Raw genomic sequence first — 263,962 nt, 5'->3', positions numbered from 1 at the left:
CACGGCCCCCTCCTCAGCTGTTCTTTAGCGTCTACTCCTACATGGTAGGAGCATCTCCTGTGACTCTTCATTAGTGATTGATGAGTTATTTTTCCTAGAGCCACTGGCCTGCATGGTGTGGCATCCTCCCACATGGAAGTGGATGCCAGCTGCTCCAGGGTGCCAGTGGCTCCCCCTGCTCAGGGGCTGGTGTGGCTAGGGATGAGTTGTGCCCATGGGAGGGAAATGCCACCAAGAAAACCTTGTGTCTCCTTCCCTCCCTTCATCCTCTTGAGCAGGTCTTTTTGCTCCTGTCCTGGATGAAAACTAATCCCTCATCCTGATGGCCCCTGGGTTGGGTGCTGACCATTCCTTCCTGCTTTTGAGCCACTGAAGCACTTGCTTTTTGCCCAGAGAAGCTCCCAGAGGAAGCAGATGGGCACTGGTGCCATAGCACCGGGGTGTTCCATGCGCTACTTTTGGTTTTGCAGGGCTATGAGGTAGAATGGAGCATCGCTGCTGGGCAGTCATACTGTAATGCAGTAAAATTGTATTTGTATTTCTGCCTACACATTTGCAAGCATCTTGTTTTAGGAGTAATTAATTTACACTAATTAGTGTAAGTTATGAGCTGGGGTGCTTGAGGCAGAAGCTGAAGTGGAAGCCAACTCTGCAAGCACCGGAAGAAGTAAATTAAAATAATCTTGATGTGACCTAGTTTAATTTATACCTTCCTCACACCCTTGCAGCTTTCTTCCAAACCTGCAGAGTGTCAGCCACACAAGTTTAGGCTCCTGATTAAGAAAATTCATGGTATCTGTTATGTGAAGAAAGAAAGAAATCTTCAGAGGAAGATTTCAATTAATTGTGTTCACTTGGAATACACAATATCATTCTGGACTTCTGGCAACACTCAGACTGCAGTTCCAGATGATGTTCATTGCATCTAGTCCCAAGGACTCTAGCTCCAAGCTCAGAAAAATGTCATGGACACTGGGTCATTGGTGGATTTACAGCAATTTTGACCCTATAAATTTCCTGGTTTTGCTCCAATACCTGTGTTGTCCAACACTAAAGTCAGAAGAAAGGAGAAGCTGTAGAGTTTTCAGAGTACTTGAGGTCCCCTGGGTGAATTTTGCCATTCCTGAAAATGGCCTGAGGGAGCAGTTCAGTCACACTTTCTGTGTTAAAAGCTCCAAAGGCGAATCATGAAAGGTTTCCCAAGCCCACCACTGAGGTATTAAGTGCAACAGGTAATTTCAGTCATGGCTGCTCTGTAGCCACTGCATTGCCATCATTTGTTTAGCATGTGCATTCTCCTTCTCTTCTTCTGAGGTCGTGAGACAACCTGGCTTGTGCCCATGTGCTACAGTCTGCTCCCCTGCACCCCCACAAACCATGGCAGCTTGTCTGTCTCTGCCCAGCAGGTTCTGGCCCAGAGCAGCAGCTAGAAAGGGGCTGGTGTGGCTAACAGGAACTGGATCCATGCTGGAAGGTTAAACTCTGCAGGTGGATGCAGGACAGTGCTTGAAACTGTTTTATCCCCTGTACACACAGGGACATACGACCCATGTGTCTGACATTGGCTCAGCACCAAATCTTGCCTTTCAACATGTGAAAGTGGCTTCCTGAGAAACAATTTGGGTTAAACAAGGTACTGGACCTGATTTGAGACCTCCTGGGAGCGGTTTTGGCCAGTCATAGTGGAAATTGGAGCAGATGATGAATGTCTATCATTGAATTTATCAGTTCATAATGAAGAACCTCAGAAGTAGAAATGGTTCATGATGATGATTCCAAGACAGTCACAGCTGAGAAAACACTTGGTAGATGCAAGGGATACACTTGGCAGATGCGAGGGATATTATTATTAAAAATAATATTTTGCTTCAGCCATTGTAACTAGCTATAAGAACATGTGCTCATGTCACCTATGCAAAGGTGTAACCAGCACAAAGACATCCCTTCTGAGTGTGAGGGGGAGGAAGAGGGGAGCAAATTGATGTTACTGGGAAGAGAAGGGGGAAGAGGAAGAAGGAGTTGGTTTGAGCACAGTAGGTGGTTGGATGTGAACTCCTGAGTACCCTGCCCAAGGAAAAAAGGGACAGGGACCCCCACGGGCCAGGGAAGGGCACAAAAGTTTGTGCATTTTAAGGGGAGGTGTGCCTTCTCCTCATTGAGATGCACCTGACTCAGCTGACTTGTTCATATTAATAAATAGTCTTGCTTTGATGGCTTTTGTATTTTTCCAACTTTACCAGTTGAGCAAGCGTTTCTCACAGTAGATGCCCAGCTGCAACTCCCTTCTGGGGAGCATCAAATCTTGAGTGCACACTCATGTCTCTCAGGGAGCAGTACCAGGAGGAAGCCACTTTCTACCATACGTATCTCCTGGCTTTGCTTGGGAGGTAGATTACTGTTCTGGAGATGGGTTTGTCCTCTCTGCTTTGCAAAGCAAAGGATACTTTTCAAGAAAGAGGAAAACCAAACCAGCATGAAACCTCTTTTTGGTTTTCTAAGCTGGGCCCAGTCAAGACCAGGCCTCACTCTCCAGTTACCAGCTTTACATCTTGATTCACTAGCTCTGTCATGTCTGCCTTATCTAGTCTGTCAAACCAACCTCTTGGGATGACAGATTTGCCTCTGCTTGGTGAAAAGTGCCCAGGGAAACTTTTTTAGCTTACATGGTCTTCAGTACCAAGAAGCATGAATTATCTGATCTTTTCATGTGCCGAGTGTGTCTCACACTGTGGTGTTAGGAACAGTTCTTACTGATCTTGATCTTTCTCCCTACATTTTAGCACAGTTTCTTCAGTGGCTCCCATGTTCTGGTTTGCTCCTCTGGGACTGGGAAGGGAATTAGCACATCCTCTGCAAGTGATGATTTAGCTATCCCTATTTCATATTGTCATATCCATCTTAGGAAAAAAGCTCCAAGTCCTCCCACCTTCTTGGAAGGTGGAGATGTTAGTGTACTACATGCTCTAGCAGGAGAAAATAAATGTGTGTAAGAGACATCAGCTGGGACCACGCAACCTCTTGTTCCCCCAGTGTAAGCTGGGGGAGAAGGTGGGTGCTGGGGAGGTTACTGGAAGGCATTGATTTCTTCCACATGGAACTTCCATTCATATCAAAAAAATCAAACCCAGCTCTTTTAGAAGACCACATACATTACTACAGAGTCATATTATGAAACTGCAAATTTAGAGACGTATTTGAACACTCAGTGCTACAGTCCCAGTGTACCTTCTTTTCCTCTGAAGCATCCTTTTTGCAAACAATGTCTTTCCTATATCTGCGTGTCCCTTTTCCTTCCCACACCTAGCACTAGGAAGACACCATGGCCAGGCACTGACACTCTGATGTTGTTGGGATGTTTGCAGGAGTGAATTTACTTTAGTAAATTGAAAAGAGTCTCAGGTAAGTGAAAGTTGTCTCTAACAGTGAGGAATTGACTATCTCAGCTGGTTGTTTCCTCACCGCCTTTAGGCTGGGACAAGGCAGTTTAGTTTTGCTTTTAGGGTCATCCTTGTTACCATTCACATAGAACAAGCTATGTGAAAAATGTATTAGGTAAAATAAATTGTATCATAGAGCTATAGTTTTTTTCAGGGTTTTAAGGTAGCAAAACCATTGTAACTTACAGCATAATCTCCATTTAATTTTTAATAAATAACATCCATTTTTAAAAATTCAATGCCTGTTCTTGATTAAGTTTTGAAGAACAGTGTGTACTGGATAACAAGATGGAATTGCATTAACATCCATAATTTAATTTCTCATCAGACTTCAAAAAAATTTTCTCCTCACGTGAAGCAAATTTCAAAGTTGTTATGGTTCATCTTCCAAGAGTGCTGTCTTTTTGATGTTAGTGTAAAAATGTATTGCACAGACCATGGGACAAGCAAAGTATGAAGTAATTTTCTTCAGCATCTTTCTTAAAAAATCATAGAATTTTGACTTGTTTGTGAACAAGCATATTTCTAAAGGAAAATCCTTTGGTTGTTCTGAGCAAAAATGTTTATTTATATTATCCATTTTATCTAAGTCGTTTTGAAATATATTATGAACAGGCTTTAAAAAGGTGTTTTAAAGTAAAACTGTGTTAGTTGAAATGTAACTTCACCTGTAAATTATGGCAAAAATACTGGAATTCTTCAGAAATGTAATTCAACAGTTCAGTGTTGGTCAGAGTTTTAGTTGCCATCAGGAAATTTAGAGAGGTTCAGGAAGGAACGCCTCAGATACAATTTCAAAGGATTAAATCTAGGTTTTCCTGGCTTTGCCAAGTTTCCAATGGGTCTGTAACAACCCTACAGGATAAGAATGTGTCATTGCTGATGCTGTCATGCCCGAAACTAATAATTCTGTGGTTGTATTATATTAAAGCTCTTATCTGTCAGTTGCTATCTTAAAAAACAAAAGTTTTTTGTTCTCAGCAATGTTCTGAGGTGAAAATAGATGATAGGAAAGATAAACAGTCTCAGACTGTAATAAAATCCTGTAAAACAGGAGAAAAAAAATCAGACCTTGTATTTTGAAGGAAATAATATGGGCAGAAAGAAATACTTAAAATAAAATATTTTTGAACACATTTGTAGGATTATCAGTGCAATTTGCTAATATATTATTCAACAGCATAGTCTAAAGGCAATATCCAAACCCATAAAATCTGTAATTGGAATTTGTGGGTTGATTGAGACTGTTTTGGCCAATAAGTGTAAACTGCTCCTGTTGTATAGAGACGATAAGATTATTTGAGAACTCCTAATAAGAAGACTCATTAAGATAATTCTAACTGGCTCTAGATAGCCAAGAAAACTCATCAAGATAATTCTAGCTGTCTCTAAATAACCAGGGGTGTACCAGTTACTTTGCTAATAAATGTCATGACCGTGAAGACTTCTATAAACATCAATGGAGCTGAGTCACAGAACATTTAATTTTCATTACAAGCAGGTTTGTACTCCTAAAACAAAGTATACAGTGAGTCAAATTTCATCTTTGGCAATCTGTGCACATGCAGCATGGGTCAGTTACTGATGCTGCACTGTGGTGGTGTGGAGAGGCTGTTTAGCTGAGAGCCATGGTATAGTGGTACCACGTGGAGTAGGGTAACAGCCCCTTCAGCAGCCACTGGGAAGCTCTTCAAATGTATCAGCACAAGGTAAATAATCAAAAAACTGGTCCTCGTGGCATAAAGAATGTGTATTTTGAAGCCTTTAGGATTTGCTTCATATGAAGTCCAGCAAAACCTGCTTGCTAGCTGATCTCATTTTTCTTGAAAGCCTTATTTGATTTTCTAGACATGTTATGTTTAACTACTTGGAATAAATAAATACAGAAATTCTCACTTTTCTTGATCCCATGGTGGACATTTTTCACTCTGCTGCTGTATAAATATTTTGGTTTTGTGAAGCTCACCTATTCCATCTTAGATTCCAGGCTACATCTACAGTACTAAATTAGATGTGCCCATGTTCTTTTGCTGTTCCAAGATCAAGCTGAATGGGGCAGCCTGGTCTTGCACTGTTATCATCTCACACTTGGAGTGGGGCTGCATCCATAGCACCTGCTGGGACAGCACTAACTCCCCCTTTTGGGGCTTGTTCTGGAGAGTATTCTATGGTGTGGACCAAGACCCTGCCAGGGACTCCTACAATACCTGAACATCTCACATAGTGTTCACAAGTACCTCATGAAAGTACCTTGATGTTCTTTCTGTTTCCAAATATGCAGCAGCCTGTCAGTCTGAAAGAGTGGTCTGGAGCAAGGCAAAGATCAAAGAATAGCCAAACCCATCTGAGGAGAAATGAGGCCCAACGCTTGCAGTGTTGCATCAATGATGTGTTCAGTTGCTCCTTAATGAAGTAAGTTTTTTATGGTATTTAAGGCATTCCTCCCACTCTTCATGTTTTATGTATTTGTGTATTTGCATATGTGTCTGTGCCTTTTTTGTTTTCTGCCTATCAGATGCTTTCTGATGTCTTCCATGTGACCAGATTAACAAAAAAGTATTTACAGCACTTTTCTTTAATCTTGTTAAGTCTTCATCACTGCACATCTTCCCCAGATGTTTTTATTGGCTTACCACATTACTTAAACTTAAGAAAAAAAAGAAATTGTTAATAAAATATGAGAAATAATAGCTCAGCTAGACAGTGCAGGGCAGTCTGCTCTGGGTGGTCCAAACAAGGTCCTGGTCCAGGTGGCTTCCAGAGATCCCTTCCCACCTCAAGCATTCTGTGAGTCTGTGAGGGCATGTGTGTGGGAATTAAACTTCATTATTGCTCCCCAGATTTGCCATGACTGATTAAAGTCATGGATCGAGCATGTCCTGGAGAGAGGATCTTGGAAAGTGTTGAAAGTAGCCCAGTTCTGATCAGGCTTATCCCATGCTGACCCCAAGTGCTGTTGTGGGTCAAATCCTTTCTTCCTGGTAGGGATGCATGGCTTCACTGCCGACTGATTGCCAAAAATCCAACAGGGTTTGGCTTCACTTGACAGCCTTGTGGGTGATAATGCTATATATGTATTGACTGTGTGAATTATGACTATTTCTCCATGTTTTGTTTTGCTCTGGCCTGCAATCTGTTTCCAGTGTGTAACAATATTCTTCTACATATGGACTTCATATAAATACCTTGCTGCAAGTCTTTTTTGCAGTACAAATTCAGCAGAGTTCCACTGGTATGCTGGCCAGTCTGTCATCAGCAGAGGCTTGATTTTAATGCAGTTCAGATATGGCACAGGGAAATATGGCAGCTTGAGGCCAACAGTCAGGAGTAGGATTGTCATTATTGTAACTGGGCAAAAGGGACAGAAATAACAATTGTGAGGAGTGGAAGAATAGAACTGGTAGGGTCCTCAAGAGACCACCCCAGTAATTCCTGTTGGCTAAGGCAGCATGAATCACACTTCTGTTGATCCTTATAAAATAGCCAAGCCTGTACTTGACAGGATAATCCAGGCTCCAGTGCTGGATCCCACCATCATCCCAGGCAGTGAAATCCATTGCCTCAGCTTAGCCAGTCTCATACAAGCCTTCCTTCACAACATTTTAAAATTAATTTACCTTCTTCTCACCAGGAATGAAAAAAAAAAAAAAACCAAAAAAACCCAAAAAACAACCCAACCCAAAACATACCTGTGTGTTTTGTGCTTGAAGAACATTCTGAATAAACTGTCCAGCCTTGTCTTTCTTGCCTTTCCCCATGGGTTATGGTGAACGTCCCAGCTGCCCCAGCAGTCCCTCTGAGTCCCCTGGCCATGCCTGTCAGTGTTTGCAAACCATGAGTCCTAGGGATAAATGTCACAGATGGCACAGTCACTCCTCTCATCAGCACCTACAGTGCTCTGCACCACATGCTCTGGCCATGGTGGTTGGGACCCATTTTCTGTTGGCCATAATCAAAAGCAGCCTCAGTACAGGAGAAAAGGACAGGTAATTTTCCACACAGAACAATGAAAAAGACAAAAAAATCAACTGGGATAGAGGAGAAAAAGCACCTCAAATTTAGACTGCCCAGAATGAGTTTCTCCATAATTACAAGTGGCCTAATATTGCTTCTAGGGAAGAACCTGTCACCTTTTGCTGGTTTTCTTGAAAATATGCAATTTTCTGGGCAAGGCAGTCATCTTTAAGCACCCTCTGTTGAGATTCTTTGGGAATTGAGGGCATTTAGGCTGTTTCAGAGAGAAATTACCATCCTGTTATTGGCTACTCACCACTAACTCACTTCTCTGAAAGTTGACTCAAGCCATTGTTACCTCACAAACAGAACACAAATGGTTTTTTAAAAAACCTAATATCAGGTATTTTTCTGGAAGGATTTCTGAAGAAAATTCTCCAAAGGTCTTCCTCTGTTCCCATCTCTGCACCTTGTGCAAGGACACTAAGGCACTGCTGTCCCCTGTCCCTTTTACCAAAACACCCTGATGACACTGGGTTCCCACTGACATCCTTGCTGAATTCAGCTGGAGCTGCAAGGCATCTTTGCTTTACTTCCCTGTTCTTCCTCTTTGCTTCACGCAGTTTTGTCTTGCACAGGTGGCAGAGTGCCACCAGTGACATTGGCACCGGAGCCCTGGGGGCTGCAGGATGCTGCTCCGGGGAGGAAGGCCGTGCTGCAGGTGCTTTGCCAGCAGCTTTTGGAGAGGACACTCGGGGAAAGCACCACGTGCACGTGTGGGGTGCTGCTCTGTGGGGTGTGCCACTCACAGCCGCTTCGTTTTGTCATCCTAGGGACACTATTGGAAATGACATTCATTGTAATGTGCTCATCCTACTGGATTTAATTAGAAACATTCAACTTTAATTAAGTGTTTGTTTTGCAGTCCCAGTAGTTCCATTTTGATAAGGCTCTGTCATGCAAATGCTAAATGAAGCTGAGGAAGTAGATTACTGCATGTCATAGTTCCTGAGTAATGATTAAAGACAATGCAGTGTGAGATACAGTTGCTGAGAGTGGGAGGCAACTCTGTGCTTTTCTTCAAGTGTTTACTTCATGCTTTCCAGGAATTTCCTGTACTATTAGTTCTCTGTGTCCTCAGACTCATTCTTTGCTTTCCAGCATTCTCCTCCCATGACATTTCCAGGGACTGACCGGGGTGCAGTGGGGACAGGGAAGGTTGTGCTGTGCTACTGACTCCTCCATCCTTCCACCCAGGACAGGGGGAGCAGGAACAAAACAGAGTTCCATGCCAAAACTACAGGCCTCTTCTCTCTCCTTTTCTCAGTAAACCTGCTAAATCTAATTTTTTCCTTTTTATACCAGAGTTTGGGTGCTAATGCTGCAGCTGTCCTACTTGCCCACGTGTGGCCCACTCTTTAATATATAAAAAATCTGCATATTCTGTAGCTGCTGCCTCTGTCAGTGGTTTTCTCTACTTGCCTACAAACCTTTATTGCTTGAAGCATAACTTGAAGCTTAGCAGAGAAGTATGTTCCAGTCATTATTAACACATAGGGAACAGACCTAAGCAAGAGTTTTCCCACAAAATCATACTAATGCATGAACTCTTGCTTTATAGCTGAAGATGTTTTTCACATCAAACATCCTAAATACTAGTTTGGGGCTTTTTTTTTTTTTTTTTTTGAGACTGTAACAATGAGCAGAGAAAAGAATTTCATGCCTCAGACCCAGAATCATAAATCAGCTCAGACTGAGGGATTTTTACCTGTGAAGAGCCACACTACTCCATAATGACAATCTCTCTTTCCCTTGATTAGGTTAGCATCAAAATTAACAACCCTTTATTGCTGGACCACTGTCCTCTCCCTCAGGAAGTTCAGTCCTAAAGGACATGAAAGATTATCAAAGGAAGACAAACCCCACTCAAACAGATTTTGCAGTTAGACTGTGATTTGTGAACAGCTTTGTGCAGAGATTCTGAACCTCTGGAGATATTGCTTTTCTGGGGAGACAGAGCAGGTTGAGCACCCAGGGAAGACACCCTCCCCAGTGCAGTGTCTCTGGGTAGGTACAAACAGGTTGTGATGTGCCTTCTCTGCTCTCTCTTGTGTGTGCTAACAGCCTCTTGCTCAGTCTTCCTACTTCCTACTCTCACCCTGTCTTTGAATCTCTTAATTTCATCTTGGAAGATTTTCTGCTTTCCTTCTGTCCTTTTCCTTTTCCAGCTTGATTTTCCCAAGGTGATTTACTTTCAGTAAACAGCTGCTGAGCTCAAGAACTTATTGTTCCTGGCAAAGACATCCCATATAAACTACAGACAGGTGTTCCCCAGCCAAGCAATTTCCACAATAGGACCTTAATGACATTGGTCAAATGTTAACATACTCAAACGAGAACTATAGTTTAATATGTGAAATGTTAATAGTATTTACATTTTGTACCATAGCATAAAGGAATCTGCATTTTAGGAAATGCAAATTCCCTTCCTTGAGTTTATTGTATCTTCTGTCCTCCAATAATCCATCATGAGAAGCCGGCATGACAAAGAGCCACAGAAGTTCCCATGGTGGTTTGCAGCCTGATAAATACACCACCTACAGCAACAGAAGCCTTTAGAAGTCAGCTTTGTCTCCAGATTTAAAGTGTCCCTTTGTCTTTGCAGTGCTGCTGGCCAGTCTCCCAGCCCCTCTGGAAAGCAGCCCGATATGGGTTACATGCAGGAGCCAAGCAGGAGCTCCTCCTATTGCAAAATATGGTGGAAAGAGAGAATCTGCATGCAGGAGGTGTTGGGATGAACACATGGGCTGTGGACCATCCCCACCTCACTCATGCCAGGAAAGGAGCAGATCTTCTTGCCTTGGCTGTGGCTTCCCTCCTCACAAGCAGTCATTGAGAAACAAACCACATTTTGTCTCTGAGGTAGAAAGAAGTGAGAGAGAATGCTTTGAAAAGTGGGAAGTGAGGACTGCCACACAGCTGCTCTGTCGGCTCAAAAATGTTTCATTGCAATGATAACAACAGCCTTATGAGTGAAGCCTTTCCCTGATGGAGCCTGAAGCAACTGTGCAGCTGGTCTGGGGAAATGGAGGACGGACGTAGGCCTGGGCATGGGCTTGGGCAGGAGAACCTCCTTCCTTCTCACAGAAAATGGGATGCTGCAAACCTCCCTGGTGGTTGTGTTGAAGCTTTGTGAGGGTGCACCATGGTGCATTCTAGGAGTCACAAACAGCAGGTGAGACACAGGAGGGGACCTTTGCCACCAGGCAGATCAGACCCCCTGCTACTTAGTGAGAGCAGCAGAACAGGTTGGGGACCTGCATGGAGGCTGTGGCACAAGTGAAGAATGTGTCACTCAAAGTGCAGAAAACAGTCGTCCATTCCCACCTCTTTCCATTAATTTGGGGGATGAGTGCTCGGGCATCAACCTTAGGAGAGGCACAGGCTGTGTGGCACTGTGGTTCCAGAATGTGAAGCCCTGAACTTAATAATGAGGGCAAGTAAGACCTTTCTAAATAATATTTGTTTTCTGGAGCTAAGAAGTGATCTGAAAAAACATGAAGCCTTATGTAACTCCATCTGGGTAGGTGATTTTTTTCTCTTAACTCCAGCCTAAAGCAAATTGCTTGCCATTTACTTTCTTTTTGGCTTGACAAAGTAGCTGTTATTAAAAGCAGACCTTAACCATGAAGAAATGCCCTTTGCACTATTGTCTACCCCTTCCCATGCTGCAGAAGCTGGATGGGATTTCAGCAGCATGTTTTGGGATTCTGGGGCACTGGTAATGTTAGCCCGTCTCTCCCTTCTCACACTGCCTTCTTCTGCTTGTCTGTGGGATACACTTTCCATGGCACTTCTTCCCACACACTTCAGATTCGCTCTCCCAGCATTGTAGCAGTGATTTATGTGCTTCTGTGCTAGCAGCCCACCACTGTGTATCAGGAGGATTACATAAAGAGGTGACAGGGAGAGCTCTTAATCACTACATGAAAAAAAAATTAACTGTTACCTGTCTTGCAATGATGAGCAGTGCTTTTAAAACCCTTGTGACATTTCCATGCTTCGAGCTCAGAATTTTATTTTAAATCTTCTGTCATTGCATATGACCCTTGATATTTGGTACAGGAATTAAAAATATTTGTATATCAGCTTTCAGGGAAAGAACATGCAGGGTGTTAATGGCCTTTTGAGTTCAGGTTTTGGCTCCCATTCTGAGTTCCTATTCTCTCTGGATGTCCTGTATCAAAAACACAGTCTCATTTTCCTTTGATATGCACACAGATACACACAAACACTGAAAAGCAGATTGCAGAAGTGAACTGACATGCTGCCTGTTTATGAATACCCATTTCTCAAAAGCATTCTGGAATAACTTCCTCTGTTAACTTTTATTCCAAAATAGTGTTTATACAGTGGATAATGACCAAACAGCTAAAATACAGCAGGGTGTTCTTCCCCCTCAGCAAGACTTAAATATGCTCCCTTTCTATTCCTGATGTGATTTATTATATGCCTAAATGTACAGCCTTCCCCCAAGGCAGACACCTCATCTTCTTTTGTGTCTTGAACACACAGCAGATGTTTAGGAAGCAGCAAACTTGTAGTGTAACAGCAAGAGCTAGAATATAAAGATATGTGACTGTAATAAATGTTGTGGTAACAATATTAAATTTTTGTGGTTTGCAGTTTCAACTTTGACTTTCAGAAAGTGACATTTATATGGGCTCTGGGAATGTGATAATAATCTTGGTACTCCAAAGTAATTTTCCAGTTTGAATGGTAATATAAAGCAAATTAATTTCAGTTCTTAGATTAAGCATCTCCCCTTCCTTAGATGGTAATGAGTCAAAGCTACTACAATAAAATATAATGTCTGCTGTCCTGTTTGTGAGGTTTTTCCTTTAGCTCATATGTATTCAGTAAAACTAAAAATCCAGAACTGTTGATTAAAGGTCTTCCCATAAAAAAATAGCTAGTAATGTTGACCATTCTGTGCACTCACAAGGTAATTATAACTGTAGTGTTTAAGAAATAAAGCAAACTAAATCAAAACAACAAAAACTTTATTGTACCACATCTCTGTTTGCACAGACTCCACTTTTTCCCTTTTAAAATATTTACAAGGACATTTTCCATTCAGTATTTTCAGTGGAGTGCTGCCCAAGAAGTGGTGCAGAGTTCAGTGGGTGTCAACTGCAGATGCTACTGAATTTGATGGAGGTGGAAGATGGGGTAAATGCAAAGAAGACTGATAGGTGCATTACTGGCTGGAAATAGGAAGTCAATTTAAAACATTGATGTTCTTTAGCCTCTCATCAAACAGTTCAAATCTGAGGCAGAAGAAGAGGTGACAAAAGTACCCTAACAAAGTTTCCAGATGACTAGATTAATCATCTGATCTTGGTTTCCACTGAAGCTTTTTTTGTTTCAGTATTAATTGCTATCAGAAAGAACACCATAAAAATTGTTGCTCCATTCCGGAATGAAATAGAGAAATTTATGATGTTCCATCCTGGAGAGAAATTCAGAGAGGATGTCTGTAGTCCAGAGACTCTGCAGGGAAAGGATTGGTCCCAGAGGTGTGTGGACCCCAAGCTCCTAACAAGAGGAGCACAGATACATTTTAGTATCTTCTAAAGTTTCATACATATGCACAGAACCCTGGAATCTGGTGCTCACTTTTGGGCCCCTCACTACAAGAAAGACATTGAGGTGCTGAAGTGAGTCCAGAGAAGTCAATGGAGCTGGTGAAGGGTCTGGAGCACAAGTCTCATGAGAAGTGACAGAGGAAGCTGGTGGTGCTTAGCCTGGAGAAAAAGAAGCTTGTGGTGACTTTTTCACTGTTTACAACTACCTGAAAGGAGGCTGTAGCCAGGTGGGGATCAGTCTCTTCTCCTAGGTAACAGGCAAAGGACAGGAGGAAATGGCCTCAAGTTGCACCAGGGAAGGTTTAGGGGAAAATTTCTTCATGGAAAGTGTTGTCAAGCACCAGAACAGGCTGTTCAGAGAAGTACTTGAGTCACCATCCCTTGAGGTTCCCAAAAAACATGGATATGGCATTGGGGACATGATCTATTAGTAGATTTATCAGTGTTGGCATAACAGTTGTACTTGATGATCTTAAAGGTCTTTTCCCATCTAAATAATTCTATGATACTGTGAAAAGATGCTACTTTGGATTGGGGGTTTGACATTGTCTTTCTGGTGTGCTTCCCAGTATAAAACACTTGCTTATCAGCAGAAAGATGAATACTGAGGGTATTTTACAGTCATAAAGAAGAAGCTTAGCTACATTCATAAACACAAGTATCCTAGCCAAGGCAAATAGGGAAAGCCTAGTGTTTTGTTTACAAAGAGATAGCTGCCCTTCAAATATTTACAAAGAATGAAGGCAAATTCAAGAGCAGTTGGCAGAAGGACTGGAAGCAGTATTGAGGATACTCATGCAAGCTTATTATTCTTGGGGTGAAAAAAGACTTAGACTTTGCAAGAATAGTTAAGCCTGATATTATGAATGTAACTATGAAAAAAATAATTTAAATACAACAAATGCCAAACAAGTTCTGGATCTGCAGTCACATTACTTTGCCCTTTCAGCTTCTTTGATCAAGGAAGATTATGCCTCAGGGAATAAGTCCTTGTGTTAGCAAATGTGAGTTACAAAGAGGTTAGGAATGTTCACACCTATCTGTGGACAAGGGCAATGTGTGCTACACATTTTACTTAAAAAGGCACAGCAGGTAAGAAGAGAGGAATGTCTATTTACCACAGCCTGACTGAACAGGTTGAGTTTCCATGCCTGGGGATGGAAAGATGTGCCTCAGCTGGGAGAAGTGTGAGTAATTTAGGACAGGGCAGAGAGGAGTGGAGAGAGTGAGCAAACAGGGAACTCACAGTGCATGGATGGACCAAGGGACCTGGGGAAGAGAGGACCATGTCTTGGCCTCTGAGATGATGGAAAGGAGGAGGCCTTCTTAGGGGACCAAGTGGACTAAACTGCAGATGGGCAGAAAACAGAACACTTTCTTCACAAAGCCAGAATGGACTGGGGGAAATTTGTATTCTGGTCTTAATTATTCAGCATTTTACTTTCAGCAATTCAGGTCATTTGTTTGTTGCTGTTTTTTTTACAGACAGCAACTGTTTGCCTGGCTCTAGTTCATGGTTTTGCCTTGTGATGAGTCATTCCTGCAGATGTCAGAGGCATTTCAGTGTGCCTGTTTGAAAGCACAGGTGAGCCAGGTCTGCCCTGAGGCTCTGGCCAGCACAAGAGCTCATTGAGGCATTTTGGCCATGCTCTGCTACGCTGTGTGCAACTTGGCAAAGCAGGTGCTGTGTCTGCCAGTCTTACTGTGGGTGTCTTGCAGCTGTGTTCTCTTTCAAAGACTTTGCACCATGAATAAAGGCAGTGATAGTTATCTACTTTCTGCCTCATATGTAGGTTTTTCAGGGTTGTTTCTGTTCTGCTTTGAATTAAATTGTAAAGTGCTTGGCCATCTCATGTGGCTCAGGCTGAGCTTTTTTTCCCCGCTGGGGAAATGTCTGCATCTGATGGCTTTCATGAGCATGAAGAGCTGATGGCCACTTTGGTTCTTCCTTGTGACAGAGGATGCCAGTGCATGCCATTTGTCAGAGACTAGTTTCATTTATGTTGTTTCAGGACTGTTGGACTTTTTCCCCAACAGATTTAAAGGAAGAGCTTCATCTTCCTCCTCTTGATTTCCTTGAGTTTAAATTGTTGGAATGAATTAAAGACAGAAGGCATATTCCTAAACATTTAGGCTCTGAGATTAGGTACTTTGTCTCAGTACGCTCTTCACAGCCTTGCTGGTGCCAGGTCCTCATGACTGTAATGGTTAAAAAACTCAATTTCCATCCTAAAACTATTTGAGGCCCATTTATAACCATTTGTTCTTGTTCCAAAGCTGTCTTCTAGTTTGAATAGCTCTTTTCACTCCCTGGTATTCCCCTCCCTCGAGGGATATTTATAAAAAAACTTTCCTATCACCTTTCAGCTTTTGCTTAATTAGAGGCTGAGCAAGGACATCTTAATCTCCCCTGACAATTCTGGTAGCTTTTTTTTCCCTGCAATTCTTCCCATTTGAACTCTTCTTGGATATGGCAGATTGGACTGATCAGTAGCAGTTTACTGTCTGAGCTGCTGTAGATTGAGGAGTGCTGGATTTAAGATCTGTCTGCTAGAGCTGTCTATTTGCTTCAAACCCTGTTGTGCAAGCACCAACAGGAGTTCTGTGGGAATGCACAGCCCCACTCACTGCTCTGAGGCAGATACATCCATCTCAGGTATTGGAGAGGAGAAAGAAGAAAAAAGAATATAATACAGCTGACACAAGCAGATCTTCACAGAAACATCTTGGAGCCATTGGATCTTGCAAAAAATTATCTAATTATCTAAAATTCACACCCTGATGAGCAACCCTTGGTTAATGAGCATGTTCATGTGTGTTGTGAGTTCATAAATGTAAGCTATTCCTCTCCTGTACTCTGCACAATTTCTCTTGGAAATGGTTCTCAAAGCTCCAATGCCATGAGATAGAGTAAGGCTGACTTGTCCCTATTGCACAACTTTTTGTCCCACTGTCCTTCCCCACCATACATGACAGCTTATTTGGTCTCAGGGAGAGCTGAGATTATCCCAGCTTGAGCACCAGTTCTTACATTGTTCTGGTCCTTGGTTACTGTGTTCATGATGTTTTCTCTTTGCACCACACCACACACTTGTCCATTCACTACTTTCTCCTACTTTCCTCCTTGCTCCTTGTCTTTCTGTTTTGTATCTTTGCACTCTTTCCTCTGTGTCTCTGACAATTTGTGTTATCAACCTCCTCTTCCAGGTATATATTCTGTTTTCTTTTCCTTCTTGCTTTCCTCTAGTAAATTAACATTAGTTTTGCCTTTATGCCTTTCATTGCACATAATTTCTTGGTGTTCTCCTTTTTCCTTCATATTTTTTTTTAGCTGTTGTTTTTTACACATTGAGGGGTCTGCTGCTGGCTGCTCCTGCCATGCTCATTTTCCAGTTCCCATGGGCATCTTCTTGGATGCTTTTTACAGAACTGATTTTGCAGAAACCTTCTGTTCCAACACAGCAAAAGCTCTGGCTGTCTCTGTGCACTGTCCTAGTTTATGGATAATCAGGCATCTCCCTACCCCTGCATGGGGCTGCTCAGGGCACCACATTAGAACTGGGGGGACTGGAGAGACCTGTGAGCCCTACCAGTGCATGGCAGCACCAATTCTTCCAGCATCATTCCTGCTGTCTGCAGGAGGTGATGGTGCTGCTGGCTCTGTTCACCCTCTGCAAAGCTGTTTCACAGGCTGACACGGTGAATGATTTATTGCCAAGAGACAGACTGAGGGGAGAGAAGAGACTGTGGGTGGTGGATGGAGGATACAGGGGAAGGATGGCAAAGAACAGCTTGTGAGGGTCCTGCCTGCAGGACCAGGTTGCTCTGGAGCCTTATTTCAGGCAAACAGAAAAATAAAAGGGTAAATCTGGTCATATTTATAGAAAAACACAGCAAGGCAGAGTTTACTGGACAGCATGTTGGATACACATTGGAGTGGGAAGTCTGGTAATAAGATGTTCCTATTGGAGATGTGCAAAAATTTTAAGCAGCATGATTAGGAGCTCATGCAGTTTGCACGTATTCCCCCAAGGAACAGACCTGCAAACTGGTGTGCCTGCTGTGCAGAGTAGCTTTTCCCTTTTGTTTATGGTTTTCTTGACTTTTTTCTTACCTGTCTTCACCTCTACCCTTGGCAGCTCTTGGTCACACCTTATCCTGATTGCTAAAGATTAAATGCTGTTTCACATAAGCCTGTGTGGTCCTTTCCCTTCTGGTTGCTGTTTCAGATGGAGTGGACATAAAGCCTTGAGCACAGAATGAAGGCGCAAATAGAAAATGTTCAGTGGCTTCAGGGCAAGCCTAGAAGCAGGATCTACTGGAAGATTTCAGTCTGCACATGAATGTGGTCTGTTCCTGAAATGGGGATTCTTGTTTCTGCCCTACAGTGAAGATGATGGGTAATGGTAAAGATGGGAAAGTGGGTATTTTTGGTGTGTAGTAGCAACTCTGATTAAAACCTGTGTATAAAATGGGATTAAACTTGAAATGCTCACCTGAATCTAAACTAGAAGATGTTGCCATCATTAGTATTTCAACCCAGTCCCTAAGAGTGTGTGGCATATCCAAGCTGAGGTATGCATCTGGGTTTTTTAACATTTTAGCAGAGGCAAGTGGTTTTCAGATATTTTTTTCCTGATTATAGCTATCTGCTATCTGCTATCAAGGTTTTGGGTCTGTTTGTTCTGAAAAAGAAATTGTGGACTTGAATATAAGATTTCACCTGTTCCCACTGTTTTTAATTAAATCCTTGACTGAACTCTTGCTATTATCAACAGAAACTGTCTTTGGGATTCCTCCAGCTGTTTTTTATGAAAAATGTTTTGTGTTTCCAGGCCAAAGTACAACATGATCCTAAGTTGTGCTTAGAAGTCCAAACTGCCATAATTTTAATAAGATTTCAAGGCATTCATCACTTCACCAAAATTAGTAAATGACATAAGAAATATGCAGTTTTACTTCAAAATTTCATAAAAGTGTAGTGATTCCTTCCAGTAATTTCCTAATGAAAACAGACCAGAGTTTATATATTTGTGCTCAAATCCCAACATTTCAATATTCCTGATGCTGTAACTACTATCTTGCCCAATTTAAATGTAGGGAGACTTTCAGATTTTATTGTGGCAGCTTGGAGCTTCCAAGTACAGCCTCCCAAGAAAGCTGAAGCACTTCACGGTCTCTATAAAGCTTATGTCTTAGTTGCCCTCCTCTCTCCACAGATGCAGTTGCAGAGAACACACATTTCTAAATGTCCAGATGCATGAGATTAATTTCTGACATATGCAAATGGACACCAAGTTTTCATGTTGCTGATCTCTGAATCTCACCAGTTATTCTGAAGCTGGCTTAGGCACATGGTAATTAGAGGGCATTTTACAGCACAAAGAATTGTCTGCAAGTCCTATCAAAATACCAGTTAGGCAAAAATGTTCTTAAAGAGAAATATCTATTAATTTTGATGCTTTGATATAAACTTGCTCATATCTGCAAGGGTCACCATGTGATTGTGATATTTTATATTCCAGAACCTGGCAAACTGAAACATAAAGCATTTGAAGGTTATTTTGATTTAAAAATTCTGGTAACATTTTAAGAGAAGAAAAGAAAATAATATCCTTTAAATCTTTATAAAGCAGGGTTATGATGAACTTTTAATGTATGCTCTCTTTTGCTCAAAAGCCTTTGCTAGTAGAGTATAAAATTTACCATTTCTGTATCCTCCTCGGATGAAGGATAATCTGACAGTCTGAGTGTACCAAAAGGCTTTGGATAGGGGAAATACCACTCTCCCAGAAGCTACTAACCATGAGGTGGGCATGAAAATGTGTAGGACTGCACATCACTAGGGATTATATAGTTTATCAATACTGCCACCAGTAGGACTGGACTGGATCTAGCTCTTGATGAACAAAAATAGATTAGAAAAGTAAGCAAAACTCTAGATTCAAAAGCAAACTCTAGATTCGAAAGAGTTTTTTAAAAGATCCACAACATCATGCCAACCCATAAATTCATGGGACACCTTCATCTAGAATACTTGTTTTAGTTCCGGTAGTCCTCAAGGAAAAAAAAAAAATAAAAGCCAAACCCTTCCAGGAATTTGCAATGGAGGTGGTGAAAATTATTTAAAAAGCTGGAGAAATTTCTGTGGAACCAGACTGGACTTTTCAAATGTGAGTTGCACAAAGGAGGACCTAGTGAAGATGCATAGAAGAACAGGTCACAGGGAGAGGCAAACTACATCCAACCTTCATGAAATGGAGTATGACAAGTCATGATATGTTAAAAAAGTGGTAAGAAATACAGCACCCAATGTAACTGTGTGTTTGTAGCATTGTGCTGTTGATGACAAGTATCTGTACTTGGTTTATATATCTTGAGACAGAGTGTTCACAGTGAATGGGCAATAGAGCAGAAGGGAATGGGAAGTCCCAGAGCATCCCTTTGCTTTCATTTTCCTCCTAAATGAAACTTTGAATATTTTATTGAATAGCTGCTATGAAGTCATAGCAAACACTGTGTTTGCCTGTTTTCACAAGTGGTTACAAACATGTGCATGCAATTCACTGTGAGCTCTGGCATGTCTTGTCCCCATACCAGCTGCTGCAGCACTGGAAGTGCCCCTTCCAGCAGGGAATCCCTACCTGCCCATTGCAGAGCTCAATGCTGACTTCTTGCAAGAGAAAGGTTATTGGATTAAATGGATGAGTAGCAGGGTCTGTGTGATGATATGATAAAAAGAGAAGTGGGGTACTGCAAAATGAAAGCCTTTAATCAAAATAAATACATTTCAAGCAAGTTTGCCCCTGTTGCTGATGGCAGCTAAGCCTGGCGAGCTCTGTGCGTGTGTGCTCGGGCACGCCAGTGTGTAACATCCACTCTGCATCAAGCAAATCACCCTGGCAGCCCCCTGCCAGCTGTGCTCCCTGTGCCTCTGAGGCTCGGTAAGAACCCTGCTCTGTGCTATGCCATCAAGGGTAGACTCCCATGAGTTACTACTAAAAATATCAATGGATGCCTACAGGTAGTGGTTGTATCGTGTCACACATGAGTTTGTTTTTCAGCTGCTTCTTCCTGGAGTGGATACTGGCTGGATTCTAAAATTATATATGTTGTATATTATCTAAGTTTCTGTGTATGGGCCTCTGAACTGTTACTTTCTGTTTTCTAAAGTGTAATTCTTTCTTTCATATAATGAGGAAGGTTCTCTACAAAAATGATAAATAAATTTTTTTAAGCCAATTCAAATAATAATTTTTATTTCCTAATTTCTACATTTCCATGTTCAGCCTCCACATCTGTTAATGTATGAATGATGTAAAAGCAGTGTAGTATTAACAGTTGTGGGCAGGAATCCAAAAGCAGAGCTAGCAGCAAAGGGCAGCTACTCATTTACTGACCCAGAGCTCTGACAAATGCGTAGTTTTTCTGAGTCTGAGAGATATATTTCTTTAAAAATGCTGCTGTATTTCTTGATAATCAACCTCACCCAGCACTGAGGTCTATAAGGTGTTTGCTCCCATCATGCTTCTGCTTCCCCATGCCTGTTTGTAAAGAACATATCTGGAGAAGAGAGAAATTAAGCCATCAGTGCCTCCCTCTCCTCTTTCCTATCTTTTCCTGACCTCTCACTCCCTTTTGCTTTTCTCTGTGACAAGAGCAATGGACTGAGAAGCATCCCCTGGGTTTGGTATCTGCCTTGGTGCCTCCCAGTGTCACAGAGCAGCATGGAGCCAGGGGTGAGGTGTGCTCTGGCTCCTTGTCTTACCTCTCACACTCCTGGATGCTCACAGGCAGCTTGTTTCCCTGCCTATGGTCCCCAGAGCCAGGCAGGGAACTGTCCTTATCCGGCAATGACAAAGCAGTGCCTGCAAGGTAGTATCTTTCTGAAAAAGTTAATTAACATCTTCATATATAGAGTATTTTAAGCTATTGTACCTGTCAAGTGACTCTCAAAGAAGCTTAACCTTCAGTACTGCTGAGGATTGGGGATTTCAATTTAAAGAGCCCCAAATACCATTTTCTGCCTATTTTCTGTCACAGAGCTCCACTATCCCAGAGGTACATAGTCATTGTTTTGACACTACTGAACACAAAGGAAAAAAGGAAAATTATTATTTCTGGATTTATTTTTTTAAAGGACTTTAGTGTGGAAGAGAAAATGCAAGGGAAAATTTCCTTTTGCTGTTTGGTTATATGTTTCCATGGCAGAGAGTAAAGATGTTATCACGCATTTGCAAAGCATATGTGTGTGATCAGGGGGCAGAGAGGCTGAGAGGAAAATATTATTAATAGATGTAACATGGGAAAAGTTCAAATTATAGTTCCTCACTTAAGCATAAGGAAATAAATTAGAGGAGACTGAAGAATATCTTACCCAAAATGAGAATTTGATCAGATCAAACCTGTCTGAATCCACAGTAGTTCAAGCAAAAGAAAATTACATGCCAGGAAGCCAAATGGCAGAGAACATATCTACCTGAGTTTGCACTATTTTTAAGCAGCAGAAGCCTCTACAGGTTCATTCTCTGTGGTCACTTCACACAGCACGTTGTCCAGCTGGGAAGAAATGTGAAGAATGTTTTTGGGAAGAGCAGAGCATCTGCCAGGACTCTTGGAGCAGGGATGGAGGAATCTCGGTACGGAGGGGCAGTGTTCCTCCCCCTGTGACACCGAGACAAACCAGGCTGCAGATGAGCTCTGCTTATATCCCAGCAGGAAGCCTGCCTGGCAGCCATCCCTATCTCTTCTGAACAGCAGAATCAATTTGATGCATGGCCTGAACAATCAGGTTTAGATTATAAACATTAGGGATGCTCTTTCTGTGTGACACTTGATCAGGATTGAAAGATGATGGGAAGGAGTGAATGGCAGTGTATTCCACCGCTAACTGCACTTCTCCTTTGGGTGACATTCGTGTTAACCCACATAAGTGTCACTCCATCATTCAGCTCTGCTTCCTAAGGCACCTACCAAACCCATTTCTTTCATTATTAAATCAACAAAGAATTGTGAAAACTGTAGTCTGGAGGCTTTTTGTTCCTTAATGACAGGCATTAGCTCATAGGAATCAGAGTGCTACAGACAGGAAGAGTTTGTGTATATCAAATCTGCAGCTTTTTTGGAGCCTAAGACCTGTACATTGTCTCATAAGCTTTTAACCACAGAAATTTAGTGTGTAGTGAGAAATAAAGTCTTTCTCTGCTAGGCCAGGAGTTTACTCTCTCTTAAGTGGTACTTGATTACATACCTGTAACCTGTATCATGCAGAGGCAATTTAAGATGTTCTTATGGGCCTCAAGCCTCTTCATGGGGTGGGATTTTGTTTTTCTCTGATATATTTGAGAACCCTATCTTGGGTGGTGGAACTGGCCAAGTCTCTGTTGACAACTACTGTGGGACAGAGATGGGGGTATGGTGGAAAATTTGCCCTTTCTCTGACTCGGATATCACATCTGTGTATCCTTTCTGGAATTTCAGCTCCAATCATCTGCTAACACACTGTGCTTCTCTCTCTGAAACGTCTGTTTTTGCCTTCAAAATGATACCTCGCTCCCTCTGTTTCACCCACTGTCTGGTAATGAAATAGTTAATTATGATGACTCTTGGAAGCACTCGGTGCCCTCCTGGGTTGAGCAGCCCCATGTCCCAGAGCTGGGGTGTTAGTTAGTTGGTTGTTCCTCTGGGCTTTTACACCTCTCAAGAATCTGTTCAAGAACCCATATCTTTTTCACCATTATCACTATATGGAGCACAGAATTTTCTATCTGAGTACAACTCAGTACAATCCTGCGTGTAAACCAGGTGTTGACAAAACTGCTTTCTTCCTATGGTTCTTCTCCCTACACTTGGAATCAGATTTTTTCAGACAATGTTTGGGAAAAGTACTTAAGGTTGATTAAAGGCCAAAATTCCCACATGGAGTTTTCTGCGTCAGATTAATGTTACTGTGCTAGAACAGGGCAATATATCCAGAACATAATTTAAGGTAAATGACATACCACCAGCTGGGACACCAGCCAACACATTGGATTTGTCTAATTAAGTACTTATTTTGTGGTTTATTACATCCTTAAAAGGAGATGCTGAACTTTCATGAATCCAGCTGACTGTAGCACAGATTACAGATACTCAGCATTTCACTGATATTTGATGATGAAGACTGAGCTTCATCTCTGGCTACATACAGCTACATACTGCAGTTTTGTCTTCACACTGTTAGGTGCTGCTCTCTTTTTGAGTGCCAAAGCATACAGCAAGACTGAAGTGCAGCAAACCACAAGCACTTGGCTAATCTGTGGTGTGGAAGAGGTTGGTAACACAGAAGAGGCTTTGCTGAGAGGTCCAGTCTGTTCCCAGTACTACCCTGCCTTAGCTGTGCCTTTTGCAGTAGCAATCTTTCTTTGTGTCTGCTGACAGGAGGGGCAGATGATGAGGCTCATTTGTGCAGCCCTCCAGCAGTAGGAGCAGGAGCTGTCTCTCCTGTTCCATGATCTTTTGCCAGCAGCCCGGGCTTGCTCCATTGCTGGTAACCATTTGCATCATTCTTCTGCATGTTTTAGTGGGAACTGCCATTGGCAGTGCTTATGGCTGGATGCAACGTAGCACGGCTAAAACACACACGCAGGATTTTGAGCCTGACTGTGACAAAAGACAGAAGAGTGTTTCCTTGCAATCGTTGGTCAAGTTATGTAAAATTATCAGATCAATAATTTGAAATGTTTATTTTTTTCCCAAACAGTGGCTCTATTTTAGCGTGCCCAAGGGAGAGAAGTACCTGAAGAAAAATGGAAACTGCCAATAACACTGAAAAGAATTCAAGCTAGGTAATTATAATGGTGCATTGAGTTGTTGTTGCATCACAGGAAACTCTCAGGGGCATGGGAAAGACTTGTACCTGGCCAAAAGCCCAGGGAGAAAACTGGTATGTGAGGATGTGTCCTAAACCCATGCTCACTTGTAAGACAAAATTCTTGTCTAAAGACTGAAAGCTGTGCAAGGCTGAAGAAAACAAGGTGGAAATCCTGGAACTGAATACATGTTTTGAGTAAATATTTTGTCAATCTTCAAACTGAAGTGGATAATTTAATTCTTTACTTCCCCATAACGTTAACCCACTGCTGAGAGGGATTTTCAGAGAAGGTGGCAACCTAGGATTTTGTATGCAAGGAGAGGTGAAGCACAGGTAGAACCAGTCCAGTTTCTTGCTGCCTGCCATTCTTGTACAACATTAAGGGTATTTCAGAGTGAGAGGCTTTCCTCCAACAGCCAGCACAGGTCACTGTGGAAGCTGATCATCACTTCTGAAGAGATGTTTTCCAGTGACAAGCATGAACTGGGCTCTCTCTGACATTTATCAAAACAGTGAGAACTGCTCCTGACCTCTGAAACTCTTTCTTACCAGTTTGTGGCTGAAAGAAGATACACTGTAGTAGATAAAATAAGCAGATTATTCATAGCAATATTGAGACCTTCTCCTGATTCTGAAATATTTTGAAAATCTAAATGTGTTTTTTCAGTAATTACAGTTGTATTTCATTTAAGTAACTGGCATAACTGATCCATTAAAATATGCATGTACGTAGTCACTTTGTGAGGCTAATAATTATGCTAGTAATAATTACATATTATTAGAGGCTAATAATATGTAACTAGGGTTTGTTGATATAAGTAAAATCTAGTTTTTGAGACTTAGTCTTAAAAAGAACAGTGTGAAATGTATTTTACAATATTAAAAGTGGATGCAGTGCTTTCCAGAGTAGACCGAAGGTTTTTCAGGGAATTTATGAGATCACATGTTGCAGTGCATTAATAATGTGATGTGCAGATGAAGGTTACAGTGTATATAATCTCCCAAATCATATATAGACCTCGGTAAATTAGTTGAAGGAAACTTGTACTTCATTTGCAGTTCTTATGGTACTCAGAGACCCCTTTTTGACATTTTATTAGTGACACTTCTAGCATGTTATGCAGAACTGCACATCTAAAGCTGGATCTTCACTGTTTCTCATGTTCCTCCAATGGTGCAATGCAGTGGGTTGAAGGTACAGGAGGAGCAAGGCATCTCTAGTATCCCCAGCATTCAACAGCAAACAGTAGTGTGGTCTTGTGGGACTGGGTAACTCCCCATCAAGACTGCAGTTCAGTTAATGCAAATTCAGGGAGTCAGTTGTTTTGCTGATTGTTTTTATTTAAAGCCTTTGCTGTAAGCAACATCTCTCCTGCATGGGGCAGACCCTTCCGAAGACCACGACTGGCTGCTGTGTTGTGATCCAGTGAAGAGTGTGGCAGTGCTTTGCAGATGAGTTGGGTTCCTCATACACATGCTTTGTGCTTTCTTTGAGCAGCATTTGTATTGGAAGTGTGCACAGCAATCCTGTCATGACACATTTTTCCCTTTGCAAAGGGACACCTTGGGGTCCTCCTATGACACAGCAAAACTACTTTTAAAGCATCTTTCTGAACATTACCAAAGCTTGCATGGCCTTCTCAGCATGAGATTCCTACCAGTCAGGAGCTGCTGGGGGCACTGCCTCTTCAGCTGGAAGCAATTTAAGCAAGCAAACAGAGTTCTGTGCCCGGGATGAGTAGAAGCTTTACTTCTATTTTTAAATGACAGCCATTCCTCTCCTCCTGACAGGGCAAGTTCAGAAGTGAGGCTCCTCCTGTGAATGAATCCTCAGGGGTCTCCAGCAGGGCCTGGGAAGTTCTCAGGCTGCTGATGGGCTCCTACAGGGCTTTGGGCACTCCAGGCCAAGCTCAGCAGGAGTACTGGGAAGAGCATCACTTGCTGAGGTCACAGGAGCAGTGCCTGCTTACAGCCTGGCTCCACCTGGCCCACCAGCCAGAAGCCCCAGAGAACAACTGTGCTTGACCAGAGCTGTCTGAAAAGTGACTGCTTCTGCTGTAGTTTTAAAAATAGGGGTTTTGTCATCCTAAGTCTTAATTCTGTACTGTATGGAGGAAAAGCAACTGCATTAGTGCCAAAAGACGAAAAGAGCTAAAAGGAGGAGTCCTCTGCAGAGTGCTATTTCTCCTGTTCCATCCCTGCCTCCCCCAGCCTGGAGCATGGAAGCATGCTAAAAGCATTTGTGTCTCCTGGGAGAAGCCCAGGGATGCACCAGCCATCCTGAAATCCCCCCCATTTCTCTGTGTGGGTGTTGAAAGCCCTGCCTGGCTCTGGGAGGTCTCTGTGCTGCTGCCTGCAGTGGGCTGAATGGCAGGAAGGAGAAGGTCAGCTCCCCATCCAGCTGTGACAGGCTCCAGAGGTTTTCCATACTGCCAAGACAGGAACGTGAGTGACAGCTGCATTTTTCTTTCATTCAGAGCCTGGCAGTCCCACATTTTAATTTCATGGAATCATGGAATATTTCATGCTATCATTTTTATGAGTGTCAAAGTTCCATTGTGCATCCAACTGAGAATGCCTAGGTAAGGGATATGTATTTCACACCTTACACCACTTCAGATATTTTCAATGGGAAAAAAAGTGAGGCAAGGAACCCTAAACATCTCACTCCCTTTACACAAAAATTACTCTAAATTTAACAGTTAAATAACAACATAACAATTTAGTGGTTTAAACCTCAATTTATCGATACTTTTTATCAGAAATCAGAGCTCCCCAAAAGTTTCCTTACCTGTGAAGTATTTTGAAAGCTTAGGTATTAACAATATTTTGAATATATTATTATTATATTTTTTGTGTTTGTTATGCATGCTTCCTCACTCTCAGCAGACTTCTCTGATGTGCAAGCACTGCTTTCAAAAATATTCAAATGAGGAAAGCACTCAAGTTTTGCAACACAGTTTAAAGTCACCACCATAAACACCAATCCCAACATGCAAATTCATAGCTTTCAGCCTTCTCCATAGTATGTAGCTCTGTGCTGAAGAATAAAAATCTTATTTAAAAAGAATAAAGAATAATAAAAATCTTATTTCTGGTCTGTTTACTCTTTAAAAATGCCTAGCTGGATATTTTATATATTTATATTTTAATAGAAAATGAGCACCTCTCAAGTGACTGACGTCATACCAAGTCCACTTTTCCCTATTTACAGAATAGATACTGAGAGACTAAAATAGACACTATGGTAAGTTAGAGAAACCAAAGCCATGTGCATGCATTTGTATTCTTTTTTTCCAGTTCTGAAGGCAGAGAGCAAGCAGTTCCAGATCCTTAGCTATCCTGCAATAATTTGAGCAGAAGAGGCCAGGCCAAAATACTACAAGTTTGTGAGAAAAATCCCTGTATACAGAAGCAAAATTAGTTTTCTTCAGTGAAGGGAAACCAAAGCTCTGACCAATGTCACTGCAAACAGAATCACTCTGTCTGATATCCCTGACCCTGCTTGTGCTGCTGGAGATTCCTCCTGTTCATCAACACGAGGCTGAGCATTGCCTTTGCAATAGAGATACAACAGTAAAGAGAAGAGGCAATGCAGAGGGTGGCAGACACTGTGATTATCCAAGTGGTGTGAAAAATTCCACCAGGATATTGTGTTGGTGACACACACAGAGACCAAAGGGAGGTACTTGCCACCCTTAGCTGCAAAGCTGTGCTGCAGATTTCCCACATTTCAGTGTGGCTGTTGACTTGGTGGATCACTCTGCTCATTATGCCTGGTGGTACATGGAGGTGCCTCGTGGGCTGGATGCAGCAGACTATTTGCCAAGTGCATGCTGCATGCAAAACTTACTGGAATATATATCTTGTTTGTCTGGAACACAGAATGTGAAAAAGTCTGCAAAACTCCTCACAGGTTGTTTGGTTATTAATAACTTACTCTAATCCCAGAAATTCTACAATTCATCCTCCTGGGCAATTTTCATTATTCATATGTCATTAGCTGTGGGAAGAGGAGGTGGGAAGCACTTGAGACATCAGGATGAACCAGGAGGGAAGGTGTAAGGAGACCTTACACAGAGCATTGGCCATGGCCATGTGGTGAAGATGGTTTATTGCTGCCTGGGACCCTTCTCCAGCCCATCTCACTCATGGCAGCTGGAAGAGTGGAAATCCTTCCCATGCAAATTAGGGTTTTTCATTTCCAACTCCCTTGCTGACAAAACAGATAGAAAACTATTCAGATCCTGACCCTGATACGATGTCCCAGCCAGGATAAGGGACATCTGCTGTAGCTTCTCTGGACACAGAGGGGCTCGAGACATTCACTTTTGAATATATTTTAACTGTCCCTTTTCCTTTGAGATGTTTACCTTGCTATCTTTTCTGACTTATCAGTTTTGAATAGGAAGTTGTGAAGGAATCATTAGAAGGAGGGTTACCAGAAATGCCCAACATATTTTTTGTAAAGGATCTCTTCAGACCAGACCATTCTGAATAGCAAATAGAGTAGAGTTCCTACTGAATAGCCCCACATCCATGCTGGTATTTCAGCCCAGGTTTGTATAAATATACAACCAGTGGAGGCGTTTTTAATGAATTATATTTTTTTCCAAATGAGAAATCTGTCTCAAGAACTGATTTCTACCGTGACTATCTGAAAGTCTATTAAACAGTGCAATAAAAGTCTTTAAGTTGCACTATGTATTGAGGCAGACCTGCAAATAAATTGGATTTTGTGTGGACTAGAGCATCTCTTTTTAGTGGGTTTGTGCTGTGCCTGTGTCCTTGCCTGTCTCAAGTGGCAGGCTCTGGGGGCTACTCTGAGAGTTTCATTAAAAATGCTTTATGAAAGCCCTCTGATCTCAGCAGCAGGCAGGAGAAACCATGGCTGTATAACCTTGCCATTTGTACAGAGCAGGGGGTAAGCACCTCTCCCTAATGTCCTCTTCCTTTAACGCTGTAAATAGCTCTCCTTGATGCATGGCAATGAAAATGGCTTACTGACATGTTTCTCTTAGCCCTGTGGCTATGAAGTCTGTTCTCTAAAGAAAAATAGATGTGCCGACCATTTGGCTTAAACCCCCTTAAGCAAGTGAATAAAATTAATCAGCTGTCTTTTAACTCTGATTCATTTATCCTTTAATTCAATTTACAAAAATGTGCGGGCAGAGTCTGAGCCTGTGGGCATATTAACATTAATAAAACACAATTAAGCAAATGTTATTATGTTGCCAGCAACAAAAGGAATGCCCCTGAGTATAGAGCTTCCCCTTGCTGGAAAAAATACACAGATACAAGAAATGGGTCTGCAGCCCATTGCTTAAGCTGTATTAAAACCCTGAAATACCCACTTTGGTTAGTACAAAGGCCGAGAGTTAGCACACCAAGGCATAGCTTCCTGAAGAGGAGAAATAGGAATGACAGGTAGGAAAGTTTTGCCTTTTGTAGTCAAATTTAAAGATTTGGACTTGATTGATAAATGTGAGATACAGAGCTTTTGGCTGAGACCTTTGAGAATGACCACATTTTCTCATTGCTTCTAGAGTGGGCCACAATCAAAACTCTACTCCCAGCAAGAAGAACAGAAGAATAAAACTAATGACCTAAGAAATCAGTCACATTAATAAGTAAAAAGGAAGACAGACTTTTTTTTTGGCAAAAACTGACTACCTGAAGTGACCAAAATATAGAAATACGCTAATATGTGTATACATTCATTTATTTGGTATGTTTTGAAAGAACACTAACACACACAAACACACACACATATATATTTATGAAAGTTAATTTTTCATGCTAATGCAGACTTTACAGCTGCACAGTAAGTATGCACATGCTCTGTAGGATCTAGAAGTGTCCTGATTTACCAAACTCAACAGTAAAGTCCATTAATGACTACCTCAATAGCAAGACTTTACATAGTGACACCCCCCTAAAAAGCACTGACTTAATTGTTGTCAGGTGACTATTAAAAATATCAACAAAATGCAAATATCTGGTCAACAACATTAAAGTGGTTTCTTTGGCATTGTGTTCTGAATTAAAAAATGTATGTTTCTAAAGACTGGAATTGACAGCCTGTGTTGAGCAGCAAGCTTTTTCCCAGTGTTTTAACCCTAGGTACTGAGATTCTCTATTATTTATTCCTTTCTTGGACCCTTTCCCTTGTTACTTCCAGCTCTGCCAAGTTAGAATAAAGGTTTATGCTAATCCACTGAAAGACTCTGAGTCCTTTTATTGTTTCATAAAGAAAAAAGTGATTAATTGCTCCTGAGGAGGGACTAGGGACTTTGTTTTGCCAGGATGCAATCTCTAAAGGCATTCAATTTTAATTCTTTAATGACTTAGTCTTTTGGGGAAACCAAAATCTGTTTATGGGTGCTCCTGCCTGCAGCGATCACTGCCCAGGGCAGCTGAGGGCTGCCATGGGGTCCTGGTGCTTTGCTGGGCTGAGGTAGGAAGGACACGTCCCATTGGCACCCCAGGGCTCCATCTGCACAGAGGCAGGGCCTGTTATCCAGAGGATGAACTGGCTGGAGTGGATGCAAAGGGAGCCACAACACTCTTGCTCTGGGCACATTCCACTGCCTGACCAGGTGGGACTGCAGGGCTGGAGACAAAAGCCCACCCAGGGTCTTGTTGCCTCCAGCCCCACATTTGCCCTTTGCTGGGGTGAAATGGAATCTCACATAAGGGGTGGGGGGGTCTACCCTGGGTGGGCAACTCCAGCCTTTGCTAGCTCCTGTTTGTCTGCTGGTGCAGCTTTCTGTATGAAAGGCCAGAGGTGAGGATTGATCAGTGACAAGAACAGGATCAGCAACAAAAGGGATGTGAACCTACAGGAGGAAAGAGAAAGAGAAAGAGAGAAAGAGAAAGAGAAAGAGAAAGAGAAAGAGAAAGAGAAAGAGAAAGAGAAAGAGAGAGAGAGAGAAAGAGAAAGAGAAAGAGAAAGAGAAAGAGAAAGAGAAAGAGAAAGAGAAAGAGAAAGAGAAAGAGAAAGAGAAAGAGAAAGAGAAAGAGAAAGAGAAAGAGAAAGAGAAAGAGAAAGAGAAAGAGAAAGCAGGAAGAGGAAAGGTCCTCTGTGTCCTGCAATGCCTGGAGAAGTGATGGCCAGAGACCTAGAGATGTCTCTGCCAACTTGGATTGGGAGGGTGCTTTTACTCAACATGCATGGCAAGAAGGAATATAAAGAGCTGGAGGAAGGATCCAAAAGAAATAGGAAGCAGGCCAGTAAAGATGTATGAGCTATATAAGGAAAGCCTGAGCAATGCTGGAGTTGTTTATCTGATAGAAGATTGATACATGATAGCCATTTCCAAGTACATCAGAAATTCCTAAAAGAATGTGTATTGTTCTTTATGTCTGCTCCAGTACAGCCAGCAGGATTGGAGCAAGGGAGGTTTCCTGTGAGAAGAAACTTTTTACCATGAGGATGGTGAGGCACTGAACAAATTGTCCAGAGAAGCTGTGGATGCCCCATTTGTGGAAGTGTTCAAGGTCAGGCTGGGTGGAGCTTTGAGCAACCTGGTCCAGTGGAAAGTGTCCCTTCCCTTGGCCAGGGGAGGTTGGAACTAGATGATCTTCAAGGTCCTTCCCAACATATTCTATTCTATTCTATTCTATTCTATTCTATTCTATTCTATTCTATTCTATTCTATTCTATTCTATTCATGTTAGAGATTTCCCAACATTTTCTAAGTTTTGGGAGTCAGATAACTGAGCAGAGTGCCGAGGGGAGTTGCCTACTGCCTAGGTTTGCAGGTTTGGGGAAACAAGTAAAGTGTTATTGATAGGAATGGTTTATATATAATTTATCCTGTCCTGGTGCTTGTGGATGGACTAAACAACTCCTTGAGACCATTCCAGCCCTATTTGCTGAGACTTCTGTCTTGTATAAGCTTCAGTGTAGGTCTGACCTAGCTGGAATGTTTTTGCTGTTAAGCAAAACAAAAGGCTTACAGATGTGAAAATCAAATTAAGTACTGTAAATCAAATCTCTAAGTAATTTTGCATGGCCTTTTCATACTGTATTTATATTACATGAATGTTATTTTAGTTCATTGAAAATAAATAACAAGTTGAGAACTGCTGTTCTTAATTGAAACCATCTCTACTTGTCTGTGAGAGGGATTACCATTTTTAACAGACTCTTTGTGACCCACTGAGGTTATTGGAGGATTTCTTTGCATTGTTGCTAGGCAGCTTCCTTCATGCCAGCAGACAAATACTGCTGGGTATGTCATGGCTAATTAAAATTCTCTATATTTCTGAGTATACAGCAGCCCAAGTTTTCAGAGCTTGCTTCTCAGAATAAGGTCAACTTAATTGGTACGAAGACTGATGAGACAAAATAATAGCAATTGTGCCTGTTGTAAAATAATTTGCTGTTTACAGTCCCCTGAATTCTCAGGGTGAGTGAAATAGAAAATATCTAAATATTTATTTGGGACTAAAGAGAATTGACCTGAACTATTTTAACATTAGCTTTGTACAAGTAATTTTAAAAAATGAGCTATCACATTCAAATATTAGAATAATGAATATAAGAATATTTAGCATGGAACAATAAAAAAAATTTAAAGGGATGTAAATTATTTCATTTCTACAGTGCCATTTGCCACTAAAAAGCTGTTCCTAGTTATTACCAGTTCCACAATGGCCATATATTTTGAATATTGGCCAGCAGACTAGGTAAAAGTGCCTCTGCAGAATGAGCTGATGGGGTTTACAGCAAGATAGATTAGTGCTAGGTGCTAAGCAAGTGCAAAGGCAGCAGCTGTGCCGGGGTGGCCCCCGGGCAGGGATGCTGCTGGGCATCCTGCAGCTGGCACTGAACATCACTGAACATCACTGGAAACTGTCTTGTGCAGGGACACAAGGCTGCACTGTTCAGGAGATTGAAAGCCTTGGGTAGCTTTCCTACAGGTGACTCACACAGGGTGTCAGTGCATACAGTTAGCAAATATTAGAGAAGAGTCTTTGTATGAGTTAAATATGTACAGGATCAGTTACAATTGCTTTGACCTCTATTCAGCCTCAGGAGAGCATCAGAAACTTAACATTTCGGCAAAGAGGAATATAGGTCAAAGAATAAATCTTCATTTAATCTCTCAGGAAGTTACCATTTAATAAAATTATTGAATGGCAGGCTGAAGTATGAGGATTATGGGAGCCAAGGACACCTGATACAGATACAGAGATTTATTGGAGGGAATAGATTTAAATAGGTGCTTGGATTTTCTTTTTTCCTTGGAGGGATTGTTTTTAATCTGGATCTACTTCAAGAAAATGAATAGATTGAAAGAAGCTTAAAACAGCTTCTGTATCTCGGCAAGAATTAGATTTGTAGGGATCTTTGTGGAAATGTTTGAACTCTTTCCAGATGCCTTTTACATAAGGTAGGTGAATAGTCTTACAACAAAACTTTGAACAGACAGCAGAAGCTGCCACCTTCTTTTCTGCTTTAAAACCTTTTCTAACCAGTTGTTTTTTCTGTGCTCTATCCCTTCCTCCCTAAGTATATTGTATTTCTTTTACCTGTTCATGTAAAACACACTTTGAAGGAGACATGGTGGTTTATCCCAATTATATAGCAGTTGGTTTTTGTGTCTAGCACCACTTTCAGGGGTGGAGTCTGGACTGCTGACCTTTCTCTCCTTAACAAAGGTATTTATTTTAACTGTTGTGTCTGCCACTGGTCTCTGAGAGAAGAAAGTTCAATCTCTATTAAAATAAGAAAGCTGTGTTCAAGCAGAGTTTGTTGGTTTCTCTGGAATCCCTGATGATTTGAACAATAGAATTAATGTGAACTGGGTCTGTAGAGAAGTGTACACGGGTCCCAAACCTGGACTGGCCGTGACATGAGGACAGCTTCAGCAGTGGTTGACACAAGGAAATTGAATGGGGTCAAGCTCATGATGAAGACATGATGCCTAGCTGAGAAATAAGGAATAGCCATAATCAGTGGAGCAAAGATTGAATGTATCTTCTAGCAAGAAAAATGGGAACATCCTTGCTTGATCAGTGGTCTTTTGGGGGAGCCATGTGTGTCAAGGCCCTGCCAATGAGTTGCTTTGTCTCACCCCAGCACTGCTGCAAAGTGAGAAGGATGCGTGGCAGTGCTGCTGCAGCCCAGGGCGGAGCAATTTACCCTGGCAGCCACTGAATAATTTAGAAGACATTGCATTCAGTAGGAGTGCAATTACAGGGCTTGAGGCGTGCTCTGACACCTTTGGGATTTATACAAAATGTCTGTGGTGGGTATGGCCTCTGCAGGCCCCCCACCCTCCCTTAGCAAACCGTGGTAACAGTGCAGGAGCTGGCACCACCAGCAATGGGGACAGAAGACAGGCTTGTTCAGAAAGCTTGGTCTCTTCTAGGGGGAAGTTTGGGCTGTTTTCTGCACCACACTAACTCAACACACATCCATGGGTAGGGGAATGAAGGGCAGATGGAGTGGAAAAGCACAATGGAAAAGATCTCTGCTGGTTCAGGAATCTGTATGTCTGATGGATTGTCAGAAGTGCTGAGGATATACAGTTCCTCTTGCCATGAAGGCACTGGACTTATATTCACTATTTTTAACATGTGAGGAAAAAGCATTGATGCTTTTAATATGCTGTTATGTATGATGGGATATTCCACTTTCTGCATTCCTACAAACATATTTGCCTCCACCAATGTAGATATTCAGCTTAGTGTTTGTGTTATCTATTACTTTGAATTTTGCTTTAAATGACACCTATTGTTGCTTTCCTGTATTCCTCTTCTCAAATTCTTCCTCTTTCTCTCCTGTTGTTCCTATAGGAAAAAAAAAAGCAAGCAACCTCATTTTATGCTGGGATAATTGACTCTGTATTTCTGTAAAACTCCTTTCTCAGCAGTGAGACTGAGACCTGGGAGCTGGAGGATGGTTTCTTTCCACACTGTCACTATGGCACTAGGGATTTTTTCATACAGACGGATTTTTAAAAATAAATTTATAAATCCTGTTAGTATTAAATTACTCCAGAAATGCTCTCTCAAGTTAATTTTAGGGCAGTCTCTGAAGATCTAAATCTCCTGGCAGGGATTTTCACATCCACTTAGCTGGGCAGTCTAATATTTTGGCACTGTAATGACTCTCCTCCACATCCTCAACACTGCATGCTGTGCAATTTCTCTGCAGAAGATGCTTCAGAAGGAGAGTGATGTGGTACTGGCTTTCTCCAGCCTCTGAAGCCAGTCCCCAGAAATACCACTGACCTCAGAAGTGGAGCAGGCAGTGCTGGAACTGCCCTGGCAGTGCTCTCAACATGCAGAGAAGGAGGAGGAAGCTTAAGGACCCCGTCACTGTCAGCCCAAACACAACTTTGCCTAATTAGGTGGGTGAAATGGCTCCAGTACAGCAACCCTGTTACTGAAGGGGTGTTTGATGTCCCTGAAATCTCAGTAACAGGCAAAAAGCAATCTGATTATGTTAGGACATTATTTAATTACAAGAGGCATGCTGTCCAAAATCAAAGACTGGCAATTCTCAGTACATTTATTTAACATTAGGGTCTGTTTTAACTTTCACTGTGGAGTGAAGGATGGGTTTAATTAACTCCCTGATTTCTTGTGTTAAAAGAAATTAGATTTTCTTAAACACTATGGGGGAAAAAAGGCCTATAATTTCATATATCTCTAGAGTAGTAAATTATTAATGTGAATTTCATTTTAGTTAAAACAGACTTTGCCCAAATTGAACAACAGCTCTCATGTTATGCACAAACAAGTGCATAACATGAGAGCTGTTGTTCAATTTTTTGCTGGGATGCATCAGGTGATGTTCTGTGCCCAAGCTGAGCCTCACTTCCCAGGCAGTGCCACGTATGGCAGCACCCACCTGTGCTGGCAGCCCCAGCCTGGGCTGCAGCCCCAGCCTGGCCAGGGGGTTCCACACCAATGGATCTCTGTGTGTGCAGCCCAAAGGCTCCTTCAGCGGGGGGACAGCTCAATGACAGCCCCAGGAACACCCTTGGGTTGATCCTTGGTGGCTTGTGGGGCAGCAGCCTGGCAAACACACAGCCCCAGCCTCGGCAAGTGAGCTTTCACAAATTGTTCCATAATATTTCTTTGCAATGTTATGTTCAAAATCAAACATCTGAACACAGTTTTCTATAATTACACCAGTTTATAGAGCTGTCAGCACCATGTCAAGACAGCTAAGGAATTAGTTTGGCTTTTATTTCTTAAAAATAAAAGTCTTTTAAGCAGTAAATGCCTTTCAAATACTTATAAAGAAATAGAACAATGCCAGGATAGAATGGGCTGCCAGTTGTTTTAATGACCTGATTTATCTTTAATTAAATACTGATAAGAATGAATATGCTCTGTCCAGATTTTGTATGAGTTAAATGCATCTTTCTGTTTTAATTGCATCTTTGCAGGTATACAGTTGGAATATATTAATTACAGTCTTGTGGCCTTATATCTGTTTAAGCAGAAGTCTGTGCATTTTCTACATTGAAACATGACTGAAATAACTGTTGTTTCCATCATAAAATGCTAACACATTTCCTTTTATATTTTGTTATTTATTATAATATTGCATTTTTTACTTTATTTAGTTTTATTATATCTATTTATACATTTATTATTACACCTGTATGTGCACTTGGTGATAGCACCAGTGGGAGTGTGAATACTAGAGATAATAAATAATTCTCCACTGAATTGCTAGTTTTATTTATTTAAAAAACCTGAGTTTTCCACATCAATGAACACTTTGATGATTACCTTTTTTCCTTAATTTTTCTTTTTATTTAAATTTTGCGGAAATGATCATATTATTTGGAATACTTTGCTCTGTACTGAAAAAATTTAACTTGTTGAATTATGTCAAACAGAAAAACTCAACTCTCCAATGAAGTGAGGATCATATTTGGAGTCTGATATGCCCCCTCATCTCTATTATCTGTGCTCTTTGGTTGATGATACCTCTCTCACTAATTATGCTGCTAATTTTCCCTCTAATTTTTCTTTTTAAGAGGCTAACACAGTGGTATTTACAGAACAATAACATGCTGTGTTTGTGAAACACATTCCAGGAAACAAATCTTTGGGTAAAAATGCAGCAGCTGGAGTTCCTCAGCTAAGGGTAGTCTACTGGTCGTACCAAGTGGTGGGATTTGTGCCCACAAGAGCTAGAAAGCCTCCAGATCCTTCATGATAATGATGTGAGGGCAAGGAAAAAAAGAAACCAGAGAAAAAGAGAAAGGTATGCTTATACCTAAGTTAACTAACAAGTTCCTCAGTTAGACAGAAGCATTTGGATGAGGATTAGTGAGGTGGCAGCATGTGTTGGAAAAGTGATGGGGTCCATTTATGTTCTCCTTTCTTGCCCCATTGCCAGCCTCTTTCTGGCTGTTATATGCTTCTGCCTATCTCTGGGAAGGAAGGCACAGTGCCAGATCTGGAGGTGCTGACACTTCTCTCTATCACCCCTTACCCAAAATCAGGGGGACCACAGCCCCAGCCTCACTCACCCACTGTCCTCGTAGGACCTCCAGAGCTCCTGTCCCCCTGCCCAGCAGCTGCTGGGAGTGACATGGCTTCTCCTGCAGGGCCAAGAGAGCAGGGGGTCCTGAGTCTTCTCCTTCCCCGCTGCCTCCTCACAAGAGGCTGTGCCCACCTGGCAGGGAGGGAGGAGCTGCTGCAGGGGGGCAGGCATTGGGCTGCCCTCGCTCCTACTGCAGGAGCAGAGGCAGAGCACAGCTCTGTGCAGTTTGGTACCACATCTCCACAGACTCCAACGTTTCGCCATGGTTCCTCTCATAAGCTCTGCCATGAATTCCCACACAAGGGATGTGGAGGAGGATGGGTAGAGGTTAGGTTGCACAGCTGAGTTTTCTGAAATGCGAGTGCATAATATTACAGCAGAGTTCATACTGATGCTAGCAGTGAATCACAGAATCATTAATGTTAGAACACACCTTTAGGATCACCCAGTCCAACTGTCCACCCAGCACTGTCACTGTAACCCCAAAACTCCATCACCCAGAGCCAGATCCAGACACTTCTTGAGCACCTCCAGGGGTGGTGACTCCATCATCTCCCTGGGCAATCTATTCCAATGCCTGACCACCACAACAGTGATTTTTTTTTTCTAGTATCTAATATGAATCTCCCTTGTCTCAATTTAGGGCTATTTTCTCCCGTCCTCTCACTGCAGGCACAGTAGAAGAGCCTGACCCCCACCTCACTACAACCTCCTTTCAGGGAGTTGTGGAGAGTGATTAAGTCCCCCTGAGCCTCCTCTTCTGAAGATTAAACAAACTCAGCACCCACAGCTGTTGCTCATATATTTCTAATTATTTATATTGCTGATTTTTGTCACTACATCTTACATCACAATCCATGGAGGTGTCTTGTGGTAAGCACATTTGTCTCTGTGCACCTCTATGAAAAATCCTGAGAGAGAGAGAAATGTGCTTACCACAATGCCCGACTTAAAGACAGACTTTAATATGCTACCAGATTTTTTTTTTTTCCATGAAAAGGAAAAATCTGTAGCGAGATTCTTTGGCAAGGAAGCAGCCAAGTAGTATAGCAATAAAGTGGAGAGCAGGGGGAAACTGAATGGAACAGAGGAGCTAAGAAAGGGCATAAAAATACTTGTAGTGCTGTAGAAGCCATGGCATCTGTATGTTGCTGCAAATTGCAGTGATGCTGCTTCAATGCCCTAAGAAAGTGTGGCTACGAACCACAGATTTTGAGTTTGGTAACATTGTAGTCAAGGGCTCAAATATAATTCCTGCAAGCAAAGCTCCTTAAGACAAAGTAATTAAAGTGAGAAAATGAGAGAGCTTTAAGTAATATGTCAGTACAAGCAGATATTTTAAGAAAGTGCTTCATCAAGGGACTACTCTTTATAATGTAAACAACGCATTTTTCCATCACAAATGCACATTTTCAAATGTACCAAAAGCAGTCTGTTAAAGCACCAGTGCATGTTCCCATTCCTTTGCCTCGGTCAGGAGAGTGATTTAAGAAGGCACCTGTGAGTAAGAGGAAGGCTGCATGGCATGTTTGAGGGGAAGACCCCACGCAGATCATTCCCACCATGAGCTGGTGGGATCACTGTGTGCCTCAGGCCGGAGCCTTGGGCAGCTCCTGGGAGCAGTGCCTGCCACCCTGGGCCCCAGCCCTGCATCCCTGCATGAGCTTTTTGCAGCTTGACTAGGGCTGGCGTTTCAAAATTTCCCCTGAAATTTCAGCTGCTGGATGCTAGACAGCATGATCTATTTTTTCAGAAATGCAGATCCTCTGTGCCTGTGATTCGTGATGTCAAGAATAGCCATCAAATCTGGAGTTTCCACTTAACTGAAATCCAGCTGAAGAGCTGTGGATGGGTTTCCCAGCCTTGGAGGTTAATATTGGTCTTTTAAGACTGATTCCTGGAATTGCAGCAATTTAAATAAGAGTATATTACATATAAAAAAACACACACCAAAACCACAACGCTATCAGAAATAATTGTGCTTTTTTCTGCGCTTCAACTGCCTCCCTGGTACCACAACTGCTTTGGGTTTCTGTTGCAGCTTTATTTGTCAATGTTTGTTTGCTGCCTCCCAATACTTATGAGAAAAATGCCTTGTCAACAATGAAAGCAGTAACAGTGGAGTTACTTGCTGTTCAAATATCCCAAAACACTCTGCCAAACAATAAGTAGGAAATAATTTAATTACCAACTCAAACCAATTGCTCCAGCCTACAGGAAGATTTTTTGTTTCTTGTTATGTAGAGTTTCTTTCTCATGGGTCTTGTCACTGGTTACCATTAAACAGAACTTGGTAGTGAGGTCCCAGATTGTCTTTAGCCAGGATGTTATGTCCCATTTGATCTGAGTAATTAGATGCTTCTGGGCTAAACTTCCTGATGCAGTTTCAATGGAATACTGCTTTCCTTATGTCTAACCCTGATTTATCATAACATGTCAGGAATGATACTCATTGGCAGGATGAACATGGTAGGAGGAAGACAGATTTCTTATCTAATAAGGCCTAATGTAGCATATGAATTTTAAAAAGCTAGTAGATTACAGCATGTTAGTTTAGAAAAACACTTGTCATCCTTATAGTGATCCTCCCATAAGAAGAGAGCAATAGGAAATATGTTAAGATGACAGGTACTTTTTCAACAAGTAAATAAACTGATTGAAGTAGGTCACTTATGCAAGGAAAGAATTAGACTTTGGAAACACTTCTTTTTCTAATTGTGATTTGTGTAATGATATGTAATGAGTGCATCTTTTAAAAAATGCATGGGGTTTAAGACTTGCTCCAATCTTATATATTTTTCTAATAGAAGACTCTCTGGTGATCTCTCCCTGTGTGCAATTTTTTCTTGAAGGATGTTTGTTTCTACATCTTCCCAGGTGTTTGTTTTTTTTTTTTTCTTTCTTTATTTTGCTTATTATTAATATGCTAGTGATTGGATTAAACAAACCTGAAGGGAACAATCTGCTGCTGTTAGATGCAGAAGCATGGCTAGAGGTATTGCTAGTAACTATTTTTCATACAGTTACCATGGAGACTTGTCTATGTGTTTTAATTTGGTGTGACTGATGTATGAATTTTAAGATTTTCTAGAGGTTTGCCATGGCACAGGCAAGGCCAAGGGCTTGGCTGGGCTCAAAGCAGATGGGATGCTGAGCCTGTGGACCCAGGCCAGTGAGGGACCCAGCCAGGCAAGAGGCATGGCTCGGGAAGGGACCAGGTCTGTCCCAGGCGAGGGAGTGGAATTCCCAAAGGGGTCATTCAGCCCCTTGTCGTGCACCTCATTCCCCAGAGCTGACCCCTGTTACAGATGCACCACATCAGAGCTGTCCATGATCACAGGCTCATTTTGGGCAGTGGACATTGCTGCAGAGCCCTGTCTCTGGTTTTGCTTAGGGAAGAGCTGAAACCAGGACATGGTGTCAGCAGACACTCCTGCACCTGTAGGCTTTTGAGCTCTCATGCTCTGCTTGAGTGAAAGCTGACCATCCCTCCCTCTCCCCTCAGGGAAAGAGATATCTTTTACCATATACAAGTTGAAAAAACAAAAGTAAGATAAAATCTGAGATTTGGGGACAGTCATCTGTGGGTAGTCTGTTGGAAGGAAGGGATCAGGGATAGGTATGGAGGTAGATGGATTTTGTGGGAGGGAAATATCTGGCTTGAAAGGGAGAAGGAAAGGAAGAAAAGCCATGGACAGGAATGTGTAATTAAACTGGCTGCCAATGAAAAAGGCAGTGAGTCCTTGGAGGGTTTGCCTGAAGCTCCTGGGCAACTGAGCTGGTGAAGGATGGTGCTTCCAGGGCAGGTCCAGGTGGGTCTTGTCCCTTCACAGGAAGGGGTGAAAGGCTTCAAACAGAAGCAAAAGTGGTTTGTGGCTGGATGCAAGACCTGTGTGACAGTCTGATGCCACAGGCTTCTGGAGGACATGCACTGCAGATTTGGTGGCCTGCTGGGCTGCCTGTGCGGGGCTGTGCTGACCAGAGGCACGGCTGCCACACGCGGGGCTGCCACTGCAGATGGGCTGGGAGCACCAGCCCTTGCAAAAGGGTGAGAAATAAATGGTCGTGTTCAGACACACAGAGGGCTTTCCCGAAATGAAACAAAGAGGTGCAAGTTGTTTCAGAACCTGAACATTTTGGTAAATGATGGATTTATTGTTTTGTCTGCCTTCCACTTCACCACAACGAAACTCAAAAGCCTACCGGCCCGGATGGAAAATGTAATTCCATTCCAATTTATAGATAAATTCTTCACCCTCATTTTTTAATAGAAGGGAAATCTGAAAGATCACTTTGGACTTGTTTGAACTACATCACTCAGTCAAAAATGAAAATCTATTTTCCCTGATGTAATTTAGAAGTAAAATTTTAAGTGAAAATTGCCATTTTGAATGAAGTCAGCTCAACTTTTTAATTAACAAAATGAGACATTATAACTAAAAAATGCTGAAATTACATGTTCTGATGCTCAGTCTCTTGGGGTAACTGATTCTTGGTTTTTTTTTTTTCTCCTAGCCTCAATTCCCTTTGCAACTGTACATATTGAAACTTTTGTACTTGCTCTAACTGTACTGTAACATATCAGCCTTTTGAGTGCCCAAATAGTAAAGTGTTACTGATATACCACACAACAAAGGTGTCTTTGTTTCTAATTTTTTACTCATCACAGAGGACAAAACAACTAGAATTCCTAAAATTGGGCAAATTTTGTTCTTGCTTATAACCAGGTGTGTAGGTACTCTGTATATACATTGCTTAACTTATATTTAAATCTGAGTTTTTAAAATTGTGCTTTGGGCTCTGTCTTTAACAGATAACGAGGGAAAAAGTCAGGTGAAGGATTAATGTGAAACTCCATCAAGCAGAAGCAAAGAACTATAACAATTATTTTCCAAGTAAAAGAAAGAATTTATCAGTAGACTAGTGCCATAATAGTTTGGTACTATATAAAAAAATACATAATAAATAAATAAACCCTTTAAAACAGGAAGACAAATGATGAATGAGTCTGTGACTTACTAGGAGATATTTTTCATTAACAAAATCAGTAGTCCATCCTCATTAGACTTAATCATTTATTAACAGGAAAGAATGGATTTGTACCTGAGTCCCAGTGAGTTTCATGGTCTGAGGTTAATTACTTAATCTTTCTGGGTGCCATATATTCCCTTTGGGCTCTAGAGAGATTTCACTAATAATGTCTATGATAGTGATAATATTTACCTGCTTTGAAGCAATACTTTAGAACTGGATTAAGCATTTTATAAACTATTGAGGAAAGATGGATTACGATTAGTTCTGGCAAACTCACTATTGACTTTACGAGATCTTTGGGCTTCATTTTTGAGGAAGTTTTTTTCTAGGAAACATTGAGCTGGGCACTTTTAATCCTTAGTCTTACTTTGTGAGTGTCTTCTAAACACTGTTACACACACTATGAAGTTTTTATCTGCTTCCCACCTTTAAATTCAATTTAGAAAATGCCTCAAGACAAAAGATAGGATAATGGTGAAGAGAAATTATGTGAATTCATCATGGTAAATTTATCACATCTACAGAAAGCAAAAAACATACTAGTAAATATGCTTCAAAGGGAAAAGCAATAGTGGCAGAGGTAAAGGAACATTTAGATACCTTCCAGATGTAAACCATCATGCTACTGAGACCTTCTCAAACATGTTCATACAAAGGTCAGCCAAAAATGGTGAGGAAGAAGGATGAGAGAGATCAACAGAAGACAAGAAATATTTAAAGACTTTTAGAAAGAAGCTTGCCGCATAAGGACCCCAGGAAATAAGGAATAGCACCAATCCCAAGAAGCTGGATACCTTACTTGAGATCTGCTTCAGAGCAGGCAGGGAGGTACTGGTTCAGCTGGCCTCTTCATGAGCAGATATGTAAATGTGGGCTTAAAGGAGGTGCATGCCTTTTTTGGAGGAGGAAGAAGACTGGGGCAGAACAAAGACTCAGTAAATTAGCTAAAACTCCTCAAAACCAGTCCTGGAAAAGGAAGCCCTGAAAATATGTCTGGCAGCATCCATCCCATGGAAACAACAGTGCTATAAATACAGCCTCACGAGCAATGTTGGATCCTCCATTCTTCCACGGAACTTCATTTTCCAAGATGCAAAAGCATTACCTTGAAAAGTTATGTTGATATGGTAGCCCTATTTTACGTTGCAAGTTGAATACTGGGAGAGGCAATGGGGAGAGTACTGAGAAATATTGTGAGCAGCAACGGAGCCCAGGCTAGAATTGTCAAAGCAGGCTGTCCCACAGGCAAGTATCTGGGTGTGGGGAAGACAATCAGCCCTTGGCCATGCTGGGAAGCAGGTATTGCCCTCCTCTTCCACCTACAGCAGCACAACCGGGCTCTGCAAAGGTGTGGGGCAGCAGAGCCAGCTGTGCCCAGGGCAGCAGAGCCAGCTGTGCCCAGGGCAGCAGAGCCAGCTGTGCCCAGGGCAGCTCCCCATCAGGTGGAGAGTGACCAAAAGGAGATGAGGTGCCACATTTGTCACAGCCAGCCATGGCTACAGCCCTCTAAATGAGCCACAGACAGCACAGGAGCTGCCTGCATGTCTGTTTGAGCTGCCAAGGCTTGGCCGCCCATCCCGCAGCCAGTGATGCCAGATTGCAGGGATTTGTCAGAGTCTCTGGAATTTGATTCACTTGTTTAAATTCATCCTTAGGATAAATCCACCAGTCTCAGCTTGGTTATGTAAGAGCTGAGCTTGGCTGGGCATCTGAGGAAATCTCACTTGCAGAAGTAATTCAGAGTGGCTTTTATGTGAGCAGTTTGCAGTTTCTTGTTGATTGAAAATTGGCTGAGAAATTGTAAACAATGTGTAGTGATTAACAGCAGTGAAATAAGCCACAAAGACTGGCCAAAGGGACTGGAATTTTGTCTTCCTCTGCATCTTTAATCGTAATTAAAACCAAACATTTCAAGGATTGTAAAGTCAAATTTCCACTCAATAACCAGGAACTATCCCATTACCCTACTAAAAGAACACTAAAAAGATGAAAAGGTGGGTCAAAAATTAAACAGGATCCATGTCTGAAGCACTAAAGTGCCTCCTGGGAAAAGCAGTTTGAAATGCTTATTTGGGGAGAAATAGAAAACCTAGGAATGAATCATTCACCAAACACCTTATAGGGCAACAGGAGTCTGCAAACTGATGCTGACAGAAACCCAACATGATTTTGGACCTATATATGTATATGTATTTGCACAAACACACACATACACGGTGCTCATGTGGAAACTTCCTGTGCAGGGCTATGATAGGCCTTTTGTGCAAGCACATGGCATGGACCTCACCTCAGGTATGGGATCTTCCTTGGAAACTTCCGCCTAGCAATATCTAAATGTTCCTCTACCTCTGCCACATCTGATTTTCCCTTTGCAGCATATTTAGTATTTTGTATTAATTCCAAATTAGCTCACTCACAGTACCTTTGGTTTAAGAAATACTAAATAAAATTAAGACAAGTTCTAGGAGAGCTTTGCCTGAATTGAGATAAGCAATTTGATAAGACAGTATATTTTCCTGATCTGTTTCCCTGGCAGACAGCTGTGTTTCCAGGCTCCATGCTTTGGGACCAGAACAATGCACTCACCATGTAAACTTGCCTCCCATGTTCCCTGCAATGAGGTTTGACAGTCTTCAAGCAGGTTTCTGAGGCATTAGGGCATGCAGCCTGCCCTGAAACAAGCAACCTCAATGCTTCTGTGGTCTGAAGCTGCAGTCTGGAGTCTTGCCTCTAGGTCAGCATGGCCTCTGCCTCTTCAGATCATAGAATCATAGAATGGTTTTGGCTTGTAAGAGGCCTCTAAACATCATTTAGTCTAATCCTGTTGCCACGGGCACAGACATCTTCAACCAATTCAGACTGCTAAGAGCCTGGTCCAACCTGACCTTGAATGTTTCCTGGGATGAGGCATCTACCAGCTCCCTGAGCAACCTGTTCCAGTGCCTCACCACCCTGATCATAAAAAAGGTCTTCTTTAAATATAGTCTGAATCTATTATATTTTACTTCAAAATCAATAGCCCTTGTCCTATCATAAGAGGCCTTGCTAAAAATGTGTTCCCATATTTCATAAAAGCCCTCTTTTAGACACTGGAAGATGCTCTAAAGTATTCCTGGATCCTTCTCTTCTCCTGGTTGAATAACCCCAACTGCCTCAGCTTGTCTTCATAAGAGTAGAGGGATGGAGTTGAGGCTTCCTGTGGTGCCCACTAGCACTAGTGATTCTAGGAGTCAGGAGCAGCTGTAAAAGGGCTGGTTTCTGTACAAAAGACCAGAAGCTTCTCTTTGATCAGTGATTTTACCTACATGTTCAGGGCTGTGGGTTCGTCCCAGAGAGGAAGAAGAGGGTGCTTAGTGCATGTTTTCTTTCCTGTCACCAGCCAAAGAAAAAACTCTACAGCACATTGTTTGCTGTGCTGGTCTGTAATTCCCTGCCTTTTCCATCCTACAGCATAGATGGTGGAGATGGGCCAGGCCTGAGCGTGGGCTCTGCACAAACTCATTGCACAATGTGGGCAGCACAAAGGCACGACTGTAGAAGACTGGGTGCTGAATTAGAAACTGCATCTGTGTTCAAGTCCATGGACATTTGATTTTAAAGCCCTGCATGGTCACAGTGTATCACTGCTTTTCCTAATTTTCTGCTGTCACATGTCCAGAGCACTGTGAAAGGTGCAATAAGTGACAATGCAGCCCTGCTTGGTATTTGCCTGGTGTGTTGTATGAAAGCTGAAGACAGTGCTACTGAATGTCTTTAAACTGTATGATATTCCCCAGTCAAGGAGAAGGCAGCTAGGACTGGAGCAGGAGAACCTGTGTACTGCACAGATGAGGGCTGCAGCAGAGTTGTGCTGGTCCGTGGGTGAGCTGCTGTTTCCTGGCATGTTTTCTGCCATCCAGACTGTGTGTCCCCAGCCACAGGTAAACCATTGCATAATCCTGAATAAGCTTATTTGAAGAACAACTTATGAAAGGTGAAAATTAAAATGGAAAATAGAGGGTAAAGGTGCCAGAAATCCAAACACTCATTCCTTACATTGGCTGCTGTGAGTGGGTGGAAGCTTGTCCTCCAAGGCACACTGCTTCGTGATTTCAGTGCCTGCATTTTCTCTAGACATCTGGTACTGGGCTTCTGACTTGATATGGTACTGCAGCACAAGCTTCATGAACTGTCTGCCTCTTTTTCTTCTCCCTCCCTAGTGTGAAACCCTTCTCTAGCTTTCCTTGTCATTGCAATGGATGGAAACCCACAGCCATGTGTAAATGCTGTCCATGCAGCAGTGTAAAGCATGATGTGAATTGTTGGTACTTTCCTAGCCCTGCGAGGAGGTTTCAGTTGCTGACTGCTATTGGCAAAGGAGGAAAATGAAGGAATCATAGAACTGGTTTGGAGGGGATTTTAAAGGTCATCCAACTCCAACCCTCCTACCGTTGGCAGGGACATCTTCCACTAGAGCAGGTTGCTCTGGGTCCCACCCAGCTTGATCTTGACAGATATTGCAGGGATGCACAGGAGGCTGAACAATTATACTGTCAAAGGAGATGGGGAGCTTGGAGGGGTTTGTGGAGGTAATGAAGAGGAGGATGGGGAACAGGAGAGATGGAGGGAGGGATGAACGCAGCTAAATAATAGAGCCAGCAAGAGCAGGAGAATTGGTGCAGGCTTTGGATGATGAGGCATGACTCAGAGATGGGATGGGCAGCTTAATTCTATGGAGACAAAAATAGAAGAGTTCTCGACCACCAGAATGACGCTTGGTGGTCATGTCTGAGCCTTGGGAGGTCCCTTGTTGGCTGCTGCCAGAAGAGAAAATGGAGATGAACAATATCCTGGCAAGATCCTTGGCATGTCTTTTCCCTTCTTCTGTGTTGAGACACCCTCCTCATTGTCCCTGGTGAGGCTGAGGAAGCCGATTTTTCTCGGATACCCCTGGACAGCTCTTGCAGAGGTGCTGGAAGGTGCTTGGCAATGCCCTGCTCTGCCCCAGCCCTGGTGTGCCACTGCTGTGCTGGTACTGCTGCCATGCTCCTGGAAAAACATGCCAGCTGGGAGTGCAAATGGCTAAACTGAACCTTGCTAAATCAAAAGGAGAATGGCTTTTCAAATATTACAATTATATAAATGTTGTCAAATGAGCTTTAATGCTTTGCTTCTGTGACTTCCAAAATGAATTAAACAAATTGCTTTTAAACCCACCCATGGAACAAGGCTTGATTATTTACAACTCTCTTCTGTTTCAATACATCTTATGATTGTCAACAGCATAAATAAGGCTTTTGTTTGATAAAGAGATAACCAACTCGTGAGAAGCATTTGCTAAATACTGAGACCCAAGAAGAGTAATTTTCCCAAGGTCTGTGGTGCTCATGCACTAGAATGAATGGTTTCCAGGCCTGATGAACACATGAGGTTTCCCACTGGTGAAAGGATGCAGAGTTGTGCTGCTGGTGGAATGTATATGTCTGCAGCCAATCTCCCTGCGGTGTCCTGGCAATGTGCGGGGCATGACACCATGGAAAAGTGCTGTGCAGGGTATCAGCTGGAAATGGGATGCTAAAAAACTCCTTTACTCAAAACAACTCTAGTGAGCAGGCTCTCTTCATTGGTTGTAAAGCCAGATTACAATTTTTGTGTGTAGTATGCACTAGACAAAATGAGAATATCATCTATCTGACCCCAGCTGACCAGAGGGATATCCCACACCATATGGCACCATGCCCACCATACAAAGCTGGGGAAGAAGGATGAAGGGGTAGATGTTCAGAGTGATGGTATTTGTCTTCTCAAGTCCCCCATTACCCATGATGAAGCCTTGCTTTCCTGGGGATGACTGTACAGCAGCCTGTCCGTGGAAACCTTTTTGGAATTAATGCTTTGTTTTGATTTGGTTGTGCATGTATTAAGATGTCTTTATCTCTATCCATGAGCATTCTTACTTTTATTCTTCCAATCCTGTTCCCTATCCCATGGGGAAATGAGCAAGCAGTTGTATGGGGCTGGGTGACCATCTAGGGTTAAACCACAAGACATGTGAGTCTTGCTCAGTTTTGTTCTTAAAAGCTTCTGTTTATTGTTTTCTTGGATGGTGACTTGATGATGTAATATGCAAAACCAAGAATGCTTGTGTTTACTTTTTCTTTAAGAAATTGTTCAAGCCAGCAACCAGCATCTGCCACTTTCTGTGTCTGCCTGAGCAGTGGTTACCTGCAACATGGCCTTGCTGACTCCTTCACATGGGTGGCCATATCTTCATAATGGAGATATGTTTCAAGTTATCCCTTCAAGAAAACAAGCTATTTTTTCTGAATTTATTTTCCTTTATGCTAAGGATTTACTGTCCTTTAGTGATGCTGGAGAGCAAGGAAACCAACAGAAATTATCTTTCTTCATTTGTGTCCAGAACACCTTACCATTTTGCAACCTCTGTGCCAGCTGTGATGTTCTTGCAGGCTGAGAGACCCCATGGAGAGATGAGCCCCTGCTGGGGACATGGCTGAGGGCTGGCTGCACCAGGGCCTGGCTGAGCTCCCTCACAGCTCATGCCTCAGACTGAGCTCTGCTGTTGTGTTCAAATGCAGCACCCTACTGCCCTCTCCCCTTGAAGCAGAAATCGAGTGCAGATGCTGGCTGTGGAGTCTTCATCAGCTTGACCTTCCTTTCTTCAAGAGGGGCACTGTACTCCTCCCAGCCCAGGAGCAGTGACCTGGCAGAGCTGAGGTGGACGCTGGTGCCAGAGCTGAAAGAGCCCATTAGTTCACCCTACAGCCTAGGTGCCAAAGCTTGGGTTGAGCTTTAAACAGCTCAGAAAAATCGGTGTGGTGGTATAACATCTGCCACTGTCCCTTTTTTCAAGATATCACCTTATCCTGATCTCCAGCTCCATCTTAGCTGGAGAAATGGCTGTTTTGGAGCCCAGAGTCTGGTGTGGGTAGCTGTGCAGAGTGCTGCACACATGGGTTTGTTGGTGTGGCAGAGCCAGGCACCCACTCCCCAGCTGTGTGCTGCAGGAGTACCCAGCTCCTGGAGAGGAGCAGGAGCAGGAGCAGCTTTGGTGCCTGAAGAGTGCTATAACACAGTTTGCTTTGCTTAAAAAACACCCAGCCCTTGGTCTAGTTAAGTAGGGAACAGTTTTTTGAAAATACTTACTTTGTTTGTTTGAAGCTTTTAATTGACTGCTGTTTATGAGATTTTACGTGAGTGAAGGAAGAAAAAGCTTTAAAAATGCCCCATTGCATGGAAATAAGTCTAGACTGTTTACAAGTGGTCCTTGTTTTGCATTCAGAGCCCGGATCTTTGACTTCCTTTTGGACTATTCTCTGCTGGAAATGAGAATTTGCTGCCAAAATCATCCACCTTTTCCTGAAAGGTTTGGTATTAATAGTTTTGACAGAACATCTTGTTCCTGTGTAATACTGGAGTCAGTCTAGCAGTTGGTCCTGATCAGAGGTACAAAATGTGGTTGCTTGACTTTTATTTTATGCAGTGCATGTGATTTGGAGTATTTCAGAAATGCAGTTTTAGTGCCTCAGGTCCGGTCCCCAGAGAGGTCTTTTCTCATCCTCCCCTGTTATGAATGGATGTAGGGGTTTAGATAAATCCTTGCCTTTTGCTCAGGCCTCTGGCAGCGGGCAGTAGCTTTGTTGAGGTGGCCAGCATCCCAAAACCCACTCTCATTCACAAGTTCTTTAATAATGGCTGACTGGGTCTATTATAGAATGAATTATTTATTTCATAGACAGAAAACTCACAGACATAAGACCTAGAACAAACTAATACTTCACAGGAATAAAAACAAAAAAGAGGAAACTACTAGTAGATATATGCAGCACGAGGTTAAAGGTACCCATTGATGTTACAGATGGCAAAGAAATAACAGAACTTAGGATTCAATGTATCTTACCATCCAATGGTTGATGGGGCACACATCAAAAGCCTTTCCCTCAATCCCCAGAGAAGTTACCACAGAACCTGCATCCAGGCTCTGGGGAGAGGTCTCCCACACTTTTAGGGTGTGTGTGTAGAAGTCTTCTCCTAACTTGTATGTCTTTTATAGTTTGTAAATCAGGGTCTCTTAGTCAAGAGTAGTTCCTCTATCTCTTCCCACGTCAGCTCTCCAGACCAGGATGTTGATTCTTAGCTGAGGCCTGAGCGCTTTTGGTGCCAGCAGTAAGTCCTTGCTGAGCCTTTCAGCCCTGGGTTATCTGTTCTATATGCCCCAGCCACCTGTGGCACAGAGGAAGGGGGTGTATCCCCTCAAACCCTGCCTGCGTGGCACCCCCATGGGCTCCCTGCTGCCCAGCCAGGGACAGGGGCTGATCCAGAGCCCCAGCGCAGCCGCAGTGAAGAGCCTCTGCTGATGCCTTTGCTGGAGCACCATAAAGCTTAGATGCTCTTGGCCTGGTACATGGGATAAGAGCAATTTCAGACTTGGCTAAAAGCTCCTTTGGAAAGGCTCATGACATCTTCTAATTTATTCTTGGTTTCCACTGTTTGATTTTGGTTGCTATTTTTAATGAGCAGCCACTGCAGCCATGTGAGAGGGAATGAATTATCTTTGATAAAGATTATTTGTTTCTTGTGGTAGGCAAAAGAAAAAAAAGGCAATTTATATTCTTTCAAGACTTTTCCCAAGCAGAGCTCAATAATTAATGCTGCAGACTGTAACACACTAAGTGAAATGGCATTTTGTGAATGTTTTCCTGAATGTTTTCAGGCAATTTTATTTTGCTCTGTACCTGTGATTGCTGGATGGCTGTATACAATTTTTGCACATATAATGTGATTTTTCCAGCAATTAAACAATATAATAATTTATTCTGTTAGACAAAGATTTCTCTGCTTGCACATAAAACCATGCTTGTATGTGTCAAAAATGCATCATTTTTCCACACAAAGGATGAACTGTAATTATAGAAAGAACAGTTAATAATGGCTTTAGGAGAATATAGTTTTTACCAATCTCTGTGACTGGCAAAATTCCATAATGTCCTTCTCAACACTGTTGCTTAAATTTACCTAAATTAATGGAAGGGACCAATCCACCAGTTCAGTCAGGCTTCAAGCTGCTAACAGTACGTGTTAAGGATAATGGGCTCAGATTTCTAGGTTTTTGTTGAATGTAATTATTTTTGTAATTCTATCTTTTTTAAAGGTATAATCACTACATAAGTGCTACTACCAGTTTGGGACCGGGCTTCTGTTGTCAAAGTAAAAATAAGTTCCTAACTCAAACAGAAAAGTTTTTGTGTCTATTGATTGAACAAAATCAGAAAGAAGATACCTGGCATTATTAAATCTAAGAACTAAAAATTTACTTTAGCAACACAAAGATGTAATCCTTTTTTCCCTACCATGAATTTTTATTTAGAGAGAATCTTTTCTAAAGAAAAAACCCTGATAACTAGTTGAAAGAAAAAAGTTGGAAGAAAAAAAGAGACATTAAATGCCATTTGAGAAGGGGTATAAAGTGGATCAGGAGTGAGGGTAGGGGAAAACCATGCTCAGTTCTGCTGGTAGCTCTCAGGTTGTTGTGTTGATTTTGACTTTGTTTCTGAAGAAGAGGACAGCTGGAGATGAAAGCACACACAGCAGAGAGAGGGGCTGAGCACAGAGCACAAAGCTGCACTCTGGCTCTGCTGTTAGCAGCTCACCTATTGAAACAGAGGTTTCCAGCACAAATGCCCATGGCCCCAAATTTCCTTGCTTGAGTGCTCACCCTCGGTGCCATCTATCCAAAGATTTGCCAGCTGATTTGCAGAAATGCAGAATGACTGCAGGAATGACAAATTTGCCAGGTCAAAATAGGCCAGTAAAGGCATATTTCTCTGAGACCTATTTAATATCATATTTCTCTGATTTACACTGTAAATCAGAAGGTGAAAAGCAACAGGAAATCTCTTCCCAGGAGTTCACAATGGGGACAAGAGAAGCTCTTACATTTTGTGTTTTAAAAGCAATTGACAGTGTGCAGTCACCCCTAAGGGTCTGTTGGGGGTGGGCTAATGAAAAGAGTTGCAACCCCAAATTTTCACCTTTTCATAATCACACCTGAGAAGTGGCATGTCTTCTTCTATTGTGTGCAGCATCAAGCAGAAGAAGTGTTTGTAGTTTTTCATAAACCAGACCAATGTTTGTAGCCCTCCATACATTTGTCTTATCTGCAAACAGCTTCTGAGCAGCACAGGGCCAGTGTAGCCAAATGGTTCACGTAACCCTGTGAGCATCCTGCTCCCGGGGATAAGGACACGTATCACTGCTGATTTCACTGGAAGCCAGGCTGAGACCAGAGAGAAAACAGCAGGATAAAGCAGATCTATTAGCTAAAACTGCTGCCTCTTCCCGGCAGGGGATCAGAGCCTCGAAGGATTCAGTGGCCCGCAGGATGCATCCATCTCCTGTCGGTCCCAGCGCTCTCCCGGGGCTGCGGGCTCGGGGCCGGGCCGGGCCGGTGTCCGCCTGAGCTACAGCCGGCAGGGAAATGCATGCTGCTTCCCGCCCAGCAGCAGCCAGCAGCGAGGAACTGAGGGAAGGTTCCTGGTGCGGTGAGAGAAGGCGGGCGCAGCCCCGCAGCAAACCGTGGTGCTGTAAGTGGCTGGAACAGGTATGAATCATTTTCCACCCCAGTGCCGCCTGGGGACTTGTCTGTCATCTGCTTTAGATTTTAGAAGTATTCTTGAACTGTGAAAGCACCTATAAAACCTGAGAATCTAATTTTATGTTGTTTTCAGTAATTTTCAGAAGCACCAATCTTTGGTAGAACCCTATCAAGTTTCCTCACAGCATCTCCTCTTTAGTAAGATTTTTTTCCACAAAGTCAAGTTCAAGTAATTATTTTCTCAAAGCAGAACTTCCTGTCTGTCATGACTTATTTCTTTTTATTCAGCTTATAGACAAAGAGATGAAAGAAGCTAACAGAACCATCAGCATATGACAAAGAGAAGAAGACAAAGAGGTTATTTATTAGTTAACTGATGTATGAACAGGAAGGAGGAAATCATTTTAGTCTAAGAAGTGAATGTTTTGACATACCTGTAGCCAAAACTGTTTGCTGCCTGCTTCCCCAGTGCACAGGTAGCTCTGCCACATGGCTACTAGGGAATGCTGCTAACAGAGTTTAAGATACTATTTTTCTCTGTTATCTGGAAGATCTGTTTAGGCAGGATTTTATTATAATTATGAAAAATATATGCCATTTCTGCTGGAGAGAAGTATCCTTTGACATCTGCATGGTTCCACTCAGGTGTGTGTGGGATGCAATCTGGCCAGAGTTCCCAGCCTGCAGAGCAATATGAGAGTCCAGGCACTGCTTGGTAACAGTGATAAAGCTCACTCTTAGTTCTGAGCTGTCTGCAGAGAAAATGGTTTTCCACCTCAGGAACAAGAAAACCAAGCAAATGAACAATATTTTTGGATTAATGTCCTCAGATAGGTGCATATATCCACACACACATTTCCCTATATAGGGAGTCAAGTCGAATGCTCAGTCACACTGAAACCAGAAAGTGACAGGGACACTGATGCTGTCCATAAATAGATCAGAGATTACAGTGAACAACAATTATTTGGGAAAGGACAAGGTTGGCCCAAGACCATCTGTGTATGAGCTGTTGCAAATAAAGTAGATGTTAGAGGCATGCTGATGAGTATCAGATCAAGCTGTCCAAACCATTAACAATGAAACAAGGATTTTTACAAGATAGAAGCTGCAATGCAAGGTAGCAGACGTGCTAAGCTGGGCCCTTTCAGTCATACAGTTTACCTTTCTAAATTGCAAGTAATTCATGTATTTACACACTAATGATGCCTATATATTTGCATGTTCTATCATACAGTGTGTGATAGCATCTCTTACCTTTCCTCTGTAGGTAAATGTGTGTGTGGATATACATGTCTCTCTGTGTAGAGGGTGAGAAGTAAAGGCTACTCCCACTGCATATGTTTACATGTTTATCATTAATGTCACAAAATTTTAACTCTCTATCTCCTTAATCGAGTGCCCTTCTTCTGCAGCAATAAATACTCATTTTTTGTAACACTCTGTGGCTGACAAGAAGGAAGGGTAAGCACATTCTGTATTACTTTTAAACAATGCCCACTGGCAAACACTGCTGAGTACTCTGGTTTTCCATCTGTCAGCTTTTCTAAGCTATAGATGCTGTGATTAGTCATTAGTCCAATGGGTCACTCTCATTTCCTCATCCAGTCTCTTTTTTAGTTATTTTTTTATTTTATTTGCACATTTCCTCCTATTGCAAGGGTGGATGCTCTTTCTGAAGTGTGAGTGCATCCCAAATCCATAGCTGCAGAAATACTGGTAAGGAAAGAAGACTTCTCTGACTCCAAGCTGAGTTTTCTCTCACAGATGTTTCATGAACAATCTTTCTGTTTCCGTAGCAGGTGCTGGAAACTCAAAAATTGGCAGAGAATCCTATTCTAGCTCATGTCTTTGGCTTACTGGTGAAAAATGCCATGTGTTGGATGTTTGTCATATGTTCCTTAAGATACAGTTTAAAAAGATATTTTTTGATGAGGTGGTGACCTTCTCTGATTACTGTCCTGATTATGGGATCCTTGCCCATGGGTGTGCTGCTGGGAGCCTTGTGGGGAATCACAAGTCCTCTTGTGATTCATCAACAATGTGCAGGAATAATTCTAAGTCAGCAAAATTTTGAACAGTATCTTTCATCTGTGTGAATTGATCTGTTAACTAACAAGGTATGTACAAAAACCACTGACAGGATTTGAAACTTAAGAATGAGAGTATCAGTGTCTGGAAAAAATGAAGTTAAGTGGTATGTTTCCTATTTGGAGGAGAACAGGAAAGAGAGAATGCAAAAGAAACAACCTTGCAAAGAATCCTTCACTTTTTGTAATTGTCACTAACTGTTTTTCCTTGATTAAACTGTTGCAGATCTAAAATTTGGTATGTATCATGCTCATCTGCTAAAACGAGGTTCGAATCAAGTTTGCTTCCCTGGAAATAGGCATTGCATGCTTACATCTTAGTTCTTCCAAAATAGATGAAAAAATGATGACTTCTGAATGGTTGTGTCATTCATGTAATGTTTGGATGTGTTTGTTTTTATTACAACACTGTTGATGTTTCTGTTATTTTTATTCCCCAAGTGTTGTGTTACTCCTATGCTGCTATTTCCTATTTTGTCAGTTCTTTCCTGGAGGAGGTTTCTCTGGAGTCTATTTATCTTTCAATTAGAAATGTTTTCTTTGCAGCCCTACTGATTAATTTATTTTGCTTAAGCATGAAACAAGTTGGATATGCAGCATGGCAAATGTAGGAGTAAAACAGCAAGGATGCTTCAGAATATTTTTTTGAATTTTTATTTCAAATACTTCCCTGGATTCTTCTTTAAAGCCTTTTGTTAAGTGCTCCCAAGGGCAGGATGCTGGTTTTGTATATTTGTGGATCTTGCACCTTATAATACAGAATGCAGTGGTACCTCCTGTGGGAGAGCTGTGCAGGGCCACTGCAATTTCATCAGTAGTCATTCCTGTGCCATTTCACTAATAAGGATATTAATTGCAGTGTGGCAATGATTCAGTTTTTAAAACACATTTTGATATCTGGATGTATGGATATGAAAGCCCTGTAAGCTCCTACACATCTCATGCTGATGGGGTCATGGTAGGGAGGTGTTTTGAGAGGCTCAGGGAGTGCATAGCCCAGTCTTTAGCTATTAGCACCTTGTTTCCATGCTCAGCCACAGGCAGTGGGAGCAGGGTTTCTGCACAACTGCACACAGGAGCTGCTTGGCTTTGATCCTGGGTGTTTGCACTGCCTGGACCATGTAAGTGGCCTTCCACTTGTTGACCCAACCAAGCCCTTTAGCCAGGCCTAGTGCAAGGGACAGGTCTCAAGCCTTGCAAAGCTTCTCTGATTTGGGATATTTGTCATCTTGAAAAAAGTCTGTGTTGGTGGGACCTCTCAGCACCCCCTTTTTAGGTTGTCCTGACACAAAAAGTGTCCATACAGCCTTACTTTGCACAGCCACTCTTTGCCTTCCTTCCAGATCTTCTCTGGGCCATGATTTTGATATCCTACCATTGAAAACTAGTAATAAAAAAAAATTATAAAGCTATTACAAGGTCTGTGGATACAAAACAAATTCTTGCCTGAAATATGTTCTTTGCAGGGACATCAAAACCATTGCAGTTCTACCTGTCCACATGGTTCAAGTGTAATGACTAACATTTGTCATCACCTTTATTTCCATCTAGATTTATTATAAATAGCAGTCCTCCTTTCTAGAGCAATTTGTACTACTCCTCATCTCTGTTTCAAAGGCATTTTGAGTAAACAACCTTATTTTAACAAAGCAGATGGAAACCTTTTTATAGCTGTGAGGCACTGGCAGTACATACACCCCTGAGCCAGCTCTGATCTGCAGTACTGCTCTCTGCTGTACTAAGGAAATGTCTGAAGTCATTAAAGTATTGGCTATAACCCATCCCACTTCAGAGAAGTTGGATTTTCAAGGTTATAATATTGCTGAATTGGTTTTACAGCTACTCCAGAGGTACCACTGAGCGGCTTACATTGATTTCTCTGGCTTCTGTTATCTGAGAGCTGAAAGCAAATAAAGCAATCAGACTTCCTTGGGAAAGGCCCTGGAAAAGGCTGGGGCTCAGGGATCACGTACATGCCCACACTGTGATATGCCTCTGTGCTGGCCTGGCCATTGCATCTCCCCATCTGTGGGACAGTGCTCACCTCATGCTGGACCCTCAGCAGTGGCAACTGGACAGTTGCTGCTTTTGAGAAATTGTCCTCTTGCAGTGCAGGATGTTCAACACAGGTGCCACAGGAGGTGACAGTGCCCCTTTTCTGCTGTTTCCACCATTCCCATGGGCAGCTGCAGGTTTCTGACCTCCTTCCTTCTTGCAGGATAGCATCCTGGCCTTCAACAAAAGGTGTCTCTTATTGGGTGGACACATTATTAGACATGTCTGACTGGGTTATTTTAGTTAATCTCTGCCTTACTGCACAGGTCCTTCCCAGGCAGATGACATAATTTCTAGAAAAAATGAAAATACCCAGAAGAGAATACTTCTCATACCTCTGTATTAAGTCAAATATGATCATGGAGCTATCCCCAGAGCTCTGGTTCTGGAATTCTCCTTCCTGCCCAGCCTGGAGTCCCTTTGGTGCATCCCAGGAAATGCTTGGCTGCCATTCTGAAGTCACAGGAAGGGTTCGTAGCATTAGACATCAGCATCTAGTCATCTAGTAAGTGGCTGTTTTGGAAGGTAATTTGGAAAGTGAAGGGAGTTGTAGGGTAGGTGCTCCACGGGCAGTATGGAAAAGAGGGGCTGGGTTGAGAACGAGTCACCACAGCTATGGGGATTGGGCACCTCAGTCCTGCTCTGGCCATGCTTCCTTCCTCCTGAACCTGTTAATTAGACAAATTGTTATTATGTGCTGTCTAATCAAATCCTTCTTTTAGCAAATTCATTAAATGACAAGACACAACTGACATTCAGATTCCCTCTCATTGACCTCCTTCAGTAATTTTTCCACTTCAAACCCTACAAGAGAACCAGCGTGTATCCCTGAGATCTCTCCATGCCAGGCTTAGTTGGTGTAAAGACTCTTCTGTTTCTGAAGCCAGGATTTTGAAAGCAAGTTAATCATCTGGCCTGCATTTGTTTGAAGTGAAAAGACAAAGGGGAAGATTAATAAAATACTGCTATTTTGTCATGTGAAGTGACTTGAGGTAATTTCAATGTTTAGTTTCTTGCCCATCATGGAAGCATTCATGAATTCCCAGCTTTGTCAGGAAAATACAATTTTTTTCATTGCTGATTACCCTCCTGGTGTGAACTGCATAATTTCTTACTCAGAAGAAGATTACTGTAGCCATTTATTTTCTGGTTAAACTGGTGTAAATAAAACAATTGCACTGAGATGATTGAATTTTCTCTTTAACGTATGAAACACAGATGCAGAATACACAGTCCATTTAAAAAATGTTCTTACTTCCAATCAAATTTATATGAGGAAATTATCAACAAAAATATATGTTTTTTGCTCTCTGTTTGGGGAGAAAAGCAGAACAAGGCCATATGCTGAATACGCTTCTACAATTTATGAAGAATTCATGCAAGATAATGAGCTCCTGCTCTGTGCTGGGGGATGTGGGGCTGACCCTTTATTCCCACTGAGGGGCTTTTAGTGTTCACACTAATTATTCCCACTGATAAGGAACCTCAGGGAAGTCACTGCAAGGGCTGTATTGCTTTTGTGTGGGGAGCAGTAAGGAAATGAGAGGGGTGCAGGTAGGAGCCCCCCGTGCTGGTCGCTCCAGGGCTGGGTACATGAGCAGATCCGTCCTCTGCAGCCTTGTGGTGAGTGAGCAGAATCCTAACTCACTCTGAGCACCCAATTACACGTCTGCTTTACTCCTTTGATGAAGGCTTATATGGCTTGGCTCTTCTTCTTTTGATGTCAAATTAATTCTCATTGGCCTTTTTCTGTAGCTCAGGGCAACAGACATCAGTCCCTCACAGGATGATAAACAGCAAGCAGCCACAGTTGCTCCTGTGCAGAACCTAAATCAATGGCTGTTCTGCAGTTGTGGTTAGCTAAAGATGTTGTCCTCTGGTTTCTTAAGAAGTAGTTTTCCTGTGGAGGGCAGAAATACAGAATTCCTTAATACATTTTTGGACATCTCATCAGTAAATCAAGATGCAAAATTGCCTGTTCATGACAAGTTTCTGGGTAGGTGAGAAGCTGGTGACATTTTCTATGCCTGTTAATTATGTGAAATGTCTTCTTATCTTAAATTTTGCCGAAGTGTTTATTGGTCTCTGGAGATTGCAACTTATGGTGAGCTTTCCAGAAAGCAGTGCTGATGCCTCCCTGGAGTTGAAGGGTCATAAGCAATAAATTCACTCATGAATTATCTGCGCTGCTTGTCATCTGGGGTTCATTAGCATGAAAATATTTAAGCAATAAAGTAGAGACACAACTCTTGCCTTTCCACTTCAGTGGATATTCTGGGTTTTCCACCTGCTCAGTGGATGACATGGAAATAAATGCTATTTACCTTTTGTCTTGCTCCAAGCATTCTTTCTCTCCCTGCTCTCCAGCAATCATGTAATTTGATTGCTTACTTTGAGGCCTAGAAAAGCCATTTCAAAGAGAAGGAAAACATTCAGACAAGGTTTTGCCATTGCTATGTGCATCATTATTTTGTGTTTTTCTAATCGCTGTAATGAACTCCCATGCAGCTCAAGAAATTGTACATAAAATGTGTGAGAGAATACATATATAAGTATTCTGTCTTCTGTCAGGGCCTATTGACCTGCCCATGCCTAAAGAGACCAGCACTGGAAGAAAATATTAGACTATGGATCTTTCGATTACAATTGCTTATATAATTTTTCAGACACTTTCTCTAGCTGTATTGGAAAAGGTAAGCTGGAGTGTCAAACTACACTTTTACAGAGAATTGTTCTTTACCTTTGGATGCTGTATTAAATTGAATTATTTCCATTAAATCTCAGGAATGCCAATGCATTTCAAAGTGCGAATATTGAAAATGCAGGAAGGGAACTGATGGCCATCAAGAAATACACAGCTTCCTGCAGGTCATGAGCTTTTCCTGATCCAGGGCAAACACCTGACTTTTATACTTGGCTAGCTCTGGGGCTGGTTGCAGGCACCTTGCTTCAGTTACAGCAGCAGCAGAAGCCTTTCACACATTGCCCAAAGGGCTGTGGGAAAGGCTGCTCAGATGCACTAACTGGTTTTTTTTTTGCTCTGGCCATTAAAGTTGGCTTTTATTTGTGCTCTGCTCCATCAAACAACTAAAATGATGGATTTAAGCATTTGATTATGCTTAAAGAATATGCACATGGTTTGTTTTTTTCCCAAATGAAGTAGGAACAGAGGCTGAAACAGAGGTCAGTTCTATTGCACCTGCTCCCAGGTCCTACTTCTGTCCCACACAGCTCTTCATCCTAAAGATGCTTTAGTTTTCTGTCTGAGATATGCTCCCAAGTCTTCTCCTTCACTTGCTTGACCTCCTGATGCTGCTCTCTGCAAAAATCCTGCCTTTACCTAAGAGATTTCTCACCTGCCTGTGTGTGATCTGTGTTTTGGAGGCAGTTCTTTGGTTTGGGTTTTTGGATCCTACAAGGCAAATTTGACTGCATCTTTCATTTGGGTGGAATGAAGCCTTGCTGTCATGCTGAAAGCTTTCGGCTACAACAGACCTCAAGCACAGGTCTTGTTAAGAGTCATGTTTACCCAAAATCAGCAAGGTTGCTCATTTGCTTAGGAGGTGAATTTGAACTACTTACCTACCTACACTGGTAATAATTTATTTTTCAGGCATTTTGTCCCTTTCTTTCTTATGCTAGTCTTTCCCCCTTTCAGGTAACACATTTGCCATCATTCTTCCTTATGTCCTTTCTCCAAATCCAGCCTCTCTCTGCACACCTCACTCTCTGTAAACAACCAGGGCTCTGGAATGGGCTCTGGGAGCTCCGGCTCAACCTGGGCATCTTCCTCCTGGACACCCATGGTCAAACCACCCTCCCCACTTGCTGCCCCTCACTCCACTCCTCCCACCCTTCACACATTTTCCTCCACCCCATCTCTGCAGGGAAGTTCCCTTACTTTACATCTTGCTCATTTTTGTTTCAATCCCCTCTGTAAACAGACTTCCCCATTGCAGGGTGTGGTGTAGCAGGCTGAATACATTTTCACCTCCCATGAAGCCATACTAAAAGCTTTACCCCTTTTCTCTCCAAATCACTCACCAACCCAGTCCTGGCTGTATATCCTCCACAAACACACCACCAGCACTCCTCCTCTGCTCCCGGGGAGTCGGGCTGCTGAAACCAGGAATAATAATACAAGAAAAGTAGGTCATCCGCTCTCCGAGAGCATGGAATACAAAACTCAGCCACTGAGAGCTGGGTGAGCACAAAGAAGTTAAATCAACTATCAAATCCAACTGATCGAGAGCAGAAGTTTTCCTGCATTTCAATGCAGAGCTTTTCTCCTCAGCAGTGTGGCAGTGCTGGTGCGGGCAGGCTGAGCTGCCCGTGGCTCTGCCTGCTGCTGCTGCCAGCTCCAGCGGCTCTGCCTGTGCTCTGCTGACTGGGCACAGCAGCAAGCACTGTATCATGGATATGGATCTGAAGGCACATCATTTTACTGCAGTTTACTACTTCTCAACATTCCCAAGTGTTTTTTGTTTTTTTTTTTTTGAAGTATCGTTTGCTGTACTTTGCCTCTTAATTTTGCTGGGGAGCATTCTGCAGTATAACATTTTAAATGTGGCCAGAACCACTGAATTTTCCTATGTAGAAACGATAGGAAGGGGGAGGGAACATACTATACACACATACTGCAGTCTTTCTATTCCAGCACCATCTCTCCTAGGTTTATGCGCTTCTGAGAAATTACAAAAACCATGAAATAGTCAAAAATTGAATCATCTGTTCAGCAAGAAAGAGTCTTTCTAGCTTTCATTACTTGGCCGGGACTTATGCCCTAAAGCTTGAAGCTTTATTGAAGTGCCTGTGCAAGGAGCTGGAGAAAACTGTGCTGCCTTTAACAAGGCTACAATTTTACAACCATGCAGAGTGAGTACAGTGTCATTGTGTCTGGTCAAAGAGTCCCAATATTGCTGAACGACATTATAGTGAGAGGATCAGTGAGCACCTCTCCACTGCAAGCTTGCTGTGAACCTTCTGCACAGTGTTTAAAGGACTTTGGAGATGGATTTCCACTGCTGTGTTATCAGGGCCTGCCTTTCCCAGTGTGTTGCTCCCTGCCTGCTCTTCTTTCTGTATGCTGTTCTTGTCCAGCGGAGCAGCCACATTTCCCCACAACTCATCTTTGTGCCCCACTCAGGCTCTGCAACCTTTTTCCTTTAGAGTGTTTTTTTCAGTGTTTTCCAGTGGGTTTTTTTTCTAGCTTGTACCAGACCCATCTCATTTTTTGAAATGCGTACTTTCTCCCTTTCATTGAGCTAAGCTCTGAGGAATAAAGGAACCTCTGATGTGATGGCACAGTTTTGTAACAGCTGAGGAGACATGAACAGTGTAAACGGTCAGACATGAAAGGGGCAGAAAAGCAGCTGGCTTTATTTTCATGCTTTCATCAATATTGCACATACTGACATTGACTTTATTTTCCTTGGGAATTGTGTAGGGAAATGTTTGCAGCATGAATGAAGTTACACTTCTCTGCAAAGCAGGACCTACAGGAAGTAAAATTAATGCTTATTGCATCAAACCTTTTGCTGGAAGCTTAATGATTCACAATTCATAATTTTATTTTTTTAATCCTAAATATGTATAAGCACAAGGCATACTCTAAGTAGATACTATTATGGTACAGGAATAATGCAATTCCCTGTGTCTTTGGGGATGGTCAATATGTTGTTCATTGCTGGTTGCCATAGAGATGCAGTAATATTTTCTTAGCTGAGTGATGTGCACTGAATTATAATGCTTTCATAGGAGTGGCACAAGTTAATAAAATTCCTTATAGCTCAAAAAAGTCATCCTTCAAATAACATTTGAAATCAAGGTGTTTGTCTAATGCCCAGTTTCCCTCAGTCTGACTGAAGTGTGGTGAGAGGATAAGAAAATTAAATCTATGCAGCTATATTTAAATGTTCTGCCACACATTTTGACTTCTTTTATGAAGGCTGCTGTTGCACAAAGGTGTGCTGGATTCAAAATGGGCAGCAAAGGGAAAGGAGGAGGGAGAGCAATGGAGAATACAAACCTATAGCTTTCCAGAAAAAGAATGCTTGCAGTTCCTGAGATTCCATATGGCCAACCACTTTGTAAAAGCCTGTGAACAACATTCAGTTGTGGACATGAGTCTCAGCACTCCTCATTATAAAATCACAGAATTACAGAATGGTTTGGGTTGAAAGGGACCTTAAAGATAACCTAGCTGCAACCCCCCTGCCATGGGCAGGGACATCTTCCACTAGCCCATTTGCTCAGGGCCCCATCCAACCCAGGCTTGAACACTTCCAGGGATGGGGCATCCACAGCTTCTCTGGGCAACTTGTGCCAGTGTCTTATTCCTTGCACAGTAAAGAATTACTCCCTAACATCTGAGGTAAACCTGCCCTCTCCCAGTTTAAAATAATTGCTCCTTGTTCTGCATCTATCTGACCATATAAAAAGTCCCTCTCCTTCCTTTTTATAAACCCCTTTAGTTACTGGAAAGCCACAGAAAGGTCTCCCCAGAGTCTTCTCTTTTCCAGTCTGAACAACCCCAGCTTTCTGAGCCGGTCTTCATAGGAGAGGTGCTCCAGCCCTCTGAGCATCCCTGTGGCTCTCCTCTGGACCTGCTCCAACAGATCCATATCTTTCTTGTGCTGAGGACCCCAGCTCTGGATGTAGCACTCCAGAACAGTCTCTTGACAGCAGACAATATGTGGAAAATCACCTCCCTCAACCTGCTAGCCATCCCTCTTTTCACAGAATCCCAAAATAAGCTGAGTTAGAAGAGACCCTCAGGGATCATCAAGTTCAGCTCCTGGCCCTGCACAGCACCATCCCCAGGAGTCACATCATGTGCCCAAATGCTTCTTGAATTCTGTCAGGCTGATTCTGTGACCACTTCCCTGGGCAGCTGTTCCAGTGCCCAACCACCCCCTGGGTAAAGAACCTTTCTCTGATATCCAAACTAAACCTCCCCTGACACAACTTCAGGCCATTCCCTTGGGTCCTGTTACTGGACACAAAAGAGCAGGGATCAGTGCCTGCCCCTCCTCTTCTCCTCACAAGGAGATTGGGATGAGGGTCAGCTGGGAGTTATCATTCTTGCAGTCATGGTCCTCCAGCCCAGGGCACTGATATCCCTTGGCCCACCATCAATGTTGAAGACAGAGGCAGAGAATGCATTAAACACCTCTGCCTTGTCTCTGTCCCTGTTTGTGGGGTGACCATCCTGATCCTGTAATGGGCTGACACAGCCCAGGGTGCAATACACCTTCTCTGCTGCAGGCACACATTGCTGGCTCATGCCCAGCTTCTCATCCACAACAATTCTCAAGTCCTTCTCCACAGGGCAGCCCTCAATGGCTTCTGTTCACAGTCTGCGCTCACTGATAAATATGCTGAAGAATACTTGCCCCAAGACAGAGCTCTGAGGGACACCACTTGTCACTGGCCTCTACCTAGACATTGAGTCATTGACCAAAACACTCTGGCTCCATCCATCCATCCATCCATCCATCCATCCATCCATCCATCCATCCATCCATCTCCTTATCCACTGACTAGTCAATCAGTCAAATTCCTGTCTATCTGGTTAAAATAAAGATGTCATTTGGGACCATATCAAAGGCCTCACAGAGTGTAGATAGATGACATCTGCCATCTTCCCTGGTTGACTGTTGCCATCACTCCATCATAGGAGGCCACCAGATTGGCCATGATTTGCCCTCAGTAAAGCTGTGCTGGCTGCTTCAGTTCACCTAACCTTAACCCTTGTCTTTTATATGCCCCAGCATATCCTCTGTGATGCTCCACGATCTTGCCAGGCACAAAGGTGAGGCTCGTCAGTCTCCAGTTCCCCATATCTTCCTTTCTCCACTTTTTAAAAATGGGAGCAATGTTCCCCTTTTTTTTTCCAGTCACCAGTGACTTCATTTGATCACCATGACATGAAGAGGATGGAGAGAGGCTTGGCAACTACACTACAGCCAGTTCCCTCACTTCCCTCAGTTCCCTCTATGGGATCTGCCACCAGATCCCATAGACATGGATTCACTCAATTTCATCAAGTGGTCCCAAACCTGTTCTTTGCTTACAGTAGGAGGGTTCATGAGATGATCTTGGGTGCCAGCTTTGAAACTGCTTCCTGAAGTTATGAGTGAAAATAAACAAAATCTGCTTCTACTGGAGTGGAGGGTCCAGGGGCAGGCACAGAGGTCTGGCTAGGACCTGTGGTGGCACATACAGTGTGGCAGGGATGAGGCCCATGTACAGAACTCCAGCACGGCTGCAGATGTCAAGCACTGTATCCTTACCTCAATGAACAAGGAATGAAGCAAAGGCTTTGAGCTTGTCAGAGCCAAAGCTGTGGTTTAGATACATTTCTGGTGATAAATCTGAGTGAGGGGAAGGTGCAGAAAGCTCAGGCTGCTGAAAGCAAATCCTTGCGGACTGGATTTTTTTTTGTTTTATGGGGAAGATGTTTTGTTTGCTGAAATGAAACACACTGGCTGAACACTAAGAGGGTACAAATAGCCATTGTTGAACTTATGACTTCCACACCCATTCATCCCTCATGGAAATGTTGCTCACACAAGTCCTCTAGACTGTTTTGCACCACAGCCACCATGGTTACCTGTGTCTGTAGCTGCTTGGGGCAGTAGGCTTTGAGCTAAACTGTATTAAGTACTGACTTTTAATTTGCCAAGAGTAATTACAAGAGGTAGGAAATTAATTTTTTAGATTATATTGAAGTGACTGCCAGAGCAGGAAATGCCAAAAAATTTATTGGCAAGAAAAGTCCATACATCACCTAAGAAATCTTTGCCCAGAAAACCACCAGTCTGAGGTTGGCCCACTTCCTGTGTTCTGCAGGGGTGAAGGATGCTGCAGGGAAGGGCGTGCTGGGGTTTCCTGCTGGGATAATGGCTGGTGGGACCCCTCATCATAGCCCATTATGGTGCCACTCAAGCACTTGTGTGTATGATTGGCAAGTTAGATACACCCCAGTCACCCTGTGGGCAGATTTGGGATTTCCTGTATGTGGCTAATGAAAGCCTCTGCCATGGAGCACAGTGATCTGCATGTTGTGGGAGGACTGGGAGTGACCCACTCAGACCATGTCACAGCCAGCTATTGCTGCAAGCCAGGCCACAGGCTTTAGGTGCTTTGTCTTGTTCTTACATACCTCTGCAAAGCCACCTGTGTTTTGTGCCAGATGACAAGCAGAGGTGACAACCTCTGTGTTTGGTGGCATTTGTGTGAGACCAGAGGTAATCCATTAAAGGGTTTCCTCCTGTCAGGATTCAACAGTGCAGGGTGCTGAGTGCACCCAGTGCAGCTCAATTCCCCTGAAACTGAGGTGAAGGTGCTCACAATATTTCAGGATAGTTTTTCAACCTGAATAATTGATTTAATAATTATTTTAAACTGTTTGATTTAATAGTGAATGACTACATCAGCACTGGATCATGCTGGCTGCTGTACAATGGCCAGGCCATTCCCTGCAGGTTAAAGACAACCTGGCCAGAAGGAAGAAAAAGTGTATTATATTCAAGATCACACAAATGTGATCTTTGGGAATCTTATATCCCTCACCTGTGTGCTAAACTATGGCTCTCTTCCCCAGATTAAAGTTTCTTTTTAACAGGTAAACTGGCACACTCTGTACGCTTACCTGAAGTTCAGAATATATATATGACATAAAGAAATTCTCTAGTCCTATATGCAATGAGAAGTCAGTGGAAAAGTTGGGGTTAGTTTTAATACATATGTGTTCTTGGTCACAAGAGCATTATTTCACTGTATTAGAACTGCTGACATTTATTTAAGTGTTTACGTACCAACTTAAAACTATCCTGATAGTTACTGCCAGGATCTTAAATGGTTAAAAGATGGGTTTTAGTCTAGAGCCCAGACTGTAAGTGTAGATATGATGGTAGGCTTTCTGTTTTTTTAAAAAAGCCTTAATTTGTATCAGCTCATTTGACTTCCTTTACAAATAATACCAGCCCACTACTTTTTACATAGGGGATAAAATATTGGCAGTGTCTGGCCATCAGTCTTACTACATATCGGATTGCCAAGTTTGTTTACATTTTCTCTTGTGAAACCATTTGCTAGGTGCATGCTTGACCTTTTTTTCTGGTAGTAACCTAACTCAAAAGCATGGGGCTTCACAGATATGAAATCTCAAGGTGATAGTTAGTGTGTCTTTACTACAGGAAGTTAAATTTAAAGGGTTACTAAAACCAAAGTATTTTAGGAATGCAATCTCAGGCTTATAAGCTCCACATGATCTAGCAACGTGTTTTCTCCTTTGCATAACTCAGAGCTGTACTTTCCCTCCCTGGAGCCTGTGAAACATCCAGCATACAAAAGCAAGCAAAGGGCATGCTGTTTCTGACTAGTTTTAATACAGAAAGAGGTCCCTTGGGAAGGACACCCCATGAATATTCATTCTTGGGTGCATCATCCCCATGGACCAGTTTGATTTAATTTTTCAAATAAGCTGCACTTTGGGACTCTTCTTTCACTGTTTTGAGTGCCCTCATTGCCTCTGTGGGCATGGGAAGAGCTCAGTACCCCATGGTGGGTTCTGAAAGTGCAGAGCAGGTTTCTTCACTGGGCTGTTTCATGGAAGATGGATGTTGTAAAGTGCATGCTACAACCTGGGGTCTGTGCCAGGTGCTGGAGCCCATGGCCTGCCCCTGCCTGCTGTGCAGTGGAGCTAGGGAGCCCAGCAAGGTCCGTGCCACTGGGAGTTTGCTGCAGGCTGCAGGGATCACTAACAGAAGCTTAGCTCTTAACTTTTTTAAGCTGACTTAGCAGCAACAGCTTCACTCTCCAGTGTACGCCAATAAAATCAGTCAAGGCTTGTATCTGACCTGAATCTGTGTGACTGCTGCAGAACTCGCACCCACTTGCATCCAACAAGGGCTTACACTGCTACATCCAGCAGAGAGGTTCCAGATCAGCTGAGAAGCCCAAGAAGTTGGCATTCTGGGTGCTTGTGGATAGGATACAAAAGGCTTAAATCTTGGCATGGCTGAGACTTGGTACATCAGCTGCAGAGAGACGCCTGACCTCCTGCTCTCCCAGGCTGTGTCTCCCTCCCAAACCCTTCCCTGTGACATCCTCAGGTTGCACACCTGAAGATGTCCATGCTGGCCCATGAGTGACCATGCTGGGGAGGTGGGCACCTCTCCCTGCTGCTAGGTAGGAGCCAGCTGAGCTGTGTTTAAGCCTGCTGGAAAAATCCAGATGAAGTAAAACATATCTGCCTTTTGCAATGAGTTCAATGGGTAGAACAATGGCACAGGGAAACAGAAAGTCTGGAGTTTACATTAAGAAGTCTTAATGAGACAAAAAACATTGCCAGTAGGTAAGACAGATAAGATTGCTGTAATTGCATATCTTCTTGTAGATCCAGTCCTAGGGCAAAACTGACAACTTCATATCAGTAATCTCTGTGGCTGTTTGGAAACACAACACTGGGTTGACCTGTGGGTTTGCATCCCAAACCAGACAGCAACACAGCTGGAACTATGGTGGAGTGTATATTGCCTAACATTTTCCGCTAAGAACATCACAGTTTCTCTTTCTTCTGACTTTGCCAATTTTCAACTGTTGGGACCAAAATTCTTCATACAAGGTGAGAAAAATCTGTCTGAGATTTTCTCAGGTTAAGCAAATCTAAAAATTTTAGCCAAATCTAAAATTTTTACCTCATCCTTTTGTTAAGAGATGTGGTAAAAGGAGAACTTGGGTAAGCTGCCCATCCAAGAAATTCTGGAAGGGTTTCCTCTGTGTGGCTCCTAGAACCTGACTCTGGGAGCCAGGTCTCCATCTCTGCCATTCCACCACATACCAGGGAGCAGCTTTCTGCCTGTGATAATACAAGGACTCAGATAAGACCAAGTCTGTGCCCACACTCCCATTCCAGCAGCTGAGATTCCCCAATTGTGATGGACACCTGCCTGATTTTGGGACTGCACGGTGATTGAGTATGTGATGCCCTGGGCAGCCCAGTGCCCTGAAACAAAGGAGGGGAAGCTGTTTGTCTCTTCCCTTCCCAGACACCATGCAGTGCCAGAAGGAAGGCACCAGTCTTGGAGGAGGTGCAGGAGATAGCAAGCAGAGAGTCAGACCAGTGCATCAATTTTGTTTCCAGGACTTCCAGAAAAATTGCTGCTCCTGTCCTGCCCACCTGGGGCAGCATGGGCTGTACTCTACAAAGGAGAAAACAGAAAGTACAGACAGGGCAACCTGAGCTGGTGCTCATTGGTTCTGCCCCACCAGCAGCATCCAGCCCACGTCCTGCTTAAGACTTCAGTCACTGCCTTCCCACTGCACTGTATGCTGGGTGAGGTGGATAACTGCTTTCAGGTGCAGAAAGGTGTCAGCTTTGAGCCTTAAGGTACCAGAGAGCACAGCAGGTAGTACCCAGCCTCCTTTGCTCCTCCTTCTGTGCACCCACGTTTTGAACAGGCAGTCTGTCCCTTGCCTGTGCACCCCATCTGCAGTAATCCTGGTCAGTGTGGGCAATTTCCCAGAACTATTTCCTGATATAAATTAAAAATACCATTATCAAGCCAACTGGGCACTTTGCCAGCATGGAAGAGTTTGGCAATAAGTTTTTTCTTGTTCTTTCTGTTTTCCTTTTCTGTTTCCCTATGACTATGTCTTGGCTGAAATCCTTCATGGTGGGGTTTGGAGAACTTCAGTACCGTACCCAGGCAGAAAAAAATGCAGATATGGCCATGGCAGTTATAGGTTGTCGTCAAGGGGTCAACCCAAATGCCACCATCAGAAAGTGGCAATGATGCAGATTGTTTCAGAGGGTACTGAGAAGATGTGGCACTGATTGGAAACCTACATCTTGTTTCTCTGTATTCATATACATACCCCTGAATGTGCTACTGAGTCCTTCTACTGCATGTAAGAGTGCTGAATATTGCATCCAGCCCAGCTGAGGAAAAAAACAAAAGGCAAGATCATTAGAATGCCCAAGGGCTTGTTCACCAGGCTGTGTGTGCTCTTGCCTTCCTCTGTTTCTTTTTGATCTCTCTTCAGCTTCTTAGGCTGTGCTGTCAGTCCAGCCTTGCTCATTCACGCATTCACAGTTTATCCAATTATTGCATTACTAGCAGTGAGGAACTGCAATGGACTCTTTCCTACCCACTGCTAAAAGCAAATGGCAGGGGAAAGTGTGTGTGTGTGTGTGTGTGTGTGTGTGTGTATGAGAATACAGATTGCTTGGAACATTCTCTAAAGCTGCATGTTAAATTACAGAATATGCTAGGTAGGTAAAAGAGACCAAGAAGGATTTCTTTCTAGAAACTCTATTTAGGGAAAATAAGTTGTATTAATTAAAACACATTCATTAGCATTTTTTTGGGTTTTTTTTTTTAGCTGAGTTCCTTACAATTTCTAACTTGTTTCTACTTCTGCAGAATGACCCTTTGGTGCAGAAAACTCCTGATCAACAAATTTTTTTCGAAGACATCCTGGAGAATTACTGGTGCAAGCCTGCCATTGCTCTTAATGCTGACCACACTTCAGAGCTGGGCCGTCATCCCTCAAGTACCACTCTAACACTCACCTGCCTCAACACTCACTCCCACTTGCTCTTTAACATCATTGTGGATCCCCAGTTTTGGGTCCAAAACCTGCTAGGGGATGGTAAAAAATAAAGAAGCTCATTGATTGCTTGACTGTGCTTTGATAGAGCTGCTGAAATCACTTTGCTATGTTTTGGCCATTTCTGCTGGTGGGCTGGTGGGGTGTCATGCATCACTGACCCTGGAATCTGAGTAGCAACCTTCACTTTGAATCAGTTTCTAAATTGTTTCAGTTCTGGGCCTCAGGGACCCTTTCTTACCCACACTGTGCTATTAACAGTGTCTGCTGGGACTGGAGGAGGTTTCAATCACCACCACATTCACATAATGACAAAAAGAGCTGAGGAGGCACAAAATAACAAGCCCAGGGGCTTCAGCTCCTTCCCTGGCATTCTCTCCTGTCCTTCTGCTGCTGCTGCATCACTGCTCTGGTGGCCAAACTCTGCAGCTGAGGCGCCTTTGAGGTACCCAGTGCCCTCCCCATAGGCAAACCTGCATGTCCTCTGGGGTCTGCCACTGCAGAAACTAAAGCTTCTTTAAAAATGTCCACAGAAAACTGCTCCCTCTATGCCCACCATAGCACTGCCTTACTGAGATTGGCAAAATCTAGCTCCTCTAGTGCATTTTCCTCAGAGCTGGGACCTTTTCTGTTAGCAGCTGATGACTACAAGAGGTATCACACACACCTGGGGCTCCATTGTCTTCCCAACTCAAGTCACATGCTCTTTGCACTGCTTTCTTTTGACCTCAGAGACATTTTAGCAGTCTCACAGCTTGGGAAGTTTGACCCTGAGCTGGCCACAGCTGTATGACCAGAGAACTGGGATAGGTACTCGGTGGTTTCTGCCACCAGTAGGATTGTAAGCGTTCCTGGAAACATGTTAAAAACAAATGTTGGCTAGTGAGATTCCCAGATCCTTAATATGTGTAAGAGACAAATCCTGGCAGGATTTTCCACTGACCCTTTGTAAGATCTCTTACTGAGCACACCTCTGCACTTGTGTTTGCAGAGGAAACACCTTTGGGGCAAAGTGGGGAGACGGAGCATTTGCTTGTTTGCAGTATAGAGTTACTGTAACCTGTGATGTGATGTGAGCAGGCAAAGGGGAAGATGATCTTTTGATTTTATCTTCCAGCTGCCTGCTGTATTTTTCATTTCCATCTTACAGTGTGCTCACTTCTACCTTACGGTCTGCTCACTTCTGTCTGCAAAGAAATTGAAAGCATATAATTGAAGAGCTGGTTGCTAGCAAGGTGAAGTCTTTATGCCTGTCATCTCAGAAGAAAAAACTCATCCTAAAAAACTAAATCTGAAATGCTCTGGGACAAATTATATTCTCAAAAATACTCCCATCTATTGTTATAGGATCCATTTTTTTAATAGCATAGTTAAAAATAATTTAGATGTTTGTCTGACTTGTTGGTGACAGTGAGAATTTGCAGCTGTGGGAATTAAATCCCAGAGGCCAAAAATGATACTTGCAAAAAACTTCATCTGAGGCAAGAATGTATATAAGGAGGCCAGAATGAGGCTGAGATGAAAACCAGATTTCATGTCTGATGACATTTTTAAGCATCTGTCTTTTCCAGGAGAGAAAAGACCAATAAGTGTAATAGCAACTGGTAGCTCTCTGCTGGCCATTTTAAAGTATTGCTGAGCTCTGAAACTCTTAAATGAGATTTATTACACCTACCAGAGTAATGTACAATGGATCCTCTGCTGAGGATTTCCATGTCTGTGGAATATTTCTTCAGTTACACAGTTATCAAATTGTTAGATCAGTCAAAAGCAAACACAAACTAACTTAGCTATTGTTGAGAGAATTATTTGAAAACATTTATCTGTTAGGGACTATTTTGTTTTGGGTGATTTATCATGCACAGCATGCTTCCTGGTTCAGCAGGAAGATCAGTATCAAGAACTCATTTTGGAAAACAGATCAGGTGAAAACAGTAGCCTTCATTTTTAAGCAGAAATTATAAATATGGTACAGGTCAATATGACAATTACTGGACAATCCTCTGAAAATAAGGAATTTTCCTAAGGTTTTATCTTGTCAGAGCTTGGGATACGTTGAGAAAATAATAATAATGTTGTTGCTTCAAGACTAATTTTCAGAAAAATATTGAAATCCTCAAGGGCTCTGTTAAACTCTCATCATTTCCAACACTGAAATTGCATCTTGCAGAGGTGAAATTGCCCTCAATCTGATGAGCATTTGGCTTCCTTTGATCTAAAAATAGCCTGTCTGAGCCCCAGGCACCCATCACCATGCTGCTTCCTCTCCTGAGGTAGACGGATGCTGAAGGGAAAGAGACACATCAGTGCTGGGGAGAGGGGACCCCTCTTCCCACCTGCAGGCAGACAACAGCTCCCTGCATCCAGCCCTTCTGCCCTCCACAGGAAAACCAGCTCCAGCTTTAGGTCACATCAGCAGCTGGTGTCACAAGGAGTTTTTTGTGGTCAGAACAGAAATTTGGAGTCTCCTGAAATGGTTTTTGATGTGAGCAGACAGGGCTGAGGGTGAGCTTCCTTACTGCCAGGGTCCCTGAGCGTCCCCCTGGGAATGCCTGTGCCCCAGCCAGGCTGTGCACCCGCAGCACCAGGTCCCACAGGCATGACTGTCCTCTTCTGGGCCATGGGGAATAGGAACAAGCAGAGGTACGACAGGACGTGGGAAATACTTCTCTTGGATGCCTGGAGCCAAAGCAAGGTCTCCTACTGCATCTCAGCTCCATGCCATTGGGAACCCTGCATGTTCCAAGCAATGTACATAGTGACCTGTGGGTGAAATGGCTTCAGGGCGAGGCTGGATTTAACCCTGCGCTGAAATTTTGCTCCATTGACTATTCTTTGCCAGCCAGAAAATACCAGAGAACTTTCTTAATGATTCCTTTGGTTATTATATGTTTTGTTTCAGTTTCAAACCAGGTCACAAATCTGTGACTTCACAGCAGCTGGATCACAAATCCTGTATTTTTTTTTCTTGTAGGTAAAATACCTGTATTGATTTCCGATATATGCTTCGTTCTTACAAGGAGATTTCCATGACCATTGATTTGTCCACTGGATGGTGTTTTTTTAAACACATCTGAATTTGTTCTCATATCCCTATTAAAATTGTTGATGAAGATGGAATTTACATTAAAGCAATTTGCAGAGAACACCAGCCTGGCCATGAGTCAGCATGTGGGTGCCAGGACATTTATTTCTGATGCTGTCCTGCTGTGCGAGATTGGTGCTTGGGACTGTATTTTCTGACATCTGTGAATGTTGTTTTCCTTGACACCTTCAGTAAGTGGACCAGAACATTGCTTAAACTAAGGGAGATGAAATCTGTACAAACTAATTTTTCTCCAGCATTTCTGCAAAACAATCCTTCTTCTTTATATCAGCTTTATTCAAAGCTCTGGTAAGAGAGAACTTCACTATTGTTTCTTAGATTGCAGCTGCTAATGCCAAAACAAAATCCTTTAAATAGTATATATAAAAATATGTGTTGCATTTGCTAATTTGGTACGTGGGTGTTATGGCAGTAGCCCATTTTTGGGTGTGTGCCCTTAGCTGAATGGCACAGTTCAGCACTCATGCTCTTTCCTCTATTTTGTCCCTGGGAAGCCCTTAAAAGTTTTTTCTTCAAACTTTTGGTAAATTAAGATGCCATTAATATTTTTTTTTTCTCTAGTCAACTGTGTCCTTTTTACTTCTGCCAGTAATTCCAACAAGGCACACTTATAAGCAGATACATTTACTTCATGTATTTCTGCTCTGCATTTCATCCCTGATAGATGCTTGACAGTTGCCTGTGTATGGAGTTTGGTCTCCTCTCTGCTCAGTTAAATATGAGGCTTGTACCTTGTCTAAGGCACATCTAAACAGCTGCTTTCAGAACCAGGAGATTTACCTGCTGAGAGGCTTAGGTCAGTGCTCATAATTGTGATGTGCTAAGTGCTCATTTTCAATAATTCTTTTCCAATAACAACAATTGATTATTTAGGATAAAACAAGATGCTGTTTTTCCAAGATGCTTGAAACAGATAAGCAGATATACATATATATATATATGTGTGTGTGTGTGTGTGTGTGTGTGTGTGTGTGTGTGTGTGTATGTATGTATATTTGAGGTCTCCATGTTTATTAAACACATTAATTTCAGTTGATGTTATTGATTCACCTTTGCTGTTAAGCTTTGTCTTTTAAAAAGACCAATCACATCTTCAAGCATTTACTAATCACAAATTAAGTTTAAGTGGAACCAGAGCTCTACAGCAGATGTTCCACGCCATCATTATATAATGCCATATACTACCGTATTTTGGCTTAGGACTCTAATAGTGCAGAAAAGGCTGGGACCAGTGGCATTCCTGTGCCTGACAGCCCTGGCAGAGCCAAATTGGTGTCTTGTCACTGAGTAAACTGCTCTGCAGCAGCTGTGAGGCAGGAGGTTTACAGGATCTATTTGCACTTTGAATTAGCAAGCCACAACCTGCTCTGTCTTGTTTGAACAGCCGTAGCCAAGAGCAGGATCCTGCATGATCCACCAGCAGGCAAATTATACTGAGCAGTGAGTCTATGGACTGGCTTCTCATGAATATTATTTAATTCATTGTGTTTGCATGAAAATAAAAGCCTTGACAGGAGAGATGTGAGACCCCTCATCACTTCTGTTTGACTTGTTGCAGTAGCAAAGAGCTGCAGCAGTTATCTTCAGGCTGAGATGATTGACTGGAAGTGATTTTTCACCAGGTGACATTTGCAATAATTACATGGTGCTTTATTTGCTTGGGAGGAAATAATCAGCACGACCTTCAAAAGGATCTACGGAAAGCAGCTCTTGCAAAAACAATTATTTGAACCTCCTACTACGACAGCTCCTGGTACAGCTAGGAAAATGGGGGGGAGTGTACTGCATGTATGGGAGCTGCTGATGGCTGCCAAAAAAGACAAGCAGAGCCAGGAGGGAGAAGTGCTAAACTCAAGGGAAATCAGATTTCCTTCTGAAATCCTGTGTCTTTTCAACATCTGCTTCTCCCTGCCAGGCTGCAGGTGGTGGAACAAATCAAAGTGAGTGGCTGGGGAATCAGGTTTATTGCACAGGCTAGAGCAAGGCTGGAAATCTGACCCCTTGCTCCATCCTATGGAAGAAATTTTTTTGGTACTACTTATTCCAGATTTTACAGCATCACGTGGGACAATACCTTACATGCTTTTTACCCTGAGGACAGGATTTTCTCCATGCTCCCTCATCCTGTGGCCCTGAAAAACAACCCATTCTACCATGGTGAAACTGGACAGCTGGTGCGTGATCCTGTGGGGTCAGCATCCCCGATCATGTCCTGGGACACAGCCTGGTCACTTGGGTGCCCCTCTCCGCTCCAGCCTGCCGTAAGTGTTGGAGCCAGTGTGTGTTTCCACTCTTCTTCCAAGCCAGTGGCAGCCCGGGTCTCACTTTTCTGAACTCATCCCTCTTTTAAATAAAGTGATGCCATATAAAAATAGCAACCTATGGCTAACTGTTTATTGAAACTCTCAAAAGAAACAGTTAGCAACAAAGTTACCCATTATAAATAACTTTTCTGATTTTCTGACATCCCCACACCCACCTTCTTGCTGTCAAACTGAGACCAGCCTGGAATATTTAAAGGAGGATTTTTTTTTTTTAAATGAATGTGTACTAAATTACTTTAAATTTAAAAAAAAACCCAAACAAACAAACAAACAAACAAGCCAGAAAGGCCAAACAACAACAGAAATCTGAAGAGACTTTAAATAAGCAAGTATATTAATAATTATTCTCGAACCAAGAGAAAGCTGAAAAAATTACTCATTTTGGGTAATCCTGAAAAGGAAGCCAGAAATCCTCTCTCCTGTTCTAGCCACTAAAATATTCTGTCTCATCAGAGAAATCTAATGAATGGTTTGTTTTAAAGGAGGTTGTTAGACATTTGTGTCTCACGTGTTAGGGATGTGTACCTGGCACCAGGGCTTGTCACCCCCTCACTGCCCAAGAGCAGTCCCTACCTCAGTTTCCCAGAAGAGGTGCCAGAAATCAGCCCGTGCTGGTGCAGTGGATGGACAAGAGACATCATTTTGGCTTGTCGAAAGAAGGTGCTGCCCTGGGCCTCCCCAGGTGTTGCACATCCTGTGGAAATCCCTGGAGCTGGTGAAGGGCTGTGCAGGGCCCCAGGAGCTGGGTCACCGAGCCATGCCAGGTGTAGCACCAAGTCACCAAAGCTAAGGGCAGCTGAGGGGTGGCAGGTCAGAGATTTGGACGAGGCACTGGGATTTCCACAGCACCTGTCCCTGCAGGCACCCTTCCCATCGCGAGGGCTGGCACGGAGACACAGCCCCTTAGGTGAGGGGCTTTAGCCACATTTCTGCCTTCTTGCAGCACGGGGACAAAGCCTTGCACAGTGCTCTGATTGCTCAGCTCTTTGAAGAGCGCTGGCTGTGTTTATGTACAGCTGCCTTGTGCAAAAACTGGCTGTATTCCAGCAGGAGTCCCCAGCTCAGCCCAGGGTGTGCCTTCTCTGCTCCCTGGGAATTGCCCCCTTCTTTGGGACTGCAGACTTTCTCCCACTTCAGGCTCTGCTCCATTGCACAGATCCCGAGGGCTGGGTGAGTGGCTTTTACCTGCCCTGCAGGTAATGCAGAGCCCATGTTGGTGTTCCCTGATGCCTAACACCTCTGTCAGTAGGAGTATTGCCCATCATTTTCCAAGGAGCACGCCCTTGTAAGGCAATGGATGAGGTCCGTGAGTGTGCCAGTGCTTGGAGTTAAATGCCCTGCACCTTCTGAGCTGGAGCCCAACCATCTGCTGCACAACTGTGGATTGGTCAGAATACTGCTGGTGACTCAGAAGAGGAAGCAGAGGCATGGACAGTCTATTTTTAGCTGTCAGTAAATGTACTAAAGTGGCTTACTGCTGAGTTGAAGAAGGGGCACAATCTCTGCTTGCCCTATTTAGGGAATAAATGTGAAATACTTGCATCCATTTCTAAAGTCTAAATTATATGTGCTGCTGGGGAGAGGTGTGCTTGGGAGGACAAATCTCTGGCCATCCTTCTGTGTGCCTTAGGACAGGCTTTGCTTCACAATGCAGCAGCAATTGAAAAGGCAACCAGCACTTTTGCAGAAAGAAAAGGAGGAACGTGGGCACTCATCTGGAAGTGAGCTGCAGCTACCTGACAGTGCTCAAGTGTGTTCAGCCTTCCTGAAAAGGATGTAAATAAGAGATGGGCAGCAATGAGCCCAGGGGGAGTGTTAAGCTTTTCTTTTACAAAGGGGAGCAGTAAAAAAGAAAATTGTAAACCAAATTTTATATATATCTGTCTTGAATCAAAGATAATAAACATATATAAAATAATCATAGACTCATAGAATATACTAAGCTGGAAGGGACCCACAGTGGACTATCACAGTGCAACTCCTAGCTCTGCACAGCACCCCTCTGGGAATCACGCCATGCATATATATGTAAAAAAGTTTGTGTTCACTTTGTATCAGGATATGAGAAAATATTTTGGGAAACTAAGGGTTTGTATATTCACAGCCAACAAACACGTTTGTCTCACCCAGCGAAGAATTGTCTGCACATACAGCAAACTTCCAAAGTATTGTAAGGTTGCAAGGAAGATGAGCTATTAGTGGATATAAAAGGACACATAGAAACCTTAGTAAATTTTAACAGATCCCATTTTTGCCTGAAATGTCCTCTGCTACCATAGGCAGTAACTCTGACTTTGATTGAAATGGAGAAGAAAGAAGTCACTTTTTTTTTGTATGTGGCCTTGTCACAGTTCCTTCTCTGGTCTTTGTTTTCAAGGCTTCCATGCATCCTTTCCGATGGGGTAAGAGTTGACATTCAAGGGACGGATGTTGGCAGGGATAAATTTGCCTAGAAAAATGTGCTGGCCAAGGCTGTTGCTGGGATAAGACGCCACGAAGGAGTGACTGGACCAGTGTGGGAAATGAGCCAAATGCTAAGGACAGCAGAAAATAGGTCTCAGCAGGGCACCTGCATGTTGGTGTCTGGGGCTGGACCAAGATCTTCCTTCTGGAGGGGTTTGCCTGATGGGAGCTGAGACATAAACTGGGGGAGACTCTTGCAATCTGATCTGCAGATTGTTGTTGCCATTGCATCAGTTCTCTAAAAAGAGACTAAGAGAGCCTATTCCATCTCCATCTGTCAGTGGCAGTGGGAAAGGCTGCTCTGCCACAGGCACTGCTGCTCTTTAAAAGCTTCCAAATGCTCCTCCACTGAGATTTTGCAGAGGTTTATTTCCTTGTGGTGGCTGCGGTCACAGAGCAGCGTGATGGGCTCACAGCAGTGGGAGGCAAAGCATCTGTCCTGAAACAACTTCAGCATGGTAAAATGATTTGATACATGGGAAAAAAATAGCTGGGGGTGATAGAAAGAAGGAATGAGCCCTAAAAGATAAAGGGAAGAGGATAAACAGCCTCTTGGGTTTTATTCATTATATTCTAAGCATTAGCAGTTTCTAATGGAGGTCTGGGGGAATCATGCAGTGCAGATCAATATTCTAGGGGAAGGATAATATAAAAATGTATTTTCTCTTTGGTGACATTATGTGCTGGAGCTGTAGGGATAGTCTGCTGGCTTTCCAAGACTATTCACACACAGTCGCTTGCAAATCTTGCAGAGACTGTAGCTTTTCCCAGCAGGTACTTGTGACCCATCCCCGACAGTGTCCCTGCAGAATCTGAAGTGGGTCTGTAAAGAGCTCTTCCTGCACCTGACTCAACCATGTCCAACCCCATGCTGTGCTCCTGGGACTTGCACTGCTGATATTCATCTTGGCATTTGCCTGTTCCTCATCCTCACCTGCCTTCCTCCCATCACCTCTGTGGCTGGAGGAATAGGGCTTGCTTGTCTGCTATGGCAGAGAAAGACACAGGAGCACCTTGAGTTTTCCACATTTTATTATTGGAGTAAATGTTGGTGAGAAACCAAAGACTGAATGCTTAAAAGCATGGGAGGCATTAGAGCCACGTGGGTTTGGTGGTTGAATCACCCAAAAATAATCTCTTCAACTTGCTGAGCCAGGATAAAAGTCACATCTCTAGGAATGCCACATAATAAAAAAATCAATTTAAAAGTCAATATTCTTAAGTTTTTCCTGCAGAGAGCCTGTCTGGATTTGCATTTCCTCACAGCTGGTCCTTATGCACATGCTGTTCCTCATGCAGAGCTGCAGCTTCTGCTTGCTCTGTGCTCCCAAAGCTCCAGCCCAAGGCTGGCAAGGCAAGGCACTGGTGCTAAGGAATCTTGTGCTGCTATGAAACATGACATTTATAAAGCACTAGTTCCCTGTATTCAAAATCAGCCTTTGCAATCCTTTTCTCTCTGGGTCTGTAGAAGACACCGTGCTGGGTGTGAGCAGGCTCACGGTACCCAGCTGTGTAGCTGTCCCTCAGACATTGCTCCCTTCCCTCCTGTGCATTTGGATCTGAAACTGTGCAGGGTTGCTCTGCAGCAGACTCCAATTTCTTTTTGTATGTGGCTGCCCAAAACAGGAGGACCTGAATGTTTGCATTCCTTAGAGGATGACTTCAGTCCTCAGCTCTGACCACCTATACTCTTTATTCCTTGCTGGATCTTGAATTAGAAAGGATTTTCTTGTCATTTTGCACTGGAAGAAGTTGAGCATTGGTAAGAGCACCGATTCTGATCAGTGGTGATGAAGGAAATGGTCCCTCTTCTCCTATTGCTGCAACTCTCCTGGCTTCCCTCCAGTTTCAATCTGTGCAAAATCAGAGGGAGGGCTGCGAAACACTCCAGCATACAGTGATGAAAATGTCTTCCTCTCTGGGGCTTTGGCAATTTTGAATGGAAACCTTGGGTTATTCCAGTGCTGGATATTGCACAGGCCAGCTTTATCGCTGCTGATATTTCAGTTCCTGTCTTAGACCCAGCAAGATATCAAACTTCACATTGCCCCTGGGATCTGTCCTTAGGGGTATTTATGACAGTCTCATAACTTGGCTCTTCTTTTGCATTTGACATGCAGTTGTCTTGCACTGGGATCTTTTCACTGATGTTTTCCTTTGGCTTTAGTTTTGTTCAGTTTTGTTTATCAAATCCTTCATGAAGCTTCCTGCTACTGCAGGCAATAATTATTCTTATGTGTACAGACACTGCACTAGAAAAGTTTCCATTGCCTCTGAACATACCTGTTTAGTATTAAAATATGGAGTTTGGATATTTTTGGCAATTGCCTCATAATGGTCTTTGCTGCAGAGTTTTCTGACCATTTGTTTTGTAGTCAATGTGGCTTTCTCTGAGGCCTGGATGTTCTGTTGCTTGTGGGTTCATATTTTACCATTGCCACTTGTTCATCTTTAGACATTCATTTCCTTCTATAGCTCTGAAGAGCAACACTTTATTTAATTATTTTTCTTCTGTTACGTGGGAAAACACTTCTTTGTTGATTCGACCACTTGCACTTTGAAACCTTTTGCCTTGTTTTCATTGTTTTGTTATGTCTTGGCTGAGCCTGTGCAGCTCATCAGCTTTAATTGGGGAGAAAGCACAGGGTGTGTTTGCTTTTCCCTGAAAACCATTTTCTTCATAACAAATTTTAAAGGCCTATAAAATTAATTAATAGCCTGTCTGAGTGCAGCTGGTGCTGAGGGGAAGCACAGCCTGCCCTGTCACAGAGAGTAGGGAGTCCACCATCCTCTTCCCCCTTTCTAAAGGCATTGTGTGCATTTTGGGGCTAGAAATAATACTCTACGAGTAACTCAGCAAGCAGCTGACCCTCTTCACATCAGTGGGATTTCTGCCTGGAAAGAGAGGTAGACTATCTCCAGGAGTGGGTACAAGTTGTCATTCCTCCAGTAGCCCCTTCACAGCTCCCATTGCAGGGTTGTGGGACCAGCAGGATTGTCTGGAGGGGAGCAGGAGCTCCCCTGCAGAGGCTGGTGGTGAGACAATATGATTTCAGTTCTCCTGGGGGTTAAAGGAAGAGAATTTGCCTTTATTTTAGTTTGGCTATAGCTGAGCCTCTGGTGCTGCCAGTTCAGCCTGTGGTGTGCCCACACAGCCACCAATGGTTTATGAAAGCTTCACACGAGGGGATGGCAGCTTCATTCCGTGCCTTCCTCTTTCCTACACCACGGTGTGCTCAGGCTGGCTCTGGACTGGGCTGTGCACAGGGGTAGCCCTGCATGGGCAGCCCTGCTGCCTGCTGCACTGTGAGGCAGGAATGAGAGGTGGTGGGGCAGGAGGGAGAAATGCCTAATGGGGAGGAAGCTGGCATCTGCCTTGTTGCAGACATGGTGCCATTTTTTTGCCTTCTCTTATGAAGATACAATAATTTACTTCTGAAGGAGAGCTTAAAATAAGAGTTTTGGATTCTTGGTGTAATAGACCAAGGATGAGCACCTTAAGCAACTGTGTTATTGCCTGTTCTGGGCTGAGTTCTCTTTTGTAGCCTTGATCTGTCTCAAAGGACCACAACTCCTCCTTTCTTGCAGACGTGGTTTCTTTCCATAAATGTTTACATTCAGATATTACTGTTGCAGTGAGTGGAAAGGTCAGTGACTTTAATGCTTTCCTCTGGAATGCAGATGGAGGAGTGCTCCAGCCCCTGCATACCTCCTTCCACCTTCTCTGTGTGAGAGATGCACAGTTTTCCCAGGGAGGTCTACAGTGGCCTCTTAGTGCCTTCTTAGTGATTTTTTCTGACTAAAAAATCTTTGTTATTTTCTTGAGTGCTTTGCATTCTCAGAGGCCTTCAGGACTTTGACTATGAAGTTGTTTCTAAGTATTAATTTGCTCTGTTGAACATTAAAAACAGCAAAGAAAAGGTTGCAGTTGACTCTCTCATTGTGTGACTTGCAGAAATAAAACCAAGCACGGGCTCATCTGAATCTAAGGAGACGTGTGCCTGGCTGGACAGCCCTGAAGGATGATGCAATGGGTCTGCAGAGCAGTGCAAGTAAGTGTAGGGCTAAGGACCAAGGCAGGTGTAAGTACAATAGGAGGGGCAGAAAGCAACCCCTGCTTGGCTGTCTGCAGCTGCTGGGCCACCAGTGCGATGGCCCAGGTGCCACAGAACTGAATATGGATATGTACTTCAGGAGATCAGCTGCAAATTCCTGAGCTGTCCTCACATGCTTCTCATGGGAGGACAGATCCACCTGAGTGTGTGATGGCTGGTGCCTTGTCTGCACCTCATCCTGCGAGGTGCTCATCACACCCTTCAGCTCTTGCACTGCTGAAAGCCCACAAGTATTCGTGTCGGCACACAGGTGGCCTGAGTAACAATTCACACACCCCTGTGTAAGCAGAGAGCAGCACCTGGCCATGCCTATGAGGCTTGAGCAGAAGCCAAGCTGTGTAGGTGGAGGGTTTCCCCAGAGGTCCTGGCAAACGCGGGGCCAGGAGATGGATTGATTACAGCTGTGTGTGAGGGGGGTTAAAAATAGCTCTCCAGCTTTCCAGAGGAATGTATTTGTTATGGAGTCGCTGAAAGGCTGTAGTAAGAGATCCAGGAGCAGCCTCTGGGAGCAAGCCAAGAGACAGAGCTTCTTCTGGGCACAGTGCTCCCTGGAAAGGCAGGCTTGGGCTGCTGAGCAAGGAACCTGCTCCTGTTTGTTTGCCCTCTGTGCTCAGGGAAACAAGACTCTGTATGTCTCATAAGATAAATAAACATTGCTGCACCAAGGATATGCATGACGTATCATCTGTTGTATTGTAGTGGAAACAACCTGGCAAGACCCCACTTATTGGCTAATCCTTGGGCCAGATGGAGGAAAAAATATGTTTAAATGTTAATTAACTACTTCATTACGTGTTTGATTTTCTGGTTTTAAACAAATAACTAAGAAGGCTTGGTAAGTGAATGTATTTACTGGTGCATCCTTATTCACGGCTCAAACCCACGAGATCTCAGCCTTACCAGTGAAATTGTTAGCTTGGGTGTAACAGCAGAGCTAATCACTAACACGTGGGGAGCACAGAGCCAAAAATCTGCAAATGTACAAGGGTCACAGCAGGGAACTGAAATAAGGGATACAAGTTCTGCCAGTCTGCAAGGAAAAGAGGTTTCCACCTTTCAGATACACAGAGGTTCTAATTAACTGTTCATGCTGATGATACATTAAGATGAAAGGGGCTTCTGTGAGTGTGGAAATAATGCACAGGTTCTGGTGAGTGTTTTTCCAAATAAGATCCTTAAACCATGTCTCCAGCATATACACTAGGATGGGTGTGAAAGAAGCAGTGACATTCAGGTCGGTTAGGACAGAAAATGTGCATGGCTTCAATGGAAAGGGTAGAGATCCCTTAAGAAAGAGCAAAATAAAAGCAAAAGTTATGATGAGAGAAAAAAAGGAGATGTAACTGTTGTGCAGGATGGGGGAGATCGTGGAGGCGAGGCCAGGGAGATCCCAGTACAACATCACGGAGCTGCAGGGCTGTGTAATCAGAGTGCCACAATAACCTCCATGAAGTGTGGACTTAACAGCACAGAGGAGCAGAGGCACTGGCCGTGTGTGCAGTGAAAGGTAGGTTAGTCCTACGAGGAATTAGAACTTGCTGAGATGGAGGGGAGCTGATTCAGATCTGTGGTTTACCCTGCATAAATCCCTGGAATTACACCAGCCTCACCAGCATGCGTGAAAGAACAGTTTGGGCCTAGGAGGCATCTGTTGGTGGACAAGTTGGCTTTTTATTTCAGGGATAAGTTTTTTGAGATGGTCTTGAGGAAATAACTTTAATTGCAAGAAGTAGGCATTTGCCTGGATGTCTCTGAGAGACCAGAGCTCTCGCAGAGCTCTTGAATGTGTTTGCAGGTGATAACCTCATCTTGTGGCCACAGCATGCTGTGGGTTTGCCTGCAGGGTTACACATGTTCAGGAAATGACAGCTAGATTGATGTGTAGAGATGTATCTCACTGTGTTGACTAGATGTAGGCAAGCATCAGGATGTCTTGAAGGCTTGTGCCTGCCTTTTGGGACCCTCTTCTAGTGGACACATTCCTTCTTTTGGTGCATCTTACACCCCAGAATCTGGCACAGAAAGCCAAGGTAGAAAAACATCCATGCTGTAAACTGCACATCCTTCCAGTGGCACCAGCCTAGAGCTGTTATTTAGTCTCACATCTAAGGCAACAGATTTGCCTACTGCAAGAAGAGACGTGGAGGAAAGGGTTTCTCATTGTTACAAGATGGTGTTCATCAGCTCCAGACCTGCTGTAAGGAGCAGTCGATTTGTAAGACACAAGGAACAAAATGAGGTCATATTTTTCCAAAGAAGAGATGTTTTTCGAGTCTTGTATGATCAAGTAAGTGCAGAAACATAATTTTTCTTCTCAGGTTGAGCCTTGACTTCTATTTCCTGGAATAAGTGCATGCATGGAGGTCTAAATGCTACAAACTAGATGACATAACCTTTAGCCTATAAATCAGCATTTTTGTGAGCACGCATCAGATTTGTTCTGAGAAGAACCTTTGAGCTGTCTCAAAGGTTCAACACAAATATTTCAGAATCATTATTTTATTTTCTTATATAAAAAAAAAGAAAAATAAGAAAAACATTTGCTGCAATAAAATCAGTTGAATTTTGGGGTGCCAGTGGGACATGATTCTCCCTTTCATGGCTTTTTCGAGCATCCTCTCGTAGTGTGAACACAACTTTGGGTCTGATTGCTACCAGAAGCCCTGCCAAGCACCCAGCATCACTGGGTGAGCACTGGGAGCATCCCCCCACCATCCATCCCTCCTTTTCTTGTCCTTGAGCGTCCAAAGGAAGGGACATGTGAGAAACATACCTGGGTGCACAGAGAAGCAAAACAGTGCAAGATGTAATTTTAAGATACGGGTTGAGCAGCCCCAGGATGATTAGTTCACACTGCATTTCCATAAGCAAGGGCACTTCCACCCTGAGACACAGCCTGTTGGTTAGACATCTGGCATGCTGGGCAGCAGAGCTATATCTATCCTGGAAATAGTGGTGGCAACAGGTTCAAAACACTGGGAACAGCATGTAGCAAGTTTACTTTAGGTGTATCAGCAACTAGATATGCCATGTTTTGGAAACATCTCAGCAAGGCAAGCTTAGAGAAGGAATTTGGAGGCATGGTAGCTGCAGGTTATGTTTTTCTGGAATGGCCTTCATCTTATTCCTTTTTCTATGAAGAAAAAAGTAGAAATTAAGATAAAAATAGATGTTTTATATTGGCCAAGCAGCTCTGAAAGGGCTGGAAGGGAAAACCCAAACAGCAGAAGTGTTGCTTAAAAAACCAATTTTATGATATTTCACAAAATCTGAATTTTTCCATTACTGTCTTCAGTTACATGAAAACCTTTCATATATCCAGGTCTGATGATCTTTGATAAAATTGTGCAAGGGAGGCAGCTCATTAACTCTTGTTCTGCACTGAGCATGTTTTGATGCACAGACTGCTGACAGCACAAAAAAACCTTTTTGGCTGTGTACGTAGGGATAATAGCAGTATTGCTAATGGTACCTGCTGCAGTCAAAACACAGGGGATCCCCCATCTCCTCAGCATTTCATCTCAGGAGTAATGACCAGGGAATGTGAACAGTGATTGTGGAGTTCAACCTAATACAAAGCTCCTGTAATTGAAAGCCCACTACAGCATCTCAAGTCAGACTCTTGAAATAAACACTAGCTTTTAAAAATTCCTGCCATTACTATCTAGTTATTGATTAAAATAATGGTTTGGTTTTTATAAAGGTTTTCAAGCTCTCTTGTGTACCGAAGACTTCTCAAACATTTAACAAATCCAGGCATGAACAGTTTATTTTAACATTTAGCTTGCAACACTGGAGACTACAAACAAGTAAGTGTTGTGTTGGTATAGGGAGGCAGAGAGCAAAACTAACTCACCTGCTTCAATCAACTAAACTGGTTGGAATTAAACAGCATGAGCGGTAAGAAAGTTACATTTAATGGATCATTTTTTAACTAGAGGATATTTGGCATAAGAACTGGTATCTTTTAAAAGAGAAATTGTTGGCAGCACACCAAGAGCATGAATGATGGCTATGCAGCTTTGTGGCTGTGCTTTGATTTCTTCCTCTCTGCTCCAAAATCATGAAGGATCATGGAGAGATGTAAAATGGCTCCACTAGAGTTAAATGCTGGCATTCACTGCAAGAACAAAAATAGAAAGCAAACAAAAAGTGCATTGCTATGAAGCTTTGGGTGCTTCACTCTCCTAGCTAGTGTCCTTGTCTCTCCCTAAACAAGGAGAAGATGGTTTCAGGTCCATTTCAGGTGGGATCAGTTTGCCTCAGTAGATATAAACATGATGGGTTTGTAGTGGTGTGATAGGGGATGTCTGTGCAGTTTTGGGGTGGCTGGTGCTGAGCCAGAGCTAATCCACCCCTCCAGAGCTGCTGGGCCAGCAGAGACCATGGTCTACCCTTTGCTCTCCTCTCACTGCCCCCAAGCCAAGCCCCAGGAGTATCCACACCATCCCCTGTGTGCTGAGAGGCTCGTGGGGAGGCACACCCGCAGGGAGGGACCCTGGCAAGGGAACACCCTGTAGCAGGGAATTGGTGGTGGCACGGGGACCTCCCTAGTCCCCAAAAATCATCATCATGCTGTGGCCTAGCTCTCCAAGCACAGCACAGGGATGAGCTGCTTTGCTCCCGCTCACAGCCCGCGCTGTGCCCTGGCGCTTGCTCCAGGCTGGCACAGCCCTGCTGCAGCCATGGCAGCTTGTGGAGACAAACAGCCAGGGTCTGCATCCCTGCTGCCACATTCCCAACTTGACTGGCCCAAAAACTTTGTCTCTATGAATGGCAGTCAAAACTAGACCTAAGGAAAGTTCAACTTTAATGTCAAGCGCCACTGTTTCATTATGTGGATTTTTCAGAGCTGCAGCCAGATCTGTCCAGTGCTGCTTAATTGCTTAATATGATAAATTATGTCTTTTGCCAACTGCTTGCCTAATTATGTATTTTATTCCTTGTAAACATCATTTCTGAGACGATGGAAGGGAGGCTGTGCAGAGTTTCCACAGCCAATCTGATGGGCTGGAGTACAGCAGCTATTTCTGCAGCTATATTTATCTTCCTCTCATCAATGTGACTGACATGGACCTCCAAGAAGTTATCTTTTATACTCCACTCTTCAAAATGAGGGCTCTCTTTGTCACTTCTCCAGGGAAGCTGTTTCTGAATCAATTATGAAAGGTTGTTTATCTCATCTCCCAAGAACTTGCATATTTTCACAAAATATCATTTGGCATCTTGCCATGTTTTCAGTCCAGAATGTCAGAGGCCAGGCCAGCTTCGGGCAAGAACTGGGAGGCTCCTCTCTGTCTGAACTCCTCCTGCATCATACCAAGACACATAATTTTTTGGGGATTTTTTTTGTGGATTTTAGTCAGGACCAAGCAATTCTGACAAACTAGAAGAATGTTATTTCTGAAGCCACTAAAAGTTGAATTTCATGTCTGACCAAGTTTAAAGTTTTACACTGGAAATGGAGGGACAGGTTGCAGGTGGATTGCATGTGATGGTGCCGAGCACTCAGCAGCCCAGAAGGGCAGCAGCTCACAACATGATGTTTGTCGATTTGTACCCAGGGAGGTGTATAATGCTGTACTTTAAAGTGATGATCATTAGAAATAACTATTTGGGACATGACAGCTGAGGAGTAAAGGACCCAAGTCATCTGTATCAGCACTGTAAAATATAAATGTCTCTGTTTCATTTATCAATGCTTAAAACAAAAGGTGTTTAACTTCACAGGATTTAATATTGGTTTAGATTTTTTCCTTCTGACAGTGCACAAGATGAACCATGCCTGGTTGAATTTTGAGAGCAAAGTTCCCCTCTTGCAGATACACTGTACTTTGTTAAAAGAGAGCAGCTCAGAGAAATGAAGACCAGAGTTCCATTTGCAGAAATATGTGTACAAAATGTGAGCAAAATTGCAGAAAAACTATCAGAGTCACATGTGACAGCTGAACAACCCTGCACACAATTAGGATAAAAGGGCAGCTCCCCCTGGGCAGCAACTGCATGATGGACAGCTGCAGCTCGCTGCACTGCAGCTGCACAAGAACTTTGGTATCTTTTTTATGCACATTCATTTCTTGTGAGTGGAGGCCATGCTTCTTGTGTTGAAAAGAACATTAAAATACATTTCCACAGAAATTCCAAAAGCTATTAGATTTATTCTTGCATTTTGTGAGTGATATCTATGTGCTTCCCAGCGTTTTTCTTCTTTCCTCCTTTTGTCCCTTTTTCTGTAGGAGCTGAATATTTTGTCATAGAAGGAAACACATGGATTTTCATTTTTTTATTTTAGTAAAACAATACTTCAAAGAAAACAGTGTCAGAGGTTTGCTCATTGTGACTCAGATTTATGGAAAAGGCACTTAGAGTCTCTGGGATCTCATTTTAGCATGGACGTATTTGTAGGTCTACTCTCAGTCTTATGTTTTCTCAATATAAGCTTGCAAAAAATTACCCTCAAATTTAAGGAATTCTGCCACTACAAACTGTATAATTTGACCAACAAACATAAGATTATGTCTTTTCATTATCTGGTTACAGCAGAAATTTTTAAAAATATGTTATTGGCTTTTTTTTTTTGTTGGTAGTGGGGCATGTATTAAGTTCTTGCTGAATAACTTAGTAAATTCCATCAAAATCAGCTGAGAATTCTTCAGCTGAGGAAACTGCATTTTTTGAGCATTTCTTAGCAATGAAACTGCCAATGCAAGATTCAAAAGCTTTATCTTTTTTATCTCAGTCACACTTAAAAAGCAACCCATGTTTGTAGGAGAAGATCAGGAGTTTCAAAATTCTCAGTTTAGTAGGTTGACAGTTCAGCACTTCACATGGGACCAACACCAAAAGCAAAATGTATCATCTTCAGAGAGAAGGCTTTGGTCAGCCCTGATTGACTTCAAAGTGCTCTCCACTGCCCACTGTGATATTTAGCTCTTAAATCTGTCTGACTCTTGAAGTTCCCAATAACCCACCATAAACATATAAGCCACTTGGAAAGTGTAAACACAAGCAGGTCCCTACCAAAATGTAAATCTCGTGCTTCTAACAGGACTAGCTGGAGTAAAAAGGTCTGGGGGAGTGAGGAGTTGTGACACACAGACACAGCAGGGAACCTCTGCAGACCACACAGGCTGGGAAACACTGTTGGCAAAGCTTGCAAATTCAGATGAAGTAAATGGCTAGTTGTCCAGAAAGGCAGGCTGTGCATGGGTTAGTTTTGCTCATTCTGTGTCCCACAGCAGAAATGTAGAATTTGGGTATGAGATGCTATAGGTAGGAGGGTCTCAATCCAGCCTTTCCTTAGAGTTTTCCCTCCTGTTTGCCCATGCCACAGAATAGTCCTGTTTTTAATACATTCAGGAATTAGATCACAGTCTTAGGTTCTTTGCCATGTAGCTCTTCAAGCCAAAGTGCCAGACCCATGGAGAGGTCTGAAATAATGTCCCTGCAGCAGTAGAAATTACTCCTTCTACCTTTGCAGCGCATGAGCTGTGGGATGTTAAGCACAAGACACAGTCTCACACCAGCTTCTCCAGGTTCTGCACAGAGTCTTGGCAAAGCTAAACCTGATAGGGACCAGCTCAGGGCCTCCAGGGACAGGTTTGTTGGGATTTTGGCTCTGCTGTTGTCAGGTAAGTACAACACATACTTAGGTACTCATTGCAGATCATATGTACCATCTCTTTTCTTGAGTATTTACCTTTTAAGCCATACTGTTTTAATACCTATTTTTTCTCCTAAAGGTAGCAAATTCTGCTCACCTCCTGCTTCTTTGGGCATTACTGGCATTTGTCAGGGATCTGACACACCCAAGTGCATTGCTCTTCAAGGCACAGAGATTCAGCTCTCCACTGGGAGCTATTATTTAGGGCTCAATTAATCTTTTGTCCATGTTTTGCCTTCAGCAGCTCAGCAAAACTCCTCTCAGTGCACACTGTGCCATGTGCTGGATTGTTGCAAGGCTGTGCTGGCCTTTGTTTAACACACCAGCTTGTCTCACTCTCTCCTGGATTATCTTCTGACCCAGCAGTTCTTACCCAGCCATAGCTGTCCCCAGGATTCCTCAGAGCCATCAGTGCGTGTGGTGTTTATGGAGGCTCAGAGGGGAACCCTCTGTTGTGAGTTCATAGGGGTTGACAGGGCCCTTTTTGTCCTCCTTATGCTTTGCATGTGAATTTTGTATTGTTTCCAGACAAAGTGAGACTCAGTTGTGTGTGGTGTCTGGAGCCCAATACATTTTTTCCCTTCTTTCTCTTGGAATTGCAACATGAAAAATGGTTGATGCTCCTTTTAGAAGAAGCTGAGCTGATTTATCTGACCCCAGCGACGTTACGTGGGCAGTGAATGGGGCCCCTCGTGCTCGCAGAGCAGTGGAAGATGTGGAGCAGGGCTGCAGGCTCAAGCCAAAGGCCAGCTGTAACCAACCTTGATTTTTTTCACCCAACCAACTCTCCAGCTACATCAGCTGTTTTGGTTTTTTTTTAATAGAAACCTGCAGGTTTTTGTGAAGGTTCAGCAGTACGTTTGAGTGAAGGCTCTTAACCCCTTAAGAAAAAACTGAAACACATTTTGAAGCAAATACACTTCAGCAAAGTGCCCACAAATACTGCAGTGAGGGAAGAGACTTTAGAAAATCTTAATTTGGATTGTTAAACTTTGGTTTGGTGTGGCTTTTACATTGAGACTTATCAAGTAACGAAGGCAATGTGGGTGGTGTTAAAAAAAATGTCTTTCAGTAACATTTCAAGACTTCTGAATTTTTCTTTGTAAAAGTAGATCATTCATTTTCTTCCAGGCTGGGGTGAAAGCTGGGTTACCCTGAGCCATGGATGGCAGCTGGGAAAGAGGCCACTTGTCATCTGGCATCAGAAGTACACCTCAGTGCATTCCTTCTCAGGTGAGTGGAACTGGGGTTTGTGCTCACCTCTTGCATAAAAACAAATCAATTAAATACCTAGTCTTTGTGACTGTGGCAACTTCTTGAGATGTTTGTAAGCTCATGCTTCTTTTCTGACCAATTTTGTGCATGTTTTATGCAACAGAAAATTGCAGAAATATTTTGATCTATTGAGTGGAGTGCTTTTCCTCATGCAACATCCAGTGGTGTCTAAGCCAATTAACCCTTTTTTAAAATGCTGTCACCCTTCTTACAGAAATAAATACACAAGACAGAATGAGGGAGGTAGGGGACAAAAAAAAATTTAGGTGGATATTAGTGTAGAAATTCTTAAGGGTGCCTTTGAGGTAGAAACATGGAATTTCTGACTACCATTCCCTTTGTTCCCTTGCTTGGGGCTTGTTTCCCCCTACTTATGTGAAGTTTAGAGCTTAAGCTATAGACTGAAAGCAGCAGAATGGGCCAGAGAAGACAGAAATCTAGAAGAGAGTTAGTCTGGCTTGTAATGCCTGTGGGAAATCAGTATGGTGGGAATGTTAGTTCTCCTCTCCTCGCATTTTCTGATTACAGATGTCCCCATCCTTCACATCCTTTGTTCTCAGTTTGCTTTATAGGCAAAAGAGCAGGTCCTGCTCCCCCAGATGGTTCTGGCACTCCCACCAAGCCAGCTTCTCCAGGAGACACCTGAGCAGGAGTGATTGGAAAATGGGATTCCCATCTGGGGTACCCAGGAGACAACATAAAATGTCGTGTGCTAAGGGTTAAAGGGGATTTCCAATTTCCCTGAGGGCATGTGCATTCCCTACCTCTCAACATAGAGGAATAATTGAAAATATAGAAGATATGTAACACAGCCACCATGTGTGTGAGGGGGAATGGTAGGCTCCCAGTCTTGGGGGTAGAGGTTCCCCAGCCTCTCTGTGCTTGTGCTTGGTATCAACAGAAACCAGCAGGACATCAGATCAAATGGTGCATCTTGTGTCCAAACTGTTTGTGATCAAAAAACAGGTCAAGAGGCCACACAGAGGCTCCTGTAGGAGGAACACAGAGAGTAGGGACACAGAGAGTAAGGGACCAACACCAAAAGCAGGTTCTCAGGTGTATCCTCACTTCAGGGGGGTGTGCTGGTAAAGGGTGGCTCTGTGTGCCAAGGCTAAAGTTTGCTTCTCCTTTTGCATCTGATGTGAATGGCTTCCTCCATTCTAAGAAAAGCCAACTCCTTTGAGAGATCCCATAAGCACAAGGAGTATTTACTTTTTCCAGGTGCCAGCCTTGCAGCTGGATATAAGGTGGGAAAGAACAAGGACTTTGCCTTGTCATCATGGGTTTAAAACCTACACAGTTGACTCTTATGGATCTGGTAAGAGATCCATAGGATCCCTACTGCCTCTGACTTACCAGACTGGTCTTCCAGCAGTGAGTTTCACCCTCCCCAGCAGCCCCCTGTGGAATGGACATCAGCCTGGTGGGCTGGGATGTGGTCTGGGGGATGGAGGTGATCCCTTCTGCTTGGATTCCCATAGATGGTAGCACTAGGGAATGTGGCCAAGGGTGCAGCCTAAAACAAGCACAAGTTAACCCAGATACTGCCTGTTCATCTCCCCATCCCATCCCAGCACCAGCCCTGGCTCTGGATCAAACCTGGCTCTGCCCAGAGGAACCATTCCCAAGCAGGGACTGCTCTCCCTGTGACAAATAGACACCGTGAGCCTTGTGCAATGCTTTGTGTGTCTGCTGTCACAGCTCTTTGGTTTCATGCTTAAATTAAGATAGCTGATGAATACTTAGACACCTTGATTTTTCTATTTTCCTGCTCTGTTTTCTCCTTTGTTCAAAGCTCTGTTAATTCTCTGTATCACCTGGTCCCCTGAGCAACTTCTCATTTCATCTTGGGAAGGAAATTAATTTAGCAGTTTTTTAAATTCTTATCCTATGCCCAATGATGTGAATAATGTATGTGCTACCAAAGCCATTTGCAATTAGTCCATTGTGCTGCTAAATAAAATCTTAGGACCCAGGGTTTTGATAACAGTGGGTAGGAAGGCTTTTGGCAGGTAGGAGGACTTTTGTTACTGATTTTCTTTCTGTGCTTCATTTTTTTTTGGTCATATACTTTTTATCTCTGCTATTGTCTGACTGGCTGATAGTTTCCATTTCTAAAGAAGAAAATCGTCTGAATCCATTATAAACAAAAGCCTCAGATAAGTGAATTTCAGTGGGTAATTATGTCACATTAGCAGTAACAAAAATGAAATCCAAATATCCTCACTGTCATTTAGATGAAGTAGTGGCTGGGTGGGTGAATATCTGAGCCTCAAAGTTTTCCTCTGTTTTGCTAAGTCTTGAATTCTGATTGATTATTTTAAATGTTCTGATTTGTTTATCATAAGTTCATAACAGCGTGCCAGTCATCTTAAAGACATTTACCAGTCAATCTTTGTGTTTGTTCTTTTTCTCTCTCGTTCTGGATTCTGGCATCAAGACACATTTGTTTGGGCAGTCTAAAGCCTCCTCTGCCACCAGCCATTATCAAGGAAATGCTCTGAGAAATGTTTCCTGATAAATCAAAAAACATTTATACTTCCAAAATGGCCTTTTCAGTTTCCAAGAGAGAGCAATGCATGCTCCATTAGCCCAGATATGCTTATTAACTACACTAAGACTAACAGCTTCAGCTAATAAGATGCAAAGTTTGAGCCTCAGGATCGTGTTTAATAGTGAAGAAAATATGAATATTTATCAGGGGGGAGATTTAGCTCTTTTAAAAAGAAAAAAATCTCCCCCCCCCCCAAAAAAAAAAAAAAAAAAAAAACAACAAATAAAAAAACTGGAAAAAGCAAAAAAAGCAAATGCTAAAAAAAAAAAAAAAAAGGGCAGCTAACCATGTAACTGAGGTAAAAGGGTGACCTAAATGGCCAGTTTTTTACCCTGAATTTTTTGCTTTATGTTTTTTTTAGTTCCTAAACAACAACACAACAGGGATGATGCTAAATGCAGGGCTGTACAGAGTTTCCAAAGTGCTCTGTGGTGTCACAGGTCAGGCTACTGCCCCTCTGCTTTACCTGCACCAGGGAGGTGGGCTTTGTCTGATGAAGAGCAGCCAGCCCCTTCTGAGGCCAGAAAAGAGGTGTGTATTGTAAAAACACTTGTCTTGCTACACAAGCAACCTGCGTTTCACACTGCCCTTTGAAGTAGCATGTGTTAAATCGTTTGTGAAAGGCTGAGCAGGGACAGGGAAGAGTTTTAGAAAGTTGAGAACCAGCTGGGCACATTTCCACTTTCTCACATTTGGCATCTGGTAGGAGTTTTCTCCATGTCCTGATCAGATATGCTGGCTGGTTAATAAACTCAGGTGCAGGGCAGCAGCTTGCCTGATGAAAATGAGTAATTAGGTTTCACTTTCCCTGACTGGAATTTTGATTGCCACAGACATGATTAATAGGATTTTCTGACCATTGCTTAAAGAAAGCTTTAACTCCTAGAAAATAATTTAGTATATGGGAACTGCAACCAGGCTTTAAACCATCAGCAAGGATGAGGGATAGTGAGAGACTGAGGGAGCAATATCATGAGAGGAGGTCTGACATTTTATAATTGTCTTGGAGAATAAGCTGGTGGAAAAGGACACAAACAGCCCAGTGACAAACTGGACACACAACACTATCAGGTGGAGCTGCAAGGCATGGGTATTGTTCAGGGGACTGGGAAATAACATCAGATCTGTGATTTCTTGGAAAAGTAATATCACCCCTCTTTTTGGAGAGTTTGGGGAGGAGTTAACATGAGCCAGATGTTCATTTATCAAATAACTTTATTTCAGCAATCGAATACAGTTGAATAAACCATAGCTGAGTGTTGGTATACCAAGCATGAAGAAATTGCACTGTGTCCTCAGAAAGCATTTTTTAAAAATAAGCACTTCATCTTCTTCATGTTTGAAATATCTAACACACAGTTTTGAACTGGCACTGTGGGAAGAAGCAGGATTCAAGAGCAGAAGTTCTGGGAGCCATGGTTTCCATTCGCAGCTGTGCAGTTTTCCCATGCATGACATGCTGCATGTGAGGAAGTCTGTCTTAACCCACACAACTCCAGTGGCACTGGAGCTATTCAAGCCTGGGTTTTGATGTAGGGCCTTGCAACAACCTGATTTTGGTAACCAGGAATGGGCTAACTTTGGCAGGAGCTTCCCCTGCACTGGGGTGGCCATGGAAACGCAGGAACCCTGAATCATTGGAGATCTCCTGGAGGGAGCAAGCAGCACGGGGGCAAGTGAGGAGCTCTGCCTGGCTGAGTGCTAGCTCAGACCTCCTGCCTGTGTCAGGGCATGTGCCACACTCCCATCACCCTCCCTGCATTAAGTCTGCCCCAGTGCATCTGCAGTTATGCTTACAATACCCTTCTCTCAAATGCTATCTTCTCCCTGTCTCTTGGCCAGGCAGATGAGGAGCTCTGGATCAGTATAATAAGTGCCCTCCTTTCTTGTGCTTGGCAGGGAAATTTCTCTTTAACAACACAAGGAAAAATCCAGCAGTTGCATTTCAGGAGCCTTTATTCCTTTATCTCCTTCTCTTTCACTATATATTTTGATGATTCTTTGTCAGAAGACATGGTTTAGATAGGCTTGCTTGTAGTTCATTATTTTGGGGGTTCTGCATTCCTACACTCAGACCATTTGTTCCTTTACTCTCTTCTAAAGGGGAATCTTTCCACCAGCTTCAGTGAGATCTCAGATTGTGTCCACTCCTTCCCACCCACCACATTCCACTCTTGCATCCAAGCCTGCTTCCCCCATGGTGGTTCTTGCTCCTCAACCTGCCCCTCCTCTCCACACCTCTCTGATTCCCAGGCCTCCTCTTTACCCTGCTCATCTCCTTTATGGTTCCCACCTCCATCCATTTTCCTGCATCCCTCTGCCCAGTTGTTCCAGGATCCCCTCTCATCCCCTGCTGCAGATGGCTCACTCCTCCTGCTGCTCCTGCTGGCACTCCCTCCATCTGGCACTCATTCACCAGCCCTGGCACTGGCTCCTCCTCAGCTGCAGCCAGACAGGTCCATCCTTCAGGAGCTTTCCGGTCATGGAAAAGTCATGGCAAAGAGACTCCTAGTTCCCATTTTCAGGACTTGATTCCAAGGGCCTTGGCTGTTCCTGAAGTGCCTGGTTTTCTCTGTACTTGTGGAAATGCTTCCAGAGAGGTCACCAATATCTTCATCTGGGTGGGACAGGAAGCAGACATGAGCAGGCATCCACCCAGCTAGGACAGGCACCCAGAAAAACTTTAGCTGTTGAGACCTTGCAGATTTCCTAAGAATGTGCAAGTGTGGTTTTCCAGGTAGCCTGGATTTGGAGCTCTGCATAGGTCGGACAAAACCCAGAATTTATGGGGCTGGTGCTGGCATCTCCAAATGGGTTACATCTCCAGCTAGAAGGGCAGGAGGGGTGTCTTGGTTTGAAAAGACAGGAGTCTGTGAAGGAAGACAAGAGCCTCCTGTGAAATGGAAAAGGTAAACCCCCTACTTCTGAATTACCACAATTTCAAAATTAAAAGGCTCTCAGGCAAAGATATGGAAATGGGAATAACAGTTCTTTACTAGGAAAACACCTAAATTTAAAAAAATGCAATTAATACAAACAAAACTAGTGATAGAGTCAGAAACCTAACACCATGGGGAGTCAGGATGTTGGTAATAGTCCAGTTAAATGGTGGCTGTTCCCCCTGGAGTGGCAGATGAAATGCTGCTGAAGCATTGATAGGTGGAAGGGTGTAGTTTGCTCTGAAGGTCTGGTGATAGAGTAGATGGACTTGGTCTGCCTCTGGGGATCCAGTGGAGAAGGAGCTGCTCCTCTGGGAATCCAGAAAAGAGGTTGTTCGGATGTCCCAAAAAGTGCTGATTTTATGCAGGTAGGGGATGCTTGGCTCCTCCCTCTGGATGGAGCATCTCACCATGGGATGATGTAACTTTACCAGTCATGCAGGGAGTCATTCAATGGCCCATTAACAGAAGATATCTCCCCGAGGGAGACATTGTTCTTGGAAGAGATAAGAAAACTGCCCAACTTAGCAGGAGGTACCTGCCCCACCCCCAACAGATGGCAAATAGAATACATGCTTATCTTACAAGCCATGACAAGGGGTGATAGTCTTATGCAAGAAAATATTTGAAAGTTTAATGCTGGAAAACAGTTTTTTCATTTTCTTGTTTATATCGAAACAGCGAGAATAGATTTTTTTCAAAAAACAAACAAACAAACAAACAAACAAAAACAAAAACAAAAAAAAAAACCAAAAACAAAACAAAAAAAAACCCAAAAAAACCCCCACCAAATTCAGCCTGTAATAGCTGGAATCACAATCTGTAGCCCAAATGGACAAGTGCTGTCATTCTTCTAAACATCTCACTGTGGCACCTCATAATGAGGCTTCTGGGCAGTGTTAAAAATTTCAAATGTACTCCAGCAATCTTTCAGAGGGATTTGGTGTCAGCTCTCCAGCCTAATTGTGGGCCTTCAGGAGAAGCCTCATGAATATATCTAAATAGCTGGAAATATGCTGTGACAGTCAGTAAATTCTTCAAAATGTACATAATTGTGCAGTCATGGTGAAGACTGATAAAATGTATGATTACTTGGAAAAGAGAAACCAGTTGTGAATATTAAAGCTGAGTCAGGCATATGAGATGGTACAAGAGGCTTTCCTACTCAATAATAACATTCTTTTCCCAACTTCAGCTATACAATATCAGTTATGGAGGCTCCATGATGCCTCCAAGACATTTGTCTGAATTTCCTTTGCCAGATAAAACATTGCTGATAAAATATTGAACTATGTGTGGGAGCACTTTAAAAGTGTCTCTGTAAGACCAGAAACAAAATACTTCAGTAAACAAAAGTATTTTCTTTTCCATTGGATAGGATGGAGGTAACTGGCAGGAGATATGTATGTGGCAGGGACACTGCATGTGACTGGGGGAGCTGGAACTGTTTCAAAAAGGTTTAAAAACTAAAAAATTAAAACTTGGTTACATTTCTGCAGCCTGTGTGTGCTCCTCCTGCTGCAGCAGAGAACTGCTCATCACTGTGCCCTTCCCAGTTGGTGGCCTTGTCTGCTTGATTAGGAGAGTTCTGGAAATGCAGATCTCCTTTGAAATGTAGTATGTATTCAGGAAGCAATCAAGGCATCGCCATTCCAAAGACACGGTGCAACGCTTCCCCAGTACTTAGTTATTATGAAGAAATTGGCCACTATTTGGTATTAATATATGTCTTAAAGACTTTTTTGTGTATCCTGTAAATTTACTAAAATGCCAAAGTGAGGGAAAAATAGATAAAAATTACAGTTTGTAATGATTTTTTTAATAATTCTTTGCATGTTGTGCTATAAATTGATATTTTTCTGGAACAACTACGCAAACCTCACAATAAATAGAAGTTGCAATATATTAGTATGGAAAACACTCTGCAGTTTGTCTAGGTTTGAAGGATGACTCATGTAATACATGTTTTAAGGGCAGTTTTACGGGTTTCTGCTGACAAGGTTAATTATTTTGTATCACATACTACTGTGCTTTTCTGGACAGCTTTGGTGGGAATACAGCAGACTGATCTTGGCCTTTTACATATGGGACTGAAATGTTTAAGATGTTGCTCTGAATGACTTGTGCTTGCTACACCAGCCATTCAAGGTTTTTCAGCTTAGTGACCCGGGGGAAGAGCACGCCACAGCTCTCCAGAGTCTGCCCAGCAGTCTGTGCCTGGTGTGGACACAACCAGAGGGCTGTGCACTCTGTGTGTCAGCACGCAGATAAGCCATTGAAGCCACAACAAAAGAGGTTTGTGCTCCAAATGTACTCATGCTCTTTGGTTTTAGTGCAATTTATCTGGTTTCTTTGAAACTGAAATAGTCCCGGAGCTACATGGAAGGGAGACAGGCTTGTTCATCTTCTAGGAAACCACGTGAATGCTTGTTATAGGAGAACAGCTGATACAGAGTGAAGCAATCATACTTTTTTTGGCAGGCTTGAAAGTAGGTGGTTCCTGCTATGAATACCAGATGTGTCACCAAGTGTTTCTGTGTAAAACCAGCCATCAGTCCTGAGGCCATATCACCACTCTCTCTTGGCAAACAGATTTACATCTGTTTGGTCTGTCTGGCTTTGTCCTGCATCATCTGAATTTGGAAGACAGAAGGTGTAGAAATCTCACCTGTAAAGAGATTTCTGCCTTGCTCTGGACCAATGTAGTCTTCTAGCCATCTTCCCAAAACCTTTCCCTAAGCAACTCTCCAAATGGGCTTGCTGAAGTTCATTTATTGACTCTCCTGTGCTCCCTTGCCTGCCCTTGGTGAGAAGAACCATCCACACCAATCTGTGTGAAGCTTCCATACAAATGGAGGAAGGCAGTGTGGTGTCTTGCAGGTACTACTAAAGAACATGTAGGGTTAAAACCAACCTAGCCCAGTAAATCCCAGTTAAGTCAGTTATTGGTAAATCGGAGTATGTTATTAGGTTATTTTCATTAGCCAGTGAGAATACGGGATAGTGGTTGGAAAGTGCCAAAAAATTGCCTCCTTTCATTTGTGGTGCATGGAGACACTTGTCTTCTTGCAGCCCCAAGAAATAATGCACACAGTCTGTATTACATTTTGTGAATCAAAAATGTGGCCAGAGCCTAGAACAGAGAGAAATGCATCTCAATGGGAAGTGAAGAGAGTGCAGAAGACTTATTTTTCTGCAGGCTCTCAGCTCTTTTCACTGCCTCTGATTCTACTGCAGGTTTTTCTCTACATCATGATCTTCTGAGTTGGCTGTACCATTAGATTCCCATTCCCCTTTGTTCTTATGGAGGTGAAATAGAGCCTTAATTTCCTTGGAAAAGGAATTTACTTTCTGCTGATGATTACATAACACTAACATTGTCTTCTTGAGCTTTTCTCTCCCTAGACTCACATCTCCATCTGTGATATTTAGAGGAGTGTCCCTGGAAATTACAGAAATGGTTGTGTCCTTGCTCCTGACATGTGATTGATACAGACTGGCTTCCTTGGCATGGTGAATTTGGGTACTCAGGGTATGGTGAGTCTGGCTGGTATCTGCCAGGGGTATTCTGGTTTTGAAGGTGGCCTTTTCCCTGTGCAGTTCATGGAGATACAGTGACTCCAGAAACCAGTGCTGAGTGATATCTCTTATGAATTTGACCCCAGGAAGTTTTTTCCATGGCTTATATATATAAAGCTTCATTACTCTTTCAAATCTACTTTCTCTAATAGTAGTATTATCTCTACTCTTGCCATCAACACACATTCAGGATGCCTAAACCAGAGATTTTGGTCTTCCCATTAAACTGCATCTTCCTCAGATATTGGGCATACATCTTCATCCTTGCAATTTCAGTCTGGGCAGCATCCTCAGGTTTAATGTCTCTAAAGGTCCTCATATCCAGGCAATAGCCACATCTTGCAGATTATTTCAATGCAGTTTTTCCTTATTTCTGTCTGACTATTCTCCATCCTAATAGTCTTATCCAGATTTTCATATGTCTCAATTGCTGCAAGGTTCTTGCCCTACCAATATATCCATCCAGTTCCTACTAAGAGGATTGTTTTCCTAGCTTGCTGTTTTGAACATGACAGCTCTCTCTATCCACCCTACCATCAGCTTCCCTCCTCTCCTACAGTGCTATTCCACTCCTTTCCCTGGCATCATCTCTCATATACTGTCAAAACATCCGTGCCTGCCCCAGCAGGATTGCCTCCCACCCTTTCTCCCACCATCCCTCGCTGGTTCCGTTTTGCTACAAGCACTTATGTGTTGTTTGTGCTGGAAGAAGCTCCTCTCAGTCATCCAAAATGCTTCTTTCTCACCCCTGAAAACTTTCTGAGCAATCTCTTTTGTTCTGACACCTGTAACCAGCTTAGGACAGGCAAGTGGTTGGGATGGACTGAAAAGAGCATTCCCTATTGTATTGACCAACACTTTTGGGGTGCTTACCTGAATTTATCTTTTTTTCTATGTTTAAGGGCAGATGTTAGAGCACATGTGATGCCTAATGGCTAAGATCCACATGAACTGGCCTTTTGTGCCAACAGATCACTTAAAACAGTGCTTAATTCTCCTAGGCACTGTGTTAAAAACAATGAGGCCAGCAAATAGCTCTCCAAACACACCCCTTCTCTGACAGATTTTGAGAACTGCCCATTGCTTCCCTCCAGCCCTCAGCCACAGGCTGGCCCTTTCCCTGCTTTGTGAAGCAGCATCCTTTGGCTCAGAAAGGTTTCAGCTGCCAGGCAGCTGCCCTCTCCTCTGCTAGCACCAGCCACAATGTGTCCTCCTGTGTCACTCAGTGGGGCAGTGGCACTGCAGCCCCCAAACAGGACAGCCCCCTCCCACCTGCCTTGGTCATCTATGGCTTCCCCCAGCCTTGCATAAAGGGGGGATATAACAGTGCTAGGAATTGTTAAAGGTACACATAGAATCATTGAGGTCACAAAAGACCTCTAAGGTCATCAAGTTCAGCCATTAACCTCACACCATCAAGTCACCACTAAACCATATCCCTACAAGCCACATCCACGTGCCTTTTGAACTCTTGCAGGGATGATGATCTCACAGTTTAAAATCGGTTAGAAGACCTTTGTGTTTTATGAACCAAAGACTAAAATCCTTTGGCTGTGTAAATAAAAAAAGTCATGACTAGATGGAAAAAATAATCTCCTTTCCTTTTAAAAATTCATCCTTCTAAAACTTAATAGTATGAATTAAAAATGGCCAAGTGTTGAATTCTTAAATAAAGTGCCTCTAAGAATGTTACTTTAAACTTTCATTGCAAAAACTTCTTAAAATACTTCTGTCATTTATGTCTGCATAGCTTGCAGTATATTGTGATATCTGGGTCATCTTCTGGCCATCACAAGCCCACTCAGAGCACCAGCCAATGTCACTCTGCACTTGTGCTCTGCAGGTCCATGTGAACCCCTGCACAGAGCTATGCAGAGCAGCCTACTCCATTTTTCACAGTAACACTTCTAAGCCACCTCCTTCCCCATGATTTAAGCAGTGTCTATTTTCAGCTCTGCCAGGGAAGGTGACACCCTTGGGACAAAGTAGCATGCCTGACTCCTCTGAGTCATCATGGTCATGGGTCCCATGGCCGAGTGGTGTCTGAAGCCACAGCTCTGCCAACATGAGACTTCAGTACTGTCCTGAGCACCCCAACTCAGACATTAGGTCCTCCTGGTGTCCTGCAGTGCTCTTTAATGCTGTGCATGAGAGAGATGAAATCAATTAGCAAGGGGCATACTAATCACATAAATGGCTTCATTATCTTGATTAGACCCACCCACAAGCATAACTGGAGTGCCTGGCAGTGCAGTGAGGCAGGTCCAGATCAGATGGCAGGGGAGAGGGTGTAAGGGCTGGCCTTTGCACTAGGTGTGTCTCAAGCCCTCTGCTCTGTGAATGAGTTTGTATCAGATGTTTGCAGAGTCAGAGGTATTTGTGTTGGGGGCATCTCTGGGAGGACAGACTGAGTTGATCTGGCCTGTCAGTTTGAAAAGGGATGACGGGTATGATGGCATGAGGTGCATGGGGTGATATCATATGATGTATGATGCCTCATGATCTTCTGGTGAGCAACTCCTGCTTTGGTAATGTTTAAGCAACAAAGAACATCAAATATCTGATCATTTAGATACTAAATGATCAGATATTTGATACTGGATTTGGATTTGGTATAGGATCTTATGTCTTAAATTTTCCCTCCTGTTTTCATCCTGCAGGCTGGACTGATGATTTAAGTGGGGATTTCGCCTTTCACATTCTAAAAATATAACCTGGAAATACAAGTGAAGTCTTTTTTTAGGGTATATTTCTGAAGACAGTGAAGCTTGATAAAACAAGAGAGAGTGTATGGCTTGTGTTGGAATGTCAGTATGTTTTTGATATGCATACAGAGAGATTTTGTTGCTACTTTGTCCACTTACAGCAGAAGAGTCTCCATTACTGTGGTGGCCTACATACATTTTACTACTTCAAGAAATCAGACACAATGTGTTTTGATGGGTTTTTCTTGTAATAGAGACTTGTTTCTGGAATGCCTCTTCCAGGCTAAAGGTAGTAGAAACTGATCCTGAATTTTTGGGCCTCCCTTAGCAGTAACAGATGCATGAACTTTGAATATGTTGCTATATAAATTACAGCCTCATATTGATACTTCTTGGCAATTGAGACACAAAGGAGAGAGAACACAGCTTAATACCAATGTAAAAATTGCTTTATATAGCTTAATTTTCTCTTTTCAAGCACATTTTAATATTAATTAGTTATTTTCAAATATAGACTGTGGTGAAATGCAGCCAGAGAAGAAAGAAATGAGCACACACATTTGATTTTCCTGCCCCTGTTCCATGTTGATGCTGCTGGGAGTGAGGCACCTGTCCTGCTGCTCCTCTGGTCTCTATCCCACATGCTCCTCTCCTTACCAAAAATGAGAGCAGATCCTGGACCTGCATTTTACACCTGCCCTGTGCTGGGCCCATTGCTTCCATCATACACACCTTTGAAGGAGGTTGCAATGCAGTGTGAATGCTGGGGGGCTGGGAGAAGGAATGTGTGGCACAGGGGTGATATTTTGGCACAAAAGCCAGTCAATCATGCATGCAGTGATAATTCTTCTGCCACCCAGACACTGGTGGGTCCCATGCTGCTTCCCACAGGGCCTGGCAGGGGAATGGTGTCACCCTGAATGGCTTCACAGGCAGCAACAACCTTGGACTGTGACTTCAATGACATCAACCTGTGCTCCTCCTTGGGACAGACCAGCCCTTTGTGTGCTCTCCTTCTTTCTCTTGCCTTCCCACCCCAGTAGCTTGTCTCATCCCCTGGCCCTTTCGTGTGCTCCCTCACACCTTCAGCCCCAGAGGGAGGGAGCACATTATGTCCCTCCAGGGCAGGAGCTGCCTCTCAGCGAGGTGGAGTCAAGGCTTACAGGACTCCAGGGGGAAGTGTAATGCAGTAATGAGGGAGGGAAACCCCCGTGTGGGTTTCTGCAGCACAGGCACAGTTCAGTTGGAGCATCAAGAAACATTTCCTGTACCTTGCTTATCCATAAGCTGGCGCTGGACATTTTCTTGGGAAATGAGCTTTCAGCCTTTCCATCCAGCTGGCGTTTTAACACCAGGAATGGATTGAAGTTCTGCCTGGGGAGGTGTCAAACTTCTGCCTGTGTCCCTGCTTCAGGTGAGGAGAGCTACTGCACTGGATGAGCAGCACAAGCCTGATGGGCAGAATGCTGGACTTCAGTACTTGCTCTGGTACAGGTACCACAAGGACTTGAAACTGATTTTCCTTCAGCCTCATAACAGTTTGGGCATGCAATACCAAAGGCTGCTCCTCTTGCTAATTTTTGTTTCTTCATGATGGGAGTGCTGTGCAGGCTCGTGAACCAGCTCACCAGAACAGTAGCACCCTGTAGGCTGTGGTCCCTGCTCTGACTCAGGGGTGGCAGGCAGCACTGCTGTGTGGCATCCTGAGCTGTGGCTGCTGGTTCTGTCAGACGTGTGTGGGAAGCCCAGGAGAACCAAAATTTGCTGGGAGAATCAGAAGGGGAGGACTCATTATTAGCCATGTCAACTGATGACAGCCGCACCTCAGACGTCCACCCACACCACTTCCTACTCCTCTGAAGCAGCTGCTCGGCTTGGCTCCACGGGGAAATGCTCAGCCAGAAGCTCATAATCCATATCTGACTCCTCGGTGTAAAATTAAACCACCCTGCTGTAAGAGCAAGGAGGAAAGCACAGCTGGTGCTCAGCCTGGGGGGTGATGGGGAAAAAGGGCTCCTCATGACCAGACTGAAGGGTTCAAGGTCATCTGGTGGAGCAGTGGCTTTTCTGGACATCCATCAGAGCAAAGTCAATGCTGAGCTCCTTGTCTCTTCCCTGCCCTGATTTCAACTCACTTCTTTTTGTTTTTCTGCCTCTTCTACATTTAAACTTATGTTCTGCCTTGCACTTACCTCTAGGAATTCCTCAGCATTTGTAATGATATCCAGGATAGCTCTTTTTGTTTGCAAACTGATTTAGCCACTTCTCAAGTTCTTAGCATAGAGGCTGTGCATTTGTTGGCAAGGCCACATGGGTTCTGCTGGAGAACTGGAGACAGATGAGAAGTTGGGGGTATTTCAGGAGCTCTCCATACAGAAAGCCTGGGGGGACCATCATGGCTATAAAGTCTAGTGAGAATTCCCCAGTGGCCTACTAACATAGATTTTTTTTTAAAACAAAACAATTCATAATTAAGCTTTCCTTGAGCTCCCTTTGTAACTGTGCTGGTGCTCCTAATGCTCTAGGCAGGGAATTAATATTTCTTAAAAACTCAGTCTGCATGGCATCTCACTGATCTCCTGGAAATCTCTGGGGCATAGGATATGGCAATCCAGGGGCATGAGATAATACAGGTATTTACAACCATGACAGGCAGATGAGAGGAGCCTGATCCTAACCTGATCCCAGACAGCACCCCAGAATGTGGACTCATGAGCTCCACCTGTTCTGCTAAACTCCAGGAAGACATGGGGGCAGCAGAAGTCCCTTCCTCTAGTCTCCTGTCCCTTGTACTAAACCTACTCAGCAGCCTGTTTAAATACTAATCACTAGCACTGAGCCCCTTATTTGCCATGGTGTGGGCCATGCTCTGGAGGATCACAGATGTCACTCATGAACAGGGTGGTTTTGGAGTTCTACTGCTGCAAAAGTCAATGGTTTGCAAGTGTGGTTTGTAACTGTTCTCCTTCCAGTGACTCTGCTGCTCTCCTGGCTCCTGGAGCAAATGGTGTTTTCATCCCTGAGAAGGGCTTAGCAACCCTACCTGGGCTTAATGAGTAAACTTTTATAATCTATTAGGTATTTTGAGGGTTTTACAGTATTTTATTTATGTAAAGTAAATCTGTGCAAGAAGGAAGAACTTTACCACCCAAGTTCAGGGTGCCCTGGGCGGTTTTGTTTGCAGGGAGGAGGTGTCATGGGTTCAGCTCTTTGGAGCAGGAAGAAGGATACCTGCTGAGCATCAGCCTCAGGTTTAGCTCCTGCTGAGGAGTAGGCAGGGAAAAGCACTTTGACAGCCCTCTCCTTAAACCTCCCTCCAAGGTGAAACTGTGGAGACAAAGGCTTACTTAGCTCCTGGTGAGTTACAGCAAGGACTTAAAAGACTTTAAAATGATCCCTGCCACTGTCTGGCTGCCTCATCTGAACAGGAAATAGATTTTCCTAATTGCTATTAACAGTTTGTCACTTTGCATGGGAAGTCTAACTGTGGGTTCAAATCTGGGTGTACAGTCTGGATCTTGACCTGACTGCTTAGAGCTCTGTAATTTTAATAATTTATTAAAGTTTCATTATTGGGTTATTTTATTCTATGCTTTACTATGCTATTCTATGTGGTTGTGATTTTGCAACCTGAGCAGTACTGCTGGACCTGGAAGGAGGGCAAGATAGGCATCCTGTCTAACACAGTGCAGGTGCCTGACAGCTCTCCTGGAGAGAGCAGCAGAGACATTTTCCTCATAATGCAAGGGTCTGTACCAGGCCAGAGGACAATGGCTTTATTTTAACAGTATGAACAGCTCCCAGCTGCAGGAGCTGTTCAGTGCAAAATGTGTGGTGGTAGGTGGCTGCCAGCACACTGGTGGCTGGGGCTAAGGAGAGGTCACCCCTGCACATGCTGAGGATTCCCATCAGCTGGCAGAGTACCTGGTCTGCCTCACCCCAATCTTAGCTTGACCTGGTTCAACTAAATCCTCATCCAGGGATTGTCTTTGCTGCTGACTTTAAATAGCAACATCTTCATTGACTTAAGCCTTCTCTTGAGCTTTGTGGCTGCTCTCTCTCTGAGCCTTTTCTGTTACCCCTATCTCCAACTGACAAACCAACCCTTATTATGCCTGGTGCTAAAGGCTCCATACTTAGGGGAATAGCTTAAAGCCCTGGTATGTGGTCCATGGGCAGCAGAAATTTGCCCTAGGAAAATATCTCCAATAGTCCTCACAGAGAAGCAGCTAGCTTTCTTCCTTCCTTCCTTCCTTCCTTCCTTCCTTCCTTCCTTCCTTCCTGCCTGCCTGCCTGCCTGCCTGCTTTCCTTCATTCTCACCATTCCTTGTGGGAACTTCCACTGCCTGAGACACAAAGTTGTGATCAGGGCTTTCCAGGAACCTCCTGGACTGCATCTGCTTTGCTGTGTTGCTTTTCCAACAACAGGGTAGTTGAAGTCCATCCCAAGAAACATTTCCTGTGACTTTGAGGCTCTTTCAAGGTGTCTGCAGAAGGCTTCACCCAGTTCCTCCTCCTGATGAACTGTAGCAAACACCCACAATGTCATCCTTACTAGTCCACCCTTTATCCTAACCCATAAGCTCTCAGTTTGCTCATCATCCTCCCCCAGGACAGAGCTCAAAATCCCATCATTATAGGTGTGATTTCCCTGGGGACAGGGCATACTGCCACCAGTTTTTGTAAAGCCATAGCTATTTTCAGTGTTAAGGACTGCAGCAGGTGACATCCTCATCTCACCCACTGGGGTTTTTGGGAAGGGGGGAAATGACCCTCAATCCTGCATGTACAAATCCATTAATCAGCACTTGCAGGCAGAAATGTGGAGCTATGGATCACCCTGACCATCTCCACATGAACTCTAAGGAGGGCCACAAAGCCTCCCAACCACCAAAAGAAGCTTAGATGGCCTCCAGTGAATGAGAAGGATGAACCCTACACCTCCCTCAACTCTGAAAGGGAAGCCAGATTTCAGCATAATGACAATTCATATCCCCTTAGAAATCTGAGCTATAGTGTTTGTATCTGTGCTAAACTGCCAAATAACCTCTCAGATACTGACTGGGGAGTACAGACCCACCTGCTGAGATGGATAAGTGATGCAGAAATTGAATAATTTAAATCCGTCTTTGCCAGAGTGAGGCAAACCAACAAAAAGCCCATTCATCTCTTTGATAAAACCTTTTCTACTTTTCTGTAATCAATATGGCTCAGATCTCTTTTATGTAATACAAGGCTCTAATTCAGCTGAGTAAAAAGTGTAATGTAATTTTGAGAAGCTATAAAAGCTCTAACTGTGATGTATTTAAAAACATCTATTCTAAGTAGGAAGCAGAAAAATTACTTATATGACCATTAGGGATGGCGTTTACTATTCCAGAGCAAACACCAATAATTATATCTCCCATACACTGGCAAATTCAGTGCCTTCCAATAGTGTGGACACATGTTGCTTAACCCTTTACTGTATTGAAATAGCCATTTAAATAGAACTTTCCAGTCAAGGCACGATATCTGATTCTTTCCATTCTTCTCCAAATGCATTCACACCCAGCACTGGTCAGTAAGATAACTTGATCTGATACAAAAACTACAAAAATTTTTGTATTTATGAAAAGCTCAGTTTCAAGAATGGAGAGCATTTCACTCCTAAAACATAGCAAAACGGTCAGGAGAAAATGGAGGAGAAAATGGAACTGGCTCTGGGCAATCTTCCTTTCTCATGGCAAGTTACTTTAAAATAAGGAGAGACAGGTGTTACAGACTCCCTGCCATCACCACTGGCTCCATGGCAGGCTCTTGTCCTCTGAAACCCCAGCCAACAATTCTGTCTCTTTCCAAGGACTCTTCAGAAAGGTTGGAGGACAGGGAATACTGCAGATGTGGGCAACTCTCTGGAGCTGGCTGCAGCTGGATCTGCTTCTCCCACCCATGTCTTTCCACATGCTGCATGCAAGACAGCAGCAGCACCCTGTGAATTTGCAAATTCCAGAGAAAACCAACCCAACTTAGCGTATTCCCAGGCATTGCTACAACCATTGAGTTTTGCAAACAACAAGAGATTCAGTTCCCCAGCTGAATCCAAGCTGCAGTTTGTCTTGTCTTTCTTGCACTCAGCCATGGCCACAGAAGTGGGATAAACTGCAGAGCTGCTCTCAGGGCAGGAGGTGCCACCACCAGCAGTGCAGGGATAGGCCACAGAAGACACTGGAGTGTTTCCCTGCACATCTTAGAGCAGACTTCATAATTTAATTCACATTTCTTTATATTTATTCACACATCCAAGGAAGTCTGCTGACAGACAGGGTGTCAGGCAGTCACTGTGTCACCAAACAGCTCTCGGTGCTGCGGGCTGTACCCACCTGCAGCTCCTGGCCATCAGCAGGTGAGGGACACCTCACTGTACAGCTCCTTGTGACAGCTTTGTTAAGTGGATATAATTAATGGCTGGAGAATGACATTTAAACATGTGTTTGATACTTTCTCCTAGAATTAGAACAGAATTACACTACTTTGCATGCTGATTAATTCTTTTAGCCTGCAACTGACTTCAGATTTGAATAAGCAGTGTAGTTCATGCTTTCTGCTATCAAAACTCTAAAAGCAGGATGTTTTTCAGCTATTATTTTGGTTTTCACATTTAATTTCCATGGTGCATTTGTCATCATTCAAGAACACACAATGCACTGCCAGCTCTATCATTAATGCCAGCTCAATAGAGCAGTGTCAGAACAATGATGGCATCTTGCTTGCATAAATTTCAGCTTTTCTGATAAAACTAAAAAATTCTGAGCCTTATGGGTAATTTTTTATGACCCTGCATGTTGTTTTCTGCCCTACAGACCATCTTGTTTAGCCCATGAAATTCTATTTATGGATTCCCCCACCATGGGGGTGCTCAGGTCTGAGCCCGCTGCTGGCACATTTGGTGCTGACAGTTTTAAGACTATTTATGGAAAACAGAAGCTTGCAGCAGCCATAATAAAAACATCACAACACTACAGTGAAAGGACTTCAAGGTGGAGCTCATGCTCTCTGCAGGCTCCCATGGTATGCTCTGGAGTATCTGCATCTGGCAGTCACTCCCTGTCAGCTAAGCAGGGTAGAGACAAAAGCACAGACAAATTAACTAGGGAAAAGGAAGTCCTGCTTTCTGCCCACTGACCCAAGCTTCTTGTCTAGAAAGGGCCTCTTTCACTTGTCCCAACTCCTGGTTCATGAAATGCTTCTCCTTTCTGCCCCATGACACACACACTATTCTTCTTTATGTTACCTACCAGTAAATCCCCAAAAGAGGAAATATTTTCTTCATTTGGAAAGTGTAATTAAATGGACTTGATGTAAAGCCACATTTCTATATAACTCTTTGTGCTTTTATCCAGGCATGCCACTAAGCCTTTACCTGTCAGGGAGGAACGAGGGAAGCATTTGCATTTTCTGCTGGAGGACAGATGCTTCTCAGTAAACAGCAATGGGCACTCAGGTGTGGAACTCTGCCTGTTCAGACTGTTATTTGTGAATATTACAGGATGACCTTGTTTTGGGATGTCATAGTTGGTATTTCAGTTCCAGTTAAAACACCACTGCTCTGGAGGTTCATACAGTCCCTCTGTGCTGGCTGTCAGGGACACCTCATCAGTGTGGGACTCATAAGGGAGATGAGACATCCCTCCTGGTTCTCCCATGTGTCACAGACAGAGACAGATGCTCCAGCTGTAGGCTCCCACAACTGGTGAGAGTGACAAACCTCCCTGTTTGCCCAGACAAGTATATCAAAGGTAGAATCATAGGGTGGTTTGGGTTGAAAGGGACCATCGAATTCCATCCCCTTTCCATGGGCAGGAATATCTTCCACTAGACTTAGCTAGTCAAAGCTCTATACTTTCAGGAATGGGGTATCCACAGGTTCTCTGGACAACCTGTTCCAGTGCCTCACCACTCTCAGAGTGAAGAAGTTCTCATCAATAACTCATCTAAACCTACAGTTTTTCAGTTTAAACCCATTAGCCCTATGGAAGTACTCAGGATGAAGGAAATCTTAGCAATAATTTCTTTGTTTACAAGGAAAGGCAGAGTTAGGTCATCATTAAAATAAATCTTCCTTGCTGTAGTGCTTGTCCTAGAGATCAGCAACACAGGGCTTCAAGGCATCAGTGCATATACAAATTGGAAAGCACAGTTCTCACACTCCATTCCCCACTGCCAAGCCTGGAAGACACTGCACAACCAGAAAATCTTTGGCTTTGAAAACTTGCAAACAGCAAGGAAGGGTCCTAGCTGCTTTACAAACCAAACCCTGTAATCTGGAAATAAGTGAGATACTGTGGCCAGCAGCAGTCTCAGAGCAGGAAACCAGGGAGCTGGAGAGAAGAGGCACACGTGATCCTGCAGGTTCAATGTGGGCTGTGGGAGAGGTGGAGAGGGATGAACATGACAAAAAGTTGAGGTCTTCTGGGGATGATGAATCAGTTAAAAAAGGTGTGCTTTGGGGCATTGAACAGAAATGGAAAAGTGAAGAACAGTGTCAAAACAGGAGCCATGTGAAATTGTCTCCTCAAAAAGTGCTCTGAACAGTGCATGCCCTGACAAAACAGAGCAGATCTCTTCTGCTTGGAAGTGTCAAGAGACTGGCTGTGGCACCGCAGTTTTTCTGGTTAAATGTTCACTGTGGATGCTCAAGTTCACACCAGTGCTGCCATGGTGTTAAAAGTCAAATACATCTTGCTGGGCTGCAAATCACCTGGCAGAGACAAACCCCAGTCAGTGCCTGCTGCCCCTGCAGATGCTGGGATGTAGTGAGCAAGAAAGAAGCTCAAGCAGTTTTATCCAGAAGCTCACACTGACATTTTTATCCCATTACAGTCACACACACTCAAAGAGCCCAAACACATGAGGCCAAAGGCCACCACAAGAATTCAAACAGTTTCAGTCTCTTCTGCAACTGCTCAGTCTTGTTATATCTCAGTGTTATTCCTCACAGAGTATTCAGGGCATATATTCAGACACAAAAGTTGTTTCTTGCCTCTCCTCCCTTGATTAAGCCTGTGTCTGAATTTCCATGGGTGAATATCAACCTTTCTTAAGGAGCAATGGAAAGCTGCTGGGCTGTGCTCAGCCTATTTGCTGAGCTCTGAATTTAAAGTATTGTTTATCGGATTTCTCAATATTTACACTCGGTTCCCATCTCAGTAAACAGATGACATATTATATTATACTACTGCTGAAAAACCCCAAAGAAATGAAAAGCAGAAACTCTTTGCAACAGAAACCCACAAATGCAAATGTAGAAATTAGCTTCCTTCCAATGCCTTTTTCTTTGTCCATTATTTATAGATAACGTATATAGATAATGTATGTAGAGCATGAGCGCTGTTAGAAGATAGGCATTGCTTGATGGGTTCAGATTCTCAGTATTTTTAACTCACACAGTGACAACTTCCAGATGCTTCAGCAGTAAGATTTCTGTAAGGAATGATAGTAGGAAGGCTGGCCCCTAAATCAAATTCTTCTTTACTGAAAAACTTGGTACGTGACAGAGGATGAGGAATATACTCTACATCTTTGAAGCTCAGTTGAGTGGAGAATGAGAAAATATCCCTGTTTATACATCAATGCCTGGCCCTGTCTGAATCCTGCATGTTTCTGGCACAGTCCACAATTCCCTGGGCACTGAGTTGCCCAGATGAGTTCTTTTGATTAATGTATTGGAGATTTTTCTCTTTTTTCTAGAGTACGGTACTGGCCATACCTTTCCCTTTGCTTTTCATAGTTTTTGCAATATTTCTGTTCCTCTCTGTTGGCAGGCAGTGACCAACAGCACTTGGTGATGACATTGCACATGAGCTGTTCATTGGCTGTCCACCTTCTGCACAGGAAAGCCCTTTGACAGCAGCCGCAGACAAAACCTCTCCCTTAAGGGTATTTTGTCTGTGCTTTGAAAGCACAGAGGACAGTTAATGAAATAAGGGAGTATTTTCAAATCTGCTGCATCCTGGTATTAACTGCAATCCCTGCAATGCTGTTGAGTCTGAGTGGCAGCTCAAGCCTTGCCCCAGGTTGGAAAGGTTGCCTGTGCCCCAGGAGGGTCTGTGACCCACACAGGTAATGCTGGTGAGCACAGCTTTAGAAAATCAAGGCACTGAGAAAGCAAACAAGTCCCTGGCTGGGATAGGACTATGGTATATGGCTTTTGCCTCAGAAGGAGAAAATCCCTCTAATGTTATTGAGGGAATGCTGTTGTTCTTTCTGTATTGCACTTTTCTGTTTTTAATTAAATTGAATAATTTTACCTAATGAATCAAGAAGTGCACCTGCAGTAAGCAGTGTAGACTGGGCAAAATGTTGATTTTAATTATGCTAAGTTTATTCAACTGTATTAATGCCAATAACTCCATCTGGCTGGAGCAGCAAGCATGGTTTAGCCTTTATTTCCAGGTATACAAAGCTTTGGTTTGTGTAGACTGAAAAGAGATGAGTCATTGAAGGGAATTTGACTGCAATGCTTTATTTAGCAAATTGATCTTAAGCTCCAAAAACATAGTAATAGTAAATAACATTATATGAACTTCATCTACATCAGAGTTATGGGGGACATTCCATGCATATAAATTACCTTAATATGGCACCAGTTTTGGCAGTGTTTTTAATTCAGTGATCTATACCACTAAAAGTTAAACAAATGAGGGGATTTTAAAGAGTATGTTTTATTGAATATTAATGTGATACTTTGTTATAATACAGACTAGCTGCTAAGGTGTGACAATTTTCTTTTGTGTTTCTTAGTTCATATTCAGTTTTTGTTAAGAATGGAAGTTTTCTTCTTTTCTAGTGCAGAGAGAAAGGCAAACCACCCAAAGACAAGCATATTTTCAGAGGTTGCAAAGCTGTCAGTACAAACTCATTCATTCTGCATTTGGACTTTGAAGAATGTGCACAGTGATGAGGACCCAATCTGAAAGAGCTGTGTGCTACTTTTTAAGGGAAAAAGCAAATGTTCAACCTCATTAACATGAGTTACTGTTGTTAAATAGCCAGGAGATATGGAAAGAAGCAGCAAGTTGGCAGGCCCTTGTGGTTCATGTGCCAAATGAGTATGGAATTGAAGAGGTTGCCATGAAAAGGAAACTTCTTGCATAGTGATTTACAGTGCAAGCGCCTAAGCATAAACCAGAAATACTTTAGGGCTTAGGAAATACTGAGATTGAATATATTTTTTTTCTGATGATTCAATAAACTCTTCCTTTTTAATAGCATCTCCTGTAAAGCTGCTTTTTAAAGAGGTCAGTCCACTAGATACAATGCAGATATGGGATATGAAGAGCTCAGCTTCCTAAAAGCTACTGCAGCTGTAGTCCCTAGTCCTGATGTCTGTGGCTAATCTCACAAGTATTCACACAGACTATGCCTGAGATGTAAGATTTACAATATAAGCTATAATAGAAAACAGTCTCTTTTTCAGGGTGAGATTTGCCAAAAAAAATACAAATAGTTACAGTGCTTCATTCACAGCTGATTTTGTGGAAAACAGAAAACCCAGACACCCCCGCTCTTCAGGTTCAGCTGATTTCACCACAAAGTTTCTACTCTGTCATTAGAGAACCCCAACGTACAAGAAGCAAGAGCTGAATTGCTTATCATAGTAGGGACATAGCTGAGAGCAAACAAATCCCCTCTGGTGACCAGGCTCCCCTGTGCAAGGAAGGCATTACTCAGCCATGTGCAGGACGGGACTGCTTTGTTCCAGAGAACTCAGCAGACCTGGGAAATATAAAATGCAAGGTGACTGCTAAGAAATGGTAAACAAAGGGATGTGTACATTGTGCTGCCAGTGCTGTGCTGGGCTCAGCTTCACTGCTGAAATTATATCCCTAACAGATGTCACTATGGAGGGAAATAGTGAAAAAATAATTAGTGTTAATGGCAGCTCAGTAAATTAAACTTGTGGACTCAATTACTTGGTACTCCTATCTTTGTAGGTGCTGTGAGAATCCCTAGGATGGGGTCTTGTACAAGTTTGTATAGATAAATGGGTCTTGATCATGCAATCACCAGCTGATATTTGAGTTGAAATGCAGAAATGAAGATACAAGTCCCACCATTGTAGCAAATGTGGCTGTTGGTCAGTATGGTCAGTTGACCCTGGCTGGACCAGATGTCAACCAAAGCTACTCAGTTACTCCCTTCCTTAACTGGACAAGGGAGAGAAAATATAACAAAAGATTCATGGGTTGAGATAAGTACAGGGAGATATCACTCAGCAATTATTGTCAGACAAAACAAAATCTATTTGAAAAAATTAATTTATTGTCAATCAAAATCAGAATAGGGTAATGGGAAAAAAAAATCCTGAATTTTAAAACAGCAGCACAGGTGTACGTGGCATGGGGTCTGTGGTCAGTTCATCATAGGGTGTCTCTGTTATTCCTTCCCTTGCTCCAACGTGGAGTCCCTCTCATGGGAGACAGTTCCCAGTTCTCCCAGTTCTTTACAAACTGCTCCAGTGTGGGTCCTTCCATGGGGTGCATCCTCCAGGCACAGATTGCTCCAGCGTGGGTCTCCCATGGGGTAACAAGTCCTGCCAGCAAACCTGCTTCAAAGTGGGCTCCAATCTCCATGGGTCCACAGATCTCAACAGATGCCTGCTCCACCACGGGCTTCTCATGGGGTCACAACCTCCTACAAGCATCCACCTGCTCCAGCATGGGGTCCTCCACGGATGCAGATGGATCTCTGTTCTATTGTGGACCTCCACAGGCTGCAGGGACACACCTGCCTCACACAGGCTGCATGAAGGGCTGCAGGGGAATCTCTGCACCAGTGCCTGGAGCACCTCCTGTCCTCCCTTCTCCACTGGCCTTGGTGCCTGCAGAGTTTTCTTGCTCACATATTCTCACTCCTTTTTTCTGGCTAATGTTGCACCACCACTTTTCCCCCTTCTTAGACACATTATCCCAAAACACTACCACTGTCACTGATGGGCTCAGCCTTGGCCAGTGGTGGGTCCATCTTGAAGCCATCTGGCACTGGCTCTGTCAGAAACAGGTGAAGCCTCTAGCAGGTTCTCACAGAAGCCACCCCCACAGCATCTCCACTACCAAAACATTGCCATGCAAACCCAATACATTCAGGGACCAGGGAGACAGCTTCTTACCCCATGAAGGAGCAGGGAGGCCTGGAGGATGAGGGACAGAGGACAATTCAGAGACTGAACTTACATCTCTGAATTAGGATTGGCATACAGTGCCATAGGAGGCAAGGCAGAAGGCTGCACATCAGTCTCTCACTGGAGAGGGCAAAGCATCCATCTCCAGTGCAGCATGAAGTACATGCTGGAAAAAATTTCAAGAGGAAAGAGGGTCTGGTTTGGATCATTGCTGTGACAAAGCCTACAGAAAAGGACTGATATTGTGCTGGAGGACAAAATACAATAAACCCCTGTTTGTCTGCCTCTGCAGAGCATGGAGAGGGAGTGGGAGCTGGACTGCTGCCCAGGCCCAGCATGCCCCAGCGTAGCCTTTATTCAGACCCAGATAATCCTGGAGAGGACAAGAACTTTCCCATCCATGGTGCCCATGCCAATGCACCCCAAAGAACATGACAGCCCTGGCAGGGCAATCAGGACAGTGGGGCAGACATCCAGGGAAGAGAGATTCTTGTTTTCTCAATTTTTTGTTGGCTGTGAGGGACTATTCACTTCTATCCAAGTTGTCCTTTCCACTGTGAGACCTGTGTTCCCTGCTGGAGGAGCACTCCTCCCGTGCCCTGCTGCCAGTGCATGCCAGGCACTGCAGCTTTGCAGTGGCAGCCTGACCCCAGCAGCAGCTGCACTGCCTGGCCAGGGGCCCCTCCTGCTAGCACGGGGTTGGTGCCTGTGGGGCTGTGAAGGGACATTGTGCCCCTTCATTTAAAAGTTTTCCAAAGCAGCTTTATTTATAAGAGGAGATGCAGAAAGATGGAAGATGAGAATTTCTGGTAGTATTGGACTGGTGGTTGCCTGCTGAGACAATCTGCTATACTTTGGTGCTCACTTTTGTTTGATATATGCCCTTCTGTGTTTATTTTACAGGTGTTTATTTTGGATAGGGTTCTGTTTACATTTCTGTTTTTACCAGGAGTGCACATATGTTGATACTTGCTTTGCTGGGACTTGGCATTCCTCCTCCTCCCTTCAACTCAGCCCTCACTTTGGACAAGCCACTGGTCATGGCCAGTAAGTTAAAGGCTCCTTCTGCTTTCAGCCCACTTTCCATGCACCAGCCCTTGGGCTCCTCTCTGAGTCAGCTTTGACAAAGCACGTTCATGCTTCAGACTCCTTCGGAGCATGGCCAACCCCCATCCCCTCCACCTCTCAGTGCACCAGAGGAGGACAGATGTGACATTCTTCACTTGTAAGGCATCTGAATTACACCACTGCAAAAGGCCGTTCTGCCTTTCCTCGCAGAGTGACCTGGGCTCAGCGGGAACTTCACATCCCCCTGGGCAAAGTCTGCATGAACCCTGCTGCAGTTTTTTCACTGATTTGTGCTGAGGTGGTGGAAAAGCTGACGAATCAGATCTTTCCTGTCCAGCCCGTGAAGTTAGGTAGGTGGAGCTTAACTATTTCTTCAAAGGGAAGGAAGCCACTGAATACCTTGTACATGAGCTTTCCCTCTCTGTGCCAGCTAAAAAGGCAGAATGAGGATGTGCTACACACTAACCGAGCTCTCACATTGTCTCTCTTACCAAAAACCACAGCTAAAGTTTCTAGGAGACAGGGAATAACATTCACTCAGCCTTCACTTGTGGATGAGCTCACTCCTTTTCTCCAATTTCTTTTTGCAGCAAGCTCCTGTCAGTGTTTTGCTGGCAGCTGCTTTGCCTCTCTTTTGTTAGAAGTTTTGGATTCTCAGCCTCTTGCCAGATGTGTGGGCTTTGCTCTGTGGTTCCCCTCTGACACCATTCCTGCCATTTTATAGCAGCCCTTACCAGGTTCACCAGAGCTCAAATGATGGGAAATCCAGCCTGGTCACTTGAGGGCATTGCAGACCTCTTCAGAGCAAGCCCTTGAAGTGATGCTGATGAGGGCCTTTGTGAAGTTTGCAGCACAACAGATGAATACACTGTGACTCTTTTGGAAGAAAATCCATGACACTTTTATGACTCTTACAGGTGGTTGCTGAGATGTGACAATTAAAAACTTGTGGCCTCTTGCCTAGTTTTGTGTTTTTATATAATCCACAGGCAAGAACTGTGCATGTGTTACATGCACTCAAAAAGTCATTCAATTGAACGTGCATCGGTCCTACAGGTAGTGTTATGTGCCTTTAACACCACCTGAGCTAGCAAGTATTAATCCCATTTGAGGCTTTTCCTCTGTAACACAGCTGATTAACAAAAGAATGAAAATCTGATGGGAGAACTCTCTTCTGCCATGCTCTGATGGCCAGACAGGACAGTGTCATAGACCCCAGATCTGTACTGAGCCCACAGCTTCTCACACCGATGGTGGCAGATGACATCGCTTATCTCCTAAGAGGTAACTCCTATGAGTGACCTGTTATCCTTCAGGTGCCACAGGAATAGCTCTGGTCAGAAAAATTGTGTTTCCAAACAGAGTAAGACTGAGGAAGAAATACAAACACTCTGGTCTGTCCTTGAGGATGATAGCACTGCTCTAGCTCTTCCAGAGACACCTTTCCTCAGTTCTTTTCACATCTTTTGGATGCCTGCAACCAGGAGACTCATGGAAAGGCAAGAGGTGAGGAGCCATTGTGGAGTTCCTGCAAGAGACAAGATGAACCTGGGTGAAGGAAGAAGAATGATTTCTGGATATGGAAGTACCTATAGTGTGAGGCCAAGGTTTGGGTTTGTGTGCTTTAGGGACATGCAGGAGTGACAAATTGAGGACTAGTGGATTCTCCCTGAGGACAGGGAGAGCCTTGGAGTGTAGAGCAGGCAGCCTCACTCCCTGCCTCAGCATCATTATCTTCCTTATGCTCTCTCTAAGGCAGAATATCTTCTATTAAAACCAAGGTCCAAACCCATGAAAATAATTAGACACTTGAAGTAATCCCTTGCTGGGAAGTGGGCACCTGAATCCACAGTTTAGGTTCTCCAGACTACTCTTGGGCTGCCCCAGTCTGAAAGATGCTGGAGGTACACCAGCATCAGAGATTTGCATTTGCACTGCCAATTGTGCCAGGTGAACATGCAATGCCAGAAGCCTCACAGACCCCTGGGGCTCCACTGAACATCTGGTGCTCAGAGAACATGGCTCATCTCCAAGAAAGGTTTCAGTCTTGGTCTTGTCCTGACAGACACTCTGTCGAGGTGGGCAGAGGCTGACTGCAGAAAAGTGGAGCTCCTGGAACTTCTGTCTGCCCAGTTTGGTCCATCTCTGTCTGAGAGCACACCACTACTGAGACCTCCTGGCTCAAGAGCTGTCACACAAACTCTTCTCTTCTGGGCCTGCTCCACTTTGCCTGGCTCTCTCAGAGCTCTGCTGGTACAGGAGCAGCTCAAAGGCCTGCAAAAACTGGTGCATGGGGCTCGCATATGAGCCTTCATCACCAATCCCAGGAAATGAATAAAATATATATTGACTAAACTATATAGATAATTTATGTATTTTATGCCCAGTTGATCTTTAAATACTCCAGGGTCATAGAAATTTTTAGAATTGGCTATTTGTAGAGATCTGACTGTTTGTTGACCAGCACATTAAAATTCTTTGTTTAATTTTGCCACTGAGCTCATGAACAAAACAGGAGGAATGTTGTATTCATCTCCCTCCTGTCCTTGTCTGCTCAGAAGAAGTACAGGATGCCAGCTTCTAGAAAATACAAGAGTAACAAGTTTAGGATTTGAAAACTATGTGAGAGTTCATAGGGGAGAGCTATAGCTCCAGTTCCTGATGTCCTCATGCAGCTTCACACAGTGTTACAGTGGTCTCATTTTCCTGGGGAGGGCTCATAGGTCTCTGCTACCTGGTGAGAAACTGCTGGTAACCTGATGCTGCAGCAGTGCCCACAGTGTAAGTCAGAGCCCTAGAAATGGTCTCCAGAGTCTTTCAAACTGTAGTCAGTGCAGAAGCAAAGCAGGGATTGCTCTCAAATACAGAAGATGTGGTGCCTGTTCAATCATAAAGACCCACCCAGTGAAAACACAACCATGTTTTATGACGTTTTATGAAAACACATAGATTAGGAAAATTGCCATTTCCTTAGGAAGCATGAAGTCCAGTGCAAAGACATGTAGTCTGCTGCTCCTTCATGTGGTGCTATGGCATCCTGCTAGAGCAGGTGTCCCTCTGCCAAGCCTGAAACTCCTGCAGCCTCCGCAGCCCCAGGAGAAGCCTTCAGCTTCTGCAGGTCCTGCCATTCAGCATCAATGCCATTAGGGAGGACATCCCAGTCTCCTGGGAGTCCCTGCATCCTGGGAATCCTGCCAGGCCTCAGCTATTCACAGATGACATCTCCTTTGTCACAGCCATCCACCCCCTGCATCCACCAGACCCTGAGTTGGCTCCCCAGCAGCAGAGAGATGGCTGTGCTCACTGCAGGGGATGGGGGTCATTCTGAAGGCCTTGGTGACCTCAGCTGGTTTCTGTATTTCTTGTGGCATACATAGGGCACCAATTAAGTCAACATGTTTTTAACTTCATTGGAAAGGGACAAACCACTCCCTGCAGGCACCTTTCTCTCCTCTGAGACAGGGGCTGCGACAACTTGCTTAGCTGTGATTAAGCATATTGTATATAGTTACAAGGTTATATACTCATATAATTAAAACTAATTTCAGACTGTTGTTGGGGAGATCTGACACTTGCAGATCTTGGAAAAAATATCTAAATTATGGTGGTTCTAGACTGAAGGGATTTCAAATTCAGGATTTTTAATAGGATTTCTCATTACACATTCTCTGACTTTTTGCAGCCTCTCTTATATTCACAACAATTGATTTCTTTTTATTGGAATGTATTTGCAGAAATGAGGCAGAAACATATTTCCTGTCTTCTGCATGCCTCACCTGCATTCAGATAAACTTTTCTGGCTCATAAATGGGACAGTTTTGGTTTTCTACTACAGACTCAGCATGTTTGCAAAACACTCAGCAACAATAGACATATTTTAAAGTTAATTACTGAATAGAGAGTGAATAGGGGCTCTCTTCATATTGCTGCAAATATGCCCCACGCCTCTATTTCAAATATTGTACTTGTTAGTCACTTAGGCCCTTGTCCAACAACTTTTAATATCACTGGAAAGACTGACGCTGGCTGCAGGGACTGCTGGATTAAGCATCACAGTGAAATAGTTTTGACACTTGCAAGATTTTAAAGCTGCTTTTACTCATATTATGGTGAGGTGTGAGGCTGGTTGTGTTCCCAGCTCCATGGATAAGGGGGGAGGGGTAGCTTGGGGGGAGCCCTGGCACCATGCTCCTCATTGCCATCCAGCTTCCCAGCCTCTCACTTATGGTAATTAAGAGGTTTGGTCCTCACTGCTCAATTAAGGGCTGTTCCCAGCCTGCTAAATGATATAAAATAAGCAGACATGAGACTGGGCATCTTTCAGGGCAGCTGGCAGTGGCTGGAAAACCCTTGCAAAGACTGCTGCCACTCCTGTCCCAAGCACTGCTGTGAGTCAGTGGTTAAGTGCTCAGACAGCAGATTAAGGGGGGCTGCTGGGGACAGCTCTCCTGAGTGGCATCGGCAGCACCAGCAGAAGTGTGAACAGGCACAAGTAGCAGGATGTGTCTCTTGAAGGGCTACAAATAGATGAAACCAGGTTCTCAAAGCATGGTGTCAGTGCCTGCATGCACCAGGAGTGCTTTTGTGTGCCAAACAGACTGAGTGAGAAGAAAAGTGCTTCCACATCTTGAGCCAGTTTTTGAAAACCACCTCCAACCAGGCACTCTCTCTGACACCATGTTCCCTGCTGGAGCAGGACTTTCCTTAGCAAACTTGGATCACCCTCCTTCTCTGCTTTTTCCTCCTCCTGCTTCTCCTGGCTGCTCATCTTGGGCATCTCACTTCTCAGTTCTCTGCCACAGCCCAGCTCCCCATCCATGTCCTCACAGTCAGCTGATACTGGTAGTACATGCCTGCTCCTGACATGTAGTAATCTGATATAAATTTATAAAATATTCCTAGAATTTAACCAAAATCTTGACATTTCATATTTAAAGAGGAAACACTGTACTGCAAAGCAGCTAAAAGTTGTGCAGGACCCTTTCACACAGAGGTTGATCCAGAATATGGGGTCCCATATGGGTCTGCACCCCAGGGTGCAGTAGGCCATTCTTCACATTTGAGTGCTGGCCGCTGGGTGAAGGAACAGACTGGTCAGAGATCTGGGCAGGGGACTCACTCATTTCCCACCCCTGATGCAAGGATGCTGAGGGCTGGCCCAGGCTGGGCACTCGTGTCCCACACTCCCCTCGGCTGCACAGGCTCCAGGTGTGTGAGTTATTTGTCATCCTTCCTGCCCTCCTGCTCTTGTGACAGCTGCTGATACCTTTTCTTCCTGGGATATATTGCTCAGGGCTTGCTTCTTGTTGGAAAGGATACAGGTCCACTTCTGATTAGTGCTCAAAATAATAGCAAGGCAGGCTTTTAAAAGGTATGTTGGAATGATTAGAAATAGAAAAAATAGAAAGAAATAAATAGAAATAGAAATAGAAATAGAAATAGAAATAGAAATAGAAATAGAAATAGAAATAGAAATAGAAATAGAAATAGAAATAGAAATAGAAATAGAAATAGAAATAGAAATAGAAATAGAAATAGAAATCCAGTGCTTTGCAGTGTAGGTAAACTTTCCATATGGTCAAGGCCACTGGGAGGGGGATGCCAGAACTGCCTGTCCCGGGATGTCTGTGATGTTGCAGTGCTGGTCACACACCTGCTGAAAACAACTCCCAGTCTCCTGAGCTTGTTTAGTGTATCAGCACAGTGGAGTTGGCCTGAAACATTTGTAACAGTCTGGCTCTGGATACATTTCCAAGCTTCTCGGTCCAAAACCTGTCTGTAACTATGATGAACTAAGCAGTATCTGTCTGAAAAAACCAAATAGTTTCCAAATGTTTCAGGCTTGTTCATGTAAAGAAGTGTCTCATAAATATCGCTGAGACTTTACTACTGACCTCTGATATAATTCACTTACTGAAATCAGGGTCTGACTTGTAGGGTCTGTGTCCTGAACCATCTCTTCCAGATGTCTTCATCTCTTGTCTCACTGTGCCCCCCAAGCAGCTTTTGAAACCACTGCCCAAATCCAGTCAGACTAGCAGAAGTCTCCTTCTGGGGAAATCTGCCCTGAATATGCAAGTTCCTCTGTATTTGTGAAAACTAATAACTTAGTAAAATAAATCAAAATCAACAATCTTCCACTCAGCGATATCTGGGGACATTTCAGGCCTTCCTTATGAAGTTTAATCAGTTCAGACATCCTGTGAAACCAGCTGTGCAGCACATGAGGAAACCTACCATGACTACCATTATCCATGTCCACGTCCAAAGCCACCTGTGTGGAGCAGCAGGAGGCTAAAGCACAGCACTGCTGGCCTATGGACACGCTGGGTGCCCCACAGAGGTAGCTCAGAAACAAAACAGAAGAACTGGAAGGATTCTGGAGCTGTCTGCAGATGCAAAGGATGCTTAGGACTCTTGCTGTGAAGAATCATAGGGGACATAGAGCAGGTCTGGGGTCACTGTGATAGGGAGCATAGGGGCCATAAACACAACTCCAGAGGAAACTAGGTATTCTCTTTGCCCCCTTCCACAGAAAAATAGATATATTTCAACCAGTAGTAGGAATCAGTTCCTGCTTATCCTAGGAGCTTCCATTGTTGCATTTCCTAGCATTATTTTAAATTTTTATGTTTTTCTACTGGCTTATTTTACTTACTGTTTCAAAAATGAAATGGAATGCTCATGATAAGACAAGGCAATAACTTTTCCCCTTCATTTTGGCCTTCTCCCTTTCTTTTGGTCAGCTACCTTAATCTAGTCCTGTCCTGTCAGTGTCATGGTGGCACTTTCTCTGTTGTGTAAATGCCATTTACTGTGCACCCACAGTTTAACTGCTTTATTTTCATTGTTGCTAATCCACCAAAGACCTTAAAATCCTCTAAAAATTACCCTTTGGCAATGTGAAAATCTCCCTCATCCAATTCATTTTCCAACAGAGAATTTCCAAGAGATAAATCCATGCTTATTTTATATTGTTTTTGTTTTTGCATTGCCTAGTTATGAAACGTTGTGTGACAACAGTTCAAAACGGTGACTAACTACCACCATAGTGGAACTTGATATTTTTTTTTGCCTTTTAGGAATGACTCGAGTCTTTTTATCCAGAACAGACCTTTTGGTAAAACAATTCAAAAGAGATGTAGACAAATATGCAGATAGTTAAAAGAAATAAAATGCTTGAACTCTTTTTTTTTGTGTGTGTGTGTCTCCTTTTTATTGTGGACTGTAGTTTCAAGGAGTCACTGCTCTTTGCCAAACACATACCTTGAAAAGGAACATTTTGAGTTAAGTCTAACCAGCCCAGCAGTAGGGTAAAGGGGAAGTATGTCATTGCTTCCCTGTGTCCTCAGGAAAGTGTCCGTGGGATAAGCAGGATGTGCTTGGAAACAGTGATGGCCAGTGCTCCATACCCTCCATACCTTTTTGCAAAATGTTTTTTAGCTCATCCAGTCTGACCAGAGCTGAAGGAAACAGAGCTGAGAACTAGCTTTGTTTCCTCCAGCCAGGTAGCTTCCCATTCCTCAAGCATCTCTGCCTCTTCCTAGTTTGAGTTTGTCCATACTCTGCCACTGTGATCATCTTGCATGTAGACAACATCTTAATTGCCATATTTCACCAGCAAAATATTGCTTTTTATGCCATTATAAATTGGAGCACTCACAGGCTCCACTCTTGAGGAGATCTGCCAACACCCACCTGCCAGCCTGCTCCAGATTCAGGAAGTTCTTGTCCCCTGGCCAGTTCCTCCTCTCCTTGCAGTTCTTGTAGCTTGCATAATCTGCTTTCTCTAATACTTACCCATATTGTACCATGTTGGGTGGTTTAACAGAGTCTAGGTAAATAACATTTCCTTTGGCCAGTAAAATCCTTTTATCCAAAGCAGATACTGGCTAAGCTGAATGCACCTGTTCCATAAAGATATGGGCTTGTATTCTCCTCCTCTTTGTTCCTCCCTTAAAATCTGACTTCATGCTATTTATGCTACATAGATGAGATAAAGGGACCCTTATTTGTAAGCAATCCTTTGATCAGAGACAGCGTGAACTAGAAATATTTGTTAGAAACACTTGCTGCCAGACTTACTGTTTAATTTGCCAGCTCTTTCATTATTATTTGATTCTTAGATACAGATAATCTGGTCTTTTGATTCAAACAGATTAGAAGTCTTCAAATGTTATTCCATTGGTAATATTCATCCCCATATTCTAAGTCTGATTAGCGACTCTATCTTTGCCCCTCTGTTCATTGTCCTGTTGTACTGCAGATTGAGATGAAGGATTAAATTTCTTTTGGGACTACACCCAAATCATCTTTAACTTGAATGTCACCCTTTCTCTATATACTAACTTCTCTCTGTTTTTGTTCTTGTCTTGCTGGGCTGGCTTGCAGCACTTAAGTACTTGGGTGAGTTTCATTTGCAAAGTCAACATTGGGGCAGTTCTTATTCATTACATTTCAAAAATTTCAAAAATCTCTTTTTTACCAGTTTTGGGTAACATTTCATCAAATTCAGCATTAATAAAATTTCACTCTCCTGTTTGAATGTTCCTGAAGCAGATAAAACACACAGCTGTAACACCTTGCACAGCCCTGGAGAGCACAGGGCTCTGCTCTCCAGCCCCATGATGAGTCTCCAGGGACCTGGCAGGGAAGGAGAAGGACTGTGAAGGAGCAAACAGGTACTGCTTAATCCCTGGGAGGGTCTGTGACCACCTGGGAGAGGGGGCTGAGCAGGACTGGATGATGGCAGTGCTCAGACTCAGTGAGTCAGGAGTAGAGATTCTTGCACCTACCTGTATTTGTCTTGTCTTTGCATCTTCTTTAAAAGTTAATGCATTTTTAGCCTAGAAGCCATCCTCAAACTGGGGTGGCATTCACCTTCTGAAGAAAAAAACAGGGTACACCAGCTGGAAAATGCTGCTTTTGACAACAGTGATGAGGGGATGAAGGCAAGGCCTGGATCTGCAGTGTCCAGCCGTGTCTTGTCATCTGACTTACTGGAGTTATCTCCTCTCATGTCAGTGACAGCTTCACTTTTGCTCCGGTTTGTTTTGTTTTGATGAGTTTAGTTGCTGGGATTTTACACAACTGGGCAGCTGTCCCACTCAGAGATAATGTGGGAAAGCAGCCACAGTTTTCACTCTCTATGAGAGTCCAGGGACATCTGTTGTGCCTCAATAGGGTCGTCCTCACCAGGAACAGGAAGGTGCTTCATGCAATGAGGCCTTTAACTCAAAGGACAACATAGTTCTTTGTTCCTGGTAAAGAGAGATAGGAGCCAAAAATGCAGCAATATTGGTAACTGGATCTTACAGAATTTGGCTGTTCCTAGGTTAGCTTTTTTTTATTCTTTGGGTATTTCTACATGTTTCTGGCAGGCAGTTGTCAGCTCCGTCTTACTTGTGCTCTGCAGCAACCAAATACTGTCTAAGTGTGGCTGATTTCTTTACTTGGTTTTGTTGGATTTTTTTTTTTCCATGTAAACCACACTCATGTGGTTTCCAGTCAGCTGAAACCAGGGCAGAGTGAGCTCATACCTGCCTGCGAAAAACCATGTGTGCACGCATATCCATGGAGTCAATTAAGTCAATGGAAAGACTGATGGAGGTGATTTGTGAGAATCTGCCTTTAGATTCCAGTCCACATAAAGCACTGTTGGTCCCAGAGCACGTCTGCCTGTTTGTCTGTGGGGTCCACCCAAGGAGCTGTCTTACACACAAGATTGCTTTTACATGGGGACAGAATGCCATAGCATCAGGTCTGGTTTCAGGAGAGACACAAAACACCAACTGGAGACTGGAAAGCTCTCAAACATTTGGCTTAGTGTCCAGAGTCCTAATAGAGTCCATGGTTGTCATCACCTGTGGGGAAGGAGTGGAAGATGATAAGAGAGGGTATTCTGCTATTGCCTGCCCAGAGACTGACAGCTTTTGGTTTGTTGCTGCCACAGATGGCTGGCCATGCAGTAATCACTCCTGCTGCTCTGTGCCTTCCTCTTTTTGCAGTGCCAGGCTGCAGAACCTGTGATATGAAAATCTGGGCAATTGCCTTTGGGCAGTTGCTGTGAGCTTGCACTGCAGGTATGTGCCTAACTGGTGTCCACATATCCATCCTGCTCACAGCAGGGCCAGAGACACAGACAGGCACCTGCAGCAGGTGCTGAAAAAGTCAAAAGTGAGAAATGGGATGTGGAGGGATGGAGTTGGCCACTGCTGTTGGAGTTGCTGATAAGGCACAGCTAGGTCCTTCCTCTCAGCTGGGACAAAGTGGGTGCTGAAGCAGTAGGGATGGTCTGAGTCCCAACATTATAGCTTCTCTGGCTCCTACTCCTGTGTTTAGGAAATGTATAACAAATTTATCACCACTTACCTTTTGGATATCAAGAAGAGAGAGGGGAAAAGTGCATGTGATAAAGGAAAGGGCAAAGACACTTGGTGTAAGCCAGAAAACAGATGCCAAAAATGCTTTCATTCCTATCTCTTCAGCAGCTACTGACGCTAGGAAACCATATTATCTGCGGAGGAAGAAGTTACGGAAGCGCCTGCCAGAGACGCTGTGTAACAATGTGTACAAGGACAGCGAGTTGCATTCCAAAGAGCAAAACTCCTGATCATGCTGAACTGACCTTTTATTCCATTCTGACCCCTGCCTGCCCACTGATAAAAATCCAGGCAAAGCTGGCAACTTAGTTTTTACCCATCTAGCACTGAGGAGTAGGGATTAGCTGCCGGGGTGGTGCTGGGTAACTGGGAGGGACACAGAAATGTCCAGGTCAGGACTGGCAGAGAACTGAAGCAGAATGAGTTGCTGCTGTGTCCCAGTTCAACCCAGGGGAGATGTTCCTCGAGGCTAGATAGTGTCTGGGTGGCAGTCTGGGGCTGGGTGAGGAGGAGGCTGGCAGTGACCAGCGCAGCCCAAAGGCCCTACATCCCCCAGGTCCTTCTGGGGAAGATGTGTGGGCAGAAGCCTTCTTTGCAAGGGTGTACACAGGCACCAGCTGGGCTCCTGGGAGTGGGCTGCAAAACACCACTATCCTCTGGAGAGGAACACAGGTTTCCAACGCCAAGGGCTGATATGACCTTGAGGGCTTCAGAGCCATGGGAAGCGCTGTGTCTCCATGAAGGAAGGATAACATCCTGCTCTCATTCCTAAGGGTAGGCAGTGAAACATTATGTCAAAGGTGTGCTGAAATTCACTGTTTTATAAATTGGGCTATTCACAAATGGATACATTTAACAGAAGTGTGATAGAGTATTTCCACGTGGAACTGCAGGCTGGTGCCTGGTGATTTGCTATTACAAATTAAATAGTAGCAGCTACTCAGATAAGATTAACTACACAGAAATGGACAGCAGCAACTCGGTGAAAGGGGAAGAAAGAGAGGGAGTGAAAGCATGGGAGAAGAAAAGTGGAAAAAAAATTTGAAATTTGACAGATGTGATTAACACTGCAAAGATTTTTTAAAAAAACTGAAGAAGTTCCTTTCAATATATGTGGGAGTAAAATACATATGACTGAATTCCTGTTACTGATTTCTCTTCCATTCTCTTTGTTGGTGAAAGAGTGTTTGGGAGGAAAAGGGTATTTCTATCTTGTTTCTTTGTTTTTCTGCACTGCTATCTCTGTGTGCACGGTTGGTTTCCACCATGCTGTCAGGCACTTGGGCTCTCATCCAGCAAATACTTAAGCACATGTGTAACATCCCAGCCGGCGTAAGGTTATCCATGTTCTTAGATGACTTGGGGTCAGGATCTTAATTTCTGTGCAGCTCAGATGTGACTTCCACACAGTAAGGAGGAGGTGCAAAAGAGCCAGACAGTTAGAAAATGTTTTTCTGAGACCACAGAGATCCTAGCAAGAAGGCCCAGGGGCTAATTTTCTACCTGAAGTATTTTGGTCTGAATGAAAAATTGGTAAATCACTTACTCTCCAGAAAGTGCTGCTTTTGGATATTGCAAAAAATCAGCAAATTCAGTGCAGATGATCTAGGCTAGGTTAGACCATACACATACCAGAGTTTGAGAGGAGAGGGGTGGTTTGTGCTTCCCAGTCCAACAGGCCTCCAGGATGAGGGAGGGTGACCACCGGCAGGACAAGCAATGGTGGCCCCTCCTGCCCACACAGATCTTTGCTGAAGTGCCAGTGTAGATGAAGACCTTTGTTTCCAAATATCCTTGGCTTGTTTTAAAATGCCCTAAATGCTTTATTTGATCCAAAGTGTATTTTTTTTTTTCCTGCATGTTGCCACATAGTCAATTCTTGATTAATCCAAATTACTTTTCCTTGTTTTCTTTCAGTTTGGCCCCTAGATAAGGACACACAACTGAAGTGCATCAATTAATGGAAAGCATCCACATTCAGCAGCAAAATCAATCTTCTGGCTGGTCCCTTAGGAGGCACTGACTGACTGCTAGATGATGGAATTTTTTTTCCAGCTAAGGATATTTCATTACTTATCTAGTCTCTTAGGTTTTTGAGCTGGTCTCCTGGTGTTTCTGTGCCAGTGAGATGGGATTCCGACAAGGGTCATTTCAATCTGTCACACTTGCTACTGCTCAGAGGCTAAATGATGTTGTGGTAGCCAACCTCAACTCCTCTCACTCTCCTGGCTGTGGTTTAGAGAAGAGCAGAGGCTTGAGGTCATTCACAGCAGGAGGAAAGGGGTGAGGCCACCCTCTTGGGGGAGAGGTTTGTCACTGCAGGCTCCAGTGGTGCTGTGACATCTGATCTCTGGGCCCCAGCTCCTTTTAGCTGCTGGAGTAGATGTTGTCCAGGAAGATGTGCAAGGTGGTTGAAAGTGAGTTTTGTCTTACTCATGATCAAGTAAGTTACTCATGGTTCAAGATTCTTTTCTCATCTAAAGTGAAGGTGAGGGAGTTTCCCAGAGTGGAGGTGAGGGCATTGCAAGGGAAATGCAGGAGAATAAGCCAAGAAAGGAGAGAATGCAGAGACATTGGCATAGGGGAGGAGATGCAGGAGGGATGCACAAGCTCCAAAAATGATCAGTTCGTGTGAGGAAGCATTTGCAAGCAAAACTTTTAAAAGAAGATGTTGCATATCTTAGCAGTAAAAACAATCAGTGTAATACTGCATTAGGATAGATGATGGCATCATTTAGGCTCAAATGTCAGAAAAGTTGTTGCAGACCAATTGATCCTTTCTACAGAATATGTCACAAAAAGGCAAATCACACTGCAAGAGCTTTTCCATCCCTCAGCAGCAGCCATCAGAAGCCTTTGCTGGGACCTTGCTGCTGATGCTTACACCCTTGCAGAGTCTTCTTTCAGTCTGGGAGCTCTTCCCACCCTTGGGAAGGTGCTGGTGACCTCCCCAAAGCCATTTGTGCACTACAGAAAACAAAAGTTACTGCTTTGGAAAGCAGAATCTTTCAGCCTCCCTGGGAACAGGAATTAGTGGCAGTAAAGAGTCATGACAGATATATGGAGAGTGTAGGATCTTCTTACAGTGCTGCATTCCTGGGAAACCATCTTCCACCTGATTTGATTCAAACAATAACTCTTTCACTGAGTCACCATCAGTGAACAGGGTGGGCTGAACCACTTTCTCTTGGTTTTTTTTTCAAAACCTCCTGTGCTAGTAGTGCCATGACAGCTGTATCAAAATTAAAATGTCTTTTCCTGTGGGTTTTTTTCCATGTTGTTTTTCTACAAGAGCAAAAGTCAACATGACAAGTTTGCTGAGCCCTGTTTCTCTCTCTTTTTTATCTATGTAACCAATGCCAATGGAAACATTAGCCACTCTTTCAAACAGCAAGCTGCAGAGGCCAGCAAAACACATGTGGTTTGTTCTTGATACTTATTACATTAAAATTATGCCTCCTTGCCTTTTTCCTTCCTTTTATTTTTAAGAACAGTAAAACGTAGTGGATGTTTGAGGGAAGATTCCCAGATGAAACACTTTCTAAGTGTTGTTTTGATAACAGGAAAGCCAAGAGTAGATTCTCAGCTGCTTGCATGGATGTGGCTCCTTCCTGAGAGTGGGGATTGACGCCAGGGTAGATCTAGTCCTTTGGGTTCAAAGAGCAACCCATATAGAGTTTCTGCTCCCTGCCTGTCTTCCATTTAATGGGCAAACAAGTGTTATCTATTGTTAGCTCTGCAGAGACAAAAGTGCAGGGGGGAAAGCTGGATGGTGCCCTGCCCTGTAGTACTGCATTTGTGTGTAAGTTACTACACAAGTCCTGATACATGTGTGTTCTGGGTTTAGGTTTTTTAGCTATAAATGTGTGTATTATGATACATATATCACACTTTGCTGCAGTCAGTGAAGTTCTGGTAGACTGTGCATTATCTAAAGAAGAAGGAGCCAGCTCCTGTTCCCTCGTACTGCCCTCCATGGGCCCCAGACTCAAGGGGTGTGAGGGATAGAGATGCTCCCAAATGCACGACAGAAATCTCTCCCCAGGAGGCATCATGTTCTTGCAGCAGGAGTGCCTGTGTGTCATGGTTCCAGATGCATTTGTTTCTTAGTAGGCTTCAGATTTTAATTTATAGAATGTTAAGGGTAGGAAGGAACCCCAAACATCATCCATTGCTGACTCATATTCAACCTTCCATCAACCAGGACCCCAGGTCCCTTTCTGTGGTGCTGCTTTCCAGCCTCTCATTCCCCAGTCTGTCTCTACATCCTCTCTACACCCCATCCCATGTGCAAAATCCTACACTTCCCCTTGTTGCACTTCAAGTTGGTGATTGTTCAATCCCCTTATTTCTCTTCTAATTTGGTCATTTTGATGCAGCCCTGGATTCAGTTGGCTTTCTGGGCTGCCAGATAAAACTAAACTTACTAAACTAAAATAAAATAAGCAAAAAAATTATTTAAAAAACCCTAAGCTAACTAGGTTTTCTAGACTGCCAGCTCATGTTGAGTTTTTAATAAGGCATCACTCACAAATCCTTTTCTGCATAAAATATCTATTTTGTATTTTTCCTGTCAGTGTCCATGTCTCATTGCTTTGAGCTTACTTGGTTGATTGAGACTATAGAGGAAGCTGTTTTTATGTTGGGGGTTTTATCACAGAAAAGTTAAGTTAATTCAGGGAGTATAGGGTTTTTTGCCACTTCTTGCAGAATATTTCAGCTCTCTGAGGGACAGATGCTGTTGCTTTCATTTTTGCATCTGTCTGCATGGTGCAAGTCTCCCTTGACCCTAGTCCTGGAAAGCTTGAACAGTTACATCAAGAAGTAGGGATTCAGTCAGCAATTCAGAAAATATCCCTGTGGAGGAGCCATATCACTGGGGGAGGTGCAGGAAAACTTCAGCCAAGCCTTAGGAACTGGGAACATCCAAACCTACACTGCCATTATAATATGTTCTTCAGAGCATTGGTCTCTTTTTTTCACTTACTATCTTTCAGCTGGATGAAAATTATAACCCTTTCAACATATAATTAGTACCCCCCCATAAACACTGTGCATGGTTTAAAAACTCCTCCAAGCTCTTGTACTGCAGCAGAAATATCCTGTAAAGGTGGGTGAAAGGGCTATTTTTATGCTGGAAGATGAAGGTGCTCTGCATACACACTTGTCTGCAGGTGTGGAGGACCAGATTTACACAGGAGCAGCGCAGGTGCAGGTCCTTGAGGGTCTGTGAGAGTTGGGGTTCTACAGCCTGGAGAAGAGGAGGATCTGGGGGGGACTGTAGAGCAGCCTTCCAGTACACAAAGTTTTACAAAAAAGTTTACAAAAAAGATGGAGAGGGACTTTTTACAAGGACAAGGAGTAGTGGCTTTAAACTGAACTAGTGCAGACTGAGATTAGATATTAGGAAGAAATTATTCTCTGTGAGGGTGGTGAGACACTGAAACAGGTTGTTCTGTGAAGAAGTGATGGATGTCCCAATTCTGGAAGTGTTCAAGGCCAGGCTGGATGAGGCTTTGGGCAACCTGATCTAGTGAAAGGTGTCCCTGCCCATGGCAGAGGGATTGAAAGTAGGTGATCTTTAAGGTCCCTTTGAACCAGAACCATTCTATGATTCTATGATCCTGCCTGGCTGTCTCTGCCAGCTCTTTAGGGAATCAGCACAATGGTTTTTGGGGTTTTTTTAAATGTTTTGTGACCATTAAAATGCATGTGTTGTATTGTCCCCTTTTGTGAAAAGCCTTTTGTAAGATTTAAGAACCATTAAAATCTTTCAGGTGCATGCATTTTTGTCAGAGCAATACAAAGAAATGCACAACACAGTGTTGAGAGATATCTTTTTAAACTGCAAACCCAAATTTTATGTAGTATTGTACAAACATTGCCATTAAGTGAAAGAATACATCTGTAAATTATGATACAATTTCATTGGTGGGTGTTGACATGAAGTGTCAGCCTTCTATATTGGATTAATATGTGGGATTATGTGCAACACATGTAGCAATCAGTGGGTTTTTAAAATTCATCACATTATTCTTGTTTTGTTAAACAGTCACAGGTTTCCTAGCTAATTGTGAATATCTTCTTTTCATGGCATGAGTTTTAGACAGTGGAGGCTGCCTTATTCTATTGTAATAACTTTGAGCCCTCTTCACTGCTTTGCACTGAGGCCCAGGGGGCAGCTCAGGATCTCAGAGGGCTTTGCCCCTAATAGCATCTGCCCAAGAAAGCTCCAATGCAGTGCCAGTGCTGGAGAGGTTGTTGGTAAACCGTGCTGGAGATGCCCTACTCATTAAATGTGTGCAAGCCAGCACTGGCTGTTGTTGATCCCAGGCTCACAGAATGATTAGAAGGGACCACTGAAGGTCATCTAGTTCATCTTCCCTGCTCAAGCAGGGTTCCCCAGAACACGTTACTCAGGATTGTGTCCAAAGAGCTTTTGATTAACTGCAGAGAAGGACACTCCACAATCTTTCTGGGCAGCTTGTTGCAGTTCTCTGTCACCCTTAGAATAAAGAAGCTTTTCCTCATGTTCAGGTGGAACTTTCTATGCACCAGTTTCTGCCATTGCCTCTTGTCCTATTACCTGGCACCACTGGGAAGAGCCTGGCTGCATCCTTTTGATACCCTCCCTTCAGATACTGATACACATTGATGAAGTTCCCTCTCAGTACAGGCCCAGCTCCCTCAGCCATTCCTCAAAACGGAGGTGTTCCAATCCCCTAATAATCTTTGTATCCCTTCATTGGACCCACTCCAGGAGTTTCATGTCTCTCTTGCACTGAACTGGACCGAGAACTCCAGATGTGGCCCCACTAGAGCTGAGTACAGGGGCAGGATCACTTGACCTGCTGGCCACATTGTTCCTGTCACCCCAGGATACCTTTGGCCTTCCTGGCCACAAGGGCACCCTGCTGGCTCATGGACATTTTGTTGTCCACCAGGACCTTCTCTGCAGAGCTGCTTCCCAGCACGGCAGCCCCCAGCCTGTACTGGTGGTCCCCGGGTTCCTCAACAGGTGCAGGATCTGCATTTGCCTTTGCTGGGTTTCAGATGGTTCTCTTCCCATCCCTCCAGCCTGCCCAGGTCCTTCTGAAAGACTGCCCGGCCCTCTGGGGCATCGGCTGCTCCTCCCAGCTTTGTGCCACCAGTGAACTTGCTGAGGAGGCATTTGCCCCTTCATCCAAGTTACTGCTGGATAAGTTAGATGATACTGGACACAGTATTGATCCTTGGGGAACACCATGAGCTAGAGGCCTCCAAGTAGACTCTATGTTGCTGACCACAACCTTCTGAGATCTGGTGTTCAGAGAGTTTTCTTTCCACCTCACTGTCCACTCATCTTCTGATGAGCTCAGAAACATTTTCTTGTTGCTGACACTTTGTCTTTCCTCCCTGCTTCTCACAGGTGAAAGTCTTTTCCTTCTTCAGCATCTTCTGTGTCCTACTCCTGGTGCATTCATGTGTTGTAGGGCTCTGGTAAAGTGGAGAGAGGAAAAAAAAAAAAAGGAAATTTGGAGGATGGAGTGGATTGTAGCTAGAGTTACAAGGAAACTTGAGACACTGGTGTTGTGTCTCTTCCTGCAGGAGAAGGCTGCACAGGCGAGTCAGAATCAGATGGAAGCATGTGCTGCTTTGTCCCCCTTCCCACGATGTTTTGCTGGGAGCAGATGGGGAGGCTGGCATGCAGGCTGGCAGAGGGAGCACATCCCGAGGCTGAGGGGCCCGAGGCCGAGCTGGCCAGGCAGCTCTGGGGGCCAGCCCCCAGCCCCGCACGGCTGCTGCCCCTCATCACCGCAGCAGGACCGCTGCTGCCTCGCCCAGTCCGGGCAGAGTGCGGGTGACCAAGCATGTGTCACTGCGGCCGTGAATAAAACTTCAGCTATGCGTCATTTAGAAAGACCCTAATTTTAGCTAGCCACCGTGTCGCTGGGGTGCCCCAGCACCCTCGGAGGGCAGCTTTTGTGCCCCTTTGCTCGAGCAGACCAGGTGTATAATGTCTCTTTCCTGCCGGAGGCTGGGGACGCGGAGGCGGAGCGGGACAGGGTTAGGAGCGCGGCCAGCCCCGCCGGCCCGCGGAGCTCGGGCTGCCCGGGCCGCGGCGTGCGCGCAGGGTGACAGATGACCTGTGGAAACCATTCCGGAGCCGGGCCGGCGTTGCCGGGACAACCAGCGCTCCCGGGCCATGTGACGGCCGCCTTGACGTCAGCCGGGGGCTGAGCCTGCGGTCCGGCCGCGCCGTCAAAGCGTGAGAGCCGCTGGATGCTGGAGTCATCCCCGCCGCCGCCGCCGCCGCTGCCGAATCCCAGGGGCTGCCGGAGCATGGACTATTAAAAACTTGCATTTCTGCGGTGTGAGGTAACCATTTGTTTTATGTTCTCATCACGTTTGGATTGTTTTCCTTAAAAAAAAAAAAATAGAATAGAAAGCAGCTCGTATCAGTGAATGATTTTTTTTTTTTTCACTTGTTTGTTTTGGCTGGAAGTTTGTCTTGATGAACAAGCCCAGCGCTATCAGATAAATGCAAAGCAGCTTCCAGTTACTAATGCTGTGTGTAGACGGCAAAACGGAGTTAAATATAGATGAATGATCCGTGAAAGGAGAATAAAATGATATCGCTCTCATTTGACACTTTAGAATATAAATGAACGTGAGTAATCCTAGGCTAATGCATTCGGGAGCTAAAAGAAATTATGTTTAGGCATTGTGGTCTTTATACCTCTGCTGGAATTTGTTGGTTTTTAATTCTGCCCGGTTCAGGCGGGTTTGAGCCCAGCGTGTCCAGTGAGGGAAAGCCAGCAGTCAATGCAGCCAGGAACAGCTTAAAATCCAACTCTCAAAGTTGGAGCATTTAAATCATCTTTGTTCACGCGGAGTCCCTGCACCCTGCGCGCTCCCCGGGCTTTCTGCCCCTCTCCTGCGGCACGCGGCACTCCTGACTGTACACTGTTTACAGAGGAAAGAACCAAAACCTTCCTGAAAAATTATCTGAAATATGCCAAGACAGCAGCACTGCTGTAACACAGGCTTTTACCCTTTTTCTCACAAGCACACATACACAGGGCTTTTTTCTCTCTCTTTTTTTTTTTTTCTGTTGTGCATTGAGATCCGTTAGAATAGCTAAAAAAAGAACTGCAGCATGAGCAGCATGATTTTTCAATCAGTGATTTCACCCTGATTGAAAAATGAAATGCTGTTTGAGTTTTTTTATAAAAACACGAGGGAGTTTGTTTCTGTATCGTGCTTACTCCGAGGTGGCTGTTGTGGGGAAGGATATCCCAGAGCTCCTGAAGTTCAGTGCCACAGGCTGAGTTTGTTTGTGTGGGAACATATAGATTTGTTTTAAGAACAGATTACAGCTGAAGCATCACGTGCATTGTTTCCTGGAAAAGTATGTTAGATCTTTCTTATCTTCTTTAATTATATACTCCCGTTCCCTTCCTCCCAAAGTTCAAAGGGTTTATCAATAATGGTAATGATTCTCTAAAGCAGCTGCTGTCTAAAACGATGTGGAGCTACAAAACAATTTAAACCATGGAGCAGTAAAATATTTTTTTTTTAATTCTATAAAAATTATTCTAATATTATCAAATGCAGCAAAAGTAATTGTTTCAGAAAAAGAGCCAAGACGGACATTAAAACTGAAGGCACTTCTCTAAGGAAGTTATGGCTTAGTGCTCTGGATTTCACTGTATTTGGCATTCTTAACAGAGAACAAGGATAAATGCTGAAATATCTAAGCCGCCTGAAACGTTTGAAAAATCTAAACCATTTCACTTGGTGTTATCTCATCAGTCCTTTCCAATTCAACTGATGCCCTAAGACATTATTGTTGCGGGGCTGAAATATTTCAAATTATCTTTATTAAATTCTTCACCTGATGCCACTGCACCAGTGCATGGGGAGTCTTGCCTGGCTCCTCACAGGTGAGTTTTACCCAGGTTTGCAGGAGCCTCGCAGTGCTAGAGGTGCTGGCACCCACGCACAGCCTTGCCACGGGGAGTGACGGGCGCTCACTGTCCCTGCCCCGTGACCTGCCTGGGCTGAGCTGGGCACAGCTGCTGTGGGGAGCCGTGTTCCAGCCCCTGGCATTCATCCCCCTCCATCTGCATGTGAGTTCCCCAGACTGTAGAGCTGGGCTAGAAGGGGAGGACAGGGAGGTGGTTTTTACAGCCCACCACCCTCTGAGGTCTGCTTGTTCTCCAGCTTATACTGCTGGGGTAAGTCTGCAGAGGGACTAGGGCATGGACTATGGGGACAGATTTGAGCTGAGTGGCACCTGCCATTCAAGAGAACTCATTCACCATCACATCTGCAGGATTTAATTCCATGTGTAGCTGCCATCACCTCCCAGATTGGACTAGGGTGATAATGCTCAGTGTGGGCTGAGGCTTATGCTCATTCATTTAGGCTTGAATACAGTGTCCTGTAGCATATGATGCCTTGAAACCACCTGTAAGTGGAAAAATAATTGATGCAACTTTAGCTCAAGAGCTATTCATTAGAAATGTCTTTAAAATACCTTCCTCATCGCCAGGTGGAATAGAGATATCTTTCTTTAGTGATACTGAGGTAATCCTGAAAAGGCTCTAACTTTACCTTAGAGCAAAGGATGGTAAAATGTGTCACATTTTAGCAGAAGGGTCCTATACATGCTGTTGCAAGAGATCTGAGAGGCAATGTTATAGGGGAAGCCGGTAAGTGCCACTGAGATTGCACAGGGATGCATCCTGCCTTGGCAGAGTGACAGCTCTATCCCCTCTTGGTGAGTCTTTGGGGGCTTTGCAGGCAGTGCCAGAGTCTGCAACTGGAGGTGACACAGATCCCTGCTCAGGAGGGAAGGGAATGGTGTGTGAGAGTCATCCTGGGGCTATGTGCCTCTGCTTGATGCAGTGATGTTGTGATGCTCTTGTTGTCACTGGTCAGCTCTGTAGCAAACCCTTTGGACAAGCACTGAGGTTTACCCTGGCAGTGTGTGAAGCTGCCAGGCAATGTAATGCTAAGCATCCCACCATCTCTGAGCTGCCATGTTTCCACACACCATGAGAAAAGAGCAAACAGCCTGCAGGTTCCTTCCCATCACCGGGAGGGGAAGGTGGCTGCAGCCCATCCTTCAAATTCTGCCCAACACTGACACTGCCAGCTAACTTGGGCTTGAAATCCTCTGGCATAGGGATTAAAAAAGTGAGATGCACATGGGCTTGGCGACACTTCACCTTCTTTTAGGGAGTCTAGACTGGCCCTCCTACTTCCCATCAGCCTTCATGTCATTTGCAGATGTCACCCCCTTGGCACACACATGATGAAGGGATGATCCCTTCCTGCAGTCTCCTTGTCCACGGCGAAGGGCGAGCAGACCTGCAATTCCCGAACTGGAGCGCTTCACCTTAGGAAAGATCTTGGCTGAAGTCACGTCTGAGATCTCCTCAAGTCACTTCTCACACAACTGCATACAGCAGAGAAATCAAAAACAGATGTGAGCTGTTGATGCCTCTGGCCTCATAATAATAACACTCAGTGTGCTCTACCTTGATCTGTTTGAGTTGATGGGCAATGACAATCTAAATTTAGGCCAGAATCATAATAAAACCTAAAATCCACTTGCAGTGCGGAACACTACTCCTTGAATTTTTTCAAACAGAATGCAATTTCTGCTGTCTTTCTAAAGGTCCTAGCTACTGCTGAGGCAATATCATGGGGGGAATAAAATCCTCTGTAGAGGGTGGCAGTTGTCAGTGGGAACTGATGCTTCAGGATGGAGTTTCAGGATCTTAAATTACTTATTGCAGAAGTTGGTTCTCACTCTGCTAAAAATCATTACATTGTGATAATTTAATATCTGCATCAACATTAGGAACAACTGGTTTAAATGATAACTGATCTAGAGTAGATCATTGGCATTTTAACTTACAGTTGTTTTTCCAATTAAACACAGATGCCATGTGTAGGGTACTCTGAATGCAAAATAAAAGTTGACCTGGCTGTTGCTTCCAAGCTAAAGCAACAAAAATCCTAACTCTGGAATGTTTTTGGTAGTCATATTTTAGAAATAATCTTCTGTGGTGAGCCAAAATCTGTACAGCCAGATAACAGCTTAAAAAATAGACTATGCTTTGGCTGTACTTTTCCTGCTGTTAAATCTATCTTCTTAAATATCAGGGAGTATGAGTTGAGGGTTGAGAAACAGTAATTTTGTAATTATTTTATATGGATTGAATTATTCTGTCATCAAATTTGCATTTCAGACAGCATTACAGTATGAAAATATAATTAGAAACTGTAATTCAGGAATTGCTGAATGTGATATTTCCCAGAGGGAGCACTGTGAAGAAGCTGCCCTTACTACAACTTTAGCAAATGTTGAAATTCTATAGGTGGGAAATGTGAAGGCTGAGTTGTAAAGTTCCGCTCCCTTCTGTGGTCTTCACATACTGTCAACTTGCTTCTTCATTTTTTTTATAAGATTCATTTCCACAAAATCATCTAATCATTACAAGCTGAAGGGCTCAGATCCTGTTCTGTTGAATTTCAGGCTGGCTGTGCTGATAGCTGCTGAATTGCTTTCAGCCACAAAATGACACTGAAATAATGTAAGGATCTGATTTACATGCAGAAAAAACAAGAAGCTTGTCATTTGGTATGAAATGCTGGTTTCAATTTGCCCAGCACCTGAAATTCCCAGCCACACCTCCTTTCACAGAAGGTAGCTGAGGATGGGTCTTGGTTTAGCTCTGTATATCTTCTTTTGTAGTTCACTATTTTTTGCAGTATGTGTTCACAGTGTTGTGCAAAGTTTTAGCTGTATAAAACCCACTAATGTCAATCATTATATTTTTTATTCTTGTGACAATCTATGGTTTAGCATAGACATACTAGCTGGAAACAAACGTGGCTTCTGTGTTTTAGCTGGGCTTGTATTGATAAATCCCATGTGCTTTTGTCTGAAACATGCACTTTTTAGAAGAGCATCTCCATGGCCAATTTTTCCCACCAACCTGTTGGGCATTGGTCAGGTCCTTATATGAAAGCAAGCCTGTGATGCACAAAGCAAGGATGGCACTGGGAGGAGACAGAAGCTGAGTGTGGGTCATGCTTGATGCTTTGATGTCCCCACACACCTGTCACAGTGCTGCTGAGTGACAGTCACAGTGCTACTGCAGAGGAAATGTCAGGATGGGAAAAGGAGAAGTGTGGATCTGTGACCCCAAGGATGGCATGGACACATGGGCTGGCTGGTGACATGGTTCCTAGTGACCCAGAGATACTGTCACCCCCAGAGTGCTCTGAGGATCGAGACATTTTGCCTGGGTGCTGGGGAAGATGTCTGTCCCATCACTCACATTTTGGGTGATGCACATCCTTCCCCCCATGTCTGGTATTTGCAGTATGAGCATAGGACAGGAGCTTCAGGGTGTCACTGCAGATGCCCATTTCTGTAAGGGAGGGTGCAGTATGCCAGGTTGGCTCTTTAGGGACGAGTGGCCTTGCTTGAGGTGCAAGTGCTGGTTTACAGGTGGGACACGAGGAGTTCCTGAACATCACAACTGCATTTTTGCACATTTACTTAGGAACTGCAAAAGAGCAGGAGGCAGCATTTCAACTGACTGTGTCTGCACATGGGAGCTGAAAAGCTTTGAGACAGGTTTATATCTGCCACATGTGTCACAAAGCCTCTTAGTTGTCTGCTGAATTTCATTGTGAAGAGAATGGGCTTTGGGAGCAGGCCAGAGCCAGGCTGTCCAGCCACAGGGGCACGGTGGACCAGGAGGGATGGGATGAGGGGGGAAGGAGAGCCCTTGGCAGAGCTGGCAGGATGTGTCCAGGGCAGGCTGATGTTCTTGCACTGCTGCATCTGCCCATGCAGGGAGCTCTGGCCATGCTGCTTCATGTCCCTGGGCATCTGAAGAACAGGCCAGACAACCTTTTTCTCTGTGAAATGGAGCTGTCTGAAGGAGTTGGGAGAATGAAATACTCTGCCAGTGATGTTGTTTAGCTGCCACGTGATGTAGCTGTGGCTAACAGGGCTGCTCTCTCTTCTGGGCACTGGGTTCAAAGTAGGGCTGCAGGAACACTGCACAGTCAACCCTTGTGCAATGTCTGCTACTTCACCCAAGAGAAGAGAAATTAAAACTGAAGAAGGTCAAAGTGGGCTTCTTTCCTTAGCAAATTCCCTCACTCCTGGAGCAGCAAGATTTCCTGATTATGCCTCATACAATCTTTCTGCATCTCCTCCAGGACTGCAAAACTACAATGGTTCCAGCACATATGAAGTGTCTAACTTCAGCTGAATAATACTCAAAGAGACTACATGAAGTAATTGAGCCCTGAGAACCTTTAAAGAAAATATTCTGCTCATGTTGTGCTCACAAATCCAAGATGCCAGGGGGATACAAGCACAAAGAAGTTGATTATTTCCACAACTGCTATGTGCTTCCTATCACAATAGTATTCTTTTGTGCAGAATGGCAGCAAGATTGCAGAGTCCTCTTTAGCTTTACCAACTTCACAAGCCCAGGTCCAATTAGAGCAATTATATCTCAGCAGAAGCACTGTCTGTTGTCTGCTGGACCTGTCTGTCAAGCATCCTATTCATTGCTGTTTATCATGTATGAGGCTTTTCATGGAAAGTTGTTCTGACCCTACTGAAACAGTCCCACCAGACGGGTAGCCTGCATTTTTATTTCACAGGCTGATGTGGATGAGAAGAGTACAAATTTACAACTGGCCAAGGATACATCTTTCAGTCTAACCACGATCTCCTCTCACTTGAGTATTATTGCTGGTTTGACACAGCACACAGCTTTCATGTTCAATTATTTCACTTCACCCTTCATTTTCAATTACTTTACTGCTAAAAATTGAGAACATTATCAGAATTCACAGTTCTTCCTTGCCATGTTCAAGGGTTTCCTTAATCAAAATCTCCAATGTGAATTGCAAGGCATGTAATGGTTGATGACACATGATATTAAACCACTTACAGCTCTGATGTCTGTGTAGACTCCCTGGTCTCTGAGTTACTGAAGTAGTGGGAACTACTAGCTGGGTAGTGGGAACTTCTGTAGAATGACCATTTGTATTTTGCTTTGACTCTCCTGACAGGGCCTGGTGAAGGAGCTGAGTAACTCCTTCCAAGGAAGTCCCCCTTGGCACCACTAAGGTAAAAGCTCAAAAGGAGAACTCATTGAAAGGCAGAAGTGCTGGGACTTGGGAAGGTCAGAGGCAATGCAAAGAGGAACTCTTTCTGAACAAAAAGTAGATATTTATTTTCTCACAGTGCTCTTGGAAAGGAAAATCCAGGGAGCAGTGTTTAGAGTCATCTTTATGAAACAAAGAGAATTATTTTTTGACAATTCAGAAATGAGATTGCCTGTGAGAGAGCATCCCCTGACCCTGCTGCTAGCTCCATGGTATCCATGGGAGTCCTGGCCAACATGCACAGCAGCATTTGGGCAGAACAGGACTGCTTTAGGAACTGAAAACATGAGCTCAGACTTTGGTTGATCTTCCTCCAGTATCATCAGGGCAGTGGTTCCCCCACATTTGTTTCCTATTTTGCCTCTTCTGCAGGTTTTAGCCCAGAAGGTCTGCTTTTGTCAGGAGGAACTGCCAGGCCATCTGCACTAGTGGTCCAGGTGTCACCTGTGCCTTCCCTTGGCAGAGGATGCTGCAGGCAGGAGACCTGTGCCACCCTGACCAGGGCTGCAAGGAGACCTGGCCAGTTTGGCCACACCGGTGGCAAGAAAAAGTGGGAGCTGATGAAGCAGCAGTATAACATGCTCCACATCAGCTCCATGGGGGTCTTGGTGAATTTTTTAAAGATGAGTTTATACTGCTTAACTGGATCGGCAGCCTTGGCAGATTCAGTTTATTTTCTTGCAGTGATGACGTTTTTGCTGAGAACCTGGGAGTAGGTTCTCTGCTGCTGTGCAGAGTCAGACTCCTCCACTTATCATAAACATATAATGTTTGTGATATTCAACTAGAAAAATACAGTTCCTTCAGAGATGGCAAAAGGTGACAGAAACACTAGCAGGGTGACTGCATGCCTGACTTTTACTCTTTTTGTTAGACCTGGGACCTTTGCATAAACCCTCACCTCAATTCAAGGAATCTGATTAGAAATAGAAGAATATTTCACTATTAGTTCACCATGTGCCAGTTATTAGTAGGCTGTGGTGTTGCTCCAAGAGCCTGTGGTAAGACACAGCCTTCCTGCATGCCACTCCCACCATATTTGCAGATGGCACTCCAAATAGGGTGCTGGGGAGGCAGCTGGGAGAGAAGGAGTTAAAACAGGCCACAAATACCAGTTTGAGACATTCAAACTGGTATATAGTAGCTTTTCTTTTGTTTGCTGAATTCCCCATGCTTTTACAGTGCTATTCCCATTATTCATTTATTCCCCAAAATAGCATTTTTAAGCAGAAGAATGACTTGAGTGGGGAGAAGAGGGGATCTGCAGGCCGAATGGGACAGCTGTATGCTCCTGTGTCTGCAGTGAGGGGTATTTCAGTATTTCAGGCAATTTTCCTTCCTCACTGGAAGCCCAGTAATTCCTCTGTGACAGTCCTTGCCTCCCAGGGGCAAGCGTTGCACAGTGTGCTCATGCTGTTTTTATGGCCCAACTTGAAAAGAAGCATCTCTTGCTGGTGGACACTCCTTTGAAGAGGAAGGATGCCTTTGCATCCAAGGATGCATCCAAAGGATGCCTTTGGAAATATAAGCCCAAAGGAGCCTGGCCCTAGGACTAGTGATGCAGGCAGATCCCACTGAGCTGGGAGGCAGTTCCAGCCATCAAAGCTCCTTGTGTGGCCCATCCTTGAATGCTGGCTCAGGAAAGCACTGCTCTGGAGGGGCTCCCTGACAGCACCCACCAGGGCTGGCCAGGGATCCTGCTCCCTTATCCCTCACAGTCAGGCATGCAGCCAAACACAAGCAATGTCAGCTCCAGAAACAGGTGCCAGCAGCCTTCCCCTAGGGCTACAGGGAGGGATGGTAGAAAAGAAGCCCTGAGAGGAATTAAAAATTAGATGCTTGTGTCAGTGGCTTCCTGTCACCACATCTCAGCAGCTCACCTTCACAGTGGCTGGCTGCCTGCCCAAGCACTGGGGAGAGACAGGAGCATCCCATTCTCACTGCCTTTGCTGGAGATCAGCCAGCTCTCCTGTGGTCCTGGTAGGTGGATGAGGAGGAGCTGCTTCACTGCTGCACGCACACAGAACTGACCAGAACAAACAGCATGTGCCTCTTTGTGGAAATCCCCTGAGTCCTAGTGAAAGGCATCACACCCAGATGTGGCCAGACCCAGATGAGTCACATGGCTCTTCAGCAGGTGCAGCTGTCCAAGTGTGGGTGCTGAGAAGCTGAACTTGCCATACCACAGCTCTCTCTGTGGTCTGGACTGTGCAATAAACCCAGTAACAGTGTGCTTAGTGTGGGTGGAGGCTGAGCCCACAAAGACTGGCATTTGGGCTGCAAGGGTCAAGCCAACCAAGGCTGGTATTTGGAGGTAGAAGGGCTGAGCTCCATGGGGACATTTGGCCCTCCTTAGCATCCAGTCCAGCTCCTTGGTGTGCACATGCCCTGAAACCCCTTCAGAGCCCCAGCAGATTCATCACTGAGCCCAAGGTCCCTTGCAGAGCATGTCCAAAATTATTTGAACTTTGGGTCTAGTTCATAATCCCCTCTTAATATCCCACACTAGGTAAGCATTTGCTTCCCCCAAGCCTTGATATTTCTGGTTTTGACACTAACATTCAAGTAAGTGACAAGCTCTCCAGTTTCCTGAGATAATGGCTGTGTCTGTACCATGGCCACTGGCTGTGTCCACAATAAATGAAATAGTGGGCAACCCCAGCACCAGAGCTCAGTAGTCAAAATCACTCTCTGCAGAGCAGTCCCTATCCCAGTCTAGTTCCCAATCAGTTCCCAACCTGTTCACTGGGTTCCAGGGGGCAAATGGCACACAGTCACTTTTCAGGAGGGTGCAGAGTTCAAGAGCACAGACAAGGGAACTTCTGTGCCAGTTGGCCCCGTGCTGGGGAATGCTCCCAGATGCATTTGCTTCATAGTCACAGGTGATGTGGTAAATGTCATCATGCATAACTGGGTGAGAATCCTTGGGGGTGAAAAAAGAGCCTTAAAAATAAAAAAGTGGTTTTTTCTGAAGCCCAGGTCTAGGTAGAGTTCTTGAGCTGCCACGGCCAGGAAATCAGCCCATTGGAGCATGACAAAAAGGCTGGCAACTCCAGTCTGTCAAAAAAAAGCATTGAGGTTCTAATAGGACCGAAGTGAAGGAAATGAGGAGCAGGGCTGGAAGAAAGGATATAAAAAAGCCTTTGGTCCATAGAGCACCAGGCTCTTTACTCCCCTGTTTGTGCAGAGGAACATAATCTTGTACACTACTGACCCTACTCTTTACAGAGTGTGGGTTTGATGCTGATTTCATATTGTTTATTGGTATATACTCTTTCCCCTGTGAGGCTCAGTTTTAATCCTTTTCTAGTTTACAATCCACTTATTTTTAAGATGTGAAAAATGCATAGGTCAGTATCCACTACTGTTCTACCATTTCTCCAGAAGACGTAAATTGTTATTATCTGTATTAGCTTTCTCATTGAGAAACCAACGTTACACTTTTTTAATGCTGTCTCATGCCTAAAATCTGTTTTCCAAATCCTCCTTTGCCTGAAGTAAGCGCTGTGCACTGCACAGTGCATCCTCCAGCTCCCTGGGGACTGCCCAGCCCCACATACAGCACTGCCTTTGCCACATAGCACTGTCAGGAATTTCACATTTCACTCTGCAAAGAGAGAAGTAATGTCCATGTGCTGTCCTCGTAAAACCTCAGGGTTGAAAGAGGTCAGAATGAAGGACACTTCTGAATGCAGTTTTCTCCCAGTACTTCTGATTGTGTTGAATTCAACCTTTCTGTTATGGACCTCGGAGCATAATGGCAGCAGGGTTTGAGAGAACCAGGGGAACATTTGCCTATCTCTTTGCCTGCAGCTCTTCAGGTAGTTTTGATTATTTTAATTACATCCTCTGTTAGACAGGGAGCATCTTCCACTTTCCCTGAATTTCCCAGTCGTGTCAGGTCACAGATCACTTAGTGCTACATGGAAGCCATCATATGGAACTCTGATATTATTTGCGGATTTACAGCAAATTCCTGAAAAGTATGAGGCTACTGGCTGAAAACTTTTGAACAGTGGTGTTTAGTAAAGCAGGACTTGGGCACGACTGTGTGAAAATGTAAAGTTTTCCCTTTTTACTTGCAAACAGGAGTTGCTGTGCTTGTATTGCTCCAAGTAATACAGGGGATTTGGGAAGACTAGCATTAAGACAGTTTTTCAGAGTCATTGAATATGTTTTAATCCTTATTAGCCTTGAGCAATTGGCTCCCAGTGAACTCATGGAAGGAGAGGTATAATTAAAGATCTGTCTTGCATGGCCTGCTGTGCATTTATAGCTCTGCAACTGCTCTCGGTAGTGAAACAGAAATATATCTTTCAAGAAAAGCTCAACAACAAGAAATATTTATTTCAGAAATATGAACACAAATGTTTCTTGCAAGAATCATCAGATAAAAGCAAAATTGTTCTTAAATTTCTCGTTCCACTAAGCACCTGGCTCTAATCTACAGTTCCTTGCCTTTGTTCATTTTTTAACCCATGTGGGATCCTATTTTAAGGCATTGTTATTTCATCCGATAATAAAGGTCTATTCAACCATATGTGTGTTTCATCAGTGTTGACATTTCTTGCTCCCTGTCATATTTTGCATTTTTCTTCAATCTTTCCACTGAAGAACCAGTGTTGTCCAAATTGCTGCTGCTCAGCTGGACACAACTCCCTGTTCCTTGCTATTTGAAGTTGATTACCTAATTCTGCTGGTGGGTAATTTTGATAAAGATTTCACAGAGTGCTAAATTTGTCTGCACAGATGATAGAATGACAGGTTTTTCTCCCAGCCATTGCCGAGGTTTATGATTGCTGCTTCTCAGGTGTCTGGCACAAATGGAAGTGGCACCGTTGTGGGACGTGCTTGTTATGCAGGCATTAGCTTTGAAAAACCCTGGATTATTGCATGGTTTGTCATGTCTGTTTAAGCACACTCTTTCTGCTCCTCCTCCAGTCAATTAGAAACTCTATTAAATTGAATAAACATATTAAAAAAGTAAGAGATTTACTCAAGGAATCTTTATTGCATTTCATTATAAACCACTGAATCTAATTTAACAAAGAAGATTGCTTTAATTATAAGCGGACAAAAGACAGATCTACTCTATGTTCCCACTAGGCAACTATCAGCAACATGCACCTTCTTCATCTAATGCAGTCTTGACAAGTAATTAGGTTTGGTAGTTCTCCTGGGAACAGCAGTTAACTGTATTACAGAACCCCCCAGAGACAATGACATCAGGTGGATTTGTTAGGTTCTGTGGTATCTGTTCTCAGCTGTTTTTTCTTGCCCTGAGGAAACTCATGACACAGCCTAATGTAGGCAGAGGGTTCAGATGATGAGCTGTTGATCTCCCCATCTTATCTCCAGCCAGTTTCACTGCACTTGGTGCTGCCCTCTGGAAGCTCAGCAGATGGGAGAGAGCTCTGGTGGCCCTCTGTGCTTTCAGACACATGCATGGCTAGTTTTTGTTGGCAGAGTGAAGTGCCTTGGTGCCATTCACTGTTTTGTACCTTATTACTATTTCAAGTCCCAAGCAATTTTCAGAGGAGAAAAAGGAAGAGTCAGTCCAAGGTGGTGTGCTAGAAGAACTCCCTGCTGCCTGTGTCCTTCCCTGTTAGATGGACATCTGAAAACTGAGTGAAGGTCTAATAAGCAGAGGAATTCCTCCATATCTGTCATGGTGTGGTTTGGAAGGGAGCATGAGGTGACATGGTGCCTTCCCACTGTCACAATTGAGGCAGTGCTGGGCGTGCCTTGAGGCAGAAGGATGGCTGTCAGGAGGTTTAGGTGCCCACAGCCTCTGAGCCCAGGTAGGGTCAAGAAGTGCCTGATGAGAGTCTGTTCTGTGCCATCCTCCTGTGAGTCTCTGCCAACCCAGGAATCTTGAAAATTCACCCCAACTAGTCCAGGAGCACATAACCAGCTGACAAAAAAAGTCATATAGATGAAAAAATCCTTTCCTTCCTCTTCCTGTGCCTCTGTTCAGTCAACACTAGTGCAGCTGTCACCCAGTAATTTTAGTGAAGTCATCAGAACTATTCAGAAGAAAAGAATGGTATTGTTAAATTATTGTGTTCCTTAGAGGAGACAAAAGGATGACAATAAAGAGGTGAAATTTTGTAGAAAGTTTGAATTGTTCAATACTGAATAGAGACCAGGCACGTCTGTAATTCACTTTCGAAGAAAATGCAAAACTTGATTTGGACAACAGCCTGCTAATCCTCCTGACTCCAAGGTTAAGCCCAACCAGCTGTGAATTTTATTGAGGCTATTTGTAAATCTTAATTTCAGTTAATTTTTTTGCAATAATGTATTGCTGCTCTCAGTGCTGTCTGATGCTTGAAGTGACAGAGCTGGCCAGCTTTCCTGACCTGTCTTTTGCATCCTGGCACTTGTTCCTTTGCTTGCCTAAAACTCCCCTCACATTCCTGCCACTGCCCATCACTGACATGTGGTAGGAGGTGATTACATAGTGCAGAGGAAGATAAAGATATTGCAAACTTGTTTACTTAACAACACTGTTTTTGGCTCTCCTCATGGTGATCCTCTGTGCCAGAAAAACTGCCCGCTGTAATAAGCATGCATGTTTTTTTGGGTGCTATTTCTCTTCCAAAAGTGAGGACAGTAGGAGATCACCTGACTCCCCTAGTCCACTGCAGGTATCCATGTGATATATAGACCCTCTTTGTGGAGTTTTAAAATTGCATTTTCCCATGACTTTGGCTTTTTGTCTTGTGATCTTTGAAGAAGGCTGTTCCACAGACTTTGCTGCTCTAGTGGTTTGAGATTTGCTTCTCATTCCCAGCCAAAATTTATTATGGCTAGTTTATACCCATTTGTTCTTTTGCCAGCATTGTCCTTTGGTTTAAACAGCTTTTCTCCTTCCCTGGTGTTTACCCCCTCTGATGTATTTATAGACTTCAACCATATCCCCTCTTGGCCTTTCTTTAGCAAGGCTAAACATCCAAGTGCCTCTGGTCTCCTTTGAGAGCACAGGCTTTCCATTCCCTTATTTGGCTTAATAGCCCTGCTCTGCAGCCACTGCAGGCCAAAATCCCTTTTCCTCAGTGTGTTTTCCTGGCCATGTACTACTTTCATCCAGGTGAGCCCTCATATTTTTAAAGACTGCTCATAAAGAGTGTTAGTATTTCACCCTCCCCGAACTACACAGATTGGTCTCAGCAGGTTCATTAGAAAGCATCACTTGTGTTCTGCAGGACACATCATATTGGTATTTTCCTGTTATGGCTATGTAAGTCCTCCAGCTCTTCCTCCTGCTCCATCATTTCTAGTTAAGAACATCAATTATTTCCACTTGTCTCTCACATGCTGCATTTTGCAATAAGGAGTCCCATCCCTTTGCACTCTTCCAGGGCTAAGATTGTCCCATTCTTCTGGTGGGGTAGTCTGGTGTCCACCTGATGGTGCCTGTCACCTTGGTGTCATCAGTAACTGCACCGCTTTGAGATTATGCATCCTGGTTATTAATGAAAATGTACAACAACATCCATCCTGAGACTCAGCTTGGAAGAACCCTACTGTAACCACCTTCCACCTGAGATTTCACCTCTGATTTCAATTCATGATCCTGAAAGAGGAAACATCTGCCTTATTCTGTCCAGCACATCCCTGAAGGAATGATTTGCTTTGATTTTACCCAAGTGGTTTTGCATTAGCCTTTCTGTATACATCCATGTATCTATTAGAAATGAATGCAGGTTAGAAAGCCAGTGCAGGCAGACTTCCTACAGACTTTCCATATAAGGTCAGTTCTGCCAAGAAACTTCAGTATTAACCTCTAACATTTCTACAGCTTCAGTCTGAGATCTCTCTTCAGCAGCACTTGCCAACTGTGGTGCTCAAGTTGGGGTGTTAGCAGATACGTTTTGCTCTGCTTCAGTCTCCCAGTGGATTACAAAGCCAAATTCATGAGTTTAATCACTACACTTATTTTTCAGACTTAGTACACTTTTTATTTTTTAAATGGGAATTTGGAATGGGCTGAAAATTCATTTGTGTTCTGGCAAGTGTCCCTCATATCTTGGCCTGCAGATGAAGAGCAAAAATGATATTTGTACCCTTTACATTCAAAATATGTGAGATTATAAATATATTGTAATCTTAAAACATTCCTGCTTGTTCTTAAATTAAGACTGTGAGATTTCTCCCTGAACATCTCCCTGTGAAGTCTGACAAACATCTGATTGTCTTCTTCTTTGTGCTAAAGGACTTAGAGAATTTTGGAGGAGTTGGTGGTGACATCTCACAAAACAAATAACACAGCTACTTCTCTTTTGGGCTCAAATAGACCAACAGAAGAGAAATTACAGACTATTTAGCTGCCCTTTTGATGACAGGAAAATCAACCATTGTCCTCCTTCCCATGAGTAGTTCCAGTTTTTATATCTATCAATGTTATCAGCTACTTCTTCTGAATATATTGTATAAATGAGAACTGAATGGACTGAATGAGAACTAGTTCCTTTAAAAAGAAGAGGAAGGGGCCTTCAGAAATAACAAGTCAATCTAGTTACGTTAGTTTCCTGCTTATAATTTAACTTTTTTATATTAACTTTAGAGCATTCTCTGATCTGAACAATAAGCTTTCATCTTTTCATATTCTGGGCTGGCTGAAAAGCCTTTGCCTAGTGCCTACATCTTATAAAACCAAAGATCTGTGACATTCCAGACTTCATCTTGTTTGGTGGACCAGTTATCCTGGACACTGCTCAAAGAATAATTGATTTGAGGATTTGTCAGCTAAACAGTCAGGTAGAAAAGTCTTTATTTTGTCATGAGGTTTCATTTTCCAGCTATTTTTGTTAAAATCAAGGAACTTCACATCAAGAAGGGATTATATAACTCAATCTGACACTCCATGTTGAGCAGACTGTTGTCTGCTCTAGCAATTTTGTGAAACTAGATTCCCATATTTCTGTTTCTGCCAACCATAAATTTGGAATTTGCTCACTCACTCTCTAGATTCCATTTAGAGATGGTATTGACTAGATTTCTTTAGCTTATATAGAGACAGTGAAATATAGATTTCTGAATCTGGAGTTTTCTGTAAGTAAATAATGTGGAGTTTGATATTAAGACAATGGCCTCCTGAACTGTTGTCGAAGGATGTATCTTGTTAAAGGTTGATTCTAGATTCAAAGCACTCAGTGTGTACCTGCACACATTCTCTGAGCCAGTCCAGTGTCCTTGCTCTGTTCAGGCAGAACTGGGGGCTGTGGCTGGGAGTGCCCAGCAGTGGATCCCTTCCACCAAGGAAGCTCCCTGCTGATCTGAACCTTCAGAGGGAAGGTGAAGATGAGCAGAACTGGACAGCTGGGTGCCCAGCAGCTGCAGAGCTCATGGTGTCAGTCAGAGAAGTCCCCGGGGGCTGCAGCCCCCGTGCCACCCCACAGGCTGGTGCAGAGTCACACTGTGCAGCCAGTGTGCACCAATTGGAACCAAATTTCGGCCCTCTTACCTCCCTTCCCATGGCATCATCACTTGCTGAGAAACTTGAGTATAGGAAGCATCCAAACCAGAAGCATAGGCAGGGGTGTGTGCCAGTCTGCAGCTGCTTAGCATCTCAAAAGGAAGACTGAATTCCTTGTATCTGGCGATGATCGAGATGCAGGGAGTCACTTTATTGACAGAATTAGTTCATATTCCAATCCATCTTGTGTGCAGATAATGCACTGTGGGATTGAGCTACTGTAGTAATAAATTTCCTAACCTAATTGTAAAAGATAAAAGCTCCAGTGAAGTGAGGCTTCATGGCACACTCCACTCCATTCAGTTTCCAGTCCTTCAGAAGAGCAGGCGAGAACGCCCTCCCTCAGGTTGCTGCTCTGTGTCTCTGACCTCCTCCTACAAAAGCAAATTTTCCAGGGAAGGAAATAGAGCAGCACTAAATCTTCCCTCCCTCTGGCTACCAGCATCTGCTGTCACTTTGCAGCTCACGTGAAAGGTCGTATGGAGCAGGGCCCCATATGGAGCAGCCCTCCAGGTAAAATAGGGAATGCTGTCTGGCCCCAGACCTGCCTCCCCCTGTCTGCTTCCTCCCCTCTTCTGCAGCAGTTCCTGACCACCCTACTCCTCCAATGAGTTTCAGATAGCCACAAGCACTGCCAGTCCACTGCACCTTTGATCTGGAAGCAGGAGTGGCTTCTGAGTACTGCTGGCACATGAGATGCTGATTCCCACTGGCTGTTGCAGCTCGGCAGCAGAAGGAGGAGGGAGAGAGCAACCTGTGGCACAGTGATGCTGGGTAGACATCTCAGGTCTTTGTTCATATTTTGGGCTCAGGGAGGGCTGAATGCACTGGGCATTGCACGAGGTCTGATGGTGTCTGGGCATTGCTCAACACCCACAGGCCTCCTGTGGCAGCAACTGAGGGACAGATACTGCAGCCAGTAAGGAAACCCAAAGAGCTGAGCATTTTAGGCTGATTGACAGCTTACACCTCAGCAGTGCAACTGCTGAACTTGTCCATCTCTGCAGCCTCAGAGACGGGAATGGCTCTGATGCAGTGTGATCAATCCCCAGGGAATGAGGTGGCTGCATGTGCATGGAGCAGCCGTGCAGAGAGGCAGACAGGTGCCCCTCAGCATCACAAGTCAGAGTCAGCAAATAGTTGAGGCTGAGAAGGACCCTTAAATGTCATCTGGTCCAACCCCTACATCTTAGCAGGTCATTGATTTCCATTCATGATTGAGCTGCCTTGCACTGCTAGTGAGACTGGAGTTTCTTGGAACTTCACTGAATTAAATTTTCCTCTGGCCATGCCGCTAGGATGGTATTCTTAGAAACCACAGGAATGAAGCTCATGTAATGCTGGTGGCAGTAGCTTTATTTCTCTTGGCCATGCTAGAGGAGTTCTCAAGCTCCACCAGACTTCTCTGAGAAATCGGTTGTCTTCACATTTGAAAAGACAGCATTTACATTGCAGCATTTACATTGCAGTGTGCTTGGTATGTGCTAGCTTGATATAATTTTAAGCTGTTGATCAGGACAAAAAGGAATCCCTGTGTTGATGTGTTGTCTTCCTTTATGAAGGCCAAAATATTTGATGCTCCAAGCAGTGTGCTAAAAACATCTGCAATAAGGAGACAGTGGCATATTGTTCACTTGGAAACTCCTGGGAAAAAGTATTCATGGCTTCTATATTAACAAAATCCAAATAAATTAGTACTGTTTGTGCTGTTTGAGTTCTTAGAGTGCAGTTGAAAAGGAGAGTCACACCAAAAAATATAACATTTTCGGGTACTCTTACCCTGCCCATAATTATTGCCTGCACAGACTGCTACAACCTATTTACTTGCACCAGCTTCACAGCTGGCCTCCAGCCAGCAGCTGAGGTTCATCCCTGCTCTAGATGTGAACTTCAGACGAGGTTTACAGGAAGCCTTCAAAAAATACGAGTTGGTGGTTTCAGCAGGGCTCAGCAGCACCAGCTCCACGGGTCTTCCTTTGCCTGCTTATTTTAATATCATATTTTACCATCTGCATTTCAAAGAGAAGCATTTGCAATTTTTTTATGAACCAAGGTTGGTATTAGACACTAAAGTGAACAAATGCTTTTTGCTTGGATTCTTTGGCCAATATGCACATTGCTTACAAGTTCCCATTTGGAACAGTTGTCACACAGGTGTGTAAAACACTCTGAAAAGCCCTTTCCTTCACTGCTGCAAGCACTTCCATCATCATGCAGAGCTCCAGAGCTGCTTATCGTCTCTGTGCACAGCACACCCATGTTACCCACCTCCACCTCTGTCTCAGCTTATCTTCCCTGTCTCTGCTGCGTGGGATGCAAGGTGGAATGGACTGTGGCCACAGACAGGACAGAGTCTGGGGAGGCACCAGAGGCAGTAGGCCAGGCAGTAGGGTGTGACGAGGTCAGGTGTTTTTGAGCAATCTGCTCAGTTCTGTCAGTTCTCTCTCAGCCAAGCCTAGGAGGTCTCTAGGCTCAGTTCTGCAGGAAGTTCCAGAAATGCTGCTGGTAGCTGCTGGACATCACTCTGATGTAAGCAGTGATTACTTTGCTGATCTGAGGGAGGGAGACATGTTGCATGTAACAGCTGTTACATGTTAGGGAGGTCTGGCCCATTTCCATCATGTTGTATTGTTATTTTCCACAGAAGTATTTACCAGCAGTTGCTCCAGCCACATACCAAAAAAAAAAAGAGCAGTTTTTCTTCCTTCAAATAAGAGTGAATGGAGCATTGGAACTACATATACATATTTTTATACTTGGTAGTTTCTCACAATAAATGTGCCACATGGCATAGGATGAAATTGTATTAGAGGAACCGGCACACACATCAAAGCTTTGATTGTAAACTTCCAGCTCAGAGAACGAGATGAGCAATCTCTATGTTCAATTATAGCTGCAGATATTTCCTTTTTCCTAAGCTGGTGTCTGTTACCATGGCCACAACCTTCAGAGTTTTCTGGCTGTTTTAAAGTCATTACTAGGAGTGAAAAAGCAGATGTTTAATTACATTCTTCTTATTCCATTCACTATGTACAGCTGACCTTTTAGAAGCCCTCAGTAAAAAAATAAACCATTTATTATTATTATTTTCCTAGAGAAAAATAGCAGAAGTTAAATAATATATGCCAATATGTACTTGGTCTACAACTTCTGAGTACTGGTGAGAAGGGCAGTTTCCTGACATCTTAAGGACCGGGTATTAAATTGGTATTAGCAGTAATCAGAGGTAAGTGAAAACCATGCTGTAGAAAATATAGCAGTTGTTGTCCTGGTCACTGACAACCCCAAAGGATTGAGAATATCCTTTGAACACTCTGGTTTCCACCCAAAGAGACACTGTTAAGCCAGAGCCATGTATCTGTACATCACCAGCAGAGTCCTGCACAGGTGTTGTGGCAGCACACCTGCTGCCCAGGTGTTGTGGCTGTCACTATCCCCACTGTGTGTAAAATCCTCTAGGATTTATAAAAACAGGAGGATTCCCCAGAAACAACTTCTCCACCACATTTTGGCATTTCTGGTTTGTGGATAGAGACAATAGTTACTCAGGAGATTGCTCAGCCAACAGGACTGCAGGGAACGTGGTCCCCTAGATTGTTCATGGATTGTTCATGGTATGTTCCTCTTTACTTAGACAACATTACCACTTGTGTCACAGAATAGAAGATTTGTTTATTAAAACTTTCTGTACTCAGGGTTGCCTAAATTTAGCATTTTGTCTGTAATATTGGTTACTCCAGTATATGATAAAAGCTTTGTCATCTCCCTGTGCACACCCCTCCCCACTAGACTCTTCTCAGGCCAAAAGAAAAGGTTGATTATAAGAAAGATCAAGTATGAGGTAGGTCCCGAATCCTACTGAGACTGGTATGTAACTTGGTTTATACAGAGAAATGTAACAAAAAGGCAGTCTCTGATGTCTGCCCACTTCCAGAGCTGCTGAGCAGGGACTTGGTGTGTTTGGCTTGAGCACAATTGGATAGAGCAACCCTACTTCTCATCCCACTCTTACCTTCAGTGTCTAAACTTACTTGGATCTGTGTTTTGTTGCTCTGTGCCTGAGCTCTTCACCAAAGACTTCCTTGATGTACTGAAGTGTTGGAAAGGTAAATGCACTAGAGAAGTGACAGATGTGAATTCATATCTCCATATTCAGGCTGCTCTCCCATTCTTTTCTACAGATTGGTGTTGTAGACCAATGCTGTTAAACACCTTCCTAAGTTTTCTTAAATCAGAACTCCTAGGTATCAGCTTCCTAATGAATTATGAGGTCTCATTGTTTAGCTGTTTTTACATAGCTCCTCTTGGTGGTGGAGCTTGCTGTAGCTAGTACTGCTACTAACTTGAAGCTATTAGTGTATTAAGACAACCATAGTCTCATCAAGAATTATGCTGATGAACACTGATTTAAAGATTTTGCAAACTGGAGCAAAGGACAGTGCTATCTCCCCCTCATAAACAGAGGTCACACTATGGAAGGAGACCCAGAATGGGACTGGAACCCCAAATGGAAACAGAGATGCCAAAAGAGGGAATTTAGTTCAGGGTCAATGGCTGCAGAAAATCCCGTGGTGGGAAATGTGTTCAGTGTCCAGCAGCTTCTCAGCATCCCTGCTGCTATGTGATGCTTACAGGATGTCCACACACAGCTGCTGCTGGGCAGGCAGGGGAAGAGCTGGCCAGCAATGGATGCTCCTCTCAGCCACTATGGAGAGAGTGTTGGCTGCCCAGCAGTCCCTTCTCTGACCATGTGAAGCTGGGCTGTCATGTTTTTGCTTTTATTTTTGGTTATGCAATTATTTTGCTAAGTTGCAGTCTCTCGTGTTGCTGTAAAAGCTGCTCTTGCTTCTGCAGTCTGTAATTAAATATGACCCCTCTCATATTGTGCCTACAGTACACACACCATGCACTATCCAAAACTCACAGTACCTTACACTTTTTCCCATTCACTTGTTTCTCAGAGATGTCAGTGTCATTTCCATGGTTGCAGTGAGTTCAGCAATAGAAGGCTTATCTTTGGGCTTTAGGAACTCATTCCTTCTAGAATAGTAATATAATGCTGCAGACTTACCTTAAGTAATCCAACCACCTAGTGTGGCTGAGCTGCAGGACAGAAACAGTCTTCTGCCTACACAGAGGCATAATCACCCTTGAGCAGGAAAGGAGACAGGAGAGCATCCATGGAGAGGACAGCACATTTTTAGGCAATCCCTTACTTAAGGCATGTTTTTAGTTTGCAGTGCTGGAAGAAAAGTAAGTGCCTTGTTTACAGCATCTGCTTCACGCTCCATGCATGACTGATCAGATCATATCTCGCTGCAGCAGCTCAGCAGAGCTGTGGTGCCAAGGTCATGTGAAGGTGCAGGGGGTGCTGTGCTAAGCAGCTGTGACAGCCAACCTCAGATCTATCTACCAGTTCTGAAGGACCCATTTGGTTCTCTCTTGAGAGCACTCACAGTTCAGTGTGGCATCCATCTCTGCACGAACTGTATATACAACTCTATGTAGTCATATATATATACGACTGCATATGTCGTATATATAGTTCATATATCTACATATGCATATATTGCATGAAAAGATAAAGGTGAATTTTCAAGTGGTTGGAAAAGCTGAAATTTGGGTAATCTGTGCTTTCTCTCTCAACTCTTCTAGCATGCATCTTTCATATAATAGGAGCATATATATTAGTGCAGTCAGTTTCCAATATGCTTCATATTGTGACACTCCTTGGAAAGTAGTTGCAGAAATCCAAGAGTGGGGTCTCTGTGAATAAGGAAGATGGCTTCAGAGAGGGGGAATTTACTTAAAATTCAAAAACTGCACACCCCAGATTCTTTTATTTAGTGCATCCTCAAGTAGAGACAGTCCTGCAAATCAGTGGAATCTGCCCAGCATCAACCACAGCTCTCCCCTCAAATAATTTGGGTGTACAAGGGGCTTACATGCATTACTGTCCTTGAAAGTGTAACTTTGCCCATTTGCTCAAGTCCTATTGCTACCTCAAAAAGTATCTGGAGAGTTTTCCATTTTGAACAGTCCTGTCTCTGTGTCTTTCTCAGCATGAAGATGCATCCGTGTTCCATAGTCCAATGCACCTTTCAGTGGTATCTCAGTGTTCCTAGATCATCTCATCAAGGGCCTGTAGTTTCTTCTGTGAATGTGCTATTCTAGACATTTTTGGTCAAATTTAAGTTAAATATGCTTCTGTTATCAGCTAGCTTTGTAAATGAAAGGGGTCAGAATATATAAAAGCTTCAGAGTTCCCAGATGAAAAAGTTAATGTCTCAAATGGCCATTGAATAGATACAGGAGTGATAATCTGCTGAGGTAGACTCCTGCAGGAAAAAAAAAAAAATAACAGAATAATTATTTTTTGTTTGTGACTACTTTCAAAGTTCACATACAGAGGCTCCTTTCCTTTCTTTGAGCATCTCACACATATTCTGTAGAAAGAATATTTTAATGATAAACCTGAGCTGTCTGGTCTTCCCTGAGCATCCTTGTTTACTCTGGGCCCACTTCAAAGCTGTGCTTAAAAGATCTGGTATTTTTTTAATAAAGAGTAAAACTAGCTTCTAGATGAAATGTGTAAAATAATGTCCATGCTTATGACTGTGCAAGGGAAGCTGGATAGAACATTCTGTGTTCAGTGTAAGGCCCTATTGCTGCCTGGTGCAGAGAGCAGGTAGACGTATGTCCCCAAGTTTTCAGAAGATGTTTGGACTAGGCAGGTGAGTTCTGCCTTCTGCCTTGGGGCAGAAGGAAATAAATCCCCTGCATGTGTTTGTAGATGAGCAACCTAAAGCTGAATATGAGTCAGCAATGCCTTGGCAGCCAGAAGGGCCAAGAGTGTCCTGGGGGCATCAGGCACAGCATGGCAACTGGGCAAGGGCGGGGATTGTCCTGCTCTGCTCTGCACTGGGGCAGCCTCACCTTGAGTGCTGGGGGTGGTTTTGGGCAGAAAATAAGAAATCTATAAAGGCATTAGAGGGCACCCAAACAATGGCAACAAAGACGGTGAAGGGCCTTGAGGGGAAGCTGTATGAGGAGCAGATGAGATCACTTTTGTGTTCAACCTGGAGAAGAGGACACTGAGGAGAGACCTCAACTTCCTCATGAGGGGAAGAGGAAGGGCAGACATTGATCCCTGTTCTGTGGTCCTTGTGATAGGACATGAGGGAATGCCCTGAAGTTGTATCAGGGAAGGTTTAGGTTGGATTATTAGAAAAAGGTTCTCACCCAGAGGGTGGCTGGGCACTGGAACAGCTCCCCAGGGAAGTGGTCACAGCACCAAGCCTGACAGAGTTCAAGAAGCGTTTGGACAATGTTCTTGGGCACATGGTGTGACTCCTGGGGATGGTGCTGAGCAGGACCTGGAGTTGGACTTGATGTTCGTTGTGGGTCCCTTCCAACTCAGTTTATTCTGTGATTCTCTGACTTACACCTCCTAATTGTTAAGATGATGGCAAAATCTGCTCATCTGCAAGGTGAGTGGTCCCATTCAGGGTTGCCTTCTGCCTTTTCTTCATGCGATATTTCATTGTCATCAGTCAAGAACTAGAGAATTGATTACATGGTGCATGGACATTTGTGCTCATACAGTGTGAAACTGGTGCTGTCATCAGGATGGTTTAACAGTATAAAAGACTTGTGAGGGAGATGATATATTTTTATTATGTGAGTTTATATGCTGTGAAACAGCAGAATGTACTGTTGGCATACACTATTGAGTGTTGCAGGCTGGCATCTACATTAAGAGATCATTAAAGAATTCCTGCCTGAGATGGAATAAGGTTACACCTGGAAATTAGTTTTTTCCTGAGGTCTTCCACTTGGTTTCAAGTAGCCCTCCTCCTTTCCCAGTTCATCAACTGAATTAAATTGTCCCAAGAACTGTCAGGTGAGATCAGGCCTTGCCAAAGCCCCTACAGTCTTCAAAACCAGTGGATTCCAGATGTATTTGTTGCCAGATATGATACAGATCTTCTAATGCACCATCTGCCTCCTTTAAAATGAAGGTGAGACTGCTCCATAGAGGTTAGTGACAACCTCCTTCTCCACCAATATCCCTCTCTGCTCCAAATGTGCTAATTACCCTTTTGTGCCATGCTTATAGTGCATTAACAATGATAAACTTGCAGGCCACCTGTTTCTCTCCCATGTTTATCTCAGGGCTTACTGCTTTGTTTGACCTGCTAAGGCACTTGAGAGAGTCCATTTATTTTTACCTCATTAGGGGGTCAAATAAAAGATTTGTTACAACCCTCCTTCACAAACACAGCTTCTTAGCAGCAGTATTTAACCCGTCTCATCCAGTTGTGCAGTATTTAGCCTTTTCACATGCAGAAGCTGGTGAGGACACCCAAGCTCTGTGCTAGAGAGAACACCCAAGCTTGTGCTGGTGAGGACTGTGTCCTGGTACTCTGCCAAGGAGCAGCACATGCAGCTGCTCAGGAGCACTGATACAGGTTTTTGGTCAGAAGACAACCCCATTATTGGATTCCCAGATGCATAACTAAGCAGTGAGTGGAGAAGAGTACACAGAACTTGTTTAGAAAGACCTTTTTTTCCCCTGCCAAAGGAACAGGAGAAATCTAAGTGGTGAGATGTGCATTATTTCAGTACAGCTTTCCACTTTGTGCTTGAGGTAGCAGCAGCTGCTGTGCCAGGACTCCATCAGACCTTTCACTCCCAGCACATATCCTCAACCCCTGGCCCATACAGGTTTGTTACCACTTGCTGGCCACACAAAACACTTTGCTGTGGCTAGCCAGCATCATGGCTTGTCCTCCTGACAAGCAGGAGGAGAGAGACTTTTAAAGTATGAGACCTTTATTTTTATAAGGCATGACACTGAGAGTGCAAGAGGTTACTACTGTAGCAAGAATGGGTCATACGGGACATACAGAGCAAGAAAAGAAACTGGAACAAATGTCAGAGACAGAACTCCATTGGTGAGATTATGATTAAATAAGAGCATATGTCCCTGAAAGGATCTGAAATATTTGCCATCAGGTAACTGGTAAATCTTTCATTAGCCACAGGCAAAATATTCTCATCAGAGTCAGCATCTCTCAGGCCAGTAGTCCCTGCCAGGGGTCCTAGCGTGTCCATGTCCTCAACTCCTTTGGAGGGATCTACAGATATGTGGCATGAAGACTACTGCTAGGTATCTGTGAGATAGATCAGGACTTATTCAGGAACTGGGAATTGGGGGCTCAGCATGGGACAACCTTGCCCACACAGCAGTGGTGCACACTTGTTTCTGTGCACATATAAAACTCAGAGTAGAGAGAGCCCATCATTTAAGTGAAGAACATGTTGTCGAACTTTGGCCTCCACTGCTTTGACTACAGAAGAAAACAAGGGTCTAAAAATAAGGGAATGTTTGCCTCTTGGAAATTTTCTAAGCAATTAATCCAAGAATTATTGATGTTTCTAATTTTGTTAGAAGAGGGAGGACCATCAGTCACACTCGAAAATACCAGCTCTTTGCTGATAACTCATGAAGTGGAATGGCTTTTTAATGAAGCTGCCAGAAGAAAGGTTTGCTGCCAAAATCAAGGATATTTCTCTATCCCGCTCATACTGCTTCATCAAGGAAACTTCCAAGAAAATTTTGATTTTCTCCCAAAGTTGTTGTGTGGGATTTTTTTTTTTTTTTGAGTGCCTGAAAACCAACTCCAAAGCCAACTTTGCTGCCAACCTTTTAAAAGAAGTAATGACAATATATGCTAATAGGAGGTTTCACAAATGAGTATGAGATCACTGAAACCAGTTCCCATCTGATCACACATGAATGAAAAATGTGTGGGTTTGAACTGTGTTCATGATATGATGATAGCTCCATCTTTCATTCAGATTGAGATCAAATTACTATTACCAAGTGCTGGGTGGTAAACTGTTGGTAAGTCACTGTTTTATCATCCTGTGGAGACTAATTTGAAAACATCCTGGTTTTAATGTAACCAAGACATAGATTTTAAAGCACCTATGAATGAAATAGGTACTGTTGCTTAATGTGGCTCCCTTTCCTAGCAAAATCATTAAAAAGCAGTGAGCCTCATAGGGTACATCCTTCTTTTAATAAAGAAAAAAAAAAGTAGAAAATCTGAAGTTTTCTACATATATTTGCATAGTTATCCATTTTTAAAACTTTTCTTTTTTTGAGGGTTCCTTTGGTAATTCACAGGATCCCTGTGTTGCTTACTGACTTAAGTGACTTTCCAGTGAATTCATTAGATCAAGATCTGAGAGTTATTTGGTAAATCTTTCATTAGCCACAGGCAAAATATTCTCATTAGAGTCAGCATCTCTCATGCTTACATACATTTTCACTCCTCTCCATGTCTGAAAAGTAATGTTTCCCAGGAAAAGGAATCAGAACATCAAAATCTGAATTTGTAGTTGACATTGGTGATAATGCTGTTCAGATTTCGGAAACTGCTCTTAAAACCAGCAGTACTCTAGTACTCTAGTACTAGTACTCTACCATTATGGCAAAAGCAGCAAGGCAAATCATAGTAGATGGAATGGTAATAGTTTTCTATTAATTAGATACCAAATACATCTTCGCTACATTTTTTTTGGATGATTTAACCATAGAGAGACACAGAGATTAAGCCATAGATGGTCTTCTTCCAAGGTTTAGAAACCCTGCTGCTTCAGAGATTATATATTTCATTGTTAGGATATTGTTTTGATGGTGCATAGCATCAAAAATGCCATTATTTGCAAATGCTAGAAGTAGGAATGGACATGTATAGGAAATGCAGGAAAACTTAAGAAAAATTATGTAACAGACTTTTTCAAAGATAGTAGGAAAACTAAGAAAGTTTGTGTTTGTTTTAGGGAGCTAAAGAATAGTAGTGGACAGTAAAAGGTAGGGGAAAAAGACAAAGTATAAGAAAGAAAGGACAAAGTTTTATATACTAACACAATAAATAAAAATCCTAGAAAATTAAAAATGGGGAAAGGCACTAAAACTCACAAGAAATCTCAGAGAAGCTGACATCTTGAGAACAGCAAAGACGCAAAAGTACACTGGCCTAAAAATGTAACAGGATCAGCTTTTCTGTTTATTTACAGTCACTAGGAAGTGGTGAATAGTGACATTTTGTTTCATGTTGGATAGAATCTGGTTTTCCTAAAGTTAAACTTCGGAAAGAAGCTTTCTGGTACTGGCACTTCTTCTTTTATACAAGAGTGATACAAATTGTTTGTTTTTCACATGAGAAAAAACAGTTAGTTTGTTTGAAGACAGTCATCTGATGGACTTTGTTTACTTCCTCAAAGGATGTTAGTAGTGAAGGAGGAGATGCTGTTAACCCTTTCTTTTGTGAGGGAGTTCATCTTAGTTGAATTTACGGAATATTTTCAGTGATGACAGAAAAGATCTCATAATTCATATTTTTCTGCCTAGATTTTGTCTTGGGTTTTATACACGATTTATTTTTGCAATCTCTGCAATGCTATAAACTTGTAAAAAAATCTGTTGAATTCATGCAAACAATTTTTTACTTCAGTCTGTTTAATGACTGTATGATATATCGCATTTCAAAAGTTCCTTTGTAAACCAGTGCTGTATATGAGTGTCTACTACCTAACTTAATTTTGAGAACTGCTGTGATTTTGTTTACTGATAACAAGCAATAGTCAAGATTATACAAGCATTTGTTTACATATGTGTGAGAGACAGAGAAGCATGGCAAATTATTTTTGCACTTCATTTGTCAAATGTTTTTCTATGCCTCTTAAGGGAGTTTGCTTACCGACCTTTACCATGTTGTTGAAACTCCCAAATTCATTCCTGTTGAGTAATTTCTAAAATCAGGCAGCACACTGTGTTATGCATGAAATAGCAGTTGGGTAAGACACAGCTCTGTGTTTTTCATGGTGGGCTGTCAGCACTGGATGTCATTCTGAGTTTCAAAGTGAATACAAATCAAAATCTTCTTCCAGTAACTTTATAGATTATATCCTAGCTAAGTTTCCCAAGCTAAGTTTTTTTTCAGGTTTGTATACAAATGGTGCTCAGAGGGAACAGAATCTCCACATTAAATGCCTGTTGTGCACTGCCAGATTCATCCCTCCCAGGTCAGCTGTCCATGTAGAGTGCAGAGGAGGAGGTGCTGTGAGGTGGCTTGAGTAATCATCAGATTGTCAGGGAAAGGAAGAGATACTGTCATCACTAATGGTAACCACATCCTTGTCCATGGAAACTTCGGGGGGCACAGCAAAGCACTTGAACTGGGATCCATGGCTGAGCTTCATAAGCTGACTGTATTGCTGGACCAGCTCAGTGGCAATTATATGGTTTTCCTGTACCTTATTTGTAGCACAAAGGTTGTATGTGAAGACAGACAAGAGGTCTTAGGAAAAAACAGCAAAGATATTGTCTTAAAATTAAAATATTACTTTCTTTCATTTGCTAAAATCCTTCATTCAGCATACCGTCTCAAATAGAATTAATATTATGACTCATCTGGATGAAATTAACTTTTGAAATAAAATATATTTATTTAACTGTTAATTTTCAAAAATGGGCATTTATCACAGAGCAAATATTCTATTTAAATTATCAATTTAAAACCTTTGTAAAATTGAAGTAGCTTACTGCACTGCAATTTGAGAATTCCAAGTTTCTTTTAAATGTAGGAGCTGTAGGCTGTGCCATATGTCACTGGAAGGATGTTTTCTCATATATTCACAGGAAAATCTTGGATTTGCAAGATGAATTCCATGAACTTGGCAATAGAACATGAGGAATAAAAGACAACTAGAAGCTAGAAACTTGCCATATGTCATTGACTTCCATGAGCAATGCTGAGCAAGAGAATATCACCCTCTCTTGCAGGATTAAATACTGCCCCAAGTCATTAATATAAAGCAGATGGCTTTGTTGTTGATTAGAGCTGGTTAGAATCTGAAATTCCCATTCCAAAGGAAATTTTGACATTTGTATTTATTTTCACTGCATATTGGAACAAAACATAAAAAATTTCCCAGTGGGATGGATATTAAAACTGCTCTGGAAACACCAAGTTATTTCACTTCATTGGTACTGAATTGTTTTCTCAATAATATCAAACCAGTGTAATTCTAAAATTTATCAAATAGAAATGCCAAAACAAAATTAATAAACATATAAAGTAACTGAAGTAACTGAAACATTTTGCCATGTTAAAAGGAAAAATTTAAATTGAAATTATAAATTCCAACATTTTAAAATAATTTGTTTTCTTGAATGTGACAAAACATTTGGATTTCAGCTAAGATGCATTATCCTAATGGAAATGGGCTCTACTGAAAAAATGGTCACCCAGTGCTGTTTGTCCAGGGCCAGTAATGTACAGGATCATCTCGCAAGTTCAAGGATGTAAAAATTCTGAGAAATAAGACATGCACAAAGAGAAAATTAACACAATATATGCACTTTGGGAACATCTTTGAAGACTGTCTTAAAAATTCCTACAACTCCCACAAAATTCCTTTAGTCTTCTAGATCTCTCTTACATTAGCTCTCTTTTGTTCAGGCACACTTGAGAGTGTTAAATGTGGGACAGTAATCCCTGATATGGACCTTCATATTTATGAACTTGTAAACTGTGACATTATCTTAGTGTGCCTTGTTTCCATCTCCTTAGAAAAATTCTGGTCCTGACTGCCAGAACCTCCCACTCCCAATCTCCAGCTGCCTACTTTTCTGGAGAAAGTTCCAATAACTTTCTTCAATATGGAACAAAAACTCACAGTTACTGGCCAGGTAGGAGCCTTCACAATCATTCCTTTCCCTATCATAAGAACATCTTTAAAAATACCTACTTTGCCAGCTAATGGCTCCATTTTTTCCAGTATCACGATTTCTTTTTTTTTCTGTCAACACTGCATCTCTGCTGTGGGATAGGAGACCATCTGTTAACAACTTTTTTAAGGATAGTCTAACCACAAATGTCAGTCTTTTGGAGTCACATGTTATTTATTTACAAAGAAAAAAATCAATATCATGAATTCACATCAGCTTCTCATCTTACTTTGTGCAACAGTAGCTTTCTGCTTTAGTTTCCACTACCCTCCACCAAGGTATTGCATATAAGATTACATAAAAGGACCAAACAAGATGTAGGACAGATTAGAAACCTGATGAAGTAGCTTCTGGATGAGTTTGATGACTGGTGTGCTCAGGTGCACTGGGGAAGATTATGTTACTGCTGGTGAGTGCCCTGCACAAAGGAGAGAAGCCCCACAGAAGAAAGGAGAACAAGCTGGGCTTGACGTGGCTGGACACGTGAGTATCAGGATAAAGACAAACAGCAGTGACGCAGGTGTGTGGGAAGGGTGGCTTTTCTAAAGCACTCAGGCCCTTAGTAGGTACCAAAATCAGTGGTGCTACTTTCTGGCAGGTCTCAGTTTACTGGATACAGATGCTTTTTGAGAAATTACCTATTGCACAGGTGTCCAAAGGGAAGGTGTGTTTTGTTTGAGAAGCCCAAGTTTAATTGTGGGTACTGGGAACTTGGAAAAATGTGACCTTGAGTATTTTAGGAAATGTGGCTTAAAAAGGTATTGTTAACCAAAGAGACTTTAGGCTCACAAGTTGCTTAATAGGAGACACAGTAACTGCAGAAAATTTCCATAATTTGGATCTTGATATATGGTGTTCTGAAAGAATGTTAATAGATAAAGTCACCTCCAGATGGAACAGGTGAGAGATTTTGCCAACTCCCCTGCTGTCAGCATTAACATCCATGTTTATAAATACTGCAGATGTCCTGTGCTTAGTGAAACAGCTGAATGCAGTAAAATATGGAAAGGCAGCTTCCTGAGGGTGGATGTTCTAATGTGCTGTTAGCAAAGTCTCTCTTGCCTTTTGCCATACAAAATTAGGCAAAGGCAAACATAATTTACAAAAATACTATTTCCGTAGAGGTTTTAAGAAATCACATATATGTCTAATGTATATCTAATATATATCTAATGCCCAAAAAGAGTCATCTGAAGTCTGCCAAGACAAAGAGTTAGTTATTTTAAAGACCATAGATTGTTCTACCCTGGGTTAATGAACAAAATGTTATGTTTTTTTCTTATGTGGTAAAGTGCTGTTTCTCAACTTCACAAATAAATAAATGAATGATTATGAACCAAAAAAAGCATGTGAATATTGGCATGGTTTTTATTGTTCTGAGTTCTAAAAGAATTAGGAAGAAATGAAATTAAATACCAGGACCTTTTCTGAGTGTAAGAGGAGATAAACAAATCTGTATGAGTTCTTCCTCTTTTGTCTGGTTTCTTTTTTTTTTTTTTTTTTTTTTTTTTGTCTTTTTCTCATTTCTCATTAAGGAATAAAGATTACTTTGATTACTTTCAAGCCATTCTGGATGGGTGAAGCCTTTGCTGGCCCCTAGGGAATGACTGTCCAACACTTCCAACACTTACTGTATCATTTTTTGCCCTGCTCATACAATGGTGGCAGCACTTCCCAAGGGACTCCAGACAAAGCCCAGGACACTGAGAAAGGCTGAAGTGCTGGATACCCCACTGTGTGCACAGAGGAGCCCACATTTACACCCTCTGACACTTTGGAGGGTCACTGTAGGAACTGGGAACATGGATTGCTTTATATGTATCTCCAGCAGCCCCTTTTCTGTGTGTCTGCCCTGCCTGATGTTAACTGAGCAGACAACCTTCCTAAAGATGCCTGGGTGTGCTCAGTGTAAGCAGCAGAGACTTTTTATAAAGTGATAGAGCTTCATCTCCCCTCTGTGACAGCCAGGCTGTTGATGCAGCAGCAGCAAGTACCTGGCTGCCAAAAGGTTAATGACAGATCTGATTGCTAAAATCTAATGGGTAGAGTTAGCCCATTACAGACACTCCTCTTTGGTGGATAGAGATACACCAAATTTCAGTCAGGAGCAGCTTCAGAAACAAGCTCTGAGTCCTAAATGCAGGGCATTAAGTTGGAAAGAGTGACCAGCCATGAATGAGAGAGGAATCACTGCACAGGGTGACACGCTGTAGAAATGCACATAACATGCTCTTTTCCCCAGCTCCTGGTATTAGAAGTGCTCATGTGCCTAGTCATCCTTTTTGTACCACACACTCCATCTTTCAGGAAATGCTTTGGAAACAGAGACCTTCTGTGGAAGCCCCAGCGATGCTGAAGGTGATGGGAAGGCAAGGGGTGTGCACATCAGCCCTTTGGCTGCTTGAGACTGAAACACTGTGTATTGGTCTCTAAACAGCCCCAGCCAAGACTGTGGGCATTGCTGAGAGTAGCATGACAAGCACTAGGCCATTGTCTAGTTAACCCAGTGGTGCTGAAGATCCCAGCATTTATTGATGGGACACTGCCTTTCTGCTGCATCCCCCTCCTACACCCTCACACCAGCTCTCATTGCTAAAATGCACTAAGGAATTACGATAAAGAGAAATAGGAGATGAAGTCCAGCAGCTGTAGCATTTCTCTGCCAGAGCAAATCAGAAGGGAGAAGAGCCTGGGCTTTTGATGTTACCCTTGAGCACCTCCAAGTCTGAAACGTGAACTCTTTGCAGCTGCTCCTGCTTGGACTGCTCGCCTCAACCAAAACACAGAACTATAAAGGATTTGCTTTCATTTCTTGTTTTGAGTTTCTCCTGGGGTAGCAGGAAAGCACAAATTCTGTCAGGAAAGAATAAATACTGTCAAAGGAGAAGTTAGGGGCACCTTTGGTAGGGGAAGGACTCCCAGTAAGGGGCTAGAGAAGCAGGAAAGTGACACTAAACAAAACAGGAACTTAGAGCAGTGAAAATGTCAGGATCCTGGGATCAAACTAAGATCCTAATATAAAGAGATGAGTGAATATGGTGATGAACATATTTGGAAGTACCAGTGGGCAACTGGATGGCACATGACACCTCTTCCTTCTATTGATAAATAAAGCATAAATACCCAATGATGATCCCATCCACACCTCTTCCTTGTTTTTTTTCCTCTTAATTTCTTCATTCATCTTCATTCCTCTTCTTTGATGTCAGCTATAGTTTTAGCCAGATGTATTTGGGTACTTGTTTTACTCCACTGCAAATCTGTTTACTGCCGTTCCTTCTGAATATTGTAAGAGAATGTCAGAATTTTTTTTAGTCTTGCTCATTCATTTCATTCAGTTTTTGCTCTTTGCCAATAGAAAAAGATAAATGGAGGGTGGCAAGGCTCAACATTTTTTTCTGCATGTATTATTTTTTTGTTAAGTCCTTGTGTGGTTTTTAATAAATTTGGTTTTCTTTCAAAAATATGTTCCGAGATGCTGTTAAAAAAAATTAAACAAAAGCCTTTCTTGGCAAGCATCTTCACACTGGTTACTCAAATGATAGTGTGAAAACAAACTAGAAATGGCCAGAAGGAAGCAAAGTGGCTGCTTCCAAGAGCCTGAAGGGTTGTTTTCTGTGGGATGGAAATAAAAAAAAAAATCTCTTGACCAAGTAGTGCTTGCATGTGATGGCAGGAGACTAAAACCAGAGAAGTCATTCTTCCCAGCACAGCTGCTGCTGCTGTTTCATGGTGCAGTGTCCCACCAGCGGGATCCTGCACGGACACTGGAATTTCCAGTGGGACAGTGGAGAGCCGTGCTGGAGGTGACTCTGAGGCTGTGAATCAGGAGCTCAGGGACTGATCACAGAGTCTCCTGGGCTGGAGCACACCAGACATCAACAAACATGTCCCTGCCTTGCTCAAGTCTCACTGGAGAGCTCCAAGATCACAAGACAGTGTTTTGCCCACATTTACTCTTGGGTTTGCATTCATGAGGAGGATTGCCAGGGAAGCAGTGTACACAATGGGGAGGGACTGTATCACTGAGGTAGCTGTTGCTCTGAACTGCCTCATTACGTAGCTCGTGCAGCAGTTAGCAGCCCAAAGGAATAACTGACCTTATGAAAGAGACTTGGCTTTTATATCAGATTGTGTTCACCAAGCCTTGACTTTTGGAACTGCACATAACTTCCCCCTTTCTGTAAGGACATGGACATAGATGAACCAGGGCTGCATTTGGGAGCATGTGTGCACTGTATGTGTACAAGTAACAGCAGAGTTTGCAGAGACTGACACATTGTGGTGAACTGGTCCTTGGTGTCTGAAGCATTACGGAGCAATGAGAGCAGCTGGCAGAAGGGAAGGAGGAGAGTAGTTCTAATGCAGTGAAGTTTGATAACAGGGCAAAATTTTGGCTGGGAAGCCCTGGGGACATATTCCCAGACAAAATCTCACACTCTTGAGATGCACCTCAGTCTCCTCTCGATATCCCTCCACTTACTGCAGGGTAAGGGGATGCCATACTGCAAGGTTTGGTCAACCAGGACGGGGCAGCACCCCTCCTCTGAGCTTGTGACAGAGCTGAGTTGCACAGTGGCAGCAGAGGAAGAACTGGTAGGGGTGCCAGAAAGTGATGGCAGAGGAATTTGGCTTGCCAGAGCCCTATCTGCTGTGCTGTGAAAGCTGGTATGCATTGACAGAAGACTGCTGATGGGTAGGACATAAAAGAAGGTGAGCTCCATGCCATTTCCAGATGTGCAGACAGCTTAAAAGATAGGTGGTCTATATGAGTCCACTTGTCACACATCCTAGTTTTCAGTAATGATCTGACAGGAGGAAAAGCCACAGCAGTGATGGTGAGTGGAGAATCACGCTGGTACCTCAGAGTGGCATTGCCACAGGGGATTGACTCATGGAGCACTGCTTTCTCACCATTGTCAGGTAGCAGAGCTGGCTCAGAGCGATGCTGTTCTCCTGCTCATACTTTAGTTCATTCCAGCAGTCATCAGGATCTTGTGCAGCTGCTTGGCAGAGATTGAAATCCCATGATTGCTAGTCTTGGGAAAATTCTCAAATTATGTGTTAGAAATGTATTAAAGACAGCATTGCACCCATAAGTGGATTATTTCTTGGGAACAGGTCAAACTGTGTGTTAGAAACCAAGAAACAGAAGTTTCTGAAGACAAAAATCACTTTCATTGCTTCTTTCTGAAAGGTTTTCTGCTTTCATTTTTACAGAATAGGTGTCTGTAGCCAAGCCTATGGTGTGATTCACCTTGCTGTTCCCACTGGAAACAGCTCAGGCAGGACCTGTTTTCAAATTGGTTCCTTAGACCTCTGAGGTGCTTTATGCCCTGTTAGCTATGAAGTACCCAATCACCTAAAAACTCCATTTTTAGAATAAGACTTCCCTGCACAAATGTCCTCTTCTCATAATACTTTTTCCCAGCAGGGGACTTCTCCTCAGATTTAAGCCTAAATAGAAATTAAGAAGTCTTGCTGTCTTTGGCAGACTGAGCTCAATACAACAACAACAACAACAACAACAACAACAACAAATTAAAAAAAACCAAACCCTTGTGATAGCAAACCTTCAACAGAAAGACAGAAAACATTTGCTTTTTTTAAAGAAATATGTTTAGATGTTTTACATGTTTGCATTGCAAATCTGTTTGCATTGCACTGCACTCGTTTCAGTGGGTTGGCTGCATGCTTCTGGTTGCTGCACCTTTCCAGCTCCTGCAAGGTTGTTGCTTAAGCAGGGGCAGTGTTTGCCTCACTCTGAGGTTTCTGATGGAGGAAACAACTGCGTGTGAGCAGCAGCAAGCTGCTGGCAAAGAGACACGTGGTAGCAGAGGTGCTCACTGCCCTTCTGCCCAGTCAGAGCTCCCTGTGTGGTGAGAAGGCTGAAACTGCACACGGCTGATCTGCTGCCCTGCAGGGAAAGCCATCACAGCAGTGGCACTCTTGGCTTGTGCTGAATCCTCACAGGCCAGCTGTCTGTCAAACAACTCTGTCGCCTGCATCTTAAAAACTCTGCACATGGACCTGAATAGAGGAACTTCAAGTATTTCCTTTCAGGAGCATCACCTATGACGTTTCCTCCCATAATCAGTGAGCAGGGATTCCTTCTGTAGCAGTGGCACTTTACTTCCTGATATTCTATAGTTGTTGGCTGAAATGGTATCAACCATTCAAGCCATAAACACATCACATTCTTTTACCAAAAAATACTGCCTTAAGAATTAAGACCTTTGTATTTTGATATGTTGTTCTATGTAGCAAGTCATTCATACATATTGTATCTAACACCATTGTGTCAGAGGAAGAAATTGCAGAATTAATTTGTCTTTCTCTTTGTACTCCTACATCATCCATTTCTCAGTATTGTCATATTTTACTATGCTATTGTGATTGGTGTTCACTATTTACTTGCTGTATTTAGAATTTCTATGTAGAAGATTGCTGCCTCTCCAGGACGGTTTGAGTGAATGAAGACGAGAGATCTCTGAAGGTTGCTCTTGGGGAATGAGGTTTATTGGGGATGCAGAAAGGTCCTGCCTCGAGCTGCTGAATGCAGCACGTGGCGAGGCTTAAAGAGGTGGAGGAAGGGAGAGACAAGAGGATGTTTTAGGAGAGGGGAAGTTCTAAGAGGAGGGGAAGTTCCAAGAGGCCGTGTGGCCCCTCGGAGACCCCTTATCAGGGGGTTTCAAGGTGGGCTGGAACAAGGCTTGGGCCAATGGGGTTACAGGCACTTGATGTTTTAGGGGAGGGACAGAGGTGCGAGGTGAGCCGTACATTTTGGGGGGTGAGATGGAACAGTCCACTCGACCCCTGGACCCATCCGTAGGCAAGGGCATTGTCCGGCTAGCTGGAAGAACTGTTCTCATCCTGGCTGTATTATTTATGAATAATTATATTTATCTATCTTCTGCAACACTTCTAATCATTTATTAGAAATTTGAAAGATCTACAGGAATGATAAAGCGTGAAAAAGTGTGAAAATCAGTTTCAATTTCATTTTGTTCTGTGCATTTATTGCTGTTATTGTTAGCTGACATCCTCTCAGTTTACTGCACTCTTCCTACAAGCTAATCTATCTTGAAGAGTCAGACAGCAGTCTGTGAAGTGATTGTAAGGATCTTCAAGTGCCTTCAATGATCTTCTGTACTTGGACTGCAAAAGCATTTTGGTTTTGATAGATAGAATAGGCACAATAAATCCCATTGTTGCAGTTCCTAGAACACTACCTATTAAAAAGGAACAATCTGGAGGGCAAAGAACATGATAAAAATTCATCACAAGTGGACTCGGGAATAGTGCTACTAGTTTTGACTGCGTCACCTGGCATCACAACACCTGTGGATTTCAACCTCACACTGTAAGTTATATATGGTTAGCTCACCCTTTCTCCCTGGAGAACACAGGATTTTCTGGTTATGATGCTCTGAAAGGCAGTGCATTCTACTCTTCTGTGGTTTTTATTATTTGGTGAAAATGTGTTGCACCTACAACACTCTGCAGTTATAGAGGCATTCACTTTTAGAGAGAAATACAGTCTTATTGGCCACCTCTTGAAGGACTGCCTGCATCTTACCTCACTATTTTCCAGAAGATTCTGGACTAGAAATGTGCAAGCTGAGTTTTCCATTTTCAAATGTTTGAGTTATTAAAAAGGAGGGGATTATATGGCTAATTCTAGCTCATTGCTACCCCAGCTGGCGTGCACCTTAGTCAGCAATCGTCCCTCCCTGCTCTCTGGCCTGGAATTGTGCTGCCCCTGGTGCTGCCGAGGAGCTGCCAGCCGGGGGCATGGGCAGCTGCTGCCTACGCTGGGATTTTACTGGGGGTTTGTGTTAAACTGGGGCTGCTACAAACTGACCCTGCCCACCTCCCCTGTCCAGTCGCTCTTCCATCCCACTGGCAGACCCTGATCATGTTGTTTGGCCTGACATAAAGCCCTCTGGCTGCCCTAATGTAACCCATTCCCTCAGCTAATTCCCAGGTTGTTTATTATGGGGCCATCCAACACCCGTGGAAGTAACACAACATTCAGCTGCCTTGGCAGCTGTTGGACCGGGCCTGTGAAACAAGGACTTTTTTGCTATTTTCAGGGCATTAAGAGCTTGGATTGCTTAAAAACTGTACAGCATGTTTTGATCAGGATTAGAAGACCAAAAGACAGTAGAAAAAAATTACCTTTGAAGTGGCATCTTCCACTTTTCAAGTATTTCGAAGATGCTTTAGAGGAAAAGATGTTGTTTGGTCAACATAGTCAACCAAGCCCCTGAAATTGTCAGAAGTTGGATAGGCTCTCATGCGGCAGGTTTCTTCACCCTTCCCATCCTCCTGTCTGTGAACAGGGAAGCCTGTTCTCCATGAACTGTACACAGAGAACAGCAATGGATTTAGACAGGACATACAGTTACCAAACTGTGATGCTGCTTGGTTTTTGCCTTTTTTCTTTTATATGTTCCCTGTATTCTTCACACATATATTTGTAACTCTGTGGCCTATAGTATTAACGACAGGTTTTCCCAGTACTTTTCCATAGCCTTTCCCTGGGCAAATTCCAGAACCCCAAGGCCCCAGGGTACAAGACCCCAGTGCTGTCTTGGCTATTCCTGGGAACAAAGGCTGAGAGTACCAAGGAGAAAACTCCAAAGAAAGGGCTTGACCTGAAGGAAAATTGCATCACCACTTGTCCTCCTAATTGGTGCTTTTTATCAATTATGCTAATTTCCTGAAACCCGTAAAATGTATTCACCCCTAGAGGGGTAGGCTTGTGTGGACATCTTTCCATAACTGCTTCTGAAGGCCTTCAAATAAATATCCGCTCTTATATTACCTCCTTACTAAAATTATCTTGAGTTTCATTTCCAGGTTGGGAAAAAGGCAACAGCTATATGCTACCAGACAGCCATCAGTGAATCCTGGAAACACAGATAGATCTAGGATGGATCCTGTGTTTTACACTTGAGAAATACAACTTTTTGGTCATTCTGGTCCAAGAACATAGGAAATTAAGGAATCAATCCTCTACTTGTCTTGGGGAGTTCAAAGTCCTTGGGGAGAAAGGGAGCTTCTCACAAGAAAAAAAAAAAAGTATTATCAGCCTGGGGGAACCTCATTTTCTTCTTCCCAATGCCAAACAGAGGAGACAGTAGATTAGCTTCAAATGGTGGTACATTTCTCCGTAGCTGCTTCTGCGATGCATTGATACTGTATTATTCTTCATTTTTCATTTTTAACCTTTCTTGGTTAAGAAAGGACATTTTATTGAATGCTCATTAGCCATTCCAGTCATCATTATTAGATCCATCTCTGGGCCACAGACTCCATTCTGACAACAGTGTGAGTCACATTTAAATTATTTTGCAATCCTACTTTACTTATCCATACATCATATCTTAGTTGTGACTGTCATTTGTGTGACCAATTCTCAGGCAGGTTTCTGTCAATAGAGAAGGGCTTCCCACAAATCAGCATAATGTTAAGCTTACAGTAAAACTGATGTTGCCTTTCAGAGCCAACACACTCGGGCTCCAAAACTTAAAACCCAGCGGCATCCATCATTAGTAAATGTGCTGCACAATGTGATATGTACCAACTTGCCTCAAATGAAATATAATTAAGGTGATTTAATAGAGACTGTATCCAATAATACTTCTTAGTGGTTAATTTAAGGGAAATGAATTTCCAATTTTATTGCCTGAGTATACAACACATTAATAGTTTGAGTGGAGGAATCCGCTGTTGATAAAATCTCTTCAGATTTTAACTTAATTTTGAAGTAAAATGGGAATTGATATATGCCAAACAAAAGAGGCAGTTTCTGTGTTGCTTTCTGGTTATAAAGATAGGTGTGGAAGGGCTTTGGAGCATACACTGCAGTTGCACTTTGATCCCATTTTGGAAGAAGACCAAGGGAACACAGGCCTTTGTACCAGTCTGGCTTCCACCAGAGATACAAAAATTGTGTCTCGTGAGGCCAGGTCCTCAGCACAGCTGGGTGACTGGGATGGAGGGTGTGCTCAGCACACAGCTACTGTTAGCTGTACCTTGCAACATCCATGGCTTACCTCGTGATTTCAAGCATGGCAATGAATTCAGTGTAATTACTGTTCTCCAAGTTGTCAAAAGACAATGTAATCAACATGTGGATTACATTTATTAATTTTTTCAGAGTATACATGTAGTTCTGGACATTGTCCAAGGTTTCAGTTGATACCCAAGAGTGAACTATCATCAGAAAACTCAGAATACAGCATACTGTTCTTCTACAGCCTCCAAGATAATCAGTATCAATAATGAATAATAATTAATATGTGTTTGTTTTTGCTCTACAGGTAATACTTTAACTCCAATATGGGAAAGCAAAACAGCAAACTGCGCCCTGAAGTCATGCAAGATTTGCTAGAAAGTACAGACTTTACAGAACATGAAATCCAGGAGTGGTACAAAGGCTTCTTGAGAGACTGTCCAAGTGGACATTTATCTATGGAGGAGTTTAAAAAAATATATGGAAACTTTTTTCCTTACGGGGACGCTTCTAAGTTTGCAGAGCATGTATTCCGCACTTTCGACGCCAATGGAGACGGAACAATAGATTTCAGAGAATTCATCATAGCCTTGAGTGTAACGTCAAGAGGAAAACTGGAGCAAAAGCTGAAGTGGGCATTCAGTATGTACGACCTCGATGGGAATGGCTACATCAGTAAGTCAGAGATGCTGGAAATCGTGCAGGTAGGTGCTGCTCAGAGGCACCCCTGGGCTCACTCCTTGAGAGCAAATTATGAAGCAATGTAACAGTGAATGAAAAACTGGCAGCACTGGTTTACAATGTGCTAAAACTGCTTGGATATAAAATGCTATTTCATTTGGCAAAGATTGTGTCACAATTCAAACTACAGCTTAATATCCACTGCAAGTTCTTCCTGAGCAACAGGCTGCATGGCTATTTCTTCCCTGGGAGCTCTGTTGGGCTCAAACACAGCAATTAACCTGCTGATAAATGTGATTCTCTAACCCTGTCAATTAATTATGATTAATTGCAGTTGAACCAAGCAGGTATACTAGAACAACCAGGCAGTGTGCTTTTAAGGAAGGCAGGCTCCCTCCACAATAAGAAGCAAATCTTTGAAATCATGTTATTATGAAGAACCAGCTCAGCTCACATATTATGAAGGTATTTTGTCTGCCTAATTCCAGTGAGGAGTGCATTATTAGAATCATACTAGCTGTCTTCATACTAAGTTGGCAGTATAGATAAACCTTATCTGAGTAGATAATTATCCCATACATAGCTTCTTTGGTTGTGTTTGCATGTGATGTTAGTAAGAGTCCCATGTTGCTGGCTTTCTCCAACATGTTTTTGCCCTTGAGGCACATCACTCTACTGAAAGATTTAAAACATTTTTTTTATTTGGCAGTGTATTTACACAGCTTGAATCTGTATAATGCAGCACCGTTAAAAAAAAAAAAAAAAAGAAGAAAAAAAGAAAAGCCTGTTATCAAGATCCTTTCCTTTCCCTGGAAATTTTGAAGTGCTAACAATGTGCTGTATTATTCAGACTTGTATTTGCACTGAAAAGCAGGGAAAAGTAACCCACACAAATTACAGGCTGTGATAGCCAGGTGCATGTAGCGAGTCAGACTAATGGATGGTGCTCCTGTCTTTCTACCAGGGCCCTTCTCACATCCTCCAAGCAATACCAATACCAGCACTTGCACTGCTTCAGCAAGACCAGATCCAGAACTCAGCTGCAGATCTAGAGTTTGTTGTCTTTCACTTGGTCTGTTTTGTGCTCCTGTGTCTGAGTTGAGGAGCAGGACCTCCCTGTCTGCGCCATGACAAACCCCATGGAATATTTGCATTAGAAGATCCTCTGGTCCTTACAAATCTTCCTCTCCCCCAGGCAGGGTAAACAGACTGTCAATTACTGTTTTTCTGTCTGTATTTCTCCTCATGAAAAAACAGAAAGAATCCCAAGAGAACTAGCATAGACCATAGGAAACACAGGAACCAAAGCTGGGTGATTGCCATTCCTTCAGAGGAGGAGACAGCCCAGCAGCTGCAGGATCCCTCACTGCTGTCGAGGAGCCCAGGAAGGCACCAAGCCCACAGGCAGCACAAACCCTCCAGGCAAGGAGAGCTAGAAACAGGCAGAATTTGGCCAAAAATTTGTTCATGTCAAATGAAATTAAAATATCAGTGGCTGGATTTTCTATAGTAAGCCAAACAAGGACCAGCAAAGCTGGAAGCTTTTTCCAGGTTTGCTTGCCAGCAAGTCTAGAGGCTGAAATGCTCTGCCTCCTCTTCATATTTATGTCAGTACCAAATCATAGCATTGTCTTTTACAGCCATGATGGCATCATCAAACAAAATTGCAGCTGAGGGGTCAGTGTAGGGTGGCATTCTGTCAACACGTGCATCCAACACTGAGCAGCACTTTGGCTGGGCACAGCCCTCAGCCTGGCACTCCAGCCATCCCTCTGCACTTCTGGGAGGTTTGGCTCTCTCTCTCCTTTCAGACTGAGTGTGAAACTCAACTGAGTGATGCTCATAATCTCACCTCATTTTGAGGGACCCAATTTTGAGGGACCACACAAGAAACAATTATGGAAGTGAACAGCCTGAAAACCAGTTATTTCTGTACTGTGGACTATCAGCAATTTTTAAACCATGAAAGCTGCCCTTTCTGTGATGGAGCTTCCCATAAGGCAATGTCCTTGTAGATCTCACCCTGTTCTCTTCTTTCAGGTTTTTTTTAATGCATTGGTCTCCTTGTATTGCACTGGTCACCAGGAGCTCCTCCCAGTGGGATGGGATTTGTTGTGTAGTCTCTGGAAACATGTTCAGCTGATATCTGAAACTGAAGTAGATGAGCATATTTTCATGCTTTGATGAGAAGTTCCTTTGATGTAAAGTGATTAGATACAAAAAGCCAGCAAACAACTATCACTTTCATTTATGAAAGATTATTATTTTATTATATGGAATGACAAGATTCTGTATCAAATGTCTTCCTGGGGGCCCTCAGCCATCACAATTTTTCTGAGAATGAAAATCAGAACTCTGACATATCTTTATGTCTCAAAGGAACCTAATGCCAGTCCCTTATCTAGCAAATTGATAGAGTAGGATTATGTTTTCATTGGGATTTTTGCCTGAGACAATACATCAGAGTGAACACTAAAATAAACACCTTTAGTCTAAAAGTCTTAGTTTAACAGAAAAATACTGTCCCTGTGGGATTACTGTATTTTAAATGGCATAAGGGCAACACATATGTTTCTTCTTTTTTAGTCTGCTTTTTTTTGTGCTTTGAAATCCCTCATTCTGCAGTGATTTTCACTGTTATGCTGGTACTTCTTTGCATTTTCTTTCCATTGCTCTTGCCTAATCTAACAGCACTGCAGGCAATGCAGGCATTGCACTTTTGCCCAGCATTGCATTAAGAGATTGAAGTAACAGTTGTACGGCAGCACTGGAACAGCAGAGCTGCTGGTTAAGATGTCCCATGGGAGCCCTTGTGCCTGGCCAGCTGCCAAGGAGGTGAAGGTGATGGTCCATCCATAACTGTCTCAGGCCTGTTTTCCTTGCTAGATGGCAAAGCACGTGCCTTCCTTTGAGCTCTGTGCACTGTCATGCCCTTAACCACACAGGCACAGCCCAGTGCACTCACCATGCCTGTCCATGAGCATCCCTAGGGCAGTCACCAAAAAACCCTGCTTAGAGATCCACATGGAGCCACCTGCACAGTTTGGAAGCTGAAGGTCTTTAGTGGTGCCTGACAATTGTAGAACATCAAAAAAGAAAGTCCCTGGGATACTGCTACATTCACCAGGCATAGCACATCTGCAGGCTACTGTGGGAAGAGGCTTCACAGCCTGCCCTCTTGACAGACCTTGTCACAGCTCCTCTCAGATTCATGTCTCAGGCTTTTCATGTCCCCCATATGTTTACCTATAATCTAAATAGCCCAGTCCACTCAAAAATAGCTGCAAACCAGTTAGGAGTTTTGTTCCTCTTGCTGAAGCAGGACATATTTGGCTAGTCTCTTAAAATAAGAGTTCAAATGAGAGATGGAAACCTTGTTCTAAGGATACATTTTTTCACTATATGGACTCAAAAGACATTTTAAGAATACTGGGCAGAGACAAGAATAATACTTTCAGTTTAATAAAAACAGAGCACGCACGTTTCACTTGCTGGGATAGCTTCTTTTCAAGCTAGGAAGAAACAGAAGCTGGCATGGGAAGAAGCAAAAGCTGATAGGGCTCTGTAAAGACAGTGTCAAAAATCTCCATGAGACTGAGAAGAAAACAATTTTTTTTCAGGCCAGTCATTCACTTCATGGGACTTCTAGCCATTAGAGCTTATTTCAACATAGTAAAAAGGACCAACTGAAAATTTGTGCTGTCATTGCTGCTGCCATTGCAATGCCAGAAGCCATCACCATAATGAGCTTTTGGACAGTTTGCCAAGCATACCTGGAAGATGCAGCCATCACCAAAGCCTCTGGCCTGAGTGCAGCAGTGGCAGCCAGCAACTGGGAGCAAAACCTGTGTGAATGGGCAAAGGGATGAGATTTGCCCTAAAATCACCCATTGCTGCTCAACCAGATGGAGCTGGAAAATCAAAGGAGAGAGTTCAGCAGGGCAGCAGATGAGGCTGGAGCCTGTGCTTGCTCCAGTGACATACACAGGGCTCTGGAGGGTACAGCTTCCTGGTGGCACTCAGGGGTGCCAAGGTGCTGTAAGGAGCACTCCTGACAGAAATTCACTTATTTAAGCTGCCCTGACTCGAGAGACTGCTGACAGGTATCAACTTCCAGTGCAGAATGCCACTGAATATCACCTGGGATTTCAGCCCAGGTTCTGGGAGGCTGAGCAGTTGCACTCCATGTGGAGTGGGACCCCTGCAGCCTCTCAGTCACGGGTCCTAGCCCAGGGTTAGAACAGCCCAGCTCTATGTAATTATTGCATGAAACCAAATTCCTTTCAGAGCTTGCTCTTTCAAACATACAATAAAGAGTTTTGTGTAGCTGCACTGAATTAATAAGGGGTATGTCTCAAGATTCTTAATCAGCTTTAGCTGGCTTTTACTTTGGGAAAACTTCCCAATGAACTTCTGAGTAAGGACATAAGAATTTGTCCAGAGTAACCATTTTCAGCATGAAAAGAACGCTCACTATGTTATTCCCATCTGGCTTTCCTAGAATATCTCATCTGTTATTCCCTTCACACGCCTCTGTGAAAAGGACCCTGTAGGATGAAGTCATCCTGAAGTGCTTTTTTTGTCCTAAAAATCTGCATATTCTTACTATGGTTACTTTGATCAGGGTAAACATGCCCTCACTCCCAGTCTGGGGCATTCCTCCCACACTTTCAATGCAGATTCTCTGCTTTGGCATCCTTTCACCCAGAGAGAGGGAGTGACCCCTCCACCTCTCTTCCTACCCCAGACAAAAGCCAGACAGCTTCAAATGCTTAAACACTGGCAGATTTATCAGCCTCATCTCTGCTCTGACCCTGGCAAGCCTTGCATGCTGATGAGGATGAGCAAGGTCTAAATTCTTACTGTCCACCCTCTCCATTTTTTTTCTTTCCCTATTGCCTCCTTCCCCCAGTTCCCTCATCCCTGTGTTTACGTGCTTGTATGTTCATCCTTTCTTCTGTGCTCCTGGTATTGGGGTGTCATGGTTGTGTGAACAGCATCCCTGCCTCTACTGAGGCTCTGCCCAGTACTGTGGAACACTAATTCTCCTGGGAGACGTGAGGGGTGAGCTGCTGGCAGAGGAAAAGCCAGCAAGATGTCCAAGGAAGCGGCTGCTCCCTAGTCTGAGTGTAAAATGTCTGTGCTGCTTAGTGGCATCCTCCATCTGTGCTGTTACATTCCTGGAGCCAGTCCTTGGGGATCCTGAGCCAGATGATCTGAGCTGCTAGGCAGAGTGACTTTGTGAAGGGAAAGAGGGGAGAGGGGTAACCCAATGAGAAATCTTGACTTGCACAAAGGACCCCCCACTCCCAAAGCAGAAGGAAAGGAAGAAGAAATAACAAAAGCAGTCAGGTGACAGCAGGTGACAGCCAGTGAGTTGCAGTGGGCAGCAGAAGGGGCCAGTTGGACCAGGGTAATGCTGCCTTGGACTGGGATGTGCTGCCCCTCCACATGGCTGGGAGGAACCCTCAAGGCCACCACCCTGCAGCCCTCTGAGTGCTGCTGCTCTCCCAGGTGTGGCACTGCAGACACCTAACACAAAGCCCTGGTGTTTACTGGTGCTGCATGCTTATGTTTGCCAGCAATGTTTGGATAACCAGTGCAGAGACAGATCCTCATCCTTACTTTAAAATTAACATTAACCCTCTTTCAGGGAAGCTAGTAGCAAAGGTGGCTAATGCATTTGTCTGTGCAGAGACTAGGTATGGGTGGCAGTGGTGCTCTGTAGGCCAGAACATCTGGTCTCTGTGGAGAATATTGTGGAAGGGGTTTTGAGCTGTGCACACACACCAACCTCCCATGAAAAGGCCACCTCCTTGATGGTCCAGTCTTTGTTATCTGTGACAAGGAGTCACTGCTCTCCCTACAGACAGGATGCTTACAGGGAGGGAGACAAAGGAGATGGGGGAGAAGCAAAGGCAGGGTGAGGAGACAGGTGTGGTGAGGATGAAGCCTGTGTGCCCAAAGCATGGAGATTCATCACAGCACAGGACAAGACCTTGGTGGTCTGGCTGTTCCTCCAGGGTCTGGAAGTTGCCATTGCCCAACATATTGTACAAATGATACATTTGTCCAAAAACTGCTTTAATAAGGAAAAATGTAACCTTAGTCCAGACCCAGGTGGTGTTTGGTCATGACTAAATAAAGAAACACAGTATTTCTTAAATAGTGTCTTACTGAAGAGGGAAGCTGCATGTACTGGTGCCACCCAATGCCCTTCAGCATCCAAAGAGCAGGTCCTGCTGCTGCTCCAAAGATATTTTCTCATTGTTTCTGTCACAAGAAGATCACCATACCCTTGCATCAAGATAATGTGCTTCTTATCAGCTTTTTGCTCGTGTCTATCATGCAGGCAATCTATAAGATGGTTTCTTCTGTAATGAAGATGCCAGAAGATGAGTCAACCCCAGAGAAGAGGACCGAGAAGATCTTCCGCCAGATGGACACCAACCGTGACGGTAGGCACCCGCAGGGGTGGCTGCGGTGTCCCGGCACGTGGGACGATCTGCGGGCCAACAGGGGGTAGGCAGGCAGGTCTTCACCTTGCAGCGTTGCTTTCCCAGGAATTTTCCTGGCTTCCCCAGCTTCCTTCCATCATGCTTGTCCAGGGGTTTAACAGGTGTGCTGCAACCCACCACGTGCTGTAAGTAACCATGTTTCTTTTCTAGGAAAGCTCTCTCTGGAAGAGTTCATCCGAGGCGCCAAGAGTGATCCGTCCATAGTCCGTCTCCTGCAGTGTGACCCCAGCAGTGCCGGGCAGTTCTGAACCTCTACTTTGGATCAATTATGTATCTGCTTTTTTTTTTTTTTTTTTTTTTTTTTTTGCCAAACAACATTCATGGTAGTGTTGCCTCTGTATGGCCAATTATGCCTTCATTTGTGGCATCTTATAGCTTATTTTGTTGTGGATTAATTATAAGAATGCTGAATTGCTCTTAACAATTTGTCCAGGGCATGGGCAGTACTGTTCTAAACAGATATTTTGGTGTTATAATTGTTTTTAAAATTCCTTTTTGTTTATTTGTTTGTTTGTTTGTATCTGTTTTGGAAAGTAACGTGTTGAGGAGGAGTAAACCTACAACAAACCCCTTGGCAGCAAGACACACTGACAGATTTTAGATTGCTGCTTTAGTTGTTAGGTATTCACCTGCAGGACCTGAAAGTGTAGTAAGGCTGAACCAAAGGGGTTGTGATGGGTGGGGTAGGATTCACCTGGAACCTCCTCGCCCGTCCAGGAGGCACCAGTTCAGATCAAAGACAGGACTGGGAAGAAGTATGAAAATGCAAAACATGTGTGGTGTGTATCATCCATTCCTACGCCTCATTGTTTCAAGGCTGTGAACACTTTCCAGGTTGTGAAGAAGGGACAAAATGAAGATTGACATTTTTTTACTAGGTTTACAGTGGTTGAAGTCATATGGCTTTATCTGAAAATTCAGCAATTTGCAATCCTGGTCTCCAAATCCACAACTGACAATACCTCTTGCCGTTTGGGATCAGCAAAAGCAGACACAGATATGAAAAGCTGGGTCTTGACAATGAATTTAAGGGAGATACATGTTGAATGTGAAATTTTCAGGTTAGTAATAAAGCAGTTGCTACTTGGGAGAGTGGGCATTCACGTGAGGAACTCACAGACACCTGCAAGCAGCTCCAGCTAAGGCACATCTGCTGTTCTCAATGCTCTTGCATAGCAGGTAGTTTTGGGGGTGATTTTGTCTCTCTCCATGTAGCTACCAGAGTTTCTGGACCTGCTCTTAGGGGAAAGCTGTCATCAAAACTTGTTTTAAACATAAAATTGTAGCATTTATATTTCATTTATTTTAGTAAAGTTAAAAAAAATCTGTACTGAAATGAGGAAATGGTACGCTTTATGATATATTTATATATATAAAAATTAAAACAAAAAAAGATCAGCTCTTGAGAGAAATGTTGAATGTTTATCTTTCTGCCCAGGTGCAGGAGTTCTGAAATTTGCTGCTGCAAAATTTTGTCCTTTGGTCAAAGTTGCTGTATGCAAAGCTAGTACACACATGTGGGATTTCTTAGGGACTTTACAAGTGCAAAAGAAAAGCTGGAAAAGCTTTAGCAACAGGAGGCATTATGCTGACTAAATTGGCATTAATCACTCATTAGCTGAAGTCTGCTTTGTGATCCTGCCGGAGAGCTACCCATGCAGGCAGCAGCACGGTGTTGGGAATTCATGAGCTCATTAGAGTAACCTTTGTCTGACAGGCAAAGTTGGCATTTTGTCAAGTGACCTTGTAGATGCTAATCCCCAGTAGCCTTAATTTAAAATAAACCAAGTAAAAGAAGTCTGCTTTGCAGGTGATGATTAGCTAAGTACTAATTAGAAGTCACGAATAAGTAGTTGAGCATAAATAATCTTCTATGGAACACTAGCTAGCATGTACAATAACTGACAGAAGCAATCCTATACTTAATTTTTCCATACCATTTGCTTTGCTAGGTGTTAAGGGCAAAGCATTTTAGAAGAAAATAAAATTAAATTGAAAATAACATTGTTGATTAGTAGTACTAAAATTTTTATGAGTGGCTAATGACAATAAATGTCTTCAAGCACACATCTCTGTCTCAAACAATCACAAAAATCCAATTGATGATATATTTCCATTACATTCATCAAAATACTGAGCTGAGATGAGTGTGGGAAAATAAAAAAGCAAAGAGGGCCCAACCACAGGTACAAAGAGATTTTAATACACAGCACTTTCAGGTGTTATGAGCAACACTAGCAAGTTTTGCACCAATTCTTCTGGCTGATGAAAATATTCCCTGTCTCCTTCTCCCAAACCCTAATTAGACACCATGTGCACAAATCTAACCCTTCAAGGGATAGTCTGTGCCTACCTTCTTCAAGGTAATTTTCTGTGTTACCTAGAGAGGTTCTGGCCCTCTCTTCATGTCCATTACCTCATGGATTTTGGAAGTTATGTACTTGAGGGTTGTTTTTCAGCAGAAGAAGCCTGGCCAGACTGCTGGGGATTGCTGGAGGAAGGTCAGTGGGCACACACTGATCAGCACATCCTTCTGCCAGATGGGAATGACCTGTGCCACAGCCCAGCCTCTCCGGGGGTGCTCCATCACCACCCCTGCATGAGCAGGACAAGGTGACACCAGAGGATCCCTGCTGAACTTCCAACCTCCTGGCTCAGCACAGGCACCTGTGTCCAAAGCAGCCCAGGCCTGTGGAAGCTGGCATTTACTGAAGGTGAACTCGGATACCTCCTACGGTTCCATCTTCTTCCTAATGCTGTGAAAGCAGTTGCATGTGACATTTTAAAATGTTGCCTTTTCTTTAAGTGTATACCACCTCTTCTTCATTTTACAAGACACTTCTGGCTCAGAACCTAATCTCTCAGTTTGTTTTTGCTCAGTAGTTTTGGGGTGTTGGGGCCAGGCTCACCTCCTGTGTTACTCCCATACAACACGAGTTTGAAAGCACACGTTGTGCTGTGACCCCAGCAGAGATCTAATGCTTCCCACAGTTCACAAAATTTGGAATAATAAGAACTAGCTTACAGCTGCAGAGGATATAGCTGCAGATAAGGCTATTGTATAAACATTTACAGAGTGAGCTAGGGTTATTCTTTTACCTGACTGCCACTGATGATTGGTATTATTTTAAATTATTAACTATCCCTTTCTTTTTCTGTCTCTGCATGTACTTAAAGAGTGATTCGTAGCTGCAGTTGTGATAGGAACATCTGCAGACCTCAAATCAGCAGGACAGCAGTGGTGTGCTGTACCTGAGATTGAAATTTTCTGCTTTGCTGTCATTTGCATTTGTAATAATAATTGCCTTCATAAAGCTTTTGAAGGCGAAGTGGTGTATGCAGTATAAAATAGCACAGTAAGCCAGACTTTTGAGTGATTCATTAGCAGTATCTCCACACAGGAAGGATGGAGACAGCACATACTATTTCATATCACTTCTCAGTTTTGTAGATGCATTCTTTAGTTTTACTTGCATGTGCAACCGGCAGCGTTCACTCCTCAAATGAAGTTTAAAATCTAAGAGGATTTTCTCAGGTGGGTTTGCTAATCACCATCATCCTGTGATGATCACCCATCATCATCAACACTCCTGTGTTGTCCAAAGGAATTAATGAGTGTATCTCATGGAAAATGCCAGTCCCATTTATCTGGCATTCTCAGTCAGCTTGTCAAACTCTGGGCCAGAAGATGTGAAGTGAGGACTATGACTTGTGAGTTTTGCAATACTCTCTTTGTTTTAGGGTGCTTTGGGAAAGGAAAAGGGAACACAACCCTTTTAAAACCAGCACACGTGTTCTTGTAAGCACTTAGAGTTTGAGAGGGACTGAAGAATATTTATGTTTCAACATTATTTTTTAAAGCTATGTCAGTTCACAGTTCAGTGATGTTTCTGAGGTACCTAGAGCTATGCTCTTCCCTTGCCGTTCTTAGGAGCTTGTAGGATTTTTATCTTTTTCCTGGGGCATTCTTTGTTGCTCTGTGTTATAAGGCATGACCTCCACATTTTCTGCTGCCTAAAACCCTAAGTCAGAAGTGTGTACATTTCATAGCTGGATGAGCTCTGTGTGCAGAAATACTGTACACCAGCACAGGAAGTAGTCACACATGACCAAATCCCTGTGGTTTGAACAGTGCCCCTGGGGGATGAGCCCCAGGACTTCACTGATGGCAAAAGTGCAGTAATGCGGCTTAGCTTGATTTTCTTTCACTGCAGATCAGGTTAAGTCTCATTACCTTGCATTTGCTGTGGGCAGAACCTTGTCTCAGCTGACTCATGGAAACTTGGTGAACTGTGGTAACTTGGCGTTGAGCCCTAATCTGCCAACTAAGCTAAGATGAGAAGATGGCCTTGGCCATATGTCTCAGTACATGTGAACCAGGGAACACGGTGACAACTGGCAGGTCGCTGGGGACATGTGGCAGTGGGAAGGGAATCTCATGCCTCAGGGCAAATGCTTTGAGCTGAGCTGCCTCCTCTTAAAACTCTCCCCTTTTTCAGCACCGTTGGTGTAAGATGCAACATGATAGCAATATAGCAGGTCAGGGTTGGAGAGGCATCCTACAAGAGTTTCCTTTCAGAGTTTAGTGCCAAGTGAAACAATCAGACTAGTCTGATTGCTGGCTGGACAAGTCTTCCTGAACACTCGGTACACCAGCACCTCCTTTCATCTTTCTCATGGTGCTCCCTCTGTTTCCAGGCATGGCAGTCCTTGGGCTCAGCAGCTAGATGTCAGATACCTGGTGCAAGACTGGTGGAGAAGAATATTTCACCTGCCCTTTGCAGAAATATTTGGATGCATTCTTTGCTCTGGGTCTTACAAAGCAGGATGTCGTGTAGGAGTAGGAAAGCTGGGAAAGTTGGTTTTCTTGGTATCACAGGCAGAACTTGTGCTTAGAAATGCAGAGAAACTTGTCAAGTGCCAGGGAGCTGAGCAGTGCTCAGAGCTGTGTGCAGAGTTTTCCACTGATTGTGCAGTAGGCAGATAAGATAAACAGCAGTGATAAGTCAGGCACATGGTGTGATGTGCTTTGAGATAGGGCTTGACTAGAAATGGCACCTTCTGTGTGAGCAGCTCTGTCTGCTGCATATTCTGTCAGAGGTGCTGACAAAATACACTCTAAAATTAATCAGCAGAGCTGTTCACCATACCCTGGCAGGTACTGAACAAACAGCTCCCATGATGAGCATAAGGTTTTCCTTAAGTGCAGCTGAGGACAAAACATTGCCTATGGGAGTTAATTCCCAGTTGTGGTAGAAAAGAAGGGAAAGCACTGTTGATTCTCAAAGCCCAAGCTAGGGATGGTGGAATCAACATCTGTGCTTTAAGCACATAGAAGAGACAGGAGAGATTGTAAACTGGCATGGAAATCAGTGAGATTAGAGAACAGGACCACTGCTGAGGGACTGCAGAAGCCATTAGGTGCCTCTGGCCTTCAGAGAAGTAGAACCATCAATTGGATGCACAGTCAGTCTCCTTGCCCTTGCAGAAACTATCCCTGTATACTATGGGTATCTGAACAGCATCCCTTATTCCATCCTGGCTTTTGCTGCTGTTGTTTCCAAATTATCCATACTGAGAAGTTGTTTCCAGAGTGAGGATTTTCTCAGGATAAGGTATAAAGCTTTCCATATGTACTGTCCATATCTTAACAAGCTGGAAAGGCAGATGCAAGGGGCCTCTCATTGTTTCCCACAGGCTGTGTTATTTCAATGTGTAACTGGGATTAAGCTATCACCTGTAAAATGCTGACTAATAAGTAAAGCAAAAAAAGAGCTTGAGTTGTAGTGAAGAATGGGAAAAGACTAGAGAAATGAAAAACTGTCAGGACATCTCTGCCTGTAGCCCAGGGTCTGGATTTGCACAGTGAAACCCTCTTAGCAGAAGCCAGCACAGAACATCTCTACTCCAGCGCAGTCCATGGGACCTCCTGGGCTGCTTCAGCCCTGTGTGGTGAGGCTGGGGACTCTGGATCCTGCCACAGACATGATCATCTGAGATTATTAGGCACACTGAGGGCTTCCTAGATCTTGAGGCATGCAACAGCCATCAGCTCTTCAAAGTATTCACTTACTGTGCACCTGAGATGTTTTAGATCTTTGCCTCTTGCCCTGACCTTATACCAAAGATATTCTCACCTTCCCAGGGCATGTGCTCAGGGTGTCCAGCTCTCCAAGTCTTTGCAGCCACCTCCCAGTTGCCATCCCCAACCTCTGTGTGAACAAATAACAAACACCAGCCCTTGACATGTGAAGGAGCCAAGCTTGATGCGCTTAAATGGAACAGCTTCTGATTTGGTTTCCCATCTTTGGCCCACCTGTGAGTACCACACTATTTATTTCTTGTTATTAAGTAATGGCAGTATTGAGTATTTTAAGGGCACACCGAGCCTCTGAAACAACTTGGTTTTCGTGATGGCATCGGTGTTTGTCGAGGCACTGCAGGCTGGACGTGCCCGGTGCCCACTCTCCGCTGCCCTGGTCACTCCACAGAGAGCTGGTTTCTTCATGCTGCTGCCAGCAGCACCTGGCTGTGCATCCCCTGCAGAGCATCGTGCCCCCGGCCCACAGGAGCACCCAGCTGCTGTGGACCAGCAGACAATTTTGGCATAGTTACACCAGGCAGAAACTCTTCCTGCTCTCTGTCACAAACAAGTGTTGGGGTGTGACCTCTGGTTTTCTCCTCCTTGGGCACAGGGGTTTCAGCGATGTTCAGGGCTGGCCTCACGTTTTCCCCACCAGATGGGACAGCAGGATGAGGGTGATTAGCAAATCCACCTGAGAAAATCCTCTTAGATTTTAAACTTCATTTGTGCTGCTCATTGGCTGCACTCAGAGGGGAGATTAATGGGTCCAGTGTGGTAGTTTGAGGGAGAACTTTCAGTTTCTTGCCACCACCACCTTTTTATTTCCTGTCATTATTCCCATTTCTAGGGCAACCAATATTTTTTTATTAGTATCTGGAAGAAAAAGAAAAATCCAGGGTTTCAATCCAATAAGGATCTAAGGAAGGTTAGATATGGACATCTAACCTTCAACTAACTGTCCATATGAGTGACATGCTCAGTGTTAGTCGTATGAATGTTTCACAAAATGATGTTGCTTTGGTATTTTGCGTTTAATTTTCTTATTCACGTTTCAGGCATGTTTATGATTTATTTCATTATTTTGGATCCTCTTAGATTCAGCCCTGCTGGTCCTTCAGTTGTTATGCACAAGTCCCAAAGACCCTGAGAGCAGAAGTGACTGAGCAATTATTAGCAAGGTGGGCACACAGTGCTGGGTAAAAATGAAGAGTTTAATTACCTTAGGGATTTTTTTGTCTGCACACTTGCTTCAAGGAGACAAATTGAGCTGCATTTCAATATGTTTATCTCTTCCATTTTCTCACTTCAATTCCAAGCAGTCTTGTAGTTAATATTTGTATATTCGGCATTTTTTTGCTCTTGAACCTGAAGTGACCAATATTGTCTTCCTCTGACAGGAGTACTTAATACCTTTGATTTTTAAATATTGCTGAGTGAGTGAGGTGATGGATGCAAAAGTAGTTACACATTTGTGTGCTGGCTTTGGCTGTGATAATTTTCCTCACAGTAGCTAGAATAAAGGTCAGTTTTGGATTTGTGCTGGAAATAGTGTTGATAACAGAGGGATGTTTTCATTACTGCTGAGCAGTGCTTATATGGTATCAAGGACTTTTCTGCTTCCCGCCCCATCAGCAAGGGAGTTTGGTGCACAAGGGAGATGGGATGAGACACAGCCAGGACAGCTGATGCCAGCTGGCCCCAGGGATACCCCAGACCATGGCATCATGCTCAGCATATAAAGAGGGAGGGGAAAGAAGGAGGAAGAGGGTGACAAGTTCAGAGTGATGTCATTTGTCTTCCCAAGTCACCATTACCTGTGATGGAGTCCTATTTTTCTGGGGATGGCTGAATACCTGCCTGCCTCTGGGAATTGGTGAATGAATGCTTTGCTTTGCTTGTGCATGGGACTTTTGCATTCCCTATTAAACTGTCTTTATCTCAACCCATGGGTTTTCTCACTTTTGCCCTTCCAGTTGTCTTTTCCATCCTACTAGAAGGGAGCAAATGAATGGCTTTGTGGGACTTAGTTGCTGGTTGGGATTAAATCATAACAATTTGTTTAAATTTGGGCAGATATTTTTGAGGCTGTAGAAACTAAATTGAGATAAAACATGGCCAAGAGCTGAATAGATCAAAGTGTCCAGTTCCTATTTAAGTCCATGACCATTCCACAGGGAGAGCTTTCTCTGTTCCCTCAGGCTGTTGCATCATTGCAGCACAGAGTAGACATAACAAATCAGACTTATAATGATCTACTACGAGCAGACTCACTGCAGCAGCATGGAGTTCAGTATATCCTGTGTCTTGGCAAAATTAGATACCTCTATAGATTAATGCTTTGTAAGCAAACCTACATATCCTAAGGAAGACTTTTACTATTCAGAAAGGAGAGAGACAATTATGAATTAAATTAATTTGGTCCACATATTTTTCTTACAGCTGTCTAGAATTGCAAGTATCCTGTGTGTTGTTGCCTGTAGCTGTTGTGATGTGTTAATTTACCCCCCTAGTTCTGTGGTAAGCTCATCTGGTGGTATCCTGATTCTCCAGCTGGTTCTCTGGCAGGCAAAGCCCATGAGAAGGACACGTAGAGTCAAGTGGCTTTCAGGCACACCAGGGACAGCTTTTGGAGATGTGGCCCTGTGCTGGTCCATGCTTTGGGGGTTCTGTACCTACAGAGCAACATGTTAAACCTACTTGATAAAATGAAAGCAGATGATCAGGCCACCGAAGGAGACAGATAATTTGGCGGAGGGTTGTGTGTGTTCTGTGCCCCCCAGCATGTGCACGGTTTCCCCAGCTATTAACTTCCAGTTAAGGACCTTTCCTGAGCTCTTAGTGTTAGAGTTTTCTTCTGCTGATAATGTATTTGTATTATGCAACATACTCAGAAAACAGAAGATTATCTCTCTATGAGTGTCCTCTCCTCTTGAGAAGCTCTTCTCCTCTGTACATATGATATGCAGAATGTATGGGAGTCTTACCAGTGTTGGTTTGCATTTTTAAGACTGTACTAATTAATGTGTGATACTATTGTGTTTTTGTAGTGGCATCTTTGATGTAAGATGTAAAAAGTATTTAATTTTTTTTTTATTGTTCAGCTTTTAGAGATAGCACCAAGGACTGCATGTTCACTAGAATCAGCCTTTTTCAGGGGCTGTCATAGCTGCACGCAGGCACCGGTGTTTCACCCGGCATGTAGCACCTGCGTTCCACTTTTAATAGGGGTCAGTTTTGAGTGGAAAAGAATTCTTCCTGAAAAGTCTAGTTTTGTCTTTCCCTCTCTTAGATTCAAGCTCCCCCCTTCCATGCTGTGTGTGCCAGCCCTGGCCCCAGGAGGAGACCTGGGAGGAATGTCTCCTGACCCGGGGCACCCCTTGGCATCAGACACCCTCACCCCGTAGCTCACCCAATGTGTGCTCCTTGGAACTTGGTTTTCCTTGGAACTGCTGGCTGTGCCAGCACAACAACAGTGGGCTCACATTGCAAGACAATTTGTGCAAATGACTTTAAAATGAATTAACTAAAATTGAGGGGAATTAAGGAAAATAAGAGCCTGAGCAGCAATTTTAGGGTCAGAATCTTACTGGGGTGCTTAATACAGCAAGAACTTGGGGTCAATTCCTAAAAGACAGGACCATTTGGATGGCTTAGGTCTACATTTCTTGTCAGGTTTGGAGAGTGAAGTGGGGCTCAAATCCAGCCTTTCAGGCAGGGTTGACTTACAAGATAGACTGAGTCTGAGATGCTTGTCCAGATTATATCGTGGGCCAAAACACAAGACATGCTGCAGCTTAGGAGTTACTTTTCTTTCAGATTTGTTTTTTTGGGGTTTTTTTTGGTTTGTTTTTGGATTTTTGGGGGTTTTTTTGTTTTTTTTTCATTTTTAATGGAGAAAGCAGTTCAAACTGCACCTGGCAAAATGACTGACTTCAAAAGCATGTTTTTCCTTATTATATAGACACTCACAAAACAGCATTGTGTGGCTAAAAAAGCACATATGTGACAGTTTCTTTCTGAGTGCCAAAATATATAAGCAGTATTGTTTGAAGGGAAATAATTTTTTTTTACTGTATTGTTATTACTGTTGAACAAATATATTGTTTTTAAATGTTAGATTTTGAAGACTTTTGTATTGTAAATTGTTTTGTGACACGGTGCTTTTTCATACTGGAATTATTGATTGCACCTAAATATTAATTATTGCTTTCTTATATAAATATGTGACCTTGAACAATCTTGATGAAAACCAATGTATGGTGGATACCAACAGTTCAAAAAAATTCACCTACTGAAATCCCCTAAATGTTCTTTCCTACTAATAAACATTCTGCTGCAGCTAGTGATGGTGTGCCATGTGCTTTACTCCCTTCACAGAGGAGCCTTAAAGCCTCACATAGCTCCATGGTCTGGGGAGAAAACCCCAGAGAAGCCTTTGCCTGCTGCAAAGTTTGGAGGGCTCAGCCAGGGCTTAAACTGGGCATGGGCTGGGCTGGCACATTGCAGCCAGCTGGGCGCTCCACTCTAACACAGATTTTGCTCCAGCAGCTAAAGCCAGCAGCTGGGCAAGGAGTAGGATATCCTCGGGGTGGGTTATAAAAGCAAAGGAAGGACAGCACAAGACTGAGATCCCTGGTCCTCTGAAGCTGGAAAGAGCAGCTTAGCTGACTGACAGCAACTTTCCCTGCGATAGATAAATCCCTCTGCAGGTTTAGGGGACTTTTTTACCCCCTAATGACTGTCACACACATCAAGGGAGCATGGGCAGGGTAGTAGCTGTGGTTAGTCGCTCTGAGACGTGGCTGATGAGGCAGCAGCAGAGTTTGTCACAGCAGGGACTCCTGGCAGCCTCAGACAGGCTCTGGAGAGGGCTGGCTGATGCTTCTGTGCATGCTCCTTAAACTCCTCAAATTTTTACCTAGGTTAAATTTGGAGCTGGGATTAGCCGAGTGCAAAAAGTAGTTTAAAGCACACTGGAAGGTAGCAGAAACCAGTGCCTACTTCCTTTTGAGATTAAACAAAAATGTCTATTTGTGGAACTGCACATTAATCTGAGCTTGAGACAGGCTGGAGCCAGAATGAAGCATCAGTTGCAGTATTCAGGTATCTCCTGTGCTCAATGCAAACCAGCTTTATTACACAAGCTTCCAGTGTGCCAGACTCCCTGTGATGGACATTGTCCTCACCCTGCCCTCAGGGCCATCATACAGTGTTGCATAGAAAGACTGGGTGTAAGGAGGTGTTTATTTGTACAGGGGTGCTAAAATACTCCACTTATTACCCTTGCTGTCCCTCCTCTTCCTGTTCAAAGGCATCTGCCCCAGGCACTGGAGCACGTTGGACTCCCACAATCTTGGAGTGGACCTCCCACCACCTCAGGAAGAGGGAACCTGTGATCCTACAGCTCATGGCCCCATCTGGGGAGTAGCATGCTCCAGAATCTGTATCAGTGTTTTCTGCAGCACAAATTAAGCCAAGAGATTGGGAAGGTGCTGAAAACGATGGCTTTGCTGCTCCAGTGAGTCCTCTAAAGTTTTGGTCAGGAGCTAGAGGTGGAGTGTTTTGCTTCCTGCTCCTAAAAAGGGGTCAGTTCTTCTTAATGACCTTTAATCAAGGTGAGCTGAGTCACCTTGCTAAAGCCTGGCTCAGCCACGCCACAGTCCAAGCCTTGAGCGTGCAGTGGTTGCAGTGGCTCCCATCAGCCAACACACTTCTCCTCACCGCTCCATGGCCTCGCAGATGGAGCACTGCCAACCATGCAGCTCTAAAGCACTTGCATTTTAGGAGCCACTCAGTAAAACCACCTCCTGTAAAACATAATTTAACATCTATCACAGGCAGTGCCCAGGAAATGTGGTTACCTTAAAGGGCTCCATGGGAGCTGATCCTGGCTCACCCTGCACTGCTCATCCAGAGCACTGAACTCCTCCACCCCACTGTCCTGCTACTGATTGGGGAATCAACCTTTCCTGAGGCAAATGCTATCCCAAACAATTTCCCACCTACTAAGATGTTCTGACCTCCCGAATCTTGTTTGAAAAGTCAAACTCAGCTGGTGGAGAATAAAATGTTTGGTGAAAATGTTTTACTGCAAGCTATGTGGCCAGGTATGCTTCAGTGCTTTGGGAGTAGATGTGGGTAAGGATCTCAACTCAGGTGCCCAGGAGCCACAAAGATGTCAGTGTCAGTGCTTCCAGCCAGGTTCCCAGGACACTCCAACAAGTCACAGAATCACAGAATAGCTGGGGTTGGAAGGGATTTCTGTGGTTCATCTGATCCAATCCCCCTGCTCAAGTAGGGCAAATGAGAGTTGGTTGTTCAGGACCATGTCAAGGCAGCCTTTAAATATCTACAGGGAGAGAGACTCCACAACCTCTCTGGGCAACCTACTCCCCGATTTCAGTGGGAACCTCCTGTGTTTTAGTGTGTATCCACTTGCCTCTGGTCCTGTCTCTGGGCACCATTTAGAAGACCCTGACTCCATCCTCTCTGCACCCCCTTCAGGTACTGGTACATAGTGATTCTCTCTCTCTCTCCTGGAGAGATGTAGTAATACACACCACAGCACCAGAAATATTATCTCATACATAGGAATATTTATTTTTTTCCTTCTTAAAAATGTACAAAAAATAAAATAACTGTATTTACAGCTTATCAAACCCCTCTCCCAGTTGCAACACTATTAAGTTACATGAGCTATATTCTTAATATAAAAGCACACTATACATTAAGTTTCCTTGTTTGCCAGAAAGACGGCTTGTCACAATCTTTGGCACAAACATTCTTGTTTGTATCTGTCTCAATTAATAGGAAATGGAAGAGCATATAAACATTTAATAAGCTTTACATTTTATAAGTCATAAGATACTCCTTTCCAGTTCCACTTAAATCAATATACAAGCATCTCTGATGACAGCTAGAGAGTTTAGATTTTACTAATTGTTTGAATTAATTTACATTTAAACAATTCATAGAATGAAAGAGAAAAATATATAAGAAAGACATTCGATCTCTGAATTCCATTGACCAAAAACTTTGTGAGAGAGGACACACATGAAAAAAACATTCTTTTCTTTGTAGTTTACACTCAGTGTTAAAAATCCTCCAAAATGTCTTGATGGGGTTATCATAGTACATCCACAAAGCTTCACTCAAGGGATGCACTGTATTTTGGGAATATCAGCACGTGACTGTAAGAAAGAACTAGAATTTGAGAATTTGAATAGGATTTCATAATAAAACATCAAGTGGACGGATGAAGTGCCAAATCCGCAGCAGGAACCAAAATTAGAAGACTGTTCTCCTTTTGTACATTTCTATCTAGAGACTTTCAAAATGTAACATCTACAGACAGTACTGCTATAGCTCTTCATAGGGAAAATGCACTGAACAGCAAGCCACTCTTCAGGCTGCAACTAGTTAAGATTCAAGATTGCTATCTTGAAGAAGAGAAGGAAATGAGAATTTTGTTCCTTTAAATAAACAACCACAGCAGTGCCACAAAGAAACAAAAGGAGGCAAGGCAGATATTCCTGTCTCGTACTGAACAGTAGCCAAATCTTACTTCCATTTAATTCATAATATTTGGAATGTCCAGCATTAATCAATATTTTTTATCAAACAAAAGCAACATGCATATTTTAAACAATATACATGTAAGCACTGTGTACTCCTCAGGATATCTGAGTCAAGCAGGGCACAAGGCAGCCACTGCTTCAGAAGTTTGCATTACTCATACCACTCCTGCCCCTTTCCCAGCACTCTGATGGACTGATTAGGACCAACAAGGTGAACCCTGAGAGCTTGCAGCCTGCCACAACCAGCATCCAAGGTTCAGGGCTCCTCCAGCAGCTGATGCTGTAACTACAACTGAAGGGGTGCAGCATGGATACTCAGTCTTAGTGCTTGTGATGCACCTGTATCTGGAGCAGAAAACAAAGCCCTCAGACCTTGGCAGATAAAGCTAAGGGTGATCATCCTTACCTAGCTCTAGCTGCTTTAAAATAATCTTACCACCAATGTAGTCACGTTCCTGATAACTTCATTGAGACTCTAAGAAGGAGCTAAAGGCAAAAGTATTAGCTTTCTACTATCAGGAATTTGCACACTTTAAGATGTATTTAGAATAGCTTTCAGTTAATCTTGGAAGCAACTTTCCTTTTCTGGACAAGTGGCAGACTGAAAGCTCCTAAAATGACAATGGAAAGAAAGGTCCTGAAGGCCCAGTATTTCTGGAGCTCTACACTTCTCACTGATCCTGCACTGTTCCTCATCACAGGATGCTGGAGCACCCAATCTCAGCTCATCTCGACCCAAAAGTAAGACAAAACCATCCCATTAACCTGAGTGCTGGTGCTGCCAGGACTACCTGTCCTTCTCTGTGAACTCTAAATTCTCTACTGGCTTTTCTTAATGCAGCACATTCCAACCCAGGCCAGCCCCAGGTATTCCCTTGGACAGCAGGTTTGTTGAGGGCAGAACTAGGGCTCAACTCCTGCATACAATTACTCCTTTGCTTCACCTGCAGCTTCTGCCCAGACATCTTGACCAGCTGAGAGATCCCAGATGATAGTCTGAGGATTACAGATATCAACAGAGAAATACAAGAACTAACAGTATTGCTCACCAGTCCTGTGTGCTGAACCCAGTTCCTAATGCCTCCTGTCCAAACTGTCCTCTTTTTTTCTCTAATAAAAAAATATCTGGGATAAGTCAGCATAGACTTTTTATGTCAGTCTGAGCCAAACAGAAACAAACTGAATCATCATAAATCTCTTATATTCCCATATTGTTTACTCTTGAGCAGGGTAGCAAAAGCATCTTTGCTGGAGTGCATTTTTATATAAAATTAAGGAAATTACAACAGAATTCTGCATCAGAAGGGGAAAAAGTGCAAGACAAAAGAAAAGGGCAGGAGAAACAGAGAATACATACTTTGCTTTACAGGCATATGTGAATTCTGGGTATGTTAGTGCTGATGCTACCAGCCTGAACCTTTAACAGTTTCTGGTCCCACAGAAACTTTTACATGTACTTAACATTTCTATTAAAGGAAGAGATTTTAATGGGATGCTACTGCTAATGAAGATAAAGTGTGCATGAACTTACAGGACAATTCATGCAGATATGGCCAAATCAGACTGATCAGTTATCCCAGCTACTTTGCTTGAATGTAAATAGCTCCACACAGCTCAAAACACTACATGAGCCCTGTTAAACATGGCAGTGTTTCTCTCTGCCATTAACCACCAAATAATAAAGGTTGTGTGACTAAATGAGAAAAAGTTTTAGAAGGAAAATAATAAACTTTAAAGGCTGCATGTAGGGAAGGACCCGCACTTCTGTTTGTCACACAGGATCCATGTACATTGCATAGAGAATAAAATGCAACTGAAACTCATGGAATTAGGTGCTAAGTGAGGAGCTCATTACAACAGTCAGAGGAGCTGGAATGGAGAGAGAGAGATGGGGGGGTTTGGAAGTCATAGGGACATTCAGCCCTTGAATCCCTTTCCTGGTACAATTTCAGCCTGCACAACTTTTATCTCTTCACAGAGTTCACAAGGCAGGTGTGGAATTTGATGGAATAACCATGTACTTCAACTTGGGTTCAGCTGCAGCCCTTGAGAGAGACCAATCTCCACTCCTCGTCGTGGGATACTCCGTCTCCAGTGGAAAAATTATTCCAGCTTTGATAAAATATTTACATCAAGCCCAGGCTTATACATCACCCAAGTGTCCTAGGAATCACAACAGAATCATTCAATGGAAATACAAGAGCAAATATACTTAGAAGGAAGAGTTTGAAGTCCTGTTTCTTACAGTCTAGAGGAAGGCTTTGACACACAGGCTGCTGCAGAAGTAACCTTTCCACTACAGGTTTGAGAAAAGACCACTTTAGGAGTCTCTGCTTCATTAAAGGAAGACGACCAGGAAGAAGTCCCTTCTGTACCTCTTGGCAAACCAGGCAGCAGACATGTGGTGTCTCTTGGATTCTGTTACAGCTGGATGGAAGACTTGGGTACCTACAGCTGGGACTTGCCCCATTGTGCCAGATCATCCAAGACCCATGAGAGAGCCTGAGCCTGCTCTAATATTTTAATATACAATTGTGTGAGCAAGGATGGAGCATATGAGTACAGATTCAATTATCAGCTTCTCAGTACACACTCCTTAATAGATTGTAGCAATTTAATCCTCTAGGAAAGATTCTATTAAACCCTAAACCAAATACATACAAAAACATAGTGGCAGTAAATATGCCCACATACAGTAGTTAAAATATATTATTGCATATTATAAACATTATATACAAGGTTAAAATGGTTTCTTTTCCATTTACTTACAAGTGACAGTTGTAGCTGAATGCTTTACTTACAAGTCCTCATTGCTACGTGCTGAGAACTACCAGAGGTATTTGGCAAGACTATACAATATAGAGATATAGATCAGTATGAGCAAGTGAACTGTAAGCCACTTTGCCCATTTTTAGCACTGCAACAGATTTTTAGCAATGACAGAGGCAACTACTGGTAAAGTGATTTATACCAGATTTCTGAAATTAGACCAGCATAGTTACTGAATGTGTTTTAGAATGAGCTTATCCACACTGAAGTGTGGATTAAAATGCTGCATTTCACATTTGCAGTGGATCATCTGGTTACAATCTGGGGCTGGTAACTGCTTGTACACTAAAGAGTGAGGAACAATAAATAAGGGACCAGGTTAACGTGAATGGCCTTGTGCTTGACAAACCCAAGTCTATCTGCAGTGGGTGCACTTGTGCAGAATGGACAGTTTTCAATGCAGTCGTGTAACAGTTTCTCTGATCAATGTCTGTCAAGTAAATGGGAAATCTGCTTTCCAAGAAGGATGAAATGCTGTGGTTCCTTACAAAAAGGCTCTGCCTGAGGCTAGATCTCTGTCAGTGTGATCTTGAAGCCTTCAACCATGCTCTCCATGTTCAGGATGAACGTGTCCTCATTGGAGTAGTGCTCAATAATGTTGTCATCCATGTTTACCAGGATGCTGGTGACAAAGGCAGAAATCAATGTTTTTATGTACCAGAACACTGAAAGGAAAAGTTATACACTCTGCCACATGTACTTGCTTCTCTACAACACAAAACCAGACTCCAGCACATGCCAGTACAGGCTCTCTAGTAGGAATTATCATCAAGATCTGCCCCTCAGTCTCTTATAGTCTTCAGATTAGAGGCTGCTCCTTGCCAGAGCAGTTAAGGGACACACCAGGGCTGTTAACACACTTAGGCTACCCACAGATGAGCTGCACTTCACATCCCTGTCAGACCCAGCTAGCTGATGCTTCCCATGCCTGGTGGTGGCCCCCACAGGGACACATCCATGCTACTTCCTCAGGCACATCATGTGAGCTGCTAACACAGGGAAGCAGTGTAATTTGTGCTTTGCACACAGCTCACAGACTTAGAACTCAGCCTGGATGTGAAATTATCAACAATGACTATTACAAGTGTGTATGAGAGTTTTCCTCGCTCTTTACCTCCAAGTGTTTCTTCTGTCACTTAGAAAGAAGCAAAACATGAGGCGTTTCACCTGTCTTCTCAAAAGCTAAAGAAATCTCCAGACAACAATGCTCTAAGCTAGTTACAGCTGAAAATAAATGACTGGTTCAAAATTATATTGCTACAATCTTGTGGTTAAATAGAACTTTAAAAAACAGTTGAAGTGAAGAGATGTAGTTTTACGGCAAGGAGCAGAAGCCTAGCTATTCTAAAAGTCCAGCTGCAATGTTCATGTCTAAATTTATTTGGCTGAAACCCCTGCAGCAAACATTGCCTGCCTGTCTTTCAGAGCAAGACAGTGGCCTACTTCCTGCTAATACTGCAGGAAAACTCCACACTGCATCCACAGCAAAGGCAGCAGCTCCCATACTGGCCCTCCACGATGTTATTAAGCACATTGTCTACAAAACAGACTTTATCCACATGTCTTATCCACAAACCCTTCCTTCACACTAAGTTTATGAATACTGGTCAGACACAGTTTGGAGATCCATGTTTCTTCTTCTGCCATCCCTTAGAGTCTCCATAGACATGAAGATTTCAAGCACACGGGTATATCTCCTGAAAGAGTTTGTGCTGCCCATGTGCAGCATCATGAGGCCCCAAGTATAACTGAGATCTCTGAGTACTTCTAAGATCCTTAGTTATGTAACTAACTTACCCCTTTTTACTCTTCTTATAAAGCTTTGCAATCTTTTCAACTGGTAGCCCATATTTCTCAGAAATCTGAAACAAAAATAAAAGAAATATCACTAAAGATGAATAAGAACTATAAAAAATCTTACCTTACATAAGACATGAAAACAAATCTCTGCAAACTTTGACAGGGTAGCTATACAGAAAAGTCTGACACAACCATATCATGCTTTCATTTAAGGATGACTTGGGGAGCAAGAATCCTGAACCGCTTAATCAAAACCCACAATTGTCTCCATCCAGAAACTCAGATACTATAGTTTTTATAGGGTGTGAGTCATCAGAACTGCCCCAGCATCTCCTAGTGCTCTGTTCAAGGAGTCAATGCTCTTCCCAGCTTCAGATTTTACTAGGGAATTGAAATCTGATCTTTCTGTTTTTTCTTAATTTGATTTTTTGGGCTCATGGGAGCATAGGCTTCTCCCACCAGGCAGAAGGCAGACACATGGCAAACCAACAGGAGCTGACTGACCAATGGAAAAACAAAACCATACACATTTCTATTTCTCAAAGAGATTTCAAAGTTTATTAAGCTAACAGGATTCTCCATGGTGGTACTTTTGTCTGAAAAGTATCTTCAAGGTACCTGTTATTGTAGGAGGGCTGAGGGCCTCTTACTAAGAACTCTTACTGGAACTAAGAGGCTTCTGTATTACTGGGAAGGTAACTAAGTCTAGTTACTACATTAGCAAAATGAAAACACTATTTGGCTCACAAAACATCATCTGAGTGCATAGATAACAAGATGAGATGTCACAGAGAAGTGTGTTATCAAGGTAAAGGACTTGTAAAATAAACTTCTTACTAAAGCAACTAAAGCAATAAAGCAGAAAATACAGTAAAACTTTAGAAGGAAGAACTACTTAGCTGACAAATTACCCATACCAACAAGTACTTCATTGGGATGCTTTGGCATTGCTTTGCAGCCGTGTACTAGCAACTTTCTTGGATGTCTATTCTGCAGTGACTTTGTGGTGTGCTTATGGTGTCCCTGGGCCCTTCATCTGAGCCAGGTTTGCTTTCCAAATTATGATTTCTCTTTGAGGGAACAGGTCTCACAGTTTACACTTTAGAAGAGGATTGTCCCAAAAGGCAAAATAGTTATAGAAAAAATACTTTTTTTTCTCCCCAGTGATTAATGTTCTGTGGTGTTCTACTGCCAAGCAAAGTAAGTTTCCAGCTCTTCACAAATAAATGAAGTTGCAGCTAAATAGCTGACTACTTCTGTATTAGGGAACTGAAATGCATAATTAAAAATCCATTTAAAGACTGGCAAACATCAGGCGTGGTAAAATCCTTTATTTGTGTTTGTATTCAGAGTTCTGTTGAGAAAAGTTATTTTAGGGAAGTACATTAAAGCAATTATCACAAAAGAGAAAATGGAACGGATAAATTCAGCACTGAGGACAGATTCAAAGAGTTACATGTTGAACACCAAGCATGGCTCCCATCCAGACAACCAAGATTCTCTGAAAGAGAGAATTAATTAGCCCATACTTTTCTATATCACCTATAATAGTATAATTATCATCTTAGGCCAGATGCAATTTTGTACTTAAAAACTATCCCTAATAATGCACAAGGGTATCAGCTTGACTGGTGTTCTATAGCATAACTCCAAGATTCTGAAGAACTAATAAAACTTCTCTTACACTGAAAACAGTGTTCTCTGACTATTAGCATACATCAGTGGCTAACAGAAAGGGGAATAACTGATGAGGTACAATAGACCCAGCCACTCCCCAAGTTTTTCACCTAAAAAGCTAAATTCAGCTGGTATTTGCTACTTCAGTTTCGCTTGCACCAGCATGCTTCACTGTTCTTTCACTCTTTATTATCCTCTGGCTTTGCTTATCATGAACAGAATGACATCAGATAAACAATCTGGTGTTGAATTTTTTATCTGTATTTCTGTTGTACCCTTAACTTTAAGTTTTCATGTAAAGCAATAATAAAAATGGCTCAATTTCATCAGACAGTTGAAAAAATCCTTTGTAACAGGCATTGGAGAAAAACTGGTAACCCAAAACTGCAGAAAGTGTCACAAGTGTGTGTGAATATGAGGAAACAATCTCCTTCTCTGGGTTGTTAACTCTGAAGCCCAGTGATATTGTAAAGATCAGCACTTGAAGACACTTTTCACTGACTCCATGCAAATACACAAGCTGAGCAAAACATTTCTTGCCAAGGAGGCTTAATAGCAGCTAATATACAGCATTCTGCACATTCCAGCATAAATCTTCCCTAGGATATTTGGCATGCCTAACACTCATACATTCCAAATGTTGCTCAAAGCGTTTTGGGACTCTGGGACATCACTTCCTACATAAACTATGAGAGGTTAGGCTGAGAAAGCCTTGCCTGTCACACTGCCTATGACAGGTGTAGGATTTATATAACTTGCAGGGATTAGTGAGCTTTGCAAAAGACTTCCAGCTGACTGAATAAGCACATTTCTCAGGAACCCCTGGGATTCAATCAATTATACCAAACAGCAAGCTGTGGAAGCAAGACTTAAAGTGGGGGTATGGGAGAGCCTCCCCCTCATAGTCTCCAGTACAAATGCACTAAGTCCTGCTGCAGAATTGGAGAAAGCATAGAGCGAGCATCTGCTAGGGCATCTCACTTAACACCCGCTTCTCTGAGAGTTTGCTGCCAGCACAGGGGACCACCACTTACTGCCAACTTCCATTCAGAATGACAGGATTTCTCACCTGAACCCAAGCAGGCTACAATAAATTTTAAAAAGGTGTCTCTATTTGGAGGAATATTTTTCCTTATCATCTCCATTGTCCATTTGTCAATCTTCTGAGATTTCTTTCTCTTAGGATGCCTGAAGCAGTGTGACAGCCTTCCAAGTGGCACTGAAATAGTTGTCTGGGTGTCCCTTTGGGCTGCAGTCCCCTGGCACGGTAAGTTTGTCTGATTGCACAAGCCACCAGAAATGCTCTCTGCTGGAGTCAGGAAACCAGAAAGGGCAATATCTGGGTGTGTCCAGGCATGTAGGAAAACACCTTTGCCAGCTTATTTCTATTAAATGGTCTAGTCTGTTGTCCTACACTAGCTGGAAGATCACATATATAGACAGGTACCTAACAGCCTACCTAGCTCTATTGAACTCAGATGTTAGCTTTAAATTATTGAAAGACTTTGGGAAATGCCTGAATTTCCCAATTTGAACTGCCTTCTGTAATTTGAATAAATATGTAATTTTGCACAATGTAAGACTGAGGTACCTACTGGGATCCACAGTTATCCTGACTTTGGCTCAGGCTGAAATCAGGGTGTAGAGCTGGTCAGTCACCACATGTGTGATGTTTTATATTTTCCCTTGATCAAGACTGATTAGTGAAAACCAAACATCTAAGCTGCTTCCTGAGAAGTGCTGCATTTCTGAAACCCAAAACCTCTAGATATTTGCCAAAAGGAAGATATCTGAAAAGTAATCTAATTGTTAATTTGGAATAAGGATATATATGAGAACAAAATAAACACAGGATCTGAGAAAAGCATACCATTAATAACAGAAAGTTAGGGGAAAAGTCAAAGATCTGGAATAGTAACTAACAAAAAGAAAAGATTAAAATCCATAAACAAAGAAGGAGAGTATGACTGAGGATCACTGGAGCTCCCTTTAAGATGTGGGGTTCTGTAATACTCAGAGGCTCAGTTCCTAAGTTCTTAATACTGAGAACAGAATGAAGCATTTAAGATACACACAATTACAAAATTACATGATTTGCTGCAATGACTGTAGAGAGAATATTTAAGAATATGCAGTTTGACAGCTTTTTGGCATTGTTTTACCCACAATATCCTACCAAAGAGAATTAAAATTTTCTGAATGTGTTCCTTCCAGTGAACTGAGACATTTTACAACAGATCAGATTTCTCTAGTGCCGAAAACATGCCAGTGAGTCAGCAGCTGCACTGACTGAGGTATGCAGAAACCCTTCCTGCTTCTGCACCAGCTTTGTTTTTGTTACATGGTGGCTGGAGAACAGGCATGGAGAGGCACAGACTACTGGAGAAAAAATATTCATGCTAGCTTGAACAGTTATAGAAGGATTATAACATTCTTTTACCTTCCATACAAAGACAAGATGAAATCATGTTGCAGCTTACCATGAATCAATCTGCTGCTGCCTCTTCAAGTAGAGCCTGGTTTTTGTTACCCATGTGCTCTGCCTGACAGCTGAGCTGCAGTCACAGCTAACAAACAGCATTGGCAGAAGCACAGTTAGGACATCCTTAGTGTGCCACCGACTATTCTCAGAGATACCCTCATCTAAAGAGGTGCTTTAAGCAAGTTCACTAACCCACAAATCTTTTTCTGCCTTCTGCTACTGGCCAAATATTGACCAAATAATTCAATCTTTACTGCATTAAAAGTGTTCAGTAAATGCAACAAGATACTGTGACAGTTTTCAGAGAGCATAAATATACACACTTCTAGCACTTGGCTGAGTTCTCTAGGGGCACTTCCATCCATTCCCGTCTTCTCCCCTACAAGTAAACAAGGCTGGAAATCAACTCAGCATCCCACATGTCAATCTCGCATTCCTCCACTGAAGCAGTGAAACACGTGATTATTTCTTAACTCTTCCCTTACCAAATTTCATGAGCCATCAGCTCATATAAAGAGGATTAAACACAGAAATAGCAACTCTTATGATGACAGCTAAAGGATAAAAAGCAAAAACTCAAAGAATGAGCAAAGAGGCAACTGGTAGGTAGGTCATGCTGTAAGCGAGGACTAGAGAAGGAATTTGAGACAACATATGAATGACAAGTCTGCACTGGCTCAGCACCTGCCTCCTACATGCTCAACAGCAATTGCACAAAGGCCATATGAAATTCCCACAGAAACAGAGCATCCTTGGGCCCCTTCTTGGAAACCAGGCTGGGAATGTACTGACAAGCTTTACAGGAAAGGATTCAACAGGCTCTGAACTATCTGTTCAGAAAGTTTCAGAAAATGAAGGTTGCACCTCTGTCTTTCCCTGACACTGGTTAACTAGTGCTATTCCTCAAAGTTCAAGTCTCCAATAATTAGTTCTGAGATGCTGTTTAAACCCCATAAACTAGCTGACAACACTGAATTAGGAAAATGATAGCATTTCAGAACTGTGCTCCAGAAAGCCTTTAAGAAATGCTTTAAATGCATTTGAGAATAACTTCATCTTTATATTATGGTTTATCTCAATAATACATGGAAAGCCTCAAGATTTTCTTGCCAAGAAAGACAATATGAGGATATTGGATACTTACAGCTTCCATTAGCCCCTTTACTGTGGGTGATTTCAGCATCAAAGCATCAAACACCTCATCTGTCTCCTTCCTCACATACAAAAGCACTGAAATAGAAAAAAAAAAATCAAACTCAAAGCAGGTTCAGTCAATTGCACAGATTAAATATCCCACAGTGAATAGAAAAACAAATATTAATCCATGACAGATAAAATGAAGCGCTGAAGATGATTTGCACTTAAAGATGTACCTTTAATATCATCAGTGATCTAGACATGGACAATACATTGAAATGGACATGGACAATGCATTGAAAATTCAGCAAATTTAATCTAATGTGAAGAATCTCTACCTTCCAGAATCTAAATCTCCATTTACAGAAAGAAGCTAAAAAGCAGTGGGGCCTTGTCCCTTGGTTATAGGGCAAAACACACAATCTAGATCATCTTAAACCTCTGTCTTGGCTTGTACCTCTCCAGGTTTAATCTAAAAGGCTGGGAAAGTATATTCAAAAAAGGCAAGTCTGGGCTGCCTTTAGCTGTGCCTTTGGGAGCAAAATCAAATAAAAGGTAAAGAAATAGTTGTCTCTGACATTACCATGCAGATGACTACAAATGCCCTGACCAGCATAAAAATAAACACTGGGGAAAATGAGTTCAAAGTAATTTGAGACTTTACAGGGAAGCCATTCAAGAGCACAGCTGGCAAGCAGGCATTTACCAGTGTGCCCACCTGCTTAGGCACCCAAATACCATTTGTGTTCCTCCTCCCTCAGATGTTAGCTGCTAGCTGTCCACAGGCACAGTGCCCTGCCCTCTCTAGCTTTTGCTTTCTTCACACTTGCAAAGGTAAAAGGAGGAACCTTGCTATAACATGGCAGAAGCAAACAGACCAGGTGCAAAGCATATAAGCATAGACACTAGAAAAGTATTTTAGGCATCATCTCACATAACTGATAAGTAGCAGATTAAATAAGATGTTTTGCAATTTATTTTGTTTCCTAAATGAAATGCCTTTTCAAATAGCACTGTTGCACAAACACACATGCACTGTGATGTCTGTGTGACAAGTTACATTGATAACCTTTTTTTTTTCGGTAGATAGAAAAGGAAATATTTTGAAACTACAAATTTTCATGGTCCAAGAGATATCTTCACCACGTAACTCAATAGATGACTCTCTCATTTGTGGAGAATTGTAGCTTCTTTGCCCAGGTTTTGAAGTGACTGGAAAGAAATAATGGGTAGCTCTGTCCCTTCACTTTGCCTACAAACCAAATACTCAGGTCAATGTTGGGTTTTTTGCATCTTCAATTCAGAAATATAAGCCACAAAACTGCTACCACAGCATGTAGAGTCACATCCTTTTCACTTATATTTTGGCTACTCTTTGGGGCCTGGTTTGAAAACATCCTTTTAATGGAGCTAGAAGCTGAGTCAACTTTGGGTCAAAAATGTAAACTGTCAAAATGTAAAAGAAAAAAAAAATCCACACCAGGAGTTAAATTTTGCCATGCCTGATATGTTTAATTGCATGAACAAGCACTCACTCAATGGGCTAATTTTACCAGTACTAACACTTTTATATTAATTTAGTAAACATTTTCCTTGTGATTAAAGGGTTGTCCTTTAACTCCTGGCTTTACAAACATCTGGAGCTCTGCCAGCCTTAACAATTACAAATGTATCTGAAAGGAGAAAAAAAAATCACTTGGTTCAAAGTTAAGCTTGGGTACATTACACAATCCCAGTGCTGAGCTTTACATCTCTGTTGTGCCTGGTGTGCCAGGCAACATTATACACATAGAGAGACAGGATTAGTAAGCACATGGAGGGTTGTTAGGTTTTTCTTTACTCTGACAGGTGTGAAACTCCTGGCTCTGATTCAGTAGAGCACTTTTCCACAAATGACTTGTGGTGACAGTGATGCCTTAGGATGTCCCTGTCTCATCCTTGCCCTTGCACTCTCTTATTCTGGTTTGTCTCAACAAATTTTCCTGGATGACAAATTCTCTCAAACAGCACATGTGAGTGAAAAAACAACCCTTTTTTTTTGAGTTATTCTCCAGACAGATCAGATCCCTGCCTCAGTGTACAATGCAGCCCCACAAGCTTTCATGCTGGCAGAGCAGCAGAGATGGCTGTGCAGGGGGCACAGCTAGAGAGGAGGGAAAAGGGCTGCAAAGGCTCCACTGGGCTCAGCAGCAGCATTACCACTACATGACTGTGACCATGTAACACAACTCACATCCTCTGATCCTACTGTCATCACATTCACAGCATCTAGATGGGATCTCTCTAACAGTACAAATTACAAGATTTGCAGGGGAACAAGGAGGAAATATTGTACAAGGTAATGAGCCATTTTTGCCTGAAAGTTACAAGATAAATCCAAATTTGTCTGATCTACTCCCTGGTCTTAGTCCTTAACCTTCTTGCCAGCACTGAAAACTACTACAGACCTTAATATTCTTTAGATGTTAAAAAGAATAGCAAAAGATGAGGGGAGATAAATTTGTCTTTAGTTACTTAAGAAATAGCCCCAAACAAACCAAATTGCAGAGGGGCAAACAGCCTTTGCTCAAGACAAGGGATGTTTTTGCACCAGTGAGACTTTTGGAAGCCAGGCCACCGAATTGAGGATTATGTGTGAATGCAGAAAAACAATGTTAGATACCTCTTTTAAAATTGTTATCAACAACACACATGAGGAAAAATGAAACTAAGGACACAATGAGTCAGTAAGACTTGAGGCATTAGGAAGGTCTGAGCCTGGGCACTACCAGTGCTGTGACTGGCACCCTATGAACAATGACTACAGTCTCTTTTAAGTAGTCTCTGGATAAAGATGTGGTACATCTTAGTCAAGGAAAGAAGGGCTGGTAGCTGTAATTTAGCTTTCCTTTCTCACTTTTGGAGTTTTTGTTACTGCCCAGGCACAAATTCCCTTGGATGGCTCTAAAACCCCTGATTGTTATGAATCCAAAATGTTTCAGAGTAGTTTAACATGACTTTCCTAAGAGGAAAAAAGCCAAACAAAAAAATTACTTTCTTGAAACTGAGAACTACAGGACTGGAAATCCACCTGATCTATAATTCAGCTGCTGGATTTATAATTAATGGGAAACTCCCTATGAAATCTGAAAGGAAAAGTGATTTGAAAACTTACTGAGAACTCAGAACAGGAAAAAGCCAAGTCTAGCCAAGTAATTAGCTGTGATGCACATTTAGTACAGATTAACATACTTTACATTTCTGTGTTGGGCACTTGGACTTCCCTGAGAGGTCAAGGAGATGAAAGAATAATTCAGAAAGAGGCAGCTACCTGAGTGAGAATATGAACCATGTTTGCAAATCCCTTCAGACCTGTTCTTTTGAAGGTTGCCCCTTAATATTTTTACTTCCACCAGACAGTGTTACAAGTAGGTCCATAAGGGTGAAGTCACACACTTCCACTTCAGTCCTTCAGTGGAGCTTGGACACCTCACTGGCTGCTATTTACCTGCACTTCTCTGCTAATAAGACACCTTGGGATTACACGGCATTTAATGCATATTTTAACGTACATTTTCACATATCAGACCTGCTCCCTATCAAACATTACACCTGTACCCCATCTACACCTGCTCTCTAGGAGTGATTGATTCTGCTGTACCAATAAATCTTGAGAAAAGAAGCTTCTAATATGGCAATGCTGGGGGAAAAAACCAAAACATTTTAATGCCCAGTGAATTCTCTGGCAAAGACAGAGTTCTCAAGTGGGTAGATTCAGCTGAGCTGCACACCATCAGCATGATCCCAGATGCAAGGTTCCAGATGGCAGGAAGTTCACCAAGGCAAAGGCCACACTGGAAAAGCCTTGGCCTCCAGCCAGCATAGTCCAAGATGAGAGAAACACTGAACAGGAAGGGGATGTGAAGAGAGCATCCTCCAGCTTCTCTGGTTCTGTGCCTCTCATGGATTTAATCACTTTACATAGTTTTGCAACCAGCTAATTTTTTTTTTTCTTTCTAATCTTACCTTTGAAATGCTTGCAAGTCCTGAATGATATCAAAACAACTAACCACAGCAAAGAACAGAAATAATCAAAGCAAACCAATACCTCCTTGCAGGCAGCTTCCTAGGCTTCCAGCTGGGAAACCCAGGTGAAATTGTAGGAAATGACAGCTCTTTATGTAGCCCTCATGGCTGTCATCTTCTACTTGATAATGTGAATTTAGCCAAAGTCTTGAGTCAATCAAATGCAAGTCTATGGTCAGTGCTAACCTCACATATTAAATGTAAGACTTAACTAAAATAACCGTATGTTCACATTTATTTAAAGAAGGTATGAGTCTCCATCCTATAATCTTCTATGCTTCCCCTGGTTCAAGCAGACCACCCTAACCGACAGAGAAACTTTGCAAATGCAGGCTTGTGGGAAGTAATTTCTATAAAGTTCAACTGCAACTGTAACAATACCCATCTGGGCAGTGAAAACAGTTAAGGGAAACAAACCCTTAAAAAATTCAGTTACATCTTCTGGAAGATGTCTCTCCATGTTTTATATTTCTAATAAGGTAGGAAATTTCTGATTTTATTCCAACCAATCTAAGTCTGCAGTCAGCAGGAGCTTGCCTGTTAAGGTCTCTGCATTTAACCCAATGCATCTTGCATATTTGCTTGTGATTGCAGATAGAACAGAAAAGATGAGCAAAAGTTAAAAATAGACCATCACAGATTTGCTACTGGAACTTTCATAAACTTTGTAGCTTGGCCCAGAACCAAGAAACTTCCTGAGTTTTTTTCTATACACTTCTCTCCTGATCCCTTCTTGAAAAAGCACAGTTCTTTTTTTTAAAGTAATTTTTAGCATTTGTTGCCTCCTTATAGCCTGCAGATGCAAAGATCTCTTCTTCCATCTACCCATATTTGCACTAGCATCCTACAACTGACTTTGTCCAAACCACACCTGCCCTTCCCACCTTGAGGGTTTGAGTCCCACACAATGATTTTTAACTGCTAAGAATTGACTGTTACCTCTTTTCAGACCTTCTTCTTTGATTTGTTTCAAAGGGGAAGGACCAAACTCCTCCTCCACAGGCCGGAACATCCTTTTGACCAGGATACTGCTACTAGAATACACAAACAGGGACCACCACAGTAAAACTGTGCTCACAGCAGAAGAGGAGACAACAGCAAAAGTCATGACTCACTTTGTACTCTGTCAAAAACACTCACTAGCTAGCACCAAAAGCCGAAACTGCAAGGACTTAGCTTTTGATGCTTATCTGAATTATCCAGGCCTTTTAAAACTGCCGAGACTGACTGGCTGGGACAGATGACAGGAAAACATGTTCCGATGTTACATGCTAATTTGAAAGCCCCAAAGGCCCTTAAGTGTTTGAGGGAAGGGTGGTGGGTATTGCTTGATGCAATAAACCCCTTTGTTTCTCAAATTCCACTGTAAGCCTTATGAAGAGCATTAGTTTTAAAAAGAATAAAAAGGGCCTCATGTTTTCAAGTCAGTGTTGACTGCAGGTGCTTGGCCAGTCCCTACCACAGGTCACTTTTTGCAGGTTTATGGCAGTGTAGTTATGTTACTCCATAATCTCAGATTTGAGGGATTCAAGCAATTTACAAAAGTATGAGGCTGACACATAATGCAGGCTGAAATTCAGCAGCCCATATTAAAACCCTTATTTCATGGCACCTCTAACTATTAGAGGGACTTTAATAAATTCTTGCAGTCCCTCCAAAGTCAGAGAGGGGATTCTCCCATTTCCAACCTTTGTCCTTCCCAGGCTCTCCCTTCTCTTTCTGTCTTTCTCTTCTGACACTTGGCCATTCTCTCTGCAGTTCCTGTATTTGTTGCATACACATGTGTGCACTGCTAAACAGCTTTCAGGAATGTAGTAAAGTTCAGTGCTTCAACAAAAAATTCTCGGTTTTTAAATTATTTAAGAACCCTCATGCTTACATAGATGGCACTTCACTGTCAAATATAATTGTCCTCTCCCTGTATCAAACCTTAGGGCTCTTTTACTTGGAAATGTATTAAAATACAGACATAAAAAGCAAACACTTTACATAGGAAAATATGAGGGAATGGGGAGAAATGGGTCAGTTTTATCTGATTTTGTAGTTTGTATCAACTTTCTATGAGTTTAAACTGTTAACTGCAAAGCTTGGGAAACAACAAATATCTTACCCTTCTCTCTCGTCATCTGTATTATAGTAAACCTAGAAGGATGGAAATAAAAATCAATTACTCCCAAAACTCAGACACTTGCTTAACAGAATAACTTCAAAAGGGAGAAAAGACAGTGTTTTGCAGTTTGTCATATGTTAAAAATCCTCTTCCTCCTATAAAACACAAACCTCTCGTTCTAACTGTTATCTGGAAGAAGAAGTGTGGCTTGGAGAAAATGCTGTTGAATATCATCTACTGGAAATATATTAAAGTTTATTTGAGCAATATTACCCTCTTCCCTGCTTTATATCATTTTCCCAATTACTTTACAATCCTCTTAATCAGATTGCTACTCACCTAAATAACCCCTAATACAGTTTAGGCCACAACACTCAAAAGCTTTTGTACATATTTAATACTGTCTGAAAATCTAATTAAACTATAAAGAATAAGATTAAACTACAGGCCTAAAGGAAATACAATTACTAAAGGTACAGCTGAACATTTTTTGCACAGGCTGTGGGCAGAAGCCCAAGCTCAGTTTTATGTAAATCCACGTAGCTCAGAGTCGCCGGGACCGAATTTACAACAGCAGCAAATGAAGCTGATAGTAGCAGGGGAGGTATAAAATCAGTCTGTTGTCCAACACTTTACAGAACAGTCAACCAAACTCCTCATAACGTGCCCACACTGCAGGTCTGCATCAACCAGTGCAACCCTGCAGCTGCTGAGCTGCAGTGCAAGTGCGGGTCAGAGGCACAGGGCACCACAGCCACTCCTGCAGGGCAGGGCAGGGCAGGGCAGGTCTCCAGCACTGAGGCTGGCAAGACACTTCAGAGCACACTCGACTCTCACTGGGAGCCTTCACTTCTGAATCTGTGCCATGAAAATAGCTCAGAGGTGTACGTGTGCAAAGCCGAGGTCTGTAACAATAAGTTACAGCAATAAAAAACATGGCTGAACGTTGCCGAAGAGCTAGGAAATGGGGATATCTTCCAGTTAGTTTAGAAAATTATTTACAGGATTATATATACTAAGGAATGTTTCCACCATCTCCTGTTTTGAAACAAATCCACATTTTGGTTAGAAAGCCATGAGGACAGAAGGTACCCAACACTGACATGTGAGTGGGCGTCTTTCCAATTTGGGAGAGTAAGCCAGTGACAGCTGTGATTACAACGTCTGTGCTCTTTGTGCTTTGCTCAACTACAATTCTCACTGCTTCAAAATAATTGACAATTCCAATACTCAGTTTCATTTAATCTTCATCATTTTCATATTTTTCAGCAAGATGCATATTAAATTTTCTAACCAACTATTTGTCTTTATAAACACATGCATAATGGTTTCATTCTACTCCCTGAGATGCTAATATATAACACGTTCATAGTAAAAAAGTTGTCAGAGCTGACCCTCCAATTCAGGTTTTCAACTTCCCAGCAGGGGATAAAATAAAAAAGAGCCAAGTCAGGAAAGACTTCCTTATGATCGTAACTGCCAATACTGAGTATTTACATTAGTATGTTAGAGTTTTACTTAGAAGAGTGAAAATATTTTTTTCAAGGAATTTCCAGATCTCTAGGTGATGCCAACAGAAAATGGATAGTGGTGCTTAGTGACCCTACTCTCGATGTTTCTACACGTGTTAAGAGCTTGGTCTTTGTTTTCAGCTGTGACAGGGAGGGGGATCTCTGCTACCACAAGGTGGCACTTCATTTCACCAAGCCAAAGAGTGCACTCAAAACCAGATTGTGTTTCGGTCACAAATCAACGTTATACTTAAAAGCAGAAGAATGACAGAACTGTAACAAAACCAAACTAGTCAGTTGTCAAAGAAGCATAAATTCCTTTTCACCCAGAACTCCGAAAGGTACTTGCCTCTTGTAAGGTCTTCTACAAATGATGTGCCAAAACTGCATTTACCAAAATGAGAGCTGAAAGAAGTGGCCTCCAGGAACAGCAATTTATTTCCCTAAAACCTGCCCCAGAGCAGAGGCAGCCAGGTGGCACCTGCTCATCTCATTATTTCCTACCTGTCCAGTTCTTTGTAGGTTTCCAAAGTGAACATCCGGTATGAAGAGAACTGGCTGGGAATCCAGGTCAGCCATTGTTTTGAAGAAGGTGATATCACTCTTTTTCTGCAGAGGGAGTGCACTCAACTTCCCTTCAGCTGTTAGGTGGATCACAAAGCACAGAGTTGTGAAAGGAGGAATGTTCAGCCTGATTTAGCCCGAGACCAGAAAGGCCCACTTCACTCACCATTATTACATGATGTTTGGGATGCCTGGCCTTTGCCTTTCTTCCTGTTCTGCTTTCTCTCTTCATCTCGGATTTTCCTTTCTGCTCCCTGATGCAAAAAAGACAACCCACAGATATTACCCAAAGAGGAACCACTGTGAGCATTGTACTTTGCAATGCCTGGAAATACGCATCAGACACACAGAAATGCTGAAAGATAAACTGGTTATTTCACTGAAGACAGATCTGCCCAGTCTGTTGGAAAGGTACCGGGCTTTGCATAGATCACCTGTGCCTGAGACTCAGCTGGCACATCCAGTAGCTCCCAGGGCTGCAGACAGCAAGGGAAACATATCCACATGTTGGTTTGGAGGAGTCAGGACAGGCAGTGTGCAGTCTGTAGCAGGACTGATGCCAGCACAACTTGTGCAAAAGGCATCCCCAGCCCAGAGGCTGCAATGGACAGAGTGCTCAGGCCAAACATTTTGTGTATGTAATGGCATAAAACACCTGCAGGATCACTATCATTTTACATAATGTCTGTGCTGAGGTCTTCCCTAAACTCTCCTCCACCCAGGAGAATCTCTCCAGAAATAGGAAAGCAATGTAGCACTGCCCTATTAGGCACCAGGAACTCCTGGGAAGTTGCAGGCTTCTGTAATGTAAATACACTCTCAACAAGTTTAAAAAATAAAACTTGTTACTGACATAAAAAGCAGCAACACCTCCTTTGAAGTTCTCCTAATTTACTTTATAAATAATACCTATCACATTGTGAAGGGTAACGAAGATCCATATGCTCCCAGACGGTTGGCATGGAAGATTACAGAATTTTTTTCCAAAATGAAATTAGAGGTTTCTTGAATAGAAAGGGAGAGGAGGAACATAAGGAAAGCAAAAAACACCCACTCAAGATGGCAAAATTCACACATGAGTCAATGAACCAAGTTTAGAAAGAGTGCAAGGAAAGATGTACTCTTGGCTGTGATCTATCAGTAGATTTCCAGAGGCTGAAAAATCTGGAGGAAGAAATAACTCTTTAGGAAAACAATGTGTCAGACAAACACTGCCTCCAGACCAGGTCGCAGTCCAGTTGTCACTCACCAACCTCAACCACAGAAGCCAAAGGATTCAGAGTTGTGCACTTATCAAAATTGTTTCTAGAGGTACTTTTGTAACCTTTAATGACATCTGTTCTAAGAAAGGAGCAAAAATACACAGCCATTGTTTATGTCTCCATACATTTATGTCACAAAAAACACCTCCTGAGAAACCTGTGCTGCACAAAGAGCTCTGCCAGGCAGCCACAGCCCTAGCTACCACTTGGTGCTGCCACTCTGCTGCTCACAGGGAACGGGATGAACCACCAAAGTATTTCATACACAGCAGCAAGTGTGAGTTTCCTCTCAGGAAAGCAGAAACTGAGGAGGACTCAGCCTTTTATACATAAAAAAATATATGTTTTACTGATTTTCTGTATATTCTTTGCAACCATGAACTTGATGACACTTGACAGCTTTCTCTTCATTCATTCATTCAAACCAACACACCCCAAGATCTCTGGGGTGCAGGCATTCCCTGAGCTGGGCAGTCATTCCCATCCACCAGTGTTGATTTTTGCCACAGCCACTTCCCAAATGTGGCAACTGCAATACCCACAAAACTACCTACCAACCCTTTTGAGCTTTGAGCAGCCCACACAGCACATGGCAGGGGCCAGCTAAGCCTACAGGATGGATGTCACAGTCACAGGGACAAGACCACAAAATGATTTTTGCATACTAGAGTATTTCTGCTGCATTGTTTTGACAGCTGAGCCATCTGACACATATCTAATAAACCACAGTTGGCACATCTCTTCAGGACAGAAGAAATTACCCTCCTACAGGGGACTATAAACTATGCTGTGACCAGTGAAATGATGAAAAGAGTTTATAATTTTTCCATTGATATCTGGGCTTTGTATAAATGCAAGGAGTACTTCCGCTACTAATCATTAACAAAATGCAGCCTACAAATTTTAGCTGATTCAAAGTGTTTTCTTCCTAATCCTTCAACTCATTTAAACTGAAGTCTTGCACTCTAGCTCCAGCCTGACAAAGCCCTTGCCCTCATAAGGACCACTCCCATCACCACTCTGACACTCATGTGCACACTTGCTTCTAGTTCCAGGCTAAAGCATTCCACATCTCATTGGGCAGGCACATAGACATCAGCCTTCTTCTCTCCAAAGCTGAAGATTAACAGGCAATTGGAGTTGCTCAACACACTATGACAGTCCATCTTCTCTATGATGCTCCACACCAAAAACAAGGACGCAAGAACTGCACATATTCCAAAGAACATGTATTTTTTCAGGTCAAACAAAACTGGATTAATTTATTTTATAGTGGATGAATGTTATGGTATTTGTCAAGTTCTACTTTCTTTTCAGCAAAGATAATCACATATGGAAAATCAAGTAGCTCTGAAGTCCCAGTTCTTTCATACACAGTGGCTAAAGCATTGTGCAATATATAAATATAAATATAAATATGCCTGGTAGCAATATATAAATATAAATAGGCCCAGTTTCCCTGACAACCTACTTAAGGAATAAAAATTATATATTCTTATAATGCAGCATCAGTGATCTGCACATGATAAAAAGACTGCAAGGCAGAGAATTAGCACTGACAAAACAAGATGTGGACTGTAACAAATTCTTTGAAGATTGCCTACTGAAAAACAAACATGGACAAAAGACTGGAGGACAAATAGGGAGTATGATAAAGTTAGATTTGTTAAATAACATTTACAGCCTTTGCAGCATTTATCTCCATATATTTATGTCACAGAGCACATTCTGGACATGAGTTGGTGTTGCTCTCAAATTTATATGTCAACTAATATTAAAATCAAGGAATTGCCAGAAAAAATACTAACATATATATATAATATGTACCATTAAGCTAAATGCAGATTTATTTCTTCAAAGATAACTCTTCCCACAACAGCTATGCTGTGTTGCAGCTATAAGACAATAATTTGTCAGCAAATATTCTTAAAAACTGCACACCTCCACCTGCGATTTATTTTAGTGAATATACAAATACACCCACTAGTCTTAAAGAGGCACCACCACTACAGAGATAAACATTTTTAATAACACTTCAGGCACAGAAACATTTTTTTCTGCCATGTTCTAGAATGAGAAACATTTCACACGTAGGGAGGAGGAATTTACTGTACAGTTCCAGTAGGCCAGGTGATTGTAATAAATCAGGTATACTTTTCTCATCAGCTTCTCTTTGAGGCTGTCAGATTGGGGCATAACAGCACAGTTCACACTTTCAAAATATATAAAGATCATTATATGATTGCTGGGGCTTTTTTTATGTCCCTATAGTACCTCTTCAATTCATCATGACAAGGAGGTAAGCAATAAGTAATAGTCTCAGCTTCACAGCCTTTCCAAGGAGGCAGCAAGCTTTGTCCATGTCACTGAGGGGGGAGTCACAGGCTAACAAGAGAAATTGAACTATTTAGCACCACCTTGACTAGAGCTAGGTGTTTATTTTGACATCTTGGAAAGATGAGGATACCCCAGCCACATCAGCTACCTTCCTCTGAGCACGATGAATTTTCCCAGTGCCACTTGCAAGTGGAAATTCACCGAACATTTATTTACTTAGAAAAGCATCCTGTGACAAAGGGATGTTGGTAAAGAACTGCCAGCATACATTTCAGGAGAAGCAAGAATTCATGTCTTACCAAGTGCCAATTAGCACGAACTGTCATGTGCATTGACATTGATAATTTTTACGTGCTCAAGTAATTTTCACACCTGCATTAACTTAAAAAGCTCTACATGTGTGCATACATTTATATTAAGCACATATATAGCCTATTATCAGTATTCTTGAGCCCTTCAGTTCCCACTTCCAATACATTTTTGGTGTGTATAGCACTTTAACTACCCTGTGATCTTTCTGTCTACTTTGAGACAATTTTGATTAATAGACTCAACATTCATTTCCTGCATTTTTCATCTGGATATTTGAAGCTCCAATTAAGCTAAAAGATGCAATGAACATGTATTATTCAAAACTCTACCAGTTGTATCTAGGGGTCACCCGTGATGAGTTTGTGCCCTGAATTTCCTTCCTTTTTAAAAATAATTCAAGTTTTTCTAATTGCTCTTCAGAAATAGGCAGATGAAAACTACTTACTTTGTATTTACTGAGCTGTTAAGATCCAGCTGTAGCTTCAAATCTCTCAATATTTGACATTCAAAGTTACAACTGAAAGCATAGCATTTTGGCTGCAAGACCTCAGTGCATACATTTACATTCATTACTTCCAAAGATTTTCCTCCACTAACATAACTGACTGATCAGCCCTCAAGATGTCGTTGTCAAAACAGCAACAAGGGAATGAACTGAAAAGGGGGAAGGAGCAGCAACACAGAGACCTGAAACAGCTGAACTCTTACCCTTTCCATTAAAAAGTTAATGTTATGTTTTGCCTGGGGCATGGCCTTTTGTCTTTCTATTCCCACCTGTAGGATGGTAAGACTAATTTGGATAAATTTCCAAGTCACTTAAATAGATGTAGGCTCCTGAATCCCTGAACCTTGACTAGAATCCAGGCATCAGCTCCCCTATGAAAGATGTTTCTCAGCATGGAGAAAGTCATCAGCTGGCAGATGCTGAACAAAACTGAAAAGTGGTCACACTCTCTTTGAAGAATCATCACCGATATTTCTGAGCAACTGTTTCTACATGGTGATATACACTGCTGACCACGACACTGTCTAATTCATTCAGGCATGACCTATGTCTGGGTGCTAAAACATCTTACTAGTTTCCACATAGGAGCAGTCATACCTACAGCAAAAAACCAAAATTTTGCTAAAGAAGGTATGAACACACAAAAAATAGTTACTGAATTACAAAATGGAAATGGCTAATATATTTTTTGGATTTTACTTTTGATAAGAAAATCTCAGCAACATAACAGCTTCTAAAATAACTGTAAGCAAAGCAGGGAGAAAAGCCTTCAGCTGTGTCACTGGAATTTGCTGGTTTCCACTGCATTATAAAAGGGAGTTTAGCAGGCCCTTATTGAAAAATGCATTTTTCTGTCAGAGAAACTGACATGAAGTTTACCTGCTATCTTATCCTGGCTGTCAGAAGGGATGACATCAGCAGACTGCCACTTATGTAAGCCTATGATCAGCACTAACCCTCCAAATAAGAGATATTTGCATTTGCACTTTATATTACTTTTTGATATTCCAGAATCATGACCTATAACATGCTGTGCTCAAACAGTCCAACTATTGCTCACAAGCTGAGGAATCAGGGCCAAAAAGGCTGCTAAGCAGTAAAATAATTACATGATAATCAGATTTGTGATATAGCTGGTCCAAATGTTATGATGAAATACATACAATTCTTCATAAAATTTTTGAATACAATTCTTTAAGGAAAGAAACAGCATTTAATTAGGTCTAAAATACAGCAACAATAAACTGCCTAACAAGATTCCTCCTTCATGCATGGTAACTGTGCTTTGCACTTACCTTGTCACAAAACACCTTGATCTGGCAGTAGGCTCGGTGGATAGGTTTATTGCTGCGGTTGTTGTAGCTGTAAGTATCGATCTGAATCATCAAAGGAAGACCTTTTACTCCTTTTTGTGAGGAGAAGTCTGTGCTCAAGCAATTCACTGTGATGAAAATCTGTGTGCCAGAGAGATTACTTTTTAAAATGTGATGCAAACAACAATTAAACTTCCAGAAATAGTGGCAAGAAATGGGAAAATAAAAAAGTTTTAATTCAGCTATGATGCACGCTCTGGCAATTCACACATTTATCCTCCACTTCTGTCCAGCAAAAATACTTTCATGCTAGGAAGAAGAGCAAACTGGAAAGCCATATATTAGTGCTTCAGTTTGGATCAGAAGTTCACATTTGAGGTGAATAATTTGGTTCTCCCAACTTACCGTGCTTTGGTTCACACCAGAGCTCAGAATACATGAACTGGATTCTTTTTGGAAGAACCAGACCAGAAAGCTATGTTCCAGGAGCACTCAGATCCTCCAGCTGCTCACAGTTGCTAAATTCATGGGAACTGACTAAAGATAATCTGAGATAAAACCTCCTAAAATGTGCTTTATGTGGATGTCAGGATGCCAGCCCTTACATATTTCACTCTACAACCCTGCTCTGTTTGCACTATTTGTTGATACAGATCACCTTGCTTCACCCTTTCCAGCTGCCTTAGGTATGGCTTGATCATCTGACAGCTCATTCCAATTTAGTGGGACAAAGATAAACTCTACTCCTTTTTTTTTATTCTAAAAATTTTCTTCACGCTCTCATCAATACTACTGCTTTCTCCATCCCATTAATAGATACTCCTGTGTTTCACTTTAAGGCTCCTTCACAGTCTCTTGTCAGTTTTGAAGATGCATCTCACCCTATCTTTCAAACTAGGAAGGAATTTTTCAAATATTCATAAAACTACTCCCTACCTCTTCTCAGAAGTTTTCTTTGTTAAACAGCATCCATGTAACTTGACACTGCATTGAAAGAGTCACAGAATCGTCTGAGGTGGAAGGGACTCAGAAGCATCATTGGGCCCAGCTCTTAATGGCCCATCCAGAGATGGAACCCACAACCTTGGCATTAACAAACTGAGCTAGCAAGTCTCCTGCTTGCCTGCTTCAGAAATTCATCTCTTGCTCTCCTTCGACAACAAAAGCTTACAACTTGATCGCCACTAATCATATCTCCCTCTCATTAACTCAGTTGGCACCATGGTGTGTGTCATCTATACAGGACCTGGGAGAAGGGTTTCTCACCACCAAAGTCTTCCAAGGACTATTCTGACGTAAAGGAAACATGAACTGAAATATCACCAATAGCTTTCAGTCAGGATGGCATGGATAAAATTCAAGACAAGAAACTATAGTAAAAATCTAATTTTCAACCCAGTGAAGAATATTGCATTACATAATAATTTGGGGCAATTGTCTATTAACCTGATTCTACTTTTCACTTGCCCTTAGTTTAAAAGGAACAACAAAAGACCAAACAAAACCCCAAAAGTGTGAACCAAGGAAAAGGACTGAGAAAACCAGCAGTACATACTCCTGAACCAGGAGGACGTAAAACCTGCTCCAGAAGAATAAGGACACTCAGGAAAGAAGAGATCTCAAACTGGTTTCTCAAACACACCTGATGCACACCTCACCAGGCAGAGGAGAGGGCAGCAGGCCCCTGGGGTCTGGGAGGATTTCTGAAGGAAGAGCATGAAGGACATTTCCCCCCCTTACCCTCCATTCTACAAACAGGGAAAATAAACCAACAGGTAAGTGAACAGAATGCAACATCCCTAAGAAAGACAGCTGAAAATAAAGAAGGGCTCCAGCAGGGCTGGTGGGGGATACTTTACCCTCCTGGCTGAAGTTAACATTACAGTCAGGGTCTTTATGATGGAGCCAGAGCAGCTTGTTTGCCTGACTGAGCTAATGGCCCCTCCTCTCTGCTTCTGATTGTATCACAGAGCTGCATTTACAAATGAAATAGTTGAACTTTAACTGCAGAGAAAAGAGGGAGGCAGGGAAAGGCCCTAGGTGAAACTCTGATTTTGAAGCTGATAGCGTTATTTCTGTTTCAAATTACAAGCTGATCTCCTCCAGCTCCAAAGATAAGCATAGACACAAGGAATACACCTTTGAAATATGACAGCCTGAATTTTCATTTGCCTTCAGAATCATTTATAGTGTCAGGGCAATGGTTTAAAGTGTGTGAACACACAGCAGTGGAATGAAGTCTAACATAAAACAGAATCTGGTCTCCCTATATTTTAGCCCATACTTCTGCACAGGGATTTTCCAAAACGTACGTTCAAGTGTGAGAAGACATGCAGGCTTTGCATCAACCTAGCAGCTCATACTTCTTCCACCTTTGCTGCACACTCAGCTGAGAAGCAAAAAAGATCATGTCCCACCTTAATCAACTACAAACACTATGTCATCAACTACATACACTATGTCATCTTTTTCACTGCCTCCACAATCAGAGAGCAGAGCAGGAATGGCTGGAGAAGACAGACTTCATGGTTTCAAGAGTCCCCATACAGCAATAACAGATTATTCAGCATGAATAATAGATAGATGCTGTAAGACTCAATATCTTGTCCTGACACTGTAATACATCAGGATCTCTCTGAGGAGCAATGACTGTACATTCATGCACATGAAGTGTACTACACTTTATGTCATATCATTTGCATCTCACAGATAGATGGATTAGAATTAACATAGATCATTGATACTGGGGAAATTTTCTGCCTCCATGCAATGTTCTATCAGCTTTCCTGTAAAGCATCACACTGACTTTGAATTTGGAAAACACTGGGGTGTATAGAGACAAAGAGGACATAGGTTCTGTTATTTATTTTACAGGGTTTTTTTCTTTGCATGATTAAAGATTTGCAGTGCAGCAGGCTGCTATGGTGAAGAGGACCTGAAGAAACATCTGGACAGTCCCCTCCTCTCTCCCCTGGTCTGATCAGAAACTACCTCCCCAAAGCAGTGACCTGCCCTGAGCAGCACTGATTTCAGCCATTTGTCCTAACACATCCTTGCTTTGCCTTTTGCAGCTCTCACCTTCCCCCTGTTCCGAGCTCCTGTCCATAATGCATGTACTCCCACTCTCAATGAGACATGAAGCAAAACGACTCCATGGGTAGCCACAAAAAAAAAAATCTTCTAACTTTTCTTAGAAGATGCCCAGATTTAAGATCTCCTTTGCTGTGGTATTTTGCATAGTAGAATTAACATGATTAGAAAATGTAGAGTTAAGTAGAAATGACAGTAGCAGGAAGAGAAATCACTGTCTCCCTCCCACGCCCTGTCTATACTTGTCTTAGAATTATATTAATAAAATTTAGTATGATTGTACCCAAATTCAAATACATCCTTTTTTTTTTTTTTTTTTTTTTTTTCCCTGTGCAAACTGGAGTTTAGCAATGTTTTGCTATCTGGAACACATTGTATAATTGTCATTATAGTGATGTCTTTTTTTTTAATGTCAGCATATCTTAGATTAGAGCAATTAATGGCAGAGTTCCACCCATGTAGTCTCCAGCTCAGGCATGCCATTGGCAATTTAATACGAATTTAGAGAAACATCTGGTGCTGAGAAAGTTTCACAAGTGGCCCAAGATAATGGCAGCTCTTTTATTTGTTATAGAGTACATCTAGAAAAAGCACTCTATCTTTTGGGGACTACTCCTCCACGATGTAGCTGCTATTATGAGAATTACTGTTTGTTAAATACTGCAGCATAATTAGGGATGTACAAGACACAAACACAGTAATCCGCCTTAAGGGAAAGCAAGGCTCAGAAGTGCATTTCCCTTTTTATCATTTAATTCAGCCAACATGACTCTTGCTGCGGTCTCTCAGCTTATACACTAAAGGTCTACAGCTACGAAACTTCTAATATAAGCCTTTTATTTCTATTTACATTTCTGGCTCCCATTGTTTCAGAAACTGCCAAGGGCAGAAGGGAGGCACAAAATAAGAAACTTAAAGCAATTTCTCTGCTGAATACTGGCAATACATAGAACCGGGGTGACTGGTCTCTTAAAAGTCTTCTTTAAAAGGTTCTCCCTCCTGACTCCTAACAACAAAGAGTTAACTGACTCTCAAATGACTAACATCCATCCCATCATTCCTCACATACACAGAAAGTGTGGGTTTATAGTTTCTCCTACCAGCCGTTACCTTATAAATCCCACACAAAGGTAAGACCTTTGTTTTATTTCAATACAAATGTCTCCAGCAAATGTTTACACTTCTCTTTTGAAGCTTCCTCAACCCACACCACACCCCGGCAACTACATAAAAATGCCATTTGCTTTGAATCCCAGATACATACTTACCAAGCCATTTGTATACACTGAATTTCAACACAATGTGCTACCACAGGTTAACTGTTCTCTAATATATACACGTGTGTGTGCATGTCTCGCATCTATATATACACTCATATATATATACACTCATATATATATATATACACACATGCGCACACAGACATGGTTTATTAAAGTAGATGCCAAGTCTAATCCTACATAATTTCTGCTACTAACTCCCCGAAATGAAGCATCTTTTCCTTCAACCTTTACATTTTTGGAGTAGAGTTGATGTTAATTTCCTTCCTAATTAAATTAAATTTGATGTAACTTAAGAAGGAAATTCACGATTAAGAAAAATAAATCTTACACTAGTCAAAGCCTGTCCTAAGTATCACTAACAATGTCTAAGAAATATGGATTGCCACAATACAAATTACTGCTAGAGATAGTGCTGCTCTATAAGCTTGATTTTACCATTGTACCCACTGGAATTGGAGCTCACTTTGGCCCACAATATCCAAGAAACTAATCCTGCAAATCAGTCACTCTTTGAAAATAGCTTATTACTGTATGAGCCATGCCAAAACTCATTAAATAACTGGAAAGGTTCCCGGAGGCTTCAGCATACTTTGGATTAAAGATCTACTTTTCAGTTAAATATAGCAGGGCAGTTATTGCATGCAAGTACACACAACAACTGCTCAGCACACAACTCCTGCACTCACTGAAATCACCTCACTCATCTGCCAGCACTTGCCTAAATAACAGAGCCACCAACATGTCTGCTTATTGCATGTCCAACTTGCAGTGCTTAGCAGAAATCTGTAATTCTCTTGATATCACTGAAAACTGTTTGTCTCTTTAAGGTGACATTTTTTTGTTAGCAACTGTTCACTGAAGTAATATCTTTGATTTTAAGGCTAAAAAATACTTTCCCTAAAAATATACAATTAATTGTTTCAGAAGTAACACCATCAAAGCCAATTTAAATGCGCCAAGTACCTACCAGAGAGAAGACATATCTCAAGAAGGTGGTATGGTTTATAACAAATACATTATCCTTTGACCAAGAGAATTCTGTCTCTTTAACCATCTTTCTTGCAAACTAACTTCTATCAGTGCTAACACTGCAAGCAGACAGATGAATGTCCATCAGAAATGAACCTGTGTCCAAGAGACTCCACTAGAACTTTGTCAACTGGCTAGATGCTGCAGCAAAATCTTCTATAAGGCATCAGCAAGTCAACAACATAACTTCTAGCATATTATAAAGACACTTGTAAAATATAGTTAAGTCAGACAGTTGTTGTTAATTGTTGTTTGTTTCCTCATCTTTTTTTAAAGAACTCCTTTAAAAATACTAAACATAGCATTTGGGTTCAACCAAAGGGAGATAACAAATCACCTTACCCATAAATGCTACATATTTATAGCAAAATTAAATTTGGGAGGGAAACAAAGATGGATTGTACAAAACTGTTCTTCTCTTCCGATCCCTGCTCCCTTACAGCAATATTTTTTTTTCTTAAGAAAGCACTGAGTCTGACATGGCTATGGAGTCTTCCCCTCATTTCCCTGGATCCTGCTCTGAACCACAAGCCCCCCAGTGACCTCTAGATACCAGCCCCAGCAGAAAAGGATACTGTTCTAGAAAAGGGTAATGACGTGCCAGGACTAACTCTCCTCTGCCAGAGGCAAGGGGACTGCTGCTGTCAACCAGACACAGCAGAGAAAACACTAGCAGAGTGGTGTTTCTGACTTTGATGCTGTTTCCTTAGTTCACAGAAAGTAAGTGGGATTATTCCACCTCTTTATATGCACTGTACAAGATTCTGTTTCCACTGACTCGTTCTGCCAAGCAGCAGTTGGAAGATGATGCACCAAGCATGATGAACTGGAGCCAACAGCCCAGTTCCATTGACATTACTGAGACAACACAGAGGGGCCTCTGCCTCTACCCTCTGGATTCCTGTTTATCCCACTAAGACCCAGCTTACCAACCCTTAACACACTTAGTGGTAGCTGGCAGATTGGGACTGCCATACCCATTCCCTTATACCTTCATCCTGAAGGATTGTGAGGGGAAGGCTGCTCTCTGTGTGTGTGAGGAAAAGTTTGACTTCAAATGAGGAGAAATACAGCTTTAAGTTAGCTGCCATCCAGATGGAGTACAAAAGTGAGAAACCTGATGTTCAAGATAGGTCTTCTAAATGTGTGATTCGGTTTCCCAGGAGAGAGAGGCGTATTTTGTTAGGTGATTTCTACTACCTCTGTTTAATTTTCCATATCACTCCCCAGTGAACTTCCAACGAGAAGTTTTTCTTTGCTTCTTCCAGGGCCAGTAGTGTTTCATCACATCCCAACTCAGAGGCCCTGAAAAGAACTGTTGTGTACCACTTTTGTTTGACTTGGGAAAAAAAAAAGGCTTTTGTGCCTCTGAGGGGTTAAGTTTTAATCTTGAAGTTGTAGTGAAAATGGAAAATAATACTGAACAGAAACAATTGAGGCAGTTGAAAGATCATCATTCAAAAAGCTTAGGAAAAGGGAGTCTGTAATTATGCCTTGAAATTCTTGATCTCCCATGGATGAGGTAATTGCTGGAGAAAAAACAGCCTCCAGTGACATGCCTCAGAAGCCACAGCTTTCCAACACCGCAGGGGCATCCTATGGGAATCCCCAGACCCAGTGCAATCAGCTATTTTATCATACTTTCCAGCAGGAGCAAGCATGTACACATGCATGTGTGTGGGGAAGGGAAACACTTTAGTGCAGACAAGGTGATAAGCTTTCCTGTACAATCTGATTCATGCTTGATAGCCGAACACTAAAGCACATTATGAACCCTCTTTTATCAATACATTTATAGTTCAAGCTCCTGAAAGATCAGATATTTAATATGCCAAAATAAATATGCATAAGCCAATTTGCATTTTAATCACTTTCCTGCTGAAATACAAGCAGCTTAAATTTTACTCCTAGCACTTTTTTAATCCAGAAGGAGTCTTTATTTTAAAATCTTAGCTTGTTTTGTTTCCAATGATCATTGCAAAAGTTGCGTTCATAATATCAAGGCTAGAGCCAGGTGAATGGTATGAGATTAGAAAAAAACATCCAAGCTTAATACCTGACATTAATGGATATGACTTCCTTGTTCCTAGATCAACATGGGTGTCTTGCTAAGTCTGGCTCAGAGCTGCAAATGTCTTATTAGAGAACTGCCAGTCCTGGGACAAGACTGCCAGGTTCTAGCCCTGGCAGCGCTTCTATAAAGGTCCTCGAGGAAGACTGCTGTGTTGGAGATCCCAAATTGGTGTTTGCTTGCACAGTGATCACACACACACACAGCAGTCACCTGTTGTGACTGCAGAGGACAACCTACAGCTGTATTTTGAAATGGAAACTCATAATAGGGAAATATCTGGGCCGATCAAAATGTAATCACTACATGAGTAAATACAGCACCATTAGCAAGTGGGCCAAGTACAACTCTGTTTATCAAGGCCTGCTTTTGAAAGAGCTGGGTGATTTTCAGAACTATTGTCTTTTCTTTTAAGATGCGAGTCAGAGATTAAAATCCCTCTTACTATAAACAGCCAGCACTTTCACCTTCAGTCAGGAGTCAGGAGGCTAAGTGTTAATGCTACCACTCAGTGCGCAAAACAAGTTCTCAGAGGACTTGCTCTGAGGATGCAACCTCTCTAATGCTGCTGGAAACGCAGTGGGCAATTGTGCATGAAGAGGTCTTTGAATCTGAAAGATTCATAGCTCTACTTAAACACTGGACATTTTGTGTTCACCATGAAAACAGTATCAGGAGTTTGCCGAGCTCAGTGTTTGCTGTTTATTAACTCTACATCTCCAAGAGTACTGCTTTACCCCCACTCATTTTACACAGCCTATTTCCCTTGTTGTTTGCTTTCCAGGGGGCCAACTACTTCTTATAATTACCGGCAGTTTTTCATTTCTCCCACACTAGTCCGTGCTGTTGAAGCACTCTGACAGCCTTTATACAACCTTATCTGTAAGAAACTAGTTAAGGTGTTCTGATGTTCTGGTTTATAGGTCCACTTAAGAGTCACATTCCTGAATGAAAACCCCATGCCTGAGGGTACTTGACCATTAAAAAAAAAAAAAAAAAAAAAAAAGGTAAAAAAAAAAAGCCTCAGTCCTCAAAAATATTCGAGGGACAAATTCATTCCAATTTGCAAAGATGGTCTGTGTAACAATATAAAAAATAATGGTACCAACACAAGGGAAGGCACAGTCTAACTTGCAGAATATGGATTACTGGAGATGCTTATAATGTAGAAAGAAAGTCGACAATTTACAGAAAGAAAAGACTCAGCTTGTGTCTTACACCTGGCTTTGCAAATGGGAAAAAAAATCTGTTTCTCAAGATGGGCACCTACCAACAAGCTCTCTTATTTGTCAGAATGGAGAGAAGTGGAACAGTGCCTAATGATGGATGATACTTATAAAGGGATGTCACCTGCATGGCTTTTCCTCACCTTTGCCTCCTCATTGACATCCCAGGTAAAGGACACAGCATTGAATGCAATTTCTTCAATATTCCCAATGGTATTAAAACTCTCCTTGTAATCAGCTGTAAGAAAAAAAACAAGAGTAATGAAAAAATTTGAACTGTTTTACAACTCATAGTGCTTCTTTGCCTCTTAAGCTAGGTTGTCTAGTGCATCAAAACCACCTCTTGTATTGTTTATGATTAATTATGAATAATCTTAATTGCAAAGAGGTAATATCATGCAACCCAATTCTTATACATAGTATATCATTAGCCAATGTTCTTGTAAAATATTGTTTGCTCTCAAAAAGGAGTGTGACTCTGCTGGCAATGGTGCATTCATTAGCTTGACCAAGGAATGGCCAAAACTGGAAAATTAACTGAAAACTACTGAAGCATTGAAAGGGACTGTTCAAACCTTAATATTAAGAAAATACATGGTAAATCCTAAAGAAGCTTTCTAAAAGTCTAAGAGCTATGACTGGAGGAAATCATCAGTGTGCATTCCAGCTTTCACAGGAATTATTGCACTGGATGCTGAATTAATATTTATATATTATTAAAAATAAAATTAAAATCCCCACAAAAATCCAAACCACCACAAATCTTCCACAAAGAACCAAAACTACAAAGATCCTTTCTCCAAAGTATGTGCACTAATAAAACAGCAAATGAAGAAAAAAAAAATTTAATTTGTCTGACTACAAAATCGGCACCTTCTTCTCACTTCTTCCCCACGTGCTGTTATTATTTTCATCAATGAAGTAGCATTTTGGAAGGAAGGAAAAGCAAAAGGGAGGAAGATTTCAAAGTTGACTAACCCTCCCCCAAAATAGTAAGGCTGGAAAACTATGTAAAAGCAGACAATTCCCAAGTCTTCTTTATCATTGGAAAGAGAAACAAGCACTGCTTTTCTCTTACTTTGCTGGACAGTTTAACACCTTTTATTCTTTTTGATGACAGATTAAGAGAGATACCAGGTAATAGCAACTTGATTAAAGGAACTTCCAGATCGTTCACAGTATTGGCATAAAACTCTCTCTGGGATGAAGATTTCCTAAGAATTCCTCGAGGGCTGTAATTGGACTCAGTGCCATAGGGCTGAGATTACACTCCTGATCTAAAGTTTACCCAAATCTGTGCTTCAGAAGCACGCGGATTCTTTGCTTTGTAATCAGTTATAGAAAGAGGATATTTTTGTACTCTGTAAGACACGCAAATGGGTCCAATATTCATTCCCTTTGCCTAAACTGTTGGTCTCTAAAATATAATTTCTAGATAATAACTGCTTTAAAATAATTTATAACAAAAACATTGCTACAATAAGAATTATTTCATGTTTGGCAATCAGTATACTTTTATCTCATTTGAAACACAAGAATGCTGACATCTCACTGGGCAAATAAAACTGTATTCCTGGGAAACATGAATGATTTTGGATACAGTAAAAAAAAAAAAATCAGTTTAGACCATAGAAACAGCTTGAGATATTTGGTGATGTAGCAAATTAACAAAGTGCTTGAGAGGGCAGGCAGGCTTTTCATTCCCACCTTGAACTCAGATCTTTTTAACTGAAGTAATTGGCTTCACTATCTAAATTCAGTGTGGGGATGCAAATGAGAGGAATTAGGAGACACATAAGTAGTTTAATATGCATGTGCACACATCCACCCACCTCTTAAATTTATGATTCACCAGAAATGGCCTAGTGCAACTGACTGCTGCATATGGGCGTGCTCTGTAGGTGCACTTAGGAAAGAGATGAACAAGATGTCTCGTAAAAAAACCTGTTTTCTTGTCTTAAAAGGCTGTCAGAACCTCACCAATCCCTCCCTTCTCTCAACACATGCCTCTCCTTTAATTGCAGTACACAAATCTCATGGGGTGTCTATGTGACACTGTGTTAAAAAGCAGAAGTGCATCCTATTCCCCTCAATTTACAGACAATTAAAAAAGAATGCTCAGTTGATTTAGAAACCATTTACACCTCAGAATATTTGAAAGCTGTTAGAGTCACTACAACTTTTCCTCTTCTCCTGCTGTGAGTTACCAGAGTTGTTCAATATGCAAAAAAAGGCTGCACAGGAATTATTTCCTCTTTTGTTACTTTGCGTATTAAACAATGGCAAATTTTTAATGTTAAACACTAATCATGTATTACATGTCATTGCATACTTTTGTATTGTGGACATAAATAATACAAACTATCCTGAAAAAAACAAGGGCAAATTTCTATGGAGCACAAAGCTTCCACACCCACTCTTCATATTTGAACCTGTTCTAATATGTCAAATTATTGTACTTATTCTAAGTAATCAATATCTACTGCAATTGAGTATTCTTTATTTTAAAATATTTGAAACAAAAAATTTAGTGATCCAGTGTCACAGCACTGGGAAAATAAAGCTGTTTTCCCCCTGCCCCCTTATTCCTCCTACAAAAGTAAACATGCACCTTAGTCCTTCTTCAGAAAAATCCATTACAGTACATAGGCTAAGTTTTGGAAAATACCTCACCTTCTTGCTTAGTAAGTGTCAAGCCCTCAAGTTTATCCCTCAAGCACTAAGGATTTGAATACATGTAAGTACATGCTTGTTTTTATTAATATCAACACATCTTCAGACCTGTCACTGCACCTTATCCACTGAAGCATCCTTCCTCCCAGGAGGTGCACCAGCCAGTACACAAAACAAATTAAAGCAGTGACCCCTGTGTGTCTGGAGTGAAGGAGCAAGTCATTATTTCCTCCAATGTTCAGAATGTAACTGCAGGCCAGAAAGCAGACAGACAGATCCCTGCCACAATGGAAAGCAGCACAAGCATAGTCCCCCTGTCCCTCTGAGATCTGAACAGCTGGAACTGAAGCATCCCAAATTGATTTGATCCTCTGCCTGCTAAGGACCACATCATGCTCTAGATTAAAAGTGCATTTATAAACAATTAGAAATGATTCACAGATGTTAAACATACTACAAACATCAAATTAAAATAAGAATAACATCTATGGAACAGGTGATGCAGAGTTTTAAACACTTAATTTTCTTTGTTTACTACACAGGGCCTGGACATTAACTCCAAGTATTTATAGGACTCCTTCAGGGATGTGAAATTTTAAAGGGAAATCTTCTTAGAGTAATTCAAAATAATTTTGCATGGAAGGGACCCCTGGAGGTTATCTGGTTCAAGCAAGGCCAACTTCAAATTTAGATTAAGTTGCTCAGTTAGATCATTTGATGATAAAACTAGAAGATTTTGTTAAATGCAGCTTGATACTTGGGAGCCATTCTGGCCTAATAAGCCAGTTAGCCATGCCAAAGAAAATGAAATGTACTTCAGAAATATCATCCTTGTAAGAGGTAAGGCTGTATTTCAGTTGTTCTCAAGAAAACACTACTGTGCAACATTTAGGTCTTTTTTTTCTGAAAACTGAGGTGAACCATGCTCTTACAGCTCTTATATCTGAAGGGCTGTATCAGTAATTCTTACTACACTGTGCTTTGCTCATGTTTGCAGTGCAAATAAAGAATATGCGCCTCAGTGTTCAAAAGTGCCTCAAAAGTCAGCACAGAGCTATTTCACCTCAAACTAATGGAAAATTAAAAGACATTCACTTTAACACAGGTAAACACACAGCTCATGCACAGCACTTATTTTGCAGAGCACTATTTTTCAGAATATGTATCATAAGTTAACTTGTTGGGCTAAGGCAACCGAAATGTGCCAGGACACCACAAATGCAGTGGAGTTAGAGGGTGCTGGCACTACAGTGGAGTGAGCTGCTCAGCACATACTTTTCGAAGGTATAAGCACTACTACCACAAGCTTGTAGGGACTAGCACAAAAAAAAAAGCAGCCTTCAAAAGAGCTGTAAGATGGCCTGTTTCTTCTTTTAATGTGTCACAATAAAAGTAATTTGTTCTGGGGTGGCGGTTTTACTGAGTCAGGTACCCCAATGGGCAAGAAGAGAAAATGGGGGAAAGGGGGAAAAGAATGAAGTTAATGAAACTGTTCAACCAGAATAATGATAAGACAAGAAGCAGAGAGGACATTCTGGAAGAGCTGTTTGGACAAAATACAATCCACCCTAAATAACGCCAGACCTCAGTGGAAACTGCAGCATTTGAAAATACACAGGCAGCAGAGTGATTAGGACCACTTGGGGACAGATTCCCTGATCACACAGTTCAATCACCCCCTGAAGTGTCCAAATGTTCTCTCCAAGTAACCCTGCTTTGGTTTAGCCCCCCTCTCTGCCCACTCTCATTCCTGCCATTCAATGGTTTGGTTCCCTCAGGCGGTCAAAACAAGATAGACTTTGCCTGCTTTGGTCTTGCCGACTCCTTTAACTGGAATCCGAGCAGATGGGTGCATGTGTAAACTGCACGTGGGAGGGGAGAAACGCTTGATGTCTAGACACTGCCACTGACTTCAACTTCAGGCTCCTTGGCGGCAAGTACGTGCTCTTCCTCTGCTAACATGCAGATAGGACAGCTGGGGGTGACGTGGGCTTGTAAGTACTTTAGATGGGATGAAAGGTAAGCAGGTCTCTCAGGACAGCATACCAGAATTTGCTTCTCCCTCACTGCTGACTCAAACTCTAGGGGTGTAGGAATCCTGCACACTCCTTTGCAGTCACCACAATGATGACATCTGCACTCTCAGGCTGCAATTCCACATCAATTAGCTAACATAACTGTTGCTGGATCAAAGACTGGATCACCCTTTGAAAAAATAAATGTAACAGATACTCTGCCACACCTGAGGAGGTGCAGACCTTGATTTCCCAGCTGCAGAAGGAGATACACCACTAAATACACATGCAAGGGGCAGCCCTTCTGTGTAAATACTGACAACCATTCCTTCTGCATGGTTCTTATCCAGCTCCATAGACCCCACAGTCCTAGCAGAATTGAGCCATTGCTAAAAACTCTGGTACAAGCCAAGAAGCCATTGCCAATATATTCCACCATATTCCTGTGCAAGGCACCAGAGCTTTCCATATCTGAAATCTTGCCTGAAACATCTGGAGATGTTCTTAGACTTACCAATGTCAAGGACTCTCTGTTTAGCTGTGTGCTGCCGGGAATGCCAGTACTTCCAATATTTCAGTTGTTCATCTCTGTTTTTATCCTCACTGAATACAACCATGACCACACTCTATGGAAAACAACACCATTAGTTAAATAATTAATAGTCAGGAACACAAAAATTAAAATCTCCATATGCCTCTAATTCTGATCCAGCCACTACCCTCTCCCAGTACTTTGGTTGTACAAGATTGGGCTTTATCAGTCCAATACTACAGTGTAGTTAAAGACTCAGGGCAGAAGAAATGCAGTTGTAAAATAATGCAAGGCCCAGGATTATGTTCTTGATATCCAAATAAAAAGTAATAATATTCTTAGTTTTAAAAAGCCAGCTTCACTGACTAAAGGCAAGACATTTTCAATTTAGTATACACAAATACTCTTTTTGGGAGCAGGACTCTTGCATTTATGTGCTTAATGGCAAATTCAGTGTAACTATTTACTTTGAATTTGCTTTGTTAAATTGTGATTCAAAGGAAACAGATTGAATTTTTATGCAAAAATTTACACAAGCAATTTTTGAAAAAGCCCTGCTGTAGGCAAGCAAAACAACATAAGACAATGAAGGAATGATCATACCAATTAAAATTAAGTGAAAATAAACCACAGAGGAAAAAAACCTTCACTTTTAAATGTCCTGTTTTATTTTCACCCCAAGACACTAAGCCCAAAAAAATCACTACCAAGCTGCTTTATAAGCCAAGGAGGTAGATTACAATTGTTTCATCATCTGTGTCCCTCCACAAGCCACCACCACAACCTTTCATGCACTCTGTGACCTTCTGCAGTCCACCTATAAAATGCTGAACACCATCACCACATCTTCCATGTCTACCTAGCCTCTCCATGGGCATGAGGCATATTGGGTGGGCACCAGGTGTGTGTGGCTGGCCAGCTGATGCACTAACCAGAACTGGCCGAGCAGACTAGCTTTTCCACCAAGGACAGCACCGATGTTTTTATTAACCACTTACAGGGAACTTGTAGAGGTTTAATACCTTCAAAACCTCTTGCCCCTCTGTTAGCTTTGGATGGAATTGGCAACAAATTCAACAGTCACTTGAATACAGCCCTGGCAAACAGAACATGATTGTGAAAGTTGCACACTGTTTCACAATCTTCTGTCAACTACATCCTCTAGAAGGATGCAATCTCACCTCTCCTTTATAATTTCCACCCTTCTGTTTCCACAGCTTCAAAATTCATGTGGCAGTGCATTGAACCAGGCATATGAGGACTGGTTTTCAGTCAGACTAGTGACCTCCTGACTCCTGTTTCAGCTCTACAAGTCTAGAGCTGGAACCACAAAATGGGAAGGAATGTGTGGCAAGGAAAGAGATTGCACAGAGCAACACAGAAATCTTACATCAGATTTAGCTAACAGCTTCATGTCCTAAGGAAACCAGGCTAAAAATTAACTACTCATTCAGGTTTCCAAATCACTGCCTCTGTTTAGGAAGAGTCTCTCTAAACTTGTATGATAGAAACATATAGGTTGTTGTCTGCTTCAATGCTCACATTGACTTTCATTGGTCCCTTTAACTAAAGTCACAACATTTTTAGAGAGTTTCATGTATTTGGATGGAAACATTTTTCGGCCTCATACATATGCAGCTCTGCCAGCTTCAGGGCAAAATTTACAGGACTCATTGTTAATTCCAAGGTTACTGGGTTAGGATTTATCAACTCAAAAACATTACCAAGGAAATCAGGACACCCATTCACCAGGTAGATGTTGCTGAATACACAAGCTACAGTTCTAGGCATAGAATCCAAGATGCAAATAATTCATTTTGTTACACTTCTGGGTGAATGTCAAGTGAAAGCTCACTCTTATACAATGAAAATTATTTTAAATTTATGTCAAAAAGGATGGATTCAACTCCTCACGTTTTCTCTGAAATGCACTGGAAAAGCTGATGCATTGCACCAGTGAGTAAAGATGGACTCCCCAGTACATGTGGCAGATCGTGGACTTCTTTGCTTTATTCACAGCAATAAGTTCACCAGTGTTAAGTGTATCTGTGGAACCACCAAACTGCCAAATCATAAACTGAGGCTATATCATTAACTCCTAAGATCACACTCTGAAAAAACTGGACTGCAAAGCATTTGTTACCACCATCAGTAAGGTGCTCTCCCACCTTTACATTAAGCATGAGAATAAGCTTGCTCTGTCCTTCCCCCAAGAAAAAACATAAAATTAAAAGCAAATCAACCACAGCCATATCTGTCTGCAGAGCTCCATTCCCACCTAGGAAAGAAATGGGACTATACCCTGACTTTGCTGATGGGATGCCGGAAGCATTTGTTGTCACCCGTCTCACTCAGGGTGATGGCATAGAACTGTCCTTTGTTCAAGTAGGTCATGGGTCCTTCCCCTTGCTTTTGACGCAGAGACTTGGTAGCTTCTAATGTGTACTGAAAAGTGCTGCTGAAAAGACAAGGAGAGAAACACCCACAAAATCCATGTCACTTTCCCCTCTTCTCTTTTATCATGTAATTATTGCATGAATAAGGTATAAGAAGCTAATAACAAAATTCCAGGAAACTGTCACATGGCAATTTAAAATTGCAATTTTCTTTTTTGACTTCATCAGATCCCGCAATCAAGCGTAAAATTATCTGGACTTTAAGTTTCTCAGATCAAAGGCTAGAGCTGTACTATCTCTGAAAGGAATCATTATGAATTATGAGACTGTGTACCTCACAATGACAGTGCCAATTACCAAGAGGGGATTCAGCATGATTTGCAGGAAATCATCAACTCCACAGACATTTAAACTTAGAAGTGTTGCAGAAAAAGAAATAAATAAATAGGTTTCTTTTAAATCCCAACTAGAATAAAACATGCTGCAAAAGATGGATGCAGAGAATGGAAAGTCCTACTGCTACTTTCAGCACAGTTCCAAGATGGAATACAAAGAGAAGCAAGTTCAATTGTTTATAGACAACATGCAAATCAAGGTTTTTATAAGCTTTCTTTTCAAAATTAGTCAGACTGAATGAAGTACCTACATTTAGCTTTATCTTCAATCAAGTAACTTCCCTTTAGAAAAATATCAGGGGAAAACAGCTCTTGTGTTGAAATTTTAGATCTTAAAAAGACCCTCCTTCACAGAAGAACTTTCCAACTTCAAAGCATGAACAGTTAAGGCTCCATTAACTAGTGAACTGGTAGCTGGAAACACTTCTCACTGAGCCTCCAGCCACCACCTCCAATAGTGGTCTTGAACAATAATCCAATAAAAATGATGCCTGCAGCTCCTCACAGTTTCTTAAAAAAAAAAAAAAAAAAAAAACCAAACAAAAACCTCAAACTGCACTGGAACCTTAATGCAAAGTCCTCATGAACTGGAGATATAGTGGAAGCATTTTCACAAAGGCTCTTATTCAGCAAAGTGTTTAAGCAGTGCCAGAACAGAACCAAAAGGAGGAATATGTTGGTCCAAAATAACAGTGTATCCTTAACTTTCTAATTCAAGCAAATACTCTAGATCATCACAGTACTGCCACAGCAATATAGAAATAAAGGGAATGCAAAAGATATTTTAACTATTCAGTGGAAAAAAAAACCACAACAAAACACGTAACTAATAATTACATTTAAATCCCCACTTGAAGAGAAGGTAGGAAAAAACACAAGAGATCCAGTCTTCCATCCAAAAGGAGTTTCAGACAGCTTAGTATCAATTTTTCAGTTTGGTTGCAAACATTCAATCAAATGAAGAGAACTTGTAAGTCCTTCTTAGCTTATAAATTGAAATCCAGTCATTTTTCTAGTTGGTTAAAAGTTACAAATAAAAGCAAAACTAAGGTAATAAGCAAAGACTCATCTATACCTATCAACCCACCGATGGCAATGCTGCTGCTTCCACACAAAGCAGCTGCTGCCACCATGAAGGCTCTTGCATGCAGCAGGAGGGCAGCACAAGGGCACCGCCGTCCCCTCTGCTGTGGCATGTGCTGGCACAGCCCCTGTCCTGTGTGCAAGGGGAACAGAGACACTGGCAAGTGTGGACCCATCTGAGCAGATTAGAGCTATACCACCAGGGCTGCAGAACCAGCATCCATCCTGCTGCAACACTTGTCCTACAGATGGACCACCACAGAGGTAGGGGCACAGCCTTGATTTAGCATCACACATAGGGATTGCAGATAGGGTGCCCAAGACCACTTATGACACACATTAAAGCACACTGAGTGCCCTGAGAGATCTGCCTCAAAACCTCACACCAGACAGAAGAACTAACAAGGATGTGTGCTCAGAAGGGCTTAGAATGATCAAAGTCAGACACACACAATGTCTTAACAGAACTCCTACAGTCTGCCACAGGCTGGTCTTCCGTTCCCTAGCATTCTATATGTTCCGGTAAAAAAATGTAAATCCCAAACACATTCCACTTGGCCAGTTTTGGAGCCTCTGTGTAGCATCATTTGAGAGTTTTCTTCTTGTTTCCAGTTGGCAAGCAAAGCATGCCCTATAGCAGGAGGATTACTCTCACTCTTAAAAACTTATTGCAGTCACTCAATTATTACAATACTATTATGAACTTCACCATGAGTCTCAACTAAACCCCTGTGTAGTCACTAAGAGATCTTCTAGCAAACTTCCAATTACTTGCATATTTACCACTTCTTTTTTCAATCTGAAATTCTCATTTCTGAGCCTTCCACTTCCAGGTAGACCAAATACATATTTCCCAGGAGTTTTCTTAATGTGCATTCAGAGGTTTCATTCTTAATGTAACCTGGGCTGTAGCATGAAAGAATTAAGAGTGTGGGAATTTTTAACAATACCAATGCTTCAAGATTCAATGTTACAAATGTTCAGTGTAGTAAGTGAGCAGCCTTTGCTAAATATAATTTTCCTATCTTCTGCCTATATAATGACTCAGTTCTGAGCTCACTGCAGTTAATGATTGTTTAACATTCTTCAGAAAAAATATCAAGTTGTAAGGAACCTTCACCACAGTCCCAGTCATATGCCTAATCCACAAAAACTACGTAGGCATGTCCCTGATTCTAAAGTGAGAGTAATCTCTCAGATATAAATAGAACCATTCACATGGATGAAATAAAGCATCAGTTTAAATCTTTAGTGATTACAATCTTTCCTAGATAAAGGGACTCTGTAGTGTTTGCCCACTTTACATACACATTCTTCTGTGCTTAGACAGAATGGTATTCTTTTCAAACTTTAATTTTTAAAGCTTTCTCTTGAAGCTTTTCAACTGTTCTGGACATTTGACTTGTGCATTTTGCCATCCTGAAAAGATTTTTCATGACCTGATTGTCAAAGCTATGCTCTTTTACCTGGGGAACCGCTCAAAAGTTTTCATCTTTCATATCTTGGGCAGGAGGCTTCAGAGGAATTACAAGTTTAAAGCAATGCTGAGGGAAGGCAATAGATGAAGATATAAACTGGCCAGATCTGAGAGCTAGCATGAGCAGGAGAATTAGAGGAGACATGCTTGGCAGCATCAAGGGAGGCCTGCAGGTACCCCAGGGTGAAGAAAGGAAGGGTGGGAAGTGGACACAGGCAGCTACTGCTCAATACATTCCTGCCTGATGCCAGCCAACACATTGCAAAGCTTATGCCATACCTTGTTTGTTCATAAATATATTCTTCAGCCCCCACTGACACACTCCGATACTTCTGAAAAATAAGAGCAATTAAATACTGTTTGATAAAATCAAAATTCAAATACCAACAAAACTGCAACTAGGTTTAAAGATAACTCAGAGGAAAACATCAACTATTTAAAACTCCAAATACCTAAAAACCGCTGTGGATATTAATAAGCTAATCACATTTTATACAAAGGTTAGAGGTAGACATTGTAAAAAACATACAATTTACTTACCTAACCTCAAAGAATTTGTTTATACTATAAAGAGCTAACAAACTAAGCACAGCTAAACAAGAAAATAAGAGATTAGAACAGTATATTTATAATTGTTAAAATTGTAACGAAGAACACAGCAAGCAATTGACCAAAGTGTCCACTACCATAGGGACCTATAAACTCAGCACTCCTTCAGTACAAGACAACTATAACCCCATAAATGTTTTAAACCCATTCCTAAATATGTATTTATAATGTGTTTGACAATTAACTAAGTATTAGAACAAATCCAAACCCACTCATTCTCACCAATACTTAAGGAATACTTTGCAAGCACTTATGAAAACTAGTAAGAACAACTGTCTTCCTACTTCTAAACACTAACTTTGCCTAAGTTTCTTTTGGCATGTTCTGGCATTTTACATTATGGTTTCCCCACACCTGCTCCATCCAGCTGTGCCTACACAACAGTGGCTGGTGGAGCAGTCGGAACACAGGCTAAGCACATCCTGGGGTTTGGGCAGTTGAGAAAAACAGAGGCAGACCCAGTGTTCAGTAAGGCTACAGCAGGGTGGCAAAGCTCTGACTGCTCCCATGCCACATGCATGAGAACACTTGCAGCTGGAAGGCCACCAACAGTGGCACACATCTCCCCTAACAACTATGGCTGGGGACATAAAATTTATTGTCCAGTGTCCCTTGTAGAATTAATAGGGGATGTGAAGATGGAGAGGAGTGAGTGTACTTAGAAAACCACTACAGCCAGTTTTGGCAAGTGGAGTTGAACAGATTCTCTCTCCACAGACTGTAGAGAAATCCTAGATGACAAGTACTGTACCCTGTTATTAACCAGACATTTTAAAAACTTGTAACAATATACAACCATTGTAACAAAATCACTGTAACACAGAATCATGTAACAACATATAGATGTTAAGTTCCTATTTATGTCCAAATTTAACAAGTTTGCATGTTTGACAACTCTCTCCACAGGGCAGATTGACTGTTTGGGAACCTCTCAGCAGCATGTCCCAGAACAAACAAATGGAATGGAGTCACTCTGCTACAGCACCCCAGGGAAAGCCAAGAGCATGGTACCATAAGAGCCATTGACCAGTAACACAAAAATTGCCCAATTAATATTACTTGATAATGCAGAGCAGTGTCTCTAATCCAAGGTTTGATCCTACTGATTTTACAATGGGAAGCTAGATTTCTTCATTATTTATTCACTTAGTTGACCTACATGTGTTCTGTATCTGAAAAGATTTCACCTCCAGATATCCTGGATCTGTGTCACTCATGGAGGCAATGTACTTTTCCATAATACACATACACAAACACACAGTAAATTTCTCATGCAGTAAATCTAGGCAGCTCAACCTTAATGTAGCTTGTCTTGTACTTTTGTTATGTTTACAATTTTGTAAAGTTGGGAGGAGAAAAACCCTAGGGGAGTTTTACCATCTAATATCTTTAATTATTTGCAGAGGTACTATCAGCTTTAAATTGTCCTCACTGATCTACAATTCCAGCTTGTCTGCCTTATTCTGCAGCAGGCAAAAGCAGCCAGAGGGTACTCACTATAAAAAAGTTGATGTAAAACTACTTTGACAGTAGCATAACTGTAAAATAGTTAGGAGTTCTCCTTGCCTTTTTTCTTCTCATTCCTGTACACATACATGCAGTTCTTCCTTGCCTGTTGAATTCTCTGTTCCCCTCTATTAGTCTAATTCTGCTACTTTTTCTCACTTACTTGTGTTGCAGAATAGAGCTTCATGCAACAAACAGCTTCTGAAATTACTTGGGTTTATCCAGCAGCAGAGGCTGTTGCTACTCATTTGCATTTTCAAAAGAACATCTAGAATTTCCCTGTTACAAAGTCGCTATTTCTTGCTATTCTGAAGGCAGATCTTGTTAATGGTAAATCAATCTTCTTTCAGAATAACACAATACCCCAAAGACAAAAAAAATCTGTATTTATTATTCTCAGAATTTTCAATAAACAACTTTAAAATTGTCTTCTGAAACGTCTCATGATGCTCCCCTTTAATCAGAGCACAGACTGATGGGAACACAGCAAGGAGTAGAAATTAATTTGTTGAAACAAGCATCACTATTCTTCTAATGGCTCTCGTGGACAGTTCAAATCTCCTTATCTTGTTTACAAGCTCAAATATCCTTATCTTGTTTACAGCTTTTTATTGCATTCTTAGATGCTAATTTGAGGTGGAAAACTTACTTCTGTTCCTCCATCTTTGAAGGTGTCGCTGTAGGTACTGTCAGGAGTACTGCGCTGATCATCTTTAAGATAATTTGTGTGGGGAGCAATGTTGGACACTTCGTATGGCTCAAAGATAACACCCCGGTGCTCCTCATTTTCTCCTCTTGCATAGTGTGTTTGTGGGGTCATAAAAACAGGGGTGAATTCCTCTGCTTTAACCACAGTCACTGCTGACCCTGTGATGGGTGTTGAGCTCCCAGACACATTTGTGTTGTATTCCCTTTTGGATGACTCCAAAGGATCTTGGTTCAAGGAAAGGTTAACGGGCACTGTCTTCAGGACTTGCACACGGTTCTCTCCCCCACTTAAGTTATTCTGAGCTTCCGTGGTATTAAGACAATTTCTGTGAGACAAACCAAAAAAATTTATAAACTGTCCTGATAGAGGAAATCTCCTTAAATAGCTTAATGGTCTTAAATGTCAGGGAAGAAGATTTTTCAATTCTGATAAGACACTGCCATAAGAAGTAATACATTAACAAATAGGAAAAAAAAAAAAAAAGAAACTGTGAGGCAAGCAGAGAGGTCCAGACTCTTTAACAAATGGGGAAAGACAATGATTTGATTTGACTTGTTACAATAAATTCTGGGTATCCAGGATTGCTCTTGCCTTAGCTTATAATTTGGATGCAAAATCAATCCAGCAGTACAACAATCTTTAGACACAAAATAAGAATAAAGAGTAAGGCAGGACATGGATTACTCACAGTAGATATTTTGCACATGAAATAGGCAGAATATCAACAGCAAAATTCATATGGAGATGGCATGCTCTCAGGCCACTATTATTTGCTTAACTCTGGTAGCAATGCTATTCTAAAAGATCAAGCCCAGGAATTCCATTGTAGCAGAGTAGATCAGTAACTATAGTGGCTACAAGGTAACCTCAGCAGCATTCCCACAGCTACCCTCAGTTGCTGTTGAAAGCGATCTGATTGCTTGTAGCAGTTATACTGACATAAAATTGCTAACTCATAGAACTTCTAGTAGGCATAACATTGCTTCGTTTTCAACCCAGGAGAAATGCTGTGACACTACCTAGTGCCCAGTTTCTCTTAGCTTTCCACTGTAGGCCAGTTTCACCAATCACACTTAATTCAGGAACTGAACATCAGGAATTTCTCTGGTTTGTAAAAGAAAAACTGTCCAAAAAATATTTCATAGCTTATTTTGAAACAGTAAATTTATATTACTACCTATTGAAACAATCACCTTATGAGCAGCTAGTGGAGACCAGCTGAGGCTGTCACAAATTAGTTACATTGAAATAAATCTTGCGTAGCTCATCTCTGTCATAATTTTATATGAAGATACCTTCCCATATGTAAAAACTTCTTTGTTTCTACAAAAATATACACTTTCTTTTCTGCAGGTCATAATAGTAGGAGGCAGCTTCCTTTGACTGAAGTCACTTTTAGCCTACAGAGAAAAACTGAAATCTGAGAGGAGCGAGCAAAATATTCTGAGCAAATAATTTTAAGAGCTACTTTATTTGCTGGGCAAATCCTAAATTATGTTAAATAAATCTATAAATGAGATTACTGAGGCCAAACTACTCACTTTTGGCCCTACAACAAAGAAAAACAGACAACTGTCAAGATAATCTGATTTTACTAATCTCTGCAGCACAACACCACCAAGAAACAAAGAGTGAAACTCTCAGCTACCTCCCAAACTGCATGTTTGAGAATACTATCCATTTTTTCTAATCAATTGAAAGTAAAAAGGAGTAAAAGGTGCTTCCCAAAACAACCTTAATTCTTTTAACTTCTGAAAGAAAACCATAAACCCCTCAGGCTCTCACAGTTCCAGTTCACAACTGATCAACACTTGAAGTAGCTGGGTGTATGATTTTGAATAATACTGTACCTTTTATCTTGGTCTTCTTGATTATCACTCACTTTGTTAACAGACAACAGCCTTTTATCTCTGGGAACCTGAGAACAACACCAGGCATGGGGTCAGGTAAATGCAACTGTCATGCATTTGCAGCTTCAGACTGCTGTACTGTAACAACTAGAAAAATGTAACTATCTGTGTTGTCTAGCTCAAAGATTGCTAGGAGCTTTTTCTTTGGGAGACTGACTGTGAACAGAAAGAAAATTTCCAAAAACAAAAAATAAAGGAATTGTTTTCTTTTCCAGTTCTTGGGCACACCAGTTAGGAACAAAGCAATCTTCTTCATGTCCTGTCTTTTGAATATCAAGCTAGGCCAAGCTACCTCAAAACCAAAGATCATATTATTCCAAAAATACACACACACTTTCACTGAAAAAAACAAGATGAGAAGGAAGATACAATGCTTTGATGAGTTCTGCCCCGAGACCATTTTAGTTCAGACAAAAAAGGCTTTTCAATTAAAACATAAGCACTAGGTAAGTCCTCCTGTTAGAGAGAAGCCTGGAGTGCAGGAAGGTTGTGGATCTTTTAGTATGGGGACAGGTCAAGGCATGCTGGTATGTCATCAGAAACACTGACTTCTGCTTTGCTCACTGCATCAATAGCTATGAGAGGTATAAAAACCTAGTCAAATCTGGCCCCTTGACAAACTCAGAACTGACACCAAGCAACTTTAAAGATTTGTACTCCTACATACCAGTGTTCTGACACCAGCACAGATATGAAATCACCAAGGGTGAAGTTCCTATGACCATATTTTCTTTTCTTGCTGAGCCATTATTTTGGGAGCTAAAACTTCTAATCTATCTTTTGCAAAAGACATATCCACTCCATCGCAGCAATTAATTCAGGATTAAAAAGCAAGATTAGACCTAAGAATGGGCTAAAGCTGTGCTTTTTACTATTAAATATTTTAAGGAAACATCAGAAAAATATCTGACTTTAGAGGAAAAACAGTATTACAGTGCACTCCAGTAGTCAATGTTAACATCAACAATAACTGCAAGACAGCAGCACAGTCCCAGAGTTCTATCCAGAGTCATTCTGTCTTTTAGGGACATCCCCTTTCCCTATTAAGCATCCTTCTGCCTAAAAAACCTATTTTTTTTTTTTTTAACTGGGATAAAAGCTACAGTTTACATATGTTGATTCCCCTTTTCAGATTATATATTTTTCTCTGAATGAGGGTCTATGTTTAGGTAAATATCACTCCAAGAAAAAAACAAACAATTAAATTCAAATAATTCCTATTGACTGGAAAAAGTAATTCAAAAATATTACCCAGCATGTCAGAACTAATAAGCCAGATTAAAAATAAGGACAATTCAAGAGTCTGGTGCACTGGAAGTCCTCTGCACTTCCCCATTACAGCACAGAGGTTAAGTTTTAAGTTTGTGTTTGGGAGCATCAATAAGAGTTATCATTTCTTCCCTATTTAAGACAAAAATAGATTATGATTGAATGCTGGAAATGGTTTTGAGACGTTAATCCCACCTTATTCCATCTGAACCCAAAGTTTTAGCAACTGCCTGGAACAAAGAGTAGATATGTCTTTTAGAACATGGTTTTGAAAAGGAAAAGGGCTATTTTCTGGTTTTTTTACAAAAATCCATCATATTAATGAATGGCTACATACAAAGGTACTACTAAGACAGAAGCCAATACTCTAGATGCTCATACACATCCTGAATTTTATGAATCTATATTAGTTTCACAGACTCTGGCACTGTGGTAACTATGTCAAGCAGAGAAAAGGACCTTTTTTCTTTCTCACTGGGAACAGTTTTCTCTACTGACAACACACAAAAGCAAGGAATATAATCAGCAAAGCAATTAATATTTAACCGTAAGGTTGGTATATGGCATCTTCCCTACAACCCCTTCTCCTGAACACTCAATATCACAGAGATTAAAAAGTTAAGTCCTTTCATTAAAAGCATTTATACTAATACATACTAAAAGCAAAGGTTTTTAAGTCCCATTCCTGTTACTTCTTCATGAATTACAAGGAGACCTGACATTGCTGTGCTGGCTTTCACAGAAGATCATATGTCCAAGGCAGCCATAGCTGACTTCAGGGGAATGGAGATTGTTCATTTCACTATAACTAATTCACACTCTAGTGCTTGGCAGGCAACACTGATTCTGTTTGCAGAGTACCAAAGGGTCAGCATGGGTTTCCAAATGACAATTTTGCTTTACAAAGAGATGCATTCTCTAGGACTCTCCTCTGATTTCAGCAAAAATCTCAAACATAGCTTTACTTAAACATGATGAAATATATATATTAAAAAAAAAGTTACCAAAATTGCATGTAAAGCCCTGGGTTTAGAACATAACAAACTGAAACTACATTAGTGCTTTTCCTGTAAATTGACTTAGATCTCTGGCTCGGTGTCCATTAAACTGCCAGTGCAAGGGCTAGCCCTCACTGTATGTTTGTATACAGCCGACTGCAATCATTATACAAACAAAAATAACATGGGAAATTGTCAGATGAGAGATACCCCAGTTAAAGAGCAAACTAAAACATGTGTGGAATGAACCAGAAAAGCAGACAAACATACAGATAGACAAGGCCTCCCCTTTTACACTTCAGTATTTCAAGTATCATCCAATGTTCTTGCAAAGGAAGAACACTATGCTCAAAAAGAAAACATGGTATAAAATTTAATATGGGAATTCTGAGATTTTTTTTCTCTCCAGAATTAAATACATCAAAACTGTTTCAGACAGGCTTCCAATAACAGAATGGGTGCATGATGGAAACATTAGAGTGCATTAGATGCAGTGACTTCTCTCCTAGAAAACTGTCTTTTTTGATGCCTCTTAGAGTGGTCCCTGCTATTGCAGCAGGGAGGGATAATGACAGAATTACCTACTTTATAATAGTCATACAATAGGCCAAGAGCAGCAGCACTGTCCTCATCACCATTTATGCTCATCATAGCCTTGGTAGCTGCTGTTAAGGGATTCTCCAAATACGACTTCCAGGCTTCATCTTCACTGGTGTAGGCTCGTCTGGTGTTGAATGAAGTGTCATTTGGCACTAAGGCCACAAGTCGCTTGTTACTGCATAGACAGGAAGAATAAAATTGTGATCCAGAAGGGATTACTTTATTCACAAGGCATGGTAAAGAACATCAAATAGCTCAATAGTTACATGATTACATCAAGCAAGCATCTCTGTTTTACACTTGGTGACAAATATTTATCAGTATTAGCTATCTTCAGTCCTTAAAAAAAATCTAAATGCGTGCAGACCTTGAGATAATACTTCAAGTGTATTTTTACTAATATACAGCTAGAGCTACAAAAATATTTTAGACCTATTTGGAAAAAAATGAAGCAACAATATAAGAATATTTTGCCCCAGTATTCTTGCTATGTGCACACTTGATTAGGGAAAAAAATCCAACATTTAACTGACATAAGGAAACATGAATGGAAAACAAGAAAAAGCATCTAATACTAATTTAGAGTTCACCTAAACAGAGTATAGTTCAGTATTTGTTAAGTGGGTACACCTTAAAATTAAGCTATTCTCTGCTTTTAGAATGCAACTTGTCAGCAATTTCAGAGAAGTTTTCTGTAACAGTACATGTGCAATAGGTCCAGTGGATAGAACAGAAGTAAATATATTTGGTCTCCATGCACACTTTATCACTCACTGCATCTAATTATAAACCCATGGTAACACACACAAGACCATTAGTGAGTGGCATTTGCAGCCAAAGCAGTTTCCTCCAGCCTGAAAGTTGTACAAACTGGCCAGTGCCCATGTATACTGCATAAGAAGCTGCTGCACCACAGCTACAGCTGAGATTTCCAGTATAATGGAAATATAAATGAAGATAATAGTACCTGCTTTTGCAAAATGTTCAATAAACTTATTGATAAAAGAACTGCATAAGAAAAAAAAAAAAGTTGCAGGCCTATTACATAAGATAGTAGGCAAACAGATTAGGCATGGGAAATAGCGAAGTGAGGAGCATGGTGCTTCACGGGTGCTACAAGAGCACGGTCAAGAATTGTGGCTCAACTTAGAATTACGACAATGAAACTTTTAACATTACACCTTACAAATGCAAAAGTTGCAGATATGGTAGTATAACTAAATACACCGACTTAACTGGTAAAACTAGTAGTTATTCCTGGTGACCTTCATAAAACACTTTTTGCCATCTTCCACATAAAAGCCAGTTTAGTAGTCAGCCTCCTCCTTCTTTTCTGCCTTACCTGTGGAGTGCCAGCTCCACAGATCTAACTCAACCAACTGCTGCTACTGCACAGAGAGTGGCATTTAAACTGTGCAAACAAGACTTCTATTTGTTTTCTGAAATAGGATTTGATAAATGCACAATTAAACCCACACAGTAAATGCTCTCAGATGCTTGGAGCATGCCTTGCCTGGGCCCCAAACTTCAGTGACCAGCAGAAGTTTGGGGTATCACCAGAACTCTGCTGTGGTGCCAGTCCAACCTGCGAAGTGCATGCTCCAGTGCTTAAGGAAGAAGAGGAGGATGGTGGAGATTATCATCTCTATGGTACAGAGCACTGTTTACAAGTTTCTTTATTTAATGAAAAACAAAATAGTCCACCTGGTACACAGAGCACAATTTTATGAGCTCTGTGGGGGAAGAGAGCATTTCATAGCTTCATATCAGAAAATACAACCAATTACAGTACCGGTTCTATTTTTCTTTCATATAAAGTAACTGGATTTTTGGAAACTGCCTTTTTTTGTTGTTTGGTTTTTTTTGTTTTCGACAACACTTCTGCCTGGCCTTTGGCTGAAGATTTTTGTCCCTCTTGTTTTCACATATACATTTGTGTTGTTACGGGTTTGCTTCAGCAAGTGTAGCTGAGCATAAATTAGGAGCCTAAGGAAACACAGAGGCAACTGCTAGGTCTACCTGCCTCTTCAATACCTTATTGTTAGAAACTCAAATCAGATTTGCAACAGCCCTGCTGTTTGTGCCAGAGGTAGCTGAGGGCCTGTTTCCACTCTGGAGTAGTCAATTCTCCCTGGCTCAGAGGCAATGATTCCAAGCAAGGATTCTCCTTTCCTCAACAAAGCTCCCCTTCAGCTAAATCTGAGCTGTTTCACCACATGGGCAGGTGCCCATTGCAATGCACAAAATCCCGCTCACCCTTCTTCCTGTAGCAATCGTCCTTTTAAATCAATAACTGCCTTTTGTTCTCAGAGCGCTCACAGCCGTGCGACAGTCATAACTGATTTATGAGCACCACAGTCAGACAGCAAGATACCTTTAAAAACATACCTTTTATGACTTGGGCTGTGCTTATCTGTAAAAATGCTGGAAGGGAGGAGTCAATCTCTGTTGCTCTAATTTAGCCAAGATGATCTTAAAGCAACGACTAGAGTGCAGTCTCTCAGAGGTGCATATCTTATTGTCTTGGGGAGAAGCCAAAGCAAAGGGGATAAATGCTCTAGAAACAGCAACACTGTAAACAGCTGGGATGGTTGGAAAGGCACAGGTGCATAGACCTAGAGCCTTCCCAACATCTCTCCAGAGCATGTTTTTTCCTAAAACTCAGGTTTTCACATTTGAAAACGAAATATCTGTCTCCTCTACCTTAAGAGATAGTCTGCAGTATAATCAACTGCCACACTCATTGTGTTTACTCTGCAAACAGACTGAAACAATAGCATGAAGAAAAATAAAAAACTTCCTCATCACCCCTGTCCCTGTAATCAGCTCTGTAGGAGGTTAATGGTCAGAGCTAATAATCATGACTTAACATAGTCAATAATTTCAAATATTATAGCCAAAGTAGTCAGCCAAAACAATTGGGCTCACTTAAAGAAAACTTCTCTATTAAATAAGGCTGTTTGGATGAGAGGTAGACTTTCTCTGAAGAAATTAGACTTGAGCATGCACACACATTCCCTTTCCTTTCGGCACAACTGCTGAACCTCCTTGGATGATTTCAGCTAAATGTGACAGAGGGGTAGCAAAATCCTCCATAACCAGAGGACATAAATACAGTGCATTTTAATATACACCAAGAAAACCCAACTATGCTAAGTGAGGCTCCACACAGGTAAGCTCCCCTATCTTGCCAGTCATACTTCCATGCCAGGGCAACCCCAGCTGTTCCAGCCATGCAACTGATGACAGCTGGCAGCTGCTTGGGAGGAAAGTGACTCTGGTGGTACCTGAACCATGTGGAAGACAAAGGGAGACACCTATGAGCAACAGCAATCCCACTACAGAGCTGCCCTGACCGTCCCAGCTGAAAGAACAGCCAAATTTGGAGCCTGCAATTAGCAGATCCATAGATCTATTAATCTTGTCAAAAGCTGAAAATACATCAGTGACCACATCTACCAAGAACCACACACTTAAGAAAGACAGGCCAAGATTGCAAGACTCCCACTCAATCTGTCCAGCAACACCAGCAAATACCCGCTATAGCCCCAGTCACAGCTAAGAACCTGCTAAAGAGCAGAGAACAAGAGCAACTCCTGCAGTGCCCATTCCTCTAGCGGGCCAGCCCACTACTCCTCTATCTAGGAGTCAGGATGTGTGTTAACCAGAATACAGCTGTGCGGGACACACTTGTACAAGCTGAAAGCACATCCTCATTTTATCATGCAGAAAGAGCTGAAGAATAAGGATACTTCGTATGTAAAAAGTAAATGTTTCCTTTCAAGCTACCGCTTGAGCGCCTCATGAATGCAAAATGTTTCCACTGTATTACGTCAAACAGTAATAAGTGTTCAAGAAAAAAAGGTCTTTTCTGAGCAATGGTCTACCTAGGAACCAGACTGCTCTAACATGGGAGCATTTACGTCAAAACTAAAACTTCCGACGGCCTTTATTTTGCAAAATCTTTTTATTCTCTCCACTGCTTAGTAGAGATTTTCCTGTTCATACCACCCAAAGTGATTTGTGCATTTTCATAAAACAAATTTTCCAGATTAATAGTAGTTACAGTGATTTTTTTAAACTTTTTTACAATTATGATTATGGAATTTTATAAAACCGATACAAGTGTAGTATATAAATACAAAGATATCCAAAACTTTGTTTCATTTCAGTTGCCACAGTGTAAATTGGAGAGGTACATTGTACTTAACATCAATAATACTAAATGGAAAAGGCTAGCCTTTCAAGCTCTTCCTGGGATTAAAGATAATGAACACACAACAGCCATCCCTCGGGGCTACAAAATCTTACTACAGGCAAATTCTCACCCAACCTGATGCAATTTGCAAATTAACTCACAATGAATCAGAACTGCCCATTAACAAGCTCATGAACAGTGGTAAAAGGCTTGGTGCTCAGTTTCCTTTTTATTCAGAAACAAGGTGTCCTGCCTGCCAGTCTCTCAAAACCAATTTTGATGTTCAAGAGCTTTCTTTTGAATTTAGAAAGCTCAAGCAGCCCTCAACTTCTCAGCTATATCTGCTACTGAACATAAAGCAGACTGATGCAGCCACGCTGCATCAAGTACATCTGCACCCTGCTGCATCATATGCTCAGCATTACATCCTGATCCAGTTGGCACTAGTGTGAAAGAAAGCCTCTTCCTACCTGCCCCACATCTTTTGCTTTGCCCAAGAAATTCAACCCTGAAATCCAAAGCAGATTGCTTAAACTGCCAAGGTGGGCAACCAGCCCAGGCATTTCCATTTTTTAACTGTGTGGTGTTGTTCGGTTTGGTTGTTTTTTTTTTTTTCTTTTTTGACATTGTGTTTGTTCTTAAAAAATAAAAGTAACAATCATGATGCTCCATGAATATACCTGCAGACTTCTTCACCCTGTGACAATGCAGGACTTTCCCCTGCCTGCAGAGCTAGGTGCCAGATGGGAACACATAAGCAATGTGTCAATGTGTCTGAGGCAGGAAAACAGGAGAGGTTCCAATTCCCAGGTTTCAGCCCAGGCCTGAGCCTGCCCATTCTTACACAGATGAGATAAAAGAGCACCAGGCACTTCTGCACACATCCTCTGCAAACTGCTCCTTCAAGAGAAGGGATACAAGGCTTTGGTCCATACAGCTGTCATAAAGCATCCTGAAATTTTAGCACTAGTCAAATAACTATAAAAAGCAAGACAGACTCACATCACCCTTGTTCCCAGCCCAGCACATCAAGGTCATAGAATATTTATCATAAGCTCCTTGTTAGTGGCATGATAAGAAGGTGACCAGGGCAACTGTCTCCATTCTGCAAATGCTGGGAGAAACAAAAATTCTAAAACAAGATTCTAGCCAAAGGGACCACTTCTGTTGCACACAGACATGCATCACACACCATGGTGCATCCTGGTCTTTCCTCCAGTGCAAAGTCAAAGAAATGGTGAACTTGTAGAACACCCATGTTTCATTTGGTGTGACAAATACGGGAGCATTCTCCAGACACATCCAAGAACTAGAAAATAGAGCAGATGATTCCACTTCAGTTTTCACACAACTAAGAAGGGCAGAGTATGATCAAACATTTCAGCAGCTCTCAAACCCTCTGTAAGTTTATTTTTCACTTACAAAAATCTTAGTTCAGCTGTAAGAACTATAAAACAGATCTACAAGAGATGTTCATGCAATTTGTCTTAAAACTAATGCACATATATATGAATTCACAGGCACAAAATGAAGTAGTATGACCATTTAAAATGCGGGACAGATCCCACAGAAGCTGCATAAATTAAAACTTCAGATTCCAGATCATAAATTTCTGCCTGTGCTCATTATACAAAGAAGTATAAATCAAAGCTAGTCCTAGCACTTGAAACCATTTGTTTCAAAGATTCTAATGTTAGTTTTGGCCCAAGTTTATTACCTTCAGAATACCACTTCACCTACTTGACATCAAGTTTAAAACAAAACAAAAACAAAAAGCAAAACAAAATAAAAAACCAACCAAACAAAATACCACTAAAAAACTCCACAATTTGTGTGGCTCACTGCAAGTTTTGATTTATTGGGTTAAAAAAAAAAGAAAAAAACAACTTGATATTCGTCAGGATTTATTGCCAAACATATAATTAAATAGTTTGCAATACTTTTGTTTCAATTAGATAATAGGGTTTTGTTAAAACTACAAAGGAGCACAAATATTTTACAAACAGAAAAATTATGACCCATGTGTCTCAGCATTTTGTCTTTCATAGCTGACAATCATATCATTCCCAGAAGCAAAACACGTCTCCAAAAGGTACTTAACCCAATCCAGTAACTACATAAATATACAAATGAATTGAGAGTGAAGGAAAAAAAAAAAATCAAAGCATTTAGACCACCAGGAAACAAAAAGGTAAGTTGCCCTCTGGCCCAGAAGTCCATACCAAGGAAAAAAACTCCCATTAAAGAGGCTGAGTCATTTTGCCTTCTAATGAATGCAAGTTTGGGACTCTTGCAATTTTGGGACAATTATACTTTTTGAGCACAAGATGAATCTGAGCAAGATTAAACATGTGAAATGATTAAAATAAATTATTTTATCATTAATAATAGTCTGAGAGGAAGTAAAATAATACACTAAGAACGGCAACAATGAACGGCAAAACAGACTAGTTTAACAATTACATGCCTAGTAGAAATTTATTTGTTTTTACTCAGAACCAAAATAACTTGAGCATGCAGTAGTGATCAAGAGATTAAAACAAATAAGTGATTCATTAACATTGACAAAAAATTATTATTAACTATGTCAAAGCGGAAGTAAGAAAAAGAAATATGACACAGGGACTAAATACATACAATAAGTGCCTACTGAGGACTAGTTCAAGTAAGTAATTACTTACCCTGGGACAGACTTTTTATACCCCTGATTTCAGAGACTTTTTTTTGTTCACTTGTGATAAAATATTATTTCTACTAATCTTGTGTTACTCACGTACTAAGTCTGTTACTTTTTTTTTTTTAAATCAATATAACAAGTCTCAAAAAAGGACAGGTTTCAGCACATTTGTAAAAAATCAAAATGAGGAAAACCTGAAGCTCACAGCACTTCTGCAGAAGCTGACAGAGTTGATCAGAATTAGCAATTATTTAGCAGCTTCATGGCAGGCCATGCTGTTTTCCTAAGAAGAGTACTTCATGTGCATAGCACCCAAGGTTGTTTTAACTGACTTGAAGCAGCTAGAAGCAGGCTGTAAAATTAAGAACAGGTCATGACAAGGCTGCCCAGACCTCCTACAATTTAATCTGACCCTTGGCCCCGTGGTCCTTGTTCATTCACTGCTTCCACAGAGTTAATGGAAATTGAATTGTTACTTCACTGACAGCACTGATTGCCATTTTTTCAGGATATTAAATCTTTTATGTAGCTAGAAGGAAAATATTAATTTAACAAGCCATCCTGGGAATCAAGATTTCCCACAAATATTTTTAAAAAGCATAAAATCCAAAAATATACTTCATAGAACTACTTAAATGCATTATTATAGAATATACCATTGCTTCCTTAAATCAGGAAAATTATCAGATCTATATATAAAAATATATAGCTATAAATAGATATATATAAAAGAAATAATCTTTGATGTTTGAGACATTCTCAAGCTATAGATACATTGCAATATTTAACTTCAGCATTCAGATGTATTTAATATGGTTTCCTTGGTTAAATATTGTGTAAGCATCTACTGTCATTTGTATTGTGTCAGCACTGTAGAAGAACAGAACAGTACCTCTGTATACTAAGATGTCAGAAATAATTACTTCTCTTCTTTTAACTAGCTAGTATTGTCCCAATCACTGATCAAAAAGCAAATGAAGATTGACTCCAGGATTAATTCCTAGATCAGCATTTGAAAGTGCTATTTTGTATATGTACTAAGAACAGCAGCTTAATTGGCTGCTTCCTAATTAAAAAAAAAACTTAAGGTAACCACTGCACTGGATTAATATTTGCGAAAATGCTTGGCAACAAATGTCAACTGGTGAAATATCATTTCCCCTTCAGATGTCCCAGCCAAACAGGGCCAATGATGCCCCTGCTGACCCTTCCACAGGTAAGAGGTTATGTGATCATTATAAGCAACTTAAAGCGACCTGGGAAAATCCCCTCCCTCCTCTTCAGCTTTGATCTTCAGTCCGGTCTCAGACTCCAGTGCCAGAGAGACAGTAGTGTAAACAGCAAGTCCCAACCATATGATATTCTTACTCCTCTTAGCTAAGCTTATGGTTGGAAGTTCTGTGAAGTTCTGCACACCGATTTTCCACCTTCCTTGCAAAATGTGTTTGACCCTCAAAGAAAAAATTAAGAAGAAAACAGAGAATCACGTTGTAAATTATACACCCCCTTTATGTTACAGCACAAGATGTTCAAGTTAAATGTTATGAAGGCAGTAAATTTACACACTGAGGAGAAAACAGTAAATCAAAATTACCCTGTGAAGAGCAACTTCTGCCACAGATACTAGCAAGCAGCAAGCTGGATGTGAACATGCCTCCACTGACGCATGGGAACAGGTCTGAACCCATTCCCACCTACGAGTTTGCTCTCCACTCAGTTATTTACCTACAAGCACATGCTCTGCTGCAGACCCAGGCTGCCTCAAGCCCTCCTTTGTGAGGGCAGTCTGAGCATGCCCCAGCCCCAGCTACCTGGTGTCCTGAGCAGCTCTGCACACCCCGGGCTGTTGGGAGCCTGACAGGGGGCAGGCAGGCAGCTGGGCAGCCAGCAGAGAGCCAGGGCAGCACCCAGAGAAAGAGAGCCGGGGCAGCACCCAGAGAAAGAGAGCCGGGGCGGCAGCCCCCCCAGAGAAAGAGAGCCGGGGCGGCAGCCCCCCCCAGAGAAAGAGAGCCGGGGCGGCAGCCCCCCCAGAGAAAGAGAGCCGGGGCGGCAGCCCCCCCCAGAGAAAGAGAGCCGGGGCGGCAGCCCCCCCAGAGAAAGAGAGCCGGGGCGGCAGCCCCCCCCAGAGAAAGAGAGCCGGGGCGGCAGCCCCCCCAGAGAAAGAGAGCCGGGGCGGCAGCCCCCCCAGAGAAAGAGAGCCGGGGCGGCAGCCCCCCCAGAGAAAGAGAGCCGGGGCGGCCGTGCTGGGGCCTGCCACTGGCCTGCAAGTGTTGTCCCAGCCCACCTGGGCCTTCTTCACACAACTCCAGGAGCAGCACGGACACAACTGTGGCATTTACAAGGCAGATCCCAAATGGTTGCACAATTGCTGCTGCTCCTCATTCACAGAAGTGCTGTCAATTTATAAAGCCCAGTTAAGTCTCACTTAAGTAGCGAGCTCACCGATTCGCTCCACTAATGCACTAGAGCCATGACTCTGGAATTTTGAGATTATCTTTTTTGTATACTACAAAAGAACAACTTTAGCCTATAAACGCAGAAGTGTACCCTAGAATAATCTTTTCACCCTGCAAAACTGATGCTCCCTCCTTACCACCCTATGTCCCTCAGTCTTCATTAATGCCCAGGTTCCCCTCAAAGGATCTGGAAACTGGATAATAATGGAAGCAACAGCACAGACCTAAAAAACACTCAGAGTGGGAGGGACATGCATTTTCTTCTGCAGAGATTATAGTTTGAACAGTTATTTTCTTAACTCCTGCCATTTGCTTGCACCCCTGCTGCATATGAACCTTGACCAATGAAAAATGGATGTCAAAAATAACACCAACTCTGAGCCAGTTCTCTAGCTGCACAACAGCTCTACTGACACACCTGAGAGGTTGGAACAGAGGTAGGAACAAGTGGCCACAGCCTGCTTAAGTCGGTATTACCTCTGAAAAATGCACGTGCAATCATGCCTTATCTCTCCTGACCCCAGAGTTTGTGGAAACAAGCAGACAAGACCTAGTTTAGGCAGAAAGACTAAAGGGAAAGACAGGGAAGTAGTACACCTATCTTAAGGATAATCTGCCCTTCTAAGGTCCTCAGTTAGCATTACAATCAAACACCTGGTTTTTTAGCATTTTCACCTAACTGTCCACCTTCCTCCCTTAAAGCACTACAGAACCTGTCCCCACTGCTCCCTCCAAAGACAGACACTTCAGGCAGCTCTGTGTAGTACTGCAGAGGGTCTATCACCTCTCCAGCAAAGTAAAAGCAAGCAAGTCCCACAGAATGTATTCTTCCACACTTTCTATATCCCTACCCCTGATTAGTCCTCTACACCAGCACTTTAGTAGCAGAAGCCCCACAGAAACATGTCCAGTGACTCTGACAAATTTAATGACTTCAAAATAATGAGCTGTACTCTCCAGTCTTGCCTGTAGGGAAGATCTAGTTTTAAGTAAAAGAAAGGCCACGTGGAGGAGAATATTGCACTCTCTGGATTAGGTTCTAATTGGATATAATTAGAACCTAAAAAAAAAAAAAAAAAAAAAAAAAAAAAAAAAAAAAACCGCACCACCAAAAACCTTCCCATGCAAACTCCTCACACCAGTCTATCAGTCTATTATCTCATTCCATCTGGCCATCTCTTCTGGAAACAAATGTATTTGTCTTCTCATGTTACACTTGTCTGTAGAGAGCACAGAGATTTCTTTACTCTTCATTTCCTTTTCAAACCCTTACCTATCACCTATAAATTTTCTAAACACCTTAACCAGAAACAGATCACATGCATACCTGCAATGGAGCAAGTGCTGTTACTTGAGGTTGTGTGCTCTGTACTGCTCTTAAATTCCTCACAGTGGTAACAGCAGCAGCACTACACAGAGCAGGGGATAAAGGGCATTAATCTCCAGTTTCAGTGGTTTACACGTTTGCCATATCGTTGCTGTTGGAAAGGAAGGATAGTCCAGTATCTCAGTAGCGTCCCAGACCCAGAGGCAAACCATTTTCTCTTTAGTTTCTTACATGAGTTAGGTTTCCTCTCCACTGTTTTTCTGATTCAAAGCCGACTATGGTGTGAAGTTGCTCTTCTGCCCCCCCCCCCCCCCCCACACACACCTTTCCATATTCCCCACCCTCGCCCATTAACTGCCCTTGATCTGCCGCAGCCTAGTTTCTGGCTGCTAAAACTACTGGCAGCTAGGCTTAGCCAGGAAGTAATTTACAGGCCCCTTTCACCTTCACGCCGTTCTGGAACTGCCCATTGCTGTGGGATGCCCTCTATCACTGTTTATCAGCTCTTCCACAGATAATTTGGCTCCCCTCCCAACCGAGTTGCTCTTTCAGCTGCTCCTTCACGCACCCGCACCCCTCAGGGCTCTGTCGTTATTCCCTTCCTTGCACTTTAATCATTTACTGCTCTAATCTGGCCACCTAAGGCATTAGTTCCCATCCCAACTCAGATGAACTTCTAAACGCCACTTTCAACTCCTACCCAAATTGGTTTAATTTCATGCCATTAGCTACCTTCGTATAATCCCACTGTCATCTGATGTTTGAAAAGGTCAGGCTTAATATTTTTTGTTTACTCTTTCCCCTCTGAACCGTCCTATCCTGTCTCTTCTCTATCAGGGGGACCCAACCCTGCTGTTTTCTTTTGTCGGGTAATCTCCTTCTTTCACTCTTTGACAGGCAGGTTGTCACCAAGCCTCTCTCCGACATCAGGCTCCTCCTCTCCACCTCCTTTGGCACAAAGGCTCCGGGCAGCCCAACCAGGGCTAGCACCTGAGCAACACCAAACGCAGCCGAGCTCACACCCGTGTTTGGGGCACTCCTACCTGCACCAGGGCAGCAGTAAAACAAAACAGCCACCTCCCGCCCTCCATCTTCCTTACCCCGTAACTCTCGCCAGCCGCCTCCAGCAGCAGCACTAATCACCCGAGCAGGGAAAATGGCCTTCCCGCCTGGCTGCCTCCCGGCGGCTCTGGGCGCCGCGCCGAACCACCCGCCGCCATGGCGGGAGCGCCTGTGCGGCTTGTTTACCGGGGGAACAGCCGGGCCTGGCCGCTCGGCACCGGCGCTGGCACAGCCGCGGCGGCAGGAGGGGCGCACGCCGCGGCCTCCGCGCCCACCGACGGCTCCTGGCGGCGCTCGCCGTCCCGGGACGCCGAGCCCGCCGCGGTGCTGCGGGTCCGGGAGCACCCAGCACCACGGCCGGCCGGGAGACAGCGGGAGTACCCCTGCTCCGCGCGGTGTCCCGGCCTCGCTACAGCCAGGCCGGGCGGGAGAGGGGCCGCGGCGGGCCCGGGAGGCTTCCTTCTCGTCTTCATCCTTCTCCTTCGGCCCCGCTACTGGAAAAGTTACTTTTTAACCCCGCCGGTCTCCGGGTAGCCGCGGGCCCGCCCGGGCGTCCCGCCGGGAAAACAAGGTCAGGACGGCGAGGCAGGAGGCGCCGCATGGAGCGGGCGGGCAGCACCTGGGCCGAGGCAGGGCCTTCCTCTCGCCGCCCGGGCCCCCTGCCCCGCCGGCCCCAGCCGAGGGGGGGAAGATGGCCGTCCCCGCTCCTTTGGGGATAAAAGCCCTTTGTTGCGCCAACACAAAAGCCAAGAAGCTCTTTACGTCCAAGGCCTTCGGCGGCCGGAGGCCGCTCCGCTCTTCCAGGGCGAGGAGCTCTCTGTTCACGAAAAGTGACCCTCGAGGTGAGGGGGGGAAAAACAAAACAACACAAACAAATAAACAAAAAGCCCCCTCTAAATTACAAGGGGAATTAAACAAATAATCGCGCAGCCCCACGGCCAGGCGGAGAGCGAGGTGCGGGGCCGCGAGCCGCAGCCTCGTCCTCGGGCTCTCCGGAGTGTCCGTGCGCCCGCTCCGGCGTCGCTGCAGGAGGGAGAAGAGAGAGAAGCGCCGTCCCGGCGGGTCCGCGTCCGCCACCGGCGAAGGGGAGCACGGCCAGCCCGGCGGGGCCGCCCCGCGCAGCGGGCGCAGCGGCGTGCCTACGATCACTTACTTGTCCGTCTCTTGTGACATGTTTGATCCAATGAACTCTCTCCCCTTTTCCCGGTGCCTCCGTCTGCCTGGCGGAACTGGACTTTCAGGTCTGTGCAGGTGAAGGTGTGCGTGTGAACGCCCGGGACGGCAGAACCAGAGCTACTGGTAATTCTGCTTTCCTTCCCCCCCTCTCCCGGCTCCACAGCCAGCCGCCGAGGCAGGACAGGTAGAGCCCCCTCCCCCTGGCATGTGGGGAGCGGCGGGGCTGGGGCGCCGGCGGGGCTCGGCACGGGAGAGCGGCCGGGCCGGGCGCGCACAGGTAACTTTCCCGAGCGGCGCTGGATTCTTTCACTAAAGGAGCGGGGAGAGGGACGAGCCGCGCGCTGATTGGGCAGCGCGGCCGCCAGGTGCGCTGCCATTGGCAGAGGCGCGCACAGGTGAGGAAGGAGCCGCCGCCGAGCGCCAGGTAACGAACGCACCGCGCCGGGAGGCACCGGGGGCCGCCGCCGGCGGGAAAGGAAGGAAAAGAAAAGGGAAAATAAAAAAGAAAAGGGGAGCCGGCGCTCGGGCGGCGGGCAGTTCCACCGTCCAACAACGCCTCCCTGCCCCCGCCGCGGACGGAGGGGCCCGGCCGGCCGCGCTGAGGAGGCGAGGAGCGGCGCACGGCCATGGGTGCCCCGTGAGGCTGAGGCGGCCCCTGCGCGGTCCGCCTGCCTCACCTGTTGGGCTGCTCCGTGCCCGAAATCCCCGGCTTCGCTGGCCTGTGGCTGCCGTCGAGTAATGCCCACGGAGGTGTCGCCCTTCGCAGGACAGTTTGGAAGATCGGGTTTTTTCTTGGGTTTGGGGAGGTTTTTTACCTTTTTTTTTTTTCCTTCTTAATTTTTTTTTCTTTTGATCTTACTACGGTTGGGACCAGCTGAGTTTGACGTTGGTGAATGTCTTTCTGCAGAAGGCATCTCACGGCAGCAGGATGAGGTGGTGCCAGGTGATGACACCCACTGTGCAGATCTGAGAGCTGATACCTGAACTGGGGATGCTGATGATGGGTGTTGAGGGGTCTGATTTGTCAGCAGGGGAAAGCTGGAAGAGAATGGAAAGGTTGGAATGGAGCATTTACTGAGGCTCTTGTCAGGGATGAAGTGAATGAAGAAGACTGCAGATCCATCAGTCACCCTTCAGCCAAGTACAACCTACTGTGTACTTTGCCAGAGGACCAAAGTGGGTTTACAAGAGACAACCAGATCGGGCTGTGGGGGCAGCAGCTTTGACCCTGATGGAGAAGGTGGGGGAGGGGACCTCCTTGGGTCAGTTTGAGAACAAACAGTGGAAGGGTAGCAACGAGTCTCCCATCTGCTATCACCCCATTCTCAGTCCCCATTCCTCCATCAGAGACAGGCCAGGACTGCATTAATCCTTCCTGCTGCCACCTGCCCTCCTGGAAACAGCTTTCTGTACTAGGCATCCAACTAGACTGCTGTCAACCTCTGCTGTACAAATCGTGCTGAATGTGTAAAGAATGTATCATCATGTGGGGTAGACCATTATGTTACTTAATCATCTTTGCAAGACAATTACCTAAATTATTTCAAATCCATCAAATTTATAATGTCTTTGGTGAAACAGATTTTCCATTTTCTACATTTGATTTCATAAAATCATAGAATACCTTGAGTTGGAAGGGATCCTCAAGGATCATTGAGTCCAACTTCTGAACAGGGGAATTTCCCTTGACAGGGGAATGTAGTAGGAGGGATATTAATGGTAATACATATTTGTATAACCAAATATATATGTACACACACAGACACACATACATATATACATAGATATAAAATGTTATGGTCTGGGGCCTTTATTTGCCTACTGCTGCAGTTGAAATCAAACTTGACTCTGATAAGTCTGTGGTATTATGGGATCACAATCAGGCACAAATATCTATTACTGGGTCTCATTCCTTATCTGTGTTCATAGTAACTAATAAAATAAAAAAAATCAGTATAAATCAGTTTTAAGTCAGCTTAAACAGTCTCATTAAGATTTGTCACTTTAACTAAACATAAATAGAAAAATACTTTCCCTAGGTCAATGACTCTTTGATTGAACCAATCTCTTTGTCCATTTACCAGTCAAAGGAAAGAAACACAGTCTGTGAGTCCAGTCAAAAGTTGTCAGTGTTGTCATTATTCATGGCGATGCTTATATAAATTGTTTTGTATCGTACTATAAGGCTTCATAAAACACGAAAGAAACAGAGCAATTTATTAATATCAAATGATGCAGTCATTTTGAATACAGAATTCTGTATAACCTTAAAATAAGTTGGATCTCTCAAATACATTACTATATACTGTTTTCAAGAAATAGTGGTAGAATGTTATAATAGTTTAAGTTACTGAAGCTCTCACTGTTAACTGCAGAAATTATAAGGTTTCTTTCCCAAATAGTTGTTATGTGGAAAGAAACTTTGAGACCTGAAAAGGTTATCTGTTTGAGCACCATCAATCCATCAATAGGATTAACGCTAGTTCAGGTATCCTCTTTCTCTTTTTTAATTTTTCAGTTTTAAGAAACCTTTGGATGTTGTTGTGTTCATCCCCCCTCCCCCTCCATTTTCCCATATGAAATGCACAGGAAGAAGGAGAGGAAGATCAGTGATGAGTGCACTTGAAAATGCCACCTTCCCCAAGGTAGAAATGCTGCTGATATGTGATTTTACAAGAAAGCAAACTGCATTTGATGCCATCTGTAGTCCTGGACCAAACCCAAACTGTAACTCAATCTAAAATGGAGTTTGTTGTTCTAGCACTGGGTCAAATAC

At 42.8% G+C, this 263,962-nt stretch overlaps 2 protein-coding genes and 1 long non-coding RNA gene across 8 annotated transcripts; 1 reads left to right on the top strand and 2 right to left on the bottom strand.

The window, feature by feature from the left end:
* Positions 1-58,310: 58,310 nt before the first annotated feature.
* LOC110470084 (uncharacterized) lies at positions 58,311-61,558 on the bottom strand. Its single transcript, XR_002465346.4, has 3 exons — positions 61,234-61,558; positions 59,514-59,588; positions 58,311-59,089 (listed from the first exon to the last, which is right to left on the bottom strand). It is a non-coding gene; the product is annotated as an uncharacterized LOC110470084 (long non-coding RNA).
* Positions 61,559-136,338: 74,780 nt separating this feature from the next.
* NCALD (neurocalcin delta) lies at positions 136,339-194,280 on the top strand. 2 transcript variants are annotated; one of them, XM_021529438.4, is made up of 4 exons: positions 136,339-136,502; positions 176,962-177,358; positions 183,688-183,793; positions 184,009-194,280. In XM_021529438.4, exons 2-4 carry the CDS (start codon positions 176,981-176,983, stop codon positions 184,044-184,046), a joined length of 522 nt encoding a protein of 173 aa, XP_021385113.1. In that variant the 5' UTR covers positions 136,339-136,502; positions 176,962-176,980; the 3' UTR covers positions 184,047-194,280. The 2 variants fall into 2 exon arrangements, with proteins under 2 accessions (XP_021385113.1, XP_021385112.1); XM_021529437.3 differs by having other exon boundaries at positions 184,004-194,280.
* Positions 193,831-261,299, bottom strand: GRHL2 (grainyhead like transcription factor 2). Of its 5 annotated transcripts, none has more exons than XM_085572415.1 (16): positions 261,164-261,299; positions 248,276-248,465; positions 245,364-245,431; positions 243,454-243,838; positions 240,969-241,021; positions 237,640-237,796; positions 235,321-235,432; positions 230,262-230,356; positions 221,402-221,560; positions 215,857-215,944; positions 215,631-215,767; positions 213,616-213,647; positions 212,445-212,539; positions 207,448-207,533; positions 202,142-202,206; positions 193,831-200,966 (listed from the first exon to the last, which is right to left on the bottom strand). In XM_085572415.1, the coding sequence occupies exons 1-16, from the start codon at positions 261,181-261,183 to the stop codon at positions 200,852-200,854; spliced, it is 1,857 nt and encodes a 618-aa protein (XP_085428541.1). In that variant the 5' UTR covers positions 261,184-261,299; the 3' UTR covers positions 193,831-200,851. The 5 variants fall into 5 exon arrangements, with proteins under 5 accessions (XP_085428541.1, XP_085428543.1, XP_085428544.1 ...); XM_085572417.1 differs by having other exon boundaries at positions 237,640-237,793; XM_085572418.1 differs by lacking the exon at positions 261,164-261,299 and adding an exon at positions 258,949-260,226.
* Between the last annotated feature and the right edge of the window lie 2,663 nt (positions 261,300-263,962).

This window comes from Lonchura striata, chromosome 2, assembly GCF_050655825.1.
Source record: "Lonchura striata isolate lonStrDom1 chromosome 2, ASM5065582v1, whole genome shotgun sequence".
Classification (NCBI taxonomy): domain Eukaryota; kingdom Metazoa; phylum Chordata; class Aves; order Passeriformes; family Estrildidae; genus Lonchura; species Lonchura striata.
This window is presented reverse-complemented; position numbering and strand designations above follow the sequence as displayed.

Excerpts from the sequence above, each read along its gene's own strand:
- NCALD (XM_021529437.3), top strand. The coding sequence starts at position 176,981 with ATGGGAAAGCAAAACAGCAAACTGCGCCCTGAAGTCATGCAAGATTTG. Across the intron at positions 177,359-183,687 it reads AGATGCTGGAAATCGTGCAG|GCAATCTATAAGATGGTTTC; the intron begins GTAGGTGCTGCT and ends TCTATCATGCAG. Across the intron at positions 183,794-184,003 it reads GATGGACACCAACCGTGACG|GAAAGCTCTCTCTGGAAGAG; the intron begins GTAGGCACCCGC and ends TTTCTTTTCTAG.
- GRHL2 (XM_085572415.1), bottom strand. The coding sequence starts at position 261,183 with ATGTCACAAGAGACGGACAA. Across the intron at positions 241,022-243,453 it reads TCAAAGATGGAGGAACAGAA|AAGTATCGGAGTGTGTCAGT; the intron begins GTAAGTTTTCCA and ends CTTATTTTTCAG. Across the intron at positions 230,357-235,320 it reads ACAGAGAGTCCTTGACATTG|CTGATTACAAGGAGAGTTTT; the intron begins GTAAGTCTAAGA and ends TTTTTCTTACAG.